General features: G+C 33.1%; 3 protein-coding genes and 1 long non-coding RNA gene across 14 annotated transcripts; 3 read left to right on the forward strand and 1 right to left on the reverse strand.

The window, feature by feature from the left end:
* The first annotated feature begins 37,806 nt into the window (after positions 1-37,806).
* On the forward strand, positions 37,807-173,519 carry LOC143249250 (high affinity cAMP-specific and IBMX-insensitive 3',5'-cyclic phosphodiesterase 8A-like). 11 transcript variants are annotated; one of them, XM_076498765.1, is made up of 21 exons: positions 37,807-37,930; positions 38,393-38,971; positions 94,922-94,978; positions 106,993-107,183; positions 113,512-113,571; positions 113,938-113,995; positions 120,726-120,893; positions 121,944-122,078; positions 125,930-126,018; positions 129,286-129,365; positions 132,509-132,586; positions 145,879-145,946; positions 147,149-147,331; positions 152,760-152,811; positions 154,389-154,527; positions 158,161-158,356; positions 161,865-161,995; positions 165,565-165,790; positions 166,786-166,950; positions 168,054-168,183; positions 170,714-173,519. In XM_076498765.1, exons 2-21 carry the CDS (start codon positions 38,708-38,710, stop codon positions 170,821-170,823), a joined length of 2,580 nt encoding a protein of 859 aa, XP_076354880.1. In that variant the 5' UTR covers positions 37,807-37,930; positions 38,393-38,707; the 3' UTR covers positions 170,824-173,519. The 11 variants fall into 11 exon arrangements, with proteins under 11 accessions (XP_076354880.1, XP_076354883.1, XP_076354885.1 ...); XM_076498768.1 differs by lacking the exon at positions 170,714-173,519 and adding an exon at positions 169,261-169,549 and having other exon boundaries at positions 37,832-38,092; XM_076498770.1 differs by lacking the exon at positions 170,714-173,519 and adding an exon at positions 169,241-170,275 and having other exon boundaries at positions 37,833-38,092.
* LOC143249252 (uncharacterized) lies at positions 79,397-109,860 on the reverse strand. The gene is made up of 3 exons (XR_013027696.1): positions 109,538-109,860; positions 86,192-87,154; positions 79,397-79,700 (listed from the first exon to the last, which is right to left on the reverse strand). It is a non-coding gene; the product is annotated as an uncharacterized LOC143249252 (long non-coding RNA).
* A 12,557-nt stretch (positions 173,520-186,076) lies between the features above and the next one.
* Positions 186,077-221,178, forward strand: LOC143249256 (GTP-binding protein Rheb homolog). The gene is made up of 8 exons (XM_076498778.1): positions 186,077-186,223; positions 192,932-193,003; positions 205,298-205,365; positions 206,174-206,256; positions 208,354-208,410; positions 209,771-209,818; positions 214,598-214,679; positions 217,844-221,178. Exons 1-8 carry the CDS (start codon positions 186,175-186,177, stop codon positions 217,931-217,933), a joined length of 549 nt encoding a protein of 182 aa, XP_076354893.1. The 5' UTR covers positions 186,077-186,174; the 3' UTR covers positions 217,934-221,178.
* A 12,982-nt stretch (positions 221,179-234,160) lies between these two features.
* On the forward strand, positions 234,161-285,736 carry LOC143249257 (uncharacterized). The gene is made up of 7 exons (XM_076498779.1): positions 234,161-234,576; positions 247,475-247,551; positions 253,277-253,415; positions 255,159-255,257; positions 265,513-265,563; positions 265,796-265,864; positions 270,354-285,736. Exons 1-7 carry the CDS (start codon positions 234,499-234,501, stop codon positions 270,633-270,635), a joined length of 795 nt encoding a protein of 264 aa, XP_076354894.1. The 5' UTR covers positions 234,161-234,498; the 3' UTR covers positions 270,636-285,736.
* The last annotated feature ends 2,622 nt before the right edge of the window (positions 285,737-288,358 follow it).

The raw sequence follows: 288,358 nt of genomic DNA on the forward strand, positions 1-288,358 counted from the left end.
CGACATGTCATCTTTTCAAATGAGTCCTAAATCCGTGTTTTTAAAATTGATGGTAGGATTGGTGTTCGTCGTTTGCCTGGAAAACAGATGACGAAATTCTGTTTTGTTTTGTTTTTCATAAAGAACACCACAAGAGGTGGTGAGTACGTGTTTAGGCAGCTATTCTTAATGGTAGGTAAATTGCTCTTCATACCCCTCAAGGAAACGTCACTAATGTCTCCTTAAAACATCATATTGAGACGATATTTCTGCACATATTTTAGACGATTATCTCAGCCAGGAGGATGTTACAAAATAGCCATGGCCAGCATAATCCCATTGAGAACTGTTGGTCAGAACTAAAGCGTAAAATTACTAACTATGACTGTAAATTAACTACTGTAGCTGAGCGGCATCACCTTATAGTAAAAAGTTCTAATGAAATCACAGTAAATTACACCAATAACATCATTGACAGCGCCTTGCGGATATTATCAGAGTACAAAGAGGATCAACATGAGTATTTGATATGAATTAATATAAGATTACAAGTGCTATTTATAATAATTTGATGTCATATTTTGTTGTTATATATATGTTTTGGTAAGGTTTTGTTGTTATAGGTGACATGTTGAGTAACGCGTTTCTACAGATTTCTGATAAAATTGTTTGCTGTTCAAGTACATCGCTTATGGTATCCATATAATGTATTTCATTATACATTTTATACGTATATGTTTAATAAAACATGCATTTCTCAGTTTGACAGCGATAAATGTATTTGCATCCCTTTTAATAATAATGATATCACTTGTATCAAAATATGCAATTCGTTGGCCAAGGCTGTATCTTTTTTCGCTTGAAATCAGTGAGAAGCGCCCCCAGTAGCACAGCGGCATGTCTGCAAACTTACACTGTCTAGGATCCGGATCCCGATACCCATGGTGGACAGAGCACAGATGGTTCATTGTGTAGCTTTGTGCTTAATTCAAAACAACAACAGCGAGAAGTAAATTAAAGTAGAATTTGTTATTTTCAGACGAAAGGAAGAAATACACCTAAATGTTTGGAGAGAGCGAGAAGGAAGAAATACACCTAATTGTTTGGAGAGAGCGAGAAGGAAGAAATACACCTAATTGTTTGGAGAGAGCGAGAAGGAAGAAATACACCTAATTGTTTGGAGAGAGCGAGAAGGAAGAAATACACCTAATTGTTTGGAGAGAGCGAGAAGGAAGAAATACACTTAAATGTTTGGAGAGAGCGAGAAGAAAGAAATACACCTAAATGTTTGGAGAGAGCAAGAAGGAAGAAATACACCTAATTGTTTGGAGAGAGCGAGAAAGAAAAAAATACACCTAAATGTTTGGAGAGAGCGAGAAGGAGGAAATACACCTAATTGTTTGGAGAGAGCGAGAAGGAAGACATACACCTAAATGTTTGGAGAGAGCGAGAAGGAAGAAATACACCTAATTGTTTGGAGAGAGCGAGAAGGAAGAAAAAACAGTATTTTCCTATGCAACGCGTAAAAACCTTAAATAGACTCATACATTTAACTTGAAACATATTAATATAAAACAAAAAGGTGTATAGAAAGTTAGGAATCAAAATTGGATGTTTTTCACAGACACAGACTCGAATATCACCGTTATACCAAAGTTGTTAAGTTACTCTTGTTAGTAGGACTCCAAGTATTAAGACGTTATGTAGTGTATTAGTTGGAATTAAAAAAATTTTATATTGAGTTATGGAGTCTGAAAGCCTTACTTTATAGAACAGTTTTTGAAAAGTAGGAAGTGTATTTAATAAAGGAACTAGAATGCTTTGTCTTACACATAAACTCTGGAGCACGACGTAGTGTATTTCATTATGGATAAATCTTATAAAGTTGTATATATGAAGATATTTAGATATATGTAGAGTTTATTACATGTTAACAAGATATTATTCTTATTCTAAGAAGTTAAAGCAAATAGGAATATGGTTTTGTTTTTTCTGTTTTTTTTTAATTTCGCGCAAAGCTACTCGAGGGCTATCTGCCCTAGCCGTCACTAATTTAACAGTGTAATACTAGAGGGAAGGCAGCTAGTCATCACCACCCACCGCCAACTCTTGAGCTACTCTTTTACCAACGAATAGTGGGACTGACTGTCACATTATAACTCCCCCACGGCTGAAAGGGCGGGTATGTTTGGTGCGATCGTGATTCGAACTCGCGACCCTCATATTACGAGTTGAGCGCCTTAACACGCTTGGCCATGCCGGGCCATTTTATTGTGAATCACAAGGAATGTTTCTGACCTTAATCATTACGAAAGTTGAATTAGTCAAGTCACTTGAAATTAGTTTCAGTAATAAGAAGATCTGCTGTTTTACCCTTAAAATATTAGAGAAAAAATATATAAATGATATAATGTCTTTTTTTGGAATTTTTGCAAAACGTTTTACTTGAAAAAAAAACGCTTATGATTGTTCTAGTGGTTTGTTTCAAGCTCTGACTATTTTCCGAGGATAATTTAGCATTGTCAGTAAATGCACGAGCAACTTTTTTCTCGATCTGTTAGATTGTTACGTTATAATGAACTGCATCCTGGACGTTTTTATTTTTATTGTAGAAAGCTAATGCAATATGTTACTAAGTGAAACCGATGTAACAACGCGGATAAAAACAAAAGTGGTCGTAGTTTGTAGGATATACATGTGATACACTCAGTAATTTAGATGTTATAGGAGGAAACTTTGCCTATATACAAGCTGAAGTGACATATTATATGTAAGCAAGGAAAATGTTCGTAAATAAACATTTACAAAATATTGAATGATATATATGTTACGATCCACAGGTTATGGTTGTAATCCACATAGGCGTTCATTCATCCAATGTAAGTCTACTGTACCTCTTGTTTCTTTTTACATTACACTTTATCAGTGATGTCTTCTAAGTGAAATAATTCTGTAGTAATGAGTTACAATTACTATTGACAATCATTAATTGAAGTCAATGTTCTCAGTCATTTGATATGAAAAAGAAATTATTGACTATTGAGTATATAATATTAAGTGAATACACCATTATTTCTCTGATTATGGTTCATTCATTCAGAGTTAGCATGTGAACTTTTATCACAAAAATATCTCAAATAAAAAAAAGAAATGATCCAATTTTAAGATAAGTTTTCTTCTTATACAAATATCATTACCAACCAAAGTACCCAACTAATGACTTAATGCATTCTTATCATCTTATATTTAGCCCGGCATGGCCAGGTGGGTTAAGGCGTGCGACTCGTAATCTGAGGGTCACGGGTTTGAATCTACATTGCACCAAACATGCTCGCCTTTTCAGCCGTGGGGACGTTAAAATGTGACGGCCAATCCCATTATTTGTTGGTAAAAGAGTAGCCCAAGAGTTTGCCGTGGGTGGTGATGACTATCTGCCCCCACTCTAGTCTTACACTGCTAAATTAGGGACGGCTAGCACAGATAGCCCTCGAGTAGCTTTATGCGAAATTCAAAACAAACAAACAAACAAATCATCTTATATTTAGTTTGCTTGCATATTTTGTTTTTATGACATTATAAAATTCCAATGAATTTATTGAATAGGGTTGATTTCTTTAAACCATGTTACTTTTTAGCCTTAATAAACATTGTCAGCTTATTTGAGTCCCACGATATTTATATAGTTAATTACTAACTGTCCAATAATTTTACTTAATCAAGAGAAACATTAGTTGGAAATTATCATGTACGTTTTAATTTTTTAAAATACTTTATGATCATTTTGTTTCATTTTTGTGTAAAAAGTAACATTAAATTTTATTTGAAGCAAACGTTTGTCACCTTACAAAGTAAACTAATGTTGCAATGATGACGTTTGTATATTTTTTCAATTAATTAGTATATATCATTATTTGAATTTTCATACAGTATTATCTAGCACCTTCAACCTTTCCTTCTCGTATCGTCACGTACTGCCTTATTTCTGCACATACACACAGTTGTTTTGGCTGTTGCTGTTCCCTTTCTTGATACAATTATCATCATCATCAGTTAGGCCTAAGGACTGTCTGGTTAGAAATCTCTCTATCTACTCCTGCGTTCATAGACCCTCTGTTTATCTATCTCACTTAGTGTATTTACCCCCCATGTCACATTTTTCATTTGCTCTCTATCAATTATTTTCTAGGGGTTCTGACAGTATTCTTTCTTTCCGATTCGAGAAGCACCATTTTAGAAACATTATCTTCTTTATTCGCTCAGGTGGCTACATTGTCTTAGACGCGCCTCCTCAGTGTCTAGTTCTAATCCAGTATTATCATTTCTTATTCTTTAGTTGAGTGTGATACCTTTGATAAAGTTGTGGACTCTCATCTCGGCTTCTTGGGCATTATATTTCCATACAGCAGTACAGCATGAGTGGAAACATAAACTTTCTGTTGTATTTGTTTGTTCTTCAGTAGCGAGTAAAGCATGCCTACATTTCTGCTAAACTGATTTATCCTTTCATATATCACATACTCTTTATCTGCCCCTTTGTTAAAGGAACTACTAAGTATTTGGAGCTTTCTTTCTGCTTTACTGTTGTCCCATTTGTCACATCAAATTCTTGCATTGGTGTATATTACAATACCTTTACTTTTGGTTTCCTGCTAGTTAGCTTCAAGCTAAATTTCTCAAACAGTTTACATTCTGTTTCTGCATGTACCTACAACTCTTTCACGGTGGAGATAACAATGCTGATGTCATATGCATAGGAAAGTGTCTCACAATCCAGTCTTATAGTCGGGTGGAATGCGCATTTCTAGTTATTTCAGTACTTGGTCCGTCAGCAAAATGAAAACAAAATGACAATAATTAGCCACCCTGCCGTCCATTAGCAATTACTACAAACCAATGTTTTTTTTTCATCTACTTAGGGTCTTACTTCACTTAAACAATTCTATACGTTCTCAATATTACCTGGTAAAACTTAAAAGTCATGCTATAATTTGTCTTCTGTATCGCTTGTAACAGTTTGTTTTTCATGTCTAAAAAAAACAAACAAACCAAATATTTGCCCCAGATATACTTCTATGAATCTTAGAAAATAATTTCCATACACAAGATTAAGTCAGTGACAGTTTTTCTACCTGGTCTAAAACAATGTTGTCACTCTCCGTGTCAATATGAAGTACTAGAGATATGCTTCTATGGTCGTCATATTCCCTGTGGTTAACTTTCTACTTATAGATGAGGTAAATAATTACTTTACTCCAGTATGCTATCACCTTGCTCCATACTGCACTGCAGATTGTCTGTGGCTATTTTAACGTACTTCCTCCATCACATTTAAATATCTTTGCAGGCAGGTCTCAGCATTTTTTATGGATTTGTTGGTTGTTTTTTTTGTACTGCTTAAGCGACACCATCCAAGAAAATGCAGTATTTTTAGTGGATAGGTTCTTTTGGATCTTTGCTTGTTTCATTGTCTTCCTCTGAAATGCACATATTATCCTTTACAGTGTGTGTGTTTCTATAGCAAAACCACATTGGGCTATCTCCTGTGTCCACCAAGGGGAATCGAGCCCCTGATTTCAACGTTGTAAGGTTATCGCTGTACCACCGCGAATTCTTCTGAGTACTCAGGAGATATTCTCAGTACTCTTTCTATATCAGGTCAATTTCATTAGGATTATTCATAACGTATATCTTCGAATTACCTCTAATTCAAACTTACATATTTCTCGTTGGCTTTGAAATACTTTTTTATTTTATATTCAGTTCATTAGACGTTTTTGCTTCTTTTAAAGTTACCTACCAGCACCTACCTAATTTTTCAATTGTCAACAACGTACAATTAAATAAATGTGTTGTCATAGAATCAGTTGTTTGTGACTCATACTCCAATAATTTTGTTTTTCAAATTAAAAAAATAAATAATCAATTCTATTGTTTGAATTTTGCGCAAAGCTACTCAAGGGCTATCTGCGCTAGCCATCACTAGTTTAGCAGTGTAAGACCAGAGGGAAGGCAGCTAGTCATCACCACCCACCACCAACTCTAGGGCTTCTCTTTTACCAACGAATAGTGGGATTGACCGTAACATTATAACGCCCCCACGGGTGAAAAGGCGAGCATGTTTGGTACGAAGGGGATTCGAACCCGCAACCCCCAGATTACGAGTTGAACGCCTTAACCCACCTTGCCATGCCGGGCTGATCAATTTCAAAGATGGAAAATAATAATATCAAAATTATATTATCCACTCATGTAAAAATAAAGATTTGCTATATCAAGATCAAGAGTGTATCATGAGTAAATAACTTATCAAAACTATTTGAACATATTGTATTATTTAATACACATTTTTAACTGACACATGTTTATTTTTCAGTTGATACATCTTTTTTAAAAACTTAACATTTATATTTTTATTACCAAACGGTATCATTAGGAATGATATTATATTTTTAAGTGCTTAATATAAATAATATTTTCTAAATATTTACCAATTTGCTTTAGAAAATTTTAAACTGCAGAGCTCTTCAGCTCTTGTTTGATATATTAATTTTATTTTTTGCCGGCTTTGAAAAACTTTACTGAATCTACTTAATGTTTTCGAAATGTATATGTGCAACGGGTAACATATTTAGATTTTTAAAATGTAAGTTAGGATGATCATACTGTGAACAACGATAATATACATCTGATAAAAATATTGTAACAGTAATAATACTCCTACATTTGTTCGATAGATATCTCTTCATCAGGTGATACTATTGCAGAATCAAATCAATCTTAATAGCCCCCTAGTGGCACAGCAGTATGTCTGTGGAACACCACTAGAAAGCGGGTTTCGATACCCGTGGTGGGCACAGCACAAATAGCCCACTGACTGTGCTTAGCCAACGAGGGGTTGAAATAATGTAATACTGAAAGTTACAATTAATGGTATTTGCTACGCTGCCAAAAGATAAGTGGAAGCCATTATTAAACTAGTAACAATTGGAGAATGTGAATTTTCGTCCACCAATAGCAAACAACATTCGTTGTCGTGAATAAATATTTTTGTTACAACCTCTAACTTCAAATGTTTTCAAACATAAAATATGTGTAAAATACGATGGTTTTAAAATTATAACTTTTGAAACGAACTACATAACAAGAGAAACAGCTATACGGAGAAACACATTAGATTTTGGTTTGGACCACAACTTTAGCATAGTTCAATTTTTCACTAAGTAGTTTACTAAGGCCTGCTTTTCTTCACGCTTTATTAGTGTATATTTAGAATTTCATAACGATATCAAGTGACAAAACATCACTTAACATTGTGGCAGAGAAAAACAGTTAAATGAACAATCATAATTTACGATGACAGTTACTTACAAATGTTTTATTTGACATGTAAAACGATTTCTTTTAAATGATAGCTGCTATCTAAAAAAAATGAAATAAAAAATTAACTGGAATACTGGTTAATTACGTGCGAATCACATCATGAAATAATGAAATATCTCATCATATCACTGCATGGCCAGGTTGTTAAGGCACTCGACTCATAATTCGAGGGTCGCGGGTTCGAATCCCTGTCACACCAAACATTTCCGCCTTTTCAGCCGTGGGAACATTATAATATAACGGTCAATACCACTATTCGTTGGTAAAAGGGTAGCCTAAGAGTTGGCGGTTGGTGGTGATGACTAGTTCCCATACCTCTAGTCTTACACTGCTAAATTCGGGACGGCTAGCGTAGATAGCCATCGTGTAGCTTTGCCTGAGACTAAAAAAACAAACAAACAAACACTACATGGATAAACGTGGAACCTTAATAGTAATTTTCTGTTAACACATGAAAATAGCAAGTATAACCTTAGAAGTCACACTGCCATTCACTTAAAAATAACAGATGTTTAAATCAAACCATATGTACGACACCAATAATTGTATAAATACTTAGAAATCATCTTATCTTTCATTTAAAAATGATGTTTTAATTTCTACTAATCATTATAATTGATTATGTATTTGTATAAATGCACTATTCTTAAAATTTAATGGAACAAAATCTCTTTAATAAACACATCGCTGACCATACTGTTTTTACAGAAACAAAAGTAATAAAGTTTAATGTTTGTTGTGGGAATGACGTTTGTGCTACTTCAATATAAAGACGCCGGAAGCATTACAGCAATAACAGAGGATAGAGTACAGAATATTTTATTGCTATTTCTCCTAAATCGTGATTCTAAGCAAGATTTCATCTGATAGAAGCATCAAAGAAATACGTGTGCTACACAGAACACGTTCAAATGTGAAACAAAAACACTCAAGTTTTAAAAATCTTTAAAAAACATTGAAAGCTTATGTAAGGTGAATAAAAATGTATTAAAGCGTATAAATATTAAACTAGTAAAATTGTACCTCAAGTATTATTATAACACAGTGCCATACGGGAATACTGAAAAAATGTTATTAAATTTTCTCTGTTTGTTTATAGAACAAAGCCAAATTGGACTGTCTGGTGTGTCTATCGAGGGAAATCGAATCTATAATTTTAGTATTGTAAGTCCGTAAGCTTACAACTGTCCCACCGAGGGACAGTTATTAAATATAATTATATGAGCTGAACAATTCTGTTTTGAATAATGTGTTTCAGTTTTAACCAACCTATGTAATTTATAGACATTAAAAACAGTGTAATTGTGATCATTGTTTTACTACGTTCTATCATCATTACCACAGTATTTCTCTGGTATATGATACTAATGTATATTTGAAACAATTTATTTTCTAAACACGTTTGTGTAAATATAATCTGTATTTAGATTTGAATTTAAAAACATATGTTCAATAATGCTTACTTGCCACTCAAATCAGGTATTTTACTGTTCTTCAGCTGGGCTTTTTATATAAAACGCTTCCGTTTACTTCCGTGTGTTTTCCTTTTTCCTATCATGCGTGGAATGTAAGATGTAAATGTTTATTAAGTTATGGTAATTTTGGCATGACAAAAAAACGAGTCAATTTACACCTTTTCTTATTATGTTAAACAAGGTAAACTTTGGTGTAGATTAGAATTAAACCAACATCTGTTTCACTGCTTATACGTCACTCGTGTGAGGAATAACTTCACGTATCAGTTGCTAAGCAGGTAGGAAGGAACAATAAATGTTTTGATGACATGATTCTTACTCCTGTGTTTTGATAAAACTTAGAGATTGGAAAATATAAATCATTTTTCGTAATATTGAAATTTATGAAGTTGTAAAAATACAAGATGAGCGTGAAGAAATTGATTTTTTAAACTTTTACTGATAAAAGTATAACATCATCTATCTTGTCATTATCTTAAACGCTAGTCAGAAAGAACAAAGCCCATTCTTGCTCAAAACGCTGAATTGTAATTCTATAGTGACGTATAACAAACATTAACTTCTGGAAAAGGTTTTTCTAACGCGAAAAGCAATGTTTGGTTCCGTAAGTGTAGGTCATTGTTAGGTTATAGTTCGTAACCCCTTTTCAAGCTTTCTTGTTTGTCATACTAAAAATATATTTGACTACTACAAAGCAGTTTCTTGTAATTCATTGATTTACTCGGTGGTATTTCCCGTCCAAAAGGTTGTTGTTGCTTTTAACGGTATTCCTCGCTTCAGAATTAAGATGAAAGTCCTAGATCTTGTCTATTATTTAAATACGAGTTTGAGTTAATATGAAAGTAGTGTGTGCATACCTCAAGTAAAAACATCAACATGTCATACTGTTCTTCTATAAATTGCCATTATTAATATAAGTTTTGAAATACATTAAACAAAGTATGCTGTTTCATGATGTACAGCTTGGTGAAGAATCATCTGTTGGTCAGTGGACTGTGTGGTATAACACGCCAATAAACCTGATAGTTACACTCACTTCACTTTTGCAGGGCGCAATACGGATTTCCACTACGAAGATTGGTACTTCAACTGACACACTTGCTTTCGCTTGTCATACATCTCTGCCGACAAAGTCACATAAAGCCTCAGTTGAAACGTCATTTATGAAAAAAGCAACCACATCTGTTCTGGTTCAGTAAACTTTTATAAAATCATGTAAATGACTTGCAATAGTTTATCTCTCAGATTTAATTAATTTAAAGACAAAGATCTACTGTAATTGACTATAGAAGTTAACAAAACAAATTTAAATGTTAAATCTTCCAGTAAAATACACTTAACAGGAGACAATTTTTGTTAAATACAAAAAACACTAGAAACATCGTAAATGTTACAATAGTAGACACTTTAAGTTTTTCGTAAATCTTATAATTGTTGTATTAGAGTCAACTGACACACCGTCTTTAAAATTCATATGAAGACAATGCTGATCTATGAGCATTTAGTGCGCTATATTTTACACTTGTATTAGAAGGTTCAGTTAAAAAATGCAACTCTTAACTAGAAATGAATTAACTCATTTTTTTACCATAGAATGTGTATGTGTGTGTTTTCTTATAACAAAGCCACATCGGGCTATCTGCTGAGCCCACCGAGGGAAATCGAACCCCTAATTGTAGCGTTGTAAATCCATAGACTTACCGCTGTACTAGCGGTGGACTTACCGTAGAAAGAAATACGTTGTTTTTCAAATATTACAAAATACTTTGTAAGTATCTTGTCTTCGGGATACAATGACGACTGAGTGAGCTCTTGATGAAATACACTTACTTTCAAGACTAGACAGGGTAGACAACATCCGATTTTGGTATCCACTGAACTTCCCTTGCCCGTTTTTTCCTTAAGAACCCGAATTTGGGAGTTTCAATGTGTTCGGATTGTCTATCAACATCTCAATAAACCACTTCTTTGTTTGCCATAACAGAACGATTATAATACATTCTGCCTGATCTCTCCTGATGAACTGTAAAAACCTACCATCCAAAGAGACAGGATAAAATCATTAATGGTGTGCATCACACCAGAAATCTTCAATGTATTGACTAATTATGCTGTCAGGTGTTCATGAGATACACCTTCATAATTAATTGTGCCTATTGAGAAAAGATACTTAAATCTAATATTCATTCTACATTATCATCAAACTGTCATTAGTTATTATCAGCTACACTGTATTTACCTGTTACATACTTTCCAGAAATCCAGACGTTTCTATCAGAACATCAACATCACAATTCTTTTCCTGATTTCTTAATATATGTGGATTTAATGCCACCCATATAGTTCATACAAAAGCACTAGCGTTTCAATTTGCTGATATTTTAAGTATTTCTTGGCCAAACTCATACAAAAGGTTTTAAATGCATAAAATAACTTACGTGGTAACATTTTCAACCTATTATAAACTTTTGTGGAATTCCAGACTCATTCCCACCTTCTACAGATGCTTGTGTTATGATGATTAGATCTGGGTTATTAGAACCAATTACCTGCTGTTTCTCTGCCTAAAAAGGTAGGTGCTAACAAGTTTAAAAATTAAATGACGACAAAATTAAAACAATTTCAAGTAAAACTGTCTCTTATGCACTCACTATTTAGAAAAGTAAGGTACATATTTAAAAATCACTGTTTAGCTCTGTCCAGTAGCTTAGACTCTTAAGTTCGTTGTAAGAATCTTGCTTTTCGTCACCTTTTCATAGGAAAGAATAGGAATTCAGGAAATGTTGATGCCGATTAATGACATTGAGGCATCTTTTAGGACACCTGAATGGTTAACTTTAGTTTATACTGGTTTCTATTCTAATACTTACTATACTTAAAATATGTGGGAACGAGTAAAATGTGTTATGGGTTTGGTTCTTTCTTTCTAAAAGCTTTTGGTCAAAATAATTTATAGATATATTTTCTCATATCGAAATGTTGTTTGTTGTTGTTAAACCCGAAGCTACATAATGGATTCTCTATGCATTGTCTACAACGGGTATCGGAATTTGATTTTTAGTGTCATAAGCCTTCAGACTTAACGATAAGCCACATTAATAAAGAGTAGTCCAAGAACTGGTGGTGAGTAATGTTGACTAACTCGCTTTTCTTCAGTCTATCATTTTAAAATTAAGGACAACAAGAGCAGATAGACTTCGAGCAATCTTGCAAAATATTTAACTAACAAACAATCTTTCTAGTGCTAAAGATAAATCAAATATATAGAATTAGATGTGAATGTAATAAAAATATACATTGCTTAAACGAAACGTAATTTAAAATATTGTTTTAATGAACATAGATATTGCGTTCGCAATAAGAATAATATTAGTTTCTTAACTTGCTAAACACACTATCGAAACACGTCTTGATTGGCATGCAAGAATTTCAAATGAACCTAAAAAAAAAGCGAACTTAATATTAGAGAATCAACTGAAATTTTGTATTGTAAGTTAAATAATGTATTATTAAATGGTCCTAGCTCGGCCAAGTGGTTCGGGGCGCTCGACTCCCAATCTGAGGGGCACAAGTTCGAATCACTGTCACAACAAACATGCTCGTTCTTTCAGCGGTGGGGGCGTTATAATATGATGGTTAACCCCATCGTTGGTAAAAGAGTTGGTGATGATGACTAGCTGCCTTACCTTTAGTCTTACACTGCTAAATTAGGGACGGCAAGCACAGATAGCCCTCGTGTAACATTGCGCGAAATTAAAAAACAAGTATTAATAAATAGTGATGGAAGGTTAGCTGATGTTGACGCTCAGTTTTAGAAAGAAATATTAATTCATACTACCCTTAAAGCTCGTAACGAGTTAAATCTCCTTTCTGTAACGATTCGCGGCTTAACAAGTTCCTTTTTAACGACAAATTCAAAATTAAGATAAAAGTCAAATATGGTTATTATTTTCGTTAATTTTAGCTATTTCATTATTTGTAAATGAATTTTGAAAAAAAAGTCATAACCTTATCAACCTTCAATGTTTATGAGTAGCGTATATTTAATTGTAAGTAAGCCACTTTACTGTTAACCGTGATGAAGAATTAGATTTCGTTTGTCTCTAAAACGAAAGCTCAAACATTTTCGTATCAAAATACATTTCACGTTATATTTAAAAATTGTATCTTATTTTATTTTTATTTCATTTTTCTTCGAAAAAGTTTCTTAGCCTTTACGTTTGTTCTATTGGTATTTCGGGAAACTTAATCAAAAAGTGAAAATTGCTGTTTTCAAAAGTTAGCAAGAATATGTTGCAAGCTACTGCTGATTCAAGAATTGATTTTTGTTATTTATTTAGAAACTTTTTTCTGACAACCAAATAGTATTTCGACGCATTAAACTCAGAATACGTTATTTACCTTAGAAAATATTGTCAAGGAAAGATGATACGCTGTTTTCGAGGAAATGTATATAGAATAAAAAAGTTTTCCAAAAGACGGAATGGAAAGGTAACAAACTGAAATGGAACAAATGCCGCATGAGGTTAGATTTGCGATCCAAGATTTAGTTTAAAATATTTTACAAAAAATAAAGAAAATCGAAGAAGAAGATCCCTCAGAACACAGGCCTTTCTTAAATTACTGACTTAAAGAAAATCTTTACTATAGCACCTGTTACTCAAGTTTTCTTTGAATTTAGAAAAAGGCGTTAAAGAAATTTGGTGTAGAGCAATGTAATCCAAACGACGTTCTCCATGTAAGACAAATCTTCACTGTGTGCTGCCACATGTAAAGACTTAAAAACGAAAAGTTCATTGCTTTATTAATAAATAAATCCTCTGAGTCCCATTCAACATTTTGAACAATGTCGAAGACTTTATAAATTTCGTTCGTGAAATCATACAATGTTCTTCCTGTGTTCTCTAAAAGATTTTGGTTAATAACAAATGGATGAGTGAAGAGATATTTGTTGGAAAGTTTTCTTTCCTTTCAAGACTTGTGGATAGCAGTGAAAAGCAATTCATTTACTCCCTTCGAAGGTTGCTTTCATCATAATATTCTGAAAGACTGGATTAATACTTCACAGGTTTCGTAATTTATGTAAACGAACTAAGATCTTTATACATGAAAATTTAATACAAGTGTATTCCACATATATTTGTATTGTTTTTATTTTCCAGATTATTTGAAACAAACTAACAATTTCTTCCAGATATTGATTTGTAATGTAGGTATGTAATTTTATTTCTGACATGGTTTCCTTATATATTGAATTTTTATTCACTTCAATCCATGTAAAAGCTACCATTGGCTGCTTTAAAGACAAGTTCCTTCCGAATCACATTTCTCCAGTTGAAATTAGCGATACTATAAAATTAAAAATAATTTGTATTATTTTTCCAACAAAATAATAAATAATATTTCCAGATTCAAAGATTATAGCTTATGGAATCTCTGCTTCTCATCTCCCAGTATTTTGCGACATTTTATTGGATTAATCAGTGATGACGAGAGAACCCACTTGTAGAGAAATATATATGTGTAAAAACAGCTGGTTTGGTTTGAGAAAATTTTTAATGTAGAGGAGCGAACAACGTTTCGACCTTCTTCGGTCATCATCAGGTTCACAAAGAAAGGTTCTGACGATGAACGAAGAAGGTCGAAACGTTGTTCGCTCCTCTGCATAAAAATTTTTCTCAAACCAAAGCAGTCGTTTTTACATTTTTTTTATTGGATTATTTTAAAACTACTGTTCTCTTCCAATTGTCACTGGAACAGAAAAAAATCGCTGAGATGTGTTGGGGTGTGGAGTCACAGTGATGTGAATTTTTATACCAGTCAAGCACTTCACATAATAGCATTGTATTTAGATTTGAGAATTAACAAAACCGTCAGTTGACTTTTATTTTAAACATTTTGGTAAGTATAAACTCTGATGTTTTCGTAAAATGTGTATATTTCGGAAGCCTTTTACAGTGACTGAGTCTCCACATATAGATTCATGTTGCCCTTTCTCTCAAGAAGATGATGTGTTCCGTGCGTTAACATATAAAGCTTTACGTATTTCGTACAGTAATAGTGACCTTTTCAAGAAATCAACTATCTTAATCATGTGGAGACAGATAAAGAATAAAAACTGATAATCATTGACCAAGTTTTCAACAACATAACTCTCGTAAAATAAACTTTTCTGATCTCATGATGGCTTCAAGTGTTCTTAAGATCAAACCAAACAGGAAAACTGTTTTTGAGACATGGAAAATGACAAATCATTTACACACCTCTTAACAAAATTTCGAACATTGTTCCCTCGTAAATAAATCTTATAAACTTTGGAGAAAAAATGAATTTATAAAATTAGGTGTGAATGCAACAATATCTATATCGATCAGATAACTCGTAAACTATAATGGATTTGAAAGAATGCAAACTTGCATGCAGTAAGAAACAACTATTGTGGTTTATCATGTGTAGAAGACGTATTAGAATCCTATCGTATGAGACCGAATTTATTTGTTCCCTGAGGAAATACAATGAAGGAGAGTAAGAGAATCGCTGGAAATAATTAAACACAGACATATATATATGTAAAAACGGCTCGTTTGGGTTGAGAAAATATTTTACGTAGAGGAGCAAACAACGTTTCGACCTTCTTCGATCATCGTCAGGTTCACAAAGAAAGAAAGAGGATGTTTGAAAGGGGTTGTGTAGCTGAGTGCCGGAATGTACAGGGCGGTGTTAGATGCTTGAATATATAATTTTATATTATTTATTTTATTATTTTTAATATAGGTATAAAGGTGTTCCTTTGTATTGGTTTATTTTGGGTTTAAGTTGTTGTATAAGTAAGGCTTCTTTAATTTTGAGTTTGTTTCTTTATTTTGTATTTGAGTGTTTTCTATGGTTATGTTGTGTTTATTTGACTTGCAGTGTTCGAAAAGGTGTGAAGGTAGGCCCGGCATGGCCAAGCGTGTTAAGGCGTGCGACTCGTAATCTGAGGGTCGCGGGTTCGTATCCCCGTCGCGCCAAACATGCTCGCCCTTTCAGCCGTGGGGGCGTTATAATGTGACGGTCAATCCCACTATTCGTTGATAAAAGAGTAGCCCAAGAGTTGGCGGTGGGTGGTGATGACTAGCTGCCTTCCCTCTAGTCTTACACTGCTAAATTAGGGACGGCTAGCACAGATAGCCCTCGAGTAGCTTTGTGCGAAATTAAAAAAACAAACAAACGTGTGAAGGTGACTTTTTATATCTTTGAATCTGGTTTCTACATACACAAAAATAGCTTCCGGTCAGTTACCTCTTTCTTTCTTTGTTAACATAACGATGACCGAAGATGGTCGAAACGTTGTTCGCTCCTCTACGTAAAATATTTTCTCAACCCAAATGAGCCATTTTTACATATATATTTCTCTACAAGTGGGTTTTCTCGACATCACTAAACACAGATATGTTTAATTAACTATAGACAACGGTTCAGGAATATCAGTCCTCCGATTCTATTTGGATTAACATCGTATGAACACGTACATTGTTGTTGTTTTGAATTAAGCACAAAGCTACACAATGGGCTATCTGTTCTCTGCCCACCACGGGTATCGAAACCCGGATTTTAGCGTTGTGAGTCCACAGACATACCGCTGAGCCACTGGGAGCAAACACGTACATATTCATTAATAACATATTTTACATACTGTTTTATAATTACATTAAATAGAACGTTAGTTTTATAATTGACACGCACCACGTATTATGGGAATTATTAATTTTTAAAAATGGTCTATATATGTACGCTCATCTCTTTTCGTCCTGCCTTGTGATGGCCTGATATGTGGTTGAAACATACACATAATAGCTTTGCTTCTTAAATTGTAAATAACTGTGCCTTAAATGGTATATTACTTTTATTAATTAGATATGACTAAAACAGTTAAGAATCTGATTACTAAACATTATGATTCCAGATTCCGATTTTGCATGCAGAACATCTGTTGGTTTATACATAGAATTTGTAGAATGTACATCACTGCAAAGATCTCTTTCAAGATTCAGTAATAATTATCAAATATTTGGTAACATATGCCTAAGCATACAATCATGCCTGATTTTCTGATTTACAAATTGGTTAAAAGATAGAAAATTATGGTTTCTATTGAGGTGGAAGTATAATGAATAATACGATTTGTCTTTACAACCTTTTCATTTTCGGAACATTAAATATCCATGACTTTTGTGTGAAATATCTCACATTAAAGCAATTGACGAAGTGAAAAGTAAACATTTCTGTACAAATACATTAGAGAGTCTGTTTTTCGTAGGTGATAATACTTATCTGGGTATGTGAGAATGTGGATAATTTACAAGAGTGAAACAATTGTACGTTTCACAAATACTCCATTTATTAACGACCATGTTTGGGACCAATAAAGTCATAAAGGCATAATCAGATAGATGCAGCAATTAAATATACGATAACGTTATTAGGTGGTTCATTTGAGGGATTTTGGCAGATTTTATTGTGCCTTTTCGCTGTACACGTGTGCACATGGAGAACATTTCAAAATGACCCACATTTTAACTAGTTGACTAATGTGATGATCTACAAAGAATATTGACTCAGGAATTCGTCGTTTTTCTCAGTTTGACGAAATAGAATGGAAGAATACGTCATTACGTGATTTTAGAACAAAAAACAACACATTATAAAAATGTAACTTACACAACTTATAACAAAGAACATGCACTAATCAAAGGGCACTAATGTAAGCTTTATCGCAAGGAACATGCAATAATCAAAGGGTACCAATGTATGGTTAAGTCTGGCACGATAACTCTGCATGTTAAAGATGGTGACAAATTCACTGTGAAGGCATTCTAATCTATGGTTTACAACTTTGAATAAATGTATTTACTTTATTTAATATTTATATGATCCTTTTAATTAATCAATATAAAAATACAAAAGCAGTAACTTTGCAGTAAGGAAATTCTGATTTAATGATACAACTTCCTGACCCATATTATCGGGTCATCATCAAGAAACGGTTGAATTTATAGTGTATGAATATAACATGTGTTTCTGTCTTCTTATGTTATTATAATAATTACTCAAAATCTTTTATTTGCTTTGAAAGTGCAATATGAGGTCAATAAACCTTCAAGTTTATATTGTTTCAAGTTATCTTTGTTATTCTCGAAATAGGTAAATGTTTAATGCGGCCCTTACATAGATGTCAACAACAGTGTCTTTCAACGGTTGCTCAGGTTATGGTCAGAGATATATGTAATGAGAATGACCATACATGTGTATGAGAGCTCATATTGTGTTAACATAAGTTTTGTTTAGGATTTGAGAAACTTTGTATATTTGCCAGAATGTGTTTTTTGAGTAGTATATATTGATAAAGGTTGGCCATTTTGGTCTATGTATGTGTTCAGTCTTAACGTCGACTAAGTTTACTACGTTGTAGCCTTCAATTGTGTAAAACATGGTTGGATAAATATGTGATCTCATATTTGACATTTTATTAATGATTGTGATTATACTGTATTTCATTGTTTTTCCTTATCAGTATGCGGGAGTGTCTTTCCAAAATTTAGAAATGAACATCCTTACACTACTCAATACTAGTGTTTACAAATTAGCTATTACCTACTATCTAGTATACGTGTGAACTGTTTTAAAATAATTTATATTAAAATGTTTGACTATTTTTTGCTGCTTAATAAAGACTAATATCATAATATATCTACCATGATTCGTAATATCCATAAAAGGTGAGAGGCCACATGTAACAGATTTCAATAGTATGGTTATATAATGATACCCTATGATTACAATTGCTATTATTCATAAATGTTTTTGTGTCAAAATATCTTAGATTGAATTCTGTGTTAAATCTGCTGATTACCTACCTTAAACTTAAAAAAAATCTAATTTAAAAAGAAAGATGTATCACATAACGTAATTGAAAACTGTTAACGTACCAATGAGTTTGTTTGTTTTTTAATTTCGCGCAAAACTACTCGAGGGCTATCTGCGCTAGCCGTCCCTAATTTAGCAGTGTAAGACAAGAGGGAAGGGAGCTAGTCATCACCACCCACCGCAAACTTTTGGGCTACTCGTTTACCAACGAATAGTGGGATTGACCGTAACATTATAACGCCCATACGGCTGAAAGAGCGAGCATGTTTGGTACAACGGGGATTCGAACCTGCAACCCTCAGATTGCGAGTCGAACACCTTAACCCACCCCGCCATGCCGAGTCCCTTTTTGCAGTGAACGTGTTATAAAACTGGCAGGCAGTATCGATATTCGGTTCAAAGGAATAACGAAACCCTATTTTTGCAGGCTGGTAAATAATTAAAAGTTATATTACCAGTGGTTACACCTAAATCCTGAGCTTTTGTGACGTGTCCTTTTAGTTCATGTGTCCCAGAAGGTGCCGTTCGTATTGTAAATTCTGTTGTCTTAAAATAACTGTTTAATTTGTCAGAAATAGCTGAGCACTGAACTGTGTTTCATTTATTATTTTTTGAAATAATACCTTTCTTAATTAATAAGTTACTTCCTTCCTATAAAGCAAGTTTTTCAACTTACGAATTTTTGGTTTGTTAGATATTATTAAAAATAGTAAAATGACCGTATGTACCAGTATATTCAGAAAATCTCTAACAATAAAGTGGCATACTTGTCGAATGTTTTCAACACACACGCACACACATACACATATATACATATTAATTTACACACTGAAAACCTAAAAAAATGGAAACTTAGAATCCCGAGCATAACTGACCGTCACATTATAACGTCCTCACGGCTGAAATGGCGAGCATGTTTGATACGACGGGGATACGAACCCGCGACCCTCAGATTACGAGAAGCACGCCTTAACCCACTTGGCCATGCCGCGCTCGCAGCAACGAGATACTCTATTTTAAACAATCGAGGGAGAACATAATCCCCATCCCCACCTGCATGCTGGCTTCTTTCACATGCCCGACCAAATATCACACCGCAAAACATTGATATTGATTTTGCTATATAATCAACATTTCTAGCGAGCTTCACCTTAACTAGTTTGTTTCCATCCAGTGAAGCTCAAATTGAAATTTAGTGCAACATATTTAATAAACAACAGAAGTATACAATTAAAAATAATATAGGGGGCTTTTGGAAATACTCATTAGACTGCCTATTGTTAGCACGTGCACCGAATATTACAAGATGGCGGTAAGGTAGACTATAATATCAGTTTTTAAAATAATACAACTAAAAAAAGGTAAAAATGTACCCTCATGATTTATAAAAAATGAAAAATGATATTTAATGACAAACAAAATGTGAAAAGTGGGCTTTTATAGTAAATGAAATGAGTAAGATAACCTTACGTTATTCTGAAAAGGTAAAATATGGTATTTTTATGACAGGTTACAAAAGTTAGACCGTCAGGTATTATAAACTTTTGTATATATTTTGTGCCCACCAAGAGATGTGTAAGAGACGATTTTTCTTGCAGTAATAATATTTTTTCAATAACTTCATGAGCATTACCGCCCGCCCACGCACTTCACTACTAGTTTAACCTGCCCAAATCGTGTGTTTCTGGTTTACCCTGTATTTATTCTGAACTTTAGAATCACTCACAATAACTTCATGAGCATTACCGCCCGCCCACGCACTTCACTACTACTTTAACCTGCCCAAATCGTGTGTTTCTGGTTTACCCTGTATTTATTCTGAACTTTAGAATCACTCTGATTTGTTTAATGTTTAGAAGTTTGTTCACTATTTACGGGTTTGTTCGGTATTATTTCGCCGTTTGAACCTGGCATGGCCACGAGGTTAGAGCGCTTGACTTGTAATCTGAGAGTCTGTGGTTCGAATCCCCATCACATGTTCGCTCTTTCAGCTGTGGTGGTGTTATAATGTGACGGTCAGTGCCTCTATTCGTTGGTAAAAGAGTAGCCCAAAAGTTGACGGCGGGTGGTGATGACCCATATCAGCCGTTCTGAAATACACAGATTGTTTATTTGTTTTTTAATGCGTTTTTTTTTTACTAAAACTCAAAAAGTTTCGGTACTGAAACTCGAATTTTATCCATTCAAAAGAGGTGTAAAGTATGGGTTTACTCATTTTCGGACTTTCTATTCGTTAAATGAGTTATATTTATTCGATCTAGCAGATTATGAATTATGAATGTGTACATAAGACAGACGTGGGAAAATATGTATATATAAACCAAACAACAACAAATATATACTTACGTTCAGCATAAACGAAACTGACAGATCGATGTCGATCTTGATATGAAATTTTAGGAATTACAAAAAGTTAATAATTATCCTGTAACGTACTCTTAAAAAGAAAATTTTGATATATATATATATGTATACATCCAGAACTTGACTGACAGACAAACATTTGGCTAGTACATACAAAAATAAGTTAACACATGATCTTAACAACGTATAAAATATAATAGATAAAATAGCACTGTTTAACAATTCTTATTAAACATTATTGCTTTGAACTTTATTAGTATCAGTCGTTAAGTTCTTTACCAAATCACGACAATTTATACCCCTTCCCCACATTTAATATATTTAGTGCTCTTAAGCAACAGCAGATGGCAGGACATATAAATTAGTTTTCATTAGTTTTTCTAAAAAAAAAAAAAGTTTGACATTAAGCACAAAGTTGTACAATGGGCTATCTCTGCTCTGTCCACCACGGGTATCGAAACCCGGTTGCTAGAAGTGTGAGGACGCAGACATACCACTGTACTACTGGGGGACGTTTTAAAAACATTTGTAGAAGTTGGGTGCACTTAATAAAAGCATTAGGATTTCATCACTTTTTTATTAACCAAGTTCGAAGAAATGAATACTGGCATTCTCTCCAGATTAAATATTTCGCAAGTTAATCTGAATAGTTGTAAAAACAAATAAGCATTATGAAGAAGTCTGAGTGTTTAAAACAGTAACTTTATGAATAAGTTGTTTTTACATCAAATAAGAATTTTATGTGTTATTTCAGACTTAATATTCACTTTGTACAGTATTTTCTTCTGAATAAACTTCGTGAATTTCCTTCGCAAATTTAATACAAGTGTAGTAAAATATTCCATAAGCATTGTTCTCATCTAGACTCGTTTCTTCCAAAGATTCATTGATAAGTCTGAAGGCTTAGACGTTAAACGCTAAATTTCGATACCCATTCTGTGGCTACAAACAAACATCTGGCCACATGTGGGTCAGAGCTAATTTTATGGAATTACAAATCTAAAGTCCAGAATTGAATTCCTCCCACGGGCAAAGCGCATATAATCCAATATTTAGTTTTTCACTAAAAAAACAATAATTATAACAAAACAAATAACACAATTTCATCTACTCATATAAACTATACTTTTAGTCATATTTCGGTCTTACGTCTATTTTACTATATCAAGTGTAGAGGTCACAGCTTCATGAACTGGTATGACGTAGGTATAAACTCATTAAGACTGAAACTTCGCTAAATAAATTTTGGTTATAAAAATAGATGAAGGCAATACATATTTGAGAAATTTATGTAAATAGTGTGGCGAATATATCAAAATCCAATATTAGAATAACTTTAGTTGTTTAATCAAATATGAATTTATATAAACTTTATAGCATTTTAGTCTAACAATACATCACAATGAGATAGATAGTGATTCCAGCCATGCCATTTTTCATTGGCTTAATACGAATTGCGTGTTTCCAGTAAAACTGTATTTCAGGTAATCCTTGCTTGCTACCTTCTTGTATTCTAGTGGTTTACAAACGAGACCCAACACTCGAGCGTTCTTTAATAATTCGCTATTTTCCTTCAGGAGAGACCTTGCATGGTTTGGTGTTTATGACGCTCGACTTGTAATCTGCTAATTGTTGGACCGAAATCTGTTGCTGAATATGCCTGCTGTTACAGAAAAAATGGGAGTGTTTTCTAATGTGACGATCAATCCTACTATTGGTAAATGTAGCCAAGAAGTTGGTGGTGGGAGATGTGTTTAGACGTCTTTCCTCTAGTATTTTAGTAAAAATTAGGGATGACTTGCACAGACAACGTTCGAGTAGTTTTACGCGAAAATTTAATAAATAAACAAAACATTTTTGAGAAGTTGTCGTTGAACGTTAGTTAATAGATTATTGTAATGCATTGTTGTAATGGTTTCTATTTTTTGATTGGTAAAAAAAAGTCACTGAAGACAGTTCACTTCGTGATAACAAGGATATTTCTGTGTTTTACCTTCAAGTTTTGCGTTCAGCCGAGAGGCCTAACTTGAAAAATTAACTTTTTGTAATAAAAATTACACTTATTAGCTACTTTCGTATCACTACTTCCTTATCAAAACTCAATATTTACTTACTGAAATAACTAACTGAGTTACAGAATAACTAAATCGTGCACTGATTACTCATTGACTGGCAAAAAATAACAGCAATAACTTACTCATTCAATAAATAACATTTACCAGCTGTAGCTAAACTCGATTATTTTTATATAACTTAACTTATTTCCTAAACTTTGAATAAATTCCACACATTAAGGCCACGCTCAATACATTCTGGATAAACAACAATACAAATTTCTAGAAACGCTTAGATTAGCCATATGGACTACAACAGTGCCCTCTTCTAAATATTGCAAAATTATTTGAACAATACTATTAAACGAAGAAAACAATGGTACCTTAAACGTAAAATTACATAATTAACAGTAAAGTAACTTTTGACATTTAGCAGCATCAATACATAAAAATTTCAATAATTAATTCATTATTGAAATATTAAATTTAAAATACATTCATAATTTTTGTAAACTATTTATCAATTATCTATAAATTGTCCAATCACCAAATGATTAGGACTGGAAGTAGACAGGGGATTAAAGTGCTCGACTTTTAATCTGAGGGTTGCTGGTTCTAATCTCCGTCACACCAAACATGCTTGCCTTTTCAGTGGTAGGGGCGTTATAATGTTATAGTTAATCCCCCAATTTGTTGGTAAAAGAGTAGCCCAAGCATGGCGGTAAGTAGTGATGACTAGCTGCCTTCCCTCTAGTTTTACAGTGCTAAATTTGGGATGGCTAGCGCAGATAGCCGTGGTATGGCTTTACACGAAATTCAAAAACAAACAAACAAACCAAACGTTTGGGTGGTTGTCTTTCCTGTGGTCTACAGTAATAAGATGGGATGAGTGACCTTTATTATTACTTTTTACTTATCATCCTGTCACTGAGGAAAATATTTTCAGGTAGCCAGCCAGTCATAGGAATCCACTGGTGATTCCGTCATTGGTAACACATTGGTAATTGATCTTAACAAGAACCCGAATCTCTTTAAACGAATGATTTAATGAAGTTGTCATTAACCTATTGACTACCAAGTATTTCAGCTGCTACAATACAACTCTAATGCTTCTTCATTTTGTAACTTTTTCGTGACGCCATTTTGGATCGAAAGTGAAACAATTTGTAAGTAGGTCAAATGCATGTATGGTGCTGACATCTAGCGTTGACGTTAGGTATTATTGAGAACGAATTAATTCTTCCGTGGCACTGTGTTATCGATCGGCTTGGACGAATTATCTCGTCTACGGCAATGAACAGGTTAAAGTTGATAAAACTGACACTCTCCTACTGATACAATTTAAAAGACAATGATAGACAAAATTTGTCTTGAATCGTTTGTCCTTTTGATTTTTTCTCTGATACTGTAATTGTCATGATGTGCATAGTGTTTTCAGTCATACGCTACGAAAGTGTTTGAAGCGGGTCTCACCTTGTTTCTGTATTTCTGCATGAAGTCTATTTTCAATATGAACTCTTCCTCTGTGTCATTTACCCACATATCGTTTCTTTGTAAAGAAATTTCCCACTGCGAGAATGTCTTCGAACTTTCCCTCTTGCTGGAACTTTATAGCCACTTACTTCACTTCTAAAGGTAATGATCCATTTTTCATTACAAGATCAGGTTGAAAAATGGTAACTATAGAAAAAAATGTTAATCAACATAATGTAATACTTCTAATGATAAATATATTGAATGATTTCTTTAAGATATGCTCTCTTTATAATAATGGGGTCATATTGAATATTTTCATCTTCAGAAAATAATCTTCTGGATTTATTATGAATTCTTGATTCATTGCAATCTTCATACAATGTCCGGTTTTCAACACTAACACTAGTTGTTTTTCTGCCTTCCTTTAATAATAGCATTTAATTACTAATTACTATTTCTTTAGTTCCTAGAAATATTTCCTTTAAAGTTTTAATTAAAACACTTTCTAAACTCATGGTTTATTCTCTCTTCCTAAGTAAACATCTGTCATTTTAATTATTCTAGACCTCCACTAGAGCGGTTTCCTAGTGGCACAGCGGAATGTCTGTAGACTTACAGCGCTAGAAGCCGGGTTTCGATATCCCGTTGTGAGTAGAGCACAGATAGCCTATTGAGCAGCTTTATGGTTAGTTCAAAACAACAACAATCTGTCTGAGTGGACTGATATTTCTACACTTGAATGGTACTTTTAATTGTTTATTTGCGACTTTAACTTAGTTTATTTTTTATCTGTAACTTTAATTTGTACTAGTTTCATCACCGGATGAATATCTTCTCCTAAGATGTATTATTTTGTCTGATTCGTATATCCACGTCCGTTAAGGCGCTTATGACTTGTTAACGAGCCAACAAATCCATCACTTAACCCAGAACATCGGGATCAGATAAATGATATATATTAAACAATTACTTCATTTTAAACAAGTTAATGAAACGTTATTACAATGAGGTGATATCAGTTGTACAACGAAAACAGGACTCAGTATTCCTTTGATGAATACAATACTATGCTCCGTCACATGATGAGTCTCACATTGCTGTTAATAATATACGTCAACTCATAGCTAAGTACGTACAGTATTATGTACTGTTTCTCGTATTTCTTACCATTCCGTATTTATGTAGCCATGTCCTCCAATTTTATAAGAGAACATAGTCCTTCAAAAATATTAATTGAATCGACACATAACTTAAATAAAGCTCAAGTCGAAACCTGTGATTATTATCTTTTTTATTAACTGTGGTTTCATGCTTAAATTTACTGTACGATTTCCAAGAGCATGCGTGTAGTGCGCACATGATTGATATAATTGTACGATATAGAGAATGTAAAGTTATTTACCTTATTTCAATTTCTAAACGTCTTTCTGACAATGATAATCAACCACCGTTAAATAAATGATATTCACCTCACCTCAGAATAAAAAAAAATAATACTGACAAAGATTTAGGTTTCTGTATTAGTTCAAAATACTTTTATCTTAGACAACCGTGAATCAACACAATTGTGGTTATTTTAAAATGTTCATGCAATGACAACTCGTGTTATTTTTATGAAATAGCTCAGTGTAAACTTTTAAAAATAATTTTTCTTTTAGAAATCAATATTCAGAGCTATTACAACAACAAAATTATTTAACTTTGTACAACAGCGCGAAAGAAAGCTGAAGTATTCCGGAAAGCTCAGATAGAAACCTATCAAGACTGGAATAAGTAATATCTGACCTGATTTAAAGAAATATGTTGTATTACATGAATTACAAAAAACACAATGTAGCAGAACAATAGCTTTTTGTCATCAAAGACAGCTCTTAGATAAGAAAATGTTTATTAAATTCACATTAAAAATATGTGCTTTCTAAACTACAAACCTCCATTTCCTTTTCACATTATGTTACCAAATAAACTCAAACTATTTAACAAAAGTGTAGAACGTTAGTTATTTTCGGCGTAAAATAAAAGTTATTTTTATTACGTTAGTGTTTATTTTGAATTTTGCGCAAAGCTACACGAGGGATATTTGCGCTAGCCATTCCTAATTTAGCAGTGTAAGACTAGAAGGAAGGCAGCTAGTCATCACCACCCACCGCCAACTCTTGGGCTACTCTTTTACTAACGAATAATGGGATTGAGCGTGACTTTATAACGGCTGAAAGAATGAACATTTTGGGTGTGACGAGGATTCCAATCCCGCGACCCTAGCCACCTGGCCATGTCGGGCGTTATGTTAATGAGAAACGAAATTTTCTTAATTATATGAAAAGGGAATGAAGCTTAATAGCTTTAAAAATTGCGATTAAAAATATCATGGTTCAAAATGAGAGCATACTTGAAAAGGTGAGGTTTCTAAAAATTAAACTCTTTAAAACCACATTGGGTAAAGCAAATGGTAAAATTTGTCTAGCTAATATATTCCGTATAAATTGTGATACAATAGAGCTATAAATGTTATAAAAACTGAGTTCGCTGCTTTATTCCTATTTAATTTGACAAAACCTATTGTAGAGCATTTCCCCATTCACGGTGTCTTGCTATATATATATATATATGTAGCCAACTTACGCGACTCTAAGAACCTGTGATTGAAAATAATTTTTAAAATGTTTAACGATACCGGTACTGCTCAAATACGACATACACAGTAATTGTTGAGGTGCTGTTTATATTATAAAAGTTGGATGAGCAACAGCTGTTATGGTGTAAACCAGAATAAGTTAATTAAGTGTAATTTTTATTCATTTTATTTAAGCCATAAATAAGACTTAGAATAAATATTAAATAGACATTTTTTTTTACTATATACTTAATTTAGTGAAGAGAACTGTTGTTCTCATTGTTGCTTTTACATTGATTTACCTTTGCTAATCAATCAGGGGAAACGAAGATGCAAATTATTTTGTTGTCAGAACGAGTCAAGCAATTAAAGCAACGTCTACATTGTGAGACTAAATCAGTAATTTCAAGAAGTTTTGATTGAAAGTGTAGAGGAATGTATAAACACATGTCAGCTACGCGGTATCTGCTATATCTGGAAGCGACGTTTTGTTTCCAGAAGCGTTATATTAGTTACTGTATAAATTAATGATTAATAGTAAGATATAATGTATAACAATAGGTCAACTACACAATATCTATTATATTCAGTGCCGACGAGGTTAATGAGTCCTGAGATTGAATAAATATGCGCAATTATATATACATATACATGGTTACAGTGTTAATAATAAATCATATAGAAATTTTAAAAGACTGAGAGCTGCTGCACAAAAACGATCCTCAATGCTATAGACATTGAATTTCATGAACCATATAGTATCATAACAACTAAAAGAACTTACTACTTAGGTTGTCTAATCAGAGAGCATTTGATACATAAAGCTCTCATTATTTTGGATAAGTTTATCATTTGCTGCCAACTGGTGAGAAAATTGTTATATTTAAATTGAAAACACTAAAGCGTGTCTTGTTAGCTTTACACGTTGTGCTTTTTTTTACTAACCATTTTCGTGTCAGTGACCTTGAATCCACAGGCCGCATTTCAGCATTGCCTACCTTAAACAAAAATATTGTAAGAATTAACTATACAGTTTGTAAGAATTAACTATACAGTTTGTAAGAATTAACTATACAGTTTGTAGGAATCAACTAGACAGTTTGTAAGAATTAACTATACAGTTTGTAAAAATTAACTGTACAGTTTGTAAGAATTAACTATACTGTTTGTAAGAATTAACTATACAGTTTGTAAAAATTAACTATACTGTTTGTAGGAATCAACTATACAGTTTGTAAGAATTAACTATACAGTTTGTAAAAATTAGCTATACAGTTTGTAAGAATTAACTAGACAGTTCGTAAGAATTAACTATACAGTTTGTAGGAATCAACTAGACAGTTTGTAAGAATTAACTATACAGTTTGTAAAAATTAACTGTACAGTTTGTAAGAATTAACTATACTGTTTGTAAGAATTAACTATACAGTTTGTAGGAATCAACCAGACAGTTTGTAAGAATTAACTATACAGTTTGTAAAAATTAACTATACAGTTTGTAAGAATTAACTATACAGTTTGTAAGAATTAACTATACAGTTCGTAAAATTAACTTACAGTTTGTGACAATCAACTAGACAGTTTGTAAGAATTAACTATATAATATTTTTAAGTCTCTCACAGAATACACTGAAAACTAGCCTTAACAACGAGTTTTATGTTTACCTCACCAACCAGACACGCTGAGTTAGAAGTAAAACGCTTTGGTAAACTTCACATAGATACTAAAACGAGGGATATACCATTCTAGTGGCATAGTGTTGATGCTGACACAACCTAAATAAGAGATATGTCGTTTTGTTAACATGGGACTGGTGCAGACACTACCACGCTAAAAGATATGCCATGTCACTGAAACACATGGAGTTCTCCATGCTAATAATTTTCTGTTTACGATATTACTTTAAAAAGACAATAAATTTCACTTCCATTAACATTATGAAAGTATAATTTATGTACTTCATATTACACGTTTGTAACAGGTTGTTCAATAAATATTTCGTCTAGTGTAGGCAAGAGACAACATATAAAGAAAAGTGCAGTGTCACCAAGGTTTAAACACGAATTGGCTCGGCATGGCCAGGTGGTTAAGGCACTCGACTCTAACCTAAGGGTCGCGGGTTTAAATCTCCGTCATACCAAACATGTTTGTCCTTTCAACCGTAGAGCGTCATAAAGTGATGGTCAATCCCACTATTCGTTGGTAAAAGAGCAGCCCAAGAGTTGGCGGTGGGTGGTGGTGACTACCTGCCTTTCCTCTAATCTTACACTGCAAAATTAGGGACGGCTAGCGTACATATCCCTCGTAGAGCTTTGCGCGAAATTCAAAAACAAAAACAAAACACTAATTATAATTAATGTGTTCGACCTTTATTCATTAAACATTTACATTTGTTATTTATTTGCTTTGATAATCTTTAGATAAATCATGAACCTTTCGAAGTGAGTTAATAAAACACGTTGCTTAGGAGATACAAGAAAAACTTTGTTAAATTATTATATGGTTTATCTAACCTTTAAACTTTCATAGCTATTGTTTCAATAAGTTTACAGGTTTTAAGTAACTGTAGCTTACTTTTAAAACTCTGAATGATATAATTCATATTTGGTTGAGCTCTGACCTAACCAGAATCATGAATATACAATGACGAAATTTCTAGAAACATTAATAGTCATGTTTACATTTATCATTCTGATATTTGTCCAAAACTTATGTTGTTAGTAGTTTCTTATTCAATCATTTATCATCTCAACGTTCGTTATTTTAACCTTCCAGTAAACATTTCCTTGAATAATTATAACCAATATAAAATAATTTGTACGATATTTTACTTTTGCCTGACAATATTCAAGCATTTGGTAAGCCTTTTATAAAGCCATCAAAGAGAAATTACATAACAGACAAGTTCTGAGACTGAAAAAAACTATAAAAACTAGTTTCACCATGTTATAGAACTAACTAGTCTCTCAGGCAGGCTGTGTATGTGTCGCCTGTTGGTTAGGTCATTCGACTCGCACACTTACCTTTTCACGGATTTTAATCTCAATTCAGCTGTGAGGACATTATAAGAATATGTATTTATTTTGTAAGGAATTTGTCCATGGAAAACACAAAAACCTGTAATTGTGTGGAATAATATGTTTATTGAAGTTCAAAACAACGAGCGGAGCCTGTTTATGCATATCTTTGTTTATCTTAATTAAAAATAAAGATTCTTTGAAAACGTTTGTAAAACGTATTTAAATATGTTGTTAACAGCTTCTTCTGCCTTGCCAGACTTCCACATGCTCTGAGGTTCCTAATACGTGATGACCGTCCTTCAAATATTATATATTATGTTTCAAAATACGATAATTATTTTGTTTCTACCCATTTGTTTATGCCCTATAAACGAATTTTATATATTTCTTTTCCTGTGGGTCAAACATGACAGATCACAACCAACAAATATCAGTTATGTGGAGGATACAATCAAATATCAGTTTTTAAAATAATATCCATTGAGTCTGATGGACCTTTAATTTGGATACAGTGTTACAAATGTAATTCTAAATATCTGCTTTAGAAACCCTAATTTATCTATGTTTTGTTACGCCAAAGATAGAAGCCATGGAGTGCTGGGTTAGAACTACGTGAACTAAGAAGAATTTTGTTTTCGGACATTTCTAGTTCAGTAGACCAAATTGTAGAAGAGCACCTATTTTAACGTCCCAACACTGGTTGCTCAGGAAATATATGTTATATCGCAATGTATGTACACAACAATTTCACCCTTCTCAGTTAAGAACTTAATTTACAGAACATGGTTCAAAACTAATGTTATTCGCAGTTGCCATTTCTTAATTATGTTGCACATCACATATCTTGGAAACCTATGACGTATAATGCTGCTAACAGAGAGCTCGTATTGATCCATCAAAACAATGTTGTTGTTTTTTATCATATTCAGCGTACGTTTGATAAATTCCCCTTGTTTTCTGAAAACTCTTTGTCCATAACTAATTGACAAAGAAAATATTCAGGGCTGTGCTCCAGCTCAGTTTTCCTGAGAGCTACTTTATTTGACAAATTACTTTAATAAGCTCTTTGTAACATATTTATATACGCTGTGTTATCTATCTTTGTTAAATTTAAACCTGTGACTAATGATAACATGGTTACATCTTCAGTTTTCGGCTCTAGTTTCTTGACATCTTTATTAAGATATATTATATTTTGTAAGTAAAAGAACAAACTGTAAGTTAACAACACTCGATCATACTGACGTAGTTAAAGGATTATCTTAACAGTTTTTATCTTGTCATACACATCAAATACATCGCGAATAAATATAACTAAAAATAAGATATTTGAGAATTTTATGAAATAAAGCCTTTTTAAAATGCTATGTATCAAATAATCTTGGTTTGTTTTATGTTTCATTGAAAACTTATTTGAGACAATTAAAAACTCATGATTAAAAGGGGGAATGTAACCTAAACATTGTCCTAATTACGAAAATTAATTTTGTTGTCACAAATCGGTTCGTTTGATAATTTCAAGCAAAGCTACTGAATAACTATCTGCGACACGGGTCCGTATTTTAGAATTGATCGACTAGACGGAAAGTGGTTAGAAAGCACCACCCACTTACACTACTCTCTAACCAAATAGTGAGATAGATTGAGGTTGGTCAGATGTGTTAAAAAAAAAACTGAGGAAAATGACACTGGGTGTAAATATAAACTGATTACTAGAACCGATGTATCCAGTGAATAATTTTTATGTATTCTAACAGCATTAATTCGATTCTTTGTTTTTGTTTAGTCTTCAGGGAGCATGAAAAATTGTTAAATACGCACATCTGTCTTTGCTATTTGACTACGTAATATGTGCTCATCTATATAAGATGGAATATTACATCCTCCCACTACAAGGAAGGAGCGATAATTATAACATTTATGCAGTTCTGGATTCTATTTTTCACATGTGATTTCTTAATTTCTATGTTAATAAATGTGTGTGTGTGTTTTCTTTCTTTTCTAATCAAAACTACGGTAATAAAAGTGGATTATATGTCACACATGGTAAGCTTTATAAGAACATCGAGGGACATTAATTAGGAGCAATATATTATATAGTAGAGGTTTAATTCCAAAGTCGTTATTTGCGGTTATATGCGTGTTAGTTAATCATAATTCAAGTTTCTACACTGTTTTTCTTACAAATTATCTATTTGAATTGTATTTCAAACCCAATTATTTGAGTATCTCTGTCATGTTGGCTACTTCTATACAAGTAAAAAAATTAGGCCCTTCTGTAATTAAAATATTTGTATCTTTCTTTTAACTTCTTTATTAACCATTTTATGCCTATAAATTGATACTCACCCATTCACTTGCTTGTGAGTCTATACATTGAGTCAGTCACACACTGTTAAAACTAGAACATTGGATCGGTATAAGTTGGGGATCATTTTAGCCAACAAACCAGTTTGTGATTTTTTTCTGTAAAGTTTAACATTTGGTGGAAAGACATATAAAAGAGCCAGGCATGGTTGCAGGTATTTTCTATTATCATATCCAAGTAACCTATACAGACGTAGAGAAAACATGAAGTTTCATTGTTGTCGATTTCTGTAATACTTTGATAAAACGTATCTTAGAATGAGAAGAACCAAAGTTTTCAATAAAGAAATATAGGGATTTACTTTATCAAATATAGAGATTTACTCTATCAAAGTTGCTTTTAAATCTAGTAGACGTAAGAGTTTCTTCTTTACAGACAAAATACTTGGGGTTTTATTAACTACACTAACGCGATTCTATTTCACTGTAAATATTGATCATGTTCGTGTCTTATTCAGGTGTTCAGGCTTTATCTGACTTAAAATCTTTCGTACTATTCATGTTTTATGTTTGTATTTTTGAATTTTGCGCAAAGCCGTCCTTAATTTAGCAGTGTAAGACTAGAGGAAGGCAGCGAGTCATCACCACCCACCGTCAACTCTTGGGCTACTCTTTTACCAACGAATATTGGGATTGATGTCACATTATAACACCACCACGGCTAAAAGGGCGAGCATGTTTGACGCGACGGGGATGCGAACTCGCGATCCTCAGATTACCAGTCGCACGCCTTAACCCACCTGGCCGTGCCATGTTTTATGTAACCTAACGCTCTCCGCGTCTCACATTAGATTACGGACTGCCTTCCGTACAATCGTTGATAAGATTTAATATTAACTTTTGACAAGCTCTGAAGACTAGAATTTTATCTCAGAAAGTTCGACGAAGATCGCAAGGATGACTGTAGCTATCGATCTGTAAGTCACACATACTAAATTAATTACAAATATATTGAATGGAAAAAAACATTACTAATCAAATAATACAACTAAAATGAAATTTCGAAGTTGTGAAAGCAAAATTAATATGCTTGCAAACAAGCAAGAAAAGTAACAGTGATAAAGTTCCGGTATATTGCGTCATATTCAGTACACTGAGAAAACTAGGGATAAACATTCTTCTAATGCTAACGTACAGTGTACGTTAAGTGCTATTTCCTTTTCGTTAAGAATAATTTATCTCTAGTAGGCAGTTTGAACAACGCTGTTGAAGTTGTGAAAAGTGATTAAAAATGACGTCGTGGAGCCTTACCTTGTTATATAATGATTTAAAGCTTAATTATAAAATGGTATTTAGATCAAGAAACGGTTGATCCAAATCTAACAAAATCATAATAAAGTAAAAGAACCATTACCACAGACACCCATAAGAATGATTGATAGTTCATTTCACAGCAATTATTTTTTGAAAATGTAGTCTTTTTTTTTACTAATAAATTCACTTCTTTATAAAGTCTCTTTCCGAAAAATTATTTTTTGTTTGTTATCTATTTAATTTTCGAGTCAGAACGAAAGTTTCTTTATCTTATCTTTCAATGACGACTGAGAACTTTAATTCTCAATATCGATTTTCATATTCCAGCCAAACCAACGATGGACATTGTATTCCCTTTATCTACCTTTAGGTGTGGGGAATCTAGTTGTTGTAGCTTATTTTTTACATAAATACACTGTCATATACTTTCAGTGTAATCGAATAATTAAGTCGGTCTACTGCCCAGTACACTTGTAGCTTTAAGTTTTCTAAGACTTAAAGATTTGTTGTCCAACTAAGGTATCGTACTCTTCAACCTGTGTAAGGTACAATCCGCTAAATTAAACTATAAAACTAAACATTCTGAAGCGCTAAGGTGAGCTAGCAAACTAGATAGCTATATCCTTTCACATGGGAATCTTCTAAAACGAAACTATGTTAACAAACGATAATCGGGAATTCAACGGTACAGAATCCTGCAAATCGTACAAATTCAAAAATGTAGAATTTTTTTTCTGAATTTCTCAGTAATAAAACTAAACATCTGGAAAATTTTTCTGAGCCAAAGAAATATGTTCACATATGAAAAGTGTATAATATTATTTGTCGTTACTAACATACGTTCTATTAATATTGTATTGTAATGTTCATTGTAATGGTATTCGTCACGTAATTTTACTGAAAAAGTAATTACTGTGAATATGCACTCAAACTTTTGACACACTTGATCAACACGGGAAAAATTTTAGTTTATAAATACAATTCCAGGAAATTTTGCATGCACAGAGAAAATTAATATTTCATACCGAGCCACTTCTATTAATAATATTGTTATAATTACTACCAAGTGAAAGTTCAACACATGATACGTTTGTTTGTTGTTAAGCAGGAATCTAGATAGTGGACTCTTTGTGATCTGCCCACAACATGTCTCCAAACTCTATTTTTTTAACGTTATAAGCTTACAGACATACATCTGATTCATTTATATTCAATACTTTTTATTTCTTTTACGGATTTATTTTACTTAAGAATTTTCAGCACACATCAAATAAACGTACTTAATGATAAATACATTGATTAAAATTATTATTCACAGGTTTTATTTTTATGCTTGAGAACAGTTATATTAATAACTTATAGTCTGTGGATAGTAATTTGACGACAGTCGTTTTCATATTGTGAAACACAATAATAATCAGATTAGATTTCCGCCATATGCAAAGTACATAGAATTTAAAAAGGTAGTATCTCACAATTTAAAAAACAAAGCAATCCAATCATTATTTGAAGTTATAGTAAAGAAAGCTTTGCACTCTAATTGTTCTAATTGCTGGGTTTCTTTCATTGTGATAACGTCTTAGAAATACTGATGAGTTAGTTGTAATTATGGGTGATTTAATAGTATCAAACACTTCATTATTATTTTTAAAAAACCAATGAACGATTTTTGCAAGGTTCATTATATTGATTTATACTTTTTTTTTGTTGTTTGTCATTAGAAGAATTAAGAGTTATTGGTGGTTTCAGATTTGAGTGCAAATATAAACAAAGCTGTACTTATTTTTCAACTAATACATTAGAGGAATGACAGTTATTTTCAATAGTATCCATCGTCCACTGTTGATATACTCTTGTGTGATCGGAAAATAAAATTAATTTATTGCTATTATAGCGCAAATAAAATATAGAGAGCGTTTATTGTGGTAAGCAGAAACAAATCATGAACCTTTGAATTCATAGTCCGAACACGCTAACTATTGGGCAACGTCCAGCTGTTCGATTTAAAAATTAACTTTACAAATAGCAATACTATATGCACTATTCATGCCAAAGTAAGTAATTACATATTAGCCAATAATTGAATTCAAGGCTTTTAAATAATATATTCCATGTTATGACGGATTTACATCACTAAAATCCGAGGTTCGATTCCCGAAGTGGGCACAGAGAATAGCCCAATGTGACTTTGCTTTAAAGAAACAAGCTTAATGATATAACATGAAATATATTTACATATATAGTTTTAAAGCACATAGGTTCGCTTTCCGGAGACTTTATCACCAAGTGGCACAGCGATATGTCTGCAGACTTACACGCTGGAAACTAAGTTTCGATACCCGTGTGAACAGAGTCCAGATAGCTCATTTACAGTTGTATAGCTTAGTCAAAACTTACACAACTTTTAATAAACCAGTGAACCTCGATCAAAGTACAAACGAAGGTACATGTTTCAAGAACATTTTTCTGTGTATGGATAAACATTTCTAATAAGATGTTAACTCTCCTGGACGTTCAACAAAATTTTTCTAATTCAACTAATAAAATTTATTCTAACGATTAATCTGTAATATATTCAAATATATAATTAATTTCATCCTTCACATTTAAGATACTACAAGTTTTATTTTGGTTGTTAAATTATTTGTTAATTTGGACTATAACTATCGTTATAAAAATGTTCTTATTTATAAGTTCAAATTATTTTAGAACACAATTGTCGTTATAAATGCTTTTATTTATAAGTTAAAATTATTTCAAGATATAATTGTCGTTATATAAATGTTCTTATTTATGGGTTAAAATTCTTTGTAACCCTGCTTACTCATTTTTTTTTGTCTAAATTTCTCGAAAAAATAAGTTTGGGTGTGAATGTAAAGGCCCATGGTTCACATCTCTTTGTCGTCAAATTGCACTTCGCATTTCGGGACGGTGGGGTTGATGACAGATACTGTTGGGTTAGAAATGTCCAACATCTGCCCAAAATTAGGGATAGTTAGTGCAACTTATTCTTGTGTATCTTTGCGTGAATATCTGCAACAGGCAGACAAATCGAAGAAGGTTTGACATACTTAAAGGTTCTTAACGTAGATAAATTAGTTCAATCATACATTAATGCTCCTTTTGTCAATAGGTTGTCTTCAACGCCGACTTCATCTATCTGTGTCAGTTATCATTTGCTGGATCATAAATTTACCTAATGCTGTAACAGATAAAATTAAACATTGTATTGAACGTTAGACCCGTACAAAGGTCGTGGTACTAAAATATACAAAAAAATCCGAAATGAGAAGAAACTATGTATGATTCACATATACATATATACATACATACAAAATATTCAAATGTTCATTTAGAACAGGTTCATAATTACAGGTTGATGACAGATATGTCATAGTTATAAAGAAAATTATAAAAACATGAAACAGGTGTGACATCATTGCAAAAGACTTAGAAATCCGCAAATATTCAAAAATATGATATTCTACTATGAGTAAATACAATAATGATATTTTTCCAAACATTATATGCATGAATCTTTGAAGATACTACATCTTAATACACGAGAAAAAAACATGTATTGCATCTTAGTGACGCATTGTTTAGCCAGATCTTAACGGTATATTTCCTTTATATTTTCCATTACTCATTTTGTATTACGAAATAGGAGGTTTTAATGATAGTAGTTTGTTTGTAATGTTTAAAGTTGACACAAAAACAGTGATTGTTATGCTATTCAAAACTTCTTACTAACTTTGCTCATTCTATAGCCACCTCATTTGTAATCTAAAACGCAAGATAATGAAGATATATACAGACTAATGTTTTGTTAGCAAACCAGTACTTGCGTCTTGGAGATTACAAAAATTGGCGTTCTCGTGGGTGAGTGTTTGACATCTAGCAAATAAGCCGTGCGGTGGCGCTTTGAGCGAATGGGGAAGGTTGTGAGGGAGCCGTTGGAGATAACGAGGTACTTTGTGCACTCAAACTAGTTTCTAGTAATAGCCAGACTGTTGTGAGAGCTTTTACCGCGCGTGGAGGTAAGCTACTTGTTTGAGTTACATGCAGTGAGCATAGAATTATTTTATTCTATTAACATAAGACATCACACCCGTGATTTTTGTTCTGTAGTTCGAAAGATGTCTTCCACAAGTGTTGGTCGGTATTTTATAGGATGGAGAAATTATGTCATGTAGGTTATGGTGAGTGTTTTATACTTGTTGAACCATTCATATGTATGTCTAACATATACTGCGTTTTCGGTTTTCTATTAGTATTTTTGTCTACTTCAAGTAATATATGCTTTTTACTTATCAAAACTAAGTAACCAAATAAGATGTATAAGCTGTACAAAACCATAGTTTTTGAGATACGTTTTCTGGGTCAAACTCCAGTTCCTAAGAGTTATGGCAAAACTGTATTGCCTTAAAAGGTAAAATATATGTTTTCCCGGTGTTTCTAATCTTATAATCTCTTTTTTTCTATCTCTTTCTCTTTTTCAGATTATTTATTTGTTTAGTGGTGTTTCTTCAGGGAACCAGAGATATCTTATTGTTTACGCAGACAGTGTAACCATAAACTCGGAAGGTATTTGATATCATGTTTTTTGGTTAATTTTTTTGGATGAAAATTCTCAAGAATATATTCACTCTATGTGTTTCCCACATCACGTATCAGTGTAAATTGTAAGGAAGATGATTGCCGGCAGCAGGAATCTGTTTTACTGTATTTTTACTTCAGCAGTTGGAAACCAAGACAAAAGCTAACAAAGCCAGTCTCAGTCTTTTTACAGCTGAAAGTAGGTTCTGTTGATAAACATGGGTTGTACACCTAGTATAAATCAGTCTGGTGTTGTACGCTGTCAGGAGTCGGACCAATCTTCATTTGACACAAACCCTAATAATCACCAAATGAACTGGCTCGAGGGGCGCTTCCGAAAGATGGTGTCGTCAGACGAGGCGGTAGAAAGCGGAGGGTCAACCGGAAATAGTTTGCAGATAGTATCCTGTTCAAAGTCAGGGACGGTACAGAGTGACCAGAACACATCTGCGCATTGGATGTACAGAGAACGTGATTTGAAGGTAGGGGCTGTCAACCATTTTACCGTTTTTTAAAAGCTATTCAGACACAAATTAAATGGACAATTTTTTCTATCTTGTAGAAACAGTGAATAAATCACAATGCATTAAAAATTACGTAGTTTTTATCTATTTGACGTGTGCGTAAATTTGTATTTCATTCTTTTTTCATATTAGTTTCGTTAATTGCAAATTATTTTACACTGTTAGCTTGCTTATTGAGTGTGGATTTACAATTAAATAAATCTAAACTTTTCGAACCTTGAATATGACACATCTTAATGAACTTTTGATAAAAGTAGACACCTTATATCGCTCACAGTAAAGGTATTCAGTCGATGAATGAATACATTTTAATCATTATAATTTTTGTTTTGTGATTTTTCATATTACTAGTTTCATCAGAAGTCATTGGTAATAAGTTTGGTTATAAATACTGCCGTTCTTTCCAATAAGCTCAGAAGTCGCAAACAAAGAACAAAACTAAGTATCCTATCAATGAAAAGCTTCAGATAATCGATGACGTTTATTTGGAAACTATTGTTCTTGGTTGATTTCGCGTTAAAAATAACGATTACAAAACAACCACATAAACAAGTAGACAAAATTTAAAATGATCTTATTGAATGGCTACACTAAATTATTGCTTGAGCTACTATATTTAGTTTTCCTAGTTTCTCTCGAACTATGAAGATAAAAATAGCAATAAATCAGACAAAATTTCAGTAGGAATATATAATTGTGGTAAGTCACAAAATATATCAATATATTCAGTCCCGGCTACAGCTTTTCTTAATATATACTAAAGCCAAATGTAAAATAAGTTTAAAATTAAATTAACGATGGTGTTGGGAAGTACAGGGGAATCTGCCTCCTCCCCTCAGCATCGATCTTTTATTTAGTTTTTCAGTTTTTTTATTTAGTTATTTGATTTTTCAATACAAATCTCTCAAAGATGTAATTATACTATATTAGAACTCTTATTTATATGAGGCCCGGCATGGCCAAGCGTGATAAGGCATGCGACTCGTAATCTGAGGGTCGCGGGTTCGCATCCCCGTCGCGCTAAACATGCTCACTATTTTATCCGTGGGGGCGTTATATATGACGGTCAATCCCACTATGCGTTGGTAAAAGAGTAGCCCAAGAGTTGGCGGTGGGTGGTGATGACTAGTTGCCTTCCCTCTAGTCTTACACTGCTAAATTCGGGACGGCGAACACAGATAGCCCTCGTGTAGCTTTGTGCGAAATTCAAAAACAAACAAACAAACTTATTTATATTATACTGCAATAACATATTTATTACACGATGTGGAACTTCCAACTTAGTGAAATTTTTATCCTGTGTGCACGTAGATTTGCAATAGTACTCACGATTTACCCGTTTCGCTTCCGTTTCCCATCAGGGATAACTTTACTTTTCTCCACTCACAGGGTGCAGATATGATGTCATGAATACGTCACACGCGGATCTAATGCACTGGCCTAAGGATAATCGGCTGGTATTCATAAGGCTTCACTTGCATGAGCCTATTTATAGAAACTAGATTTATCTAGTGAAATATTTCACAATTGTTGTTAACTCAGTACCTATAACATTTTCTCCTCCAAAAGTTAACCTAGGTAAAAATGAAGGTACAAGTCATACATAGTCTATCAACAAAGTTTATTCAAGTTTTGTTTCATTGTGTCAGATTTTATTATATTTAATATAAATCATAGAAAATTATCAGCAGTGATGTTTTTAAAAGATAAACAAACACAGTTTTCAAGTTTTAGGCTAGATTCATAAAAAAAACAAAGAAAAAATCGTGCTTGTATAGTTATTTTTTCCGCAAATGTTTCTGCATTGCAAAATGTAAGCCTAAATTAACTAGAGATAACCAGGTAAAGTGCTATCGATTATATGTTTTACTCTGTGGAAAATAGCTCCAGTACATTTTAGTCAAATCAGTTTCTCATTAACCTTTTTATTCAGCAATAAAAAAGTACTAAACTTAAACATGGACCCCTACCTATCACTCGATTCAACACTTGCATGGTTTCTGTGTGTTTCTTATAGCAAATCCACATCGGGCTGTCTTCTGTATCCACCAAGGGGAATCAAACCGCTAATTTTAGCGTTGTAAGTCCGTAGACTTACCGCTGTCCCAACGGGGAACTCACTTGCACGGAGTTATATCGATTTCAGGGAGTTCCACCCCTTTTTAGTAACCCTGCAAAGACCAAACTGAAAGAACCAAATTATGTTTTATATAGTGGTGAAGTGTACATGTTCTTCAAATTATGCATAAATATAAGTTTGTAATAGTGAGTGAAAGACAATTCAGAACACTATAAATATTATAATAAACTACAATTTGTAAATATACTAGACGTCAGTAACACTGTAAGCCTTTGTACTTTTTAGAAATAATTAGTCGATGACTAAAATAAGATATCTGGAAAATATAATAGAGGCACTTTGTTGAGCTTACAACATCATCCTTCAACTTTACATTTTATATGATATTGTGTGGGATAATGTTTAATAAAGAATTTGTACTTCTGTGGATATCGGGTTTTAAATCAGCTCGTCATATTGTCTGGTCATAGACACTGGGAAGATCTTCATCTGGGTCTCTGCTTTGCAATAAAGAAAAGAATCTCAGTTTACAACAAATCTTACTGACAAGGTCTAGTCTACAAAATATACTAAATGTGTCAGGACATACCCGTGCTGTGTTGCAAGGTTCAAAGGTCCTCTCAGGATTCACGAATGACCCAATGTACAGATGAAGTTCAAATTACTACTATAGCTGCCATACAGGGGATATATACTCTGGGCGAGATTACGACAAACAAATTCACAAACACACTTCATAAATAACTGGAACAATACACTTCAAGAAAATCGATTTTGTTCTACAGCATGAGCTCCCATTTAATAAAAAGTAACCGTAGTACTGCTGATAATTACAACCTCTGATTTATATTCAGCGAAATATGTTATCATTACTTTTACGAAGCAGGGTCTGTCCCTTCTGTTTCCCTTCGGTTCGTTTATCTTCAGGTTCATATGGTGATTACTGATCAATGATATACAATAACTGGTTTATTCAGTCAAGCGGTTCACATGTCAAGCCTTTCTTTTATTAAATAAATTGCTACAAACAGTTTTTTGAGTCTACATTTTAGACGTTTCGCTGTTTTGGTGGAAAAAATCCCTTTGTGATGAAATGCACTATTTTAGTAGTCATGCCTAAAAACACAAAGCAACGTTTTTGAAGTTTTTATAACATGCATTTCATTTCAAGATGTCATCCTTTTTTAAAGTACAGATCGTGTTTGGGTTTTGGTAGGTTTCCAGAAAACTGCAGACATTCTCAAAGCTCTAATTATTCTACATAATTATCAAGACAGAGCTATGTAGAAAATTATAATAAAATTTTGTTTACATTTCTGCTGAAAAATATTCAGTAAAACAGTTAACAAACTACGGTGAATAGGTGGAAAAGAAAAACTAATAACAATATACATTTGCCTGGCACCCCAGAGGCTTAGCGGTATGTCTGTGGACTTACAACGCTAAAAAGTGGGTTTTGATACCCGTGATGGGCAGAGAACAGATAGTCCATTGTGTAGCTTTGTACTTAATTCAAAACAACAAATAACAGCATTTGCCTGTATTAACAGAACTGATTTATTCGTCATAGTCACTTCTTGAAATTTCGCAGTTCAAAGTATGGAGTTTTCTCTAAAGTATATTAAAAAATATTACAATACCTAAATTGATTTACAATTACAACATATTATAATCAACATTCACTATTTTTTTTATTCAGTATATTTAGTTTTACCTTTGATAACACACCTCGTAAACGCCAATAACAAGAAAATAACTAACTGAATTATTTTAAATATCGTTGTACACTTCCAAGATTGGCCCTCTTTACAAATAATAACAAGTTTAAATATTTTCAGTGTACAAACTTATAGTTAGACAGTTAATTTAGGAACAAAATGTTCTTTGAAAACCGGGAAAAATATTATTAACTTGATTGAATCGATAGTGACACCTAGTGGGAAATATCCTAATTATTTTTTCTCATAGACTTGCTAGGCCTATTTGTTTGTTGGCAAGCGTAATGTTACTCAAGGGGCTTGTGCTGTGCCAGCTGTGGATATCGAAACCTCGTATCTGTTGTTATAAACCCTCACACCTTCCGCTGAGACACCAGCAGTAGCCGCTATGTTGGACGTCGACATACAAACTGAAACGTTTAACCTTAAAATTGTTATAAGCGTCCAGATTAAACTGTGGTGGCTCTCGATAAGCCTGAATACTTATAACGCTAAAATTCGAGTTTCGATACCAGCTGTGAGGAGAGCATAAATAGCTCATTGTGCAGCTTCGCGTTAATCAATACACAGAAATAAATTAGTGCGACATCTACGTTATTTTAACCTTCAATGTAATGCTTTAAGTCTATATTGTAAAAGCGAACCAACTATTTGATCTTGAGCCCTGAAGGGTTTATGTGTTCGTGATTTACCTACTTGCTCATTTCCTTCGTAATTTTATCGAGATTAATAAAAATGATGGAAGTTAAAAAGAGCACCAGAACCATCAGAAAAGTCGTATAAAAACATATCAAATAATGGATAGCAGAACACCAAGTTGAATATAATTAACGTATCATTACATTGACAACAAAGTGGTGGTGGTGAATAATTATCGTAAAAGCGCTTTTGAAAGGGGTGTACTTTCAGAAGGTAATATTTCCAGTTCGGAGTTAACAAGACTGATAAGAAATGTTATACAAGTAATTAGACGCCATTTTAATTGTACATTCAAACAGTTTTGGTAAACTGTGAATTATATTCATGATCTAAAATTATGCCGATACTAAAAGTCTGAGGGGAGTTTCGTTTATCAAGCAGATAACTCTGTCTGTAGATTATAGGTTTCGTTAACGCCATCACGCGCTTTATGATTAGATTTAAGAACAGGCGTGTCTTGTAAAGGTGTAGGCTGAACAAATGAACGATAACATGATTAGTGGTGTACTTGTGGCAAGAACGTGAACGCTGTAGGTGTAGCGTCACCTTTGTACACTTTCCATACATGTAGCCCGAAACCCTTGAGTGATAAAACGTTTTTGTTTCTTTTTAAAATGTTTAACATTTCGTTTTTAAATGATTAGGCGTTAAAAGCAAAAAAAAAAAAAAAAAAATGTACTGTTTTTATTCTACTTTAATTTTGTTACATTACCTGTATTATTTCATTCTTCTGTAATCCTATTAGATTTCAAAGTATCTCATTTAGGCTTTTTTTTCTGCCATGGTCGTTTCTGATTTGGTTTGCATCACATTTCTGTTATTTTATCCTTCTTTGATTTTGTTAAATGGCATTTCATTTAAGCCTTTATTATTATTATTATTATTCTGCTGTGATCGTGTTAGATTTAGCTGACACCTCAGCTCTACGCTCTTTTGTCCTGGTGTGATGAAAAGGTGTCGATTATAAATTAGGAAAACAGAAGGAAGAACGATTTAAGTTTTTAAGTGACATGAGGTCACAACAAAAACTAGAACCTTCTGCTTTTAGTGGTTTAGAGTTTAAATTTGAGAACACCTCAATACCTTAGAAATCCTCGTCGAAACTCTACACACACACACACACACAATGATTTAATATAACTTTTAAATAACAGCAGCCCTGAAGTACCCTACTTTAGTTGCATTTTGTTCTTGAAAAGAAAATTTTCAGTGTAACAACGTTATGTACGCCTTCTATTTAAAATAAAATTTTTCTCTAAAAATACTGATTTATCTGATATCAGGTAATATTTAAAGTTAATACTTATTTTAATAATGTGTCAGTGACCACATCTATTGCTATGCCTATTTATGTATCTGTTTACGTTTCTATTTTTGTGTATGTATTTGTACAGGCGTGTTTATATAAGTGTTTGTATCTATGTGGGAATGTATGTGTCTGTATTTGTATCTATGCATGTGTATTTAACTGTTGGATGTGACTGTGTATGTATCTAGATTGGTATGTCGACGTTATGTATCTGTCTGTGTCTATGTTTGTGTCTGTTTTTATGTATGCATCTATGTGGATGTACATACTTATGTAATTGTGCTGGTGTGTATGTGTGATTGTTTATATTAACTATTTCTGTAGATGTGTTAGTATTTGTATAGATGTCGCTCTGTATGCAACGGTGGCAGTATAAATATTTTACTGTTTATTTAAAGTAATGTTTTAGCTTTTATTGCCATTCTGTAAATAACGTCCACAAATAACTTGTGGAAAAAAACATAGTTCCAAGTTTATTTATTATACTTTTGTTTCTTATTTTTAATTGGTGTTTATGGTAGAGCAGAGTTTTGAGTCCATGTCAAAGCAACAAAGTGGAAATAGAGAACATAAGGCGATACCTTCTCGTTTGTCAAGAAACTGAAGTAGTGCATTTGTTTTTATCAGAAATAATACACCAAGGAAAGCGTATTTTGTCTTAAATATGCATTACTGTTTTTCATGTAAGTTGTATTAACACTTTAACACTGATAGTACATTTGGGTAAATAACAAAAAAAAAAAAAAACCAAAAAATAGTATTCTATTCTAAAATATATATATATATATATATATATCTGAAGCTTTAAGACGAAAGTAAGGTTCTACTCTAAAAAAGAAAAAAGAAATTTATACCTAAACCTATAAGAACGAGATAATATTCTACTCTAAAACAACAAAATCTATACCTAAAGCTGTAAGACCAAGTCACTAAATCGTTTAAAAAGTATATAACAATGAAAAATGGAGCTGGAATTGTAGAACCAAATATCAAATGTGGTTTGCAATTTTAAAGTCAGTTCATTGTTCAGCTAAACTGACTGTTTGTCATTTGAAACATGTCTATAGTGTAACTACATATACGTAACATATACTTAACTTGATTATTATCATTACATTAGGATAAACTGACATACCGATTTGAGTTGCAACATCGTAATCTACATGACCTTGCTGAGAACATTATACTTAAAACTATACAAATAGATACAAACTCTGTATTATTATCAGAAACTACCACTACTAGTATAACTTGTGCTGATTCTTAAAACTGTACAGGCAGATCCAAATTCAGTAATACTATCATAAACTGCCGAATACTGCTATAACTTGTGCTAATTCTTATGTTGAAGAAGAAACGTATGAAGAAACTGAAAACGTATTACCTTCAAGTTTATCTTCTAAATCATGTGGTAATTGGAAAAAAACAAAACAAAAAACGAAGTTCTATATTAGATTTTGTTGGTCAGATTTTTTGTACATGTTATTAATTTCAAATATACATCACGAGTGGCACTTTTTAAATTTAGAATGTAATTTGCCTCATTCTATTTTATTAGTTATTGCACTCTTTTCTTTTTTCTTTTGAATTAAATGAATGCGAAAAAAATCAACTTTTATTCTGCCAAAACTTAAAAAATTGTTTATGCTAGGTGTTACACAGTGTTACACACGTTATTACCAGAATTATTCAGCGTTTGGTTTGTTTGTTTGTTTGTTTGGAATTTCGCACAAAGCTACTCGAGGGTTATCTGTGCTAGCCGTCCCTAATTTAGCAGTGTAAGACTAGAGGGAAGGCAGCTAGTCATCACCACCCACCGCCAACTCTTGGGCTACTCTTTTACCAACGAAAAGTGGGATTGACCGTCACATTATACGCCCCCACGGCTGGGAGGGCGAGTATGTTTAGCGCGACGCGGGCGCGAACCCGCGACCCTCGGATTACGAGTCGCACGCCTTACGCGCTTGGCCATGCCGGGCCCAGCGTTTGGTATTATGGTTTAATTAACGTGAACGACACTGCAGAGGAACATCTGATTTTGGAAAAGGTGTTTAATAAACAAACTTATGTGCCATATTTGGTAAGTCTAGGGAAATTTTGATCGTTAAAAGTGTAGTCAAAATCTATTATAAGCAAGAAATAATAACAAAATATTTCATCATTGTTGATGTCCTGAATATCACAGTCTTTTTTTCGGAAGAACATATTAGTGGTAATGTGAAGTGGATGTTCGTAAAATGAAGCTTGGACTAGAAGTCTTACCTGAAACCGTATGAGAAAGTCTAGGCCGTGAAATTCTCATGAAAGTTTTCAAAACAATGAATAAAGAAATATTTCTTTAACTTAAAGACCAAAGAAGAATTTTCGAAACTTTTTTTCTGAAAGATAACCGCACACTATGTGTTTGTTTGTCTACCATAAAACTTTTAGTGACAACATTTAATAACACAGAAATAGCAAGGGCTGCGCCCACGGGTCTGCTTCAAAAAGAATGTTTATCAGTAGTGACATCCTCTATCAACATGGGCGTTCTACGTGTCAAAAGATACACTTGTAATGAAAGCACCGAGAAATGTGCACATCACCAGTTAAGAAGGAGAAAGACCAGTGAAAACGAAAAATATAGCAAATCATTTCCAAAATTTGTACATTAATTTGGCAACAAATGTCAAGACAGTGTTAGGAAGTTGAAACTACTGCCTCTGATTATTCAACCTCCTTCATCCTGAGTCTTAAGATAGCTCTCAAAGCATGAGAGTTATGTCCGTAGAAAACGCTTGTACAGGTGATTGCTATTGTTGCGAAATATGCTGTCAACAGAGATTCTGTAATATTCGCAGACTTAACGTGATAACTTTACACACAAGGCTCAGTACGTTATTAAATCTTAATATGGTTCTAAAAGTTCCAGTTCATTGACTAAAATACGTTTGGTTTTTTTCATAAATGTTATCACCTGTCTGAACTACGCGTATTTCTTTTGAATAGGTCAGAATATGTTACTTGTTAATCGTAGAAAACTATGAGCTATTGATGGGGAAGTGTCTCTTATATGTAAAGCTGCACAATGTTATATCTGTACTGTACTCACTGTAGGGATTAAACTCCGAATTTAACATGATAAACCCTCAAGTTTAATGCTGAGCCATCGAGGGCAAATAGTGAAAACAAACATAAGTATGGTGACATTTCGGTTGAAATTCAAACACTACAAATAGGTAAATTTATTGTTTTCAACCAAATAAACATAATTCTGGTGATTTTTTGGTTGCAATTCAAACACTACAATTTGATAAATTTATTGTTTTCAACCAGTTGAACATAACTTTGGTAACTTTTTGTTTGTAATTCAAACACTACAATTATTCTAATTATTGATTTCGTCAAGACTGTTGTCAGAAATGTCGACTATTTTTAATGTCTTTATTACATCTTAAGTTATTTTTATCTCGACAATAAGTAAAACTAGCTACGTAAATTAAATGTTTTGAATGAACTATATTTGTATATCTCTATCATATTTTAACTTGGTACATTATTGCCTTTTTAATTATATTATCTTGTGCCATTCAATATTATATTATTTCAACCCGTATTATATGTAACGTACATATAATATTAGGTAAAAACTATTTTTCGGTGGGCTCAGCAAATTGCCCAATGTGGCTTCGCTATGTGAAAACAGACACACAAAAAAAACTATCTGAGGTTATGTAACCATTTTAATCAATATTTATCCAGCGTTATACAGTTCTAAGAGCTCATGATTAAATTCAAAGAAGAATATAGTATGTCAACCATATACTATGTCTGCAATAACCTATGCCGACGAGACTTTTCATTTAATACCGTGGTTAATCAGGTTGGCTCAGGTACGACAAATATAATAGTGACGTAACCGCTATACGTATGCCATCATTTTTCATGAACAACTACTGTTATGGTTCGGACCAGATTAACCAAGTCCACTGCAATTGTTATCAGTTTTATTTATGTCATTTAGATATAAGATTTGTAGGATAATGTTCAATAACATAATATCATTCTTTATTTTAACACCAATTATTGATTTATGTTATATTTATAATTCGAAGAGCGTGAATGTCCCTAACGTACTAAAAAAGGAATGTAGTGTCTAAAAATGTTACAAGCCTAATTCTAGGGTCTTATGACAAATATAACTGTAATAATTCTTCGCCGGTTTGTATCAAGTGACTTATATAAATAGTCTTCCAACCACTGCTGTGTTTCTTGTATCCCAACTGCTTTGAAGAGCTCTGGGTTGAGCGAAACGCGTCGTCGACAACAGATATGACAAACACAATGCGATTGAAATACTATTAATATACGTGTTTTTCTAATTCTTCAAATTTCCTAAGGGACTGGGTAAGGAAGTTTAGTGTTTAGTACTAGCGTCGTATGACAAGTATATTTTCCAATGCTACTTAAGACCATGCATTACAATATATTCAAGTATTTGGTATAGAATCAGTCAAGATGTATCAGTAATTAATAATTTAAAGAAACTTGTGATTTCTTAGTATCTTCAGATGAGTTTTATAAAGTACCCAATTTATTAATGTGTGTTTCACATTAACTATTAACTATCCGTTTAGTAATTTTTCTGTGTGTTTCATTAATCGCAAAGTATCTTGATGTGTGTGTGTGTGTCTAATTACCGCATAGTATCTTTATTTCTGTGTATTTTATTAATCGCTTAGTATTTTAACGTGTGTTTGTTAAATTAAACGTTTAGTATCTCGATTCATTTTTATTAGACCCTCCAGTGGTATGTCTGCGGACTTCCAACGCTAAAAACCGGGTTTCGATACTCATGGTGGGCAGAGCACAGATAGCCCATTGTGTAGCTTTGTGATTAATTCGAAACATCCTTTTCATTCTTATTTTGAAGTGTTTCGTTAACCTCTTCGTATTTTTATGTGTATATGTTTTTGTTGACGAACGTTTTGGATCGGCTAAGATTTTATCATAATAAAAATCAAAGAAACTTGCAAAAAATAAACTTCTTAACAAGTGCATCTATTAGAAATGTATACCTTAACTTAATCATAACAAAGATAGGTTTAATGCATTTTTTTTCTAACCGGCATTACAAATTCATTCTAGGACTAGACGTTATTTATTTAGCTCAAAACTATAAAATGAGTTAGCTGCTCTATGTTCATATTGGGGAATCGAACACCGTGTTTTAGCTTTGTTAGTCCGCACACTTACTGAGGACGAGGACAAACTACCAGCAACTATTGAACTGGTAAACTGAAAGATAACCACATAAATACTCTTTTGTAAATTTGAATCACAATAACCTGCCTATCCTTTCAGCTGTATTTACATTGTTTATGCGTTATTTATTTTGTGTGAAATTTGCATAATCCCTCAAATAATTTATTTATATGTTTAGCGTAATTTTAATATAGTAAATCACCACTGTGAATCCAAATTTAGGAGGTTATAATAAATATTCAGTAACTAAAATACTTATTTTATTAAATAGTTTGAGTGCTGATAAAAATACTGGGTTTAAAGCGATTATGTAACCTTATTCAAGTTACTGTTATGTAATGCAAGAAGAAACGTCTTATTGGTGCACACTACAGTTGTTTGTGCAGTGAAAGTACGGGTTGATCGTAAGAGTACCCACAGATTAACAAAATAGATGATAATTTTTTTTTTCCGCTGCGTAACCGTGGCATTCCACATTATCCCTGCCAAATTGTAAAACAGTGATCTTTTTAAGCTCGAACGGTAGTAAACATAGATTGGTGAATGAGTCTCGTGAAATACAAAATATATATAACTTCGCACAAAGCTACAAGAGGGCTATCTGTGCTAGCCGTCCCTAATTTAGCAGTATAAGACTAGAGGGAAGGCAGCTAGTCATCACCACCCACCGTCAACTCTTGGGCTACTCTTTTACCAACGAATAGTGGGATTGACCGACACATTATAACGCCCCCACGGCTGAAAGGGCGAGAATGTTTGGTGCGACGGGGATGCGAACCCGCGACCCGCAGATTACGAGTCGTACGCCTTAACACGATTGGCCATGCCGGACCATATTAATTTAAAAGCTCGATTCAGTTTTAAAAATCTCTTTAAAATTTTGAGGAAAATAAAAATATATTTTGAGCAGCTAACAAGGCACTTTTACTTCTATATAATTTCAATATATCTTATATATTTTTGCTTATTCCTACTCAACTATTACAACCTATTACAATAAAAATGATAAAAAACACATACATACACATGTACATATATGAAGAAAATGACAGTAACAGAAAACAGAAAAAGAAAACCTTAGTTGTTTTTAAGACCGTCTGGTATTAGTTCTAAAAGAGCTCGATTAATGAAAACATTTTTTAAATTTACCAGCAATTGTATTCAAATATCACTTAAATTAGAAATTCATTAAAAATATTCATTACTATTTATTATTCGCGAAGGTTATAATTCTTGGGCGTGATTACATTGTTGCAAAACGTTTTTTTTATCAATACTTTTATCGGTCTTTCTCTTTGTTAATGTTTTATGCTTATCTGTATTTTATCTGGCGCTTTACCTTTGTCTATTGTAATAATATTCAAATTTGTCTGTCCTCAAAATGCGTGAGGAGTTCCTTTCAAGAAATATAAACAAATTTCGGATATAAATATATTTAAAAGACACTTTGTACAACAACATATTAAAAGTTCATCAAAGTTTTTAAAAAGTTCTAACGTTAAGTGTACAATAGCATTATAAGTTCATTTATTAATAATATTAAGTACGGTAAAGTTTATTATTAAACACACTAAAGCTAAAAACGTACATAAATTACATCGTTAATTTATCTAATATAGACCATAATTAATAAAGACTTAACTAATCCTAAGCCTAAGATAAGTGGACTTCTACACTTCGGTGTCTGCGGCTAGAATTCTTTTGTATTATTCTAGAAATCCTGTATCTAAAGAGGTCATACAGAAATAAAGTTATTAACTTCGCCGCATATTGCTTCCGCGTCTCTGCTAATATTGTTAGTGTTATATTATCTGCTAACACTTTACGCTTATATTGTTAATTTTCTGTTGACGCTTTTCGTTTATACTGCTAATTTTATATCTTCTAGTTTCAGCACAAATTAGTTTGAATGAGACACAACTAGATTATTTTTTATTTATTCAAGTTTTAAGTTTTTCTTTAGCCTTGATTTATTCTTATTGTTAAACCTTTGTACTTACGTAAAGAAACGGAGAAAAATTTTCATACTGATCTATTTTCTAAATCACTTTCTGTTATCCTTTTTTATGTCAATACCACAACGCATTAATACTTGGTAAGGTGCGTTTCTCTGATTTTATATGCATAACTGTGTGTATCATATATTAATGCACCGTCAATGCTAATTGATTGACATTCAGCTTTGTAACGTACACACAGCTAAAATGTGAGGAATATCGCACGAATTCAAACCCCGCTCATTAGCTCCAAAATCTGAAGTTCTTCCAAAGGTCTAATTTGCGCCCTAAAATTTATACTGTTAATACGTTTAATAATAATTTTTGCTACTATGGAAAAACCTAGCAAAATTCACTTTGAGATCAAATCCACAATGTTTTTATTAAATGCTACATAAAGCCTATTTATAAATGTTGAAGTTTAATTTGTATTGTTCGGATTCTTTCTTAATGATAGGCTGTTTAGATAGGAATGTGGACTGACAAGGTAAATAAAGCAGACTGACAAATATATATTCAATATAAATAAGCAACTGACAACAAGAACAAATGACAAAAATGAGAGAAACGAAAATAAACATTCTCAAAAGGTTTCCGTTTTAACAACACCTTTTAGGCTCAGGTCTGTATTAAAATAAGCTATCCAAATGGCGACAAAACAGAAGAATAGGATTATTATTAGAAAATATATTGTGACGTCAAATAAACTGTTTATAAAAAAAAAATGAATAAAAATCCTGTAACCTGAGCGCTTTCGAAAGGTGGAGCTTTCTTCTTCAGAAACTTCTGAAAAAGAAACGTTTTTTTTGTTTTGTTTTTGAATTTCCCGCAAAGCTACACGAGAGCTATCTGCGCTAGACGTCCCTAATTTAGCAGTGTAAGGCTAGAGGAAAGACAGCTACTGATCACCACCCACCGCCATCTCTTGAGCTACTCTTTTACCAACGAATAGTGGGATTGATTGTAACATTATATCGCTCCCACGGGTGAAAGGGTGAGTATGTTTCATGTGACAGAAATTCGAACCCGCGACACTCAGGTTACGAGTCGAGTGCCTTAGCCACCAAGCCATGCCGGGCCCTTTCATAAAGCCAACTGTTTTACCAAAAGCGTGTTTGCAATCTAAAACTGAGTGTCTTGTCTCTAATGTTATCTACCAGCTTACATGTAATATCTGCCATCACAGGTACGTGAGAGAAACCGAAATAACCCTACTCGCAAGGATTGGAGAACATATTAACGCCTTTATAAAGAACAGAAGCGCAACTGCATTTTGAATTTACGACTTATTTCTCAACTCAGGCTTGCAACTAGAGATTACACGTAATAGAAAGTGTATCACCATCGCTGTATGGGTCCTATTTTACAGATTTCTCTCTCAATAAGGGTATTCCACATTGTTGTTTCTACACAAATTTTATTTCTCTATCACAGACCTTTTCTGTTTTTGATCCAGTTTTCTTAATAAATAGTTAATAATGCCAATAATATAAGTTACAACTAAAGGATATAAGCCATAAAAACCAGTGCTATTAAAAATTGATGAAAATTAGTATTAAAACTAAAACAAATATGTAAATCGCTCTTTCTTATCATTATCCTTTAGTTCATAACGAAATAAATCTGTCGTCATAGATGTTGAGAATATTCTATCTATCAGAGATGATCCAAACGCAAGTGTCAAGTTATTAGCCTTTAAGGAAGATGAAACCAGGAATTAGAAGTTATGTACTTTAACCAACAGTATCTGAACTTCTACTGCCTTTCATCGTGTGCAGCCGTTCATGAGAAGGTAGTCACCTCTAATGTATTGACGAAACAGGACGGGAAGATTTTATTTTGAAAGAACAACTTTCCTTATGGATTAAACTAGGATTTTCCAAATCAAGGCGTATAATCTTTTAGTACACCTATTTGTAAACCTATGTTTATTTCAAACTGTAGGATGGAAATTGGGAGTCATACAAATGTAGAAATACAGGGTGGTGTTTCCTAATAGAAGGTTGTTTTAAAATCTTTATTTTTTTTTAGATCAAAATACATGCAATATTATCATACTTCGTAACTAAAGTTTTACTTTTAAATTAAAGACAGACTGATTTGTTTTACCCTAAACATTAAGAATATATTAAAAACATATTATATTACAATACAGTGGCTGAAATGCAAAAGAAAACACATTTTAACATAATAAGTTTGAGAGTTTATCATTCTCAAGTTGAGGGTTCGACCATTGTGATGATCACTTCGTATATAGTCCATCAAGTATAAATGATAACGAAGCTTCTTTTACTTGCTACGCTTATTTCGGTGTATGAATAGGCGTGTGTGTGTTTTGTTATAGCAAAGCTACATCGGGCTGTCAATTGAGTCCACTGAGGGGAATCGAACCCCCTGATTTTAGCGTTGTAAATCTGTAGACTTACCGCTGTACCAGCGGGGGACGTAATATAAATGTGTGTTTGCGTGTTTTTCTTATAACAAAGCCACATTGGGTTATCTGCTAAGTCTACCGAGGGGAATCAAACCCCTGATTTTAGCGTTGTAAATCCGTAGACTTACCACAGTACCAGCGAGGAATCTAAGACTAGGCAACTTAAGTAATTCATATTCTTATAGTTAATCTCCATAAAGGAAACAAGTCTGTGACTTTTTCGAAACGTCGATATTGAATTAATTTGTCGTTCGTTGCCAAGGTATTTAAGTCATCTATGCTGATGTACACCTGTAACTTGAAGCAATACATATAAATAGATAATGCATTAATCAGTTGCATCTGCATCAAAATTACGTACAGTAGGTTTCAGTAGTTTTCATGGGTAAATGGATTTAAAAGTTGGCTTGGCAAATCACAAGAGGTAATGATACAACGAAAAAAACTGTAACACTTGTAACTCATCAACATAATTTAAAACCGGTTTTCAAATCATGTTCAAAGTGGATCCATGAAAATAGTTCCCTTTTTGCCTACTTTGTTATATTGATTTTTCTCCACTTTTCTTTTTAAAGTGTGCTGAGCTGTAATTATACAGGAATAGTTGTTGTTGTTTTTGAATTGAGCACAAAACTGTACAATAGTCTGTCTGAGCTTTGCCTACCATTGGTATTGAAACACGGTTTTTTAGTGTTGTAAGTATGCAGACGTACCGCTGTGCCACTGGGGGGGGGGCACAGGAAAAGCAATAATTGTGGGTATGCACACTCGATACAAATACTGGAGTTACAAATTATTATTGGTACAAAACATTATCAAAGAAAACAGGTAAAAAAGCGAATTAGTTTTACAACGTTCTTATATTACAAAATACAAATGTAATCTCTTTCCTTACTTAAAGGTTTATACGCTGCTTTACACTAGAGTTGTCCCATATTGTTCTAATCGTCTGCAATTTTTCCCACAATCTGGCCAAGTTGTTTGGTCGCCTTTAGAAATTATCTGTGGCTTTCATTTTAAATATAGATTTATATGTGTACAATAATGTTCATATTGCGACTTTGTGTAGACCAAACCATGATTACTGGCGTTCCATTGGCTTTTTTATTAAACGTCAAGACAGTTTATTATATTTTTTGGATGTTTGGTAACATTACCATGCTCCACCAAAGAGTTGCGTTCTTGAGAAAATGGTGTGATAGATTAGAAACTCGTCATCAGCCAGGGCGACTTCAACTGATAGTGATGTATCCCCAGTAATCCCCACACTTCACCATTGTTTTTCGTTGTAAATGTTTTACAATAATTGTGAAGGCGTTCTCTTTTCAGTTGATGAAAAAACTACCGTTGATTGTTGCCGAATAATTCGAACTTAATTTTATTTCTAAAAAGCAATTACTGATTACCCTGTTTGATATTCACTTCAATCTTTTGTGTTATTTATCTCTTCTCAAAATAATGTGTACATTCTTGATTTAACATCCATACCTGTATTTACAGCAAGGTTAGTAGCAAGATTTCTTATGAAGTGTAGTATATCTTGTAAAGAAAATACTACTGGATAACCGTGACACTTCCTGATTAGTTGTAAGACAAGCTGTCCCACTGTAAACTAGCAGGATATGACTATACTCTGCTGCATTACATTTTCACCATATGAAAGGGTGGATTACTTACTGTACTATTTACCTTTTATATTCTTTTTTCTCGTATTCTCAACAATGATTTATAAAACACTTCATAAATGCGTGTCGGACTACGTTATCCTTAGTCCAACCATTTCAAACAGTTATCTCTTTGAAATGCTTCAGAAAACGGTCTACACCTTCCTTCACTGAAATATTACTTCGGCTTCGTTCTAAATTTATCCCTTATGCGTTCTCGGCTTATATCTAGCTGAGATTCACCAATGTCATATTTACAGAGTAGTAAACGTTCTAAGGATCATATCTTTTGAACAAATATTTCCTTCCTGAACTAGGGTAGCAGAGAAGCTCCAGTTTTTCTTCACAATTCACAGTATCCTTGGCAGAATACCTCTCAGGTTTGAGAGACAAATACCTACAAATACCAAATGACATATATTGTTTTTCCATGAGTGTCTGCTGCATTACGTCTCAGAAAAACAGCTTTGGCCTTCAGTGGCATATACGGTCTTTCTCGGCTACTCTTGACCAGGTTCCATTACTTTGACTTGCAATGATGAGGAAGTTCTATGTAGATCATTTTATATGGTCTACGATTTGTCATTCAACTGGCGTTCTACTCGTAATTCGCGGGTTTGGATTTTTGTTACCCAACATGCTCGCCCTTTTAGTCATGGAGAAATTATAAAGTGACGATCAATCCCACTATTCATTGGTAAAAACGTAGCTGAAGAGCTAGTGATAGGTGGTGTTGACTAGCTGCCTTCCCTCTAGTCTATCACTTTTAAACTAAAAATGGCTAGTGGAGATAACCGGCGAGTATTCTTGTGCAAAATTCAAACCAAATAAAATAAACTGAGCCATTCAATCTCGGTAACCCTTAATTGTTTGTGTTTCTCTTCCACCAGTATTGCTTCCTAGTAGCAATACCCAATCTGCCATTATTGGTACACCAGCTGTAAACTGATTACCATGATTCAATATAATGGACATTTGAAACATTTAAAAAAAGTCCAGGAAAGAGCTCTTTCTAGACATGACACCACTCGCATACAAACATCTTTTAACAATGATAAACTCCCTCTTGATTATGAATTGTTTTACTTGCATAAACTGCCTTACTCTAAGTAAGAAATGTTTCTATAAACTTGTATAACTCAAGACTAAGAGTACGGAAAATACACATGATAGCAATAATAGAATACTTTGAAACTCACTTAAAATTCCTTATAGTACTTTTTAAATTGAACATTTATTAATAAAAGAAAACATCAGATTTACACATAATGATAAGCATTTTCAGGTGACTCATTCATTGATTCTCATTCAATATAAGAACAGTTCCTAATCTCCACGGGCAGAGCAAACATTATCTCGAAAGAAAAACAATGGGAACTGAAATGAAAATGACGCATTGATTTTCTGCAATGCTTGTTGTGCAAATCTGCATAGACTTAGAATAAACTGAAAACTTCTGTATTATAACAATGTAAAAAACACGTAGTCTGCTTGGATATCACAATATGAACAATGGGGAAAATGCCTTACGGAAAAAACATAAAAATGTTTATAATAATATATTATAGTAAAACAACCTACATTTATTTTTTTATTCACTTTAAGCCATTCTTTTCTGATGCAAACTTGAATGATCATAGTAGCTGTTTTGAACCCTTCCCTCTGAAGTTACTGCTGGTCTTCACTCTTAAAGCGCTGAATCAAGGGCTCGATTCCCCTCGGTGGAAACAGAAGATAGTACAGTGTAGTTTTGCTATAGGAAAATACGCATACACACATATGCTGCTGCTATTTTCTATAAAAAAAATACTCAAGCGAAGTTTCTTTTATTGTTTTTGACAGTAAAATGGCTGACACTTTTTTACTGTCAAATAAGATATCCAAACTCAAAGTTAACGTCTGTAAAGAGCATGCTATTAATCATTGCCAATCTATCCAAATCAAAATGATTAACTTATGTCAACTACTTTTTATATCATAGCTAATCCAAAACATGTGTTAATATCAAAACATGTGAATTTTTAATATATCAGGCGTGCGACTCGTAAAGTTTAAAGCATAATTAGGGACGGCTAGCACAGATCCTCTTTGTTTATAGAATTTTCTACATATACATTGTCCTGAATATTAGCTCTGAAATTTACTCTTTGGTATAAACTTAAAAGTGCAGAAACAGAGAAACTAGCAAAGAGTAGGTTCATGATGAACAAACAATTTCAGGCTCATTTTCAAACAATATTAAACAAACGAATTCGTTAAGGAAGAATATACTTTTCATCTAAGTGTTGTTCATGTTTTAATGAAAACCGTAACGAGCACTGGCTAAAGAACCTTTCACTTTACAAAACATTTTTCACTTCTCAGTTTTTGGCACGGTCCGCGTGAAATGTTATGGTCACTTGTTATAATAAATTTAGAGCAGCTAAACTGAAAACAAGTACGAATTTTTGGAATTTATAATTTTTAGCCAGATAAAGATTCAAATAATTAATTACAGCCATTGATAAGTGAATATAAAAGAATCTCCGAAGCTGAGCAGTTAAGTTTTGTACTTTAATGCAAAATCATAATCCAAACAACACTCACATATTGATTTACATATTATTATTTACATATATAAATATAGGCTCACTGTGGTGAGCCCCCCCTTCCAGCAGCACAGTGGTGGTAGGTATGCGGAGTTACAACTCTAAAAACTGGATTTTAATACCTGTGTGGACCGAGCACAGATAGCCAGCTCATTGTGTTTGTTTGTTTGTTTGTTTGTTTTTTTTAATTTAGCGCAAAACTACACGAGAGCTATCTGCGCTAGCCGTCCCTAATTTAGCAGTGTAAGACTAGAGGGAAGGCAGCTACTCAAAACCACCCACCGCCAACTATTGGGCAACTCTTTTACCAACGAATAGTGGGGTTGACCGACACATTATAACGCCCTCACGACTGAAAGAGCAAGTATTCTTGGTATAACTGCGATTTGAACCCACGTCCCTCCGATTACGATTCGAGTGCTTTAACCCCCTGGCGAGTATATAAATATAACTTACATATATAACTTAGCACAGCGGCACACACTCCGATGCTAGTGTTCCAAATTGATGGTTTTAAAACTGTTATCCAATATTTAAAATGTAAAATATTTTGAAACCCACATTTGTAGAGAAACTAAATGTACCTTCTATTTAAAAAATTATTAAACTCTTACAGGAACCTCAAAAAGATGGTTTATCTTTCTTTTCTTTTTACTAATGTCAACTTCAGTCAGTTTTTAATAATCTCTAAAAAATATTATACATTTTGGTTGTATAACAGGATATACAACTATTTACTTCAGGTTTCGATACCCATGGTGAAAAAAGCACAGATAGATCATTATGTAGCTGTGTGCTTAATTACAAATAAACTGTAATTAATTTTAAACTACTAAACAGAGGAAAAGTAATTGTTCAACATTACTCTATTACCCACCATACAACCTGAGGGACTGACTGTTGCTGTTATAATGCAAGTGGGGAATATTGTGCATTATCATATGAATAGAAATCGAACTTCCCCGCTCAGAAATTCATAGCTCTATAACAAGGTCAAATCATACTCCTCACTACTAAAAGGGGCCTATTTTTGTTTTTTAATTTGCCATAGTCACCGATAAAACGCGCGGAAATCTCCAAACCTGTGTAACACATAAATGGTGTATTAATTACTAGATTGGGTTTCCTATTTATCATTAAATATTTGGCCAGTTTTTAAACATATCGTTCTGAACATTTACTTTTGGCCTAACATACCCCCAGTAGTAAATACAAGGTTTGATATTCTTATTTTCCAAATACTCTTTGGCAATACTTAGAAAAGAACGTATAGATAAGTGGTCACTTTAAAGAACCATTGCTATAAGCTGCAATATGATTTTGTTTATTGATTGTACTTTCAAAGTTTTCCTTTAAACTCTCAACTTTGCTCTCGTTATGAAAGAAATTTTCAGATATCAAATAATCAGCACAAGTCTAACATCCTCATTTGTAGCTAAATGATATCTTGCATTATAAATCCAGTTAGATTGAAGAAAGATGATTTTTAGAATTATAGTTCTCAGCTAGATTGAAGAAAGGTGATGTTTAGAATTGTAGTTGTCAGCTAGGTTGGAGAAAGATGATGTTTCTGAGAACTGCAGTTTTCAGCTCTTCATCAAGGTTTGGGCTTCTTACTAATAGGTTGCATTTTTCATATGGTAGCTTTAATCTTTGCTAGATGGTTTGGGTTGAATTTCGCGCAAAACTACACGAGGGCTACCTGCGTTAGCCGTCCTTAGTTTAGTAGTGTAAGGCTAGATGGAAGGCAGCTAGTCATCACCACCCACCGTTTGGGTTACTTTTTTACCAAAGAATAGTGGGATTGACCGAAATTATAACGCCCCCACGGATAAAAGGGCGATCATCTTTGGTGTGACGGGGATTCGAACTCAGATTAAGAGTTGAGTGCCTTAACCACCTAGCCATGCTGGGCCTTTTGCTAAATGAATGAAATCTAAAGTCTTAAGTGTTAAATTTCATAAACCCTTTTTTTTCAGTCACAAAACAAAAAGATGTGTATCTAAAAAGTAATTATACTAAAATACATAAATTCCTTCCGAATTAAGATATTTGTGTTAATACACATATGTATGTTATACAATACCATAAATGAGAACATTCTCTAAGAATTTATAAAATCATTGTTTGAACAAGAAATGATATTTCAAATGTTTTCACTGTAACATTAATTTACATTCTATTCACATGATTCAACACGTTCTTGCCTATTTTTAATATCATTTTTTTTTGCTTAGGAAGCAGGTAGAAGTGTATATTAATTACCTTAATGAAGTTAGTGTGTTGTACAGAAACATAGGAGAAAAGCACCTCATCAGAACTACCCGTCAGAAATTCTTGGGTTACTCTAGTCGAATAGTGGGATTTGACTATTGAACTTATAGTACATCTAAGGCCTCAAAATATAGAATATGATACTGAAACAATGGAACGCGATCTGTAAACCTTCACATTCACAGTCTAAATACGTTAACCACTAGATCATGTTCTGTCCTAAGCAAAGGCGTAGCCAGAAATGGCCATTGGGGTGTGTAGTTTGAGTGCTTGATGCAAGCGCCGCAGGCGCAAAGCCATGCTAGGAGGTCCGGAAGCATGCCCTCCCGGCAAATTTTTTAAATAAAAACATAAAAGAGAAGCCTGAATTATGCATTCTGAGACCACCTTTTTGGCAAATTTCAGAATGGCACACTGAGGTGTTTGTCTTATTTTTTTAATCATAAATAAATATATAGGTCTATATATATAATATACGACTTAATATTATCAGGCCCAGCAAAGTAGGTCTCATTATACATTCATTGTGATATTAAAGTTGAACCAAACTGTGTTGTCTTGGTAAGAACGAACAGGCGTTTGAGCCTTTCACAGATATTCGATTGTATTTCTCTAGTTCTGACAAAACTTGCTGTATTAAAAGAGTGTTGAATCAGAAATTTGCATTTGACCATTTGTTGTGTGTGAAATTATCTGCCATGCAATCACGGATCTTTATGAAACTTCACAGGTGGCAACTGAACTTGTCTAAAAAGTTTGGGTCCATGGGGGGGTTAACACCCAACCCCCTCTTGGCTTCTTTCTGATCCTAAGTGGTTTATGAAGATATAAAATAGATTCTTTCACAATTGGCTTACCGAAGAATTGCATAATTTATTTCAGGCGTAAAAAATTAATTATGGTAATTAGAGTAAATTTATTCAAATTGACTTTTTAAACCACCACAAGTTTTCAAATACACAGAAGTAGGTGGTAACTATAATGAAAGTTTTCGCAATAAAGCATGTCATATTTAACAAATGGCCTGGCATAGGAAAATGAAATTGCTCACGGTTGTTAACTATATCATGCAGATGCAAATGCCAAAGTTTTAACATTTTTTTCTAAGAACGCGTGACACTATTTGTGGTTTTTTTCGTATATTTTTCTGGATATAAATAGACCTATTGATTGTAGTGTAGCTCTTTCGATCAAGATGAAACTGACAAGTGTGTAGAGATGAACTAGTTGAGTTATATTCAAACAAACTGACAAGTGTGTAGAGATGAACTAGTTAAGTGATATTCCAACAAACTGACAAGTGTGTAGAGATGAACTAGTTGAGTGATATTCAAACAAACTGACAAGTGTGTAGAGATGAACTAGTTGAGTGATATTCAAACAAACTGACAAGTGTGTAGAGATGAACTAATTAAGTGATATTGTAACAAAAGATGCAATGCAGATGCAGCTCTCGGAGAATACTATAGAAAGCATAACATCTGTGTATGACATTGTTCCAGGTTTCTCTGCAAAAGTTCATACAAAATTCTGAGGAGACAGGACACTCTTGTGATAATATGCGTACAGGTATACCATCAACATTTACTTAAACTATAGATGAGGTCAGGCATGCCTTTGCAAAACAAGCCACTGTCACATGGATGTAACAGTGTTTGTTCGTTATGTTACCAGGTGTCTGGATTTACCAATTTTAACTGTTTACAAGACATTTTGGTCGATTGTACCAATGTCTCCTTACAAGTTACATAATGCCCATGTATTAAAGGAGACAAATTTAATGAGACATGTGATTTTCCATAGCAATTCTTGAAAATACTAGATGTCAATGACCAATACTCTACCGATATCATATGGAATGATGAAGCAAACTTCACCCTTTCTGCACTTGCATCTACATTATACAGTCGGAAACTAATCCACGTGTAACATTTCCTACACACTTCCACATGCTAAAAAGACAATGTAGTGTGGTTTCATAGTTGACTCTGTTATTGGCCCGTTTTTTGTTTTAAGAACCAGCAATACATAGGCTGTATACCTGCTCACTCAATGTTACACAGCACCATGCAGTGTTCACAACTAATGTGAATTTCATGTTGCAACAATAAAATTTGAGGAACATGATGGTTTACACGCAAAATGGTACCTTTCCGAGAGCACTTTCAGGCATAATCAGTTTATATCATTTTCCTTGTAAGCAGCTACGTAGTTTCCTAAAACTAACATCAACCGCTTTCTGGAAGTTCAGGTATATGAAGTCATGCATTAATCGTGGAAAGCCTCGGGCAATTCCAGACCTCAAGGATGCCATTGTCTGGAAAGTGGCCAGCATACAAGATGAGATGTGATTTTTGGTGTAATATCCGTTTTTATGTGGATATATTTTATATTCTAGATGCATTAGGTTACAGTAATTACCTTACTACCCCTGTACATTTCACTTTATTCCGTTATACCATTTCTAAGATATGGCGTACTGAAATGCAAAATTTTCTTTACAATCACCCTTTAAACAGTCTTCCAAAATATTAATTTTTGAATAACCTCTAAGCCTAAGCTGTGGTGATTTGAGCACTAAAAACTTAAATAAAAATATTTTGGTTTATTGTAAATCATTTTCAGATTTTTACTATGTATCACGCCTTTTTATACAAATCGTTTTTTTTCTTAGAATTTCGAAAGTTTTTTTCGTTGAACTAGTATTGTTCTTTATTTATAGAAATATCTTATACTAACACTCAATAGCGTGACTTTGGTTACAAATGTGGGGAGGGGTGACAGACTCTGTATCTAGAATACACATTACAGTATGCAAAAAAGGAATCTATCCTTTAAAAAAAATTGTAGGCCCTAGTGACTCATCGGCATGTCTGCAGACTTACAACGGTGAAAACCGGGTTTTGGTATTCGTGGTGGACACAGAACAGGTAGTCCATTTTATGGCTTTGTGCTTAACTACAAATACAAAAGTACGTTAGCTATATTTCCCGTGAAAGTTACTTCTATGTTAAAGATATAAAAAAGTCAAACGTGAATAATCAACAAATAGTCATATCGCCAAAAGAAAACGAAATATCTTCTAAATTTTAATACAATATACATAATTAAAATATGACGTGTTACTGCTTAAATGTTTGTAGTAATAAGTGTTTATAACAATGAGGTTGAACTAAGTGTTTTCAGATGTTATTTTAATTATTACAGGCATCATTTTATCATTGAAGTCTCGAATACTTCTTTATTTCAAGAAATGTCGCTTAAAACTTCTCAAATGGTTATGTGCAAGTAGTAGCCCACAATTTTAAACTGATAGACTAGATTAAAAACAGCTACTCAACAGTGTCCACTGCCAACGTTTGTGTTAATCCTAGTAAACTGACAAAAGACTTGATCCTTACTTCTATAAGGACACTTGGAACGAACAGAGAAGTGCGGATCACATATTTTGTGGCATGGTACGTGAACTTGGAATTGTGCGATTAAACGTATGGCCCAGTTTTAGAAGAAAAATATTATTAAAGATAATGAAGTAAAAGAAACATATTTAAACTAAGGTTAAAAGGGTATTACGTTTTCCATATGTTGTTTTAGTACGTAGGAAAGCGTTTCAAGGAGTCAATTGAGCTGAAAAGGGTGAAATTTAATGTTAGCCTCATTTACATATTTGACGACTGATTGACTTATCTCACTATTTCATTCTTTTAAATATAAAGATATGTTCAGTTTGATTATGTAAATTTTTGTAGAATAAATATCAACAGCACCTTGTAGCAAATGATATCCTGTCACGATATTCACATCTTTGTTACCCAACTAGAAATTATGTCATATATTCACAGCATCTATCCAGTTGACGTCACGTTCACGTTCTCTTAATATCACCTTTTACGCAAGAACTTTGACGTTCACTGCTGAAATAGAAGATTCACCAAAAGAAATACAAGTGTAAATGTTTCATACATGTATATTTTGGTTTTAAATCTTGTAATCAACTTCTACAAACGTCCTGGACATTTCTCATGCACATTGTAACTTAAAAAAAAAATGGTGTCATTTACAACATATACGATTACTTCAACTGAGACAGTTATTATACGATATTGTTAAGGTTATCTTTCTTTATAAATCTCATGTTATCTGACACAATATGATATATTTCATCATAATTAGCCTTGCAAGCAGAAGAGAAACCAGCCTATGCGTACATTCTGGGAATGTTTTTGGGGGTCCTTTCCCGAAGAAACTAATCTTGCTACGATGACTTTTCTCACATTATCTCGACGATGTCGTAATTCCTGTTTATCTTCCTTAGTAATTATAGTAAGCAACAGTTTCCTTCTCGTGACACAGAACATCAATTAAACTGTCTTCTTGATGCCTTTAATGTCCTTGATAGGTGAAGTTTCGCTTTATGTTTAACACATAATGACTGTAAGGTTTGTAAATTAAACTAACCTAAAGCATAGATAACATACAACGGTACACAAGATCACTTATTGTGAACGGGTTTTTATACTGAAATGAAGAATTTAATCATATAAAATAGCTGATACGTTCTGTCTAATGACCACACTTACCAGTTCTAGACCTTCGTACGTTAAATAAGTAAATATCGCTGGTTCTAAAGACATGGACCGGCTTCTTCACATATTTTTTCCAATGAAAATTATGACACTTATTATTTTATAATAAACTTAAAAGGAAGCAAAACAACGCTTTTTACGAATTCTTAATATGTGTGAAAATTATAAATGTTACGATAATGAAATCCTTCGCAATACTTTTTTCTTTTCTCGCTGGATGTCTGCGGACAGGCAAAACATATTAATGGAACTGCATCGGTTTGGGCTATCTTTGCTTTGCCCACGACGGATATTGAAATCCGGTTTTTAGTGTTATGTTACAAACCTTCAGACTTACCGTTGAGCAAGTGGGAGGTACGTGAGTCAGTGGCATCTATGTAATCAAAAGTAACGTGTTTGCGTGCGTGGAAGGTTGTTAAAACTTCATTAAACTATGGATTTAAATAGTTCATGATATGCTTGGTCCTCCCAGGTCACTTGACCAAATGACGATCAGAGATCAGAGATAGAAGAGAAGGACGACGTCACCATATGCGTAATGGATGGGTGCAGATAGTATTATGCATTGCAAAGGAATGTGTATATTGGAAATAAATCTGTTAACCCTCAGATACCCATTACAGACAGTAGTGTTCATGTGTTAAGATTTTATGTGTGAATTTATTAATTTGGTTATTGACAGTTAGAGTACCAATATCGTTATTTTGTTGAGTTTTAATATTTGCTCCAATACTGATACTGACGTTTTGCAAGTGTCGTTAATTCTGGTGTCTCTTTTTAGATAAGTCGATTGGTTTATAATTTTTTATCACAGCATCTAGCCCAAAGTGCCTTTGGTATTAGAAATGTCTGATGGCTATCATGTGTAATGGAATGGGCTTATCCCATTTAGGTTTAACCTTGCACAGCCATCAGATTCATTCAGAACATTACGCACCTGCCCTCTTACGTGAGTAATGACTTAGTTAGTTCACTTATTTTAAATATACATCACTTACGAAAGGTCAGTGGTACTCTTATCTTACAGGTATTTGAATTCGACATTCACTTGTGATGTAACTGAGAATATTTTTTACTTTTACTCTAAACGTTTGTTCTTGTTTTGCACTTTTAATAGTGACTTAACTGAATAAGTCAAAAATAAATATGAAAATAATGAATATAACTTATTGGTTTGTTCATTTATTACTACGAATTAAGCTCTAAAATTGTATGCTTGCAATGTGACCATAGTGAGGAACAACCCCCGATTTTTAACCTTATAAGCTCTGAAGTTTTTACTGAACCATCGGATGGGGGTGGATGATACATTCCAGGTATAGGATAAGAAAAAGCGGTAGAGTAAATGTAGTCTTAAATCTTAATACTTCCTGTTTACGTAAAGCTGCAGTTGATGTCGAATTTTACAGGTAGAATTAATTATAATGATTTCCTGTGAGAAAGTGAAATGTGTTTAGACTACTTGGAATCACTGAACCTAGTTAAAACTTTGTCACGATTACGTAATTCTTGTATTATGTAAAACGCTGTCGAACTGGGTTTTTTATACTTGATAAATCTGTTTTAACACAATAGCTACTTTTGCTAATTTTTTTATATATTTTAGGTAGCGTAGGTGAGAAAATGATATCCGTTCAAATACTCTTGCAGACGTGACAGCTAAATTGTGTTTACATTTAACTTGTTGTACATAAGGTAAACACGATTTAGGTAGGCTGTGTAATTAAACAAAATTAACATTCAAGCCACATTTTTTCAGGAAACGATAATACTTAGAGACCGGTATTTAGAGTTATGTTTATACATGTGGTTATCCTATAACTACTGTATTTGTCAATCTTAGTTCCCACATATTTTCCCATTGTCCACTAAAGTTCCGGAAACAAGATATTGTCTTACTAAAGACCTCATTACCAGTTAGCGTATCAGCTACTTTACAAGGTAAAGGGTACAAGCCACTATATTAATGGCATTATCCATAAAAGTTAAGGTAACTTGATTTTACGTTCATAGCAATATTTAGTAAATAGGAAATATGCCAGTTATTCTAACAGTATGAAGGACTTTTTTTGGGGAAGGGAAATCATAGCAATGTAAAATTACCATCCAATAAACACTCCCAGTTAGAAGAATTAACTGAATATGCTTTAAAAATGGCAAAATAACTATAATTTAAAGGCTACTTTAGAAGAAAAATTAGAAGAACAGTATAATGGAGAAGATAATATCATTTGATGATTTCACAGATTCTTACAGTAATTCTAGAAAGATAATGAAATAAGCTAAAGAAGAATAGGGGCTTTATTTACACTAGTAGTTGCTTCATGCTTAAGCCACTGTATCTTTATTCAAGGGAATATCATATTAAATTAAAGCTTCTAAAAAAACAATTTAATATATTAAGCAATACTTTCATACTCTTTCAATATCTGTTCATGTTTTCATTTCTCCATCGTTAATAAATGCGTTTGATTAATAATAACTTAAAATTTGCGATTGAAATTACGAAAAAAGTTCGTTAGAATATAATTATGACGGTCCTCAATTTCTTCAAACGATAGTTGTTGTTGTTATTATTAATCCCAAAGCTACACAAACTATTGGTGGTTACCTAAACGTGAGTATCGAGACCCAATTTTTAGCGTAATAAGCCCACATACTTCTCGCTGAGACACCAGTGCCCAAATGAAAATGATGACGTAAATAGTATTGGTTTGTTTTGAATTTCGTGCAAAGCTACCAGAAGGGCTATCTGCGCTAGCCATCCCTAATTTTGCAGTGCAAGACTAGTTGGAAGGCGGCTAATCATTACCACCCTCCACCAACTTTGGGCTACTCTTTTACCAATGAATAGTGGGGTTGACCGCAAATTATAATGCCCCCATGACTGAAAGAGAATGCGATGGGGATTTGAACCCATGATTCTCAGATTACGAGTCGAGTGCCTTAACCACCTGATGTTTAAATGTATTATTACTTCTTCTGAATAAAAAGCAATACCTATAGCGTAAGTTTATAGTAAAAGTTGAACTAAGCAAATTATTTAAAGATGTAACAAATGTAACCATTTACGTGGAGTGGAAGCTGCTAATTTAGATATATATTTTTTTACTTTCTGTGAATCATTTTATGACACAAATTTGCTGCTATACGTATATGTATTATGTATGCAGTAAAATATGTTTCATCATATCATTTTATAGCATTTGTTGATAATTACTTTACCCCCTGATATCAATAATTCGTAGACACTTTCACTATATTATAATATTTACTCATTTACTTGAAACAATTACTTATAAAACATTGTAGTTTCTAAGCATTAATTTGGTTTTATAAGAACGATGTGTCCAGAACCCATGGCCAGTTTCATGATTTAAAGAACAAAAGCCATTGGAGTTGTATCATGAGACCAGACATATTTGTAGCCAGAAAGAATTGGTGTAATTATAGTTTCTTTGTCATGAAAACAAATATAGATTTAGAGGCGTGGCTAAATATTTGTCTTGTCAGCCTTCGTATCTCTGTCTGTTATTTTATTGGCAGAAAGAGAAGATATGTCCAGCTTCATTTCAATGGTCTCTTGGATTGGAGAATTCTCTTTCGTAGCAATGGTCCTCACTTTACCAACAAAACTGCTTCCTTGTGTTCACTTATATTCTGATGTTATCCTAAACGATGAACTGTGAACCTTTTCTTCATCGTGGACAACATGGAAGACATCTTGCTTTGAAATGATGTTTTCGTTGACTCTTACATCCTTGTATAACAATTTCACAACATCAATTTATTTTCTCGGAAAACATTAATTATATATTCCTCTAGATATAAAAGCCTGTCTTAACACATTGTATTGTCATACAGTTAGATATTCGCTGTTGAATATACTTCGAGCGAGGTCAAGAATCGTATATATATATATATATATATATAAATACAAAAATTGCTATCAAAAGTCGTGTTAACCATTGTAACCGAAGCAATTATATACTCAATTTTCTTAAATTAGCTTCACACTTGAAGTAAAGGTAAGAATATAAAATACGAAAATTATGGTCAAATCTTGCATCTGGTATAAATCTATAATTGTTTTACGTTTTGGTCTTTTGCCATATGTAAATTTTTAAGGGTATTTAGATTGTTAAAATATACGACTACCTGTTAGCATATTCAGCTTTCTTGAACATCCAGTAAACAAAAGCCCCCTTTTTTTGCATATTAAAATTATATAGCTGTTATCTAGACTTTGCGTACCTTGTACGCTTGTAGTGTTGGATATCATTAGTAAATTTAGTGCAAAAAGAAACCTTGATAAAGTATAGCAGTAACATGTATATATACGTGTTCGGTGATAAGTTGACGCGTTTTTTTATTCCAAGAAGCACCATTTAAAAAAACACCGCAGATATTAAAATTAAATGTGTAGCTTGTGTTTGGAAAGACTGAATCTTTGTTCTTCATTTACGTGTTGCCTGTATTCTGTGTGATGTTGTTCTTATAGAGTAATTTTACTTTTCGCGACCTCGTAGCTTCTGAGAAGAATCAAGTTAACTGAGCTAATGGAAACAGCCAAACTATAAGTGTTTTCTTTGTATATTAATTCTACATGTAAAAGTACTGCTTTCTTAAATAATGTGGAACTACACGAATTTAATGATTTAACCTTCTCGCTTTTCAATGTATGTTAGTTGAAAGCAAAATCACTGCCTTTTGTGTCTAATATATCTCTTGTTATTGTACTCCGTTAGCAGTTTTCGTTTTTCATCAGTACTAAAGTAATCATGAAGTGAGTCAACAAAATCGAATAAAAATACCATTTCTTAAAAAGCCTTTCTTTGTTTTAGAATTTTACGCGAAGCTACACAACAGCTATCCCTAATTTTGAATTAAAATACTATTGTAAAAAAACTAGTCAACTGGACCCATCGCCAATTTTTGGGCTACTCTTTACCTCATCAAATAGTAAAATGGTACCTTTATCTAAATAGCGAACGTGTGGTTCTATGGTGTAAAACGTGTATTTGCATCAATGGTTTGAAAACCTTGAACCTTCGGTTTTACTGTTTAGGTACGCTAATACTCGACCACGCTCATTTCGAAGATACCCTAAAGAATAATTGATAAATTTATTTTTGCTGCACTTGTCGAGAGACATCGTGTGAATTCGTTGCACCTTATATATATGCATACACATAAAGAGATATTAAAATAAGAATCAACGAGTAGTGAGTGATATTATACGTAAAGTAATATTAAAATAAGAATCAATAGGTAGTGAGTGATATCATACGTAAAGTAATATTAAAATAAGAATCAACAGGTAGCGAATAACGTTATAAATGAAGATATATTAACTTGCTACTCAACATAAAGGGATATTGACATAAGAATCAACATAAAGAGATATTAACGTAAGAATCAACATAAAGAGATATTAACGTAAGAATCAACATAAAGAGATATTAACGTAAGAATCAACATAAAGAGATATTAAAATAGGAATCTAATAGTTGCTTATTATCTTTATCGTGGATTTCAAAGTGTTACAGTGACCATGATCGTTACATACATATACTTTTAATGGCAAAGTATAAAATACTTCTGTAAGGAAGAGATAATATTTAAAGATAATTAAAAAAAAAAAAACATGCTGGCATTTACAAAGATAATCTGGATAGTTTTTCTTCCATGACTTTCTAAAGAAACTGATATTTGTATTTGAAACAATGTGAGATAAACCAAAATGCGAACACAAATTCACAATAACCTTATCACGATTTGACATTAAAAAGAGAATAATGATGCGTTCGATGTTTGAGTTTGATTATTCAGAGATAAATCTTATGATCATGACTGAAACGTCTCTAAAAACTGTATGTTCCACGGTAACTACTGTGTAACAAACCTTGAGAAGTATGCAAACCAATGTTTAAACAATTAAAATTTCAAAAGTAGTTTAAACATGTCGACAATATCAAACTTTTATTCAATGTTTAAACTGTGTGCTGTGCAAACAATGGGCGTAAACTCGAAGGACAAATTGTTCCATGCTTGGCCGCCAGTCAACCGCATAATCGACTAGTTTTACATCTAACAGTGAGCTAAGTTTAAGGAAAAACACTAAGAGAAAGAACTGAAAAGAAAGTTTTCGTTTTCAAAACTTCAGATGTGTAGCCTGACACTTTCATACTGAGCTCAGCTATTGTTGACATAAGCTAAGTTTTGTAATACACCACGCTGAATAAATCCTGTCTAAACTGTATTTGTTCTAGTTAAAGACAGACTTCTGCTCATTTCTTTTGTAGGAAAAAGTTTCGATATTATTCCTCGTTGTTTGTTTTCCACCCATTAATCCTGTTGAAACTTAGATTCAATTTGAGTAAATTCTTTCTTCACTGTACGCCTTCTTCATTAGCTGTGTAATATATGCACAGTATTCTGTTTTCTCACTTTTCAACAATAGCTTTAGAGATATAGTTATCATTCGGTTTGATATTTTTTTCCGATAAAACTTAGATAATATTCAATTCACTCGAAGTGAACTTTTGTATTACATTAGATTTCTAGGAATGTTTATCCAGTAAGTTAAAGAATCGCATAATCGAAACATTTTACTTAGCCAATAACATTAAAATGGCAAAGATACTATTTCATAAAAATACAAGAGAATTAAGTAATCCACTGTAATGTGTGTGCAGTAAATGTCTTATTGTTATAATATTAAATGTCTTTTGTGACAAAGTTTCAAAATATATTGTTTTCACTTGTAACATAAACGTACAGTAAATCCTTTTCGGTGTTAACGTTTCATGTATCTGACAACAACTAAATTTCTAAATAATAAAATTCATACAAATCGAAGTCTCCTCCCCCAAGGACTGAGTAATATATTTGACGACTGGTAAAGCTAAAACTTCAAGGCTGGATCTTGACTTCTACAGTGATCAAACTGCAAATCAAAAACGTTGTCGAAAGAGGTGTGATCGACAAAATGATGATGAAACAATCCAAACAGAAAGAAGCCTTGACAGAAACTTGGCATAAAACAGAATTAACAGTTTTGTTTTTAGTTAAGCATAAAGCTACCCAAAGGGCTATTTGTGTCCTCCCCACTACGGGTATCGAAAACTTGCTTCTAGCCTTATAACTCCTCAGATATACTATTGTGACACTGAGGGGGAGACGTTAACAGTAAAGCTCAATTAATAAATAACGATTCGTTAAACGTGGACGTTAAATTCAGCTAGGATTACTACGACTGTCATATTACCACTATGAATCGGAGAAATAGCTGATAGAAAATGTTGCAACTGTCTTATTGACACCGAGTCCACAAACAGCCAGAATAACACAGAGTGCAAATAATTATATACTTTCAGGAAAGGGAAGTTATCACTTGTTAGCGTGACTTCTGTGCCATACACACACAGTGACTGAGTGCATTTCGAGAAGACGTATGAGAAATGAAAGTGACTGTGTTTTGATTTTTTTCTTTATCAAACTGAAAGCGAAGCACTTGAATTATAAAGTTATTGGAAAGGGTGTTGCAAAGCAATTAGATTCATAAAATGTTTCGTATGGATTTTGATTTGAAATCACTTTAGAAGACATGAAAAGCAGCGCATTTTATAACATGTATATGTCAGAGACCAAATAATTCATGTTAACATAAATTCCCAAATCGACAGAATTGAAGTAAAAGTAAAGATAGTATATAACACTTTCAACTTAAACGAGACTTTATGCGACACATGAACTGAACAGCCAAGTAAAAGCCTTTTGTGTCTTGAGTTCTAAAAATACAAAACATATCAACCATGTAGTTATTTTTAGCCACAGGGTAGTAGCTCATATAACGGCTCTGAGTTTTTTTGTTATTATTTTTTTTTCAAGTACAAACTTTTTGCTCAGAGCACCGTCATCTCTTGACCGATTTGAGATCTAATTACAGTTTGTTGTGGATTGATGTATTTGACAAGGCCCAAAGTTTCATAGATTAATTTACTCTAATACTGCCTGAAACAATCTCAGTTTAGGATAGGTTTGTAGAAATCCTGATAAGTAATAAAATTTAATCGGGTATACGCGAGCCCCAAGCTTGGTATTGCTGGCGCACAACACTGTAATTGATAAAAAATGGTGAAAAAAATCTTATGGAATAATTTACTCTAATCCTGCGGAAAAGAAGTTCATGTACCGCGAATGTTGAGGATTCCCTCTTGTTCTTAGAGTTCTTGCAAACAAATCTAACAAAAGTTAAAAAGTACAAAAGTATCCAACATAAATATTACACGTGTAACCAGAAATTTTCTTACGTCCTCGATCTGATCACTTTTTTTTTTGTATAAACGTGTTTTGGAATCAAAAATAATTATAACATACCTTTCCAATAAATGATCAATTTTCTGTGACATCACACTAAATACGAAGGTCAAACAGTTTTTAAAATGTAGTTCTGATCATTCAAGTCCATCACAATATTACAGAGGTTGTGGTTGTTCAATGACTTATGATTTGAGTATTCAAAATCGTTTTAACGTAAGGTACTTAGTTCGTTTTGCCTCTGGAAGACATCTTAATGCGGAAAAAATACAAGGAAATGATTTGTAAATAAAGAAAACTTGACTCTCTCGATGTGATTGTTGATGATTGGTCAGATTCTCCACACAATGAGCCTTATATAAAAGTTCCCAGCAAATAAATGACTCAAGGATGTAGAGAATCAATGACAGTTCTGAACATGGCGCTGATCCTTAATGATGATACAAAGACACTAAATATAACAAAAAATAAAGAAGACTAATCATGAAACAAGGAAACTGATAACCTGCATTTTCTTTCACTTCCATATTCTTGTACACATGGGAAAAACTCTATCAGATTACATTTGTGTAACATGTAATTCTTACAGAATTTGTTTGAAGGATTTTGCAATACAAGTAAAAAGTATTGCCGTATTTTAACTTTGTAATGTCTGTTTTGTAGGCAGTATTAAAAGATGCCGTTTTTGCATCCACTATAAGAGTTCATTGTAATTATTTTGTAATCAATATACTTCACTACATGGTGTGGTTGTTCGAAGTAGTAAATTAATCATGTTAACTTTGTTTGTTTGTAATTAAGCACAAAGTTACACAATGGTCTATTTGTTGTCTGTCCACCACGGGTATCGAAACCCGTTTATAGTATTGCAAGTCTGTAGACATACCGATGTGCCACTTGGAAACATCATGCTGACATTGATTAATTCTGACCCTCAGAAATATAAAAATGGCAGTAAATGTGTACGATTTTGAAATACGAAATGTCTAGTTACTGGTGAGACTAGTCCGATTCTCATGGCAGGTATTTCTGTTCTGGAATCTTTTTTTTTTCAAATTTAAAATGAATTTAGAAAGACAGTCGTGGATTATTAGAAATGTTTACTTCTCTTCATCCCACTCGCAGTTCTGAGAATTGGGGTGAACTGTAGAAATTCGTAGTTAATCGTAGAAACATTTTTTTAATATTTTAACGCCAAGAATATTGCGATAAGCTTGGGGAAAACGTGAAGAAAGCCAGGGAGGGTCACTTTCTATTGGGTTTTTCCCCTTCATGGTGCTAGCCGAGAGACCTTGACATTCTCGGAAACTCCCGTTTCTTGGAGCTTTCCTCTTCATTACTAAATCATGTTAAGAATTCTTCTCCAATTGGTGTAAGGGGATAACAGCTGTCGAAGAGGTCAATTCTGCGTAAACATATGAAGATGCTATATAAAAGGCTACAGTTATCGAGAAGTCAGTTCTGGGTTAATATGTGAGAATGCTTTGACGTTCTCACAGTGGAAGTACATTTCAAATATTACCAACGTTAAGGCTTGTTTATCATTCTTTTATGAGATGAGGATTGTCCTGTGTATTTATGCTTTAAATTTCTTAGAACATAGGCCTAAGGAAACAGGGCTGTGTATAACACACTTTAAATATCCAAAAGTAGATAAAATTTTACGAGCTAAATGTGTTGCACTTATTTATTAAGCAAGTAAGTGTATATATATATGTGTGTGTATGTTTATATACGTCAGTTAGTTTTATTTCTAGTCATATTTGTAAACAATTTAACATTCGCCACAGGATAGAAAAATGACTGTCATTATTAGCGGTACATATTTTAACTTATGCTTCTCAATAATAAACTGAATTCATTATACTGAGAACCATATAAATACTCCTATTTATTGTTAACAAACTGCGTATTCCATTTGGTAGTTTATCTGTATAAACGTCCTGAAGATGTTTCCAAACATCAGGTGAGAAAGTGGCGCAGTAATTCACAACACACTCTTTATTTCCATTATTCTACCTCTCTTATTGTTCCTGAACCTTGAATAAATTTAAGTTTATGAAAACTTAATATAGCAGAGATAAAAAACTTTAGTTTTGGTCCAATAGGTTGTTACTTGTGGTTCATTCATAAAAAAACGCTAGCTTTAAGATGCAACTTCTTTATTTTAGCTTGCATGGAATAACGTCTTCCAACTTTAAGTTTCTTTCCACTCAAATATACGCTGTTACACTGCATGAGGCTTAAACTAACTTAATTAGTTGTCATTACGGTAGAAATCCAGTATTTCAACTGTTGCAATTTATGTCCATAAATGAAAAAAAAAATCAATTTTGTCTAGCTTAAACCTAAATATAAAAACTTTCACTGCCAAGTTTTATATAAAGTTATTCCTAAAGGCCAAAAATGTCTTGCTTACGAAAGAAGTAAACAAAACCTAAATCTAAATGATTTAAAGAAAACACTTGCTCAGCATTTACGGTGATGCCAACTAAATCACGTAAAGCGTGACAATTTTAAAGTGTTCATGGATCTTGTATTTTAAATTTTTTTGTGTGTAAGTACAAATTGTTTCGACATTGTGTCACCATTTTAACTCCTGAAAACCGTTGCTACTTAATTTTCATGGTTAATTATGTCTGCACCAAAGTCATTTTCATCTCCGCGTAAGTCTTTATTCTGTTATTTTGACTTAGTACCAAAGATTTATTAGAAATAGGCGAATTACAAAACCAACATTAGGATCGTCCTTACTTTTTAACTGAAAGTTAATACATCACATAATACTTTTTCTGTACTCTTAGATTCATAAAGCTCGTGCATTCACCAGCTTTTTACGTTAACAAAACATACTAAGAGGCGCCTGAACTGGTTGATTTTTTAGTTATTTTCCCATAATTTACTGATGACACTTATGAGCATACTTAAGCTGAGCCAATATCTCTGTCCTCGTTTTACTGTTATAAAATAATAGGTTCATACACGGGGTTGTTTAGGGATTGTAGTATAGTTGGTGTCAGAAGAAGAAAAAAAATCACAGGAAAAGTCAAAAATAAAATCAGGTCACGAATGTGGTTACTTACCAAGTGTCCCTGAACAGATATAGTAACTAGCAGGAGCGTTTTCCTTGTTAGTGTAACTGAAAATTAACACTCTGTTATAGTGAATTTACGTTATGCATATACAGTAAAAAGAACTCACAAAGTGTTGTTTGCCTTCTTGTTTGAATGTCAGTCAGCTCGTGAAGTCGTCTACGCTTGTTCCATAACAAGCTAAATTTTCATTTTCTCCATTATTTAATTATATTATATTACAATGTTTTGTGTTTCATATAGTCGCTAAGCTTTTTCCGTGTGATTTTAATAACTGTTTGTCTATTTTTTAACTACCATAACCTTGTTATTTGAAACAATAGATCCATTGCCGTGTAATAATTTTTAAGCAACCTGAAACTTTGTCTTTTGTCGTACTATGAAGCATCATTGTGAAGATTTAATAGTTGGTAAAATTGGCTTATTTGTTGAAATTCGCTCAAACCTACTCGAGAATTATCTGCCTTAACTGTCCCTAATTTTGACATAATAAACTAAAGGGTAAGCATATAGTCAAGACAACTCACCGCCAACTTCTAGGCTACTCTTTTATCAACGAATAGTGGGATTAAATAGCAAACATTTTCGGTGATGGGATTCTAAAATGCGGCCTGTAGATGATGGGTCGACTGTCCTCCCACAAGGCATATCGGATTGCAATTGAGAAATGTACTTGATATCAACTCATAGTCAAGCTTTTAGCTAACCAATAAATAAATAAATATACACGTATTGAAAGAAGGAGGAAAGATATGATAAATAGACCATTTAGATTAAAGAAGATAAAAAACAAACCACAGATGAATAAAGCCAGAATAAAGTTAAATAATAGGAACTATAAAATGTGTATACACAGAAATTAATGTTTGTTTGGAATTTCGCGCAAAGCTACAAGAGGGCTATCTATGCTAGGCATTCCTAATTTAGCAGCGAAAGACTAGAGGGAAGGCAGCTAGTCATCACTACCCACCAACAACTCTGGCGTTACTCCTTTACCAAAGAATAGCTGGATTGACCGTGACGATATAACGCCCCAATGGCTGAAAAGCGAGCATGTTTAATGAGACTAGGATTCGAACCCGTGATTCTCAGTTTGCGAGTCGATCACCCTAACCACATGACCATCCTGAGCCATTACACAGTAGGAAGAGTCTTGTATTACCTTTTACCTTTATTCACAAATACCATACAAACGATATATTTATATTAAGAACAGGAGAGAATATTCGATACTTTAATGTCTCGCTTTCAAACAACCATTTTCTGATTTCAGTCTCGTGTGGGAAGATGATTATAAAAGAGCAGCTAAAGAGAATGTGTTATAGTGTGTTAAAACGAAATCATAGGTGTTATAAGTAAAAGTTTCTCTCCCGTATAATAATGAGTTTGGGTTGACATGTGTTTCCATTGATAATGATTTAGCTAGTAGTAAGAGAGCTTCATCGATTCATGTTTCTCATACTGAAAATATTCAAAATATATTTTGCTAACACACTACTAATTGCTACCGAGAGGTCTAGAACGACAGTCTAGATTTAAAATGTAAAAACATGTCTTGTTTGTAAGATTTAATGGCAATTATAAAGGCATATCTCTGCTCTACAACCTCTCACTCCAAATCCGTCTTAAGCTATGGAATTTAGTTTGTTTCCGCATGATAAATATAATTTTAAGCATACACAGTATTTGGATTTACTTTACTTGTATTTGTATTTTTGTGTTTACCGCAAAGCTATCAAGGCTTGCTACCGTTTCCCTTAAGCATGAACTACTGACCACAGGGAAGACAGCCAGTCAGCAGCACTTTACCATCCATTATATATGAAAGAGATTGACTGTCACTCGTGTAACAAACCCACAACTGGTGTTTGTGATAGAGATTTGAAAGTTAATGCCCAGGCTACTCATGATATAAGAGGTATAAAAGTTTGTTGTTGTTTTTTAAACATAAAAGTACATAACATGCTTCCTGTGTCCTGCTATTTAAACCAGGACTTTAGTGTTACAAGCCTTCTCACATTCTGCTGAGCCACCATAAACAAAATATAGAGGAGGTAACAGTGATGATAAATAATATACATACAAAGCTTAATATGCCGGGACTAGTTTGTGTGGACGAACGGATTCTAACTTTGCAGGAACGAAATTCAGACTTCTAATACAGGGTCTATTCGCTCTTTCCTTGAAATTATTAGTGTTTTCTTGTTTAATAGTATTGTGCTCATTAATATATAATGTATTTCAATCTAGAATACAAAACTCAGTAATCTGGAGATAAAGGCAAGAAAACATTCAGTTGTTTGTATCTGTGAATGTTTTTACATTTATAAAGGTTAGTCAACCATATTCATTTGTTTTCTCAGTAGCTTTATTTCACTTTTTCCTTTAGAAACTTAAAATGGCATAATATAACTTTTTGTAAGATACGTTTTTAATTATTGAAAACAAATCGCAATGTTATAGAATAAAATTATTTTCAATAGGGCATGTTTTCTCTCAGTGGCTATATTTATTTTTTTACAATTAAAAAAGTATTAAAAATAAAGACCACATCTCTAGAATGACGTTTTCATCGGTTTCTTAGTTTTCAACTGGCAACGCTCACGTATTCATCCGTCTGACTGCTAGACTTCCTCCTTCATGGATTACCATTTCAACCCACACGAGTTTCAGGAAATCTCTGGAGATTTGCGAAATTAATAAATCTTGTGATGAACGAGGTTGAGTCATCTTAAACCACAACTCTAATTACATTCTTCGTAACAGTGTTTAAAAGCAGGACACATTTAAAATTGATTTTCTTCTCTGTCATGCCTAGCCCTCTTCACAACACTGAAAAGCAGTTATCTTCATCGTTTAGATATGTCAACTACATTATAACCATGGAGGATTAAATATGAAATAGGGCAGCTTCCATGGTTTCTTGTAAATGTATGAAATGTGGAAATTTAGTTAAAACTTTCGATTGAGTTAGGAATTGCTTTAAATTAAAATATTTCTTAAACTTAGAACGATACTTTAACTATTTTTACTAACTTAGTGTATTATTATTAATATATATAGCATATTATTATTCTGTTATGTTATTAAAATAAAATCAACGACAGGAAAATTGATTTTAAAAAAGTAAAACATTCTTTTCATGCCATTAAACATTGTTTCATGTTTAACACAAGTTAATATGAAAACTGAAACATTCGACTAGTACAGAGTTTTAAATAGTCGGAAGCTTAAGATAGAAACAGCTAATTTAGGTACGAATGGCACTGTTTCCAAGATCTCTTTCAGTCAACAAGTTTCTACTTTCTCACCTCTAGCAAAGAAAATGATATTTTTTTTTCAATTATTTTAAGGAATAGCGCAAGCGTTTATAGCGGGTTACATTTCGAAGCTGGGAAAGGCTTCATCTGTTGCAGTGATCAAAATAACCAGGTGGTTAGTGCGCTCAACTCGTAATCTGAGTTCGAACGTCGCGAGTTCGAATACCCGTCATACCAAACATGCTCGCCTTTTCAGTCGTGGGGGCTTTATAATGTGACGGTCAATCCCACTATTCGTTGGTAAAAGAGTAGCCCAAGAGTTGGCGGTGAGTGGTGATGACTAGCTGCCTTCCGTCTAGTATTACACTACAAAAATAGGATCGGTTAGCACAGATAGCTCTCGTGCAGCCTTGCGCGAAATTCAAAACAAATAAAAAAACATGTTTCTTGATTATGCCTTTGAAAATCAAGTTGCCCATGTTCTACGCTGTAAGACTTTGTATACTTCTACATGTCCTCCAGAATACACTACTCATAACACGAACGGCAATGCCTAATACTCAAATCTCTTGTTATTTACGTTTGTGTCAAATTGAAAATGTAATGAATTGTCACGTTACCCTGTGACGTTTCCAAAGTAGATTATTAAATTGTCATATCTCCTGTTTCAATTTTTTGGTTTATTTATCCTGCTACAGCTGATATTTTTAGAAACCACGATGGTAAGCTGCTTATCTTATGAGATGTAATACCAAATGAAGGTAATATGTTAAAATTTTATTCCTTTTAGTGATTTTAACCTAAGAATTATCAACATGTTTGAATTTTAGCCACTGCCAGTGGCATTCACATATAAGGTAATTGTAATGTTTTTCTTGTTTCAACATTCGACGTAAGAACTCACCAAAATAATTTTATATGTAAAAGAAATATGGTACCACAAAAATATTTGTTTATTTTTGAATTTCTTGCAAAGCTACACGAGGGCTATCTGGGTTAGCCGTCCCTAATTTTGCATTGCAAGACTAGAGAGAAGGTAGCTAGTCATCACCACCCACCGCCAACTCTTGGACTACTCTTTTACCAACGAATAGTGGGATCGACCGTCATATTATAACGCCCCCACGGCTGAAAGAGCGAGCATGTTTGGTGCGACGGGGATTTGAACCCGCGACTTTCGGATGACGAGTCGAACGTCTTAACCCACCTGGCCATACCGGGCCCACAAAAAAATAATCAGTCGGTTCAACGGCAATATTTATGTATTGTTTTTACATATTTATATCTGTGTGACTCACATTTTATTGTGAAGTCTGTAACCAACTACATTCTGGGCTTACAGCTCGTCATAGATGGTTTTAAAACCTATGGACCATATCAGTGATGTTAAAATTAATTTGAATACGTTAAACATTAAATAGCATAGACCTTTAGCAAAATTTTACGAAAAATGTGGTAATAGATCAACCTTAACGAAACAGGCTTGTTAATTGACTGTTTATTTATCATGACTTATAAACTAGTCATTTGCGGCTTACTGATTGTACTTATAACGACACCAGACATGCCAGGTCTTATGCGTTGGCCATGATTCTCATGAAATATAATCCCTTGTTAATTCCTCAAGGTCTGTAGTGTAAATCGCACTCATATTATGCTTAATCAGTCGAACTTTTGCTTAAATCACGCATTATATTGTCCTGTGGTAAATAAAACGTCACTCAAAATTGCCTAATGTTTGTGTATGAGTTCTAATGCCATTTTGTGTCACATTGTATATCTTTATTTACTATTCAGTTGTTTAAACTTTCTAGTCTTTATAATGTGTCACTTTAATCCTCGAAAAAGCACCATTTACATTCATAAAACATTCCAGGGGGTTATGCCCCCAGAATTCCATTGACAAATGTATTTGTGCTTTTAGCATTATATTACATATACATACAAATTTACTCTTGGTAAATTAATTAACCTTGGCATCTCTGCAACATTTAAACGTGATATTTTTTATCCCCATGCTTTTAGAAGTTACTGAGCTTTAAACAAAATTATTTTGTGTAAATTTCAAGGCTAACTTGATAACTAGCACATGCTTTGCTTATGACAAACATTCCCCAGTGGGAAAGACCGTGAGAGAAGAAAGTTTTCGTGATATAACAACACCACGTTCAGTGTCTAAGAGGGTCAGGGCAGAGGTTGCGCGTAGTGGCGGTTAAGATTAAATTTGTTTGTTGCTTTTTATGTGATTCATAAAGCCCAAGTTTTTCTCCTTATTTTCGATTAAGTTGTTTATCGTTGTTACTTCACAGCTTTACGATGTTCGTATAACTTTGAAGCATCTCTATTGTCGTTGTTTATATTGTATTTTCTGCAACTGGGAATAAGATAACCACTTTTAGCAAAACCCAGACGAAAGATTGTTCTGTTTGACTTCTGGAAAATCAATATTGAGTGACCTACATTATTTGTGAACCATTTCAAGGTAAAGGTCGTCACCGTCAAAAGATCATACTTTATGCTTGTAATTGCGTAGATTTATTTTTGTTTTAAGTGCATCATAGTCCCGTTTATTATCTATTAATTAAGGTTTAGATGTCTTAAAAAAAGTAAAACTCTTTTCATGCTATTAAAAATAGTTTGTTGTTTGGTCCAAGTTAATATGAAAACCTAAACTCTCGACTACTAGCTACAAGAAAAATAGAGAATAGAAAAAAAAAGACACAAAAAAGGCTAGAAAAATATCATTTTCATGTACTAGATGGTTCTTTAATGGAGTCGGGTGTGTTCTAGTAGCTAGTATGCTCTAACAGCGGATCCGAGAATTCATGGTTCAAGACCCGCTGCCACAAACCCATGTTCCGTAGGTGCGTTATAAGAGTAACAGTCAACTCACACTATTCGGTCAGATAAAATAACTCTAAATGTGGTGAGGGCTGTTAAATACCTGTCCTCCCTTTAATCTAACAGTTGAAAATACAGATGATTACTTGTCTGGCTTTGCGCGACAATTCTGAATGAAAAGACTCAACACTTACGTGCTTACTTAAAGCTAGGCAACTACGTGAACACCATTTTTAACTGTTTTATAATCGTAAGTGAAATGAAATCCGTGAGAAAACGTCATTATTTTATTTGCAATTGCAAAATGAAGAAACAAGCTTCACTTTCGAAATTAAGATTAGTTTGTATTTTGTGCTGAAAAGAAGACGTATGCTAAAAGCAAATCCAGTTTGACGTGAAACAGTCATGCAAGAAAACTTTATTTACTATTCTCTCTCTCTGCCAAGTAATCAGCTAGTTCCAAGATTATAAGTATATGACCAGATTAAACCGTGAAACCTGTTCCGATAGCTCAGAAAAAAAAATCGAAATATCTTATATGTGCTGTATAAATAAACTCATGACACCACAGTCTTAGTTCGTATGTTCTCAGAGTAACTGAGCATAGATATAAACAGAGACATTTGCGTTTCTGTGCTTATCGATTCGAAGCATTGGATGTGACTGGAAGCAGTATAATGTAGAACCTACTTTACACTTTTAGCTAACTCTTCGAAGAAGTGATAAAAATTTCACGTAGTAGTCCTAAGAAAATTGCTCTCTGACAACACATATGCAAACTAAACGACAGAGAGATAGACAGGGAATTCACATTCAGCATATGAGATCTGTCTTGTTTGTACAACTACATTAAGATATTTCAGACCTAAAAGTATATGTGCTCCATTAACACCCATAATGAGAAGCGTTCTGAAAACTTCTTTATTTATAGTAGAAAAACAGTTATTTTTCATTTCTGTATGAAAGCGAATTGCCAGTTGAATCACAGCTTTTGATAATTTTCTTCTAGCAAATATTCATCAAGCTTTATTTTTTTTCAGAATTTCGCTTGTATCATTTTTTGCAAACATGTGAAAGAAGTCTTTTAATTAATTAAACTTTTATCGTGTTCTTTTCGATTGAAAAATAAAGAACATATTATTATCTCTTCATCACACATGTTGGAAACAGTTATGGGGATTTTATAACACTATTAAATTGTAGCTTATTTATTCAAAGAAAACTTATCAGGTTTGTTTGTTTTGGTAATTATGCATAGAGCAGTACAAGTCCGCAGACATACCACTGCGTCACTTTGGTAAAACCCACGGTGCAACTTAAATAATTTCCTTACTAGTTCCTCGTACAGACCCGACATGGCCAGTGTTTAAGGTAATGAACTCGTAATCTGAGGGTCGCGGACTCGAATCCCCGTCATGCCAGACATGTTCGCCCTTTCATCCATGGGGATGTTATAATGTGACGTTCAATCCCGCTATTCGTTGGCAAAAGAGTAGTCCAAAAGTAAGTAGTGGGTGGTGATGACAAGCTGCCTTCTCTCTAGTCTCACAAACTAAATTAGGGACGGATAGCACAGATAGCCCTCGTGTAGCTTTGCGCGAAATTCAAAACAAACAAATCCTCGAATAAGATCCCCCCCAGTGACATTTGAAACCGGGTTTCGATAAAGGTGGTGGGCAGAGCATAGATAGCCCACGTAATATAGCTTTATTCTTAACTACACACAATCTTTTTTGTTGTATGCGTTTTGTAAAATAAAGATTGAAATTTTGTAGTCTTGCAAGAATAAATAAGAACAACATTCAATAAGCATTTACAAAACATACTGTAACTACCTGTCAAAATTGAAACTTTCCTAGCTACGTTTAATTGGGTAAATAGAATATGAAATATGTTTCAGATCTGCACGAAATGTATAAGAAAAGCAAAATGTAACTAAAGTTCTCTCTATATATACATAAATATATAATGGTAATGGATTTCTTGTCTTTTCTGTCTTCAGTGTTGGTTTTGTCTTCGTAAGAAAGTTAAATACAGTAAGTTTTTTATTATCATATTAAAGTCTCCACAGCAAACCCTGCAGGTTTTTCTTTTTTCATAAATATAATTTTTTATATGATTCGCTTTTTGTTATTTTTATAAACTCACATGAAGGTTTTATATTTTCTTCTAATGAGAAACGTGATGCCTTCTTAATCACTTTCATTCTCTCTCTGTTTGTGACGGTTTTCTTGTACAGACGCCAATCAATGAACAATAGTTTCTTTGTTTTAGTCCAGATATACTCATCAGTCTTGAGCCAACAGAACATTAAATTAATAGCATGTATCAAATAAATCAGCTTTCTGGGTTTCTTAATTTACAGCTCTGTTTAACACTGACGTCTTACTATGTCATTACAGATTAAAACTATGTGTTTATACTAAGCACTAGTTTGAACAAATAAAATGAAAGTAAAACACATAAATGGTGTCTCGTGTTTCTCATTTGAAAAGTTTGTGTTACATCTAAGATATAAACACTGCTAATATTTTCATTTACTCTGACTTTAACAGTTATAACTTGTTACATATTAAACGCTGACAAAGTGTTTCAGGTTTTAAGTGAGGCGGAAGTGTTATAAGTACAATAACAAGCTGTTATTGCTGTGAACCTATACTATAAAGCGGCTTATGTATGCGTATCTGTTTCTTTGCCCGTGAAAACAATTTCCCACTTCCCACATTGGATAAGAGGAATCCTATCTTCCAGTATTTATCAGGTATGCCTCAGGAGGATTAATCTTCTATTTTAATCATTTTCTCGTTTTAACATGTTTAAGAGTTATTTAAATTTTTTCCTTGCTATTGCTTTATTGTCTACTTCTCTAACTGTAATTACCATAAAGCAGGGGGATATCAGAGGCTAGGTTGCAGAACTGTGGTTTTTAGGTTCAAAGTTCGTGTCCCATTGCTGCAAAAGTGCGCTTGTTATTGATGACGACTCCAGTAAGGAGTAAGAAAGCTCGCAAACAAAAGTATTTTAACGTAAAGAAAAATCTGTGCATAATTCTACATATTAATCTACTTACGTTATGAGTCTTGAAAAACAAAGGCTGATCATCTCAAACTATGAGAAGGTCCTGATTTCAACAATGTTGATGTGGACTTAAACATGACGAATGACAAAATGACAAAAATTGTGTCATTATTGATATGTCATGGTCTTGTTCTAAACAACGAATCAAGGATTGTTGGTTTGATCATTTGATAAGCTTTATCTCTGATAATATAACAATTGGTTTTAAATCATTGTTACAAGAACTAATAGTGTGAATATAAACACAGCTTTCGCCCTATGCAAGTTTTCAATAGTCTCTTCTTCCATCTTTTGTTTCAACAATGCAACAAATACATAGGACTAAAAATGTTGTTTATTGTTTGTACTTGACTCGCAATTCGAATCTCCGTCCCACCAAATATGCTCGTCCTTTCAGCCGTGTGGGCGTATAAAGTGATGGTCAATCCCACTATTTGTTGATAAAAGAATAGCCCAAGAGTTGGCGATGGGTGGTGATGACTAGTTGTCTTACACCAATAAATTACGAAATGGCCAGCGAAGATAGCCTTAGTGTAGCTTTGCTCGAGATTCAAACCACTCAACCAAGTATGTATTCCTGTTCTGATACTGAGTACCAAAAATATTGTACTTACCATCAGTAATGTTTTACTTGTTTTAGTTCATCGTTTAACCACTTCTCACTTGCCACTGTTTCAATAGTCACGTTTTATCCACCTCGAACTTTTATTGCTAACATTTAAAAACTTAAAATTTATTTCAGAAGAATATTTTTATTTTAGGCACTTTCTGAAAAACTAATCTGTCGACTCTGCACTTCGCTTATGTATAAAACACTTTTCTCATTTCCAGATTTTCCTTTAACATTTCTTGTTACGCATTCAGTCAAAATGAGAAACTTTTGACATTTTCGGGAGGAAAGCTGAACATTCTCTCCCTGTTCTCTATATTGGCTACTGATGGCAGACGTAGTCATCTAGAAAAAAACACAAAAAAAAATGATGTAAATATTTGCATTTAGCAGTCACTCTATCTTGCTACATTAGCCGATATATATATTTTATCTATCGGGTGACACAGTGGTCACGAAGATAATTCATTTCATTGATTTATTTTGGATTAGTAGGTTAAAAACTTACAAAGGATATTACTCATTAAGTGGGTGAAACTGTGATTATTGAACTACCAATCTCAGGATCCATTTCTCACACACGGTTGCTGCAAGGTCGCGCTCCTTTCTCTAGAATAGTACGTGCATAATAAAAGTTTGTTTGTTTGTTTGAGTTAAGCACAAAGTTATACAATAGGCTATATATGTTCTGCCCACCACGAGTATCGAAACTTGGTTTCTAGCATTGTAAATTCGCAGACATACATACAGTTGTGCCGCTGAGGGGGGAGGGTCATAAGTTGTATATTTGTATAATGAAACTACAAAGTATTCTAAACAAAATGAAAATCATTTTTGAAACAGAAGAAAAGAAAAAGACAACACAAAGAAAAACACATATATAAGGTTATTCATAACGAAGCTAAGATAGATTAATGGAAAGAAATGCCTAATAGAAGGCGATTTACAAAAGACATAATATAAAAGTTATATAACTTGATTTAAAAAAGGAGTTATGCAAAGTAATTAATATTTCAGTTGTTTGCGAGAATCTAATAATTTATATATTTCTTCACGTTAGCTTGTTTCTTTGCCTCTGATGGCCCAGCATGGCCAGGTAGGTTAAGGCGTTCGATTGGTAATTCGAGGGTCGCAGGTTCAAATCCCGGTTGCACTAAACATACTCAGCCGTGAGGGCGTTATAATGTGACGGTCAGTCCCACTATTCGTTGGTAAAAGAGTAGCCCAAGAGTTGGTGCTTGGTATCGATGACTAGCTGCCTTCTCTCTAGTCTTACACTGCTAAATTATGGACGGCTAGCGCAGATAGCCCTCGAGTAGCTTTGCGCGAAATAAAAAAACAACAACAAATTCTTTGCGTCCGAAATATTAGAATTAGTATTTTATTACTATTGTGCAGCTTATTTTTGCTTCACTACAATACGTACATTTTAAATTCCAACTGAGAAAAAGAACACGTAATAAAAGAAACAATTCGAATTCCAACACGTTTTTGTGCGTCTTTTTTTATCGTGTATCGTGCATTAACTACGGTATTGTTACGCAATTACACAGCTTTCGGCGAGTGTATAATACACTTACATTGATGGCAGAGATTTTTAGAGCTATTTGGAATCAAGAATGTCGTTTTTCATCGTTGTCACGGGAGGGTCTGAAATATTTAGGCATTCAGAATAATACGTGTGCCCGTGTCCTTTAGCTTGACAGTCGTGACATCTCAGTACGAGAGTACGTTCTGTAGTAATGGGCTAACTGCTAATTTCAGAAAGCACAAGACAGAATATCCTTGTTTTCAATAATTCCTTTTTTTTTTACTTTACTGTACGAATAAAAAAACCGAATATTTGTTTCAGAGCGTGTGTAAAATATGTCTCTTATCTTTGCTTAATTAGTTTAGAAAGAGGTGAAATATTATAACGGTGTATATCTCCAGATATCTGTAAAATGGCGAAAAGCTCTATCTATTTGATAACGGAAATATTTTCCAGTTTAAAGTACTTACAAACGCTTTATTTTGTTTTCCATAAGTGCATAAGTATAACAAGGTTGATTGTCAAATATAAAGGGGGTAGACAAAAAGAAAGCCTCCCACTTGAAAATGTTGTTAATTTCTTATACCTTTTACGAGATAGCAGAAAAATCTGTATAACTATGTGTTTATAGAACGCACTCGACGAGATCTGTTCAAATATGATCTCAAATCCTAATTTTAACTCTGGCTTTCATAAATACCTAAACTTTTAATGATTTTAGTTACATGTTCTCATAAAAAGTATCGTGTGTTTGCTGTAATGTCTTAGATCTTCTCATTCCAATTAGTCTACAACTCGTCACTCGCCACTCACTACCTTTTCACTATAAATTTAGAACTCTCGCTTATGTGTTCTTTCCTACGCTTATTCTCAAATATCTATAAAGATAACATAAATGTGCCTGATTCCATCCAGTAAGGGAAAAATCCCTTAAGAAATTTCTGTAAAACAGGTCGCGTTGGTGCATGAAGAAAATCCCATAAGAAGCTTCTGTAAAACAGGCCGTATTGGTGCTAAACAGCTTAAAACTAGATACTAGTTAAATTTCTCATTTCATGGTATAAATATGTATATTATACATCAGATTTTAGAAGAATGTTATGCTAACAGTGTTATGTTATTTTAATATGATTAATAGAAGCATGTTTGGAAGCACAGAGTCTCGAAACCGAGACGTTCGAATAACAGGTCAGAAACGCTAACCACTAGGCCATACTGAGGCGTAGGTTTCCAGATAATTTTAGTTGAAATATTTTAAATACAAAGCGCATTATATCATTTTAACTAATGCAATTTTGACGTAACACAAAACTAGCAGTTCTTGTTACTAAAGCCACTACTACAAAAACTGGGGAATGCTATACTAGAGTTAAACTTATTTCTCCTGTTTTGTTCGTCTTTCATCGCTTATTTTATATAAAAACCTAAATGTATTCTCTAAACTTTCAAAATGATTGTACGACTGTTTTTTATTTAATTTTAAACCTTGTTATCTTTAAAATGAATTTTCGAAATTGTGTTTGTTGTATCTCAAAACCATCATCAGACAACAGAATGTACGTGTGTGAGAGTAGATCCAAACAGTGTAGCATTTGAACTAAAATCGTCTGATTTCCGCTCAAAATGCCTTGAAGTTGTACACCCTTGTGCAAATTAATTGAAACAAGACGGAAAATTACGATTTTTTTCGATTTTTTGCGTTTCATTTCTGAGAATCCAAAAATTACTCACAAATTAATACATGATATGACCGCCTTTATGTTTCAGAAGATCATTAATCCGCTTTGGAATCGAGTCCACGAGTTGACTGCAATCTTTACTAATTTTTGGATCGTGGTACCACACCTCAATTATGGCCTCAATTAGCTTATCTTTCGTAGTACAGTCTTTTCCCCGAAGTCTTTCTTTACAAATCGCTCAAAGATTTTCAATAGGATTTAAGTCCGGAGAGTTTCCAGGCCAGTCCAGCACCTTTGTTCGCGTTGTAATCATAAAATTCTTCACAAGTTTCTATGTGTGGCACGGAGCCAGATCTTGCTTAAAAATGTCAGATCCATCTGGGAATCTCTTTTTCAATTCTGGAACGACTCTTCTCTACAAAACTTTGACGTACTGTGGTCCTCGCATCATACCTTCTACGATATGTAAGCCTCAGACGCCATAGTAGCTGATAAAGCCCCAAAATATCTTTTTCAAAGGATGTTTTACGAACTGATTGATATGCGATTCTCGAAGTTTCTCACCTGGAAAGCTGCGAACATGCAGACTTCTTTGACTCTATACGAAGAAATGAGCCTCGTCACTGAATAACACCTTCCTCCATTGTTCTTGCGTCCAGTTCTTGTATTTCAGACCCCATTGATACCGTTTTTTCTTCATTGAGTTGATAAGAAGTTGTTTTTTGACTGGTCTCCTTGCCCTTCTAACGCAATTTTGAATGACGTAATATTCCTCAAAATGTAGTCATATATCTATCGACCGTACTGCAAAACTCAGCTAATGACGCCGTCTGTGTGAAAAAATGACTATTAAAGGAAATCAGCGGGTCCAGCGAGCCTACACCGACCGCCTTGCTGAAAATATTGTAAAATGACCATTTGTTTCAATTAATTTGCACAAGGGTGTATCTTTGGTTCTTATCGTGAATTTAAACTCTTCAGAAGTTTTCTCAAAAACTGATAGTCAAAAGTGAGTGAGGACTGTTCGATTATGTAAGGTATTAAAAACAGAATTGATTTCCACATTTTTCTCTTCACAACGGTTCGGCATGGCCAGGTGGTTAAGAAGCTGGACTCGTAATCTGAGGGTCGCGGGTTCGAATATCTGTCACACCAAATACGCTCGCCCTTTCAGCCGTGGGAGCGTTATTATGTTACAATCAAACCCACTATACGTTGGTAAAAGAGTAGCCCAAGAGTTGGCGGTGGGTAGCGATAACTAGCTGCCCTCCCTCTAGTCTTACACTGCTAAATTAGGGACAACTAGCACAGATATACCTCGTGTAGCTTTGCGAGAAATTCTAAAACGCCCCCACTGCTGAAAGGACGAGCATGTTTAGTGCGACGGGGATTCGAACCTACAACCCTCAGATTACGAGTCGAACGCCTTAACCCACCTGGCCACGCTGGGCCTAAAGCTCTGTAACTTTCCTCAACATTTAATGGAAGATGTTTGGTTCTAAATTTAAAACAAGATGGGATGAAAAGACCCCCCAGGTCGTACAAGTTAGTACAAACAGTATTCGTAACAATCTTAGTAAAAAACACGTGGAGTTAAAACGCGCAGGTGTAAAAACTAATGTACTGTGTGCCACAGCCACTCTGGCTCAATTTGTGCTGAATAAAACAGATATTAAGTGACACGATGGTATATAGAGGGTCATAACTACATTCTGAAATTTTCTTCATGTGTCAGCGTTTTGTGTATTCCTCTAATTATTAATTTCTAACACCTCAACTCTTTACCCATAGTCAGTGTGTTAAGGTTACCCTTTAAAATGTCAATGAGTCAACCAATTTTAGATACAATCTCAGTTTTTGATTTCTATTTCTACTTAGATTATTACTACAAATTTTCCTCAACCGGTTAGAAAAAGATTTAGAGACGTGTTGTTTTTACTCATATTCTAGAAATATATAGTAATATTTTAATATCACAATCATTATTGCAGTTGTTATAAGAAGTAGAAATTTTATCAGATAAGAATACCACGTGTAACGTGAAGTTTTCTTTTCAGTTACTGCTGTGAAAGATTAATGAAAGTTTGCTTTTTTATAAAAGTCTCACCTTTATAATATTTAGTATAATTTGCTGTAAACTCCGTTTTAATACTCTTATTTTAAACGTTTTGTAGTGTTTGCTAGAAATAATTTCGCCATGACGTTTAGAGTTGATGTTACGTGCATGTGGCATCTCGAATTTTCTAGATACTTGGGGAAAAATCTTATAACAATATAAAATATAAGAGAATTACTGTTGATTGTAAGCTAGTTAATTATTGAATTGTTACAATATTGTCGATAGATTACTAAGTTAACGAGCGTGTTAATCAAGTTTCATTTTATTTGTCAGTTAAACCTATCGTTCGATGAGCTTATTGAACTTGTGGTGGAATAAATAAAACGCTTTTACCTGCGTGAAGTGACTACATCATTTTCACTGAATATATTAAAACAATACACCCAAGGATGAAAACCGTTGCAACCTTCTTATGGTTGATTGATTAATTTTTATAAGTTATACATATTTTAGCTTCTATAAACAATAATAACATTTGTACTATAAACATCTCGAATAACGTTAGGCTGACAGTTATTGTTAGCTGTAGATTTCGCTTTAAAGATGTTTACTTCATTAGTATAATAAATATTGTCATGTTGTGAGAATCCCTAGGAAATGTGTAAGTAATTTGGAAATTATTACTTTATTCAATATAAATGTTAGTGTTAAACGTTTGTCTCTTTGATCTTCTTGGTTACTACTAGTATTTACATCTATATTAATTATACTGTTTACCAGCGTATGAATTTACACGAAATAAATTTTAGAAATAGATGAAGAGGGACTACACATATTGAATTTCAATCCTTCAGAGACAAATTACTGACACTTCAAATTAACAATTACGCTAATTTAATTTTCTGTTATTAGACTAATGCAGTAAATGTATATGTACGAAGTTGTTTTACATTATTTGTTACTTTGAACTTGGCATAGTTTCCTTGAATTTATTTTATGCATTCAGAACATACGTCACACAAACAAGTAGCATTTTTTTACGTTCTGATGGTTGAAAGGGTCAGCTATGGCTAAAGTTTCTTTATTTTTACCCAGAGTTTAATTAGTCTCAAGGTATCATAAGATGTTATATTTTGGAACTTCGTCTACAGGAAAAAGGTTGAAATTAAAGTGCAAGTTTCAACCTTATTGTTTTTCTCTCACTTGTTCACGAGAGAGATATTTACAATCAATGTTTCATTACCTGAAAAGCCCCTAATCTTAGCAAGAAGTGTCTGACATTAGTGGAATATTCCTTATTGATAATTATTAGAGTTTCAACATTACGGTTTCTTTTGAATAAGTATGTCGGCTAAACACAGCCCATTTTTTTATTTCAAAAATCCATAAATATACGTGACGTATACAACTGTTTGAGTGTGGAATGTGCACTGTAAAAATTAAATTAGATAGAGTAAATTAATCACTTTAGAAAACCACGTGTGTAGCAACATATACGTGATTTTACCTTAGTGATTTGCTGAATCAAGCTGTCTCAGCTTGTATCTCCGGGGCATACCGTGGATATCTGGTATAGCTTAGTCACTAGGCAAAACAGACCCGTTTAATGATGCTTAGCTATGATTTGACAGGGTATGATCAAATCTAGTAGTAATACTTTCTGCTTAGTTCATCAAGTTATAAAGAAACCTGTTATTTTGAGTGTTGTTTTCGAGGTCAAAGCTACTTGTTTAGTGTAATATTAAGAAAGTGATAAATACTTCAATCCTGAAAAACAAAATGTCTCCTACTTTTTATTTTTAGATTAATTTAATATGGATATGAAACAAAACTATTGGCAGTGTCTGATTCATTATTAACTTAGGATATATTAATGTTCTCAAACTTTCATTCCGTTGCGTAAAACAAAACACAATCTACTCATAACTAAAAAACTTAAGTCATAACTATGAAGAAAACTTGACTAAAAATAAAAAAGTCGGAAAAGGAAGACTCTGTAGCAATTGGAAATTGACACTTGGAACTTATCTTGTTCTAGTGATATAAACTTATGATTATTCACACAAAAAAACTTGTCTGTTCGTATGAATTAAGAAATATTTTCATCGAAGTGCTTGTAACCCTGTGTTTTTACTGTAACCGACAACGGAAATGCTTAGAGTATCTGATTTGTTTGGTTTGTTTTGAATTTCTCGCAAAGCTACACGAGAGCTATCTGCGCTAGCCGTCCCTACTTTAGCAGTGTAAGACAAGACGGAAGGCAGCTAGTCATCACCACTTGCCGCTAACTCTTGGGCTAATCTTTTGCCAAAGAATAGTGGGATTGATAGGTACTTTATAACACCCCTACAGCTGAAAGGGTGAGCAAGTTTGGTGTGACGGGCCTTAGGGTAGTTACCAATATTGATATATTTATCCATTGTAACATAGAATAGGAGAAAGTAGGGGTATAATAAAATGTTTGTTTAATTTTTGAATTTCGCTCATAGCTACACGAGGGCTATAAGTGCTTGAATAAGATGCCAAGGTCATGTAACATGTGTTTATAAATAAAAATGGACGTCAAATATGGTAGAACTTAATGTAATAATGTGTTTTGAGTATTAAAGTACTAAGGTCACTAATTACTAATAAACCTTGAAACGTTTAGAAGATTATGTAATGGTTCCAATTTGCTTCCTACTACTGTTTTCTTAGGCTTCAAGTTTTCCTCCATGCAGAAATTTGATAAAACTGTTTTACTAGTTTGTTAGTTTTAAGTTATGCTGTACGTTAAGTTATGCGTTGGAAATGACAGTTAATAAATTTTTAAATAATGAAATATGCCTTACTTTTAATTACAGAGAACCAGCAACACCTTGAAGTTCGGACCAATGTGCCTTACTTTACCAACAATAAAGGTTAGATTTCTATCCAATAACCATTTCTAAGTTTATTTGCACACTGACTTCATTGATGAAGCAATGAGATTTGTACTCATTACTCACATATCGGTAAATTGTATAATAAGTTTATCATTACTGAATTGTCCCAAAAACAGTTAAGTAAATAATTCACTGATTTATTTTCGTTGGTTAATTAATGCACATACGACAGTGAAAGGTTTGTTATTATTACTGTTTCAACATTTGGATGTTAGTTCTGCTTTCAGAACGCATAAGCTGTTGATAAGCATAAAGCAACACAATTTGTTTCTGGCCACATCGGATATCAAAACTCGATTTTTAGTGTCATGAGTCTTCAGACTTAACATTGAACCACTCGAAAGAAATTAAAGATAAGCTTTAAGGTTGAATGTCCAGTACAGTTATATTAACACTCGATTGTAGTTGAAAATATATCAGATCATTATAAATTAAATAATATAGGTGCTCCAATATTTCTTACAGCATTACTGAGTGTAAAATTAATAATTATAACAACGCATTGCTAAGATATTGTACACAACATGGATTATATTAGACCATGATTTTAAACAACTAGTAATACACTGCTGACCAAAATCTTGAGGTCGATGAACAAAAAGGAAAAAACATGTATTTTGCGTTGTTAGACTCAACCGCTTATTTGAGTAGAGCTTCGAAAGATGAAAATAAAGAAAAGGGAAAATAAAAATAAAAACTTTTTTAGTATTTAATAGGGAAAATATGAACACTATGAAATTAGCCTAAATACTAGCTGGTCAAATGTTTAAGACCATACTGAAACGAAGCGTTAATCGGTAAACACGTAACGAAATTTAGTCATTTGTGTTCAAGCATTAGCGTTGTCAACATCTCCTACTGTTAGATTGGGTAAAAACATGGCAAAGGCTAAAAAGTTGACAGAGTTTCAACGTGGCAGAATTGTCGAGCTGCAAAAGCAAGGTCTCTCTCAACGTGCCATCGCTGGTGAGATTGGGCGTAGTAAAACTGCTGTTGCAAAAAATTCTTAAAAGACCCTGAGAGATACGGAACGAGAATTTCAAGTGGTCGGCTCAAGAAAATTTCGCCGGGGTTGAGCAAGAGGATTCGACGGGTTGTCCGGCAAGACACCAGCCGATCGTCGAACTAGATTAAGGCCCTTACGGACGCAGAATGCAGCTCAAAAACAATAAGACGTCATCTACGAGAGAAAGGCTTTAAAAAGTGTAAACGTCTTCAAAGGCCACGTTTCCTTTCACATCACGAAACAACTCGGTTAAACTTTGCTGAGAGCATCAAACATGGGACGTAGAAAAGTGGAAGAAGATTTTGTTCTCTGATGAGAAAAAATTTAACCTGAATGGTCCAGATGGCTTCCAACGTTACTGGCATGATAAGGATATCCCACCGGAGACATTTTCTACACGACACAGTGGGTGCATTCTCCTCCCATGGAACAATGGAGCTTCAGGTTATAGAGGGGCGTCAAACAGCAGCTGGCTACATTGGCATGTTGGAGAGAGCATCCTTATTGACTGAAAACCCTCGCTTGTGTGGAAATGACTGTATCTTTCAGCAGGACAAAGCTGCAATCCACAATGCCCGCAGGACAAAGGAGTTTTTCATGGCGAATGACGTGATTATTTTGAACCATCCAGCGTGCTCGCCCGAACTGAACCCCATTGAAATTGTTTGTGGGTGGATGGCAAGGGAAGTCTATAGAAATGGACGTCAATTCCAAACAGTGCATGATCTTCGTGAAGCAATCTTCACCACTTGGAATAACATTCCAGCCAGCCTTCTGCAAATGCTTATATCGACCATGCCAAAGCGTATGTTTGAAGTTATTCACAATGATGGCCGTGCAACTCACTACTGAGACCTCTTGTTGGGCATTTCCTACCCTGTTTAGGACTTCTTTTTGGTATGGTCTTAAACTTTTGACCAGCTAGTATTTAGGCTAATTTCATAGTGTTCACATTTTCCCTGTTAAATGCTAAAAAAAGGTTTTTATTTTTATTTTTCCATTTCTTATTTTCATCTTTTGAAGCTCTACTCAAATAAGTGGTTGAGTCTAACAACGCAAAATGCGTATTTTTTCTTTATGTTCATTGGCCTTAAGATTTTGGCCAGCAGTGTATGTCAGGTCGTGAAAGCACAACAAGAAGTTTGTAAGACTATGAATGTACGTTACATACAATACGTCAAGTCGTGAATGTACAGAACACGCATTATATAGGGTCATGAATATATATGTTTATTATATTAGGTCATGACTTTACACAATAGACATCGCGTTAAGTCATAAATCTGCACTAAATGCACTGCATAAAGGCATGAATGTAAGCTATACGCATATGTCATGCCACGACATGAATATATGCATTATACACTGTATCAAGTCATAAATTAACCAATATGCATGGTATCACCTTCGAATGTACCCAAAATGCATTGTATCAAATCATATCATAAATTTAAACAGTATATTAGGTATTAGGTTATTAATGTAAACAAATTTCACTATATCGGGTCAGTTCATAAACGTAGAAGTACGTACTGTTTGGAATTATGAATGTAAGCAACATGCACCTTATTAGGTATTTGATGTACAGAAAATACACAGTATTAAGACACGTCATGAATATAAGCGATATGATATGCACTGCATCAGATACTAAGTATAAATGATATTTATTGCACTAGGTCGTATTATTACAAAACCTTTCAACTCGTGACAAATTGAAACTGTGTAGGTGACCAGAAGTTTGTTTGTTTTTAAATACGCGCAAAACCACACAAGGGCTAGCTGCGCTATCCGTCACTAATTTATCGGTAAACGACTAGAGAGAAGACCGCTAGTTATCACCTCCCGTCACCAGCTCTTGGGTTCCTTAAAAAAATGTGGGATTGACCGTTACTGTATAACGACCCACGGTTGAAAAGAAAAGCGTGTGTGGTAGCACTGGGAGTTGAAACCTGCAATACTCAAATTGTAAGTCGAGCTCTCTCACGACCTAGCGATGTGGGGCCGTGATGAGAAATATCACAATTTTATTACGTCGACTTATTTACATCGGATGATTTTATGAAATTAATTTTTGTACTGGATTTTTACTCATATGAAAAATGCGAAGGTATAATTTCATATATCTACACTGCACGTTGTTGAAACATTTACGTTGAAATTATTGCAGTTTAGTATAAAAGGTGAAATCATTTTTCTTTCAGACAGCGGGATCGTTTGATCTGCAGAAACCGTTTATACTGTGAGTGTTAAGTAACAGATTTTTCAAATTTAGAAATAATATTTTAATATTGCTTGAATAACACAAAAAACATCATGCATCAGTGAATCCACTATTACTCTGTTTATTTGCAATTGTAATCGCAATACTGAACTAACTAATTGGCTAACAAATCAAGCTAAATCAACTAATATCGCACAACTTCATGTTCACAGTAATTTATTAATAAGGTCAATCATCAATTGCTTACTATTTGTTTTTAGTTTGAAATTAAGTACAAAGCTACACAATGGGGTGTCTTTGCTCTGCTCATCAAGGGTATTGAAACCATGTTTCTAGTGTTGAAAGTCTCCAGCATTATTAACTGGGACAAACTCGTAAATAAACAATATACTATATTCTAGCTCATGTTTTATGCTCTTTAAAGTATCTTGAGAATTTGAGGTCAGATCCTGAAATCCATTATTGAAAAAACAAGTTACACTGAGTTATTTTACCTTCCGCGTTACCCTTCGAAATATACCATTGAAAATAGTTTATAAATGAAGTTTGTTGATATACACTTCCTGTTGTAAACAGAGTTCGGTGGGTTCCAGACAGTCCAACAAAACATCAGATTGTTCAAAGTTGTGGTCATACGTTTTTGCTTTATGGTCATTTTGACGTCTTAATTTTGCTTAAGTACCAAAGAATGATAATTCAATCCTTTTACAAGACTTTATTGAAGATAATTTCTCGGCATGTACTTAGACATAAAATAGATCAGAACATTCATTTGTGTCTGGTTTAACATCTGAGATACGCCATTTCTCAATTGATTTTCTTATCATCCGATTCTTTCTGAAACAAACATCACTGTATCTTCTGTTCCAACACACGTTTTACTAGTGATAACAAATATAACATATATTTTTTTAATTAAACAAATGTTGATATTCGATAGAATTCCGTATCTGTTGAATTATTTACATTCTGAAAAAGTCCAACTTATATTTCAACGTCTTGTGAAACGTTATTATGTCTGTGTTCTTCAGAAATTATAAACATGTGATATAAAGTTGCTGTCGCTACTAGACCTTGTACTAACGGCAATACCTGCATGTTTAAATAACTCTCTCTATATTCCTGTCTGTATCTGTTGAGTTATATCGTTAACTGATAAGTGGCCTGCAATGTTTAAAATATCACCCGCAGCCAGGCGCTCCAAAGTACCCATTCCTTCACAATTAGACCCTAGAATATTTATGAAGATCCATATTTTTATTTGATTATTAATACTGACACATTAACCCAGCTGAAAGCTGTTAAAGTAACTGCAATAGTGTAGAACTACCTTGCTTTCTTGGAATCGTTCTTGTTGAAGACAAATGACACTTGTATTTTTACACATTTATATACTGTTTCATTTTCAAAGGAAATTTACTCATTTGCGGGAGGTATTACTACGTACAACATTTATACTGTTTTCCTCCAACACAGTCTAAAAAACATGACATTATATTATCTTCTAAGTTTTGGAGCACACTAACCACTATGTCAGGCACAACTTATGTCCTGTAGGAAGCGTTAAAAGTAATTGAAAGTTTTAATGTTGCACATTTAGTCATTTCAATTGTAAGGTAAGTGGTAACTCTGCTAAAAGAAACGTGGATTTATTCACTATAATTAATTAATGAATAAAATATTTACAATTAGTTTACTGAGAAGTTAATTTCCTGAAGTTTAGAACCAAAAATCCATTTGATGTATAGAAAATAGGATTAATTTGACTGAAACAGATTTTAAACTTTTTTATACTTTTTTCAAGTTCATAAAATAATAATTGGATTTATAACATACTAATATACGTACCCGTTCAACTCACGGGGAAACAACGCTGGGGAGAAGGGGACAACTCTGAATGCGTCTCTATGTTACTTTACGTAGAGTTCTTGAACCATGGAAGGTTTAATGACAATCGATCCAGTGATTGGCCAGCAAATGCACAGAGAACTTTACTAAATAATGATTTTATAGTAGCTGTGCCACAACTAATGTTTAAACTAATGTCAGACACTTCCTCCTCGAGTACTTTTATACAGACTATACATTTGTATGCAATCTTAAATGAAAGTCATTGATTATTCAATCTACGGGCGTGAGTGAACATTTATTAGAGGTTATTTTACATCTTTTCGATTCAACACAATTCACTTTAGTATAGAGAAGCTGTTTGCAGGACATCTTTATTGTCTGCAGTCACTCGGTGGAACCTAGTGCGTGACCAAAAAATTGATCTTATTTATGGGGATCAAATCCAATGAGAGCTTAAGTCACTCCATTTGTTCAGTCTCCTCTTTTTCAATGGACATAAGATCAATTTAGCATGATTGGCGTTATAGTCGATTGGGTTAAAGTTTGCATCAGCATATAGCAGTAAAAATGGGAGGATGCTTGTGTGCTATAGTCCTTATAACATAAGTCATATATGATTCCATTCAGCATGATTTAGAACTCAGTACTTCCGATCATACCATACTTTTTCCATTTTCATGTACGTGGAGTGACTAGAAAATAACGATTTAATATTTTTCTATATTATTTTTAAATTGGTATGTGTTTGCTATATGGTTGGAAAACGAAGAATGATACATCTGTAAAAAGTAGTTTGTTTTACATTTTGTAGGTTTACTGGATTTTATTTTGGATGACCTGTTTTATGCTTTGTTGTCCGGCATAAAGGTCAGCCTTGTACACTGACATAGTGTCCATTCACGGCTGCGAACACTTATTCAATCAGGCATCTCATTGTTGCAAAGAACCACACTGACAGGTATCGGTCGTATGCCTGTGTTATAAATGACGGTCTCCCTTTTCCTATTGTTCAGGCAACTGCATTATTAGCTTTAAATCGGCTTAATACTAGTGGTATTTTGAGACACTAACAGTCACTTTGTAATACTAATTGTAACTGTTTTTCTTACGTGAGTGAAACATCCAAACGTCTTCTTTTAAAGCCTGACCATTGTCCATGAGCCACTTGAAAATTTTCATCATTAATAAATGGTATAATAACAGTGGCAGTCTTAAGAAAATACTAGCAAATCTTATGTGTGTGGTATATATCATTACACACATCTGTTAAACACTTAATGCCCGTCCTATATTTTATTTATTCAACGATAAACTTCGAGACAAAATTTTAATATAAATTATTTTTTTCTGCCAGTCTTTCTTCATAAATATTGGTTTGGAAGTATGGTGGAACGATAAATGTTTATATATATCGTTAAATCTTCGTGTTTTTTGTTTTGTTTTTTACATTTCTGTTTCGACGTTGAATTTAAGCAATAATTCGTGTGACTTTGACGTTATAAATCCGTAGACATACCGCTGTCTCAATAGCGGATTTTTAGCAAAGCAAGTAATTCTGTGCTTTAAGCTGTATATCTTGTTTGTTTCAATCCTTTTAGCAAAGGTATAAAAAGAATTATGCGCGCGTAACCGTCCCTAATTTTGTACTGATACATCAAAGAAAAGAGAGCAAGTCACGATCAATCACCGCCAGTTCTCAGACTAAAACCCGTTTAATACAATAGATATGCTGTATTTGTATCTTTCCTCAATTATTCAGTACACCTCACTAATAATAACCTGCATGATGATAGTCAAAACATATCTTTTTTTATTTTCTTATTTGTATCACTCAAATTTTGTAATATCTTGATGTTAGCTATTGTAGAAGCGTAGGTGTTTTGGTAAGGTTACAAAGCATTTCTTCTAATCATGGATCATCGTTTTCTATGTATAGATATTATAGATGAAGGCATTAAGTAGTAATAATTTCAACGTATCATATCAAATAAGCAATGGCTAGAAATATGCTCACAAGCTTTATTTTTGATTCTTTTTTTAAGGTTCGAAGAAAGTTTTCAGTCGCGAATGCATAACAAAATATAAATGTTTTATGTTCACTCTTCAGTACATAAAAAGTCGCATTGCGTCTGCAGATAGAATCTTTCATTCTTGCTGAACGTTAGGGTTATCTTGTACAAATACAGCCTCTTCCACCACCAAAAGCTACCTCGAATGTGAGGTCCATGTCTCAACCAGTACTATTTGCTCATTGCGTGGAATTCAGCATAATAACCCTTGGCATGTAAACTACAAATCAATAAAGTTTATTGAGCTGTATAGAAATAAGGAGCAGCATGTTTCTAATATCAAGATCCGTGGAGTATTAAAAACCAAAAGAAAGTAGGTAGTTTTCTGCCAATAAATACAGTAAAAATACTAGACGTTAGTTTGTACTTTACATATGAATCATAAAATAATAGCATCTAACAAATCTATTTCGAATACTTTGTTAATAGAGAAAACTCAGGGCATCGATCGTCCTTGTTTATGTTTTGCGTTAAGAACTATCGAGAACTGAGATATCATTAATAAATAGTTGACTTCTGTAATATGATGAGAAACTAAAATGAATGCAAATTTTCTTTTCTGTATTTGTTCGTATAAAAAGAAGGGGTTTCTTTATTTTGGTTGTATGGATATTAGTTACAATGATGTTTCTGATTAACTCGATACAAATTATTTTTCAAGTAGGACGTTTTTACTTGAGGTATTGGAACTAGTGTGGACATATAAATATTATATTAATTTTATATTGTTTTACGAGAATAATTACCCGACTAAAAATGCTCTACTCTACATATTCTAACCAACCCAATTTCCATTTATTTTAAAAGAATATTTTTATAATCCTGTTTAATCCTATGTTACATCTGACGAAAGAATAGCGTTTTCTTCATTGGACAATTTGGTCTTTTCTTTGTAAATGAGCCCGGCATGGCCAAGCGTGTTAAGGCGTGCGACTCGTAATCTGAGGGTCGCGGGTTCGCATCCCCTTAGCGCCAAACATGCTCGCCCTTTCAGCCGTGGGGGCGTTATAATGTGACGGTCAATCCCACTATTCGTTGGTAAAAGAGTAGCCCACGAGTTGGCGGTAGGTGGTGATGACTAGCTGCCTTCCCTCTAGTCTTACACTGCTAAATTAAACTAGCACAGATAGCCCTCGAGTAGTTTTGTGCGAAATTCAAAACAAACAAACAAACAATTCTTTGTAAGCTTGTAAAGCGAGTTATACAGGGAAGCTTGCGTTGAAGTAAGCATATCTGAGATTTCCTTTGCATTATCCGTAATCTTTAATGTAGCATAATAAAAGTATATATTATTTTATTCAATAAAACCTTACGTACGACTTAGATCACAATATTAGCTTCCTGTACGTTTTAAATCGTTGTAGCTCAATTACTAAGTTACATTTTCCCATGTGTAGAAATAACTGAATTACAATAATGGTTCATTTCAGAAAACGTTTCTTATAAAACACTTCTGCTTTTCTTTTCTACACATAAATAAATCACAACAAACTATCGTTGGTTGAGTAGGGTTAGTTAGTTATCGGAATATGTAATGGAAACCTTAAGCAGTTAATGACAACTTAACAGAAGGTTCAAGAACTTAGGAATTTACAGTTATGGGACTACTACATAAAACAATATCGAGATAACTTCTCAATTTTCCATAACTGATACTACTTTACTTACTATGGAAGTATAGAACCACAGCAGTCTACTATAATAAAATAACTGAAAAGCACTCAATAGGCATTTTAATGTATTAGTGGTTGATACATTTTTTTTCAAGTTTCATGGTTTTTCTTTGTATGTTTGGCGTGGATTATATAGAAAGATCTCAAAAGTTATGGGATTAACTAGAGTTTGTTTATTTGTTTTTGAATCTCACGCAAAGCTACATGAGAGCTATCTGCGCTAGCCGTCCCTAATTTAGCAGTGTAAGACAAGAGGGAAGGCAGCTAGTCGTCACCATCCACCGCCAACTCTTGGGTTACGCTTTCACCAACGAATAGTGAGATTGACCGTCACATTATAACGCCCCCACGGCTGAAAGGGCGAGCTTGTTTGTGTGACGGGGATGCGAACCCGCGACCCTTAGATTACAAGTCGTACGCCTTAACCCACCTGGCCATGTCGGGCCGTACTAGAGTTAATTACGGTTTTCTTAAATTTTGTTTATGAACAAAAACAATATTTGTTTGGCAGTGCAAGTAAAAACATGATTGGTTTAGTTGTTGTTAAGCACAAACCTACACAACGGACAATTTATTTTGTGCCCACTACGGATATCGAAGTTCGTTTCTTTGTTATTGCTGTTGTTTTTGCGTTATAAGACTGAACACCGTCTCTGCTAAACGTATCGTCACAAGAATGGGTCAGACTACCAATTAACGAAATACCAAAGCAAATGCAAAGAATTAGAAATTTTAATTATATACAACCTCAATGAAACGACGGTTCTTTTATTTTGTAAGATAATAATTACCTAAGAGCAACAAGTTCAGTTGAATAATTTAAATTAATTTTGTGTCATGATGTTCTCCTTGAACGTTCCGAAAAGGCCAAGTAGAAATAAAAACAGAACTATGAATCCCAAGATTTATAGGTCAAGTTCCATTCACGCAAAAATGCGGTCTGGAAGCTATAAGAGTCAAATCCTACTTTTCGATCAGACAAAATGAAGAAGCTTAGAAGTAGGTGGAGTGTCCTGTAGACAAACTAATTTCGTCCTAATCTGTCCTCCAGGGGCACATCAGTATGTCTGCGAACTTACAATGCTAGAAGCTGGGTTTCGATATAGGTGATGGGCAGAGCACAGATAGCCCATTGTGTTGCTTTGTGTTTAACTTCATATAAAACAAACATTCTAATCTATCAGTTCAAAAATAGGGAGGTGCTATGCGCGAACAGTCATTTGCACAAAATCTCCAACCTAACTGGTTATCATTATATTAGGTATCAGAGGTAGTCTCTGTTGAATAATCGAAAAACCAACTGTTTATATATACTTACAAGTAATATTAACTTAAGTTATCCACTACTGATCATATCAATGTCTTCTAACAATTAATAACCTATAAAATATTTATCATGTATAGTTACTAAAATAGAAGACTAGCCTAACTCTTAAATGGTTACATTTGTTAGATCTCGTACATAGAAAAAAAGTATAAAACCGAATTGTAACTCTTGAGTGATTACACGTTTTAGATCTCGTATACGGTAATAAAAGAAATAGAAAACACTTGTAGTTTTGAAATTATTTCATTTTTTTAAAATCTCATTCACAGAAACAAATGAATTAGAAACTAATTGTAACTCCGAATTGGTTACACTTGTTAAATTTCCACATTAAAACAAACAAGTAACTACTTGTAATCATTGGGTGATTAGATCTCGTACATGGAATTAAACAAACAGAAACGACTCATTCCTTGAGGAATTACGTTTGTTGGACTTCCACAAAGAAGCAAAGAATCAGAAACTATTTGTCATAAATAGTATTGACTTTGTAACCTGTTTTCTGTCTTTATTTTGAAGGCTCTTTTTTATACAGTCTTTACTTGTATCAAATCTTCAGTTTTTCCAGGTGAGGTATTTTATTAAGCTGTCGGATTGTCAATTTCAATCAGGGCACCAGAAAATTAAATGATTCAAAAACTCTATCTTCTAAAACTAAATAGTTTCGAACAATTAGAAACTTTAATTGCTGCAGTGGATTACTTAGATCCGAAACTCGTTGTTTGCACATATAACTGTTTACACGGCAACTCTTCGAACAGCTTTTAGGCAGAAACTACTGAGTTCTGCAGACATTAATAGCTTGTAAATAAAAATCTATTACTCCATGTCATGTTATTCTTGACTATATAATGCAACTCTTTCATTTTGTTCATGGAGTGGTTGTAATTTTGTTATACTGCTCAATGACTCGAAACGTTACTGATAAGAAAATTTATTGGAGGTGGTAAAAATGTCACGCAGAACTGGTTGTAACTGGGCAGGTTGCATTAAGCAGTGCTCATTTAAATTGGTATGTATTAATCCCGAAGTAGTTACCAAGGAAATTAGTTTTATTTCTTCTAATAAAAATCTGCCTTCGGTGTGTTTGTATGTAATAAATACCTAAAACAATTTGACTTTCAATCTAAAGACATCGTTGAAAAATATTTTGATCGCATAAAATATAATTTTGTTTAGTCATGTCTGGTATCACAGAATATTGATAGAACTGAATATAAACGTCCTTGTTCTTAACAGTTGTTGTTGTTTGTTATTAATCACAGAGATACGTAGAGGGCTCTCTGTGCTCTACTTCTCACGGATATCGAAACTTGGTTGTTAGCAATATGAGTCTACAGATACCACTGTTACTCTTTGCTTTGCATAATACGACCGAATGAATATCTTCGTTATTACTAATAGAAAGGGTTACTTACGTAAGCAGCGCTTGTTGCCCTATGTTTCGAAAGATAAGGCTTAATTTTAGCCTTTTTATTTATAACAACGAGTCAGATAAAATTATTTGTTTTGAAAAGACAGTGTCTTGTTATCGTTTTTTAATGGTTTCAATATGATATAATACTCACGTTATTATTACAAATTTAAATTACTTAGAGAGGTAAAGTTCGTCGTACGTGTGCCATTAAAACAAATTATTTTCAACCTTACAGACTTTTTCTACTTCAGAAGTATTATTTTCAAGCTTTTTTGTTTAAAAATCATGTGTTTTCGTTTCATTATGTCCAAAAAATCAATTTAGGAGATAATTAAGTTCCAACGGATTCCAATAATCTACTTGCTTTAAAAATTATCTTCATGTTTCTAATTAATTATTTTGGGATTCTTCATTGAAACTAAGGTGCTGCTAGTTTTTGACAAGGAGGATTCTCAATGTAAAGCTCTAAAAATGGCAGTGGAAAAACTCCAGTACGAATACGTCGTTGTTACCAGTGGTACACAAGCCCTCGATCTTATACGGAACAGCCACTACCACCTAGTGATTGTAGACACTCGTCACCCGTGTGGGTTCGACCCTTTTCTTCTCGCTAGGTGAGAAAATCTTACTTTTGTCTGATCTTTTAAATGGAGAAACTTAACTGAAATTGCTAAACATAAAATGTATTTCAAAAGTATTTCGTTTATTTTTCATGTTTTTGTTTTCCTACATATGTGACGAAACTATTTATTTGCCGTGTAAGCATAAAGCTACACGATGGGCTATCTGTGCTCTGCCCACCACAAGTATCGAAACCCGACTTCTACCTTTGTAGGTTCATAGACATACTGCTGTACAACTGGTGGGCGAAGGACGAACCCTTTATATTTTAGGTAACAATATATGATGAACAAATTATTGTTTGCAATTACATAAAACACAGTTAAGGTTGAACAATAATAAATTTACGTATATTATAAGAATAACATTTATGATTTACTCTGTTTTATTTGACAAAGTAAACCTAGAATAACTGTGTTTATTTATAGCTTAAGCAACTTGTACTAATACCGTACGCTCATAAATACTCCCACTTGTTAAACTGGCAAACAATAAAACTCTATTGGTCTAACAGATGTAATGAAACGTCATGTTTTTCATTATGGTTTGAAATGTTATTTTTGCACACTTCTTATTTGAGATCAGCAATATCCTTAAGAGTATTGTGATAAAAATGACAGTCGTCAAACACAATTTTCATTGTATACAGAAAGCTATATTTTTGCCTATTGTCCAGGTGTACCTGTTCAAGCCTGGCATAGTAGTTAGTGTGCTCGGACTATGAGTTCTGGCATACAGTTTCCTTTCCCATCGCCAAAAAACGCACTTCGTACTTTGGAGCCATAAGTGCACAACAAGAGTGGCGGTCAAATTCAACTACTCAATTAAACAAAAGTTCTCCAACAGCTGACGGAAGATGCTTTAAACTAGTTACATTCTGTTTAGTCTTCTATATTCATTTCAAAATTAGGGACGACTGTAGATAGATAGCCCTATGTGAAGCTTTACATCATAATTCCAAAATAAACAAACCCAGTTGTACCAAAAGCTGCGACACACTAAAGTATGCTGTTCGTTGATCGCTAACCTGATCATTTTGCCAGTTGCTTGTTTGTAACAATATTTATTTCTGATATTACTCTTGTCTGGTAAGTCACTCGTAATACGATCTGAACCTCATTTATGTGGCCAGTTTACCAGTTACTAAATTATAAGTCCGTTAGTTTGTCAACTGTTAACCTCTAGCATCATTCTTCTCACATAAATACCATCTCGATATCAGTTATTTGTGTGTATAATAATAGGCAAACAGTGCTTCTCTGATCAGTTCACTGTTGCTACATTGTTTTCTTACAGCAAAGCAACAACGGGCTATCTGCTGTTACGTTGTGGCAATGTCTGTAGTGCTAACTTGTAATGTAATTAGACAGTTAATGATACTTAGCTCTAAGCTATATAATGTAGACCAGCGAATCAGGGAAAGCAAATTCAGAAAAAACATCATCCGTAACCGCAATGCTGCGAGTTTCCAGCTGAAATATTACAATAATAATAGCGAAACCTCAGCACACAATCAGGATGTTAGCTAAACTATATTTAAATTAGATACCATAGGTCATATGATATAAACTATCTCATCTGGTGAAGCATGATACATGAGTGCATGGACCACTTACAAAAAGTGTTATATATAGGTATATATAATTAGGTGTTTGAAAAACGTGACGATACCGTCACGCTTTTCAAACAACTAAAATATCTTAGGTTATGAGTGGTAAGTATAGGAGTATACAACAAAACCAATTATTTTTTATTGGTGTTTCAGTCTAAATATTAATATACAGCTTGTATTAACTGAATATATATATGTGTTATCAAATATATATATATATTTTTAATCCAGTCGTTCACAGAAATTTGGAGTGTTATTTAGCAGGAAGAAAATTTGAAAATGTGATGGGCGTTAAATTAATGTGTGGGATGTTTTCAAAGTTTAGAAAATAATGTAAACCATATATTAAAAATGAGTCACGATAGAATTTGGTAATGAATCTGTCAGAATGAATTACTGTGTTAATTAGTTTGTGTATTGCTGTTAACCAATTAACCAGTTAATTAGTTCAATGCTGTGAATATTGAATTTGTGTATCAACAAAGAAATAAATACAGAGACAGATTAGAAAGTAAGTGAAATATCTATTAGGTATAATTTATTTTTAAAGTTAGACCTGTCGATAGACATTAGTTAAAGAAATAACTAACGTTTTTATTATCGTTAAGTGTACTAAACCATTGTACCTTCTACTGGATACGCCAAAAGCATTTGGCAAAAACATATTGAGAGAAAAGAAAACAGTCTATCATGCCTTGTCGAATAGGGAGACAAATGAGAAAGGGAAATACTCACTTTTTGTACTAATTCCAACGTGTATATTGTTACTAACTGTTCCCATCATTAACGGTAAACAGCTACTATAAACGACTGTCATTCCACTTGCAAGAAACTTTTCAGTGTAATGATATTTTAAAGTTTGTTCCACCTTTCTCTCAAACGGTCCGACCCAATCGGTTCATTTGTATTCGGTCGAAGATGTTCGGTGCACTCTTAATATTAGTCATGTCAGCTCACTTAGAACAAGGTGCAAAACAAATACAGAATGCGTACTTGTAAATGACGTGGCCCATTTTCCATAGAATTTTATCAATCCAGGAAGTGCAGCGTTGTCAAGAATGACAAATACTTCATGGAATATTTACAGTCAACACAGGATCAAGTATAGACCAGCCAAAATACTCCTCTTTCAAAAAAACTTCCCAGGAACTCCTCATGTTAAGACATGACAGTCGTATTCAAAGCGCCAGGTTGCTATTCCAAACCAGACCCATTAATTTAAAATAAACAATAAACACCCGATTCATCAATGCACCCAACGGTTCTTCCAATGTTCTTTGTCTCATTTTAATCGTTTAAGGCATCATGAGAGTCAAAGGCTAACATTCGTATTGTGATGAATTGATTATGAATTGCAGATCGTCCTTAAAATCAAATAATGTGGATTTCAATGGTATGAAATACTGTGCATTTCTTAAGTTTATGGTACTGGATTTTACGCTAATTCACAACATGTTTTAAAATTCGCATTGTCTAAAAAGTGATTACTTTTGTGCTTCTGTAGGAGAGTTGAAATATATTGACACTGTTGCCTTCAGTGGAGTGCCAAATAACATGGGCTATTTTAAGCTTTCTTCTCTAAGCATATTAACTCCAAACGGTTGTCTGTGGTATCTGCTAATCTTTATAAATCCACATGTCACTTCACTGGGCAGTTCCATTACTGCCTGAAGGTGTATATAGTATATACATGCACTGGTAAAAATTAATTTGCTCCTAAAACAACTTAAATTATGAAAGAAAACAAAAGGCAAAGCAGTATTAAGAAAGGTGTATTGATTTTAAGCACACCCTACTTGATATTAACAAATTTATGTTATATTTTTTGTGGTTTTCAAAGTTTGGAAAAATAAAAATAAACATACTCTTAAAAATATGATTTTCAGAAATGTTAAAAACTCGTTCAGTAATTTCTGAGTACAATTGCTTTAAATATAAAATAAATAAATGTATAAAGTAGAGATGCAGTAGTCAAAATCGAGAGCAGTATCTGTATATACATATATTATTCTTTGTGAACGTTCAGGTGGCTAACAGCCACCGTTACTTTACATACACTACTGGCCAAAATCTTAAGGCAAATGAACATAAAGAAAAAATACGCATTTTGCGTTGTTAGACTCAACTACTTATTTGAATAGAGCTTTGAAAGACGAAAATAAGAAAAGGAAAAATAAAAATAAAAAACGTTTTTAGCATTTAATAGGAAAAATGTGAATACTATGAAATTAGCCAAAATACTAGCTGGTCAAAAGTTTATTTAACCAAAATAAATATATACGTGAATATATTTACAAAAATATATTATTGTCTGTGAATGTTTAAATGGGTAACAGCCACCGTTACTGTATAATATACATACGATCGACAGTATGCGTACAATAGAGTATAACTCTAACAGAGACAGCTGTTAGACCAGTGCATTGTCACATTAATATGTTTGATTTGTCCCATGACAGCAAACGTATCTAACATGTGTCAACATTTGGTAATGTAATTTCTTCTTTTAGCAAAATATAAACATTTGCCTTCAAATTATGAATATGTTAAACTGTTATAATATCTTTGAATGCCAAAGTTGTCATATTATTTATGTGACCTGATACAACTTACAGGACATTGTAAAGAAAACACATACAGTAATTTATGTAAATATTTTTAAGCCTCTTTAAACACTATAATCTGTGTAGATGTGTTGAGCTAAAGTTAGATATCGTAGAATATCAGGCCTTTAAATATTCATGACAAGTTTTAAAAAAAGTTTATAAATACAAAAACTATTTCTGTTTACAACATACGCTAACACGTATCACAGTTTATCACAGGTGTTAATATTAAAAATTGTTGTTGTTGTACAAAACATCTTTTGTTGTCTAAATTTTGTGGCCTGTGAAAATTCTGATAAATAAGTTTATCGTGACATGTGAAGTATAAATTAAACACAATAGGAACTAGACTAGTTTAATGTGGTAAAAAACATTTATAAACAATGATAAACTTGTATTTGTTGTATACATATTTCTATGATATATTGTTGAAGATGAAAAGTAGTGATAAAGCCAGGAACGTAATTATAGAAATTAATGACCTTATGACGTCACATTTAGTTTGTCTTCACTGGACCCTCATTCTTTCGCTTTACAGATTCTTCAATGGCTTTACACTAATACACACACAAAAATTTGACAATATTAAACGTAATATTGAAGCTTTAAACTGTCAATACGATTTATGCTTGAATGGAAGTATTCTGAGGAAGCCGTAACGCGAAACAATGAGTGCCTAATAAAATAAAACAACTAGTGTTATAAGGTCTTTTATTTCTTTAATTAACATATATTTTAAACTTCCATATGTGCTACATAAATTAGATAAATAAAGAAGTTTATTAGATCACATATTGATTAAACACAGAAGTGAACAGCTTAGTTATCTATGATACAAACATCATAAAAATTCAAAATAATGATAAACAGACGAGTTTTATTTATATGGTGTCTGTCTACCATTATGGTTACAAATAACATACTGATATGAATCAAACTTAAAAATGCTGGTTATTTAGCTTAGCTTTATGTGGACAGAGAAATGCAAAAAAATATGTTATGACGAGAAGGAAGGACGTCACCGACAGGTATTGATTGTAGGAAAGCTGAACCAACTGGACGTTAGATTTTGATCTAAAATAAAAGTTACTAGTATAGAACTCATTTTTTACCTCATTATTTAAATCAGTGCATTGCATCAACTATTACAGTCTCACTAAGACCACTGTCAAATAGTTTTACTCATCTATGTTCATCAGCTATAGCAACCTTGAACTTCCTAAGAATTTTCCAGTATAGCTGTTCTCTAGGTTAACACATACATTGTTACAACTGGCCATAATAGTAAGTAAACCAGCTTAAAGTAGTAGTAATGATGTGGCAACTGGAAAGAGTGGTAAACAAACACGTTAACGCTGAAAATAAATTTCCCCTTCTTTATTGTGTGAAACACACCTGCTTAGCGTGGTGTAGATCTTATGATAATATATAAATCAACCAGTATTGTTACAATGACTATACCTGTCAGTCAACGAGTTGACAGCGGAACGGGCCTCTTTCCAACGAGAAAAGTAAAATAGGCATTGCTGATTGGTGTACAACTGAGTAATAGCTTACTCTAGCAACCAGGGTTTGATTGTTAAGTAAAACAAAACAAAAACTTATCACGTAATATTGGTACTGTTTCTAGCGCTGTAAGTCTGCAGATATGTTCTCCGTATGTGTAGAAAGAATCTGGTTTGGCAGTAGTGTAACTTGAATGAGTCAGGTATGAATATTTATTACAAGGATGCGTTTGCTTCTTTTTTCAATAATAGCAACAGAGACAAATTTTCAGTGTGAATATCAATTTGTTAAAGAAATTACGTTACTGTATTAGATGGGTGTAATGAACTCCAACCGTTCCACACAAGCAGAAATAATCTAATGAATACGTGCCGAGAAACATGTAATTCACCTTCCAAGATACGTGCTTCAAGCAGTAAATTTTGTCGTTGAGGATGATTTTCACTTCTTCTCCTCACTTTGGCCTACTAGTGGCGCTACCTAGCAGCTTCAGTTAATTTTATACTATTTTTTCTTACTATTTACCCGTAATTATTGTACAAATCTAAAAAATAATCTTGACATTGTGATGAGACTATATATAACATTTTTCTGCAGGTCGTTTCGCCTATCCAAAGATAACCATTACAGTTGTTTTGTTGCAGTTGTGAAACGAAGGTGGGTAATTATGATTCCTTTTAAATTGTTAGCACTATAAAAATATATTTTCTTCGCTTTTCAAAAGGAAACTCTTGAAATATATTTAAAATATTCATAACTTATAATTTATTTATTGTAAGTTACTTAAATCCAACACAGAAAAAAAATTTCATCTTCGTTTACTGTACATTTGTAAAGTAAATTACATCACGTAAGTTTAAAGATATCAGTTCTTTTTTTGGTGTGTTTTTTACATTTTGTTTAAGCACCACTTTTAAATATTGTGTAACTCTTTTTCAAAACTTCAGACACGTGTAGTTCAATATTTTAAGAAAATAAGCCTCGTAGCCAAAGTTTTTTTTTTTATATAATCCTTCCTTACAGTTTGGCAGAAAAAGAAGACTCTTTCATATTTAAAATATTGACTGCTGGATTTGACAGGGTAAGTTAGTTATATTTTGAATACTGTATTTCCTAAAGCAACTGTGTGTGTGTGGTGTTTTTCTTATAGAGTACATAGCTTTGCGTTATTATTAATACCAGTGTCAAACTAAACGGGTTAACTACTGGGAACCTGAAATTTCGGATCAGACAACTTAACCCCCAGTGAAAATTAACGTATGTTAAATAAAGCAATATTTTAATGCGGTCGATTCGATAGAACAAGTAATACTTTGTGTTGATTGATGGATTCTGTTAAGAGGATATTGTTGTATTATTTATGCTTTGAGACCTACCTCAGCAGGGTAGTTAAAGCAAGAATTTGAACATGAATGCAGCAGGTCAAACATTTTGCAACACTTTGAAACTATGATTGTAAAATGTTTGTAGTACTGAGTTTTAAATGTAGAATGCAATAAGATGAATAATATTATCTCTTGAATGACGTAAGAGACAAGGTAACAAAATGCAACTTTCGGATTGAAAACAGTTAGTAACAGAACAATGTAATTTCTAACCTCAACAGGATAAAAGGTGTTACCACCTTAAAACTTAATTTAAAATTAAGATTGTTGATTTGTTTGTTGTTAAGCCCAATAGGCTATCCTACTCTGTTCACCGCGGAAACCTGGATTTTAGCGTCTTATCACCGGATCGCAGAGAACAAACATTGTGAGATACGCTACATTTTAATTTGTTATTCGATAGAGTATGTAATGGAATGGTTAGTGTTGTAGAGTTGAGAACTGGACATAAAAGGGTAAATATCAAAACAGTAGGGCCGGTAACAACACTACAGCTTTACTGCTGGATTCATCACTCCAAGTAATTCTTTACTTTCATTGATATTTACAAAAGAATGAACAATTCTACATTTTGAGTTCTAGAAACAGCACAGTTGGTTATGTAGTAGTTTGGATGCTCGAAACTATACGATACGTAATACAATGTTATAAGCGCTAGACATAGCATGTTAAGTAATTCTTTTGGGATTTTTTAAAAATGACATAGTAAGTAACACGTGATTTTGACTGCTAAATACGACACAGTAATTGCTGCAACATTTTGAATGTTGGGCGTGACGGGGTAAGTAATTCAACATTGTAAGTATGGAACTGATAGGAAAGGTAGTTTTGTATTTTAAGTGTTGGAAACGACGTGGTAAATAATTCACTGTAAGTAGAGTTACACTTTATTGGGATAAACAATAATACGTTTTGAGATATAGATTCGATAGGATACGTAGTATTACATTTTGAAGTGGTTGACTCTATTTGTACATAATGCTACGTTTTAGAGTGGTTGATTTGACGAGGTGCGTAAATCTTGATTTTGAAATAGTAGATTTAACAAAGTACAAGAAGCTTCATTTCAAGTGGTAGACTCGACAGATAACAAAACGTTTCGTTTAAAATGGATGATTCGACAAGGTATGTAAGGCTTTTATAAAAAGATGTTTGACAGGGTACCGACCTTTACATCTTGCATTTTAATGCCTCACATTAAAGAGAACATATCCTACTATTGGCTCTTACTTCAGTATAATGAATGTTAGCACCCTCTTCCATTTGTATTAAAGTGGTGATCAGCTACGATGATGAAAAGGGAAATTGAGTGAATGGAATAGCCTCTAAAGTCACTGAGTTTTAACCCCAGTAAGCATGTAAGGACCTTTTGGAAGACGTGTCGCCAAAAATGTTCTATAAACTGCTATTGTACTGTAATTGTCGAGCAAAACTAAGGACCTCACAAACACTCGAGATTCCAGATATTGTTTACTCTTGGAGATGGCTAACCTCCCTATTGAAATTAAATGTCGTGATGTGTAAAAATGTAAAACCGCCCCTATTTCGTTTCTAATTATGATCTTGAGAATTGTTATTTGTATCAATGACTGGTCATCAGATGCCTAAATTGTGTAAAACTAATTAAATCGAGGGGTGGAGTTAATTATGCAGTGATTTTACCTCATCATAACTAACACATAATAAATGCCAGATGGTCGAAACGTTGTTCCCTAATCTATTTTAATAAAAGTTTTAATACCCATACCAGCTGTCTTAAGATACATTTTTCCTTCAAGTGGGTTTCTTGTCATCACGGAATACACACTAAGTTTTTTAATTAACCCATATTCGGTAGTTTTCCGTATTCATTCTATGACTTACTTCTCTATGGGATTTCTGATGGCCAACATGCGTCACAGTGTAATATTACTGTTGTAGCATTTTTTATAGTGCTGCTTCAATGAAAATTAGTTCTTCAATCTCTTTCGACACAGGTTTGATCTAAAAATACGTTGTTTATATTATCCCTTTAAAACCATTATTTTCTCAACTACCAAATATCTGTTCACATCCACGTTTGCAAATGATATTGCAGTGTCGTTTATGCGTGAAATTCCAGTGTTTGTCAAGTACAAAAGTGGTTTAACTGGTTCATGAGTTAACGCTCATCGTGGAGGCTAATAATGAATCTTTTTAAAACACTAGTTTTATATTTTAAACTTTGTTTATGTCCTTGTTAAGTCAAGAAAATTGCCAAAGTTTTTTTTTTTTACCTTATCAAGTCTTTATTTCGCATTTTAATGGGGTATAGATGTATGGAAACACTTTTAATGCCTGATGATCAGTTCACGGTTTCAAACCGTAAAAAATGCATATTATTACATTCCACGTTATATACACCTATTATCTATAAACGTTCTTCACTAAGCTATAAGTAGCAAAATGTCGGCTTCTATCACTTGGCAAACCTTACTTTAGCAAAGCAGGCGACCGAAACTATCTTAACGTAATTTTCATGACTTGATCTTTGTTCCTGGTTGTTGGCAACTACAACTCTCCGTATCATAAAGTGCATAATAGTTTGTTTCATCGTTTGCTCATTTTTTGTCTTCAGTTATGTCACTATATCGCAGTGGTTCGAAACAATATTCATCTATGCATGCATGTCTTTTAACCTTCTGGGTGCTCTTGTTCAAAGTAGCCTCTATGCTCCGTATTGTTTTCCTGATGTTCTTTAAATCACCCAAGTTCTTTTTTTATATAGTTAAATTCCCTCCTCATGGAGAAGTTGAAGAATGAGTAATTCCCAACTGAAAGCCCTTGGCTCTATGCCTAAATTACTATACTATTTTTCTCTATATATGATAGCCAGTTAGAGTCAAGATGCCAAAGGAAAGGAACTCCCATATGTTCAGGGAGGAATTTTTATTGAATTTGGCGCTGATGGCATGAATGTCTGATATTTCAGTAAAGTCTACTAATACTCAGATGAACTGTAGGTAATGTGCTGAAGAAATGAAGATGTTTGGATATGCAGATATGAAGTATTTATTGAGAAATCTAAAATTAATCATTTCTTCATTTGTGCGGAACGATTATGAAATAAAACAACACACGTAAAATTAAATTAAACATATGGTGCCTTAAAACAACTTCGGGACTGCAGTCCAGGTTATTCACATTAGAGAAGAACCTCTGTGCTACTGGTTAATACATACACGCTGCGGGCTGTGACCATTCAGTACAATGCAAAGTGATGGTCACTCGTTATATCTTAAGGATCGAACAATGAACACTCATCGCGTTTAGTGATAAATTCTGCTTTTATTGTTGGTTGAGAAATGCTTTGAATATGATTGTTTGTTTTTGTTTGTTTTTTTGGAATTTCGCACAAAGCTACTCGAGGGCTATCTGTGCTAGCCGTCCCTAATTTAGCAGTGTAAGACTAGAGGGAAGGCAGCTAGTCATCACCGCCCACCGTCAACTCTTGGGCTACTCTTTTACCAACGAATAGTGGGATTGACCGTCACATTATACGCCCCCACGGCTAGGAGGGCGAGCATGTTTAGCGCGACGCGGGCGCGAACTCGAGACCCTCGGATTACGAATCACACGCCTTACGCGCTTGGCCATGCCAGGCCGAATATGATTGTTTCACTTCGACTTAGACGTAGATCTCCTTTTTAGCTGATTCGAACGTGACCTTAAAGCGTTCGGGAATGTCTTGTCACAGGTAGTATTCTTCACAAGGCTGTGTTGTCTGAATTGATACACCCCTGTGAAAAAAAAACGCAAAATATCATACAGCGTTGTGTTCAACTAGTTTATTTGTGTTTTTGAAGTTAAGCCCAAAGCCACATAATGGGCTATCTGTGATCTGCACACCATTGATATAGAAACCAGGTTTTTATCATTGTAAGTCCTGTAACGGATTTACTATAATGTATTTATTTTACTATTTAGGTTTGTTTCAATTTAATGTATATTTAGAGATGCATATAACGTATGTTGTTAAACGTGTATTGCGAAAGTCCCATTTGCTCTCTAAACTTGTAGAAGATTCTCGAGAATAAGAATCAACAGTGTACTATGTGTGTATGTAAAATACCAATATTGTTGTCTCAGCTGAAATTTCTAGAAAACCTCTTCTCAAGCTTATAGAAGGTATTCAACGCAACATGCGGGGAGGTAGTTTAATAATATTCTTGGTACGTTACAGTCAGTATACTATAAACCTCGAAAGCTATAACTGTGATAAATGCTTATTAATCGGAAAACTACAGGTACTTGACCAGGAACGTTTATAGATTTCGAACATTACAAACTGTTTAACTTCGATTAATTAACTTCGGACGTTAATATTTCTACGACAACATTAGATATTATCGCCAGTGAAAAACCTTCGCCTGCTCAATAAAGCAGCTAGCTCGTTAACCGTCAAGAAAAGTATACCTGTGTATCAATATAGAATTAATTCGCTATCCATGAACCGCCGATAAAAGAATCAGTTCGAGACCAGATAGAAAGCTCTTTATTGTTTCTATGTTTGTAAAATTTTATATATAAATTATTGTTTGTAATAACCGTTATCATAAATTGTATTGTTATTTGTATATTAACATATATATGTGTTAGGAAAGAAAATTGTGTGTGTCAATCTTGTTGGCAAATAGCATCAATTTGATACATAGTGAAATTCAATTAATGTTTAAACAGAAATAAAAATTTTCGGCTATAAAATGTATGTGTGTATTTTCTTATAGCAAAGTCACATCGGGCTATCTGCTGAGTCCATCGAGGGGATTTGAACCTCTCATTTTAGCGGTGTAAATCCCTAGACTTACCTAGCTATAGTAAAAGTAATACATAACGTACGTAACATAATAAGTCGTAAATTCATCTGAGATTAATTATTATATACGTAACAGTTCGCAGACATACTGCTGTGTAACTGAGGGCGGGGGGGAAGCATGTTCAACAATAGTTTGAGACGTGTAACACTAGAATCTGCTCTTCACTGCCCAGAATCCTCTTTCCCCTCCAAATCCAATCTAAGTAGACTGCTCTGCAACATCTTGAAAATCCATTTGAAGGACAGACTCCGAGTTTTCATTACATTTGTAGTATTCTTTAAGAGGATTGGGAGTTCAATCTACCAGTGCTTTCTAATAACTAGCGGATAGAATTACTGTAACAATCTCAGTTGCAATTACTGCTAAAGATTGGATACAACCGACAGCCAAAACGAAGATTTGTTTCTTTATTTTGAATCTCGTGCAAAGCTATACGAGCGCTATCTGTACTAGTCGTTCCTTATTTAGCAGTGTAAGACTAGAGGGAAGGCAGCTAGTCATCACAGCCCACCGCCAACTTTTGGACTACTCTTTTATCAACGAATAGTGGGATTGACCGCAATTATAATGCTCCCACAGCTGAAAGGACGAACAGGTTCGGTGTATAAATGCGGAAATATAAAACCAATCCATAACAGACTGATAAGTTATTGGTTAAAATATTTTGATAAAATTTTATACAAAAATGAGTCACTAACATCATTGGATCATTATATCATACATTATAGTCCTACGTAACTCTCTTCAGGTGATTTTACTATAAGAAAACGTCCATATGCACTATGCCATAACATATCGGTTATAATTTAGTATCACATGTATATTTAAAAAGGGTATTATGTGTGAAATATACCTCTGTTAGCTATTTCAAGTCAGAAGAGACATCTTACAATGAAACTGTTTGTGAGTGTAAGCATCTAAATAAAGAAAAGTAGTGAAATAGCACTAAATGCTATGAACATCCTATTTATGAACATAGCCCTGAAGAGAGAAGTAGAATCAGTGTTTCTTACACAGTGTCTTAACATTTCATATCTTTTTGTTTCTCCGGATTACAACGCTAAAATCAGGGGTTCGTGTTCGATTTCCCTCGGTGGGCTGCGCAGATAGCCCGATGTGGCTTTGCTATAAGAAAAACACACACTCACTTTTTGTTTGTATTTGACCATGATGGCAGTATTATGATACAACTATATTAAACAGTACTATTACTGTGTAACCATGTCTTGGTGTTAAAACTCTTATTTGTTAGTTCATTACTATACTTTTATAAATATATTTAACGTTAGAATCCCATACTGTGGTAGGAACACTATGGTATGGGTGTATTTAATGTTAGAATGCTATACTGTGGTAGGAACACTGCTGTATAAATGTACTGTCAGTGGCATTAGAATTCTTTACCTTGGTAGTAACATAACTGTGTAATTCTGTTTTGGTAATGGAGCTGCCATTTGGTATTAGCACTAATGTATTACTGTATCTTGGTAATGTAATTATGAAATAATAATATCATATCGCTTAATGTAACACTCTTCCCCAAAAAACAAACAATGCCATGATATCTTGATTCTTGTTTCCATTATTTAAGTGGTTTTTGGAAAGTTGTAGCCTGACCTTGTGCTTGAGTGAGCTAATCCTAATTGAGAGCAATGAAATCATGACCCGTCTGAAACTTCATGCCACGCAGGCGCTCTTCACAGCCCTAGAAAACTCTTGTGACGCTGTTCTTGTAACCGGAAAAAACCAGGAAATACAGGTAATCTAAACTGTCTGGTACATGATCAGGGTCTGGAATGTTAAGAAAAAAATTTGTAATTTCTTTTTTCTTTTATTTTCAAAAGTTGAAACGAAGTGTAACACTGTCTTAAAAAATCAGTCGTGCTGTACTGGTGTTTGAAACACTTCCGAAATGGTTTGTTAACAATGAAAACAAAAGGATATTGTTGCGTATAATGTGCTTCTGCATGCATGTTTTCTCAAGAAGTATTGTTATTTAATCAAACTAGAACTGTTCATTGTATTCTATATCGTCTGAGAAAAGTAAAAAGTCAAGACCAAGCTGAACGTATAAATTTTGACACGAAAGTGCCACCGTTTGTAAGGTTCCAACTCACTAACAACAACAAGTACTGAAGCCGAAAGTAAAACTACAAACAAAAAAAGCGGTAAAAAGTTATTACTTCGTAACATTAGACAACAATAAAACATGTTGTTTTTTCAAAGTAATAAACTAATACTTATCTGTACAGCATAATAATTTTTTCGTATACTCTGCAATATTCTATAAACTCTATCTCCACTAGATGAGATAAAAACAAATCAGCACTTAGTTAGCAGGATTGTTTTTTTAGCAACCTTTTATAAACTTTATCTCGACTTCTTGGACATGTGAAGGCAGGATTAATTTTGATGTAATGATGAATCTCTATAGTCAGTATTTCTCAAAGTGAAAGCTACGGCCCTCCTAGAGAATGTGAAGCTTTCTCTGGGGGGACACGAAAAATGGACCTAAAACAAAGACGATAACTTGGGGGCTCAAACTTTTTTATTCACATCAAGGGGGCCTTAGAACAGAAGAGTTTGGGAATCACTGTTCTATGCTGCATTACAACTTTAATTCAGTTGTATTACTAGTAAAGTTAGAATTTATTAAATAAGACTTAGAATTAATAGATAAGATTAAACCAAACTAAGAGAATATTGATTGAATATGTGATAGTGATAGCAATTTATCAATTTGTACAAGTAAAAAAACAAAAAAAAAGGTTACCTTCCTGAATAAAGTTTCGAACTTCTCTTATGACAGTACATGAACCAAGCGTCTGAAAAGTTGATGAGTTGTAGTGCAGAGGATATGATGGGGAAGAATGCTTCCCAGCTTCACAGATCAGACTCTACAAGAACAGAAATAGTAGAAAACGTTAACGTTAAGAAAGGAAATGTAAGTGTAACAGTAGAGAATTTTCCATTATAGTACAAAATAAGTTAAAGTGCTATTTGAAGCACCAAAATACTGAAGACAGTTAATATCAAACTACCACCTGTTAATGTATGAAAATATAAAGTTAAGATTAAAATATTTTCCGGTTGAAAGAATATAAAGATGTTCTGTGTATAAAATCCACACAAAGATTTTCTCTACATTTAAAACCATATAAAAATCATTTTGTAACAATCTATTTCACTGACCTCACTGTGGTGATGAAAGGTTGTACTAAAACTGTAGGTCTCAGCTCGTGATGTTAAAGTATGTTGTTAGTTAATGTGAACTTATATATATTTTCATACTGTCAAAAATAATATAGAATATCACGTGAAATACTGACACAAACAACGTCACGAATTTCTTAGAGCACTCTAGGTGCATTTTTATTACTCCTTAATCTTTCCATTCATATACAGAAGTTAATTTATAATTTATATTTCTAAAAATATGTTTGAAAGCTCTTATTTATAAAAAAATATAATATTTTAGAATTATATATAAAACATTAGGCAGTATCGAATGGTATAAAATTATTTGCATTATTTTATATTACCAAGCAAGTAAACCAAGTATAGATAGGAAGTTTGTTGAGCATGAACATTAGGTTTTAAAGTTTGTTTAACCACACACTAAACAGGTAAGTTGACGTTTTGTACGAAGACGTTGTCATACTTTGGTAAATTTTCTAAATAAAACTTTGTTACTACAAGCAAACATTTCAAATTTATTGCGTTATATTCTTGAACCATATTTTTCTGGTCCTTCTGAAAAGTCGACATTAAATGCTCAAAGTGTTTTTCAACACAAGTTATGTTTACAACTTTCAAGAAAACATATTCAAGGAAATGTTCGTTCTGTTTCATACAAACACGATAAACACATGTGTGGTTATATAATGTGAATGTTATGTTCTTTAGTGTGATCTAGCTCCAATGTTTATTTTGATTCACTATAAATATATTATACACCTGTAGTTTATATGACATGCTTCATTTGTTCTGCTCTGCCGGCAGACCTGAGTTTTAAAATCGGGGTACATATGTGCTATACATATTAAGCCATACCGGTGTGGTAACTATCCAATATCATGGAACACTTCCTAACTGTCTGTTAGTGCATCTACTCCTAAACAAATTGACCAACCCAAAATAAATTTGGCTCATTAACTTAGTATTCCAAAATCAAACTAAATTGCTATTAGATTTTCACACGTATTTTGAAAATTAAAAATATTATACAGAAAAATCCATATGTCGTTACTGTATTAGCTATTGTAAAGAGGAGAGCTTAAACAAAACTCACACCACAACAAATTCTATAAGTAAAATACTGTGTAACATTTTCTGCATTTTGGCTTCTTTCCCACAATAGCCAAAATATACGATGATAAAATATCCAGCTAAAATGCGGAGAAAAATTATATCGCTGTTGTTTAAGTTTTCCACGCTTTTATGATTTTTATCATTTAACGTAAGGCTTATATCAGGGTTAAAATAACAGCTTAAACTTGAATTAGAGAAGTATTTCATAAATTAAGTATTTTATATGATATTTCTTACTTCTTGTTGTAAACTATACGTTTCCGTAGAGGCAAAATTTAAGATTATTATTAAATTTTATTCATTAAATATATCAAATTCAGACAGTAAAATCTTGACCACATCTCTAATGTGAAATGAGCTGCTTTGAAAAAAAAAAATGACGCAAATACTTTTCCATTTTTCCCAAGTTCCTCGACTTGACTACCACACCTCCTCACTTCTGATTCATTTTCCCGGCTTATAATAACTTTCTTAGAGAATGAACACTACTGAAAATACTCGCAGAGATTTTGCTCATTTTTAACAAATTTGTTCGTATTTTCCGCATTTTCAAGAGAAAAAAAGACGAAGGAATGAGTCGTTTTAAAATAAACCTGCAAAATTTATAAACTCAAACATTTAAAGTGCATTACAAAAACTTCAAAACAAAGTCCGTTGTGGACTGGAAGAACACTTTTATTTGTAAACTCTCACCAAATCTGTTGAGCAGATGTGGGCAGAGCTGTATCAAATTGCACATCTACTCAATTATATAGTGTGATTTAGTTCTAAACTTCATCCTGTTTCCGATATATGTGATTAACAATATGTTTGTTGTATTATCTAGTGAGATTTTGTTCATTTTGACTCCTACAGCAAGATATACACTTGTACGATTCATAAGATATGTTTGTCTTACACTATAGTGTGAGCAAATTGTAATGTGAAGAATATTTACAACACTCTGTTGATTATTCAGTAATCTATTGTTATGTAGTAACGTTTCTTTGTTAGAAGCTAGGCACAAAGTTACACAATGGACTTTCTGTGCGCTGCCCACCATGAGTATCGAAACCCGGTGTCTGGCGTTGTAAGATTGCAAACATACCACCGCGCCACTGGGGGCTGTAATATTGTAATTATGTTTGTTGTTTAGTAGTAATGTACTGTTATTGTTATGAACTAATGTACTAGTATTTGTTGTTTAGTAATGCACTAGTTTCTGTTACGTAGTGACGTACTGGTATTTGTTATATAGTATCATACTAGTATTTGTTGCGTTCTAGAATTATAATAAACTATTACAAAAACGTCAGTAGTCTCAGAACATTTTGTATGTCTATAAAGTATTCAAGCAAATGTCGTCAATAGGTTATTTAAACATCACTCCCAATAAGAACACCAACAAATAGAAGAATATAATGTAATGGTCATTTAAAACTGAGAACGTCTCTTAAGATTTTCAAGTTTTGAAAAAAATAATAGAATATTTTCACGACTTTCAAAAAATGCTTAGATAATGTGGAGCTTTTTTATGTTCCTGAAAATAAATATGTTTGGAATAATATAATAGTTAAGCCACACTTGAAAAAATTATCCTGTGATTGTTCTAAAAGTGAAAAGAACCACATGCTAAAAGTTTAAATTAGAAATACGTTTGTTTTTAATCTCGTGCAAACCTACATGAGGGCTATCTGCACTAGCCGTCCCTAATTTTGCTGTGTAAGACGAGAGGAAAGGCAGCTAGTCATCACCACACACCGCCAACTCTTGGGCTACTCTTTTATCAACGAAATCGACCGTAACATTATAACGTCTCTATGGGTGGTCGGACGGGGATTCGAATCCATGACTCTCGGATTACGAGTCGAGTGCCTTAACCAACTGGCCATGGCGGGCTTAGCAATATGACACTCGTCAAATCTTTGCAGTTAGGCTATTTAGTATAAAAATTAAATATTTTATGGATATTTCAAGGAGCATTACAAATATAAACACAAACTATAGCTCAGTTTACAAAATTTTGTGAGTACAGAAATGTTTCAATCAAATGATATTTTACATTTAGCTGCTGTACATTCATTTCATTTTAATCTTAGTTTTTAAGTTCAATATTTATAATGGATGTATGGTATCAATACAATATTTTATGGTTATATATTGTTCTGATAGTTTTCTTTTTAAATCACATAATATTCGAAGTATCCGTGATTTTTACCTTTTAAAGAATATATTATAGTTTTCTATAAATAACCGTATGATGTTGATTTTTTCTTGTAATCAAACGATTGTTCTATTGTGAAATTATGATAACTTAATTTGAACTATAATATTTTACTTTTGCCTCTTTAGAAATAACTGTTATTATTTGAAAAATTAGTTTGCAATTATGCAATTTTATGATCCCTTTGAACCTAAAATTAATATACCGTTTTTATCACGAAAGGTACGTAAAAGGTCACGCATTGATATGTAATAGCTATATAACAACTCTTTATTTCACAGGATTGGGAAGGTTCAGGATTTCGCAAAAGAAAAACAACCCAGCAAACACCAATGTGGAACAGGGTGATACCAGTGGACGTTCATAACGGGTGACTACAATACTTAGTATATTTAATAGAACGTATGCCTTGAAAAGTCTTATGGGTCAAGCAAATTACAGCGTTCAATAAATTGACAATAGTTCTTGTATAAAACTCAGTTAGCCGTAAAAAACTTTTTTTAATGTTCAAGGTACCATTTTCTTGCTGGCTATAACCTTGGAGAATGTAATTGTTGATCGCAAAAATACTTTTATGGTAAGCAAGTAATGAAACACTAATGATTTCTTGTATAGATCTATTCAAAACCACTAAAGTACGACGAGATTGTTTTAAATATGTCATTGTACTTCATTATTTCGTAAAAACCCAAATTGTACCTGTCGTATCCAGGAAGATTACATATATTAAAAACCTAAACTAATATATTTAACTTCAGATTTTCAAAAACCCGAATTTTTTTCAAAGTTTATTTCAAACAAATGAGGACGTAACTTCTTTTTACTTGACACAAGAGTACTGAGAATGCAAAAAATAAATATTTCGAAACAAGATTTATCTATTTTTAGTTCAGATTTTCGCAGTAACTAAAAATAATCTATGAAAATGCGCAGTCTTTAGAAGCTTTCAGATGAACGAATGTTGGGGGGTTTTAACAAAACTCGGTTGGTTTTTTTTGTTTGTTTAGAACTTCGCGCAAAACATCTCGAGGGCTATCTGCGCTAGCCGTCCCTAAATTAGCAGTGTAAGGCTAGACGGAAGGCAACTAGTTATCACCACCCATCGCCAACTCTTGGGCTACTTCGTTACTAACTAATAGTGGGATTGACCGTCACATTATAACGCCTCCACGGCTAAAAGGGCAAGCATGTTTGATGTGACGGGGATTCGCACCTGCGACCCTCAGATTATGAGTCGAGGTTATTTTTCGTTTTGTTTCGATTCTCTAAAATATTCTAGCACGAGGCTGTTCTTAAAAAGTGAAGCATTTCAACTGTGATCTGAATAGAAAGAGATAAAATTAACTAAAAGCGTCACAATTTTAGGAATTGTAACTTAAGTGTTAATGAGGAAAATTCATAAGGTTATAGAACATCAAGATATTTGGTCAAATAAGAAATTAGAGCATCAAAAATGATGTAAGAGAAAAGTTTGACTGAAAATGTAAAAATTGTCAGAAATTATATTTTTAAATACCTTATAAGTAAGCAAGCGAGATGATAAAGTTTGGCTTGTGTCTAATGATTAGGAGATGGTTGGGTTATTAAATTCTGCTTTTTCTTCAGTTTGTGCTAGTGAAGATTTAAGCAGCCTTATTCATCTGGAACCCCCCAACAGCACAGCGGTATGTCTGCGAACGTACAACGCTTGAATCTTGTTTTTGATACCAATAGTGGGCAGAGCATAGATAGACCCATTATGTAGCTTTGTGCTTAATTACAAAAAGAAAAACTAACCACCAAGTCATTTTGAGTAATTAATAGATGAAAACAAGATGATTGCATTAATTCTGAGCTTGTTAAAAAACAGCTGAATAAGATAATATTTTTCCAAGGGTTTTGAAGGGGGTTGGGGAAGGGGTTTGTGAGCCACTTGTATAGTAGGTGTTTACTAAAAGATTGGGAGTTAACTAATGTCACTCCTATTTTCAAGTGTGGTAATAAAAACTGCCCCAATAATTATAGACCTTTTAGTCTTATATCAGTTGTGGGAAAATGTTTTGGAAAGTCTTATAAAGATGTTTTTGTAAAGTTATTTATCTGAGTATAGAATTTTATTGAATGGTTAGCATGGTTTCAGTATGGGAAAATCTTGCTTTACAAATCTTCTGACTACTTATATAGATCAGGGTATTGGTGTAAATATGGTGAATCTGAATTTTCAGAGAGCATTTGACAAGGTGCCACATAAAAAGCTTCTAAAAATTTCTCTAAATGTGTAAATGATACGTTTGCTAATTTGATAGAAGAGTGGCTTCATGGAAGAAAACAAAGAGCTGTTATAAATATGGTTCAGACAAGCTGCATAAATGTCACGAATGGGGTACCTAATAGCTCAGTCTTATGGTACTTGTTCTTTTAGATTTACCTCAATTATATGGATTAGGGAATGGTCATAACGTACTTAAATATGCTGATGATATTAATGTCTTGGGTGTTGTCTTGTAAAGAGTATTCTGTTGCTTTACAGAGGAATTTTGATCATTTAGTGAGTTAGAGAAATAAATGGCAGATGAGTTTTAATTGTAATAAATGCAAGGTAATGTACGTGCATCATCATAATTTGAATTATAAATATAATTTGGATGGTGATAACTTTAACAATGTTATGAAAGAAAGGATCTTGGTGTAAATGGTTGATCACTCTCTTAAGTTATCCAGGCAATGTGCTGTTGTTAATGGTAAGGCAAATAGGATTTTAGATTCTATCTACAGAAATGTTCAACACAAGTCTAAAAGGTTATAACTTCATCGTATAGGTAACTAATTTTAAGTCACATTTGGAGTATTGTCTTTAGTCTTGAACTCTTTATCTTAGAAAGGATATTGAATTCTTTGAAAGGGTTCATAGGAGGACTACTAGAATGGTGCCTAGGATGGGGGGTTGTCATAAGATTAGAGATTAAAATCTCTGAAATTGTTTTCTCTTGAAGAAAGAAGAGTTAAAGAGAACCTTATTGAAATGGTTAAACTTATAAAAGGTATTGACAATGTTGATGCATCATCTTTTTTCATACTTAATGGTGAGATTAGTAGAACTAGAGGACACAGATATAAAGTTTGGCAGGATAGAAGTCGTCTTCAATAAAGACAATATTTTGTTTTTCATATAGGGTGGTTGGTCTACAAAATGAGTTGCCTTGAGAATGCAATAAATTTTGTGAGTCTAAGAGAAAGCTTGATAGTATTTAATAACAAAAACCGGCTTTGTATTATTGATAGTATTATTCATTTAATTGTTTTAGCTTAGTTTAATGGATGAGACAGCTGAGAAGAAAAATATGTTCCTTGTCGTCCTTAGATATTGTGTTATAAGTTATGTTATCACGTTGGTATTATGAAATCACACGGGCATTGTTTTATAATTTAATCAACTGCATTTTTCGAGCATAATACGTAAATTACTAAAATAACTCGTATTGGAAATGGAGATAGATCTTGAACAGATAGTTTAATGTAATGCAATTTATTTTGTTTGGACCTATTTTAAAATCATTTTAATATATTTGTAAATGTATAACTTGTATCATTTCTCATATTTAATGTAGAACACGAAGTTCACATAATGTTTATTAACAGTTGAGATTAACTTTCTTAGAGCCAATGAGCACACAGTATTAGTCAGAGAAGGGAGGTCCAGTTCCTTTTATTCCGAGAAGTCGTTTATTCCTGACAGTGGTAAGTATATATTTATTCATCCTTATACATCTGAATGCCACTTTCCAATATTTCTTCAATCTAATTGCATGTCTACACGTAATTTCAACCTTCAAGCTTATCTTTATTTATCAGAAATACACATATATAATTGAAGTCTTCTAAAAACGGAGGTGATAAAATCTCACAGACAAGTGCCAACAAAATGGGTTGATATTAGTGTAAAATACTCGACCAAGGCAAGTATTATGTGCGGTATTTTGGTATTTCATTGTGTGCCAATACACTACTGCATGGTTAAAAATTAAATTTTAAGATTAGAAAAATCTTTAAAGTAGTCTTTCTTCAAAAATATATCTTTGAGACTTTTCTATAATTATGAATAGAGACCGAAAATAGTTAAAATATTGGTTTAAATACGTGTACACCGGATGTGTACAAATAAAAATGCTTGTATAAAAAAAAACAATACTGCCTGATACGTTTATTGTATTGGTACGTTATTCGTTGCTTTTGTTCTTGTCGAAATTCAAACTTAAAATGTCGTCTTTATGTTGTCAGCTTCAAACAACAAAGTTTCATGATATTGTAATATTTATTTAAAACATTACAGAAGTTATAATTTAAATTGCACTTTATATGAACAATGAGTATATCGTTCTCATTTTCTATTTCGTATACACCACGTTCAGTGGTTTTCAACTGTTTACCAGGTCGGTGTTCACTCCTTCCAGCTTCTTGTGATGTATTATTGCGTGTTAGTATGCCGGTGTGACACTGAACATACCTTCTAGTATCAGATATATTAACTTTTATCAAAATAAACGTCGTAAAAACAAAATTATCTTTTGAATGTATTTTTAAGTAATTGTGAACCTGTTCAAACGTATAAGTAGGTTAAAGTGAATTTTCATAAAAGCTACTTCCAAGTTTTCACACACAGACGTACACCTATGTTATCTTAACCTTATTGTACATTTTATCATTTTTATACGATGTTAAAATTAGTTGAGATTAACAGGTTTGTATATGTCCTCAGACTTAATACGTTGAATACGTCCTAAAATAATACGTCACGCACACTTATTATTAACTGAAATGTGTTAGTTGATGTGACACGCTTCTCCTCGAAGAAGACGTAAGCTAAAATAATGATTAAATAATTTTTATAAGTAAATGAGCAAATCGTATTGCGCCCACATCTAAACCTGTTATTTAAATAAAAGCCCTCAAGCTTACAGCTGAGCCATTGGGGAGCATGGTTAAATAAAGTGTTCATGGAGCTTCAGTTTTTGTCTTTTATAAATAAAAGTTCTATACGTGGAATTTACTACGTTATAAAATCAAATTGTCTTTGAAAGAAGCTATAATATTTCCCATGACTGGCTTTTCTGTCATGCGTTAACCATCAAACATATTTAATGAAAATTTATTTTATTCGCGAAATATCTAACATACGTTTCTTTCTGAGTTATAATTTTCCTTCAGTGTTACACAAGCTTTATTATATGTCTGATCCTCTAACCTTTCTAGACGTGCTGTGTTGCGTAGCTAACTTTAACATTACTTTAAAATGTTCACTGTTTAAAATGATGGTATCAAGCTAGATTACTTGTATTTACTTCCATTTTATTTCAATTTTTTCCCTCATTGTCTTAAAGGGATGGATATTTAAGGCGCCACAGTCAATTACATAAAGTTGAATATGAATATTGCATTTTGCAAAATGTTCATAAAGTCTCTGAGTTCGTGCCCGTACAACTTAGGAACTTTTAATATGATGAGTTAGTAATATAAGTTTCATTAAAACAATAATTGTTCATTAGCCGCTGTCTTATATTGGAAGTGGATTGATTAATTTAAACTGTATATCTCATCTGACTGTTTTTTTCAGATTCTAAAAATTCACTAAATTGTAATGTCTTTGACTATTTTGCATTACACTGAATCACTTTTAAAAACATATGTCTAGGGCTATTGACATGTATTAAATGTTGAGAATGTTAAGAGTTATAAATTCGATATAAGTAATTATTATGAAATAATCTTGTCTGTTGTAAGATAAGAGTTCTTACCTTCTTAAAAACATTATATACGTGTTTGCTGTAAGCATAAATCAGAATGTTTAATATATATGGATATGTTTATTATTTCTAATTTCTTTTCATTATATATTCCCATTACAATAATTGTTATGTATGGTTGATATAGTATGTGAATTTATGACTAGTCAAAGTCGGCTACACTGTCGAATCTCGTGATATGATACTGGAATTACGACCGAAACTATCAGTAAGAACGAAGGTACGAAACTAAAAATTATAAATAAGAACGTAAAATCATTAAACTAAACTAGCTCTATGAATTACTGGGTTCATTTTTAACTCTGATATTCGCAGGCAGCTTGCTTTGATCAAGAGAGATATTAAATACCTGTTTTGTTCAACTTTGTTTTCGTACATGATGCAATGAATAGAAATATTATATTCAGACTACTTATTAATGAGAACAATATAAAAAAAGTTTACTAAAATAGTGTATTTTGTTTCCCAAATACGTCAGAATCATTTTAAAAATACTTTTGTGATGAAGACAGTTTTCTTACCAACTTAGAAACCGTTTTAGGGCGTGATCTAATGCTTAGTGCTTTGGACTCGGGATTGAATGTCGTGGGTTCGAAGCTTGCTCGTGCTATGTCATTGTTTCCTTGAGTAAGACAGTTTACTTCAGTCTACTGAGTTGTGGAATGGGTACTAGCGGGTAACTCGTGGTTATCTCTTTGGAGGACTGGAATACCATCAAGGTCGAAGATCTGACAATATCTTCATCTTGCGCCACGGGACACTGGAGTTATATGCTTTACAAGCGAGAAAAGGATTAACTTACTTATTCTGTTCTAGAGAGACAGCCAATACCAAAACAGCATCACTGAATTGTCTGGACAACAACAATTAATTGGTCTTATAAACTGAGTCCAGAAGTTGAGTTTCCCGAGAATGTGTGTACCGTTTTATTTAATGTTTAATTTCTGCGCTAACAATGAAACAAAAGTAGGCGTTTATGGCAGTGAAACTAAAATGATTGTAGGAAAACAAATATAAAATGTTATTTACCAATTTTATGACAGTTCTGAAATATATGTAACACTTCCATTCCATTTGCAGACTTCCTTCCCTACACACTAACCAATATGAAATCCATCAGAAATCCTTCATACGATGTCAGATCTTTGTGTAGTGAAGGTATGTAGATATCCGTAACACATACAGAATATCATAATTTCTAATAAGCCTTGTAGTAAGTTTTATATTTTCATCACAGTATTTCTTCAACCATTTCATGTAAATCATTTCATTTTAAAATCTTAGTGTTCTATATTCGAAAATACAAAACATGTCAAGAGATATTTTAAGGTGACGGCTCTCACTTTACACAAAGTGCTATAAATGTTACTCCGTGAGTTTCATATGAACCTAGGATATTACCTGCGCTTATTGGTTTAATTTTATGTATTATCTCGGTAAAATTATTTCTCTTTTCAATGAAAAATAATGTTGATACTTAGATAATAAAATGTCTTAAAGGAAGATATAATGACATTGTTTGCTGTAATTGAAAACTATATGAGGCATTTCAGAACAGATGTCGAAGAGAAAAGAGTAAATGGATAATGTGAAGAGTTAAAACTAACTTATTGGAAAATCTATTATTGTGGAAGCTTGATTAAAAACTCCGAAACCCTATATAGCTTGAGTAAAAGCTCCGAACCCTTATATATGCTTTATTCTATTTGAAATTTAAAGCAGTCTGTTTCTTGCGTAACGGTTTCAATAAACGAAACTACTGACGTACTCTGAAAGTTGTTATGAAATTATGATGAATTGTTGTTCAAAATGAACTCTGACTTTTAACTACATATAATCTACTCTGCGACATCAATGGCTGTAGGATATTTCTGTACATGAACAATTCGCACCTTATTTTTCTGTCTGTTGTGAGTTAGTATAGTGATGAAACAACAAAAAGTAAATCACGTGTTCATGAATTGTCGTATTATAACAAAACTACATACTTGTGAATTTATATATATATATTGCTACACAGTTAAAAGCTTGCGAATTGTCATATGATAATTATTTGAGAACTGTCATATGATAATTATTGAGAATTATCATATGGTAATTACTTGAGAACTGTCATATGATAATTACTTGAGGACTTTCATGTGATAATTGCTTGAGAACTGTCATACGATGATTACTTACGAATTGTTATATGATAATTACTTGAGAACTGTCATATGATAAAGTTAAATACTTACGAATTGCCTTATGGATACAACATTAAATCTTTACGAATTATCGTATTGTAACAAACCTAAATTGTTGTTTGTTGTTTGAAGTTAAGCACAAAGCTACACAATGAGCTATCTATTTTCTGCCAACCACAGGTATCGAAACCCGGTTTCTGTCGTTGTAAGACTGCAGAAATACTTATGTGCCACTGGGGAAGGGGGAGCATAAGCCTAGATACTTGCGAATTGTCGTATAATAACAAAACAAAACACCCTTTATAGCCAGGTGGTTAAGGCACTCGACTCGTAATCCGAGGATTGTGTGTTCGAATCCGCATCACACCAAATATGCTCGCCCTCTTAGTCGTGGGGGCGTTATAATGTTACGGTCAATCCCACTATTCGTTGATAAAATAGTAGCCCAAGAGTTGGTGGTGGGTGATGATGACTAGCTGCTTTCCTTCTAGTCTTACACTGCTAAATTGGAGACGGCTAGCGCAGATAGCCCTCGTGTAGCTTTGCGTGAAATTCAAAACAAACCAAACAAAGCTAAATACAAATTATTATATGGTTGTAGAGTTATATATTTGCGAACGTCATTTGTTACAACTTTAACACCTACGAATTTTCGTATTATAACACACTTGATACCAGCGGATTATCACATACGGATACAAAATGAAAAATTTGAGAATTGTCTTATGGTAACAAAACTAAATAACTACAAGTATGATACAAAGTAAGTACAAGAATAAACTTTAAACAGAGACATATTAAAATCAAGTTTTGTTAGGAAAGTTTATATTCAAAACTATATTATACTTCATTGCTAAGTTTTCTGAAAAACTATAATTGTATTTCTTTCAACAATATGATATTGTTGATTTGAATAAAATATGAGTTAGTGTGCGAAATGTTTAAAGGATCAATGAATACTATTGAAAATACGTTATGATGACATTAGCTTCATTCTTAAATAAAACGTGTGCGTTGTAGTATCATGACAAAATTAATACTTTTTAGTAGTGATATGGTAACAGAGTGAAACATGAAATTTTTGAAGCGACTTCTGCGTGGTTAAAAAAAATAAAATATTACATTCAATAAAAAAAATAAAAGCAACAAAATATTCCGACTTCTAGAAAAATTAATTTATTATATTTTTGATTTGTTTGTTTTGAATTTCGAGCAAAGCTACTAGAGGGCTATCTGCGCTGATATTTTTGGAGTGAAAAGGTTTATTGGAGTGAGGATAGGAAAGAAAATATACGCCAAAGAAATTCAACTAAACCAAATTCAGCATACCTCTTAGAAAAGTGTTTCCCGTGTGAACCACGTGGATCAAAAGATTTAGACCAAACAGTGCTTTTATGTCTTAGAACACTTTTACGTACACAATACATAGTAATGCTCTTGTGACTATCCCGTCAAACCTCAAGATTTATTCAAATAACATGAGATATAACATAATTTAAAGACAACAAGGATTATGTTGGTCCCTCTATACCATCCTATTCACTATAATAAACTGCAAAACAAAATATAAAACATTGGAAGCCAACCCTTATCATTCATATACACACCAAGCTTCCCTTTAAACACCGTTAAGTTAACTTCATCAACCATATCTGAAGGAAACCTATTCGAAAGGCCAATCACACATTAGAACAATATAACTGCCTCAACCGAAGATTAATTCTACCCTGCCAAAAGTCATGTTTGTGTTTTCTAGTTTTACCATTCTCACAATCAAATACGATAAAAATAAGATACAGGAACACCCTCAATTTCCTTAACAATCTTAAACACCTAAATCAGATCTTTCCTAAGTTGTTGTTTCAATAGCAACCACTATCAGAGATATTAACATGCTCGTATGACATCCTTTCTATCATACTTGCCCTACTCTGAGTATGTTTCAACGGTTCGATGTCATTTCTAAGGTAAGGAATCTAAGGCTGAACACAAGTACTTTAAATGTGGCTTAACTAATAACCTATGGCATTATAACCTCTTTGGAATTGTAGTCAATATTTCTGTAGATATAACATAAAATTCTGTTTGCCTTGCTAAAACACCATGATTTATTTTCTTCCATAACACGGCTGAAGTTATTCCCATTAAAATCATATTCATAATTCTAACTGTGATATCACACATGCATTACCTTGCATTGATTATAATTAAAAGTTACCTTCACTTTTTTGTTAAACTTACTAAACGTCCAAATTTTCTCAGCTAAAAATACCTAAAGTCTTAATATGATCCCCAAAATTAAATAAATTATTGATCACTTGTTCATTTACACCATTGATTTATTAAAAAAGTGTACCCCACTTGTGACATTAATCCAGTTTGATTGAACTCTATTTATAACTTTTCTAGCACCAACCCACTACTCAAGGATTTACAAAAATATTATATAGCCCAGGAATATTATCATTCTTTAAATTATTTAATTTTTTCTTAAAAAACATAATTTATTTAATCGTGTTGTTCTATCTTGCTTTCATTTAGAAACTGTTCAAGATAAGAAATATTGCTTAAATCTTCATTTTTTTAAAAACTTCAAAAAATGTAATTAAATAAACCAGCCATCCAATAATCACTACATGTTAGTTTTCCTGTATCATCCCTCAAAGGACGTACTTCCATCCTAAGACTTTACTTATCCTTATATCCTTAAGGAAATCCTTATCATTGATTTTTACATTTTCAACCACCATTTTTTGACCAACTCTTTTGATCTTTCACAATCCTCCAAATTTCCTATCACTGCAATCAAGTTAAACATTTCATACTCATGATACTTTCATAAAATGCTGTCCTTTATAAATGGGAGCCAAAGAATCTTTTTACTTGCAGCCATTATTCTATTCCACAATTGATCAGTATCTCCAAGTAATTCAGTTGACCAATTCACGGCAGATTTTTGTCTCATCTCTTCGAAGTTTTTATTTTAATTTGAAACCAAATTTTCATTATTCTCATCTACATTTGTAGCAGAACATCAAATCTAATTAAGAAAGGATCACTCGCAACAAGATGTTCTCCAATCTCCACTTGCCAATGATTTCTGTATTAGAAGTTAAAAATAAATATAAAATAATATTGTTCCTAGTAGGTTCCAGAACCAGCTGGTGAAGAAACTGTATTGAATAATTTCTAAAACCCTTTTTCCACTTTGATTTTATTTTAGCATGTCCTAATTTATATATCTTAAATTGAAATATTCCATGATAATAACTGCATTAACAGCTGAAATACTTATCTCACTGTATAATTAATCAGTTCAGTCTGGTTGTCTGTAACAAATTCCAACCAAAAGCTCTCTTCCTTTAGAACTATTAACAAATTCAGTCTCACTGCTATTAGCTTTGATATCCTCAACTTGAAAAGAATGTAACTCATATTTTACATATAAATCCACCACTCCCATCGTTTTAGTACAATGTCGCTATTAAATAACCTATAACTCAATTTCAGGAAATCTCTGTCATCCAAACTTGCAACATTTAACCAGGTTTCAGTTATTATCATTACAATAAAATTCCCTGTTTCGACCAATGCTCTAAAATCTCATGTTTTATTCCCTATGCTTCTAGCATTACAATGATACCAGTTTAACCTAGTATTAAAACTAGTTTTGTACGTTGTTCCTTGTAATTTACTCTAAATCTTATATTGTAGATATCCTTAATTATTCTGGCCTTACTACTATCTAGTTTAAAGCTGCTCTACAGCTGAATTAGTAACCCTTGCAAGTAAACTATCGCTTACTTTATTCAAATGTTAACTACACATTCCAAAAGTAGTCTTTTCTCATTAAACTGATCCCACAAGTCTAACCAATCAACTTAAGCAGTTGACGTAAGCAACTTAAAATTTCATCCGCACAGTTAAGTCTTGGCAGTATCCCTGACAGTATAAAGTTATTGTTACCATTATTTTGATCCCTTTAACAATGCTTTGTATCAAACAATTAGCTCCTATGACTTATTTTTCTCTACGTCGTTAGCTCATATGTGTACAAATGATGTATCACTGCTAAATACATTTACTTTATCACTTGCTCTCTCGGTTATTTCCTCCATCCCTGCCTCATAATAGCACAACTTGCTTCTTTCCTCCCTATTAGCCCCCACAGACTATCAAAGTGCCACACTAAAAATCACATATAACAGTCTCTGGACTTATAACGCTAAAATTCTAGATTCGATGCCCATGGTAAACACAGCAAAAATAGCCCATTGTGTGGCTTGCGTTTCACAGCTGTACCTTTTTGTTTTCAAATGAGACCTTACCGCTTTCAAATAATTCACTATTCTTCTTCAGGGGAACAAAAAATAATAGCGAACTATTCCAAAGCGCTCGAGTTTTGAGTCTCGTTTCAATAACATTACAACTTCTGTATATGATTTTGTTTGCTAACTTCTTAATTAGACATTGTAGCTTTTATTATCCTTTCCTTCCATAGTTTTATATCTGCATAAAAGTAATATTTATATCTGTTATTTAAATAAAACTGCTTATTAGAATTAAATCCACTACTATTAGTCACATTTATACCGCTTGTAACTTTCTGGAAGCTATTATTAGTCACCGTATCCTTCACAAACAAAAGTTTAATTCCTATTTAAATTCTGCTGCCATGTTCCACAGTTTACTCTTTTCTTTATCCATTGCCTCTAACCTATTTAGGATAACCTCAATTTTTTTCCATTTTGAAAACTTTACTTACAAATTACACATCTTCACTACTAGCTTCCTTAAATATGCATGCTCGTCCCTAGTTTTTCTTTACACCTTTCGAGCCTTATAACTATGGGCGCTTAACACAATTCTTAACCATTGTAGACTGGGAATAAATTCAAGCAACCTATTGAAAACACTTTTAGGCCTAACGTTAGAGTTAAATGTATTATACTGTTTTATTTTACGTTTTCTTTATAATATGAAGTGAGTAATAATTAGTCTTTTAATTATATGCATAATAATATAATTTTATAGCCTATTTTACGACTTATTAGTAACTAAATTATTGTTAAATTCGCCTTATACTTGCTAAATATACAATACTAAACTGTAGACAAATGTAATACCACAAAGTTCTACTAACAAATATTTATACCTTTAATTAATATTGTCAGTACCATAGTTATGACATACACCACATTTCTAGTGACACGCACACTTAAATACAAATTCAAACAATTTACCAACGTATTAAGTTCTCAGCAATATCAAATAATAATAGAAACGGTGAACTAAACTTTTAATTTAAATTCTCTTTCTCACTTACTTAACACTAATAAAAACTATTTATTCCAATACAAGATTTAACACCTTACTTGTCGTCGAGCCCAGTATCAGTAGTTACCTGAAAACTAATATCTAACTTTACACGTAGCTGTATCTGTAGTAACGACGTCTAAAAGTGTTCAATCCCAATTAAAATAACAAACCTAAACTTTAAAAATATTTAAATAATAATTTTCTCTAGAATGACTCTGTAACGTACATCTTTCAAGTAATTATTTGTTTCGGGATTGAAAACTTCCCTTCCTTTACCTTTCTTGACTTTGCTAAAAATCTTTTACCTAAAGTCTATCGTTTGTATTCACTCTACATAAGTATTATCATTTGAATTTTTCTCTATTTCAATTGAAAATAGATAACGCAAAATTTTCTTTTGTAAACATTCTCAAGATAACATCATTCCAGTGAAATGAAGCTTGTCGTATGATCTTGTTTTGTTTTACACTTGGTTAAAATTACTTCATTCCAGAATTAAACTTACAGTCCACTTGTCATGTGATCTTGTTTTGAAGTAAAATATTTTAAGTATAGACTATGAAGCTTAAAATTTAAAATTTTTGTTTATTTTATGAATTATCATCAAATCAGTTTACAATAATGTTGAAGTTTTGTACAACTTCAACTTTTTTGTTACCCATTATCTTACTAATAGCATAGATCCACTAATTTAATAAAAATATGCATTTCTGTTAAGTGTGTGTATGTATAAAATTAGGATAAAAACTACGACATGCGAATGAATCTGGTATAGCTTAATGATTGGTGTGCCTTGACAGTGAATTGGAAATTTCATTTTTTGCGCTTCAATGCCGTTAAAACGCGCTTCGCCCTTTAGGGACGTAGGTTTACTATAGGGGTGACGGTCAAATCCCACAAGAGTAACCCAAAAGTTGGTGTTAGATGCTGTTGTCTGGGCACTTTTATTCTGTCATTTTTAAATAGTAGACGGCTGTAACCAGATAACCTCTTGGGCAACAAACAGTTTGGAAGAACAAAATATATCTCGATAAGCAAGGTTTCTGAGGAATTAGGAATCAAATGCAAGCGTACAGACAATCTGTTCTCATGCTCTGTTTGTATAACATCAACAAAAATTGATTCGAGTGCACAGCGCCATAACCTCCCACATCTAAACATGAAACTGTATTATTCTAATCGTGAGAGGCTATTTACACGTAATAAATAACTAATAATCAAGCAGCTTTAACACTTGAATTCGCATAACACATGGAATCACATATATATGCAAAAACGGCTCTATGTAAAATATTTTCTCAACCCAAACGAGCCGTTTTAGCATATATATTTCTTTACAAGTGGGTTTTCTCGACATCACTGACATGGAATCACAGTTGTGTGGCTCAGTCATATTCTTAAGAATTGATATAATTTGAAAATAAACATGTTTTGTCGTTAAAATGTAATCTCTGTTTGTGCTGAATATTTAAAAATTTATAACTTAGCTAAGAAATACATGTTATTTGAGAACCTATGACGAATAGAGGAATATTTTAAACAACTGACTTTGCAATAAAAAATTATTTTATGATGGTCCTGCCATCTATTGAAGTGTTTTCTTACATGTATGTTTTTCTGTTCCTCACTTGTAATTATGAAAATAATATTCACAAATGTTACAAAACTCTCTTAGAGTTTATCTGAGCTATACTATTCTTTTGTAATATAATTTTTTTATAAATTTAATTTTTAAAATACTTACCCAACCAATGTATTCAGAATAATGTAGTCTTGTCTGAGTTTCTATTGTCAAGATATAAGATGAAACCTAAGTAAATGTTAAAAGATTTGAGAAAGGAATATTCCACATAATTAATGAATATTTAACATTTTCCTTAACCCTCCTTGTTACTGATAGAGAATTAAGTACAAAAATGAAGATATCAATAAAAACTAAATTCATTGATTTCACTCCAACAAGTTTCCACATATTGTACTTCACAGTAAAAGTGAATACAAACTTTTAGAAAAAAAACATTCAAACTTAGCACGATTATCATTTTTGTTGACTCTCCAAGTATCCCATTCAACTCACTGAACCCAGTCTCATTTTTATTGTATTCAGGAGATGTAATCGTCAAAACTAATTTTTGTTTGCTTGGAATTTAATGTGTTAGCAATTATCCAAAAGATATTACTATCAAAAACTACATTTTTATAATTTGATGTTTCAGTTTATCCAGAAAATGTAACCAGCAAAGCTATAGAGAGTTTTAACTTTAATTTTAATTAATTCGTGATCATCCAGAAAATTTAACTACCACAACAATTGAGTACAATAATTAATTTAAGTTTCTATGACTTAGTGATCATTCAGAGATTATCCACCAACTGATACAATAATTCATTTGAGTTTTAGCTGCTTAATTATTATCCAGAAGATTTACTGTTTGCTTGAGCTTAGTGTAAGCTCACTTATAATAAAGAAATATTTTTTTCGGTTATGGTTACTTGAAAATATTTAGAATGTCTAAGAAATAAAATTAAAATATTTAAGCTGAAAAACACAAACTCAAATTAACAGAAGAAATTACATTACTAAATGTAAATAATACTTTAATTCAAACTTACTTTTCAATACAGTTTGTCTATGAGAAGAAAGAATAATAAATATGGTCTTTTGAAAGGGTTTTTATTATTTTATGTAAAAACTTCTTTAACCCACGTGTTCTTCTGCCATCATCATACAGTACATTAGTAAAGTCTCTACGTTCTTTTGATTCTGTGAAACAACTGAACCTGATGTTTCATTTACATATTTTTTCCAGTTTATTGTATAGACTTGTATAACCATAGTACAGTTGTTTAACCGACTATGAATACTTGCTAGAATTAGCAAGGAAGTTTAGTCCTGGTGAGACAAAGAAACAATTGCGTAAAAAACACATATGTTATTTTCATTCTTGTGTAATAGGTAGAACACTTTTTGACTGAATTTTAACCCTTGTGGTCATTAATTTTAAACAAAATACTGTGCTTAAAATAGATTATTGTCTGTCCTAAAATAAAATATAACTCGCTGCAGTATTTTATCATCACTATTTATTTCGTTATGTTACGCATACTTTGTTAACAACAACCATTATACTGAATTCGAGTACAACCAACAAATTTTTTTTTTATTGTAAGAATCTATACAAATAAGGTTAAAAGGGTTAAACTGCAATATCTTTAAATGCATCTCTCTACTTGAAAGGGTAAAAAAGTTATTACTTTTTCCAACACTGTCATTATTGAGCAATAACTTCATTTGGTACAAAATGGTATTTCAAGTTTGATAAATTAATGACTTTCCAGTATTCTAAGTTTTATTATAAGTTTTTGATTATGTGAATTTCTAGTTAGAATTATTAGCGCACAAAAAATAGCTTCAAGTGGGTAATTTAAATTAATACATTAATATTATAATGTTTAAATTTATTTTTGAAAAGATTAGAGATGAAACTTTATTTTATGCGAAATTAATACATTAATTTTCAGTTACTTTAAAACGTCATTTTCTTTCGCTGTTAAAACTTTTCCTCCTGCACTGCCAATTATAAAAGTTTTGTTAGTGTTTGAATAAAGTTCATCATATCCAAGTATACTTATTGTAAATAACACTTTAGGATACTCTAAAATGTTTGATGTATCTATGAACTTGTGAAAATTTCTCTTTTATAACAGTGCTTCCACAGGCCAGGCACCCAGGATTTAGGCTGTATGTGAGATCCTAATATAATACTCTAGAATAAGATGCAACTGTATTTTTAGCGTTTTCCGTTTGAATTAAAATTCCACACAAAATTTATGAAAAAATCACAGATTTATTGAAGCTATCACAAATTTTTGACTCCCAAAATACATTGTAGTGAACTTGGAAGATGTAGTATATTGTTGTGTTGTTGACTTATCTACTCGACTTCTTGACTCAGATCAAGCATATTTTTTAGTGTTCTTGGCTATTTGTTCTTCTTATTTGTTTTTGGAATAGATTCGACCTGGCGACGGTAGGATAATTATCATTACCTTGATCGTGTTACTCTACTGGTTTCAGTGCAGCTCGCTTAAAATAATGCTGGACAGATCGTACTGTAAGTTTTAATTGAAAAAAATAGACTTCAGTCAACAAAAGTGCTATATGACTGTTTCAAAAGCTTGTTCTCCAATTTTCAATATCTCTCACTTTTCTGAATGTCATCGACTAACATAGCAGTGCAAGTTTAACTTTTCTCTGAACACATTTCTCTGGATCTTGTTGCACATCGTTAGTAGATGACAATAGTTTTGTATCATCAGATTTTTAAAAAAATCGTTTCCAATCACGTTCATAAGACCATCTGGATCTCCTGGGAGTGACATGGCACATAGAAATCTTAACTCAGTCATGCAGAACACAAGCAATCGATTGTTCTTGTCAAGAGCACTGAAACTTGGTGCCTTCCGTCGAGCTTCTTCACTTAGAAGGTTTGATATATCTGTGGATTTTATACCAAAGAACTGCCGAATTAAATAAATATCGTTTCTGCGACCTATTGGAGAAATACAACAACGTCTGGAACACTTAAGTTCTTGGATGATCTGCATCATTTCTTCGATGACACGAAATACCAGGGATTCTCAGTAGTATGGCTAGACATTGCATCTTCATCATTCTCCAATAGAATATCATAATCAGTCCTTCCTTTTTTTTCTTCATGCTTTAATTTGCTTTGCAACTATTTCCCACCTGTTTTTTGTGACATTTTGATCTCTGGATCTAAACAGTTGAACCCACCCGGACATCGAGAGCATTTCTCACAAGTACCGCACATATTCATTTTACACTTACAAATCACTTTCTTCTTTTTCTGTAATGACGTTGCTATATCAATACAAAATCAATAAACTTACTTACTGAATGTTAATAGTGTGTCAAAATCTGTTTCGTGACTACCGTGGATCCTGTTTTCACAAAGGGTGCTTTTTGTTCAATCATGTTTTGATAAAAATGTTAGCCAATAAACAAAAGATCCTGAATAACTTGAAAATTTGCTTACTGCAAAATCTCGAATGCCTGGGCCGTGGAAGCACTGATAAAAAAAAACGTTATTATTAAGTATGATTTTAATCTCGTTTAACGTAGAACATATGGCACCATTTCAGAATGTTATGTGATTCTTACAACATTTTTTTACTCACCTATTACATTAAATATACAAGAAGAAATACCCGCTCTTTGGGCAGGAATAACTTTTAGTTCCTGTGGTCTTTTCTGGAAATATCCCACAACAATGTTCTCATAATTAATATTCAATATTGTTTAACATTCATGAGAAAAAGGATTTTATTGAAATTTTAAGTTTGAAAATAAACTATCATTACAGCATGGCATCATACAGTAGATTCTATTGAAATATTTCTTTGTATATGCAGTTATGAAAGAAAGTGCTTTGATTTTCTGTTGCAATAGTCATGAGATTTTTCACTGAAGAAAAACAAATCACTTTCTTAAGTTTGGCTTTTTATTGGTTTATATTTGGAACTTACTCCTGTTTGTAATTTTTATCGGTTAAATCTGAAACATATCGTTTTCATGGAAATTTCAACTGTTCAATTACAAAAATACCTTCTTGTTCTACACGTATACATTCCACGATTTATTATAATAATATATATATATGTGTGTGTGTTGTATCTAAGGCCAAACAGGGTACGCAACAAATATTTTTCACCTCCATAAAGACATGGAGTGAAGAAGGCCTTTGGAATTAATGGATCTACAGTAAATATGTGATTATCTAACGGCAAGACCATGTCTTGTTATGGTCAAATAAACCTGAAGTGATTCAAAATGGTTTTCTATAACAAAGTGATTGGCTCATGAAATAAGTTACCTTCAGCACTGTATAGGAATTTATGAAAGAAGTCGATAATTTCCTTAAAAACAAAAGTGGGATTTTATTTTTTCTCTAGGGTAAGTGTGCAAGAACTGCCTTGAAAGACCAAATGGTTTCTTGTTGTTGTTGTTCGATTTTGAGGAAATTATTATCAATAAAAAGTGATATTTTGTTTCTTTTTTAATTTCGTGCAAACCTACACGAGAGCTGTCTGCTCTAGTCGTCCCTGATTCAACAGCGTAAGACTAGAGAAAAGACAGCTAATCATTACCACTCACCGCCAACTCTTGGACTGCTCTTTTACCAACGAGTAGTGAAATTGATCGTAATATTATAACGCCCCACGGCTGAAAGGGAGAGCGTGTTTGGTGCGATGGGGATTCGAACCCGCGACCGTCGAATTACGAGTCGAACGCCTTAACCCACCTTGCCAGACCGGGCCTAAGAAGTGATAGCAAGATATCAGCAGTAAATGTCACAAGTCCGTATTCCCTTCATTAATGAATTACTCTTTAAAGACTAAGTTGTTTATGATTTTTTTACTCCTTGTGTATGTCTTTTTTTTTCGTATCAATTTATTTGCTTCTGTTCTATAAAAAATATGACTTACCGTCACATTATACACCCCTCACAGCTGAAATGACGAGCTTGTTTGGTGTGACGGGAATTCGAACCCGCGACACCATATAACGATTCGAGTGCCTTAACCACCTGGCCATGCCCGCCCTCTTCCCTAAGAATTCAATAAATAAATGAACACGTATAATTTATGAAATCTTAAAATTCTTAAATAGCTCAATACATTTAGAAATTTCAATATATTTGAATATTTCAGATAATTCTTGCATCTAGTGTTTTATTACGTGAAACATATTGTCGTGTAGTAAATTAATCATAACAAAATATTTTAAAACCATTATTAAGACATAAAGAGAAGCTACATTAATTATCTCTACTGTGATGTTGGCCTTTTTTATCCAAATTTTATATCACATAAAAGCATTCACAGTGTGGTTTATATTTTGAATGGTAATTTTTTCTAAAGCTGGTATGAACAGAAGACAATCCCTTGCGAGACTACACACAATGACGATTGAAGCGCCAATTACAAAGGTGAGTAATAACAGTACTATGATACATTAGTTAAATTACAATGGTGGACTAACAAGTAATGTAGCTCATTTAAAAATTACAAAAGTGATGATAAAAATATTGTCATATATTGAATAGATTGCAAAGGGGGGATAATTATCAACTAATGTTATGTATTTGTTTCAGAACAGGAAAAGTGGATGATAAAAATATTGCCACGTGTTAGTTAACTGGATTACGAGAGTGGTTATCAAGTAATATTAGATACTTGTTTTAAAATTACAAAGATGGATAATAATATTATGATAACATTTCAAATTAAATGCGGCGTAACTAAATAACAGAATGTTGAAAGATATTATAATTTAAATTACATAGATGAGTAATAAAATGATTAACGATGCCCTAATATTTGTCTACAGCTGTAAAAAAAAAATTCAAGTTCATTACGTTGGAAGATTTACCATGAATATTTTCTTTAATTAACTTATAAACTATTCATAATATATGTTTTTTTTATTCTGACATTCAGTTATATTGGATCATAAATGGGTCGTAACTACTAGAGTTTGCAACGCGTGCATATGAGTCTTCAAAAGGAATTTTTACGTTCTTTCTGAGCATTTCATCATGTTTGTTGTATGCTTTACTTTTTCAGATCAATTGTTGTAGAACAAATATTTTAAATATTTTTCTTGGAAAAACTGAACCACTTTTTATCACTATTATGTAGTTCTTTATTGCATCTAAGAAATTTCGAACGTTACAATTCTCGAGAAAGCTTTAAAAGATTAGAAACGTTTTCATAATAATACACACTAAAATCACAAGTCCCTAGAGATTTTTAATGATACGTAAAAGTCGAGAGACAAAAATTCTATCCTAGTTGGCCTTTTACCTTTGCATCTAGACCTTCAAGGTCCGTTGTTGAGTGCAGATGTCTGTCGATCAGCTGAAGTAAGCCATGTATCAGTAAGCTACAAAAAAAAAAAAAGATTCATTTCTTTTCTAAAATGTATGGAGTATATCTAACGAGAAAGGTTACGGCCAAAATATTACTTATTGACAGTTAATTCTAATTCTTTTTTTAAATCAACCCCACCTATGTAAGTACAATAAGTTGATTTGTAATGTCACTGAGTCAGGAAATTGGTGCTTCTTTGACTGCAATATATCATAATATACAGCCTTTTATTTCATTTTTTCTTTACAATTTACTGAAGGTCATCAATATGCTATTAGCAACGCAAGAGAACAGCCCCAACTTTGTGGCTAAAGACATAGATAAAATTTTGGAAATACTGAGAACCAGCGATCTCTACTCTCCGCAGTTACTAGGGTTCAACCAACATCGGCGACCGACAGACGACAAGTTGACGTCAGATTTAATCAGCAGTCTCGTCATGGTATTTTCAGATTTACTTTACACATATACACACATTGAAGTTCATTTCTAATCGTGCAATTGCATTATTTGTTTTATTTATTAGAAGTACAGGTCGATTATAAACATAGCAATGACCACTTGACTTTTAAAACTGTAAACCTTGTAGTATGTTTTAAGAATTTTCTTAGCTTTCGCAATCGACTGAAATATTATTTATTTTTATCGCTTTCGTGACACTATGATATGGGCAGCCGGCCCGGAACAAACACAGCCAATAAAACATCTTACGGAATTGCTACATTACTACCGTGGCAGACAATAAATATGTTTAGATAACTGTACAAAAGGACAACTGAAAAGTTATTAGGTATTATTGCGTTTAATGTGGTGAAAATAATGCAATAAAAACCATATACTATTTATAAACGCTAAGTGTCACTTTTATAAAATATTATTGTTTAACATAAAATATTTTAGTGAAATGAAAAATTCAATTTTTAGTCAATTTGACGTAAGACACTTTAGTGCAATAACAAAGGAAAAACACAATGTGTGTAATACTAATAAAATATTTTAATTCACTAACTTTGAGTGTTGCCACACAAATTCTACGAGGCAAATAAATGCTATATTAAATAGCATTAATAATTTAAACTAAATTTACTGCGCTAAACTGTTGTGTTGAGTACATACTACAAGGCTCGTTACTGAGGTACTTTCCTCGTTTCTGAGACAGAGGTTTCGTAACTGTTGAGTTGTAATATGTTAAAAATTTAGTTACTAATGAACATAAGGGATCTATTAACGTATTTTTTCCCACAAAGAAGCCCCGCTTAACCTGTATCATTTCTTTTCACTTTAATTCACAATCGACAACGAGCTGCCCCCCACGGAGACTGCTATGGTAAGTCACATGGATCTGTGTGCATGATAAACAATATGTGGATGTCAGTGTTGTACTTGAAAAGAATGGATGGAATTTCTTCTAGAAATATATGATTTGCAAGTAAAAACTATAATCTAACTGATACTAAACTGTAAGCTATCATTATTCACTACAACACATGTAAAGAAATAACCCCATCGCAGAATCCCCAAATATTTTATACTAACAAGAAATGAAGCAGCTGTCTTGATATTTGTCCCTCTGAGAAGGTATACATAACACTGCAAAAATTACCTATGAATTTTATTCCGTGGGTGTTATTTGTGCAGTAATAATATTGTAATTAAAATATGTGCACGTTGGGCATTGCTGGCGTTTTCTCCTATCTAATGCTTCATTATTATAGCAAGGTGATTACTTACAGTTTGTTATTAAGGTACAAGTTTGTTTACATATATATATATATAATTTAAGGTAAAAGAAACCAGCAAATGTGAATGAATGCCAATAAGCATGAAAATATCTTAACTGATGCATATGTTGTTAATCAGATATACAGAACAGCCAATATTAGGAACAAGCAGCAAATCTCATACTATGACATAGTAAAACCCGGTTTTCTTTTAATTTGACCTAATCTGCTGAGTACATGCTAGAAATAGAGAAAATATTAATAAGTAACTTTGCTCGTTTAGTTTCCAGTTTTTGCACACTTAACAAGCACCGTTAAAATCTCGTACTCCATTATCGGTGATATTAAACACCTGAGCTAATAAAGTCTGAAAGCTTTTCTTACATCTAAGAAACGTTACAACACACCACAAGACTTTTCACACTTTCTGTAATCAGTCCATTACTACAATGTGTGTATCAAAAGTGTGTAAAAATAACTGATCGAGAGTACAGTTCACTGGCAAAGTATCATGAAGAACCTCGGCTGGCAGCTGTGATTTTATACATGTATATTTGTAGGCAGTGCGAAAAATAAACACAGTGGTGTTAAACACCAAAGCAAGCGAAGCATAAGCTTCATTGTCACACGAAATGCGATGAAACGTAGCGTAGCCTCAAATGTCTCTTATACGTATTCTTGTTTTTAATTTTTATTAGAAAATACGTATTTTGTACTTGAGGTATGAAAAAGTAACTTTTACATTGAGTTCTTCAAAACTTAAATCTCCAAAGTTGATACAACGTGAAAAATATCTTTACATAGAAACAGTAAGAAAGTAGGATGTGAAGTAATTATTTAAAAAAAAACACAGACGTACAAAACTAAAACTTTATTTTATCACAGGTTACAGTTTTTACAGTCATTTGTGAATCCACGTGTATGACAGCATGTTTAAATGTCTGTTTAATCGATACATGGTCATAATGGCGATTTTCACACAGGCGTTCATAATTTTGACTGATAGATCAGAGGAAAGGCAACAAGCCAAAAACGCCCTCCGCTAATCTTTGGGCTACTCTTGTCAGAACAAACAGTAACATTTGCAGGTAACTATACTATAATGATACTGGAAAATACGTTTTATTGCGCAATGTGCAACTCTCAACTTCGCGAAATTTTTATCCTATGTACATGTATATTTCCAACAGATGCCATGATTTCCCCCTTTTAACCTCCGTTACTCGTCACGGAGAACATTACATTTCTTCATTCTCAGGGTGCATATATGACATCATGAATACGTCACACGCGGATCTAATGTACTAACGCCATCTGTACAAATATAATAGTACTGTCTGTTGTATGTCCTTATAAATATTTCGTAGGATATGGATGTAGCTTCATCAAAATATGTATGGAATTCATTAGGTCCACTGGGAAATACACACAGGGTTTTAATTTTCCATTTTGCGGTTTTAATTAGTGTTTTTGGTACCACTACTTCGCTCCTGTTGATGGATCAACCAACTTTGGTATGATGGTTTATTGGGTCCATGAGGAGATACATACAAATTTACGTTTTAAATTTTGTGTTTTGCTGTTTTTATGGGTGTTTTGTTTTTTAAGTTATATATAAAAGAAAAAACTTCCCATACCCTAAGATAACCTTTCATTAATCATAAATTTACATAACTTTCGTCCGGGGTACGGTTACCCCAGGTAGTTATTATAACTCACGCGTGGCCCTAGTGTGCGGGGTGCATTTTAGGTAAGTGAAGAGTGAACCCAAAATCCTCTGATCCACAGTTTGACACCAATTAATAGATCGCTCATGATTCTAAGTTTAAGTTCATGTTTGTAACGTGTACTGTAAACCAGTGTTTCAATTTATGGTTGTTGCTTTTTTTTAAATTCAAATCGAGCTATTAACAATTCGTGCCCAATCATATAGAACTCGTTGTTTCTATTTATAAGCAGATAAATGCGAATTTGTTTCATTTTCAAGTAAAAACTGTAAAATGCAATAGATGTGAAAACTGTTCCACAAACCTTACAATGTTTGAAGTGGGCATTTCTGTGAAGTAGTTTCTGTTTTTGGTTTATTGGTCTTTTTGTCACATGTTTTGAAAATACTAAGGTTTTGTTTATTTCAATTAGCAATAATATAAGTTGTAAACTGGGTTGTAGATTGTTATGCTAAATTTGATATGTGTATAAAATATTTATATTTTTTTAATAAATACGTTTTCTGTTAATGTTGGCAAATAATCTGATAGTAGCGAACTGTTAGCGTTGCACTGAATACGTTTGTAGAATGAACAACAGCCGATTCAAAGTACAGGGTGATTCTTGGCCCAGCATGGCAAGATGGTTGAGGCGTTCAACTTGTAATATGAGGGTCGCGGGTTCGAATCCCGGTCACAGCAAACATGCTCGTCCTTTTAGCCACGGGTACGTTATATTGTGGCAGTCAATCCCGCTATTTGTTGGTAAAAGAGTATTTCAAGAGTTGGCGGTGGGCGATGATGACTAGCTGCCTTCCCTCTAGTCCCTACACTGCTAAATTAGGGACAACTACAGCAAATAGTCCTCGTGTAGCTTTGCGCGAAATACAAAATAAGCCAAATGTTCCTCAAGTGTAAATAATGTCAAAATCATAAACGTTTGTTTATTATTGAAAATTTACAATTCGGCTATAAATTACGTCTAAATTAACTTATGCTATGAAATTGAAAGTTTTATCAAACTTAATTTGAGACTTCAAATATTTTTCCCTAAACTGCAGTATCCATTAATATTCATATCACTATAACTACTGTAAAAATATTGTAAGAGTATTTCCAACTCTCGTTCGTGATGTAGGAGCCTAACCTACTCTTCTGTACACTATTTCCATTTTACATATTCTCTGATATAGAAGCTTCAACTATTTCTCTATACCTGTATTTTCCATGTTAAATATTCTCTGATATAGGAGCTTGATTATTTTTCTATAATTCTATACTGTGTGTTATCTGTTATTGGAGCTTGTTTGGTTGGTTTTTTTAGAACAAAGCTACATTTAGTTATCTGCTGTGTCATTCACGAGAAATTGAACCACAGATTTTAGCGTTGTAAGTTCCTAAACTTACCGCCATCCTACTGAGTGATTATAGGAGCTCAATTTATTTCTCTATACCCATAATTTTATGTTATATGTTCTCTAATATATTAGCCGGAACTACTTCTTTATACTCATAATTCCATCTTACGTACTTTCTGACAGATGTTTGAACCAATTCGTTATACCTTCATTTCCATGCTATATATTATCTGGTGAAGATTGATGAACTGAGTATTCATACTGTTATATCCGTGTTACATATTTTTGATACACAAACTCTTAATAGTTCTCTATTCCCGTCTTGCCATATTATATTGTTATTTTCTTTAAATAGAAAATTAAAATAATTATTACAGTTTTTATGGCTCTGTTACGCATCAGCAGTCTATATTCCAGTTTCTTTATTAATTATGCCATGATGAAATTTGATGAAGGTTTTCAGACTTTACTACAGCTCTTATAATATAACAATGTGGAGAACCTCATGTACCATTATGCTCGTGTAAATTATTTTTAACACATCTGATACAGCCTCTCCAAAACGGTTTTAATGCCCTACTATTCTGATATAGGAAACTGAAATAGCTCGCACACTTATAGATATTTGACTTCTGGCATGATGTACTTCGCCTTCCGCGAATACCACGAAGTCCATTGGATGTTAATAAATCAAGCTGTAAATTATACAAGGTCATTTCTTCCAATCTATGATTAAATGAAGCTTCCTAAAACCGTCGTTTCAAATACCGACTTCACTTACCTCGGGACGCCATAATCAAGAAGCTGGCGATAACTATGTTCAGAGCAATGACTAACAACCCAATACGTTGAGGGTCTCACGTTCACTCTGTTCTTGTTTTCTTGGGATAAGATATTAGTAGAGCTCTCCATGTAGTCCTTTTAAGAAAGAGAAAAATTGTTTTCTACGTATTCATCTCACTGGAGAATACTTAAATAAAATAAACAATAAAAATGTTATTGTTTGCTGCATGTATTCTATATTGTTGAAAACGAATTCTATCATTTGTGTTTTAATGCAAATTTTTTGCTTTCGGTTCTAACAGCAAGGTCAAAAATCAGGGCAGCGAAGATTTTCTCATGACATCAACCAGAAAGGTATTTCATGCTATAAACCTATATTGTCCAACATTTAAAGTGGTACTTATTTATTTCAAAGATTAAACCAAGATATAGATTTTATCACCAAACACAAAATGTTATATAATAAACAGGATGAATATATTCTAAATAGCTGTAAAAATCTTGAATTTTTTAAAAGTTATTTTCGTGAATTCGGTTCGCAATTTTGTGTTCGCCACTACAGAAAATTTTAATATTTTTTCTTTGATTTGCCAACACCAAGGTTTACTAGCTCAAAACTGGACTAACCTACTGACGTATGATAAATGTGCGTAAATGGTATGCTTCGCGGTTTTATTCTTTTGAAAAAATCACAGCATTTATGATGAGAAATATATATTATTTCATGTGCTTACAATATTTTGTATGTATTGTTTTTCAAAACAATTTACTCAAGGAATCCCTATTTGAGAAATATATACTTAAGATGTGAAAGTGACAAGTTGTTACCTTTTTTTAAAACAAAAAACAATCTAAATAATAAGTTGGGTTTATATTTTAATGAGGTCTAGAAACAATCTGTAGTTTTCAAAATAATTTAAAGTTTTAATTACAGGAGATATGGGCTTAGTGAATCACAAAAGCTATTTGGTTGAATAATATAATTGAAACTACAGAATGTTTAACAACTGTTCCGTTACTTTTGATCATATACCAGAACACTTTTCCTAAATGTTTAAAGTAAGAAAGCTTATTTTAATCACAAGTATATGTTACTTCATATAACTAAACACATATCATACTGTCACAAGACACCAAACAATTCTTTACTTGTTTTCTCACATAAATTTTACGGTTATTTATGTGATTTTTATGTTTAACATTACTCAAGGCTCTTCATTAGAACTTTATAATGGGTATCATTTTATATAACCTATCTAACCTGCCATATAGCATGTACTACATTTTTGTGCCATAGTAATAAGCAAACTGTACCTTAGATGAAAGCAAATTAGTAATTGGAAAACAAAAAGGAAACACTAATAGATTCAGTATAAATTAGTGAAAACATTATTTTACTCTTATGTTGGCACTAAATATCACTGTCCTTCCCGTATCTCACCGATAACCTTGTACGATTATAATTCTAAAAATTCAGGGCTTGATTCCTGCAATGGAAAAATAACTGATAGTTCATTGTGCACTTTTATGTTTGAAAACAAAATATACAATATACATCTGTATTATTCAATGATATCATCTTCACGCATTGTAATCATAGGTTTTTAAATTATATAACAAGATAGCTTATGTGTATACCATGATAGCTTAGGTATATAATTTTGTAACTATACAAGAAGGCACATTAGGTTAATCCTAACGCTAATATCATTATATAGACTTAAAAATACAATTTAATAATATTTTATCGATGGGTTGAATATGAGTATATAAAATCAAAACTATGGAAAGCAAAGCAAATCAGTTTACTTTATCTTCCTCACAACCATGACCTAGGCCACAATAATATTTCAGTAATGAGAAATTTTTATTATAGAATCGTACATAACAATTGCTTCTTTAATTTTGTATTCTTCATTCCTGTTATACAGTATCCAGAAGCTCCATTGTGTCTTCTCTTGCATCCATACCAAGTTTAGACTCAGCTCCCAAAGCAATCGTAAGTTGTTTGGAAAAAAGCATGGAGTGGAGTTTCGATATATTGGAGCTAGAGAGAATAAGTGAAAAAAGGTAGACAGTTAACCTGCAAGCACTAAGTATATCTTTGTTTTTGTTTTGTGTATTTGTTATGTTTCTCCCATTCTATATCAATAAGTCTAAGAAAAGGCATTATGAAAAGAACTATATTTGCATTCATGAACACCATTTGGAAAGTCAGTGAAATCAGGCCTTTGTATTGTCTTGTTTTTAAATGGTCAAAATGTAAAAATCATTTATTATTTCGGGAGCATTTGCTCTTATAATTTCTTAAATTATTTAACAATCATTCAAGTAGCGCGAACTGTATATTACAAAACTGAGGACAAAAACAAAGATAATTGTACGTTTCGCAAATACATCATTTATTAACAATGGTTGGTTTCGTCAGTAACAGTATCATCAGGCCAAACCATTGTCGTTTACGAATGTTTTGAAACAACTGTTTTTGTTTTTCCTTCATTCTATAATTATGAAGTTTCACCAAGTATAAATGGTTTAAAGTATCAATTATATATGCGTGTGTGTGTGTTATTCCAAAAATAAATTACTTTAGGCACATGGGGGTTATTACCCCTCACTGCCCTACATAAATGGAGGATCCTATGTGTTTACTGGATTAGGAAACTTTCTGTATGAAAGTTTCAGTTAACATTTCTAGCATTTTAGTTAGTTGTTTGTAGTACATGCGAGGAATTAACCGATAATAAAAGAAAATTATTATTTATAGGCTAATCATATAAGATTTCCACCAATAAAGATTTTGTGGATGTGAACATTCTCACTTCTCAACATAACTCTCGTTAAGAACGATGAATTGTCATTATTCCTTGTGCTTTACCATACTAACTCATACAATACAGGGGAGCTATTACAAATCACATTGTTTGTAGTTAACTTTAAACTTCTCGGGTGCCTGCAAGTGATGAATATCAAATTGTGTTAGCATAAGACTGTATATGGAGAAGGATGATCCATCCAAGTACACAATGAGCATTAAGGAATGTGTAACTTCCAGTGTCATTTCGTAGTTATCATGTGATATCGCTAGTAACAGATGCATATTTATCTGATCAGATTATCATTCGTCAGTCATAATTAACTTATTACCAGTATTTCGGAAAGAAAAAAAAACTGTATTTGTGGGCGTTCCTTTTGCAAATACAAAGAATATCTTCAGAAACGTGTAGGCATATAAAACACGATGAAGGGTTGCCTTAGACAAAGCCCCAGAATGATGTTTCGGTCACCTTATTGTGCTTTCTATATTTTGAAGGACAGAGGTTTTTATCCAAAGCCATCCTATTGGCTTACTGTTAAGCCTGAAGACTCAAAACGCAATATACCGAGCTTCTATACCCCTGGTGGACACAGCGTAGATAGCCAATTGTGTAGATTTGCGCTCAACAACAAACAAACAAACTCTTATCCAAAAAGCCCTCTAGTGGCACAGCGACATGTCTGCGGACTCGCACTGTTAGAAACAGGGTTTCAAAACCCGTGATGAGCAGAAAACTTACAATCCAATTGTGTAGCTTTGTGCTTAATTCAAAACAAATAAACAGACTTATCCAAAAGAGGGGAAAAAAGGTTCATATAGCTGTATAAAGGGATAAAATGCCACCAGGTATTATTACACTACACAGTGAAACAAGTACTAATCAAGAGTCTAAAGACTAAAAATAGGTGGTCCAGAAAAACCATCGGGTCGAAAAGAAAACACCTGAAAAACATAATAAAAAGTTGACAAGATATTTCCTTAAAAAAAACACTTGCTATATGGAACCCTAGTCATATATTCGAGATTCAATCAGAAATGTATCATTTATACCAAACTACACATCCAACGTAAGTTATAAAATAATGAGGCCAAGTGTGTTAAGGCGTTCGACTCGTAACCCGAGGGTCGCGGGTTCGAATCTTGGTCGCACCAAATATGCTCGCCCTTTCAGCCGTGGGGGCGTTATAATGTGATGGTTAATCCCACTATTCGTTGGTAAAAGAGTAGCCCAAGAGTTGGCGGTGAGTGGTGATGACTATCTGCCTTCCCTCTAGTCTTACACTGCTAAATTAGGGACGGCTAGCACAGATAGCCCTCGAGTAGCTTTGCGTGAAATTCAAACTAAAATAATGAAAAATAAATAAAGTTAATGATAAAAAAATATATGAAAAGCTACTTTAACTCTGTATGGTCCCCCGCTAGTACAACGGTATGTCTCCGGATTTACAAGTCTAAAATCAGCGGTTCGATTCCCCTCGGCGGGGACAGATAGCCCGATGTGGCTTTGTTATAAGAAAACAAACACACATTAACTCCATGTATTTTCTTAACTAAAATACACAAATAACGGAATTAAAGCATATCAGCTATTGGATTGTATGGAAATATTTGCATCTGATGTCAAGTTTATTATCAAAGATAAAACTATATCATGAGCAGCCAATGAAAAACGCCATGATACCCTGAATAAGTAAGCTAAGTTTTGATGACTGCTCATTTGGAACCAATTAACTCAGCAGTAGTGAAACAGTTACAAGTCCTAGATAAGGATAAACATTGTAGTGTAATATATTTGAGGAAGCACTAATTCTCATACTGAATAACTAAACCTTAAAAGAATCCACAGACTAGTAACATCACCTACAAGACTCTGAGAAATATATCTTTAATTACATTGTTGGTATCAGAAATACATCTAATTACACCTGAGAATTACTTATTTTCAACCACGTTCGTCCCTCTATTCCAAACCATCTTTATCTTCACCAGTAATCCTTTCATTTCAAAAAATCAATCAGTCTCAAACCATCCTCGACTTCTTTGCCCTTTTTTCTTATTTACAATTGGAAGTCAACTTAATTGGAATCAATCACCGTCAATAAACAAACAATTCGCCGCGAGTACATATCACTTGTAGTTGTAACGTGACTTATATGCATATACAAAATAACTTTACCATAACGTACTCAACGCTGCAGTGCATATAAAATCGAGAAGGAATAATTAATTTTGGTCTTAACTGATAACGAATACACTGGAAAGAAAGTAAGAATTTTTGCCATTCTTCATGTAGAAGCTAAATATACAAAAAGAACCAGTACTGTAATTCATTATCTTGTTCTAAACATGGGTTTAGAATTCTACATTTTAAACAAAAAAGTAGTTATATTTGCCACAGCATAATGGCTCACAGAATGTCTCTGAGTTGTTTCTTTCAAACACAAACTTTTGGTTTATTAGTTTTGTCATCTTTGACCGATTTGTGGTCTAATCACAGTTTTGGACTCAGGAGGTCAAAACCTTTCGATTTACGTATTTGAACATGAACATACCCAAGGACTCACCGATCAATTTACTATAATCCTTTCAAAAAATAATTTCAGTTTGTGGGTTAGCTGATACAGATCCTGATAAGTAATAAAATCAAATCGGGTTTACGTGCGCCCCATGTTTGGTGTTGCTGGTGCACAAAAGTATAGCTAATAAAAGGGAGAAGGAATCTTATTCATTAATTTACTCCAATCCTACCTAAAAGAATGTCAAGTACCATGGCTATTGAGAATTCCCTCTTGTTTTATACATAAACATACCTTTTTTTACGAATTGTTTATTTTACGAAGGTCAAAATTGTTCTTTCAATTTTTATATTTACGCTAATTTTTCAGGGCACTTACGTGGCTGGGAATGACTGTCTTCTCTTCTTTTAATGCCTGCTCTGTTCTTAGCTGTGACGAAAAAACGTTAAGAAGCTGGTTAAGCCTAATAGAAGCCAATTACTGTAACAATCCTTACCATAACTCCACACATGCGGCGGATGTCATGCAAGCAACTGCTTTATTTCTACAGAAACCAAGACTTAAGGTGAATCGTATGTAGATGTTACAAACTCCTTTTAAGGATTTTTAGTAATGTGTATTTTGTTGTTGTTGTTTTTAAAAATGTGCATTTACAAGGATGTTTTAGCAGATAATTTCGTTTCTGCACATTTGTTTTTATTCTAAAATGTTTTAATTTCACCAATGCTAGAAGGCCATTTGTACCAGATACTTCCCAAAGTGTCGTTGATAATAGTAACTCTGATGCGTTTATATTTACTGAGATTGTGTTTAGTTCTATCTACACATACCTTATTATCTACTGAATCATTGTTGCCAGACAGAACTAGAAATTACATGTCTTGTATGACCTAATTTCCTGTATAAACTACAAACTAACTAAATTAAAATATTTCTTTATGTAATATTTATTTACCTGTTGTTGTTATTTTTACACTTCTTCCTCTTGTAAAAAGTAGTACAATATCTACATATAATATACAACACTGCTGTTTCTAGTGCTTTTATATGTACTTGTATCATATAGATATTGGTGATTTTTCTCTTGTTTTATATAACTGTTTAAGGTTTGTATTTTACGTTAATAGACACTAAAAATAAACTGTTTTTTTATAAACTCGTAGCATTGTTCAACTCTATGCTAATGCGGAGTCACATAGTACAGAATGTCTATAAATTATTGAAATTACCTTATTAATTGATTGAAATGAGAACTAGGTAAAATAATAAATTGCGATTTGTGGCACAAAGGAAGCTGAAGTCGAAGGTTTATTCATTGCCAGTGACTCAGTACACCTCAACATAGGCACCGTTCGTTTATTGACGGATGTTCAGGCGATAATAGATTTCAGTAAATACACCTCAGTTTGTTCTTTTTGAGTTTCGTCAAAGCTATTCAAGAACTATGTGCACTAATCATCTCTAATTTAGAAGTGACAGACACCCTCATCATTAAATTTTGGGCTATTCTTTACTACTTAAATGTGGAGTTAACCATCACATTGTAACGTCCCTGCAAATGAATAAGGGGGCATACTCTTTATTGGAACTTGATTCCGCAACTCGCAGATCGCGAGTCAAGCGCCCTAACCACCAGGTCATTCCAAATCGATAGACGTTGCAGCATCTCCGCCGCACGTTGCGATATATAATTCGTTCATTTACAGGCAAAATCCTTCATATACCTCTGTCTAAACTAGTAGGGGGAAAATTGGATATTTCTCTCTCATCTGCCGAGAAAACGCAACTAATTATCTACTGTGGCTCTTATTCCACTCAATTATGGAAATGGTTCAATAATTTCGGGACATCCAAGTAGTCAATAGAAAACAAGTAGGACACCTTAACAGCCGCTTGGCCCAGCATGGCCAGGTGGATTAAGGCGTGCGACTCGTAATCCGAGGGGCGCGGGTTCGCATCCCTATTGCGCTAAACATGCTCGCCCTTTTAGCCGTGGGGGCGTCATAATGTGACGGCCTTCCCTCTAGTCTTACACTGCTAAATTAGGGACGGCTAGCACAGATAGCCCTCGAGTAGCTTTGCGTGAAATTCAAACTAAACAAACAAACAAACAACAGCCGCGGCACTTGAAATTATTTTTGGCAGTATTAAAGTAAATGGATTTATAAGACCACTTTCTGCCGTTTTATTAGCTATATTTTTATGCGCCAGCAACACAAAGCGTGGGGGCACTTATATCCGATTCAGTTTTCTTACTCATCAAGATCTCTACTAGCCTACCCTCAAACATAAATTATTTTAGGCAGGATTAGAGTAAATTAAAATATAAAACCTCGGACCGATCAAATACAACAATCTAAAGGGTTTGACAGTCTGAGTCTAAAACTGTAATTAGATCTCAAATCGATCAAGGGTTCACGGAACGTTGAGCTAAAAGTTTGCATTTGAACTAAAAACTAAAATAAAATCTCAAAGCCGTTCCATGTGCCACTGAGCTGCGGCTTAAAATATGAATCATGGCTTTATTCAAATATATTTCCATTATATGCCAAATTAACATGGTAGCAGGTAACAAACATTAAACAAATAATTCCCAGATTCAAAAGTACCCAAAATAATTTGTGTAATTAGATTCATTATTCATTTATTTATTTTGAATCTTAGCCAAGTAGCAACTAGTTGGACAACACAGCTTTAACCAATACTGTAAAATAAAAAAGTAAAACAAATTTACTGTAATTTCTTCCGATCACAATTAACTTTTTGTTAGACTTACGAAAAAAACAAAATTTAAAAAAAAATATTTCACCTTCAATTCATTTGATTCTACCCCTTGATGGCTCAGCGGTATGTCAGTAGGCTTATAATACTAAAAATCAGGTTTCAATGCCCTAGGTTGTCAGAGCACAGAGAGCCAGTTGTGTATCTTTGTACTTTACAACAAACAACAAATCACGTGATGCTTTCTTTAAATTAACTTAGAACACCTGTTTTCTTCTTGCAGAGACTCTTATTGGCGGCCTGGCATGACCAGGTGGATAAGGTACTCAACTCGTAATCTGAAGGTCGTGGGTTCCAATCCCCGTCACATCAAACGTGCTTGCCCTTTCAGCCGTTATAATGTAACGGTCAATCCCACTATTCGTTGGTAAAAGAGTAGCCCAAGAGTTGGCGGTGAGTGGTGATGACTAGGTACCTTTGCGCGAAATTCAAAACACACCAAACCCTTGGTGGCACAGGGATATGTTTGCAGATTTATAATGCTAGAAACAGGGTTTCGATACCAGTGGTAAGCAGTGCAATAATAGCCCATCGTTAGCTTTGTGCTTAATAACAAAACAACAACTTGAAGATGCTTCCAGTTAAATTATGGAGCAGATAAAATAAAAACATTAAACCAAAAATAATCAGCTTGCTCATTTACAACCTTTCAAAATTTTATTTACACGTCTACTATATTTTGTTCTTCATTTTTGAACCATTTCTCAGATTGAAGCCAAATATAGATGAAATTTGAACGTAAATGAAAATACCTGACGATACATTTAACAATGTGTGTTTAGCAAAAGTATGTTTCTGTGAAAAGTATGGATTAGAACACTTAATATATATATATATATATATATATATTATATTTTACTTTCACTCTGTTACCTTAGTATATGAATCTAAGACTAACCAATATCTCCTAAGCTGGCCGAAACTCGTGAAATATTATTTGGTTTACGACCGAAAATATCAATAACAGTAAGGCTAATCAACTGGTAAACAATACATCATAATCTTTATGAGTAAGAATGTAAGAAAATTATATTCAATTAACTGTATTAGATTTATTATTAGTTTTGATCTACATAGATATAGCTTGGCTTAATCGGTTGTTGACATGCTTTTCCTGATGTATGTAACTTTAACACCGTGTTATATTCGACCACGTGTCATACTCATTGGGTATAGTAATATAACATCTCGTATTATAGACAGTACATGGCAGTAAAAAACGTTATTTTATTTTATTTTATTCAACTACGTGTGATGCTGATTGGATGTATAATTAACACCTTGTATTGTAGGCGATATTCGATCCTCTGGATGAAGTGATTTCTCTAATTGCTGCCGTCGTCCATGACGTCAATCATCCCGGAAAGAATAGTGCTTTTTTGTGTAATACGAAGGATGAATTAGCGATTCTCTACAATGACTTGTAAGTTCTTTCACTCAATCATGGTGAGGCTTCTATATCAGATCAAACTACTCATGGCCTTGGTTTTCTTCCACTTACTAGAAGATATTGTGTTATACGAATATTGCATACATTCAGATGCTAACACGAAAACGTAATGTGCACTTACTTAATGATAGTCATCATACGAAAGGTCATGATTTGCGATATGTACAACATAAACAGTATTAATGTTCATTTTTATGATTTTTATTAAATATCGAGATATAATGTGATATACAGTCATGTGAAAAAGTTAGGACACCCTATGAAAGCCTGTGTATTTGTGTAACATTTTTGGATATATAGATATTTAATCTCAATTTTAACAATACTGAGAGATTATAAGAATATAACTAAACAATTAAAACTGAAGAAAGAATTTTTCAAGATCTTCTGTAAATGTAATTCTTCAAAAATGCATATTCTAATTGAGGAAAAAGTTAGGACACCCTACCCCCAATAGCTAGTGTTATCCCCTTTGGCTGAAATAACTGCAGTGAGACGCTTCTTGTAGCCATCTAATAGTCTCTGGCATCAATATGAAGAAAGTTTGCCACACTCCTCAATGCAGAATTCTTTCAGCTGTGAGATGTTTGAGGGATTTCTTGCATGTACAGCCCGTTTCAAGTCACCCCACAGCATCTCAATGGGATTAAGATCTGGGCTTTGACTCGGCCATTCCAGGACTCTCCATTTTTTAGTTTTCAGCCAGTCCTTGGTGGATTTACTGGTATGTTTTGGGTCATTGTCGTGTTGCAGGGTCCAGTTCCGCTTTAGCTTTAATTTTCGTACAAATGATCTCACACGATCCTCAAGCACTCTTTGATACACAGTAGAATTCATGGTGGATTCTAGGATTGTGAACTCTCCAGGTTCTGCTGCAAAAAAGCAGCCCCAAACCATGACACTTCCACCTCCATGCTTCACAGTTAGTATGAGGTTCTTTTCCTGGAATGCTGTATTTTGTTTACGCCACACATGTCCTCTGTTCTGGTGTCCAAATAATTCAATTTGGACTCATCTGTCCAACGAACATTATTCCAGAAGTCTTGGTATTTGTCTACATTCTCTCCGGTAAACTTCAGGCTGGCCTTGATGTTTCTCTTAGAGAGCAAAGGTTTCCTCCTTGCACACCTCCCATGCAAGTTACACTTGTGCGGTCTCTTTCTGATTGTATGGGCATTCACTTTCACATCAACAATAGCCAGAGCCTGCTGTAGGTCCCGTGATGACATGTTATGGTGTTTGGATACCTCTTGTAGCATCTTGCGGTCTGCTCTCGGGGTGAACTTGCTTGAACGACCAGACCTGGGCATGTTGGCAGTTGTTTTGAAAGCCCTCCACTTGTTGACTATTTTTAGAACAGTGGAATGGCTGATATCAAAATCTTTTGGGATCTTTTTAAATCCCTTACCAGACTCATAAGCTGCTACAATTTTCTTTCTGAAGGCCTCAGACAGCTCTTTTGCTCTCACCATGGTGCTCACTCTCACTTCAACAGTCAGGAGCACACCAAACTAAATGTTTGAGGTTTAAATAGGGCAAGCCTCATTCAAAATGCTGAGTAACGATCTTCTAATCATGTGCACCTGGTGTGATACACCTGTGTGTGAGTTGAGCCATTTTAAGTGGAAATAAATGTGGGGGTATCCTAACTTTTACCTCAGTTAGAATATACATTTTTGTGGAACTCCTTTTACAGAAGATCTTGTTAAGTCTTTTTTTCAGTTTTAATTGTTTAGTTATATTCCTATAATGTCTCGGTATTTTTAGAATTGAGGTTAAATATCTATATATCCAAAAGTGTTACAAAAATACACAGGCTTTCACAGGGTGTCCTAACTTTTTCACATGACTGTATATCATATTAATAATCTCAAACAAAGTTCATGCTGATGTTATTATGATTATTGCAAATTATGACCTACGAGGGCTGTTCAAAAAATACGCGGACTGACGTCATAAAACAAAATGTACTTTATTTAGAAGTTACAGGTCTGGGACCCCTTCAAAGTACTCTCCTCCCGAACACGCACACACTTATCCCAACGGTGTTTCCACTTGTTGAAACAGTCCTGGTACGCTTCTTCTATAATGTCCACCAGCTCCTTCGTCGCAGTTGCCTTAATCTTGGGAGTCGTCTCAAATCTTCTTCCTTTCAAGGGTCTTTTGAGTTTGGGGAACAAGAAAAATCGCAAGGAGCAAGGTCAGGTGAGTAGGGGGGGTGGGGAAGAACAGTGATCGAGTGTTTGGCCAAAAACTCACGAGTTCTGAGGCACAAATTTCGCAGAAACGCGGTGCATCTTCAATTTTTCGGTCAAAATCTCGTAACAAGATCCAACTGATATCCCACGCTCTTCAGCAAGCTCTCTGACAGTCAGACGTCGATTTGCTCGCACCAGGGTGTTGATTTTGTCGACGTGTGGGTCGTCAGTTGACGTGGAAGGACGTCCAGGACGCTCATCATCTTCAATGGACTGTCGACCATCCTTAAAACGTTCATGCCACTTAAAACATGCCGTACGCTTCACAGCAACATCACCGTAAGCCGTGTTAAGCATAGCAAAAGTTTCAGTCGCAGGTTTTCCAAGTTTAACACAAAATTTCACAGCAAGTCGTTGCTCCTTCAGATCATTCATTCTGAAATCCGCCAAACGAAAAAATCGCACTTCACTTAAAACCGCGTAGTTAATACACAAATAAAGATATCTGCAATCGGGAAATGGCGTCGTAATCAGCTGATCTGTGCGAACCTAGCGACACCAAGCGGATTCCCCTGGAACCAACTGGAGCCGCGCAATTCAAACAGTCCGCGTATTTTTTGAACAGACCTCGTATTCATAATTTTCATTTGCAGTTTCTTAAACATTGCAGAGTACAGTAAAATTAAACTCCTGCTACATTTTCCAAAAAACAATCACTATGTTTTTCAAACATCGTTAATATAGACATTAAATAAAGTATAGAACGATTTCCTTATAACTATGTCTACTTTAATTACCTGTGTTTTGTACATTTATTACACACACAAAGTGTTTGTTTTTTTGCAATATACGTTTTGGCTACATTTTATTACCAACAAAAGTAGAAGTTTAAGTTTAGCCTTTCCTGATTTATTGAGCACACTATTTAAATCTTCTTAGGAAACTTTCAACTGTTTCTCTTTCCTCCATATCACAAGGTCTGTAATTCGTTATTCTAATCGTGTTTATTTTCTGTGGTGTGTATTGGATTTTGTAAATAAAAAATGTTTTGAATCAATCGATCAACAAATTATATATGTCTAAATGAACAGTGAAAGAGACGTTGTATATTTGTGATAAAGTATTCTTCATTACCCATACAACCCGTCTCTAAACTTTGTTTTTAAATGGGTTCTCGCCATCAAGTTATATGTGCCAACACATTGAAAAATACACACGTATTAAAACTCAAAATACGAGATCGTGAAATAAATGTTTTACATTTGAAATTTTCGTTACTTGTTAGTACAAGTACTCATTATACAGGTTTATATAATTTATACAGCTCTCTGATGTTATATATAGGTCTGTCTTGGAAAGCTATCATGCAGCACGAGCATTCAAACTGACTTTATCGGACAAAAGTGTCAATATTCTACAACATTTGGATAGAGATACGTACCAGGCAGTTCGAGAGTCCATTATTGACATGGTTCTAGCTACAGAGATGACTAAACATTTTGAACATCTTTCAAAGTTCGTCAATGTCTTAAAAGCCGTTGTTCCAAATGAAGAGGTAGAAGATGACAAGGTATTTCTTGTGTTCGATTTATGCATGATATTCTGTACACTCCATGTTTGTGTTTCGTTCTCTGTGCAATCTTATAGCAAAGCCACATCTGGTTAGTTGTTGCATCCAGCGAAGGAATCGAACCTCTGATTCTAGCGTTGCAAATTCGACAACTTACTGCTGTCCCACCGGGAATTTATGTTAGGTTTCTTAATATTGGTTCTTTTACCTTCTGTATTATATTCATGCTGTCTCCTCCAAATCGTCTTTTCTGCATTGTGTATTAACGTGTACATTACACTAAGTTTATCCATGTTGATTTCCTCTGATCATGTTCTAGGTGTAGCTTAGTACATAGCATGTTGCGAATTTTTTATAACTTTTTAAATTTTAAAACGAATATTCATGATCCATTTGTTTATTAGAAATATTAAAAGTAGATTCACGTTTGAATTCCGAAAAAGTAATTCCTTTTTTTATGTATTTTACACTCCACACAAAATTAACAAGAATATCGTTGGTATTTGATAAACAATGTGAACATTTTTTGAGCGATATTAAATACTTCTGTACGAAATTTTATGAATTTCCTTATCGAATAAAATGTATACAGTGAAAATGGGGCAGAAAACATTTATGAAACGTACTTTTTAGTAGGTATATTAGTGTGTTTATAAATATATATATTTATACACTCAGTTTATGATTACAATAAGATTTCTTTTATTACTCGTGACGTTTTGTTCTAATTTTATTTACAACATAAGTTGTGTCAAGTTAGAATACGGAAAAATTGTTTTACTCTAATACTTAACATTAATTATGTCTCTATCAAAGCTGAGTATTGTTACATAAACACACTTGTCATATAACCGTTTAAAAAGTGTACAGAGTTTCAAAATATAAATCGTATGTTTTAATTTTTGGTTGTAACGGAAAGTCACATCTGTGTTGTGTTACCTCACACTTATTGCTCGATATTTCCGTTTGGATTTATTATTTAATATATTTTCTAGCAGCCGGAAAACTGTCAAGAGGTATTAATGACTATGTCCAGTCCAGAAAATGTTAAACTAGTCAAGAGGATACTGATAAAATGTGCAGATATCTCCAACGCCGCCAGACCTACGAAATTATGTGTTGAGTGGGCCACCAGGATAACAGAAGAGTATTGTAGACAGGTTTGTTCCGTTATCCGCTTCGCCATTGAAACACTTGCGAACTTCAATGTTTTCTTGTCACTCTATTTTTATGGATTTCTTCTTCATTTTGATTCTGGAATATGTTTAGTTACACGTGCGAGTTTTGATTATAGTACAGAGGACTTTCTCATGGCAACGACAAATCATAATTTTTACTGATGTAATTTATGTATATATATGGCCGTCCAGCTGTTTCTTACTTTATGAATTTCTCGTTATTATGTGTAATTTCTAAAAGGAGCATGTAAACGAAATTCAGTTTCAGTATTTTTAATGTTTTTTTATTTGATTTATGTTAGATACCCTATACCCTATCCCATACCCTCTCACCTCGTAGATTGGCGATATGTCTGTGGGTTTATAACACTAAAATTCGGGTTCGATGCCTGTGTTGAGCACGTCACAGATAACTTATTGTGCAGCTTTACGCTAGCAACAGAAAAAATAAGACATATCATATAAGTACAACGCTAAAATCAGGAGCTCGGTTCCCCTCGGTGGACTAAGGAGATAGCCCGATGTGGCTTTGTTATAATAAAATACACATACATACAAGTAAAAACATATATATATATTGTTTAGAGTCTTGTATATTATAAACCAAATAGCATCCTATAATAATTTAAGTACTGTCTTTGCATGACAGTATAGCAATAAATCTTTTATTTTTACAAGGTGAGCATAGTGATCTTCACGAAAATAGCGGAAATGGAAAGACGAACTTTGTTTAAACCTTCATCAGAGCAGAGTCAATGTCCAGGCTATATATTTGTTTATTAATCAGGTTAGCACTTGTGGGCTCTTGTCACGTCAGCGTACAATTAGTATGAATAGTTGAATTAAACATGCGTTGTCCCAACCTTTCGAATGTCTCAGATATAAAAATACAAATATTTTGTGAAGAATTTCTCCTGCAACCTACGTACGTAACAGGTGAAAAAAAATTATCATAGATCGAATCTTTTCACTATAAACTGTATTGTAGACGGATCACACTTTTATATGATGAATTTTCAGTCGTAGCCAGTGAAACAAAATGAAATCATAGTGAACTTGTAATTATAATATAAACGTTCTTTCAGACGGATGAAGAAAAGACCAAAGCTCTACCGGTTGTGATGCCCACATTTGACAGAACTACAATGAGTCTTCCCAAAGCACAGATGGGGTTCATTGATTACTTCATCAATGATATGTTTTCGAGCTGGGACGGTATGTAAACTATTAATAATACTGGTATCAGTAACAAAATATTTCGCGGTTGTATACTGTTTTATGTTTCATTAAGTTACAGAATATACTCGAAAGTAAAGTTTTTGTTGCCACAGAAATTTGATGCATCTCCTACCAAATTATATTATATATATAGTGAATTAAGTTGTGCGCTTTGTTTGTTAGTTAAGAGTATTTATAATAAACAAATGTATACAAAATTTAGAAAGCCAGTGAGACTTATGAGCATATCGGTTAAAACTACTGGAATGGTTTTTAAATTTATCCTGTTTTCAATATCATTTAGAGCTATTTTCAATGTAAAAATATAAATATTTGGTGAAGAATTTCTCCTGCAACCTACATATGTAACACGTGAAAACAAATTATCGTAGATCGAATCTTTTCACTATAAATTGTATTGTAGACGGATCAGACTTTTATAACATGAATTTTCAGTGGTATCTAGTGAAACAAAAAATATAGTTTAAAAATATTCGAGATATAAACATAAATGCAGAACTTCTGTCAGAAACTAGAGAAGAACTATAATTTGGTAGAAAGTGAAACGTTATCTGTACATATCCGTATGTATTTAGGCCTAGTGATTATCGTGCTCGGACTGTGAATCCAAAAATTAAAGTTAGTGGCCCCTTTTCACAAAAACATGCTCCGCCATTCTGGGTCGTCTGAGTAATAAATGAGTGACAGTCAAATCCTCCTAATTATAATTAGACAGACGAGAGTAGCTCAAGAATTAGCGATAAGTACAGTTAACTAACTGCCTTCCATATAGTCTATCAGTTCAAACTTAGAAATGGCCATTTGCAAGAAAGTCTTTGTGTAGTTTTGCGCGGTAATTCTGAAACAAACATACAATAAAGGAAAACAGTACGTCTTTTGTTTAAAAATATCCTTTCTGGCCTGGTATCGTACTAGTTCTTAAAGCTTTGTCTTAATACATTATGCTCTGAAATAAATACTTTATATTTTAGTAACTAAAGTATTGCAGTAATATTCTTGGACAACTCTTTTTTTTTTTTACTAAATAATGTAGTTTGATCGTCACTTTCATAGCCTGCTCATGGCTTCAAAGAGGGAAGACTAGGAACTGAAAACTCCCGAATTAACAGCTCGAACGTGCGAACCACTTGGTCATGTCTGCCTTTAATATGCACAATGGAAATGTAAAACACCTAGTTCAAGTTTGTTCATACAGTTCCTTAACTGACCTCCAGTAACACAGCAGTAAGTCTGAGGACACACACCGCTAAAATCTGGCTTTCAATAAACGTGTTGAGCACATTACAGATAGCCCATTGTACGCTTAACAACAAACAAATAAACGTTGTTGCAAATCTTGTTTTTATTTTATTGATATATTTATGATATTCTGCTACCAAAGAATCTTATGAGATGAGTATGTTTCTTCTGGTGTTTAAGTTAATATACTTTATTTTTATCAATTTTGTTTGGTTCGCTGTTCTTTAACAATTATTTATTTGAATTTTTCGATAATTATTTTTTGCTGAATAAAAACCAGTACGATCATTTTTCAAAGTAAAATAAAAAACTAAATGTGAATTTAAATAAGTTTAATGATTTTCGATAACTCAGCTGTAATCTCATAAGTTTATAACGCTAAAATTAAGGGCTTGACCCCCACAGCAGACACAACGCAAATAATCCTTTTTGCAGCTCTGTTCAAAAACAAAATAAACCATAATATTAATAATAGATATTAATTATTATTAGTTTCAATCTAGAGTATTTTAGCCCTAGAATTAACTACTCGATCCCCGCTGCAGATACAGTGTAAACAGGCTATTGTGTATCTCTCTCCAAAACAGAACGAAACATTACCAATTTGCCCCTGAAGAAGGAAGGTCCACCTTGCGAAAGCGCTTGGGTTATGTGTTTTTTAATTAATTTCCTGTAGAACGAATTGTTTTATATTAATGAAATAAATTTGTGATCAGTGATCATTTTATTGGGAAGTCAAAAGTTACTCTCCAACAAGCTAATGTATTTATCAGATACATATGTTTATGAAATAATTTATCCTTTGAAAGTTCAAATTTTGCTGGTTTATTTTTAATTCACATCAACAACGTAAATTATTTTTAATACGATCATCTCTTAGAGAAAGTTTCTTAAACCTTAGTAGATTTGTATTTTTCTTTCATTTAAAAATTCCACATCTAAAAATTTATATCAATCAATAATATTTATTTTAAACTGAGTGAGTTAAACATCATTTCCAAGTTTATTTTATAAAATAGCGTATCTTGATAGTGAAAAGAATGTCCATTTTTACGAAAATAGTCACTAAAATAAGTCTTTCGTATATCCTAGAAATACCATCAATGTCATTAATATTTGCAATTGAACAATATCGTTCAAGTACAATAGACAAGAAATTTGTTTCATGAAACTTCAAAAATATGTAAACAATACAGAAGGATAATATTAGCAGATGTTCTGTTAGCAATTTGGTTGAAAATTTCAAACTTTTTTTCAATAATTAAAGCTTTCGTGGACTTTCCCGAATTAATTGACCACATCCAATCGAATTACCAGTACTGGAGAGAACAAGAAGATGAGAGGCAGGAAAAAGAAGTTTCAAAGGAAGAAAGTTGAGTAATGTTTAATGGGATTCGCAAAAACAAAATGCCATCGGTCTGGTACATAGGAAATTAATAGACAGCACTTTGTTACGGTAAAATTTTAGGAAACTGATTTCTTGAAAAATAAGAAATACACTAGTTGCTTCAGTGTGAAATTGAAATTTACGTAAATAAAGTGGAATCATGGACATCTGATCAAGAAAAAACAAGATGAGGCTTCTCGAATGTTGTTAAGCTGTAGTATTGATTCGTTCAGAAAACGAGGGAAAATCGTGATGTGGAGCAAGTGCAAATGTTACATCCGGGTATATGTTATGTTTCTTCGCATAATAAAAGCACGTACGTTGTGTTCCGTATGTCATCGTTAAACTCTTTAAAATCGTTAGTTATTTATCGTTAACATTTTATGACTGTGGTAAATACTTGTTTGTACTACATGAACTTTAATCACACTCTCGAAAAGTGTTTTGATGATGATTGAAACAATAAAAATGGTTCAACGTGATAACTGTAGCAGGGTTAAACTGAAAATTGAAAGAATAACATGAAAAAGGTATTATTTTCAGTAATTCAGAAGATATAGGTAATATATAGATGGCTAAATACTTTAAATATACGTGCACACATTTTCCGAATAAATATTATGAGTGACTAGCTCCATAAAAGTTGTTTAGAAATATTTAATAAGCCGGATTGAAACAAAGCTTTTTAAAATTGTTTTCATCTAACAATTGTAAACCTTTTACATGAATATGCGTTTAATATGCTATTAAACAAATATTAAAATATATTTTATCTAGATATTTAAATATATAACTAATGTTCATTAGAGTCTTTAAGGATGTTAAAATAAAACATGAACATTTTCGTGTCTTCCACGATTAAAAAAATATTAGTTTTTTTTAAGAATTCGCAAATGCGTGATTGCACTCTTAAATAAAACTTTATAAGAAAAAATGTTTTTACACAGTAGTTTGTGTCATTAAAATATATTATGTTAGATACATTTAGTTGCATTATATACAATTATTTTATTCTATGATAACTGTTGAATGTGATAAAATTTGGTAAACAGGTTGTTATTGATTCTGTTTGCAGCTTTTCAAAATTACCAAATTATATTAAGTACATTAGGGTTCTTCCAAACGATACCGGTGCCCAAGAATACCTTTTTTTTTCAGCAAATAAAAATTCCTGAAAGTTTCAAAATGTTATAATGGCCATTCAGTTATCTAAAGCTTCGAACTATCATGTAAAAGATGGCAGAACGCTCAGTTCTTATTTAAATAGAATAATTATAACGAAAGTGTATACTGTTTACAATCTATATTTAATTTGTAATGCCTCAAATTAATGAGATTTTCATATGAAAGAATTATTTGAACTATTATAAAATCTTTCAATGGAATTTTTATGAAATTCAGAACTTCTGATATATATGTATGATATCTTGACAAAGAAAAAATTGTATAATCAATATCTTGATTCCATATCTCAAATTACACTGAGTTGTTATGCCAGATTAGTTATGACCAACGGAAATAGTTGTAATCCGGACATATCCATTTACGAGTAATCGCACAAATAAACAAGTCCAGTAGTCACGTTTATTACTTAACTAGTCCAATAGTTCCCCGTTTTTTTAAGCAAGTTTTAGAACAAAGTTCTTTAACCATTACGCAATAAAATTCCTTCGATACAGCTGTCGTTCGTTTTCTTTATTTGTATAAATGTCAGGGTAATATCAGGCGGAGTTCACCCAACACGGTGATATCAGATGAAACTCACCATACATGGTAATATCAAATTGAGTTCGATGATGCTCAATGGTATACAGGAGTTTCATGTCATATCTATTTCAATTACTGTATTAATAGTGTTAATCAGTACGCTGCATTAGCACATAGTTTGTGCTCCTACTGTGTGTTTGTGAAGTTTGTTTTTGTTGTTGTTGTTTTTCAAAATAGTTGTGTTATATGTTGTGAAATAGAATCAAATATAACCAGTTATTTTATAATTTACAGTGTGTGAGAACTATTCTGTCCGTAGTATCATGTTTTAACAAATACTTTATGCCGTTTTGTCAGACATAGTAAAGAAACCACCGCAAATCGTTTATTTTCAAACCAAGATATACGTTTTGACGATAGATAATTTCTACCTCAATGCTGTGCCAAACATATAATCAATGTACAGTCTTTAAACATTTTTGGAAAAGAAGTACTACCTTATATATACAATAAAAAGGGTATTTGAGCAAAGGAGGGGAACTATATAAACAGAAATATCTATACTGATTTCAACTATGTTAATTTGTTAAAAGTTATTAAATTTTTCTTTTATTGTATTATAATTGAGCTAGTTTCTATAGTCTAAATGATAAAACAAAGTATTTTTGTGGTGGCTTTTACGTTTTCTTTTGTCACATATGTTTTCCTCAAACTATAGACATATCCAAAACCTTTGAATTACAGTAGAGCTAAGAGATTACTGAAATAAATATTCTCCTTTAACTTTGTTTTGAGTGTCCTACATTTGTTTCGTTTGGAATGCTTTGAGTTGAGTCATTTAACCTTAACAATATTCAGTGCAACTCCTTGTTATATATCTTGCAATGATTACCATGTTATTGATTGTACAAACGTGTTATGTTCTTTAAGACCTTGATATTTTGTGAATTGGAGAAATAATAAACGTTCCTTTATCGTCTTTAGTCATCCACTTTTTTCAAGGCACGTGAGACTTACAGCATAGTGGTTTATGTTTATTCGATTACTCATGAATTGAGATCAATTGCATTTTGTCACGTCTGTTTTGAAAAGTAAAACTCAAAATCTACCTGGCGATCAGAATAGCTAATTAGACTTTTCCTACATTTCTTCTTACAAAAATTATAATACATTCTTTCGTCATTTTGATACCCATCCGTTAACAATATTTTCGGCCGTAATTGCACTAATATCTCACGAGATTCGACCAACTAAGTTGATTTACGAAAGTCCTACAAACACATTTTAAGTTAACTGAGCAAAATAATATTTATAATGAAAATATAATAATAAACTATGAATCAAAAATGAATGGCATTCGATATACTAATTAGTGTAACTAATACTGTTAGCAAACTAACAGTAAATAAATAATATAGTAAACATAACCCATATCGAGTCAGAAGCAGTAATTGTCCTATAATACAACCCAACTCTCATGTTTTTAAGTTATTTACTCACGTATTGTATATACGGACACAGATATTTGCTCATTTATTAATTTCTAAGCTGAGATTCTGTTCTTGCAAACTGCTTTATTCCAATATAATATTGAAGTAGCATTTCTACTGATGTCATTTGTCTAGAAATGTAATAATTAATTAGTTTTCATGACGTCAAATGTTATTCTATACTAATAATTTAAATGTAAAACCCATCTCGTTCAGCTCTTGTTTGTTAACTAATAACGTGTCATAAGAATAGAATGTCATAATGCCTCCCAATAATTCAGCGGTAAGTCTTAGAACTCATTCCGCTAACAACTGGGTTTCGATACTTCTTGTGGAAATATCGAAGATAGCCGATTGTACTTAACAACATCTAAGGTGATATATGAATATAATGCCCAAGATGAAACTCTAAGCATAGAGGTTCTGTCAACATGTGAATAGGACCACACATAAAATAATATGAAAATTTATTGATAAATAATAAATATAATGTATGTGATTATGCGTTAGGCGAGTATATTTGTTTGTTTTGTTTTCATTTTTCCACAAAGCTATTCAGAGACTTTCCGTGAGAGCCGCGCATAATTTAAAAATGATAGACTAGAAATAAAACAGCTAGCCAACATTACTCACCGCCAAATCTTGGACTATTCTTTTATCAACGAGAAATGATATTGGCTGTAATATTATTGTACCCAAGACCAAAAGAGCAAGTATTTTGAACAACGGGATTTGAGCCCGCACTTGCAAATCGAGCGACATAACCATAACAGATCTTAGACGATTATGATATAATTAAACATCATAGAATATTCAAAAGTCTAATTAGAGAACGTGGTTAGCATGAAAAACAGACATCATTGGTCAACAAACTCAAACCAGAAATAAACGAGAAAGGTTAATAATTTAACTGTTAGTATGACAACATATTTACACCTACATCAGATAATGTTTTTCTTATGAAAGTACTTATCTCTCATCCTGATTCTTCGTTTAGACAGTATTGTTAATAACGTAAAAGTCATTATGATATATAGCTATATATGGAAATAAAACAAAAGATTAGCAAGTCTTAACGTTTTATGTTTTCCCTAGTTTGGCTGTAAAAGTTAGTAATGGTAAGCCAAAACCATTCTTTATCGAGTAAACCTAAACGTTAAAGAATTATATTATCATTTTTGTTTCAAATGCTAGGAGGCTACTAGCTCAAGATACAATGTTTACTGGCTGAGAATAACGTGTGCTTTGAACATGTTTATTCAGAAATGCAAAACAGTTCCATTTCTTAACTCATTACTTCAACATAAGACAGTGCTATAAAAAGATTTCATTACTTTTTAAAGCAACATCCAAAACAAAATTCTAATTTGCAGATCGCAATTAGATTGGGTGTTGTAGACTGACATTTTTGAAGCTGCAAATAAACTTACCTTAAAAGAGAGGTCCATTTTAATTTATAAAATATCCCCTTGATGTTCAGTGGTAAAGTTGAAATATTGAAATCTTTGCGCTTAATCAAACAAAACAATTCATGAAATTATTTTCAAGCAAACTACTAATTACAAAGTTCTTCATGTAACTAATTTTTTAAATGAATAACACTTAAATTAGATCCGTATAAACACAGTTTCGGGATCTAAATTCGACTTAGTTAAAACATCCTATACTATTTAAACTTCATGTTGGAAGAGTCCAATTCGTTTCCCAGATTCCAGCAAAAATGAAGTAAATACAAGGGAAAAAAAATCTATATTTACAAGTTACTGAAGAAGACAACTTTATTTTGATATATATATATAAAACAACAAGAAAATCGTATACTCCTAAAGAATTACTTTCATGAAAGGTAAAATCCTCTCCCAAAAATGCTTAAAGCTACTCCTTGATTTTTTTCAGTTTATAATAAAATATTAATGTCTTCCATAATTTTAGCAATAGCTCCACATCAGAAAGTAGATGTTTGCTTTGTTACCTCCATTTGTGCCTACTATATTGGCAAATGACACTCTGGTTTCTTATTTCCCTGCACTCGCCCAGTCATCTTCAAACATCTCTTGAATAGAAAATGGAAAGCTGTTCTTGTTGCTTCTATTTCTTTCTTTCTTTTTTTTTTTAGCTCACTGTAACGACGGTTGCTATCAAGTTTCTTTAGTTCCCTGCACTCGTCCAACCACCACTAAGATTTCGCTAATAAAAAGAGGAAACAGCTCAATATCATGAGTTGGCGTCCTTGTTGACCCATTTTGTCCACTGTAGTGACAGCGACTACGAGGCAATCTTAGTCTCTTGCGCTTGCACTGCCATCTCAGAAGCATTTCGCCGATAAAAAGGGAAAGGATTAGCCAGTTCTTCATAAATAAGTCTGCGGGTATTAAAGAAAAATAAAATGATGACAAGCTGTCACACTCGTATTTAGTAGCTATTCCTCTTGCAGTGAACCATAAATACCATAACTTGGTCAAATCCCTTACTACAACTGACTGTGATGTCGTCTTATACCGCTTTATTCTACTTGTTAAGCATAGTAAATCATTCTTTCTCTTTTCAGGATGCCACTCAAATATTTTCCTGGCGTTATTAGTGTAGTATTGGTTGTACTACATGTTTTTCCACTTCTCTGAAGTTAAAAGTTACGTTCAGAAATTGTTTACTCTACAGTTTGGTATCCATCTTCTGTTAAGCTGCCTTTATGTGTGTGTACCTTCGAGAATAAATTTCCAACTGCCCATCAGAGAATCTTGGTAGCTTCTTACTCTTCAACCACGTTCATATTGTTATTGTAGTCACTCTACCCATTTTCTGTATTTTCTTGGCTCATTTCCTATTCATTTCTAAATTTATATTTCACTTACACAGTTAAAAACTCAATATTAAATAATAATTTTATACAATCATCATAAAAAAATATTTATATTCTTTTAGGTATTTCTCCCTACAGCGATATTTTCTAGTAGAATATTCTTCATCACCAATGCTCCCTAATTACAGCACTATTTGATTCCAATGAACTTTCTTGCAAAATTAACCCCTTTATTTCAAACCTAAGATGATTCAACTTGTAAGACTAAGTCTTAAACTAAATTCTAATATTATTTTTCTAATGTTGTATTTTATATTATACATGTAGTCTCAAAATCTTTCCGGGACCCAAACAAGGAACTTTGCATTGCGTTCTAATGTTCTGTTTCATACACTACATACATACAGTTTCAAAACTTTCCAGTACCTAAACAAGAAGCTATACATTATTGTTACGTTTTGTATTTTTGAACACTACATTCATTTTCAAGAATACTTTATTCCAGCTGACATGTTTTAAATTTTTTCCATCTCTTTTTTTAACTTTTACTTTTCTTTACCATTAAGTTCTCGATTCCAAACTTTCTTTTATTTAGAACCAGCTAACCATATGCCAGTAATAAAATTCCTCGTATATCCTACGTTTAGTTTCACTAAGTATTTTTTTTTCATTTTTCTTTCGTTTCTCTATCATCAGCTAGGAAATACAATTTAATACCAGAACAGGAACCTGTTCATAAGATTTTCTTTTTCTCCATTTGCTAATGTTACATGAAATTTCTCTTCTTCTTTTGGGGTCCTTTACCTTCACCAGAGGAATTAGTTTCTTTGGAGCTGTTATCACTGAGAGCATAGTCAATAGGATCTCTGTTCCTCAGATTCATGTTCACTGGAAGCATCAACTTCGCCAAAGATATCTATTTTAGTGACATTGTTTCTACACTTGATTGTCACACTCAGTGGTGTTTCATACTTCTCATATATCATTATTCGTAAATTTCAGAATTAAATATTCGAGTGAATACTTCATATCATCGATAATACTCACGTAAAACGTAACCACACAGTAGTGTATTATATTAACAACTGAGCCAGTATTCGACTGATGGTGAATTATGCTGAGCTTCTACTTGGTTTGTAAGTACTGTACCTTCAAAAGAACCCGTTTTTAATGTGTGTGGGTGTTTTTTCACATTTCACCTATCCAAACATTTCCTGTGGCTACATTACAGCATACACACCGGTAAGCGACACATAATTTCATCATACAGCGAAGAAGATAAAACTGTAGAGGTCTTGAATTTGGCATCACAAAACTTCCTGTTTCATTCAAAGCCACCATATAGGACGTCATACACTTCCACCTATCGGTCAGCTGCAATCCACATCAATACACGATTTGGCAAAAGATACCGATTCGAAACTCAACTACTATTCAATTTCCTGATATATATCTGACACTCAAAGTAACACTATACTAAAATTCGGATAAGTGTTTCCAATAACTCAGACGTGATAATTCAGTCTATATGAAACGAAAATGTATTTTGTTTTTTGTCATATTGTTCTCCCATTTGTTAATACATATATGCATGTGTTCATGTATATATACATATCCCTATTGCAGCACTGTCAAAATTAAGCTCTACTAAACTGAAGTTACTAATCATCCATTTAGTTTATCAAGAAACATTTATTTCTCAATCAGTGACTATTTTGTTGAAGGTGGTCTTAGTTATCGAGCAACACAATACTTTATACATTTGTAGGTTATGTATAATCATTTCAGCATTTTAATTTGAAAATCACCACTTAAACCAAGGAAAACTTAATCTTTCCATGGAAAAATACTACCTCAAAATTGCAAAAGAAATGTTCAAGTGTATTAAAACATGGCTCCAAACTATAATAATATGATTTGTAACAGGCATGTACGTATAAACTTGTTTATTTGTTATCCTAATTTTTTTCTTAACGACCGCCCCAAGGTAGCTCATTTACATTTATATATACAAGATTTAAGGGTAATAAGAAATCTATCGGTCTATCTACACCGTCTTATCCATTATAATACTATAAAATAAAATAATATATGAAAAGCCAGCTCTTATCACTCAATTATCTATCAAGTCTTCTCCTAAATTCCCTTAATTTAAATGCGTATACCACATCTGAAGACAACCCATTCCGAAAGCCAACTACCTTGTTAGAAAAGTAAAATTTTCTTAGCTATATTTGTGTCCCATAGTCCGACCATTTTCACAATTAAATACGATAAAAATATGTATCAACATTACCAATTCCCTTGACAATCTTAAATACCTAAATAAAATTCTCTCTAACTCTTTTTTTTTTTCAAGATAAAATAATTTCAAAGATCTTAACCTGTCCTCGTACGACAACCTTTCCATCTCAGATATCATCCAAGTAGCTCTTCTCTGAACAGAACCGTAGATCCTTGGGGAATGGGGGGTAATTCCCCCTTCATTTTAGGTGGGGGATTGTGCATACAGTCATCCCTCCTACAGTTTGGTCTGTTAAATTGTTTTATTGCATCACAGGCCTACAAATTGTGTATTTGTTCTTGTGATTTTCGTGTTCTTACCAATCGAATTACATAATCAGGCCTATATGTAGGCTTTTTTCAGTAGCCGAAATATACATCTTTAATACAGCCGTGCTTCTAAGCCTTTCGATCTAAGCGATAGTTCGTAAGTATCAGCCAGTAGGCCTAAGTATACTTGCAAGCACTATCACAGAATCTACCTACGTCTCGTACGTAGTGTAAGATTAAGTAAAATTTTCATCACAACAGATTGAACAGAGCATGAAATTCGAAAATATTACTCCCAAGCGTAAACTCCTGTGATTTAGATCTGGCAGGCCATTGTAGCTTGTAGCTGCATCAATCTTATGTGTATATTGTGCGGTTTTCCTACGCCATTTGTTCTTATGCATGTCTAGCCGGTTTATTGTCGAACGCCTTACTCTCCCCAGCTACCGAATACGCTGACCATAGTGTACGTTTAGTGTACAGTTAACGACAGGTTCGGGCCGCTCGTATCCAGACGCGCCCTACATCACTCCTCTCCGCTCCCTTTAGTCTGAGCCTGGATTTTACAACAAGGCACATAAGACCTGTGTTTGTGGCCCTCATTAATCCATGAAATTTCAGATTATCGCCGCCCTCTAATAAAGTACTGGTGCCTTATGGTAAAAGAACAATATATTCTCTTATCATAGATAGTAAAAATATTGTATTTTCTTGTATAATTAGAACACGAAAGGAGCGATTTCAACGGCCTAAAGCCTCTACTTGAATTGTATTGCTAGTTTTTGTTTAGGTGTTTTTATTTAATAGACGTGCTTATAGACATTATATCACAACGTGTTTGCCTTTTGATGAGCTTTAACAGGAATATAATATATTTGTGATTATTTAAGTATTTTTCGTGAAACTTGCAATTACTTGTGTTGTAACTAGCACACATTATTGTCCCAGCGATGCCCAGGCGGTCAGTCGGCTCGGTAGTCATTGTGAGGTTCGCGCGTTCGACTTAATTACATTGTACAGTTCAGTGCTACTTCCATTCTGTTCTATCTTCGTTCGTCGTACGTTAGAGTTTTTTTTCAATAAAGACTGTATTTTAGCCTGTTGAGTCATCTGGGAAACAGATTCCAATTATGACAAGCAAGCGTCTGAAACTTTCCGATATTAGACAGTTCTGCAAGCCAGTTACTAATTACTACAAGTGACAATGCAGATGCAGTTAATCCAACAACCTCAAGCAAAGGAATAGAAACTTGCCATGCAGAGGAAATACCATGTCCATCAGAGGACGAGTTTGAAAATGCTTGTGCAATTATTGCACATCATGAACCACCAGATAGTTGTGAAACAAGTTTGTGCAGTAATGAAAAATTTAACACTCCACAGATACAGTGTGGAAAGCCATATCATCCAGACGCACAACTAATACCCCAACAGAAAGCAAAATCTCAAAATATCAACTTCCAGGGCAAGTGGTTGATGAGTTCCCATGGCTGCACTTCGACAATCAGACTCAAAAAGTCACATGCTTTCATTATGCCAAGGAGGAAAATAGAGGCCTTTTTACAGGGAAATTGGAGAGGCCAGTGGAGTATACCTTCATATTCACCGGTTTTTGCAACTGTAAAAAGGCAAAACAGAAATTCAACGAACACCAATCCTCCTCTCAGCACAGATTCGCTATATCTCCAGAAGGTTCACTTGATGTAACTCCAGTGCCTGACCAGTTACATGATGGAAAAAAGAAGCAGCAGGAAGAATGCAAAAGAAGTCTAGCCAAAATATTTAGAAGTTTACGTTTCTTACTGCGTCAAGGCTTAGCATTACGTGGACATACTGATACGGAGGGGAACTTTCTGCAGTTAACGACGCTCCTGGAAGAGGAAGATCCTGAATTGACGGCCTACTTGTTAAAGAAAACCACAATCACATCACCCCAGGCTCAGAATGAAATAATGGAGATGTTCAGCCATCAAATACTGAGGAATATAGCACACAAAGTGCAGCAAAGTAAAAACTTTGCATTAATGGTTGATGGCACTCAAGATGTTACAGGTGCCGAACAGGAAGCAATATGTGTACGATACGTAGATGAGAACCTTGACGTTCATGAGACATTTCTTGGTTTGTACAGTGTTTCCAATACAACTTGTAAAACAATATCTTCGACTATACTTAATGTGCCGACTAGACTCAATTTACCACTGTCAGGATTAAAAGCACAAACTTATGATGGAGCCGCTAACATGAGTGGTGCGTACAGTGGATACCAGGCAAAAATAAAAGAGAAGCAACCGTCAGCTTTGTTTTTTCACTGCGGAGCACACAAGTCTAATTTAATAATGCAACATGCAGTTTAAGCTTGTGAATGTGTTCGAGATTCTATCCAGTGGGTACATGAACTTGCTTCAGAGGTCAGGCAAATATAAGACAATCTTTGAAAATGTTATATCGTCAGACAGCCACAATGGTCCAGTTAAATGCATGCGCCCACTCTGTCCAACACGCTGGTTGTGCCGCCTATCTGCAGTTACATGTGCTAATGATCACAACAGTGACATTGTTGATTCTTTGTCTGAATTAGCAAATGAAAAATCAGATTTAGCAGTGAAAGCACGAGGTCTGCTGGACAGATTTGACAAAGGAAAGACAGTTTTAGGATTGTTGATGGCTCAGCGTCCATTAGCTGTATTAGAGGAACTAAACCGTGCATTCCAAGCAAAATCAGCGACAGTATCTGGAATGATTGAAGCATCTGCAATAACAGTTGAGCAGTTGCGGGTATTGCGAACAGAGGAAAATTACAACAAGATATTTGATGAAGCTGAGAAAAAGGTAACTTCTCTGGATATGGTGCCTATTGAACTACCACGCGTTTGCAGACCCCCAGAAGGATCACAGATGATGGCTCAGCACACCATTCTGCAACAACTAGAGATTACTACAGAAGCCAATATTTTGAATTTGAGGACACAATAATAGAACATCTGACCACTAGATTTAATGCAGACAACAATGACTTGAGGCAATATCTGGCACTTGAGAACATGATCACATCTGGCAAGATTGACAACTCGGTTATAAACTTCTATCCAGAAATCTCTGCACAACGGCTCGAGTTTCAGTTGTCCATGTTCAAAGGAACAACAAAAGCAGTATATCTGAAAGGTGCGAAGAATGCTTACTGTAAAATGCATGAAACAAGCCAGCAGATGTTTAGTAAAGTGTTTCTTCTCATGAAAATTTTGCTTGTATGTCCAGTTTCCAGCTGCGAATGTGAACGCAGCTTTTCTGCATTAAGACAGTTGAAGACGTGGTTAAGGTCAACTATGTCTCAGTGCCGCCTCAACCATGTAGCAGCTTGTCACACTCACAAAGACGAGGTCGACAAGATAAATATAGAAGAGCTTATGAAAGAATTCATGAACAGATCATCACAAAGGAGGTCTACGTTTGGGAACATGTAGACTAAAGGACTAAATGAATCTTACTTCAATGGAAAGTATGAATAATTATGTGCTGCATTGTATTGATGTGTAATTTTCAAGAGTTCTCAAAGACATTTTAATTATTTTTATCAAACAACATGAAGAGTTTTTAGTAGATATAAACTTATCAAGGGTAATTACTAATTTTATTAATATTTGAAAACGTAATTCATGCAATGAAAGTTATTAGTAACCTTGTCAAGAATAATGGCCATCGTTTATACTGTACAGTGTGCAGGAATAAATTCATGTGACAGTTAATTTGTGACACATTTGTCTTTATTCTATTAACATTTTGAAAACTGTTCACAACACCTCACTTATACAAACCTACATAGAAACCTTGAAGTATCGTGGCAACAAGATTACTCTGTGACTGCATGTTTACAGCTTTCAAGTTCACGTAATCAGAGATTACCAATTTGCAAATTCAACAGTCCACATAAGTGATTGCAAAAATCATCCCCCCCCATCGGGTGTAAAAAATCTACGCCCCTGTACAACAATGTAATGTACATTCAAAGTAAGTCTTAAAACATGTAACACTGAAAATCGAGTTTCGATACTCACGTTAGCAGAACAAAGATGACTTATTGCGTAGTTTTGTGTTTAACAACAATTAAAATAAATTAATATTATACAACCACAAAGAAATGATAGTACTATGTGAATAATTGCGACTTCTATTCTTTTGTTAACAATATAGTAAATTTGGCAGTTTTTATGCTTTTATATTGATTGCTCCCGTACACGGAATATACTCAACCACTTATGCATGTTTTTCAAGGTCCGTTATTTTCAAAAGTTGTCGTTTTTCTCCGTGATGTTGAGCATCACAGCAAGTTAAAAAATTCTCCAAGTAGAAGTTATAATTCTAAACTTGTTTTAGATATATATTCAAATTAACATTTATCAAAGTCAATTAAAATAGACTGTAAGAGCTAGAGAGATAATTAATGTTTTTAGATGGTTAGAAAAAGGTTGTATTTGGTTATTTACTTGTGGCTGTATATATTACTTGATTCGAAGTATCTTAATTACAAAACTGCGAGGCTTCTATAGTAACTAAATCAGTTTGGAATAATCTGTTTTAAAGTGTCTAAGTATAAAATCTTTTGCTGCTTGGCAGAGGTTGTGTTGTTTCCTATGCAGCTACAATTAGATGTGTTTGAAGTACCCAATTCGTAAAATAGCATGGCTTTAAAGGGATCCACACTATTGTAATTTTGAACCTCTATTATGTGCAGTCTTTTAATATCCACAAAATCTGAGACTCGGGTATGTTGTTATGTGTACCTAGAAACGTAAATTATGTAAGTGAGTGTTAAATATATGTACATTAAATTTTAATTTTTCATGAGTGTTATGTTTGAAGAAATACGATCAGATAGCAAGAATACCTCATTCGCAATTTCCTCGTTGATATTCAATTTTTGGTACCAATTTGATAGTTATAAGCAAAAATAATAATAAATTGTTGATGAAATATATCAATCAAAACATAACTTTAAAATTTTTTCTATATTATGTAACAAGTAGCTCTATTTTTACAGACGATCAAATTCACGATCTCTTATTTTCTTTACATTTTCACAATTGGAAATGCAATGTTAGAGTACTCTAATATGATTAAGTGCTAGTTTTCTCAGCTTAATACCAAGATATTCTAGCACCCTAAAGTAGGATTATTCCCAAGTTTTAGAAAAAGATACAGATAAAACTGAAGGTTGGTACAACATCACATTCTTTAAACAGTGATAGGTAACATTTCTAATATTGTATGTTTTAATGTTTAAGTGTTCTTTTATTTAATTGCAGAACCTTCGGTTGTTAGATCCAATATATTTCTGGTTACAAAGGCAAGGTACTACCAATACATCTTCAATTAAGAAAATATGGATAAAAGAATAGAGTGAGATCTTAAACTATAAATATGAGATATATTAAAAGCCATCACAGTAAATGTTAAATATTTACTAGCGGTAAAATGTACCACGGGTATGTGAAATAGAACCATACGAAATCAGTCCTCAATAAAATTCGTTTACTGATACAGATTTTAACCGTGCTGCTTTTCAATTACCTTTACATTATTTAACTGAATAGTATTATTGTACACACAGTTAAAGACTACCGTGGTTCGAGTCAGTCTAGAAAAACCCTAACTTTGTACTTACATTGATGCTACATATCAGTAGATTTATCTTTGGACAAAGAATATAATATCTCAGTGAAGAATATAACCACAAACAATGACGTCTATGGACGACTAGGATACATGGGCAGCATTGATTGTAAGCTAGAGAAGGCTTAATCTCCCCAGAAAACTGTCCCTCACAGTGAATTATTCTCATCAAAATAAAACATATTGTACAGATATGTGAAGAGAGAACGAAAGAACATTACGTTTGTCACTAATAAAAGTTTATTTACACAGGAGCTAGAACATACACTATTCAAACAAAAGGCGTGTGCAGCGCTTATGGTAAAACAATTCAAGTTCCTCTTAAACATTATGAACATAGAAACCTCTAAACCGTAATTCGTGATTTTGAGCCCCTACTGATGAAAAACAGCTTTGAGGTATATTAGTGAAACTTTACCCAGTTAATCTTTTATTTTTGATTCATTTGAAATCATGATGTATATACACAAAGGTTATTAAATGGTTTATTAGACGATGTAGGATCAGCAAAATAACATAAATCGTTCCATTAAACCTATTCATTGTCTTTTTTTCAACTCCTCACTTTAATAGTTAATTTTTAATGAGTTATTAAGTTGTTGTCATCAGTTCACCTTTACTATAGCTAGAGCAGACAAATATCTGTTGACTGACCCGATAAACAAATATTTTATACGAACGATAAAGAGTTGCTGGGTATAATCCAGTGGCTGAGGAAGGTTTAGTTGGTTTGTACTTAAGCACAGAGCTATTCTAGCTGTTTTTCCCCTTTTGACTATAATAAACATTCGAAAAAGGTATTCTAGGTCAAGTTTTAATGACTGTGTTACAGATAGTCTGCAATCACTTGAATATTAAACGTATAAAATGTTATCTAAAGATAAAAAGAGCAATTATATATTTAAGTCAACTTTTATGCGCTATTATATGATACAAATAAAACAGACATCTAAATTAATACCATTAATATTAATTTTTGAAACTCAATTATTGTTTTTAAGTTTTCTAACGCTTTTTGTCACCAGAAGAGGTCTATTATGGCAGGCTTACCTTTTGATGCATGATAGTGTAGTGGTCTTACCATATTTAAATTACGTTTAGTGAAAAAGAATAAAGTAATTATGGCTCCAAGACAAAGAAAGATTGCTATTATGGGTTTTCGATCTGTCGGTGAGTGTCTTAAGGTTATAGGAAAGTGTATTTAAGATTCTTAAATGGTAATTTCATACAGAGTATTACGACCGTTTATATAATAATAATACTAATAGTTGTGTTCTTAACCCTAACTAGTCTAGTGAAGGAAACGAACACGTTCTCCGAATCTCATTCTTACTATATCGTGTGCCCAGTTCATAATTTTGTGATGACCCATTGCAAATACAATTTTTTTCCATAGTTAAATTTTAATATGTGCAGTTATTAAAATAGTGGATTAAATATCTATAACCTAGGTGGGTCCGTGCAGTGAATTGAAGTAAAATAATAATCAGTGCGATATCGATAAACCAAGTAGATTGATTCAGAATAGAGCTAATCTGCTCATCAGTACAACACTATACAAAAATAAGCAAAGGCCTTTTGATATACATAACCTAACTTCACCAGTATTTACACCAGGAAATGTGATCTATATTTATTTACTTTTACAGCAAAATTAAATGCTAATGATCACGTGAACAACCAATTGGCAGTATTGCCTAAACTAACTGCTTTAGATCTCACGAATTTAAACACAAGTACTGATTGGTTGAATTGGGAAAAAGAAGAAGAAAGGGGTTTGAAGTTAGTAAACTGTTGTGCAACTTTAGTACTTCATTCCTGAAAAAACATTGTGTTCTCCATTAAAATACTAGAAATAAAGTTTGACTTAGAACTTAGAGAAATCCAAAACAGTTCTGGGCTTCTAAGAATCCACAACTGTTCTGGATCTGAATTCTGTTTAGCACAGCCTTATACATGAATAAAATGGGATAAAATAATAGGTGCCACAATGACATTTCTTAGTCACCATGGCAGTCAGGATTTGTATAGACCTGCTCTTCTCTCTTTGTTTTATAATAGATATTGATTTTTTTCTTGCCAAGTTATAAGGTTACACACCACATTAACCCTTATTAACCAGTGGATCAGGGTTTAAAGGATGTCATTGCATTTGTTGACTTGGACTTAAAAATTTATTGAACAACTATTTTATGAGTTAATATCAATGTTTGGAATCAAATTGTAGATTATAATTCAAACTTTGATATATATATGAGATAATTTTTTAATTTAAAAGTAAACATTAAAAAGGACACATAAATATTTTGATTTTAGTGATTCATGTGGTAGTTGAATGCAGCACTAGTTAAAATTAAATGTTTATGATGTCAAAATGCTAAATCTATAGTTTTGTACAAATTAGGGACTCAAAATATTAATATTTACAAGCTAGAACTTAAAATACGAGCCTTGTATTTTTTTATTTTGCTGAGATACAGCTTTTGCACTGAGTCAATCATGGTGGTTTCATTCAGCTTTTCCATTTTTTGAAATGGTCCCTTATGTACTATTAAGACAGTATACAACATGTAAATAACCAATCAACAGCTTAAAATGTCCTCTTTCTAGTTTGCTCAGCCATTTTAATTTGTGAAAAGGCTACCACATTTTTCTCAACTGAGATTTCATGAAGCTAAGTTACATCTTTAGTCTGCTCAGAGTTTCATATTTCTTTTAAATCTAAGTTACTAAGCTTAATAAATTATAGTGCAATTATATGGTATCAGTGTAGTTATTTATGATTTTTACTGGTTATTCAACTGTAGATAAAACTTAAAAAATAGTTTTGGTTAATATTCTCATGCAAAATTTTAAGAGGGTTAGTAACCTATGTCCAGCAGCGGTTGATTACAAAGGTCATAGCAAGAAGTGATGAATGTTTGCTTTACTTTTAGAATTATTTTACATTTTAAGAAAAATAAGTTTAATTTATTTTTAAAAAGCAATAATCTATATACACATATAATTTGTAGTAATTGAAATGTGACTATATTACAAATAATAGTCCATTAAAGCACAGCCAAGACAGGGCCACTTTTTAAAGACTATATGTCAGTTCCATACTGTTGGATATGGTAACATGAATGCACATTCACCACATCAGTGCAATGTATGTAATGTTAGTTAGGCACAAATAGAAGGTCAGTATAGTAAAACAAATAATAAATACATAGTGTTATGAGACTTGAGCTACTTAGACTAATTATTTGAATAATTGTGTTGTAATATGTAATTGTTCTAGCATGAAGAAAAGCATAATTTATATTTCCTAATTTTTTATGATAGTTGAGATCAGTCAGTTGACAGACACCATATAATTAGGGTATAGAAAATAACAAAATATAAAATCTTGTCGAAAACAAACATTTGAAACATATTTAGTAATGAAACAGACTTTAGTAAATCTTTAGTAAAAATATTTCATTAAAGAATTTGATATTTTGTGTATAGAAAAACTTGTAATTTTTCAGTAATGTAAGTCTACTGTATTTTGTGAAGAAACACTATAAAAAGTTAGTGTAAATACTTAATTTGTGCAAATAGACTTCTGTCTATTATACTGAGCCCATTGAAAAAGGGTTGAACAAGCTGCTATGTAACCAAACCCTGCAAGAATTGGGAGAGTACAGAAAGTGTTAAGCTCCTCTGTTCTTGCTGCATGTCTGGTATTGAGGTTTTCTAGAAGACTGGTTTGGAAATGTGTGTATATTGTCTCTCCCAGGCTCCACTCTACAAGAAAGAAGTACATCACTAGGTGTATGCTAGTAGATTAAATGTTAACCCTTACTTCCCCAGTTCTAAGCTAATGTTCCACATTGAATCAGTATAATCTGATTAGTATGGAACAGTGAGAAGTATAGATGGAGCATTACCTGGAAGTGTAATACAGGTTAACCTGATATGTTAACCTTACTACAAAGTCTTGCCCAACCCATGCCTATGTTTTAACAGCTGACCTCTTATATTCTATCCCCCAGTGCAACACTTTAGCACTGTTTTGATAATATTAGCTCAAACACATTTATTTGGTAACAAGTATTCTGTACTTGAGATGGCATGGGCTCCCATGTTGTGAAGTTCATTAAGATCAACCACCCAGTGGGTGATGCACTGATTTGGGGTTTTTATATTATATGCTTTCAGAAAGGAACTCATCTTTGTATCTTTATATGCAAAATTTTTAAAACATTGTCTGTAATATCCACCATAAAACAGGGCAGCAGCATCCAAAGATAGCAAGTCAGGATTCATTTTTCTTGTATTATGCATGAGTATCATACATATTTGCATGTGTTTGTATTTTATGTGGCAGTAAATGAGTATAATACATGCAATGGAGTATAACATTCTTCACTGATAAACTAGTGTTTGCTGTAAGTGCTACAAATTTAAATCAGTTTTGTTTAATCTTCCAAGACAAAATTTCCATGCAACTTCCCCATATTAATAAAAGAGGGGAACTTTTTTTTCCCAATGTATCATGGTAGGCTGTAGATGTAGAAAATTTCAATCAAACTTTTTTCTGCTTATGTTGATAGTGCTGACAAATTTTGAAGGTGTCTTTTTTTTGTAACTATGCTGAGGAGTATTTAAATACAGATTTGACTGATCCTTTCTAAAATGCATATACTTTGACAACATACTTAAGATCATAGCAGTTAACAAAATCAAATTAATAGGACATTTTAACTTTTTATATTATCCCTTAACTCTTTAAATTTTAAATGAGTTATATAAGAATCTTCCAAAATACTAAAAATTTCTGACACTAACATACTTTAAAAAATAACAGGTAAAGTTTCAGTTGCTGTGCAAGCATTTTTTAACGTCTTACTAAATCTTTTTTAATGATAGAAGTTTTATTCTCTAGAAATTTCTCAAACTTTTGTCAAACAAATAATTTTCCAACATAAAGACAAAATATTTTGTACTTTTACGTAACCCTGGCATTACTGCAGTGTACTTGTTTGGCACTATAGTACCTCCCCTTGTAGGGATCCATGGTGGGTGGGGTCAGTGGGCACTGAAATGGATACCCTTCTTTCTAACAAAATAAATAAAAATGAAAGAATTGAAAGAAAAGAAAAACAGATCATTTGAAAACAACCATGCATGAACAACTCTATTGTATAGTCAACATTACAGCCAGATTCTACACCTCAATTTCTGATTCTACATTTCTTATCTAAGAAATCCTTGGTGCATACGTCTCCATTTTTCATTCAGAAGAGATTAGAAGGACTTGCTGGCTCCCCAAAGTCAGTAAAGAAGTTGTGTTCTAGAGACATTTTGGTGGACACGTATTTACCACAGCATAGCAAACTCCTCTTGAAATCAAAAACCATTGGGGATATGCCCATTGAGGTTACTTCCCATGAGACTTTGAATTTTTCCAGAGGAGTAACAGTTGAGAGGGATTTAAAGAACTTTCCTGAGTTGAAAATCATCGCTGGTTTCTCCAGCCAAGATGTTACTACGGTATGCCAAACCTTCACTCATAAAGAAAGAATTATGAACCCTACCAATGTTCTGATACTAATGTTTACATCATCTTGTTCTCCTGCCACAATCAAAGCAGGTTATCTGAACTGCAAGGTGTGGTCTTACATTCGTAACCCTCTCAGATATTTCCAGTTTCAGTGGTTTGGTCACTCAAAAACATTTATGTCGTGGTTTTTTGGTATGTCCTTGTGGTGCTAAAGGCCATGATGCTTATAAGTGCAACCTGGAACCACACCCCTCTTGCTCTATTTCTTGCCCTAAATAGGTAAAAGAGAAAGAGGTGCAATGCTTGAAGACTGTTAATGATATTACCTACTCAGAGCCTTGGAAGTTATTATTCCCAACTCTATCTGTCCCCATTAAGGAAAATGAGAAGAAAAGTGTTCTTCAGTAAATGGCATAAATATAGTCAAAACTAAGTGAGTAAGAGGCCAAAATCATGATAAAATATGAAACAAATTATTTAGATAACAATATACAAGATATAAAGAAGCTGTCTTTATACAGATTCTGTATGTGTTCTTGCAAACTTGGCAGTTTTGTAATGATGCATATAAACATCCAGGTATCATGGTGTGGAACACAGATGAGAGCATGCACACGGATCTGGCAATTGTTTGAAGTACATGGGATATTCCTGCATATTGCAATTGAGGGAAACATTTTTGGTAGATGTGGAGCAAATATGAATTTTGCAGTCAGAAGGTATGAATGTTTATTTGGATATATCCAAACTATGCAGCAGAAGGATTAAGCATGTATTTCTTTTTAATATAGCTCACTTCTTGTTGAAATAATAAGCTCTTGTTAAGTAAGCCAAGCTTAATGTGTAGTTATGCAACTGTCAAAAGAGCAGTGAAAATGTGGTTTTGTGATAAACTTAATTTTACATTCATCCTCAATTTTTCACAAAAGCATCAAAGAACAGTGATACCAATTCTTTCTATAATTCAGCATTGAACTTTGAATACTTTTTAGATGTGTAATGCACAGCCATATTACATATTCAAGTATTACGAGTGGATCAAAAACATGGCTGTGTTTCATACAACAGTAATTTGATATCACTTAGACACCCTTTTAACCATTTTTGCTCATGATGACACATAAAAATATTTGTCATTATAGATATTGAACTTAATCATATAGTCACACCTTTTTCTTATATTTAAACAAAAGGTGTGACTCTTGAGTAGCTATGTCCATCAGTTGTTTAAATTTTGTTTTACACTATGGAATAACAGTTCATTAAGCATAATGTGCCATATCTTAACTCATTGCAGCAAAAGAGTTGGTTGAGCATGTCTCTTGTAAGAACAAAGAGCAGATGAGGAATTTGCACTGCACATTAAAGAAGCCTTTCTGATAAAAACAAATTTAAGCTTGCACTAAACTAAAACTTGTTATATGGAGTTTGCTACTTACTATATTTTAATTGCACTGTTTTCCTTTTTATTGTAATGAAGTTCTTATTGAAATTCTATATTATCTATAGATCTTTCTGCATAATAAATAAAAACCATTTAAGTTAAACTTAATCTTTCTTGCTAAAAGAGACTTGTAATGTCCTATACTTATGGTCTTCAATTTTTCTGTGACTTATTTTTATAAACAGGATCTTCTATTCCACACTCTTATAAACTAGAAATATTTTATTAATAGTTCAGCTCTTTTGTTAATATATTAGTTAGCTTATTCAAAGCAACAAAAAAAAACATTAGTCTTTTTTTAACCTTTGTTTCATTTAGGATTTAGCTACTTAACATGCAGTTTCTGGAAGATAAACTTTCTTAAAACTGATGTCATGATCTTTATTAATTATGTCTGGTATCAATAAAAGCATTATAATACTGTTATGACTGCCACTATTCAAGTGAACTATTATTGTTTAAGAAATGTACTAAAAAAAACAAGGTTACAGAAGGCCTATCAACCGAGTAAGGTTCACCCCTGTCCATAAAGGAAGTGGTAAAAAGTAAATGTTCAGTATTTGTTACATAATAAATTAAAACAGTTGTCCACAATGGTAAAATATTTTTCAGATTTAAGTGATGTACTCAATTTACCTAAAATAAATAATTTCAAATAAGAGTAAGCTATGATAATTTGATTTAAGTAGCTTGAATAGTGATAATGTGTATTGTAAGGTTTTACATATTCCTAATGTATGTACAAAACTTTCAGTTAGAGACATCACAAATTCTGAAAAATTAAAGGATAAACTTTTATTAACGTTACAAGTTTTGTATTAAATTATGATAAACTTAAAGAAAAATAGGTTTAGTAAATGTCGTCTTTTAATATATTAAATTAGAATTTGATTATCTCACACAGGAAAATCTTCTTTGACAATACAGTTTGTTGAAGGACAATTTGTTGACTCTTATGATCCCACAATTGAAAACAGTAAGTCATTTTGTTATTTGTATTTATAATAGTGTCAAGTGTTCATTCATTGTGTTACAAATTAAGATAGATAGTTCAATTCTCTTTGTGTTTGATAATGCCTTGGTTGTGATTTCTTTTTACAGAAATAGTGCAATGTGATAAATAATACAGTAAAATAGGCATAATACAATAAAATCATGAGTTTTTGCCTGTATATCACCTACATGGAACACTAAAATCAAACTATATCAATACTGTCAGGTGTCAAGATATTGAATTAATAGTCCAAAAAGTGAGATATGTAATTTTTCATCATAACCAATTAGTTTTAACATCTTTCCCTAAAGAAGTACAAAGATGTAAAAATTATAATCAAATTATCTTTAAATGTAACATTATTGGAGATACTAATTTTTCGCAAGTTCTCATTCAAGATGTATAGTACTTTATCCTATGTTTAGCTAAATAGTTATAATTAATTAAAAAATGTTCTTTGTAATCTGCCATTGCCATAATAGCTACTCTATGTCCATTATATAAATACTTATGATAGATATCCCACTATCTGGAGCAAGCAAGCAATTCAAGAACATTAAGGTGTTATACACTGGTGTATAGCCAGTCAAAAATGATCAAGCAAGTACTACCATCTCTACCATGTAATATACCCTAAGCTCACATTTAATAGCTAACTAAAATAAATTTTGCACAATCAGGCTTGACCAACAAGGAGGCAGAAAAGTGCAGTTCATGAAGTCAAACATTGGTAAATTCTTTTTGTAAACCAGTTAAAGTTAAGATCATTCATGAAGTGAATTCATGGCATATTCATAGAATAATTATTGGTGGAAATTAGTTAAATAAATAACTTCTATAACATAATATTGTTATTCTTTGTCCTGAAAGTATAAAATGTATATACAACAAAACTGTAAAAATATCTTGATTTCTTAATTTAGGGTTGCTGTAGACTAAAGTTTTTGTTAAAAACATTGGTGATATAACAGAAAATAGCTTGATTCAGAAATTATTTAAGTTTAAATTTGAATCGATATTTTTATTTTTACTAATAAGGTTTCACAATACCCACAGCCTCCTTTCACCTTTGTCACCAAAATTGTAATAGGTAGAGAGTAATTGAACTATTCTATATTATTCTGTCTAGATAAATGCATCTTCAAGGAATCAAGTGTGATATGGCTTGACACACATTAGCTGTTATACGAGTTAAATTTTGTAAAGGTAACATGTACAGAGTAGAAATTAGTGGTAGTGTTTTAAATGGACACCATATATTCAGCTCAGAATAAATTTATTCAGTTTATTTCAGAATGAGAACAAAATATATTTCTTTAAATGTTTAAGCTCTATTTCAATTCCTAGATATCCAAAATTCACAAGTGACTGATACACTCCTCACAAGTTGGCATTTTTTACAAGGATTATGGATATACAAGTTAGATGTAATCATTTCCTATCTGTACATTGCCATGGTGGTGGCATCCCATCACTCTCAGGAAATTTTTTTTGCACAAAGCTTAGGAACTGCAGTTCAGAGGTGTTACCTTCAGACCAACATCAGTATCACATGGGGTCTGGCAAATCATGTGACTGTTTTCTTATACCCTCCATCATGGATGACTTGTTACTGCTGGCACCATCTTGTCTATTATCAGAATGTCACACCCAGATTCATTCTCAGAGCTGAGACAACTATTCTTGCCCCAACTAAATGTGTTATAAGTCTGGATACTTTTTCAGTCGTATCTCTGTCAGCTCAACCAAATCCCATCTTTCTCCTTGCTATGGAACAGGAAGTTTGACTTTTACTAATCTGTTCTTTTTCCCACTGACCAGATGGTTTGTTTCTCTTTTGGGAATATGGGCATCACTTGAATCCATCTTACCTTTTGGATGAGCACACAAGTGATTCTTTCACTGGTCTTTATGCAACTGAGGGATCATAAACATTGATTCACTGGATTTTCCAATTTACTTATTCAGGATCATTTTTTGATCTTAAGTGATTGTTAGATTGGGACAATACTAATATGGGTTCCTCTACTAGGAAATCCAGAAATCCATCTTTTTACAACTGCTTCCCTTGAGGAATGGGGTACATATCTCAACAGTAAGGAATTCCAACATCTGTGTGTGGATGACAAGGCTTTCCTGCAGAGTGTTTTAGACATTGCTTTCCAGAAGTCAACATCTTGTATTATGGGTTTGTTAAGGGCAAAACTGTCAGGATTTACTCCAATAATTCTATAGTGGAATTTTGCATTTTCTGTCAAGGAAGCACTTAATCCAGATCTCCTTGGATTCCTTCTTGGGACCACTCCTATCCTGTCACCTTATTAACTTGCCATGTTCCATGGGTTAACAGATTGTCATGATCTACAGAGATTCTTCAAACAGAATATATACTGCATCATGAAGTTTTCTGTTGGATTTGCTCTCATTTTGAGACACTGATGATTGTTGGGTTGACTGCTCTTTGGAACATCCCACTACTAACAATTTGTTTTCCAGTATCTTACCCTTTGGCTTTGACAGTGAATGCATTCTGTCAGAACTGGATGAGATTACAACTAGTTCTTTCATCCAATTTGTATGTTACTCAAAGTTTTAAACATAATTTGTTTCAACCAGTTGTAAGATTCTGTAGGTAGTACCATATTGGCAGCTAGTTCATCATTTATGCTTCTATAGAACATTCAGAAGTATCCACCTCTTTCATTTCTCCCTTAGTCGTTTGTGTAGAGGCAGCCATATTCTGAAATGGTGCAGCTCACTATCCACTTTTTTTCTTTTTTTAACTCTTTAGCTAGGGCTATGCATAGTTTACAATTGTTCTCTGTGTGATGGCTTTATGAACAACCATTTGATACAAGAGACAAAAATTCTTTGAGTCTTTGGACACAAAGGACCATTCTAGTTACTTGTTTGATATATTATGGTTACATTATACAGTTAAAACAGAAAGTGTTCATACCTCTGCATCCCGAGTGGTTTTATGCTCATAACTTAAAAAGTATCATGAGTAGGTTAATGAGAGTATAGTATATTATAAATATTGTACTAACACATATCAACATAAATTTTTATGTAAATTGAATAACAAATAAACTGTTTATAAACAAATAACCAAACATAGGAGAGGCAGAAAGTGTTTGTGCATCTACTTTAATGGTCAGTTGTGTAGCATTTCATGTGAATTACTTGGCACAATCTCTCCTCATAGCCCTCCATGATCGTTTCACAAAACTCCTCTGGTATTTTCTTCCATTCTTCTTTACAGAAGGCTTCTAACTCTTGCAAGTTTTTCGAATGACGCTGATGAACCATGGTCTATAATTCATGCCAAACATTTTCAATTGGGTTGAGATTAAGTGATTGCGATGGCCACTTCAAAATGCTTATATGGTTCCTCTGCAACCAGGATTGCACATATTTCGATATGTGCTAAGGGTCATTGTCGTGCTGGAAGATCCAACGAAGCTTAAGCTGCATGGAAGAAATAGAGTACATTTTTGTGGCTGAAAAGCTCGATTTTAGTCTCGTCTGACCAAACAATACTATTCCAACAGGTAAAGGGTTTATCTATATGCTTTCTTGCATACTTTAATCGTGCTTCTAAATGAACAGGCTTTAAATATGGAGTTCTATGAGGACGGCATGCTTTGAGCCCAGAAGAGCGTAACATGTTTGTAACTGTAGAGGTGCTTACTTCAACCCCAGTTTCCATTATCAGTTTATGTATGTCGTTACGTGTTAAATGAGGGTTCCTACTAACTTCTCTGAGAACCTTCCTCTTGGTTCTCTCTGGAATTTTGGTGGTGTGTCTGGAACGAGGAAGGTTAGCAGTTGATCCTGTAAGCTTAAACTTGGCAACTGTGCTTTGAACAGTAGATTGTGGCACATTAAGTTGTGTAGCAATACAGGAAAGAGACACATGAGACCTGTATTTTACAATAATTTGATTTTTTAAATCACTGGACAGTTGTTTCCTGTTCGACTTGATGACCAAGCAAATAATGACAGAGATGGCACCAAATTGCCGGAAGTACATTTTTTGCTGGCTAAATTCCAATAATTATGAACCCAGTGTCTAGTTCTGGAATGTTATAATGTAGTTTGTTCATCAAACTAAGCAAAATTTTTATGGGAATATCGGTTTTTTCACAAGTTCTGAACTGTACGAATACTTTCTACTTCTCCTATTTTTGGTTATTTGTTTATAAACAGTTTATTTGTTATTTAATTTACGTAAAAATTTATGTTGATGTGTGTTAGTATAATATTTATAATACACTGTACTTCTATTAGCCTACTTGTGATACTTTTTAAGTTATGAGCAAAAAACTACTCAGTACTCAGAGGTTCGAACACTTTCTGTCATAACTGTATGCCCTGTCTCAATGCCCGTTGTGACCTTATTCTTATGCTATGTATTATCTTTTCCTGGAGTTTTATTTTTTATTGCTGATGATCTACAGACAATGCCAGTCAGTGTTTTGCACTGATTCTGCATTGCACTTTATCATTTTACTTGCATCCTCAGATTAGTTCATCTTTATTGATTCATTGTCAGGCAAGAAGGGGGTAAATCCTTTTCACAGATTTAGCTGATCACTGTTTTTCATATTTATGACCAATCAGATTTCAATCATTTTATATGTTCTGTGAGAGTACTGCAGATGTGATTGCATGCACTAATGCCTTTGGAGATGGTAGACAATGACTGTTTATTTATTGGAATGTTTCGATTTCTCATTATTTGCTCCATTTACATTGACAAGGTTGGCAGGAAATAGATCCATATCATTTATTCTTGGCTCACTTTGAAGGCAAGAGTCTTCTGTGCATCGTATCTAATCAGATTTGTTACATTTCTATATTCTTAGCAGCTTGTGGTTGAATTAACTAGTGGAGGACAGTGTTTGATCTGATGCGTGGACCTTCCCCATTACTTTTATTTCGCATTGTTTACCACATCTTTTCATTTGAGGATTTTTAACCTACCTCCTACTATATTACCTATTTCTGCTAGTTTATCCAATGGGGTAAATATTTTTATTTCTACCTTTCAGGTATCCTAACCTTGTTTTCACAGGGCCCTGCTCTGTAATGACTGTTGCCCATACAGGTGTGCTTTTATCATACCAATTCCATTATTTCACTATAATTATTACCGGTTACAAGATGCTCTGCAGAACTGGGTTGTTCCATAAGACCACCCTGGTCACTAGGTGGTATTATCATACTGTTCTGGAATGCCCATCATGGAATACCATGAGTAAAGCTAAAGAGTATCCTGCCCATCTTTGCTGATCATTGGATTGAATAAATTTAGGGTCAATTTGCTTTTAAACATTTAGGGAACTTCATTCACTTACTGCACCATTTTTCAGGGCTTCCCAATGTACAACACCTCCACATTCTACTAGTGGTGTTAGTCTTTATTAGCTACACCTGGTTTCAGGTCACTAAGGTGGTGGACAGGGGCTTTCTGAATATTAGTGTATGTTCCTCCACTCTTGGAGAAGAAGACAAACTTGAGCTCCCTGGATGTTTTCCCCAGTTTGGAGTATGCATGCCCCCCCTTTTTTTTTATCAATATCAGATCAGTATCTTGCTCAGGAAAAGAGGTCTGCTATCTCCTCTCCTGGGTTCTTGGTTAATACACATCCTCCTTATAATTCTGGAAGAAAGTAGAAGGCTCGATGTCGACTAGGATGTGGAAATAGGATGAATGTTCATAATTTTATAGCAGATGCATTCTTTACCTTTTGCTGAGTAAGGCATATATGGTCCTGTCACTCCAAATCTGAGGTGTTGTCTTTTGAGTTTCTTCTAGTGGAGAAGAAAGTTTATCCACTTTGTTGTTGTTACTTTCTCATTATGATTCCAGAAATTTAGAATGTGTGTGTCTAGCTAGTTACTCCACTTAGGCACCACTCTTGTCTTAGTACACCTATGATTTATGCAGGTACTGTTTCTATGAATGATGCGCTAATTGGCCCTTCCATCTTTTTAACGTGAGAATTGAGCTATAAGTGAAAAAAGAGGTGAAAAGTATGTTTGGAAGTTAACATTTTCTAGATTGAAAATGTATTTCCAATAATATCTACCTCAACTGGCACTCTACCACTCTTCCTCCCCATTAAGAGCTGGTGTTAGACTAGGACAGTATCAGTCTGGAAAAGTGATAAAATTATTTGAATAAGATACTTATATACAGTACCAGCATTGAAGGCACATTGATGTATTGATGTGAAGTGTATCACAAAGCAGTTATGGCTAATGGTAGTTGAGTGATGGTATAAAAAGACTGGAGGAAGTGAGAAAAATGAGACTAATGGTTAGAAGTTCAAAGAAAAATCTTTGGAGGTCAAGTTATAGCTATAAGTGTTAAAAAGGGGTAAGTCTTATTGGAAATACATTTTCAATTTATGAAAATGTTAATGTTCTGTACATTATCCGTGGAAGAGGATCTATTGTTTCCTCATTATTCCAAACTCAGGGTGGTCCCATCCTAGGTCCTTGGTTGAGCACAATTTTTTCCACATCCTACCCATAATCCCAGAGGCAAATGAAGGCTATTTTGTCCACACAATTGGGAAGTAAGGATGAGTGTTTGTAATTCCAGACTGAATGAGTTATTTTACTCAGATTGAGTAAGCTGTACAAAATCCCATCATCCCAAGCTTGGGGTATTATGTTTGTCCACTTCAGTGTTCCTTACCTTCTTGTCATGATCCCACTAGTTCAGAATACATCACTCTATGGCTAGAGATTGGTATCCTCTGGTGGGTGGGTGAATATATATGTTGCAATCCAATTGCCCTAGCCACCAACTTGGGGAATAGCGATTGTGGCCCGATAATTCCACCCCCCTATCTGGTGATCATAAATTATATAAAATTCCACCCACAGTACATGAATTAAGTTGTGGGTGGAGAACATACCTTTTTTGGAGGTTGTACAGTTCTCCCACTAGGGTGACATAATCTATGTAGATGCTTTCTGAATGGATAATGCTCTCATCAGTGCCCCCACCTTACCAGTGTGAGATTCTAGCTGTAGTTCAAGTACAGGTAAGTATGTTTTGGAAGTTAACATTTTCTTAAATCAGAAATGTATCTTTGTAATACTTACCTCCTCTAACTCTCCCACCATTCCTCCCCACTAAGAACAGGAGTTAGAGCCTGTTGATTGTGTCAGTGATAACATTAATTGAATAGGATACTTGCATACAATACCAGGATAGAGGGTGTTTTGACATAGGTGGAAAGTGTCATGAAACAAGTATTGTCAAGGGCACTGAAGTGGATATAAGATACTGGAGCAAGCAAGAAAAAATCAGACCAGTGCTTAGATGGATAAAGGTAGAAACCCTGGCAGTCAAGTTATAGCTATAGTGAGGGCGGAGATAAGTATTACTGGAAATACATATTTGAATAAGGAGAGCATTAACTTTTGAATAGTTTTTTATTTTTGTGACAGTCATTTTAATGATAATTTCAATTAATTTATTATTGGAATAGTTTGAAACACTAATTTTGATTATTTGACAATTTTTGTGACAACTGGTATAATTTTCATTAATTGTTGATTATTTGACTTAGCAGAAACAATAATGCTCATTTCATTTACTTGGTTATTTTCATGACAATCAGTTTAATCATAATTTGAATTAAATGATTGATGTAATTGCTCTTTATGGGTAATCAATTAAATTACCCAGTTCTGCTAGGAGGTGATCATTCATCTCCAGCATGTTGAAAATTAATGATTTAAATATTCCTCAAAAGAATCTAGTATGATATACAGTAAACTCTCATTGTTTCGAAGTCGGTAGAACCGAATATATCACTTGTATCGAAGTTGTTGACTGGTCCGGCCAACTGTCCATATAAATACATCGTAACAAAAGCCCCTTGAACCGAACTGCATGTATCGAAGTGTCGGCTTGTAACGATGTATAATTATAGTCCCTAGGGTGTGAAAAGCATCAATATTACATCCTTTGTATCGAACCAGGTACGAAGATATTTATTTTTCTCTTCTTTCCTAAATTAATTGTCACCGCTGCTGGCTGCCGACCACCAGCTACGCCGCTGCTAGCAAGTGTAATTAGTCAGTCTCCGCGCAACAATGTCTAGTGCCACCATCAAAATCTTACACTTGAGAAATAGCGGACTGCAGATGGGGTAGTAGATTAGCCTAGCAATGTTTTTACAACAATTATGGTCAATAACACTTTAAACCCCTGCCTGCCCCAACTCACCTGCCCTCCCAGCAAAAATTAGCTTAGATATAAAATTTTCAGATTATGGCTTAAGTAGATTATGCCTGGGCAGCCTGCATGCTGTGGCCTATGAAAGGCTAATCACAGTCAAATTAAACAGATCATTAATCATTGATCATGGCGAAGCGCAAGCTTGTATCAATAGAAACTAGAATTGCAGCAATAGAAGAAGTTGAAAAAAAAGTTAAAACAAAAACAGAAATAGCAAAAGCATTTGATGTGCCTCTGAACACTTTGTCTACATGGTTGAAAAATAAAGAGGCCATATTGTCTTCTCGAGACAACTTTTGTCCCAATAGAAAACGCATGCGAACTGCAAAACATTCTGACCTAGAAGCGGCATTGCTTCTGTGGTTCAAAAATGCTAGATCAGAGAATGTTCCTATCTCTGGGCCTGTTATGCAAGAAAATGACAGTGAAAGTGAAGATGACGACAATGAGGAACCCCCCATCCCAACACATTCTGCAGCTCGTGAGATGTGCCTGCAACTTCAGAGATATCTTGAACACCAGGCTAACGCAGGACAGTTTATTTCTCAATTAAACATGATGGAGCGTTTGTGACCAAGTGCCAGAGGGACAGCAGTTCGCAAAAAAAGCATTGTGCAATATTTCAAGTGACTCCAGTTAGACGTTCTTGCTGGTGTTTGTATCCTGTACATTATAATTACATATGTCTATATTATGAATGTTATTTTTTTTACATTTTTTTTTTACAAGTGCTGTTAATTGTCCTTTTGAATTTCATTAAATGTGTTTTAAGTGTTTACACACGTGTGACTTCTGAGTCTTTAATCCAATTACCGGTACTGCAACAGCCGTCAGTTATAGGGCCTACCATTACCAGACTTGGCTAGTGAATGAAAAAAAAATCCTTTTTAACGAACTTCTTTTGTAACGAACAATTCTCTTTGGTCCCTATGACTTCGTTACAACGAGAGTTTACTGTAGAATTCCATAGACAGCATCCTTGAAAGCTTTTTTGAACAACAACAAAACTAAAGTGATTCCAACCCCAATAATAAGCAGTAGTCTCTATTAGAAGCAAGTTTGGAAGTGTTACAACTGTTTGAAGAAATTAGTAAAACAAAATTGACTTCACAGAACAATTCTTCCCTAAACCATCTTAACTTTAGCTACTAGTTGTTATCTATCATAGGATAATATAATCCACTTTGGCCCATTGCACCAAACATACTTGCCATTTCAGCTGTTGGGGCATTATAATTTGATGATCAAACCCACTATTCATTGGTAAAAGAGTAGCCCAACAGTTGGCAGTGGGTGGTGATGACTAGCTGCCTTCCCTCTAGTCTTACACAGCTAAGTTAGGTATGGCTAGTGCAGATAGCCCTCATGTAGCTTTGCACAAAATTTGAAAACAGCCAAGCACAAACAATAATCCACTTTAAGAATGAAAGCATCCTTGAAAGAAGGTCTCTGAACTAGGTTTGCTTTATAATTTCACCTTTGGTTTTTTGTTGGATCATTACTTTAAAGTAAAATTTTTTGTTAGATTAACAGACACAGACAATGAAATATAGTTTAGCAGATAAAGTATTGACACTTTTAATCTAAATTTCAGAACCACCACAATCTGTTAAAATTTATAGAAAGTGCATAATTTCTGAAATTACTCCAGTGCATAACTGAAAACATCTGTGGTATTAATGATAATTGTCAAAAAGGTCATGACAGAGTTATCACCAGTGAATTTAAGTATTATTTTTCTCTACCATTTGTAAACTTTAACTTGTTATTGTGATAGAAATTGAACAAAAATATTTTCTATTGCAAGAATCCTCTTATCAGCACCAGCCAGCAATGTGTATAGTACAGATACTGCATGTATGAGTAATATGAAATAGATGAGTATATTATATTAAATGAATTTTGGAGCCTTATATCATTATAGTCCATGTTGCCACACTCAGCATGCTTTCTCTAATGGTTATATATCTTGACAGTATTCCTGATGCATAGTTTTCACTGCAGAAGGCTCTTGTGATGCTATTACTGCTCCTTTCATGCTTTCCATGAACCGGTTAGTGTACAAGGATGGTGGTTTCCCAGTGCCTGTTTTGATTGTCTGGTCATACAGAAATTCTTTGGCACTGTAACTGCAACTTGATACATATTAGCATAATTAACTCTTTCATTCTCCAGTTATTTGAGGTTTACAGTAATTGAATGTATATATTGTGAAAGTTGTGATGTTTTCTCAGGTGGATATTATTCTTGTTGCACGTTTAACATAGCTGTGGTTTATGTTGTTCTGGGTGTTTTTCATGGTGGGCCTTGTGACCCAAAATGATCATATTTCCAGTATCATTTAGTATAAGGGAAACATAATCTGAACACTTTATGATTTAACTGTATGAATATTTTATGGGTCTGCAACCTACCTGTCTTAAAGCAATCAATTGTCAGTGGCTTTTACACTACTTGCAAATATCAATGCTTGTGTTTGGAACCATATTATGCTAATATAATACTAAACTGACAAACAACAATTATAAGAATAATGCAGTATCTACCCCAAAAATAAATTGCTTCATTATGCCTACAATTACTGCTTGTTAATTTAGTATTACAAATATCAAATAATGTCAGAATGTATGTTTGGTACATGCCATTCAACTGAAACTTTATACAAGTTACAGTTATCACATGACTGATTTGTATATTTAAAGTCATTTTAATATAATATACTCGATTTTCTGTGTGTGTGTGTATAACTAGGATTGTGCATCTTAAACGTATTCTTCAGCTGCTGAAACTTAATTTCAGTAAATGTTTAATTTTATTTTTAACACTGATCAGTTGTTTATGGTTATACAAATAGCTTCTGTGAAAAACAAGCAGTGTCCAAATAATATCCTTCTTCTACCTTTTTTATTACATGTAACACCTGTTGATGCTTCTCTTCAGTATGAATTATTTGTAAATGTTCAAGGTTTTTTTTAAAGAAGAGACACTAGGGAATAAGGAATTATAAATCAGCTCTTTCATAATTAAATTTATTTTCATTTTTATCATGCATGAAAGAAAATGGATAACATTTGAGTTAATTTGTTGAAGCTTTTTGAATTTCTTAAGACAGATAAATAATGTTAAAAGAAAATTGGTTCCTTTTTTCTGTGAAGCACGTCAAGTTTAGTTTGAATAAATGTGAACATTTGTTGAGAAATGCCAATCAAGCATTAGAATAGTCTTAATAGTCAAAAACAAATCCTGATTAATTAATTTATTAATTTCTGATAAAAGAAAACAACCTAAGTAGATCACAACTACAAATCAATGTGGTAATGAATGTATTTAATTAAATATACTATTCCTACAAAGATTGGAATTCAATGTTTTATCAGTTCACTACCTTCATTGTTAGTGATATTTTTAGGCATAATAGCAATACCTCATTTAGGTTGGGCTGCTTAGTAGGTTTAATATAGTTTACTATCCTTATACTAAATTAACAAAAGGGAGTCTTCAATAGCAATAACATTTGAAATTCTTTTAAACAAGATTAACATGAGACTTTTTTCGATAACTATATATTTGTGCACTAGTAATACCAAGGATGGGGTGTATGTATACTTGATTCGATTGTATCATTCCTCAGGTTCTCTGTCAACTTACTATGAAATTTAAATTATTTTAGACAGAATTAGAGTAAATTGGGCATGGTCAAATACATCAATTAAAAAAGTTTGACCTCTGAGTCCAAAACTGTAATTAGATCATAAATCATTCAAGAGATGATGGAGCTATGAGCTAAAAGTTTGTACTTGGAAAGAAAAACAAAAACAAAAAAATTGGAACAGTTCTATGAGCCACAATGCTGTAGCTAAAAATACAAAATAACATTTGTAATAAAAGCATAATAATAAATAAATAGACACATTAACTATTCTAATCAATATTAATAAAAATAACAGTGAAGTTAGAATAGAGAATTCAGTACTTATAAACACCCAAGTCTTTATTTCTATTTGCAGCTTTCACAAAGACTGTCAAGGTTCATGGCCAGGAATATTTCTTAAAATTAGTTGACACTGCAGGGCAGGTAATGAAGAAAAAATTATTTTTGTTAATGATTTATCGCAGATCAAATCAGATTAAACTGTTTTTATTAGCTGACTTGGTGTACTAATATCATGTTGTGCACAAACTTTTATTGAATAAGTAGAACATGCATCATGAATAACAGCACACATTCTTGTAACATTAGAGTACTACTTTTTATTTTTCAAACTTAATTGAAGCATGCAATGTTTTAAAATTTGCTTATAAATGAAAAAAAGTTATTTTTGTTTTATTTAAATTTGTAAATGTCTGTTTTAAATATCTTAGAATCTTTTGTAACAATAAATTAGCAATGAGAATGAGAGATGAATAAACTTTGCAAAGTAAGTTTCATTTCCTTTGTTTAATTGAGGTGTACTGCATATTGTTATACAAAGTTCTTATGAAGCCAAAAAAAAACTTGTCATTAGGTTTATTGCATGTGAAATTACATGTTTAATTGAAAATAGTGTTTCTAATTAGTTTTAAGTGTTCAAAATATTCCCACAGTAATGTTTTGATTAGCTCGTATTTGTACAGCTACAAACTGGCATAGTCTGGTGATTAGATGGATACTTATCAGCTGAGTATCACAAGTTTGATTCCCATTTTCAGCAACCTTGCTTTCCCTTTCAACCATGAGAAGACATTATACTTTTTCTTTGTTTTTACATTAAGGTAAATCTGCTATGGCTATCTTCTACTGCTCCTAAAAATTGATGTAAGAGTTGATTTTATGTGATAAAATTATTATATTGAATTGCTATAAGTTGTAATTTTTTTAATTGATAACTAGTTTCCTTTTTTAGGATGAGTACTCTATTTTTCCCCAGTCTTATTCTATGGACATTCATGGTTATGTCTTAGTGTACTCTGTCACATCAGCTAAAAGGTAAGTTATTCTTCCTGAAGAATAATTTAATGTTGTTGTTTTGTCATCTTCAGGTTAAAAAAGAGGTTGCAAACTAAGAAGGTTGAAACACTCATCTGTACTTTATTTTAATTAAAGTTTTAATACATATACCAGCTGTTTTCAGAGGTTATATCGTATACTGCTTATTTCACTCATTTTGAAGAACAAATTATGAATTTTCAAAAGCCTAATGTTTGATGAAAATCAAGTAAAATCTCAAATGTTTTTCAACACATATGATATGAAGTCTGTGATGGGCAAATTAGGAGGTATGTGAAAAAAGAATATTGTCTTACCATTTTTATCTCGCACATTATGCCGATTGGTTTTCAATACTTCACCAGGTTACAACATTGAAACTATAACTTAATTTGAGATTACGAATATGTGAAAACAATAATATAAATTAATGTACTAGAGGCTTTTGTGTCTGTTGAGCTGACTTGATTTTGACTCCAAATGAGGTTTGAAAGTTTATTAATAAATCTTGAACATCTTTACAGGTAGAACAGCACTGTTTTTTATGTATGTTACTCATGTTAATAAGGATGATTTCAAACCCATGAGGTGACTTCATTTGATAGCTGTTATACTTGTAAATGTATCTGTGGCATTACATTTGCTCAATCATGTAAGCATTTCCTTTCTCTCTAAAGGATAATTCCACATTTAAATTTTCTACTTTTGAACAAAGTACTGAGGTATTTGCATGATTTTAAGGTGAAGGTTAATTAAGTCTGTATTCAAAGGTTTGTTCACAAGCAAGGAAATCAAAGATACTTTTAGGGTGCTTAAGGCAATGTCCAAGCAAAGTCAGATTTTTTTTTCTTATATTAACGGAAATTGTTTGACAACATTTGAATTGTAGTCGCATTTTAAGTGTTTGTTACTGAAACTGGAGTTATTGTATTAACAAAAATGGACACATTGCCCCTATACATAGAAGCTTTGTGTATTGGAGCAGACCATTATGGTGAAGCACATGGAGGGTTTATTTGATGGTTGCATTGCTTTAGTAGAAAGTGCTGTTTACCTAATAAATGAAACATAAGAGAAGTGTTATTTTAAACAAGAGGTACTTTTTACACCAATTCTATCCTTTAGTTTTTGTTATAATTGAAAATCCTTATTTTAATTCCTCACCCAAATGTTGCTGTTACTGTTATGTTTTGCTGTGTATTTATAATATTTATTCATTTAGTTGTTTTTATCCAAGATGCAAGTTAATGAACATTATTGTTAAAAAACAACTTATAACTGTCTTTTGTAACTTTTTTATAGTCGAAAATCCATATTTATTTTCCAATTAGTCTGTTCTGTCTTGCTTTTCTATTTATTATTATAATTATTTAGGATATTAACTAATCAACAATTTGAAAGATTGTTAAATGAAGATTTGTTTTGCTTAAGTCAGATGTAGTTTTTAAAGGTGTTTTGCAATGCAAATTTGTATGTAGATGTATTGCATTAACATCAAATACATAAATAATGTGAATTTTTATTCATGTGTATGTATAAAAAAACAGTTAACATTCTATATAATATATTCTTTAAAGTACATATGAATGCTTTATTTTATTTACATGAATTGTGTGTAAAATAAGTGTTTTTAAATCAAACAAACTAGTAATTATGATGACATCAGTAAATTATGCAAATCAGCACTGTCAGAGGTTTGTACATTTGTTCAGTAATATGTTTCAAGCCTTTAAAGGTCAAAACCTATCCTATGTCGAAACAATAAAGCTAACATTTTTGAGGCTAAATTGCTAGCCTGTCTTAAGAAACAAAATTGGAACATAATGAAAAAATTAAGTTTTTATTACAGAATTTGTGTATTTTTAAACAAACTTTTTCATTCTGTAATCTGGAGTCTGATTTGGGATTGTAAAATAACTTACAGCACTAGATATTGTGTTGTTACTAATTATGTGGTAGTAAGAATTAAATGTGATAAAAATAATAAGAATGAATTTTATAATCTGGCTATATAGGAGTGGTACAGTGAGAATTTTTATATATTGTATGAGCATTTGTATCTTTCAAAATAATGTAATTTCTTCTTTTCTTACCTAGTTTTGAAGTAGTAAAGGTTGTTTATGAAAAGTTGCTGGATATGACAGGAAAAGTACAGTAAGTTTAGTTTGATAAATAGTTTCTAAAGCCATCAGTTTTCCTTGTTAGTTTGCTCTTGTAGTATTTGACATTACTGGATATGGATAGTTAGTAAGATTTGCTGTAATTGCCTATTGGTCAAAGAATAACATAATTGTGGCTTTTGCTTTTTTCCCACACTTTATTCCAATACGGCCCATTATGTTGTATATTGTATGAATTCTATGCCAGTAGCCTGTGAACAAAGCAAAACAAAAACAAAAAAACTCAGTATATCAAAACAAAAGGAAAAATGATTAGTAGTATTTGAATTTATAAAGATGTGGTAAAAAACAAACAAACCAAAAAACCTACTATAGATGAAAAGGTAAGCATGGTATGGTTTTCTGTAAGGCTTAAAATGTTTTAACAGTGTAACTGTTTGTTTCCTGCATAATTTCTTTACTGTATTAATTATATAGAAAGGCCGTAATATTGTAAAGAGATTGTTTATTGTTTTGGTGTAATAAATGATCCTGTGTAACGATAAAAACATAAAGGCAACTGTTTCGCTTTATTATTGGATTGTCAACTTTGAATAAGAGATATGAATTTTCTAAAGGGTTTTGATAGGATATAAAGACATTTTAAAGTTTTTGAAGGTTACACCTGCTGCAATACAAGAAAAGCATTACTTTGAGCCTGAGTACTTATGGAGACATCATCAGTAAATTGTGCATGTCAACACTGTGAGAGGTTCATACTGAGTTGTCATTGTAAAGTATTAACATGCAATGTTATATTCCAAAACAAGACATTTCTTTGGTGATTCAAAAACTAGAAGAATGTCTGATATATCTTAAACAGTTATAAAAGTTAACAAATAGAAAATTATTTTATGTAACAAAAATGCCCATCGGTTTTCCAAAATCTAACTTCATCAACAGTTTTTATCCTAATTTGTATTAAATAACTTCCAGGAAATAGTTTATTGTACATATTTAGTTTGTTGATTATATCCATAGCTTTAAGAATATTGGGATTTTGTTTTACTGTTAGCAAATCAAATGTCTGATCAGTACTGAGTAGGCATTCTAGAAATCCTACTTGCGTATCATACTTAAAACAAACGCTGAATAATATACTGGCTCAGAGGATATGTATGTTGAAACCTTCTCATCTGTGTTTTATAAGGAAATGTTGACAGACACAGAAATGTTCTTATAAATGCCATTTAATAATAATCTTCAACAAAACTATATATGTATCGTTTTTAAAATTTATGGTATCATAAATATTTTTATGTACCAAACTGTGTGCTTATATATGTGTATATGATTTTATATGTATGTAGTATGTATATGTTCATTTTAAAATGTTTATCATTTATTTTTCTCAGTGTGCCAATTGTATTAGTTGGAAACAAAGTTGATTTGCACATGGAAAGGTAAGGACATTTTTCTGATATTGTTCTGTTTGATAATCTTGAAACCTCAGTGTTGTCTTCTAAGTAACATCCCTGTTACTAAAGTTGTAAGAATACCATATATAGACTAGTAATAAAATTTAAGTTCTATTGATGTAAAGGACAAAGGAAAATGATTAATTACAAATTTGTTAACAGAAAAAAAAACTTGATTTCTCATACAATTATATAAATTGATAATCCATTCAAACTTTTATCTATATAAATAACATTTCTAAAATATTTAGTACCTAAGGAATACTAAAATTACAAAAATCCTATATTGAGTGGCAATATCATATACAAGTTCAACTTTGTAAAAGTGAACATATGAAAAATGAAAACACAAACAGTATAAAAAGTCTATATACTTGTGAAAGTAAATTAAAGATAATTTTTAAACTGAGTATCAATAAATTTGTCAAATTTATTATTATTAGAAATAAGATATATGATGTACAACTTTTATTGTGTATTTCTTGACCCTTTCGATATGAGTCGGGTTAGAGGCCATGTCATTGCATTCATTGACTTGCATTCACTATTTTATTGAACTACTAATATGAATTTATGTCAGTAAGTTTGGAATGAAATTGTAGATTATAATTCAAACTTTAGTATTATATATGAGTTAATTCTTTAACTTAAAGGTAAACATTAAAATAACATCTAAATATCAATTTTAGTGACTCATGTGGTATGTTGAATGTAGCAGTGTTTAAAATTAGATGTTTGTGATGTCAAAATGTTAAGTCTATAGTTTTGTACAAATTATGAACTCAAATTATCAATAATTAAAAGCTAGAATATAAAATAAAAGCCTCATCTTTTTTATTTTGCTGAGATACAGCTTTTTTACTGAATCAAACATGGTGGTTCTGATCAGCTCTTCCATTTTTTGAAATGGTCTCTTATGTACTCTAACTACAGTATATGATGTGAATAAACAGCTCAGAATGTCCCCTTTTTAGTTTTATCAGCCATTTCAATCTGTGAAAAGGCTACTACATTATTTCAAACCAAGATTTCATGAATGTAGGTTGTCTTTTAGTCTCCTCAAAGTTTCATTTTTTTTTTTTTAAATCTAGATACATTTTGGTTACTAAGCTTAATTCTGTGGTATCAGTACAGTTTAAGATTTGTTTGGTTATTCAATATAAAACCTAAAAAATAATTTTTAAAGGCTTAGCAACCTATGTCCAGCAGCAACCAAGTACAATGATTGTATCAAAAAGAAAAATACTTGCTTCACTTTCAGTTATTGTTTTACATAATAAGAAACATAAGTTTAATAGTTTATTTCTAAATAGCAATAATCTATATACATATATAATGTGTAATAATTGAAATGTGGCTGTATATTACAAAATACCAGTCATAACTAGGCATAACAAATAAATATAATATCTAGCATTATAGACTTGAACTACTCAGACTAAACATTTGTATTTTCATGGTATAGTATGTAGTTATTTTAGCATGAAAAAAGCATAATTTATATTTATTTTCTTTTTTTTTTTATAATGGTTATAAGTTTGGTCAAGTGACAGACCTCATATAGTTAGGGTATGGAAAATAAAATATAAAGTGTCACTGAAAACAAGCAGTTGAAATGTGTTTGGGAGATTTTAATACCTTCCTTAACGACTTAAATTTTAAGTTAATCTAACAATGTTAGTTATTTAATGGACTTTAAAAAAATGAATTGTGTTGCACTCCTGGTTTCACTCAGAACCAAAGCTCTATGCTACTTGTACTGCCTACCACAAAAAATAATTGCTGAACATTTCAGTCATGTTAAGAGCTGCTCATCAACAACTTACAGTAAATCTGTTTTCATTCCTTAAGTTATTTCACATTTTGGATTAGTTACTAACAGTGTGTTGTAAAGTATCCTGCTTGTGAAATAAAATATCTGATTAACATTAAACATGACTTTTTTTCCCATCATTCAAAAGTAAATGTTCAGCTTATATATATAAGATGAGCAAATGACTATTAGAGAGCATTTCAACAACCATAAATATTCTATTAACATCACAAAAGACCTCCCTATTGTTTAAAACATTAACTAACCCGGTCATTTCATTAATGGTGTGACTTTCATCTGTAATGAAACCAATTTCAGAACTAAAGATAAGTGAAGCCTTTTTTCATTGCAACTTTGAATACAATTAACCTTGTGGAATAACTTGTGATAAATTCCATGTTATTTGTTAATCGTGTCTCTGTAAAATGTTCTTTTAATCAATCTTCATACCTCACTTTTGTCAACACAGTGTAGTTTCTTCTTACAATTGTTTTTAAAACAATGAGTCTTAACTTCTTTATACCTAACATTCATATATTTGGTAGTGTTGCACTGGGGATGAGAAACACTTATAACACAACATTGAAATATACTGAAAGAACTTAAGGGTTCAATGGTGGCCTGCATGATGTCATTGGAACTCCATTTTATCCCACACTTTGCTTTACATGTTCATTCCCAGTTTGCCTCTGAAGGAGAATGGCTTTCAAAAGCAGTCAGATTATAGGGCTTCTTATTTTTGTGTTTAAGGTATTAGCAAAGTTAGTTACATAGTTTTATCGTTTGATTATGTTGAGAAAGGATGAGTGCATTGACTGTCACTTAATGTTGTGATTGGATTTCCAAATTTCAATGATTTAAAATAATTTCTTATTTGAAAACATTATTTTTATGTTCAATAATATTTGATATCCTTCTTAATGACAAGAAACCCACTCAAAATAAAAATGTATCTCAGGATGGCTGGTATGGGTAGTAACACTTATTGGTCAGGAGAGAACAACATTACAATCTTTCTAGGTCATCTTCAGGTTAAGAAAGAGTTTGCAAGTGACCATTGCCAGACAAATGTTTCAGGGACAAGAGTATAAAAGGGTACGGGATTGTGAGGGGTGTTGCAGTTGGACGTTAGGTTATTAATTAGTGTAGGTATAAAGGTGTTCCTTTTATATTGGTTTAATTTTTGGTTTTAGTTGCTGTATAAGTAGGGCCATTTTGATTTTGCATTTATTTATATTTATTTCCCTACTTTAGTATCTAGGTGTTTTCTGTGGTTATGTTGTGTTTATTTGATTTGCAGTGTTCAAAAATGTGTGAAGGTGTTTTTGTGTTCTTTGAATCTAGTTTCCATTTTTCTGCTTGTTTCTCCCATATGGAAGTCGTGGCAGTTGTTGTATTGTATTTTATAAATTATGTTGGTGTTGTGTTTGTCAGTGTAGTTTTTTACATAGTATGGACTTGAGTTTTGTACCTGGTTTTTGAATAAATTTGATGTTTACTGGAATATTGTGTTTTGTTAAGTTTTTTCCAAATGTTAGTTATTTTTTTCTGATGTTGGGAACATATGGTATGTAGTAGTACAAGGTTTTGTAGTTTGTTGTATCTTGGGATTTGTTGTTGCTCTAGATGTATGCATAGTTTTTTTTTCCACGGTTTTTTTGGAAATTTGTTGATGTTGATGAAGTATTGTTTTATTTTGTCTAATTCATTATTAATTTTATCAAGTGAGCATAGTTTTGTGGCTGTATTTATTTGGTTTCTTAATATGTTGAGTTTTTTTGTTTTTTTTCATGTGCTCAGTCCCAGGGAATGTATAATCCAGTATGGGTGATTTTTCTGTGGTTTCCTGTTTTGAATCATGTATCAGTTCTAGTGATATTGAGGTTAAGAAATGCTATTTGGTTATTTTTTTCCTGTTCACAGGTGAATTTAATGTTGGGGTGTATTGAATTAATATGATTGAAAAAATTAAGTGTGTGTTCTGTAGATGTGAATCCTACAATTGTATCATCAACAAACCTGTACCAGTATAGTGGTGGGTGTAAGGCTGAATTGATTGTTTGAGATTTAGTCTTTGTCATAAAAATGTTGGCTGGAACTGGTGACATGGGATTCCCCATACTTAGGCCATTTATTTGTAGGTAGTTTTGGTTATTGAACATAATTAGTTTTGGTGGTAGTGAATTCTGTAAGGAACACATTTTTGAACACTGCAAAATCAAATAAACACAACAAAACCATAGAAAACACCAAGATATTAAGTAGGGAAACAAATATAAACAAATGCAAAATCAAAGAAGCACTACTTATATAGCAACTAAAACCAAATTAAACCAATATAAAGGAACACCTTTATACCTGTACTAATTAAATAACCTATCATCCAACTGCAATGCCCCCCTGAGGTCCTGTACCTGTTTATACTCTCATCTCTAAGACAGGTATTTGTGATATCCTTTCTTCATTTATTTTAGAGATTAATTGAACAATGTGAAGTTTTGAAATTTGTCTTCCAAAAAACACATCTTCTGCTGACAATATAACTATTCTTTGACATTGGCTTTGCCTATTGAAGCATTGTTCTTACATGCTCCAGCTTTTTACACCCCACTTAAATGTCCTTGACAATATCTGACTTGTGAATTTCTCCACCCTTGTTAATACACCCTATATCCCTGCACTGTATATAAGCACCAATGTTAAAGAATATCTATATTGTCAGCAGAGGTGTCATTAGAAATACATTTTCATTTTAGGAATTTAACTTCTTGCATGTACAATAAACACTAGTATGTTTAAGTTTTTAGATACCTTTTGAACTAGAGCTGTGGTGTTTTTAAATGATAGCTCAAGTTAATGTTTAGAGACTTTAAAATCAGAAATTGTCTTAGTGTTTGTGGCTAGTATGAGCATAATGTGGAAATGACAAAGAGAAGTTTTCTTTTTTATAGAGTAATTAGTTATGATGAGGGAAAGAAAACTGCCGATAACATGAAAGCGGTGTTTTTAGAAGCCTCCGCAAAGCAAAACCAGGTACGTATAAACTGTGTTAATATATTTGTTACTAATAATTGTTTTCAATATTTAATGTCTGCATTTTTGTGAACAAGAACATTTGAAAATTGTTTTTAGTGCAACAGGATAATTTTTAGGATTTAATTTCTGTAGAATTTATATACTAAGATCCATACACTTTCCATTCCAGAAAGTTTTCAGAGTTGTCTCGGACTCTTACACCACTTTTGTTGATTTTCAAAGATGTTTTTACCACCCATTATTAACACACTCACTATGGGTATTTTTTCTGTGCATGTCTTGAGGTTTTACTGAATTGCATTCATAATGTAATTAGATTAATATCATTGTATACAATTAACTTGCCATCAAAACATAGCTCATAATCTAAATTTTTATATGTAAGCTATAAGTTATTCACTTTATAAGGCAATATTTAAAAAATTTCTAAAAATTAGATGCATAGGTCTTACTTTTTAAGGAACATTGTGAAATAAATTTTCAAGTATCACCAAATATATTTTCTCAAGGACTTGTACAAGAAAAGGTGATTTTTATTATTTTTTGTAAGCAGCTGTATGATACCATCTGTTCTTAAGCTTTATTAATTCAACACACATTTTCAAAATAAAGATAAGGAAGAAATGAAATGTGTACAAGTTTTTATTAGAATTGTTATGTAAAACATTTTTGTAACCTTTTTTATCCAGGGTTTATCATTTTGACTAATCTTGTAGCCACAACATACCCATGAAAGAATTATAAATTGTAATCCTGAATTTACTTAATATACTTTCATGAAATGTGGCAAAGTTTGGGTGAATATTACATGTCTGTTATTCAGAAAAATAAGTTTTAAGTATTTCTACTAAATATTTGTTTTTGAATTTACAAACCTTTACTCATTGAGACCAAGTGCAAGGTAGTTTTCGTATCATGAATAGATATACTTTTATTTTTCATCTTACTGTTTCACATTTCTCTTGATTAACTTCTGGAACTTGTTAAAGGAATGTTAAATATATAGTTTCATTTTTGTGTAGAGCTTTTCATTCATGCACTTTTTTTCTTGTCTGTAAGTCTTTGTCAGCAGAAATAGTCATTTATATTCCAAACATGCATTATAAAAAAACATAAATGCTACATAAAACACTAAAGTTGAGTGTTCAAAAATAACTAAATTAATATTTTCTAAGCTATTTAAGGTAAAAAAACAAACAAATCATTAAATGAGTATCAACTTGCATATTGACAAGTACCTGACCAAATCCTCTGATAGTGTAGCATCTAGTTGCATCAATTCCAGAAAGGTTGTTAGGGATTTCAAGTTTAGAATAAACTGTTTCTGTTGCTTAAAGATGTCATCTGTAAAATGCTAGCACATGTTTTTGAAAACTGTTTTGTGAGATAAGTATGTATATGTGGAGCTTCTTTCCTGGTTTGAGAAAATTGTTTATTTCTTACTACAGGAAGACCTTAGCTCAGTGAACATTGGAATTGCTTATAGATTGTGTCTAGAGTAAGTCAGACAGTATAACTGCTATAATATTAAAGTTGTGCTATAGAAACCAAAAAGGAGAATGCAAATGCATTGTGACACACAGAAATGAAAACAGAATTTTTTAGATGCTATTTTTTTTGAAGTTAATGAATTAAAAATTAGATAATATCAAAATTTGGATTATGAACTACACATATTGTGCTCGTTGTAATTTCCATACTTTAACTTTTAATACAGTATGTGTATGTTCACTTAATGTGGTAGACTTTTAGTAAAACTTGCAAGTCTTTTGTACTTGAAAAATCAGATTTTTAAGTGAAGGATTTTTACTGAAGAATTGTCTGTTGTTATATCAAATCTTTTTTTATTTACTAGTCTGAGCAATAAGGTACTTTTGTGCCAAGATTAAAAATATATTTCTTTTTCTGAAAAATCTCAAATTTCATTTGTAACTTATAAAACCTGTTAATTACATTTAAAACTTTTTCAGTAAAACTTTATATTTTATTTATTACTACATTTACCTAAACAATATACTTGATTCTTCAACCATTAGACAAATCAGCAAAGTATAATGAAAATTAGAAATAAAATGAGCAGCTGTGTCCTGTTTTCTTTATTTAAAAGTATTTAATTTATTGTAGACAATTAGAATAATAGATATGCAGTAGACATAGCTTTGTATTGGCCTACAAAATACAAATCTCCAACTATAGTACAGGTATTATTCAAAATACAGTAATATTTAGGCTACCATACATTGTGTGTGTATTGATAGTTAGTCCTAAATGTTTAGATTGCAGTTATTGTTCATAAAACATAAAATAATAAAAAGTACAGTGAAAAACAAAAATTTTGAGTACTTAGTGTTACAATATGTTGCACTTGTGCCTTGTTTATTCTTCTGAGTTGGGGGTGAAGAAAGATTAATTTTTGTAGGTTTCAGTTATAAATTTTAGAAAACCAAAAAATTATGAAGTTATGTAATTTATCTGGGTCTCTAAATAAGTTATACATTGGTTACAAAAAATTCCCTATTTAGAATTATGACTTCATCATCACATACTGTTTTAGCAAAATTATTTTCTCCTTCAAGCTATTTATAAACTACTTTCTAATTTATACAGAGAGGAAACTGCTCTTTATGTTGGTTATAAACATGTGCTAATTAGTAGTAAGTGGGAGGAGCCACTGTAGTAGAATCACTAAAAAATATTGACATCTCAGAAAATCTTAAAGGTGAGGTTCTTAATTTTAATTTATCTACTTCATATCTCAAATTTGAGTTCCTCATTTGTTAACTATTGTACATGTTATGAAGAAGCCATAATAAAATATAAACTGAGCAATAATACAAGAGGATGTTATGCAACAAACAAAATGAACATGACCTTTCAGTATTAGTTTTATATTTATCTAAGTTTTCAATGATAGTTGACTAATAAAGACAGTTATTTTTATAATTAAACACCAACAAGTTAAACAGTTATAGCATTTAGATGTAAAGTAGAAATATGGTTGTTTTCCTTCATGTGGAGATTAGAGCTCTTTAAGTGCATAAAAATGTGGGTCTTCCATATTGGTTCATTGTTTTTGTCATTAGTACAGTTGTTACAAGTAATTTCATCTTTGTTTTGAAATCTGCTAACCACCTTTCTACTTTATTTCTTTTTCATACCAGAGTGTCACTGATATCTTCCACACAACCATAATGCAAATTGAAAAAGCTGATGGAACTGTTCAAGAGAAGTCTGTATGTGTGGTGTCTTGAGAGTACTACAGTCTTGTAAAAATTACCAATCTTTAGAACTCTCACACATCTAATATTACCTTGTGCCTCATCAATACTGAATTCCTGATGGCAAGCTCAGGGATCTTTTTACATCACAGTGTGCACTTTAGTATGTTGACTTAAGTTAGCCATATTTCATGAAATATCTAGTACATGTGCCTCACTGAAGAATTTTTACAGTGTTCTCAAATGTCCATAAGCAACATAAAACTAAAAGGACATCAGGAAAGAAAAATATAAGAAATATTATTATTATATAATATTGAGATTGTTTTAGTCTGAATTATGTGAACTAAAAATAACTTTGAGAAATACACTTTGCTAATCATTCTCATTGTGAAAGATCTTTAGTTCAGGATGGACATTTTTGATACTTGTTTTCTTTGGTAGAAACTTTTGAATGTTCTAGGTAATGGATGTTAAATAATTTCTGTGTAAGCAATTACTTTTTTTTCTTTTTATACCTACAATGATTTTCTCTGCTCTTTAGTTCCAAAGGAAAATATAACAAGTATGACATTTATATAGGTTACTTCTCATGTTTTGTAAATATGACAACTTGTTCATATATTGAAAATGGAAAGTATTGTTATTATGAGTATAATACATAATGTTTTGGTAAAGGATTATTCCATTTTTATTACAATTAATGTTTTGTTACTTTTATATTATTCAGGTATTTTTATGGCAATTTTTAAAACATTTATTAGAATGAAAAATAAGGAGCTATAAGGAAAGCATTGTTCCTTAACCCTTGGTTACTAACACAGGTACACTATTTACCCCATATTTTAGCTTATGTGATGGTTTAAGTGTACCATTTATTGTAAAAAATGCTTTACAATTGTACAAGTATTATGATATACTTTTTTTCTATAAAAGTTGCATAGATTGTAAAAAAATAGTTGGGTACAAAATGTAACCAGGTCACCTGCACATATCTGTTTGAAATCTTAGTGATTGAAGAAGAATAAATTCTTATTTCAATTGTAGTAGTAAACCTTTCTTAAGAATATTATAGTTTCAGAAGCTGCATTTTCTTTTTCTCAGAAATCTGAGTGTTGATGATTTTAATCATCGGGTTATAAAAAGCTGACAAAAACATTTTAAATTATAAGTAGTAGTAATGTTTCTGTAATAGTATCTCCACCATAATGATATTGTATTGTAGCAGGAACTATCAGGTACATTTCTTTTAATTTTAAATTTAGTGTTTGACATCAGTTATAATACATAATTGTTAATGTCTCTCTTAAAACTAAACATATGACTTGATGATCAATTATATATCTGTATGTACTTAAATACAGAATGAACCTCTAAATAAACTATGTACAAATGTTAACTAAAGAGAGAAAACACCTAATTTTTACATTTTCCTTGTTATGGTGTTGTTTTAACATGAGCAGACAACACAGCATCAACTCAACATGGAACTGATCAAAGTGTCGTACTTTGTACAGTGATATTTGTTGACAACCTGTTGATTAAAACTACTTATAAAAGTAATGTTGATGATTGAAATTGTTTTGAAACTTTGTTTCAAGAACTGACTATAGAGATTTGATAACACTGAAATCTGGTGTCTGTGGTGGCCAATTTGACATCCAGATTGTTTCTCATTTTCTTTGTACAGTTCAACAATGTCAGCTGTATTAGCTGATACATTGTGTTCTTGAAACAGACCTACTGTTTGTGAATTGAGTGTTAATCATAGGGTGAACCTGGTCTGCAATAAATTACTTGCCATCACCTTACCTTTCAGTTAGATCATAATCTGTAAACTATTCCAACTAACAGAAGATTTCTAATACCATCATAGAGCCTCTACAATGTTTAACTTAAAGCACAAGATATTGACAGCTGTAAGTTTCTTTTGGTCTTCACTAGACTTAAACATATTTGTTTAATAGAAAAATGTAAAAAGTGGTGTATCCAACTAATCACATAACTTCATTGACCTTTGTCAGATGTCTTTTCTTGACACCATATTTTGTTTGGTTTTATTAGAGGATTTTGAATAGCAGATTTACCATAATAACTCATCTAGTGCAGCTCACTGAGTTCTAACAGATTGGTATTCGTAGGCTATCATGAAGCTCTATGCACATGCTTGATGTTGTAATCTTCTATACTTGTTTCACTGTTTGAATTGATGTTTGTTACAGTCTGTCAGTTTAGTTTCCTAACTGTTTTTTGTTTGTAGTTTAATTTTTCCATATTCATTCTGACATAACTTTTTATGCTATCTCATGATGAATTAAATTGTAGCCATATGTAGCAATGATGGTCTGGCTGGATGTTTGTCTGCAAAAAAAGGTATTTAGTTCATTGATTACTGTAATATACAGTATAATAGTACTCTGTACAATGATTTAATAAGCACATCAGTGGAAACTAAGTGATTACTGTCTTATTTTAAAGACAAAGTTGAGTAACTCGTGTTTTTTTCCTTATTAGTTACATTTTGTGTTTTTGTTTAAAGAGAAATAGTTGTGATAGAATTGTATGTTGAATTTGTGTAGATGTAAGTAGACAAATGGGTAATATTCCTGTTGAATAGAATGTATTTTCACATGTTAAAGTGATACTAATTACATTTAAAGTGCAGTTTAATTACAGCATTATGACTGAGTTGATAAGGTTGTTATTGATATCATTTTAACTAAATTTAACTTGTCCGTTCTACTGTTATTTGTTACATGAATGTAACTAAAGAAATTTAATGTTCTTTTATTGTATCATTATGAAATGTAGTATGGCCTATTAGTTCATTAAGGAATTTTGTCATTTTTGGTTTTAGAATAATTTTTGTAATCATGCTACATGATGTTTGAATTTTCTTTGTAGATGCCTGTGAAAAAAGGTTTATATATGATATATATATATTTTGATTGACCATAATTGATTGAATATTTGAAATTTTCTTTATCATTTGATGTGTATATTTAATCATTTAGGTGTATGTAGGATTGATAAGTGTGGTAATTTCATGCAGTTGTAGGAAAACTTGTCTTCTTATAACACATAGTTTAAATGAATTGTGAATTTAAAATGCTAATTGTGTTAGGGAAACTATGTTAATAAAACTGACTTCCGTAGTTAGTAATACAGACATTAGAAAATAAAATTTAATGTAATTGTTCTGTTATTTGACCTTTAATTATACTCTGTGTTTGTTGAAATAAAACTTCCTGGCATTCTTTTGGGGAATTAATACCTGTTATCTCTGTTAGATCTGATTTTATTTTCTTGTGTGTCCTCTCTGAGATAAAACATACCTTTGCCAAAGGGAACCACATGTTTTTGTGTAATGATCAGTGTGTGTGTGTGCAGATAATGTTTTGTTTTTAATAATGCAGAAAGAGGTTTGGCTAAGTTTGTTGCATTTGATCAAAGTATTTTTTGTGCCAAGTATAAAAAGTGATTGTAAATGTAAAAATTATATTTCTAAAGCTATAATGGAACCAGAATTTATTACAAATTCCTTTTTATGTTAAGAGAATCATTGATAATGTTGACTACATGTAATGCACTCAAGAACTGTCTTAGTTTCATAGTGTGTCTGTTTTAATGTATCATAAATGATTTTTTGATGAGAGCTATGACTGGTTCCAGCCACATATCTTCACTTTGATTGATGAAATCACTAAATAGAAAAAAGATAGTCGCATCTAACACAAATGAAAATCCATCCAAAGGGATTGAATAATCTAATGTAACTGGCTGAATCTGAAAGTCAATTAATACTCTAATGCTTGTATAGTTGGCTAGGAATAATCTGGAACAATTTCTTATGAGATTTAAATAACTTATTATATGGGAAGTGAGTGATAAAATAACCAATCTTGCACTACTTTAAAGTATTATATAAACATGGTAACTTATAATGGCTACTAATATAGATGTTGTTCCCAGTGTTAACCAATGGGGATGTTAAGAGACTTGAATATCCTAGTCAGCAAGTTTATTAAAAGTTATATCAAACAAAGCCTTGGATCATCAAATGGATGTGAGGAATTTGGTTTTATTGATGAAATTGGTGACAGATGCTACATAGTTTGAGGTTATGAGAACAACAAAAGCTCCAAGGAATAGGTTCACTGTAGCTTAAAGCATTGGTTACCTTTTTCACTCCGTGGAACATCAAGGTATAGAAAAAAGTTTTTTATGACAACAACAAATGTTAACTAATAGAGTTCAACTTCAAATTTCATGGTTAGGTGTGAACATTTTATCAGGTAATACTAAGTTCAGGCAATCAAATAAGCTAGCTATCCCTATGGAAGAATGGTGGTGTATGCAAACAACAAATATATAAACCATTGTCCTTACCCTTTAAACATAAAACCAGGAAAGTTCTGCTTGTTGGATTTGAGTTCAAGGTTCAATAACCACCAATGCAAATGTTATTGTGACTGATAATAGTCAGTTGTTTTATTTTGCATGGGTTTTTATGTGCAATAGGAAATTTTACCTCTGAGGCATGACTATTCAGAACAAGACCCACAAATAAGCAGAAATGTAGTAGCAACAAGACAAAAATTAGGAACTTGTAGTGCCAACATACAGTCAGGTGCTTGAATTAGATATGTGAAAATTACATTGATGAAAATGACTGACTTGTGTGTACAAGGTATATAATCTTTTAAAAGACCTTTGAAATGACACTTGATAAACTTCTTAGTGGTCACGTAAAGGTCAAGAATGACAATTTGTATTTGAAACACACAATACTGCCAACATAGTAAGCTTGATAAATTTCTTTTGATTAAAATTAGTAAAAAGGGTTCTCTGTCAATCTAGTCAAAAGTTAGGTGGTAAAGGACTAGATCTAGCTGAAAATAATGGAGGCAAAAATTTCTGAAAGTAATTGCATTTTACCATTTAAACTGACAAACTTACAAGTATGTGCTCTGTTACCATTTCCACAAAGTAAGTAAGAATAAACATCCCATCATGTAAGTTTGTTGTATCATAAATAGAGTAAGTAAAAGGTTAATGTATGTAGTCATTATATCTAACCAAATATTCACAGCTTTGCATGATAAAAATAGCTTACCTTGCAAAATCAGTTTTTTATAACATAAAATACATTTGAAATTATCACCATTCCTGACAGGAGGATTTATGGCCCTTTGGGTTTTGAAAATGCTACACAGGCAAATTCTAGAATAATTTAGGAATGTTTTCATCAGCATATTTTTACTATTTCATAAAAGATATGCATCAGATTGTAAACATTAAAGAATTATTTGGTTGAACCTTAAATAATTCTGTTGGCCTATTAGTGATTTGTTGCTGTGCTTTGCATGACAAAAAAAAAATGTACTTGTTTGCTATTGTTGTGGTCCATACCTGATATGGAGCCTGTATGTAATTGATATCATTCAGTTATGTTGCTGTCAGCAAAAAACATATAACCTTGTGAAACATTTAACACCAGTTGTGTGCAGTTTAGCAATTTTTTGGTGATTTAGTTAAAATTATTTTTTCTTAATAAAGTTACACAAATGCTAAAAAAATGTGGTTATTTGAAAATTACTTCACATATAAAAAAATTTAAAACATTCCATCCAAAATTAATCTTTTATTGATTTTTAATGAAATTTGGTTATATTTTTGCAATAAAATAAGTGCTAGAATATATCCCAATATTTGTAGAAATATATATATATATATATATATCTCAAGTTATAATAGAGGTTTGCAACAAGCAAAAAATGCATATCTGAATATTTAGAGAAAAACTAGTTAACTATTAATTTCTTTTCAGTTTTGTAGCATAAGTTTCATTTTGTACATTATTTCCTTGTTAACCTTGATTCACTAATAGTAGATGTTACAGTCCAGATCTTTTGATAAGAGTTTCCTCAGCAAAAGTAACTGAAAAACTGTATCATTTTGACTTTAAAAGACGTTTATCTTATCTGCAAAATATTTAATGAGGAAACTACTTGAAACAATTAACTACATAATATGATTAGTATGCTACAGAAATAGAATTATCAATAGTTTGAGTAATTTATATATATATGGACACATTTTGTCACTTCATTAGTAACTGCAGATGAGGAGTGTGCTTAGAGTTTATCTTCCTTAACTGCAATGAGAATTATTGCTGATTATATGGGACTGTGGAATACTGTACTCGGATCATCATCTGGTAGAAACGCATTACTGATGTAATTCACTCTTTTTATCTTCTGGAGACTGGAATCTTCTGTCTTTAACAGACACAGTTATTAATAAGCAGCTGCAGAGAAACTGGCCAGCTTGAGTTAATGTTAAATCTCGATAATTAAGCACACCATGACAACATTGTTATAAGTGTAGATTTTTCATTTGTTCAAGCTTATAACTGTTATTACTTTATTGTAACAAAATGCACTCATACTTTGTTTTAAATCAGATATTGAATGCCTTCATCTTTTTTTCATATTTACATGTGATTTTTCAAATACCAGTTTTCTTAGTTATTATTATTTGTTGAACTGTAGATTCCACACACATTTTTTTCTGTTTATGATCTATGTTTCATTCTATTGAACTAGCATTCATCTCATAACTAGTGATTCTCAGTTGTGATAGACAGTTTTAGTATAATATGCTACTTTGTATCAGAGAAAAGAGTTTCTCAGTCCTGGGTCTGATTTAGGAAATTTGTTGTAAATTTAACCAGTTAGCCTCTATAACAGGAATAGGAATCAAATTTCTGTATTAAAAAAAGGAATGAAAGACTAATTTTTCTTGGCCACATTTTCATAATTCATAAATGAGTGATAAAATATAAGTAAAAAAATGTAGAACTATTAAAAGTAAGAATTATCTATTTTTTTTGAGAGGCTACCTGATGACTGACTAGTTATAGAAGCAGTTGTGGCTTTCTCAAGTTTCTTTTCATCTTGAAAGAGACAGACTGGTCAGTGAAGTACTCTTATCTCTTATGCTTCATTTTGGTATTCATGTAGGATGGGTAGACTTTCCTGAGTTTTTAAAAATACCAGTTAATTTGGTTAAACAGTCAGTCCCACTTTATCTTTAATGTCATTTTGTCTATAGTAAATCCAACTGTTTTAATCTAGTTTTATAATTTGTGTCTAATCTTTGAATAAAGTATTTTTGTTTGTGTTTCACATCTAATTTATTTGATGTAGCACCAAACTAATTCATTCTTAATACTTTCGCCAGGTAAATCCTTGAATCTAATTATTTTGCTGATACTGTTGTTAGGCAATTAATATTGTTGAGCTCCAGAACACCACACAGGTCACAGCTTCACAAGATATCAATTCCTGATTAAAGTTTTTAACTGCTATAACCATGATTTAGACATTTTGCATACATAATTAAGAAACGTCTAATTCCAAAAGATACTAAAAAATGGTCTAAAATGATGTGTTTGAACAAAAGATGACCCAAACTGAAACAATTTTAAGAAATCTGTTTCTAAGTGAGAGATGTTATGCTTACCACAACTAGAAGGAAGTAATGAAACAAACCTTGCCTAAACCTTTCAGATGTTCAGTAAAAGAAATATTTAGACTTCTTTTCATTCAGTTATTTAGCCATATTGCTACTTTTAACTCTTAGATCAAGTGATGTAGCATTTGCTGCTTAGCTTCAACAGTGTAGCATTAAATTAGGTGAAGTATCTGGAACATGATCGACTCTGTATCTGGAAAGGTGTTGTTTCAGAGTTGTAGAGGCATTTTTTTTGCTGTAGAGAACATCTACTGGATTAATCTTAAAATTCATAAACATGATTTCCAAGAAGACAGCTGCACCACTTACACACCAAAGCATACCTCATCAAAGTAGCAGTCAGCTAAGAAAACAGTTATTAACTTTGTGAAGTGCTACTTGTTGAGTGCATATAAAGCTGTTTGGGCATTAAAGTAACTGGAAACAAGGTTCAAAGTTATAATTTTAAGTTGATGAAGTAGGAGAAACCTGTGGTAGTTTCACCAGAAACAGCCTGACAATAGGTTGTTCAATCTCGACAAATACCAAACTTGGTTCAGCTTGAATGCTATCCAGTGATACTTTAATTAAACATGTTGCTCCAGCTATGCATATCATATTGATGTGAAATTGTCTTAATCCAAAGAGACATTTATTATAACTGTGCAACTTCATCATTGGTTGTGTAGATGTTCTATTGTTGTTCATAAAAGAGCCCTTATATCTAATAAATGGATAAAACAATAGGTGATAAGTTTAGGGGAGATGACAGGTTTGCTAATTCATACTAGTGAGTTATGATAACAATGTCAGTCATCTTGTGCATTCATCCAGTTCTATTTATGTTTCCCTTCTGTTTTATAACATTTATTTTTTTCTTCAATTTGGTCAGAGTCAGATATTCAGTTGAATATCATCATGAAGTTTCTTTCATTCCTACTCCTATTTCCAGATACTGATTGTGCTGGTAAGATGCTGAAGTAAAGCTTTGGTGCCATGACCAAATAATTTAATATTTTAGTTTTTCTTAATGGGTTGTACTTCTCAGACCTCTTCTTAGCTATTATGTATAATAAGCTTAAACTTTTGTACAAGAGGATATCTTATTTTTCTTAAGTCAGAGGACTTGAAAAAATGGGGAAGCATTTGCCTCAGAAGGTAAATTGTGTTCAGAGAAAAAGGCCTAAAACCTCTTTCCTGGACATAGACCCTTATCCAATGCGGCATGGTACCATGTGTATGATTTCAGTAAGTCTTAGGTTTTGAAACTGCATTCTGGAATCTCCAAAGCTGCTGAACAGATTCTGATTTTGAGATTAGACCTCAATATACAGAAGGAATGGACTACCAAGAGTTGACCACTTGCAGGTTGATGGTTCAAAGACCAAATAGGGATAGTTTTTACAGATCTCCTAGGCCCACTTATCAGAGTAGTCAAAGAAATGTGTAGGTGCTGCTAATGGATTATGTCTGCTAGCTGGAGCATGTTCAACATCAGGAAAAAATATCTACAATGGAGCAGACTGGAAACTTTCCATAATGAGCACTATGTTGCTACAACCACTCAGGGTCAGGTTGGATCCTAGGATTGTATGGAATTGGAAAATAAACTTTCAGTGGCATTTCATTGTTGTGATACTATGTCAAATAAAAAGAAACTTTCATTAAGTCTAGGGTCCTTGAATATCAACAAGACACCATTGTTGATATATACCACTATGCCTGGTACTGGCTGAGGTGATATAGGAAGTATGCTACTATCACTTGTAGCTCCCTGTAAGTAATATGAAACTGATTTCTTCTCCAATGTTTGAAGATTTAGGTACAAATACCTCAACCAAATCATTAAATATTTTAAGTAAGACATTACTGGGAACATTTGGACTCAAGGACAGATGGTTAAAATCACAAGAATGGGGGCTCACAGCTATAGTGGTTGCAACTCAACTTCTTGAAATACCTATATAGGAAAAGAAAGTCATATTTTATTGAGCACTAACCAACCTCTTTGGTACCTTGGCAGAGTGAATTGGCATAGACTTCTAAGATGGTTGTAGTGGAAAATTTTCTAATAATGCCTCTCTTCTGATTGCATTCAGGCCATGAAAACCAAAGGTTATTGTTTTTGGCTTAGATGTCTTTGTTTGGAGAAGTAATTACACGTATTTGTCCAGAAAAGATTGGCAAAACAGAAAGCAGGTATAGAACAGACAAGCTATACCTGCTTACCATTCTAGCTTCAAAAAATTGAAGGAGCCCAGTAGTAATCTTGAATTAAATGTTTTGGTGATCAACTTGCCCTTTCAAAAATGTGAGGTTGAGCTTCCAGTTCATGCTGATGCTATCAATTGATAGACTTTTAACATTGCAGTGAGGAAAGTATTTCAATTGAAGCTACCATTTGGCTAGTTGATGTAGACTTGATTTTAGTAGTTGGTGATCACCTAGGTGTGAATGTAGAAGTATATTTGTAATAAATGTAGGTAATAGTACTCATAGGATGAAGGTATTTGTTTTCATTCCCGGTTCTGATAATGGAGTATTATGGAAGTAACTCAGTTCTAGCTAGATGGAACCTTATCACATTCTAAGACATCTCTGAGATGCAACTGTTATCTGGCACACGTAAGTCAGTCTTTATGTATACAACATATGCATTGCATATTTTTGGAGACAGGACATTAAGAGTCAGTTGGGTCTGTGTCCAAAACAATGGAGTGAATGAGTGTTTGTTAAAAATCTAACTGTGGTGCTGTTACATGCATAAATGGTGCTCCATGCTGTACAATTAAATGTTACCTTCTGAGCACAGCAAGCTATTTATGTAGATCACAAATAATAATAAAAATCCTATTAACATGGTTAATTTAATATAGCATTTAAGTTCCTGCATATAATGATTATAAAATGCATTATTTTACAGTTTAGTAGTCTTCTTGCTCTGATTGACATTTTTGGCAATAATTTCAAAAATAAGTTGAGATTCAGTTACCTTAGAAGATAAGGTTCAGCAGAAGGGGTATTATAAACAATGTTCTTCCAGAGTTTGTTAATCCAAACAGCACCAAATATAATGGACTCTCATCATAAATCATGATGACCTATCATGTGACAGAGTATAAATCAGTTGGATGTCTGTCCTTATAATAAATGTACCAGAGTATTCACAAGACTATTTAATGTGGTTAACATATGTGTTAGTTTAACTACAATAATTTATGATCAGTAGCTAGAAAAAAAACTCGTATGGCAGAATAGATGCTATAATAAAGCAGTGAAGGAAGGAAAGTTTTGATTTGGAGTCTTGGTATGTTTGTGATATGGAAGTAACTCAGTTTCAGCTAGATGAGTTATTATCACATTCTCAGACAACTGTGAGATGTGCTAATTATTTGGCACATTTAAAGGTGTTGAACACACTACAGTTTAAATCTGTATATCATTAATGCATCTTTCATGCACTGACTAGATCAGGAATCAGTGGATGAAACTGAAGAGTAAGAGGATAGTGAAAGTATTGTTTTGTATGATCTGGACTCTTCAGGTGAGGAAGAAATAATACAGAAAAATCAAATGTGAAAACACAAGCAAAGGAGCTGTATAATGGCTTCATTAATATGCCAAGATTCAGAAGCTAGAACAACAGTTAGGATGGTCACTATTGAAAAATCAAAAAATTAATGGAATTTAAACAATAAGGTAGTTTCATGATAAGATGATTTTTAAACATCATGAAAAACCACATTATTATTTTACAGTTAAGGTGTTTTTTAATGGGATTGAAAAGACATTGCAACTCTTAATTTCTAAGCAATTAAGTAGAGTTTCTTTGAGAGGCTTCTGTTGAACATCATATGGTAGCTACTCAATTATTATAAAATTAAGACAGTTTATGCTAGTAGATGTAATGCCTGAAGCATATAGACAGTTTGCCAAAATATCAGTGAATGCTGAGAATTTGAAAACAGATAAGTTGAAAGGGTGTTGTGACCACTACTTTCTAAACTGTTGAGAAATTTTTCAGGGGGAAATGTAAGCCCAATATTTTGCAATAGTCATTCACAGTGTATGGTGGAGAAATGATAAAATTCTGCTAAATACACAGCTAATGTGGCTTATTTAACCCTTAAACAGCAGCCATGATCAATTGATGCTGCTACCTACAACATTCCCACTGTTTAAGGGTTAATGTCTAGAATAATGATGTTTGTCAGCATTGGAAATGTTAGTCTCAGTGTGTGTTGATATATGCTGTAATGGACACTACCCGTATTAGTTGTGCTTGAAGGAAATTTATCTGAATTTTGCTTACAATTATTTATTTTGTGATGTCAAGAGAGTTATAATTGACCTTATCTCGTAGATGATGGTGCATTACTGGGAATGCTACCATTGAGCCTTAGCTGACAAAAGTTTATCATGGATTGTACTTCAGTCGTCAGGCAGTCTAATGCTTAAATGTATACATATATCTATCACGAATATGCGTTTGTGGTGTTGTACACATTATATAAAGTTTATTTATTTGTTAACTTCTTTTCTTCACCATAACGTTTATTTCAGGGAAAAAAGTTTATGCAAAGGCTTAACAAACCAAATGCACAAAGTAGGCCTCTGTAGAGGTAGAATGTAAGCAATTTTTGTCTGTGTTTGTTGTATCATACGAATAAATCTACTAAACTACAAAAGAATTACAGGGCAAGAAAATGAGTGTGTGTGTGTTTTCATATAGCAAAGCCAAGTCGGGCCATCTGCTGAGCCCACCGAGGGGAATCGAACCCCTGATTTTAGCGTTGTAAATCCGAAGACATATCGCTGTACTAGCTGGGGGCCAAAAAATGAGAATCTGAGTGTACATATGTCAATAAGTGAAATATGGAAACAATATGAAATTTGTACACACAATAATAGCATGCAAATTCAGTGGTCAAATTACAGCTAAAGATCAAATAAGATTTCGTTAAGTGAAACAATGATCACAATACCAAACAAAGGTGGAAAATATTAAGTAAACCGAAACTATATCAGAACTTTTTATAGACAAATGTAATACCTGCTTGAGCGTACAATTTTACATTTTCCTAACATATGCTCATGCCTGTAGCACATTATTGAACAAGTAAAGAAATTACAATAAAAAATTCTAGTTTTTTATAAGGCATAAATATTAATTTAGTTAAGGTGCAAATAAACATATCAATGCCTGAGACGTAGACCTACTACGCTTTTGCAGAGATGGGTTCGTCAATTATTTTAGAAAAGTCCAACTTACGGAAAATATTATGTTCAATCTTTAACTCAGCTAAGCCATTCAGAAAACTTGTGACACGGTTGAATGCAAGTAGTTCTTCATTAGTTCCAAACGGAAAATGTATCTCCCTCTTGATACCATAATTATAGCTGGTATAGTTCAAAAGGTGCATAATGAGTGGCAAAGCTTTTGATGCAGATCTAACAATTTTTCATTGTAGAGGTTGGTAGGTGAGAATCTCCAGAGACAAACCAAACACCGCAGTTGGTCAATAATTTACAGCTGACTGAATCTCTGGATTCAAGTCATAACAATCAAATTCACTCATCTTAAGCAGCAAATGTTTGCACCTTTTACTTGAGATTTTCGTATCTTTGATCTTGCATGTTTCTCTGGTACTAAACTGAAAGTCTAAGAAACTGTAGAAAAGTAGAAGTGCAGAAAATATTTCAAACAGGCTAATTTCAGATGTTTCAACTATCGGAAAAAAAACAAAACAATCTTGCCTTAACACTTTTTTTTCTTAGCCCGGCATGGTCAGGTGGTTAAGGCACTTGACTCGTTATCCGAGGGTCACGAGTTTGAATCCAACCCTACTCATCCTTTCAGCCGTGGGGACGTTTTTAAGTTATAGTCAATCCCCGCTAGCTAGGGACGGCTAGCGCAGAGAACCCTCAAGTGGCTTTGCACGAAATTCAAACCAAACTTTTTTTCCTGAAGTTTTGGTGACATAATCTGGATAACCATTGTAAAACATCACTTTTTTTCCTTTTGGAATTTTTGTTCTTGAAATGTTATCTCGATATCCATCTGGTCTGATTTCATAAGCAGGGCGTGAGCTGATTTAAACTTATTTTCTCCGTGATCTTGCAGAAAGTTAAACATTGCTAGCCGTCCCTAATTTAGCAGTATAAGACTAGAGGGAAGGCAGCTAGTCATCACCACCCACCGCCAACTTTTGCGCCACTCTTTTACCAACGAATAGTGGGATTGACCGTCACATATAACGCCCCCACGGCTGGGAGGGCGAACATGAGAATTAGAGGCAATCAAATTATAGACAATGGAGCTAGTTTCAATGGAAAATAATTATTAAAGATATGTTTTTCCGATAACCATTTGCATAGTTTGTCATTTTGCCAAATGCAATTTAGTTGTTTTTTGTTTTTTGTTGGTTTTTTTTTGGAATAGCAGAAAGACTTCCTGATCCTCGCAACGAAAACTACTGGCAAGTTTGACTTCATAATTAACGAACACCCGAAGCAAATTAAGAAAAGGGAAATTACAAATCACTGCACCCATTAATTAAATATGCTCAGAATAAACTGATTATCCGAATGGGAAAACACATCATTCATGCTATTGTTGAAAAGATTAATCAAGCAAAGCATTTTCCTGTGATCATGGACAGTACCGAAACGTTGACCAAAACCGATCAGCTGTCAATACAATGTGTATTGTTAATTATGAATTATCAATTAAGGCATTAATTGGTGAGCATTTTAATAGATTTATTGCTACTGGAGTAACAACTAGAGAGGTTTTATGCTTGGTTTGGTTTGTTTTGAATTTCGCGCAAAGCTACATGAGGGCTCTTTGCGCTAGCCGTCCCTAATTTAGCAGCTAGTCATCACCACCCACCGCCAACTCTTGGGTTACCCTTTTACCCAGGAATATTGGGATTGATCGTCACATTATAACGTACCCACGGTTGAAAGAGCGACCCTCGTATTACGAGTCGAGTGCCTTAATCACCTGGCTATGCCGAGCCTGGTTCTATGCAATATCTTTATGTGTTACCAATTGAACTTATGAGTCAATGTTGATAATTACAGAGAACAGAGCTATGACAATGGAAGCAATGTGAAATGGAAAAAGTAGGGTGTGCAGCAATACAACAACAAAACACACACCGAATTTTCACAGGGATAGTCACAACCTATATATAGTTGTACTCGATGCTTCTAAATCATCTGCAGTTCTGGGCCCCGAGGTCAATTAGGGGGCTTGGGGAAATATGGGATAAAGAATAATGTATTCTCATTTTCATAATACACTTGAGGAAAAATTGTAATACTGCGGGAAATCACATTGCCTCAAGAAATACCTTTTTATCAAAAAAACTGTAAATTCTCAACACATTTGGCTTCCGCCCACTAGAAAAATTCTTCATATGCCCATGAATTTATGGAGACTTCAAAAAGGGGCCCGGTGCCATAACTGTCCCCGGGGCTTGACCTGCCTCTCGACGCCCCTGATCATCTGTGTTGTTTCGTGACATTTATTTGAGGTTCTAGAATGTAATTTTATCTTTAGTTTGTTGGGTTTTTTTTACTCAATACAGGTTCGCAAATTCAAACTGTTGAACAACTGCTAAAAGTACTTCAGTATCATCTCAGTGAAGCGAATGGCGGGCTCGAAGATCACGCATTTCAGAAAAAGGACAGTGCAACAGATAATTGCATGATAGATCTATGAAAACGCATTGATTCGGTACAACAATATATCTGTGAATATTCTTGAAAATGGAAATCACGCAATGTTTAAATTTCTGCAAGATCATGGAGAAAATAAGTTTAAATCAGCTCACGCCCTGCTTATGAAATCAGACCAGATAGATATCGAGATAACATTTCAAGAACAAAAATTCCAATATCCCTAATTTAGCAGAGTAAGACTAGAGAGAAGGCAGCTAGTCATCACCACACACCGCCAACTCTTGGGCTACTCTTTTACCAACGAATAGTGGGATTGCCGTCACATTATACACCCCCACGGCTGGGAGGGCGAGCATGTTTAGCGCGACGCGGGCGCGAACCCGCGACCCTCGGATTACGAGTCGCACGTCTTATGCGCTTGGCCATGCCAGGCCTACTATATTGCACTGTCATTCTTATACAAAATCAATCAATTGCACTTTGATAGTGCAGATTTTATTATTGTATTGTGGCATCAGTACTATTATGAATTTTCATGTTGAATTTGATTTTAATTTCTAATCTGTGTATATGACATTGTTTAGCCTCGCGAGATCCAGGACAACTGCCCTTAGAACTGTTTGTCAGAGAAGTTTATATGTTAATTGTAGTATTATTATACACAGATACTAGTGAAAACACTAAACATTTCATATTTGAGAATACAGTACCTCCAATTTCTCTTGATTTAAGATGGACTTACCCACCTTTTTTTGTCCTCCAGTGAGAAGGGTAAGTTTACGAAATTACAATGCTAAAATCCTGGGTTCGATTTCCCGCGGTAGGCACAACTATGTGGTTTTGCTCTAAAACGAAGTACCCTCTTTTCCTCAAACTGTGAGCTCTTTAATTTTTCTCAGTAATATGATTCATAATTTTACTGAAAGCAAGTGTGTATTCAGTAGTAGTATTAATAATTTAAAGGTGATAGGTTTTATGTGTGTAAATAAGGTACAAAATCAAGAAATAGTGAAATATATATGTAATGTTTCACAAATTCACTCGTTGTTTATTCAGAGATTAATGAATAGATACAAAACGTTGTATTCGTAACTGTTCTCATTTATATTATATGGCAATGAATGTTTATATGTGTATTTTACATTGATTTGAGATTTTAGGGATGTGAAGCTAAGTTATATATTTTACGAAGTCAACCCTTATCGATAGTTTGTAATCGAGTTCTTTGAACTGTTTTCCCGCGTCCGAAGTAGTTTATAAATAGCGTAATCTTTATTCGGTTAACTCCTACAGGTTTGGGGTTTTTTTTGGGGGGAAGTTAAGTAAACAAGGCTACAATAAAAGTAAAAGAGGCCTAATTTTTCTTGACCACTTATTTTATAGTTTACAGAATGAGTGATAAAATGCAGTATAAACCGGGAGATTTGGTATTCGCAAAAGTGAGAGGCTATCCACCTTGGCCAGCAAGGGTACGTTATCGGTTAAGTGGCTTTTAAGTCTTAGATGTTAAATTACTAAAATTTAAATATAATTATGAATATTCGGGTATCTTGAGAAGGTTAGGCTTAAGTTATGCTGAGTAGACGTTAATGTTGATTCAAACTAGTTATACTCTTATTGAACTCCGAAATGCGTATTTCAAAAATGTTTAAGTTTTTAAGTTAACCTGATTTTGTTCTTTCGAGTCTTTTTACCTTACACTGGAGCATGTGAAAGTTCTGGCAACAATGTTTTAGTATTACATTAAACTTTTATATCAGACAAAAAGAAGCCAGTGGTTCATTGTCACAATAACTTGAATAACTTGATGATGTTGTAATTAACTAACTCTGAATAATTCAAGTTGTAGCCTTGAGTATATCTTTAACTATCTGTTTTTTTATAAAGACAAAAGTTTAATATTTCGTATCTGAAACTGTCGTCAGTTGGCTCATATAAGACCAAGAGTATGCAATGAAAACTTAAACAAGGGGAGCCTATATGAATCAAAATGAGATAATTTATATGAAATTGAAAGGCTACATTTAATGTTTGTTGCTATTATGATTGATTGTTTTGATGTGTAAACAATTGTATAAATTGCAGGAATTAGATTTCAGTGTATCATGTATTTATACCATTTACAATATAATTAAATATCTGAAATGTAAGAATTGACAATCATGGATAAAAAGGGACTGTATGAACCTTAAAAGGCTGTAACTGCACCCCCATTTCCAAGAAAATGATTAATTATTTAATTATGTGCATAGCATTCTTATAGTTTTGTAATCTTTCATTGTACTTTCCAGTTTAAAATTCTTCAATTTGTGTTATTTTTGACTGGTTTTCAGCATTTTGTCTACAGCAAGTCAATAGATATGAGTTTCACCTGGTATCTTTGGAATGTGCAAGTCTTAAATTAACATATTTTGAATGAAATACTATTTATTTTTTAAAATTTCCCATACCTGTATAATATCACTTGTTATCCCAATTTATTCAATTTCTTGTTGAATAGCCTGAATGGAACATAGCACAATACTTTCAACACAGAAATTAAAAATTATGATCAAGAATGGTATCTCAGTATGAAAGTGAAAGGTCAATTAAATATTAAGTATTTAAGGGTATGGAAAGTAATAAAATTGTTGACATTATTAATTGAATAATATAATCAGTTGAATTTTATGTGCTTAATTTATAAAATATTTTGTTATACTAAATGAAAGTTTGATCTAAGTAAAATGGTATTCTTTAATGCTAACGGTTAGTATATCTATATTAGATTAATTAAGAAAATTAAATATAATTTTCTTTTTGAGATGTATGTAGGACATCCATCTTCTGTTCCAAAACTGTAACAAAACATGACATTATGGACAACAAGGGACTGTGTGATCCCAAAAGGCTGTCCCTGCACATCTACCCCAGAGAATAGTAAAAATGCAAACCCTCTCTACATTTCAAGGAATCATTGATTTACCCCTTGTGAGGTGTTGGTTTTCAAGACAGCTGATGGCAGTTCATTCTATAAGCTAATCATAATTCGAAAAGTAAAACTGTCGTAACTAGAACCTAGCCTATCTTTTTCAAATCTTAAACTTATATTCTTGTTCTGTTGTCTTCATTATACAGCAGAAAAATAGACTGTTGTATTGGTTTCTTTGGATAGTGTAGTCAACCTTAGTAAGACCAGCTTTCACCCTTCTTTTCACAAGATAAGAAATATTTTGCTGTCAGTATAACTAAATCCATCCATACCCATTTTAGAAGCCCTCTCTGAACCAATTCCACTAAATCGGTATCCTTTGTTTGATAGGAAGGCCAAAAACTGTAAGCAATATTCTATGCAAGTCCAAACTGGCAATTTGTATTAAGATTGATTATCCAAGGTTCTCCATAGAATATGTGGATCAGAAGTGAAATACCGGTGACAAAATTAATGATATGTCCAGTGTCTTCTGTAAAAAATTATATCTTGCCTTAAGATCATAGTAATACCCTCTTAATTTTGATTCTGTTGTGTGTTTTAATATGTATATGTGCAATGAAAAGAAAAAACAAGAAATTGTAGTTTTTAATTGTGGTAAAGTCTCATATTGAAGCTGATAAATTGTGAATTTTCATCACTTTAAAGCAGTTGTGTGTGATTATTATGCAATAATTATAAGGCTGAGTAAACATCATTTAGTGTAAGAGTTAGGTTGGTTGCCAGTTATTGTTTGTTTTCAAAGTTGCAGCACGTAACAGCTCATAATCAATTATTGACTACCTTACAAGCAAGCTCTTAAAGTTGTGTTTATTTTCATTGTGAGCTGTGTCAAAACAAAAACCAGAATAATCAACATGATCATATAACAGGATACTTGTTGAAGGTCACCCATGAACATACATATCAAACTTATAGTACCCTCTAATTTCATTGATAATTGCATGACAGGTTTTTGCACAGATGGGAACCCATACAACATCTTTGAGTCAAGCCAGCTTATAATGCATGTATTATATACCTGTATTTAATTTCACATACTCCTCAAATTGTAGTTGTGTTTGATCTGATAGTTACTCTGAAGTTAGTAAACAGTGTTAAAAACTTACCACAAACCTTAACCAGTGTTTTTCTGTATTATTATTACACATGGGTGGTGCCAAAGTGCACATGCCACAACCTATTCCAGAGTGCCAAACAACATGGTATTTATATATAATTAATAATTATGTACTTTAATGTCAGAGTTATTAATAATTCATTTTACTGTGCATTGCTAATTTAGAAACATTTCATAGTAGAGGAGAGTAGATTGCAGATATGATGTACAGGGGTACTGAAAACAAACAGCTGGATGTGGAATTTGGAGGTTCAAGGTATTATACAAATATGATGTGCAAACCATACACTTGACAAAAGTACTTTTATGCTGCTCATGAACATCGTCCTGGATTCTGATTTTTTGTAATCCAAGTCTAATTGTTGTTAATTAACAGGTATATTTTGAATACAAATACTTTTATAAAACATCTGAGCTATTGGTACAACTTATACATTATATTAAAAGCTTCTAATACTTTATGTAGGCATACACATTATATTCACAATTATAAGCAGTGTTCCCTCTCCAATATAGCAGTTGGTCCATTGGACCAACCACATACACACTTGTGTTAATGTAATGGATTAAAACTGTGTACATTTGTTTAATGTACCCATATGATGAAGTTTTTGTGCTTGACTCATGTTTGGAAATGTGCATGTGAAATACTCTGAAGTTTGGGTTATCAAGAACCTTTATGATCACTTGATTTCTAACCACTGTGTCTTTTAAGTACATTCTAAAATTCTGTTAGTTTAAGTCTTGAGTGGTTTATTGACAGTCATACCAAGAACCTTTTCTTCTCTCATGGTAATGAGTTGGTTCCTATCTATATGAAATATATGATCCAAGTTATGATAATTCAAATTTATTACCTTGCATTTGTTATAATTAATGACTTTTTGACAGTTATTTGATGTAATGGCCAATTATTCCAACTCACTCTGTAATATCTCAACATATACAATACTGCTAGAAATACTATACTGAAGAGTTTAATGCATTCAGCAACCTTTATTGATTTGTCAGTTGTATTCCCATTAATGGCATTAATGTAAATAAGTAAAAGAAAAGGCTCAGATGTTGAGCTCTAAAGTAATAAAGGCCCAATTTGACTGGACACTATTATTACATTGTTTTTCTTTCTCTTAAACAGCTATTCTTCACTGTGTTATACACATAGTTTTGTTTTCCCCCAATCCATACTGAAGTGATATTTGTAGCTAGTCTTCTGTTTGGTATCTTAGCTGAATCATTTTTGAAAATCTAAGAAACTACACCTTTGCCATTATCTAAATAAGAAACATCTGCAGAAAAAACCCAAAAACCTGCAGTTCTGTAAACAAGATTTTATTTTTTAGTAAGTCTGCATTAGGTCTCTTTCTATTTTCTGTCATATTCTATAGAAAATTTTCCTACTATAGACATAAGATTAACTAGCCTCTAATTTCGTTAGCAATTCTTACTTTCTCTCTTTTCTGCGACATAGCTGAGGAAGGAGATAGAGATTGAATGACCTTCCTAGGATTCTGAAAACTCAAAAAGGTCTGCTGTAATCTGATTTTCTTTTAAATAAGTTCTTTCTTGTAAGTCACCTAAATTTGTTGCACAGAAATAATTTTTTTCAGAAAAATATCTTGCTTCCACTTTTTAAAGTAAGCTACTTCCCTGCTTATTTTACAAAAAGTAATGTTAGCAACTCTGCAACGTTTAGGCACTTGTCCACTTTCTTTTGCCTTTCTATGCACTTGATCGTCAACTGTCTTAACCCTAGTGAAAACCTTGTCTGGTCTTTACACTTTATTAAAAAATGTCTCAACCTTTTTAATCACCATCAAAGGCTAATACTTACACAGACCAGGCCAATTCTAATATATCCTGTCATAGAATCTTGAGGATTAGGAATGTTGCTCACATCTTTTCCTGTAAATATAGCACATAACATTTGAAAGCTTAGCCATTTCATAGTCTTTAACAACAACCTTGCTGTTGGTATCTTTTAAGGGACTAGTCCCAATTTTAACATTTTACTTACCTTTAACATATGTAAAAACATTCTTACTGTTAGTTATAACTTTATCATCCAGGTGTTTCTGATAAAGACTTAGGATTTCACAAGTCTTTGTTTAAAACCAAATATCCAAGCTTTTTTACAGTCCTGGACATTTTTCAATCTATGTATAAATATAAACTCTTATTTTCTTCCTTATGTGTCCATAGTAAGCCAGTAGGTATGAACATTGCTGTTTTCTTTTTCCCCTTTTCAGGAACATGTCTATCTTGAATTACAAGTAATTTATATATTTAAATTTCCTGAATTTGTTCTGTATCATCAGTTATTGAAATTCAACCATGATAAACCTTCTCATAGCCTCAGAATTGGCTTTTTGAAAATTAGGAACTAAAATGTATTTTTTCTTGCTTTCAGCATTTGCTAAAAACTCAAATCCAGTTATGTCATGATCACTCTTTCCCAAATGTATGGGTCTGACATGGCCAGCTGGTGTTTGACTTGTAATCTGAAGGTCATGGATTCTAATCTCTGTTCAACCAAACATGCATGCCATTCTTGCAATGGGATTGCTATAATTTAACAATCAATCCAACAATTTGTTGGTAAAAGAGTAGCCCAAGAGTTGTTGGTGAGTGGTGATGATTAGCTCCCTTTCCTCTAGTTTTTCGCTGCTAAATTAGGGATGGCTAACAAAGATAGTCCTCATGTAACTTTTTTGCAAAATTAAGCACATACCAAACACAAATGTTCTCCATTTTCTATTTTGTCTAGCACATTGCTCATTATTAGGTAACAAAAATTAAAATTGAATTCATTGTGGTTGGTTACTTAACAATTTGGTATAGAAAAGCCATTTTGAATAACTCAGAAACCTCTCTCCTGATTAGTTTATTCGATATTATTTTAACCAGTGCATTTACAATTAAACTAATCCATGCTGATTGCATTAGTATTAATTAATAGTGAAAAACCATTACTTCATCATGATAGTTATAAATTAACATCATTTATCTGATTGGCTAGCTTATAAAAGTATGCCAATTAGAAACTTCCTATTCAGGGAAACATTATAACTCGCATAGATTCATTTTCTTTACTGCCCGTTTTTAATGTGTTTTAGTCTTAATATAGTGTTGTAATCAGTAACAGCCATTAATCTGGAAAATAACCCCCTTAAGTACTGAACCATCTTCTTAAAATTGTAATATCAAAGGACATACTGGAATCTCTTATTTGTTTTGACAATCATACATGTGTATATATATTATTGTTTTTTGTCTTGTTTTGTTAGCTGGAAGAAATTGATATTTTATTATAATTCTAATAAATATAGAGTGAAGAAACAAACAGTTGTTTGGAGTAAATATAAAATTAACTAAAATCCATTCTTTGCTATGTTATATTGGAATTATTTAAGCAGCTTTCTGAAATCACCTCTGATGTTGCAACTTGAAACATATTAGGTGGTGTTATTAATTTTTCCTTACTATGAATATTCATGACTGTGTATTATTTGTAGAATAAATATGGCTAGATTAGCTTGCTGCCAAGGATACAAAGTTAAATATAGAGTTAACCAAAACTTTTTCAAGTATTTACAAGTCTGTTTAAATAATAATTTAGTCTCGTATTAAATTTTCAACCTTACCCTTGGTGATAAGAAATCTGTAATTTAATCAGTTTAAAAATTTTAGTGGATGTGGAAAGGAAAACTGTTTGATCAACTCTTTCAGTTTTACAGTATGTTGATGATGAAATTCTTCATGGCATTCCTTTTTGATTATAAGTTTGCTTTTTTTGTAATTATATCTGCAGTGTATTTTTCTTTCCTTTTAATTCTACATTATCGTTTTTCTTTTGATAAGTTACTTAAAACTTGTTTTCAGGGTAGGAATAGTTTTTCATATGCTCACAAGGTATATGGATATGATATTGTAATAATAATTTTCACGAAGTGAATTCCAATTTTTTTAAAATCTGGAATACATAAGAGTGAAAAGATATTGGTAGTTTGGAAGATGGAATTAAAAAAAAATGGTCTCCATAGGGCCTCATTAATTTTAACTGACAAGTGACTTACAAAGTTTTGTTGGCATCCCATTTCTTAAAGTAAGGATGAAAAGTTATCAACAGTCATAACTGGTGCCCTAAGGTTGTGTTTGAACTAAAAGAAAAGACACATTCTCACAGTTTCTAAATAAAAAGAAATTATGTTAATCAGTTAATGTTTTTTTGTACTGGGAAAAAAGTTACATATGTGTCACATACACTGAAGAATGACAGGGGTAGAAAGTTCATGATGATGAATGTGGAGAATCCTCCTCCTCTCCCCAAAAAAAATTCTGCTCTGACAACTGAAGATAAATGTATTAAAAAATTATACATTATTAGGAGCTTGACTAGCCTGACTGTGGATAGCCTGTGTGACTAGTGGAATGAAAAGGTAGGAAATGTAAGTTTGATGGCAGTTTAAAAAGTGTTACTTACCTCTCTGTATTTCTTGAATTTCAGTCTTGTGTCCTGTCTTAATTGGATGATCGATTTTCCACTTACCCTTTCTTTCCTGCAGTCTGCTTGTTTTTAACATATCTTTACTCTTTTGTTATATCTCTACCCTTCACATCCCACTAGTTTTGATGCAACATCCATTCTTGTTTGTTTTCCCATTTTGTTTTTCTGTCCTTGGGATCTTCTCTGTCTGGATACTTTCATTTTGGTTGTCCACCTTCTTTCCTTGAACTAAACCATAACTCTTTTCCTCATTGTACCAATCTTTGGAGGTATTCACAATTCACTGTAATTTTGGGTTGCTAATCTTCACCTTCAATCTTTCCTGTCTCACTAGACCACAGATACTTCAGTTGGCTACCTAACCTTGGAAATCATGTGGGACTATGCCTTTCCTCTTTATTGTCCTTTTGCTTGTACTTATGAATCTCCTTCCTCCAGGGTGGTCTGTTGAGATTCACAATGGTAATTCTTTCTTGGAGCTAATTCTTGGCACTAGAACCTTTGATGCTTACCTCCCTTCCACCTGCACACCTGTGGTCTCCCTTCACTGGGGACCCTTTCATTGTGCAAGTTCATTTTTTAATGTCCTTGCTTTTCAAACTCCACACACCTCTTTTTTTTTCATCCTTTTAACTGTCCTCTTCATCTTTGTCCTAATTATTTTTTTATTTTTTTTGTACAAGGAGAGAAAATAATTGTATCAAAAATTTTTAACTTCTCTTTTTGTGCAAGAGATTTTCTTGCGTCTTTTAATACGGGCTTCTCTCTACTCATTTATTTCCTTCAGTGAGTACTGGGAGATTTGTGGCACATGTCCTGTGATCTCTTACCTATCTTTGTGCTTCTCCATACCTCTTTACATCTCTTTCTGTAATGCTATGCTTTCCAGATATGGGGTGTTTTTTTTAAAAATTTCCACTCTCTTTAAGGCCTGGAATTTAGAGGAATTATTTTTTGTTTATCAACATTGTGAAAGTGTTTACAGCTTTTTGGGCTAACTAAAATTTTTGGTTGCAGTTTTCAGGTCATCTCATGATGATACATCCCAACATTTCTGTGGTTGTTTCCGAAATCAACCGCTAGGAAAACACCTACTTTCAGGTCATATGCTTTGCTTGGATTTTTTATGAAGGCTTATCTATTTTGATGATTTCCAGTTATCAAGCTGCATTATTTATGCATTTACTTCTTGCTTGACATTTTTTCCTTCCTTTAACCTGTTTGTTATTTATACTTTCTTGTGCTCATTATTGTTTGAACATTCGTGCTTTTTACCTCCTTTCTTTTTATGTATTATAAAGACCAGTTGATTTGTTCCCTGATTGCTCCTTTATTCAATAGACTTTGGCTGCCTGTAAGGGTGATTGAATGTTTTTCTTTCATTTCTGTTTCCCTTCTGTTTTATGGTTATATGGTTTTTCCATTCCCAACCGTTTTTATGCCCAGTTAAAGCATTGTTGCTGTCAAGCTCAAAGTGCTCCCTTTTATGGATGTTAACAATGCCCATTTTTCCCACTGTTTACCTCCTCCTCTAGAGACTTATCTCCTTCCATTTTAACTGGTTGAATTAATCATTTCATTCAACTGGTATATTTTTCATTAGGTGAGTCCAATCAAATACTTTTTAATGCTTCCTCTCATCAGGTTTTGTATATCATTCTCTCTAGCCTCTTTTTAGTGCTAACTGTCAGAGAGATCTTGCTGGTTGGGATGTGAACTAAACTTTACATATTTGTCTCTTATTACTTATTACACTGGGCAATTTCATGTGTCTTTGGTTTTCACCTCTCTCCAGTCATCATTCTCTGGTTTACAAAGAGAATCTAGTCTGGTGAGCCTTAATGCTGATTTTAATTTCCAGCTCCATCACTGATCTCAGTGAACAAATTTAGCAGTATGGAAAAAGTTAAACCTATTCACCCTTATTAAGTTCCCACTGTTGAGATGGGGTTTTGTGCATGATTGCTTCATTGGTATGTTTATATATTTAACCACACTATTTTTTCACCTTTAAAAAATAAAAGAGAGAGACTACCCAAAGTGGTCCATTTTTGTGCTTGATGATGCCACTGGAAAAGTAGATATGGAGAATTTATTCTGTGAATAGAAAGAGACAGATTTAGGACCAGAATGGGTCATTCCATGTCAAATCATCCAGGGGGCTATAGGTGAATATGATCTACAAACAAAATCAGGATGGTGTTCAACCTACTTTTTGAGTTATAATTTTTTAAAGTATCCTTTGACCATACATTGCTTACTTGAAAAAAACATATTCAGAGATGTAAGAATATATGGTAAAAATCTGAAAAGGCTGAATAACTGATGACATGGTCAAATTGTGGCCTGAAGTAGGGCTATTTTTAGCTAAATCATAAAAAGTTGTATGCAACTAATTTTTTTTACAGATCTAATTGATTTTAATTACAACAATTGCTGATTTATCAACTAATATGTTATAGGAAATTTGAAAACAAAATTCAGCTTTGTATCATATTAAGTCTTAGAGATATGGCTTATTAGATAAACCAATGTTTTTTTTACAATTTTGGTTTTCAGGTGATTTTACAGCCTCACTATGAAATTCCTAAGAGAGATAAACTTGGTTTGAGACCATTTTTTTAATTCTGTGAGATTAATTCCGTCAGTGTAGCAAATTTCAGCCTTCTACCACCATTACTCTTGCAGCTTTAAGCAGCCAAAGTTGCCTGAAAATGAATTTGCCAAAAATAAAAAAAACTAATTAAATTTTACAGGGCTGTAAATCAGAAACTATTAGAGATATTGATCTAACCTTTGACAATTTTTCATTATATGGGTAGATGAGCACATGTGAATTTTTTCAAGGCATTCTGAGGGGGTCACCTGGAAAATTTTCCAAAATCTGGATGGTTTGACATAGAATGACCTGAATGCTACCTGAAATTGTAATATAGGATATCCCATTTTAATATTTCCCAAGCAATTCCCAGTGAATGTGTCCAGCTGGATGAGACTTTGATTTACCTAGGGACAAAGTAAAGGCTCTCTCTGAAGCTTTTGTTGTATATCTCATGTAACTATTTGAACAAGACATAACAGTCTAAAGCTATAGCTGCAATACACAACTAACTTTACACCCACCTTGGTGGCCACTAGCACAAGATTTTCCTGACACTATTTGGTACATTAGCATTGTAAAATAATAATCATAAAGATCAATTGGTTTAACACCTTGGCTCCCACACAACCCACCAGTGAGTCATACTCTATTTTCTTTTTAAAGAGCCTGTTATTGACTGGGACACAAGGGCTACATATATGCTGTTTCTAAAAAATGTAATTGTAAAATGACTAGTGGAACTCTGGAGAGTATTGGTAAAATAGGCTTGGTAACTAATGCATTAAGGCTAATACCATCTCCCATTGGGCATTGCTCCATTAGTCATTTCCTTCTTCCCTTCCCAGTCTTATAGAAATTACATCTGATGGGCTTTCTGTTTCAGAAAGAAATGTATAATTATTCAGTATCAGCCCCTTCACCTTCTTTAATGTGGGTTTCTATCTTTTCATGGTGCAGAGAGGTAAGTAATGTTTCTGAAAGTAACATTTTCTTTACTTGAAAACGTATTTCAGATAGATGCTTTTCTTTCTGCACCACCTCTCCACTTATAGCGAGTTTCATTTGTCTTACAAAATGAGCCCATAATGTGCCAATTCACATGTGGGTTACTGTGCATGGAGGTTGTGTTGGCCTCCTTTTATTAACAAAAGGATGTAATGTTGCTTGGGTGTGTTCAGTATAAACCTTGGACCACATATATAAAATAATAGTTCTTGGAAAAGGTATTCAAAACAATGGCTTTAGAAACCAATGAGATTTTGTTTCAGGAATTTCAAGTAATTTGGTTGAACCTCTGCTGTGAAATTACATGTATCTTTCTAGAATCCATAGTCTTTATGAAAAAAGTTCTCTATAATGTCTGTAGTAACTGAAAACTGATTTTGATATGTTTGTAGTAAGTTACTTTGGAACTGTAGTATAATAAGGATATCAGGAGCTTTGGTAATTCATGTATTTCCTGGGCACTCTCTGTAAATCATCATTTTGCATTTTTTCACCTCAAGATAATCACATATTTTTTGAACTTGCAAGAATATAGAAAACTTCACAGTTGGATTAAGGATTACGTTGTTGTATGTATCTATTTCATTTTGTTCCTTCAGGTTGAGAAGTATCAGTTTCTTATTTGTCACACTTTTCTGAGTGTTTCATTTTCCACTAAACAACATCAGTTTCCACGGGAACATGAGGTTGTAAAGAAACCTCAAAACTGTCTCCAAGTTTTCTTCTTAGATTTGAGGTTACTGTTTTGAGTTTAATTATGCCCATATAAGCCATTCTGAAAATGTAAGGGTTTTTAGCAATATTACCCTATGTCAAACCGATATTAATGGTTGATAAATGAGATCAAGCTGTGGTTTGTGCTATTTAGTTTACTTGTTTTTTGTCAGAAGATATTTTTTTGTTAATGCTGTTACTATATTTTAAATCAATAGCAAAAAACATTAAGCTGTAATGAGAATGAACTGAAGTATTAATTTTGATGATTTTTTAGGTTTTCATTTTTGTATTTTCCACATAGCTTCCCTCCCTGGGATACAAATGTCAGCAACTTTGGTTTTGTTGTGGAGATTGAAGTCAAAATATAAAAGGGTTACACCATTTCTGTGGACCAAAAACCTCTTCAGGACTGTTTATTCACAATGAAAGCAAGTGTCCTTGATTAAAGACAGATAGAAGGTCCTTGTCATTATCACTTTGAGCTTTTCAAATTAATTGATTGCTGGAGTCTTCACTTAAATTAAATGGTTTCAGTCTTGTTGGATTGAAGGACAGTTCTTCATTTGCCTCTTTTTTGTAGTTTGGCTGATAGTTTGTTGCATAATTAATATGAAACACTTTTACATAATGTTTTAGTTAGCCCTAAAACCAAATGATATCGTTAATAAGTAGTAACTATCTACATTCATATTGTATGTTTAAATTGAAGACATTAAACATTATCTCTCAGTTTACCTTTATTTTATTTTCCTAAACCTGTTAATTAATCCATTGCCATATTTGTAACTAATGTGGCTAAACACATGTATACTGTTGTTTAGGACAGGTGGAACTGACCTTTGTGTTTGCAGATTCTTACTTGTTACAAAACCCTGCACTTTGCATGACATGACTGGTTGTTGTAGTTGTCTCTCTGAGTGATCCTTGGGCCCCAAGTTATTTTATATGCTGTTATATTTCTACTTCCATTAAATACAATGATATTCTCATCTTGAAAATGCTAAATCCATGAGATCTGAACACATCTTTGTAATCTTGATGTTTGAATATCTAATGTTAGAAAGGCTTGTTTAATGACCTTCTCATTTTTTAAATGTACTCAACCCTCTATACTTGATAATTTTACTAAAAATGAACTTTTGTGCTCATTCCAAAATCAGTTGTGAATAACAAAACTTTGTTTATTTCACATTAACATTTCTAATTTAGTCTTTTTGGAGATGAGAAACCTCAGTGAGAATTAAGTCTTATTCGGAAATACTAATACTCAATGTTTTAAGTCTGTTCTTGTTGTTGCTGTGTCATGTGTTATAGGGCTTGGTAGTGTATAAGTCTCTTTGGTTCCTCATTTATTACTACCTAGTCTTATTATAGTATTTTTCCATTTTCTATTCTTGTTTTATAAAATATGATAATTTTAAAATGATGCTTAATAAAATATATAGGTTGAAGAAAAACCTCCACCAGGAAAGAAGGTACCACCCAAAAAATTTCCAGTCTTGTTTTTTGGAACCTATGAAACGTAAGTACCGGTTTAGTTTTTTATTGCGACTGTGTAATCTGAATCAGTTAGTTATACTTATTAATCCATAAAGTCTGTGAAAGACAGTTACCTATGAATAGGTTTCTACCTGAATGAACCAATTTTCTCAGAAATGTGATAAAGTGATTACATGTTAACTAATTGAGGCTCTTGAAGAACAAATTGTATAATGTTTACAAAACAGACTTCCAACTGTGTTCTTTTGTACCATTGTAAGTTATTATTAGTTTTTAGCTTTGTAGAAAGAGTTGTAAAGTGTCAATTTTTAAAGTATTTTTGTTTATTTCTAGCTAACTTTGAAAGATGAGGTTAATTAGATCATCTTGTACATTGTACTTATTGCATTAAATAAAATTCTTGCTGAAAATATTACTTTGTTTAGCATTAAGAATGTTGTAAAGAGAATATTTCTACATGTACTGAAGCCATATGAGACCATCTCATTGATGTATTTTGGTTTGTGAATCTTGGTATTGGAACAAGTGAGCTACAGCACTCATATGCCTATAACACAGATTTATGTAAATAGTTTTTGCAATTCATATGAATCAAACACTTTTAGAGGAGACTTCTAACTGTGATCTGGAAGTCTCAAGTTTTTACAGCAGTACACTGTAATGAAGCATTAATGACATGAATCTAACTTATTATGCAGATGTTCTGGTAATATTATGGTTTATTAAATGTTTTCTTTGTTTCAAAATCATTCAGTTTAAGAACATAATTTTACAACCATCTGGTAAGTTTCTGTTGTGAAAGGTTACAGTAACTTGTTTGACATTCCGACTGCATAAATATTGTAACAGTTAGTTTTGTTTTTGTATATTACGGTATCCATGACCTAAAGCTGCATTCCAATACAATATCTTTTCACAGAATAGCATTTTTCAGGTTGTACTTCCTGCTGTATGTGCAAAAGTTTGCTTACCACTGACCTTGATGCTCCTGTCTATCCTCATATGTTTTTTATGAAACAACTGCATGATGGCATGCAAATGAGCATGCAAAAATTCTCCACTAATAGGAGTGCAATACAACCCCAAGTACATGACTCCCTCTATTCAGCTTAGCCCATATTCACTTCTCTGTAGGCACTCATGGTGTTAAGATGTGTTTTTTGCTCTCACTTTACATGAGTTTCAATTTGTTCCTTGTTTCTTTTTATGGGAATTTGGTTTTTCTTTACATTTGCTACAGTTGTGTTCTCTTACAATTATGTCTTTTATTCTAATAAGTGATTCCTCGAATTTCCTTCTTTGGACTTTTCTACTTCCTCTCTTAATCAACATGAATTCAGTTTTACATTATAACATGAAACTGCAGTTAACCTTACTTTGACTAGAGTGGTTTTGGCTCTACAGTTGTTCATAGAAGGTGTTAAAGCCTTGATTTGCTGAGAGTTGGCCACCTTCATGCAGGCTTCTGGTTCATCTGAGGGTTATCCTGTCTTGCCTTGTACCAGGGTATTTCTCTTTATTCCACACACTCATGTTTTGCTCCAGTAGAAGCACTTAGACCTTTTCCTTTTCTGTAATTAATAACTCAGGTCTGGTGCATTTTGTCTTTGTCCTTCATTTTCCTTTGACTTCTCCCCTTTTGAGTGAGATGTACTTGGGCCAATTACTTTAGGGGTCATTATGCATCAACTCACACGTAATATGAAAGCCAATGACATGGCTTACCATATGTCTACATTTCCTTTTTTGGTCTTTTAGTAGTTGGATTCTCTTCTTCTTGTGTGATGTTCAGATCCAAATAATTGGTAACATTCTTCAACCTCAATTTTCCACTATCAACAACATATTATCCTACCTCTTTCATTTCCTTTCCTTGTTGGCTTCCATTTTATCTCAAACTCCTTCTGAACTTGTCTCCATCCTTCCTCTACTTTACCAGTGCTTGCTAAATGGGTTTCTGAGGTTAACCTCCAGTTTGTTGTCAACAGCTTCTGTGATCCTAGTGACTACAAGGTGGGAATAGGCATCCTCCTCCTACTACAGACTGGATGATTCATTCTTTGTTCTGGCTGGTTCTGAACTGCAGCCAAACCATAATATTGCTGTTCCCCTTCCTATTGTCATCTGGATGTTGATTCTTTAGGGTACTGGCATTGGTTGTGTTGGACATGCACACATGATGTTGCAGGTTCTTGTAACAAAATACCTTCTTCCCTTCTAGTTTCTGTCTCCAAGGTGAATGGTAGAGGACCATCTTACCAAGGACTGGATATTCCTGTCATGGTACTGTTGATATTGGTTGAATTCCCCATTACAGTCTACACCAGGAATCCCTTCATTTAATTTTGGAAGTCCCTGCTAGGATTCTGTTCTTATTGTGGCACATCATTTTCACAGGCAAAGAGTATGCCAGGTTCAGAAGTGGTGTGGTTTTACATGCTTGTTATTCATACTCCTTATTGGCTTTGTTAGGGTGCTTTCTGAAAGAGGCTTGTTACACCAGGTCACTATGGGATATTGTATTGGAAGTTAATTTTCTTACACTGAAAATCTATTTCTGTAGATTCTTACCTCTTTTTACACTTTCAACACTTCATCTATACTTTTAGTGTCTTTTTCCTTTTCTTTTGCCATATCTTGAAGTGAATTCAGCTGAGCTATATAGAGGAACTCAGTTGTGCTAGGAATTGTTTCACTCCTGTTGATTGAGAGTTGTTGTACGTTTATTTGCATGCTGTTGTGCAGCTACCTCATGTAAAAACATGATGGTAAGGGGGAATATGAAGGCCAGTGGCAGGGAGAAACTTATTTGTATCAGGGCAGTACAAGTGGTGAAAAGGTATTCTGTGAAAGAAGGTAAAAATCTGTCATATATATCTTTTCTGTGTAGAAAAATGTTAACTTCTGGATGTCTTTGAGGAACTTTTAAGCCTTTTAAAAGTTGAACGTGCTGTTGTATTTAGGTATTATAATTTTTTTTTTTTTGCAGCTTATCTTTTTAGATTCATGGCAATGTGGTTGTAATACATTGGATAATTGATCTGTATTCACTCAAAATGTGTTCATTTTTGTCATTATACAAAAGTAGGATATTAATGCAAATACTTTCCTTAATTAATATATTTGCCTGGCATGATCTGGTAATTTGGTTGCTTGTCTTGCATGTTGTTTGTCATAATCAAAACCTAAAGCATGTCCTTTCAAGCCTGTGAGAATTATAATGTGATGGCTTATTCCAATGTTCATTGGCAGAAAGTAGGGAAAGAGTGAGTGTAAATGTTTTTGGCTGGTTGGCTTCCTTCTTGCTGGCAGCTCAAAATTAGGGTTGGTGACAGATAACACAACACAGTATAATGATGAAAAAAAAGAAAAAAGTTATATGTCAGTGGTTGCAAACACATTGAAACTGCATGGATTGTTTTTCACATCCAACTAAGTTAATATTTACATTTTTAAAAAAATGAAAGTTTTTAAATAACATTAGAAGATGTAAAATTCATAATTAAAATCTACAGCAAAGGCAATCATTTCTAAATTTTTCTCAGAAAAAAAAATCAAAATGGAATCTTCAGAAATGCAGTGGAATTTTCATTACATACCAAAAGCTTTCAAACAAATTCTTACCGCTATGCATATCTGTGTCAGCCTTTGAATTATTCTTCCTTCCAGTGGCACAACGGTATGCCTGTGGACTTACAATGCTGAAAACTGGATTTAATACCTATAATGGGCAGAGCACAGACAGCCATTGTGTAGCTTTGTGTTAAACTTCAAACAAATGATTTAATTGCTATTATACTGTAAGTCTTTCCCTCATAAGAGGGTAGCATGACCATCTTTGTACAGTTATCCACATAGGCTAATTCTTTTTCTGGCTCTGCCTGTGTTCAGACTTGGCTTTTTCTTGTGCTTTTGAGTTTCTTGTTGCTTTGATCAACTGCTTGTATTTCTTTAATGTTATTGTACTTTTGTTCTTGTGCTTTCTTTCCATCCATATGATTATGGCTTTATTTTATATATATATAATAACCACAAATAAAATCAAATTTTCATTGTGTTTTTAGATTTACATTGAGTTCTTAAAACTACCATGTATGTTAGCTGGTTATGATATTACTGCTTTTGTGCATTAGGTGATTGTTACTCTTCTACCTACTTCTTTTTTTCAGTTCCTATCCCTTGTTCTGTTTAATTGCTTTCAGTTCTTTTCCTCCTATGTTTACTACTCAAAAATAAGGTGACATCCTCTTTTATCATTGAATCATGTTGACTGTCAAGAAATTCCTGTTCAAACTGATGCTTTTCTATCCAAACCTTTCCTTTATCAATGTTTTTCTTGTCCTCATCATTTTCGTGAATTTTTCTTTGACCTGTTTATTTCTTGAACTACAGTCTCTTTGAGACCTTTTTCAAGTTTGGGGTGCTGTTCTTTCCCTTTCCAGCAATCTACTCATCTTCACCATACCTTTTTTAACTACTTTGCTATGTCTCTGTCCTTTACTAATTCACCAAACTCCTTCATTGCAACTCCAGTAGTTGTTTAAGGAACACCCATTCTTATTTGGTTACTACCTTGGCTTTTATTTCTTCATCTACTATCTTTATTTTGACCAAGTTTCTTTCTCTTTGGGATCTTTCAGTCAAAATGCTTTCTTTTTGGTCATCCACCTCTCTTCCTCCTATCTTTGTATCCTTCATCATGCACTTTTTTTTTTACAGATCAAGTATTTGATGGTGTTCCAGACTCCTTGGAATCTTGAGCTGAAACTACTTGCCAACAGTCTTCCCTTATTTCCTTAGTTTCTCAAGTTACTAGACTATGGGATACCTTAGTCAGCTATCAATCCTCAGGAATCATATAAATCTAGAAATACTTTTGTCTCTCCCTTTCCCACTAAATTTCATTTTGGTATGATGGTTTGATTGCTCCAGTATAACTAAAGGTATTTCACTCCCCTCTCCTAACCTAGCTTATATCTTTACACCAATGTCTGCATCTTTTTCCAGTTTGTTGTGTGGTGGTTCCAAACACCAGTGCTTTCTCCATAATCTGCTCTGCAGAGGAGCAATTTTTGCACGTCAAATTCTGATATAGTCATTAATACCAGACCCAACTACTTTGGTTGTTGATGCTCTGAGTTAGGATTGGTCTAGTATTTATCTTTATCCCTATTCCTCTCTTTACCTCATTAACAAGCCACTCTTTTTAAAAACTATCACTGTTTCTCAGTGAAGATTCAGTTCCAGATGATTATGTCATAGGTCCACACACATTCTCCAGTGTTATCTTTAACATGTATCTTCCTTCCCTGTTATTTTAGTGGAACAAAAAGAAAGCAGTAATATGTGTGCATATAATATAGATATCTAAGCTTTTTGTTTCTGAATTTTAAGGTTACATTCTCACTTTATTTCAAAAGCTGAGGCAGATTTGACAAAATTATTTGTAATTATAATTACATCTAATTTAAATTATGCCTCACAAAATAAGATGTTAATCAGGCTAAAAGTTCTATACATGAATTGTTTCCATCTCATTATGTCTATGTGTTTAAATACTTTCACTTAACAGTGTGAAACCTTTCTTACAGTACTTATACATTTATAGATTATTTGAATATCATGTGGGTAAGTTCAAGTTTTTGTAGACCTCAGTTTTCCTATTGAAAAAACTGTATTCTCAATTAGTTGAGAACTCTTATGTACTCTTGTTTGTGCAATTTAAGATGTCTTTATCTGAATTTCAGAGCTAATCTTGGTACTAAAGATCTGTATCCTTATCACAAGTTTAAAGAAAAATATGGAAATCCTCAAAAGAGAAAGTTTTTTAATGAAGGACTTTGGGAAATTGAAAACAATCCTGCTATTATACCTCCTTCACAGATGGTAAGCAGATAAATAACTATAAAAAGCTATTGTTATGTGAAGTGTGTTACTGACATATCTTAGTTTGAGCCCAGGTGTTTTTTTTCTTGTAAATCCCACTCCACAAAAGTATGTAATGAAGATCTAGGATATAAGGTATACATGAAACTGCTGAGCTGCAATTTTAAATATAGTTGTGGATGTCAGATCGACACCTAATCACTTTACACTTAGTTTAAAAATTGAGAAAATGGTTAAGAGTATTAATTATTTAAATATTTCCACATTATAATAATTCAGTCTCATAATATAGTCTACAGTAAGGTGAACTGTGTTAAATTAGAAAAGTTTATGCTAGTAAAAATATGTGTAAGATCAAAGTTTTGTAAATCACATTTATCATCTTTACTTGGATGGGTTAACTGAGAAAATATTGTCTTTTTAACAGTATAACTTGTTTTGTTTCATTGATCAATCATAAGTGTTACTTATGAAATTTTAAGTACTAAATTTGTGCAGGGTTTATGTAATGTTAGTCCTTTTCTTCTCGGTTGGTTTATAAATGTCACACATTAACAGTGAATTACCAACTTTTGTTTCAATACTGTACATTATCAGTATCATCCAAATATTTCATTGTATTAAGTAATTTTATGTTTTGATATGTTAGAATGATCTAATAGAATAGATGAAATACTCATTTTCTGTATAAAATACATAAGGAACTCCATAAGTTATGAAGAGAGATTAGCTATAATATAGATTTTTTTTTTATTACATTATTTGTGTGACTTGTATGTTATTTGTAACAATAAATTCATGGACTAGCAATCAATTTCATGCATAACAGTTAAGAAAAATGTATTTCAGGAACAGGTGTGTGGTCCATGATGCCATTAATAATTTTAGGGTTAAGTAAACTTGTTGCTGTGTTTGGTTAATGTATATGTGTGCAAGTTGAGTATCTAGGTTTTTGTTTCTGAGTTTTGAGGTTATGTTTTCACTTTTTTATATTCCAAAAACTGAGTCTATTTTGACAGTATTATTCATAAATATTTGCCCAAGTTTAAAAAAAAAAGTTTGTTGATGCTGTTCTTGATATTTAAGCTCTTGAATAAAATTCTGTTCCAGTACTTCCTTTAATTTTGTTTCCAGTACATCCATTATGATTTTGACAATTATCATTGCTAGGTTTTTGTTATGGGATTAATAGAACACAAAATCCTTTATGAAAATAAAATAATGAGTATAATCATTTCATTTTGTAATTCAGTATGTTTTTGTGCTGCCAGTAATTTTTTTCCAGTTTCATAAATGTAAACAAGTTGGAAAGAGGACATATTTTTAACAACAAGAATATTTTCAGTATAAATTGTGTATAAATACATACAAGGACATTTAACACTTAAAGATACAAGCAAAATTGAAACTCCATATAATCTCTTTGTTTACATCTTGTGTAATATGTACTTTTCAGTTAAGTTTATATGATTCAAGGTTTATTAGAATTATAAAACTAGTTAAAAAAAGTATTAAATAGATGTATGAAAACTGCTCCTATATTGGCCTCATTTACTACATTGTGAAAAAAATCAGTTCTACACACATATATATGTAATTCATAGAGGAAATTTCAGGTAAAATTAACCTCACATCTTCATATGATTTCCAAAAATCTTACTGATAAATTGGAATGTTACTTTTCAGCCATCTGAAATTCTGAATATTTAAATAAAGTAATAAGTATATAATTATTTCTTACAGCCAATAGAGCCCGATAATAATGATTTGGAAATGAGTACAAATCTAGAACAGCCATCTGGTGAAAATGAGGATTTTGATACAAAAGATGAGCAGAATAAAGTGAGTGCCAAATTTCTCAGAAAATTTAATTATTGAAGAAAATGACAAAAAATAACTGGTGTTAAATAAGTGCTTTGCTTTTATTATGTTTATTGATATATAGCAACTAACATGTGCTTAATAATTTGCACAAAACCTACACTTTGAAAGATTTCACTTAACAGGTACTAAATGCATAAATAGCATAGGATAGACAAATTATGGCTTTGAAATAAATATGAAATCCAATTATTAGGTTTTAGCTTTTTTATAAAAAACTAAGTAATTATCAATTAATTCTGGTTAAAGCAAGGTACTTACATGTATCAGAACTAAACATTAATCCTGTAATTAATTGGATCTTCATAAAATGTGATGGGCATTTAGTGAATATAATATGTACAGTTATGACAGAAAGTGTTCATACCCATGTGTTGTGAGTAGTTTTTCCTCATGACTTAAAAAGTATCATGATCAGGATGATGAAAGTATGGTATATTGTAAATATTATACTAACACACATCTACATAAGTTTTTATGTAAATTGAACGACAAATAAACTGTTTATAAACAAATAACCAAACATAGGAGAGGCAGAAAGTGTTCGTGCGTCTACTTTAATGGTCAGTTGTGTAGCCTTTCAGGTGAATTACTTGGCTCAATCTCTCCTCATAACCCTCCATGATCGTTTGAAAGTACTCGATTGGTATTTTCTTCCATTCTTCTTTACAGAAGGCTTCCAACTCTTGCAAGTTTTGCGGATGACGCCGATGAATTCTGGTCTTCAACTCATGCCAAACGTTTTCAACTGGGTTGAGATTGAGTGATTGCGATGGCCACTTCAGAATACTCGTATGGTTCCTCTGCAACCAGGATTGCACATATTTTGATGTGTGTTCAGGGTCATTGTCGTGCTAGAAGATCCAATGACGCCCCAAGCCGCAAGTTCTGAGCATCATTCTTGATATAAGTGCCTAATATACCAACATACTCTTTTTTTCATGATTCCATTGATGTGGTGAAGGCTGTCTACACCAGAAGAGCTGAAGGAACCCCATAGTATGATCGAGCCACCTCCGTGTTTAACTGTATGGACAGTGTTCTTTGGAAGATTTCGTTCCCCCTTCTTACGGAAAATATTGTGAACATCCTTGTGGCTGAAAAGCTTGGTTTTAGTCTCGTCTGACAAAAGAATACTTTTCCAAGAGGTAAAGGGTTTATCTACATGCTTTCTTGCATACCTCAATCGTGCTTCTAAATGAACAGGCTTTAAATATGGAGTTCTATGAAGATGGCATGCTTTGAACCCAGAAGAGCGTAAGATGTTTGTAACTGTAGAGGTGCTTACTTCAACCCCAGTTTTCCTTACCAGTTTCTGTATGTCATTACGTGTTAAAGGAGGGTTTCTACTAACTTTTCTGAGAACCTTCCCTTGGTTCTCTCTGGAATTTTGGTGGGGTGTGTGGAAAGAGGGAGGTTAGCAGTTGATCCTATAAACTTAAACTTGGCAATTATGCTTTGAACAGTAGATTTCAGCACATTAAGTTGTGTAGCAATACCAGAAATAGACACACAAGATTTGTATTTTATAATAATTCAGTTTTTTAAATCACTGGACAGTTGTTTCCTGTTCGCCATGATAACCAAGTAGATAATGACGGAGACGGCACTAAATTGCCGGAAGTAAATGTTTTGCTGGCTAGATTCCAATAATTATGAACCAAGTGTCTAGTTCTGGAATGGTATAGTGTAGTTTATTTGCCAAACTAAACAAAATTTTTATGGGAATATCAGTTTTTTCACATGTTCTGAACTGTATGAATACTTTCTGCTTTTCCTATTTTTGGTTATTTGTTTATAAACAGTTTATTTGTCGTTTAATTTACACAAAAAATTATGTAGATGTGTGTTAGTATAATATTTATAATATACTATACTTTCATTATCCTAATCGTGATACTTTTTGGAAAAAAAACTACTTATGACGCCTGGGTATGAACACTTTCTGTTGTAACTCTATGTTATACACAAAAAATCAGACATATTAATAACATTTTTGTTTGTTTTGAATTTTGTGCAAAGCTACTCGAGGGCTATTTGCGTTACCCGGTCCTAATTTAGCAATGTAAGACAAGAGAGATGGCAGCTAGTAATCACCATCCACTGCTAACTCCTGGGCTACTCTTTTGTCAACGAATAGTGGATTGATCGTAACATTAGAACGCTACCACGGCTGAAAGGGCGAGCATGTTTCGTGCGACCAGAATTCGAACCCGCGACCCTCGGATTACGAGTCGAACGCCTTAACACACTTGGCCATGCTGGGCCACAAACATTTTTGTATTAAAAATATTTTTGTGAAATGCTAAAGTTGGTCTTACTGTGAGAAATTTGAATGCAAGGTAATATTCATGTGAAGGATAAAAAAATACTTTTATTCACCATACAATTTGTAAATTTTGTATGAACCCTACAACCTTCTAAATGCATTTCTAAAGTTTTCTTTAGTATTTCTACATTCTATAAGATATTTTCTGTAACACAAACTGTTGTATAACAGCAATGTAGGCTAGCAGGAAATGTTGATAATTTTGACATGAAAGTCATAATACCATTTTTAATGGCACACTCTAAAAGCTTTAGGCATATAAACTTTGACCTCCCATCCATGAGTACACAGTAAACATAGTTAACTGACTATATAGTGTTTAATATATTTTTTGTGTTATAAAGTGCATATTTGAAAGCAACAAATTATTTTGTAGACAACCAACATAATATATATCTTTAAAACTTAGTGATTAAGTTAATTGTTATAATTGATTTATTTCACTTAAAATAATCAATTAATTTAAAATGCAGTTTAATAAATTAATATCACAAAATTAACTAATTAATCAAAATTAGTGTTTCCAGTTAATTTTGTTTTTGATTATTCCAACTATACAAGTGACTGATGTATTGCCATTATAAATTTTTATTATTACTTTCAATTAAAATGGCAGGGAAAGTCACACTGGGGACATTCAGCTGTTAATTGGTTATTCACATGTCATCTTTTGAAGTAAGTATGTGTGTGTGTGTGTATATATATATATATATAAGGGACTATTTCAAAAACCCCTCAGTGTGGATTCCTGTTCGTGGTGATGGGACCTCCCATCAAAGGTTCTGTTCTTTCAGTTTACCTCCTGTGGAATTTAAACTTCCACGATGTGTTTGCCGTGCGTGGCGACCTGTGAAGGGAAGGTTAGGATCCTGGTGGTTGAGGGGTCCAACCCTAACACACCACTTTGGCCTTGAATTCCTGTAGACGGGCAGCCTTTGGATGGCTCCCCTTGGGTCAATTAGCTGGTCCACTTGGGCTAGAGTCAACCAAGTACCAGTGTTGGAAGTTCTCAATGGGTGTTGTGGACATTGTGTCTGATGCTGGTGTATAGGTATAGTGCTCACGAAATCCTGGCATTGCTACAATGTCTTTGCATGACATTGTAGTGCGTGTACCCTCATAGGGCTCCATTGTGGGTGGGGTCAGTGGGTACTGAAATTTTCCTTTTCTCCTATGGATTCTCCAACAAAAAATATAAATAAAATAGTGAAAAAAACAGTCAATAGGTAAACGACCACATCTTGAAGACTCTGAGCAGCAATCTGTAACACCTGTACCCCATTTTCTTATATTACATTCTTTTTCAGAAAAGCCTTCAGGGCAAATGTCCCCCTTTTTTATTCAGAAGGGACTAGAGGGACTTGCTGGCTCTCCAAAGTCAGTAAAGAATCTTTGATCTGGAGACATATTGGTTGAAACATCCACATCCCAACACAGTGAACTCCTCTTGAATTCAAACGCAATTGGGGATGTACCTATTGAGGTTACTCCTCATGCTACCTTGAATTCATCACAAGGAGTTATTGTTGAGAGGGACTTGAAGAACGCCCTCGAGTCGGAGATTCTCGCTGGTCTCTCCACTCAAGGAGTTTCTGCAGTGAGGTGCATCTCCACTCGCAAAGATGGAATTACACTGCCGACAAATATCCTTGTTTTGACATTTACATCACCACGTGCACCTGCCACCATCAAGGCAGGTTATCTAATTTGCAGGGTACGACCGTACATTCCAAACCCTCTTCGATGTTTCCAATGTCAGAGGTTCGGGCACTCAAAGACGTCCTGTCATGGTTCTCTGACATGTACTCGTTGTGGTGGCGAGGACCACGATGCCTATGAGTGTCACACGGACCCACATTGTGTCAACTGCACCCTTCCTACTTTTGTTCTTGCCCAAAATGGTTGGAGGAAAAAGAGGTGTAGCATTTGAAAATGACCCATAACATTAGTTATCCTGAGGCTCGGAAATTGCTCTCCGGCAATCCATCTCGGACATATGCTGCTGCACTTCGTTCCACAACTACAGTGGGAGTGCAGACAGACCTCTCTGTACCTCCAAGAGAATCGTTTTCAAAACAAATGAAAAACCTTTTGACCTCCATGGTTAAAAAGGTTGATGAATCGACTTCCACACCAATCTCTGTTCCTCCCATACATTCCAACAAACCTCAAGATCCACATCCTTCAGTTTCAAATACAGGCATTTCTTCTGATACATCTTTTTCTCCCACCCCAAGAGGCAAAACAATCATTCGTTCGCATCCTCAGTCACTGGAATCCCCTTCCAATAACAAAGACCTGCCCACTCGACCCAGGGCAGGATCCATGGAGGTTGATAGACCTTGTCCGACTAAGGACAGTAAGGAAAAAAGACGTGGTCGTAAACAGAAGGGTTCTCCAGCCACTTTGCCTACCCATCATTAAAAATGGCCACCTTGATACAATGGAAGTGTCGAGGTTTACGTTCTAATCTGGATGATATCAAAACACTGATTGCTTCCTCCCATCCTGTATGTCTTTCCTTACAAGAAACATTTCTAAAACCTGCTGATACAGTCACCATTCGGCAGTTTTCTCTGTACAGAACTGACAGGCTGTGTGATGGACAAGTACATGGAGGGGTGGCACTATTGGTTGATCAGCATGTTCCCATCCTGTCTTTGTCACTCAACACACCCTTGGAGGCTGTAGCCATCCATGTTTCCTTGGGTCGTACCATCACTGTTTGTTCTCTCTACTTGTTTCCTGGAGAGACATATGATCAATCAGACCTTGATGCTCTCATTGAACAGTTGCCATCTCCATTTCTAATCTTGGGGACTTTCATGGACATCATCCCCTCTGGGGAAGTGCTGTTATTCATAGGAGGGGTCGCTCTGTAGAGCGTATGCTCTCTGATCACAATCTTTTTCTTTTCAAAACTGGTTCTTCCACTTATTTTCATGCACCTAGTCAGTCTTTTACTGCTATTGATCTCTCAATTTGCTCCCCTTCATTATTTTCCCATTTTTCATTGAGGCTTGACAATAATCCACTAGGCAGTGATCATTTTCCTATACTTTTGAGAGAGATAGGCCGTGGTCGATGCTACCTTACCCATGTGCCCAGGTGGAAGCTGGACCAGGCAGACTGGTCCACTTTCACTGCTCTTGCAGAACTTGATCCTGCCATCGTGAATCAGACATCAATAGACGACTGTATGGCAGCGGTAACTGACTGTATTATACAAGCAGCTGCTCAGTGTATTCCTAAATCCTCAACACGTTTTCCATGATATCCTCATCCGTGGTGAAATCCTGCTTGCCACTTGGCACGGAAGACTCAAAAACAGACCTGGGATACTTTCCGTAGATATCCCACACTTTCGAACTGCATCGCTTTCCAACGGGCTCGTGCACATGCTCGGTGGGTAAGACGTCAAAGCCAGAAGGAATCTTGGATAAGTTCACAACTAGCATATCTTCTACCACCAGTTTCAAGGTCATAGGGGACAGGTTTCAAAAGGTCAGTGAGCACTACAATTCTGTCCCCCTCTCCATCTTGCTCTTTGATGGTCAAGAGGTAGCTGATGTCCAGAGCATCGCCAGTACTCCAAGTGAAAGCTTTTGCCAGGTATCTAGCTCTTCTGATTGTTCCTCCACCTTCTTGGCCATCAAGGCTTGGGCAGAGCATTCACCTCTTTCCTTTTGAACTGACTGTCTTTTTGACTATAATTCTCCCTTTACACTGGTGGAACTGAAAATGGCCCTTCATCGGTCTGGCAGTACATCTGTTGGACCTGATGATGTACACTATGACATGCTGCACTATCTCTCTCCTGCTTTTCTTGATATTCTTCTACTTATTTTTAACTGGATCTGGCAGGAGAATGTTTTTCCTGATGCCTGGTGCCAGGCTATTATCTTACCCTTCTCTAAACTTGGGAAAGATCCCAAGATTCCTTCACACTACCGTCCAATTGCTTTGACGAGCTGTCTCTGTGAGACCTCAGAGAGGATGGTAAATGCTCGTCTTGTTTGGTTCCTCGAATCAAACAACCTTCTCTTGCCCACCCAGTGTGGGTTCTGACAACAGCATTTCACCACGGACCACCTAATTCGACTTGAAACATCATTCGATCTTGTTTCAATATTTTTTGACATTAAGAATGCTTATGACACAACATGGAGGTATGGCGTTTTGCAAGACCTCCATACATATGGGTTACGTGGCCATTTACCCATGTTTATTAAAAAATTTTTAATGGACAGGAGATTTCAAGTTCGTGTGGGTTCGACACTTTCCCGTTCTTTTGTACAGGAACTTGGGGTCCCTCACAGCTGTGTTTTGAGTGTTACACTTTTTAGTATAAAGATAAATGCCATCACCGAACAACTCCCTCTCACTGTTGCAAACGGGCTCTATGTTAACAACTTTCACATCTCGTGTCAGTCGTCGAACATGAGATATATTGAGCGGCAACTACAAACTGCCCTTATTTGTGTATTGAAATGGACTATGGCAAATGGCTTTAAGTTTTCTCTCTCTAAAACCGTTTGCATGCACTTTTGCCACCAACGGGTATCCACCATGATCCTGAACTCTGTATTGGTGAAGTTTCACTGCCAGTGGTCCCTGAGACAAAGTTCTTGGGGCTTATCTTTGACCATAAGCTGACCTTTATACCACACTTAATGCAGCTACGGGTGAAATGCACAAGAGCACTGAACATCCTCCGTGTCCTCTCTACTGCCAGTTGGGGAGCGGATCGATGTTCTATGTTAAAGATATATTGTGCTCTTATTAGATCGAAACTCGATTATGGATCAATGGTCTATGGCTCTGCCAGACCCTCGGCCTTAAAGATGCTGGACCTCATTCATCACCAAGGACTTTGACTCTGCACTGGGGCTTTCCGTACCTCTCCAGTTCAAAGTATATACATTGAATCTCATGAACCTTCTCTACACCTTCGCCGTTTGCAACTATCTTCACAGTATACTTCAAAACTTCATTCCTTACCAAAGCATCCCACCTGGGGATGTGTTTTCCTTCCTCAGTGGGCCTTACTTTTTCAAAACAGACGATCTACTATTGCTCCTTTTGGCCTTCGCATCCAGGCGCAATTGGATGAATTGGGTCTGTCCTTGGAAAACACTGCAGAGTCCACTGGTTAACCCATCCCCCCATGGCTTTTTACAGCCCTCACATGTGACCTTTCTTTAAGTCATCTGAAAAAGGCAGATACTCCCGATTGGAAGTACCATCTTTTATTTACTGAACATCTTTTGAACCATCCTTCCATTCCAATTTATACGGATGGTTCAAAATCAGGTGACTCTGTGGGCTCTGCCATGATTTGTTGCAGTTGGTTTGGTGGTTGTGTGCAGAATCCCCTCTACAGCTTCTTTGTTCACTGCTGAACTGTACGCCATATCTCTTGCCCTAGATCATATTGAAGCTGAGCAGTACTCCGACTGCACTATTTATACTGACTTCCTTAGTTCTCTGCTGGCCTTGGAATCACTTCACGTTGGCTCACACCCTGTTTTCGCTGATATTCAAAACCGACTGGACCATTTCTCATTAACATTTACTTCTATCCAGTTTTTCTGGATACCAGGCCACGTTGGTATTCGCGGGAGTGTGCTTGCAGACATGGCAGCTAAATCTATCTACTCTGACACTATCACCACTGTGCCTATTCCGTACATGGACTATGGTCCTGTATTCAAGGCTCGGCTCCATGCCAGCTGGCAGTCCACTTGGAGTGAGCAACGTGACAACAAGCTTTTTCAAATAAAACCCTATATTTGGCTTTGGCCATCTACCTTCCATAAGGTTTGGAAGGAGGAAGTTGTTCTAACTAGACTACGCATTGGTCACAGTTTTCTAACTCATCGTTTTCTATTATCTGGAACTAATGCACCACTGTGTAGTCTGTGTAACACTCAAATCACTGTAAGCCACATTTTACTTTCCTTCCATCGTTACAACTCTCAATGACAGCACTATTTTAAACATGTCCTGTACCAGGGTTTGTCTGTGACATTGGACAGTATTATTGGTGATGGTGACACTGTCCATCTTGATAAAGTTTTTAGTGTTTTAATGGCCATTAATCTTTTTAACCTCATTTAAATGTTTGTTACTTATTCATTACACCTTTTTAATTGTGGTTCCCTTTTTAGTCTCAATCTCTCTAGTTCAATTTGACATTGTAAAATGGCCAGAAAATTAAATAACTCGACACCAGGACTGGAAAGGCCAACTTCAAGTGACTAACACTGCTGTTTGAACTACCCATTAGTCGTCCTGGCGAGTTGCTATTACACTTTTGCTGCATGTCATTTAACACTTTTATTACTTTACCTTTTAGTACTGGCCATAATGACACATAACCCGGAACCAGGACTGGAAAGGCCAACTTCAGGTGACTGACGGTGGTTCTTGTACTTACCTGGCGGGTTATGATCATTACCATTCTGCTACAGGAAATCCTTTACAACTTTGTAGACTGGATGTCATCATTGGTTTTATGCCATTTTATGTTTTGTTTATATCTTGTTTCCTTTTACAAATTTTACTACATTTACTTCTATTTTTTTACAGGACATTTGGCTAATTTTTATTACAGTTTTGCTATATGTCTTTTAACATTTTTTTTATTTTACCTTTTGATAATGGCTGTTATGACAACATAACCCGGAACCAGGACTGGAAAGGCCAACTTCAGGTGACTGATGGTGGTTCTTGTACTTACCTGTTGGTCTTCCTGGCAGGTTATGATCATTACTATTTTGCTAGAGAAAGTCCTTTACAACTTATCTTACTCTGCTTTCTCTCTTCACATTGTAGACTAGATGTAAACATTGGTTTTATACTTTTTCTGTTTTTCAATGATGTTTTGTTTTACCTTCATTTCCTTTTATGTATTTTACTACTTTTAATTTATTTTTACCTTTTTACTGGACATTTGGCACAGATAGCCCAGCTGCTTTGTGCCATAAAACATTAAATCAATCAATCAAACCATTTCAAAAAACAGAGTTGTATGGGGCCACTGTGTTTGATTTAGTACATAATCCACATCTCGGCAAAATAAAAATATATGAGCTTCTAATTTTATATTCTTGCTTGTTAGTATTAGTAATTTGAGTTCCTAATTTGTATGAAGCTATAGACTTCATACTTTGACATCACAAACATTTAATTTTAAACAGTGCTGCATTCAGTATACCATGTGACTCACTAAAATCTGTATTTAAAAGTGTACTTTTAATATTTACTTTTAAAACTAAGAAATTAACTCGTCTATAATATTAAAATTTGAATTATAATTTACAGTTTGATTTCAAACTTATTAACATAAATTTATAAAGTAACAGTTGAAAACAATTTTGAATACAAGTCAACAAAAATGATGATATGGCCTTTGACTTGTGACCCAGCATGAAAGGGTTAAACAAGCGGTAGTTGGAAACTGTCTTTAAAAAACTAAAATAACCAAAAAAAAGATTGACCGTTTGAGAATAATAAATTTTGCTAATCACTAAAGTTTGAACACCATCAGAGAAACACTTTTTTTTAAATTATGAAATGCCAAAAGAAAGACTTTTAAATAAGCATGCTTTCTTTCACATATACAAGCAATAAAAAAAAAAGACATTTTTTTTTAAATATCAAGAATTAGTTCACAATCTTGCACAAGTATGTTAACAAGTACAACTATGTACTCTGAACTTATAAACTAATGTTGTTGTCTGGAAGCTTTAAAGGACATGCAAACAGTTGGTTGAAGTATTAAATAATAATGTGTGGTTGAGCTTGTTACCTGTGTATTATGCTTGAGGCTGCAGTAGTATTCTAATAACCACAACACATGATTTTATTTATTTATTATTTCAGAGTATTTTACCCTCCAATAGGAAAAGAAAGTTAGAATACAAAGATGAAGAGGTAAGCTAATGTTTTATAGTCAGATGACAGACATATTGGAAATGTGCATTGAACATATATATAGTTTATAAGAGTAGAAACAATGTCCAAAATGCATATTTCACCATTTTGTTTGTTTTTTTACAAAAAAAGTTAATTTTGTTTAATTATCCAAATGCTCGTCAGTTTTTTTTTCATATGATATTAATACAAATACTATCTTACTACGTTTCTGTCTCTTGTCTCTCTTCAGACCAAAAACTCTAAAAGTGTTGTGGAGGGAGATCAGCTGTCTGATACCACCCAAAAGGTAGTTAGAAGGGTAAGTGTCTGTGTTTTAGTTCTTTTTTCTATCTTATAGTTGTAATTTGCATAAGAAATATGCTTCTTTATGAAGAAAAGTATTATCATGATACGTTGGATATGAATTCTCAAGTTTCCTGTCTACTGATATTTACTTTTGAACCTGCTTCACTTCAGTATATTTTTATATATTTTTCAACAATTTGAAATTCTGGTGCAAAAAATGAGATGAAAAATATCAAGTTGTTAGAAAACAACTTTTTTTGACAATCTGTCAATGACCTCCTTGTTTGTAATAAGATGGAGACTTATATTCAGTTTGGTAACGTTCCTCTAGTGGTCTGAAGCTGCACTTGAGAGTAATCTGAGACATTCTGGAGAGGATTTAGATTTTTTTACCTCAGACTTCCTTTCTTTAGTTGGTTCATCAAGTGTCTAGTGTTTTAAGTCTTTCTCCAGTTACTTTTGAACCTGCATCTTACGTGATGCTGAAAGGTCTAGGAGCAGTACCTTAGTCTTTCCTCATTTCATTAACAATGTGGTTCATGCAGAGAGGTTGATTGCTCAATTACCTGAAAGGACAGCTTTGCCTTGTATGCCATGATAATTGGAACTGCATGAGTTAGCTTACCACTGCCAAGTGAAAGCATATTCCAATTCTCAAAGAATACAGCTGCTTCTGGGAATTTGGTTATAGAGCAGAATCTGTAGTTAACTTGAATAGATCTCGACATTCTAGGATTTGTCTCGCTCTATATGTGGTTGTAAAGCTTCATTAAAAGACTCTCAGGATCACCAAGTCCATTGATGTCAAACTGGGATCATTATTAGCATGTTCATTAGTTTGATTGTTAACTTTTCACTTATCTCTGATATTGGCATCTCACAATTCTTTGGCTGCTACAAGGGGGTCATACTTTTGCCCCTGTTTGAGGGTTCCCACCCAGAGTAGATTCTGTCCACATCCAAGGGTTCCACTGCTTTGTCAGAAGGCCGTCATCTGTGTCTGTAACTACTGTATAACTTTGGGAGCTCAGCTTTGAGGTTTGTTGGAAGTATGGTAAACTTTAACTACAGATCTATGGGCACTACAGGTCCTAGAGTCACTACAGGTCAATTGTCTCAGCCCATACAGATTCTTCCAGTAGGATAGATGCTGCATTGTGAGGTTTTTCTGTTGAATTGGCTCTCATTTGGAAATTGGAATGATTAGTAGTTGGCCACTCATTGTAACACTTAACTATTGGCATTTTGGGCTATAGTACCTCATCTGCTGGCTTTTGCAAGAGATACATTCAGTCAGGCCTTCCCTCTAATTCATATGTCACTCAAGTTACTTCCTTTAATTCATTCCAGCTCATAGTTGTGTCCTGTCAGTAGCACCAAATTGGTAACTAAATCCTGGTTTATGTTCTTGTTGTACCTTCAGGAGTTCCCACCTTTTTCACTTTCCCTGTGGTTATTTCTGTGGAGGTAGTCATGATCTCACATGATATGCCCAGCTACCCAGGAGCTGAAGCTCAGGCATTGAGGTTATGTACTTTTTGGCATGGCATAGAGGTTAAATTTATATGGTTTCCCTGTATCTGTCACAACAGGCTTTGCTTGGTCCTGCAGTGAACATTTATCAATGGAAATGACACACACATTGATAATGATGTATGAAGATGTGTTATGTTGAATGTAGCACAGTTTTAAAGTAGATGTTTGTGATGTCAAAATACTAAGTCTGTAGTTTCATACAAATTAGGAACTCAAGTTACTAACATATAAGATAAGAACATCATTATTTTTTTTTTATTTTGCTGATGTATGGTTTACATAGTGAATCAAACATAGTGGCCCCATTCAATTTTTTCTATTTTTGGAAATGGTCCTTTACATACACTTACTTCAATATATGACATGTGAATAACCAATCAACAGCCAATAATGTCCCTAGAATGGTTTTCTCAGCCATTTTAATCTTTGAAAAGGCTACCACATTCTTTTGATCTAAGATTTCAATGAGGTAGGGTGTGTCTTTAGTCAGCTCAAAGTTTCATATTTTTTATATCTAAATATATCTTAATTACTTAGCTCAATAAATTATAGTGGAATTCTATGGTATCAGTGTAGTTATTTATGATTTTTTGGTTATTGAGCTATATATGTGAAACCTAAAAAAATTTGTTTGATATCTTCAATGTGCAACTTTTTAAAATGTTTAGCAATCTACGTCCAGCAGTAACGGAGTATAGTACAAAAGTCAGAGAAAGAAGAGATAAATGTTTGATTTACTCTTCAATTTATATATTTATTATATTTAAAAAAAATGAGCTTAATAATTTATTTCTAAATAGTAGTAATCTATATGACATATATATAAAAAAGGTATAATAATAGAAATGTGACTGTATACTACAGTATACTAGTCCACTAAACCACAACCAAGACATGAAAGACTAAATGACAGTTCTATATTACTAGATATGAGACTTGATTAGACGTGCACTGCATCATTGCAAGTTAACTAATGTTAACTAGGCATAACTGAAGGTCAGTATAATAAAAAACAAATATATATGTAAATTATAGTGTTACGAGACTTCGGCTATTTAGACTAAACATTTGTATTTTCATGTTATTATATGTAGTCATTATAACAAGAAAAAAGCATAATTTATATTCATAATATTTTTATGATGTTTACGAGGTCAGTCAAGTGATACACCCTACATAGAGTATAGAAAATAACTTAAAAGATAGTGTTACTAAAAACAAAGATTTGAAATGTATTGAGGAGATTTTAGAGATTATTCAAATGATATTTGAGGTTTTTAGAATGAAGAATAGTTTTTTTAATTATAACATGAAATAATTTTGCACACATAATAGCAATAAAACAGGCTCTATTTTCACAAACAAATCTTTAGTAAAAGTATTTCATTAAAAAAAAAATCTTTTTTTTTGTATACAAAATACTTGTAATCTTTACTACAAGTTTACCAAATGTTGTGAAGAAACACACGCTGTATCAAATACTTAACATGTGCAAATGTGTAGACGAACTCATATATTATACCAAGCCCATAGTGAAAGGGTTAATTAGAAGTGCCAACCATAACTCATTTTTTAACTGGGCTCTTTGGCTACGGTTTTGCATCTTCTAAAATCAACATTCACCATTCCAGGATCAAAAAAAAATTTTTTGAGTCCCTAATACTCTGGCTTCTTTCAAGTGGCTTTGGGTCCTTTGTCTCAAACGACCAATGCAGTTATGTGGTTGAGATGTTACATTACATGCTCTTTCTCAACACCTGTTTGCAACCTTAATCTCATGTGCCATGGGTCACATTTCCCTGAAGGCTTAATGCTGATCTATCGGCATTGTCAGTTGCATGAGTTCTGCTGATTGTGCACAGGACACTTTATTATTCTACCTATGTCCTCAGATCAGTTATTTTTCCATAAAATACTGTCAGCTAAAGAAATAAATAAATCCTTTCAACTGATTAATCTGGTCACTACTTCTCAGTTATATATATATATATATATATATATATATAAAACAGATTTTGATCATTTGTTATGTCCAGTGGGGTTGAAGGTTTTCTGGTGTGCAGTAATGCCTTGGAAGATACTAGATGCATTTCAGGTGGGTACAAAATTGATTGATATTGCTTATTCTGGGTTCTGCAAGAAACATCTATTCAGATTTATCACACTTCTCAGTTCTTATAGGCCTGGATGAATAGGCTGCTGGAGGATGTTGTGTGTGTGCTGATATATGTATTTCTCTCAATACTTATGTCACCTTATTTGCACAATCTAACAGTAGGTGGGTTTTTGACTACTTTTTTAACTATCTTAACCATTTCCACTAAATTATACACATGAATGCCTATTTTAATTGCTATGAGTGTCTCTACACTACTTTTTAGGGTCTTTTACCTCATTTTCACAGGATCCATATTTGTGGTGAGTGTTGTCTAGGCAAGTGTGTTTTTATCAAACCAATTCCATACTAGCAACCACTAATTTAATATATTTTATCTAAGTTACAACATCCTGTAGAAATGAGGTGTTCCCCAAGACCCACCTACGGGTTGATCCAGGTGGTATTACTTGTAGACTATTATGAATAAACCATAAGTGGATCTTGCTCATTCCTGATGATTGTTAAATTTAATAAATCAGGGTCAGTTTGCATTTAAAAATTTAGGGAATTTGGTTCACCTATTGCATTGCTTCAATTTCATTTTGAGAGATCCTGATGAGTAATAAAACTGCATAACCTACACTTGGTATTGCTGACACAAAAAATATAGCTGATAAAATGGAAAAAAAAGAATTTCCTGTGCCATGACTATTGTGGATTTTCTCTTGTTTGTAAATATTTTAATTAATTTTCAGTAATATCTTCTCATCTATAGTGATTGTTAAAAGTTTAAATTAAATTTTTGCAAGTAGAGCAATTTCACAAAAATCTATATGATGTAAGTTTGATTTGATATTTTGAAATGTAGAAATATAAAGAAAAAGATGCCTTCGAGACAGCAGTAGCAGAACAAAGCTCATGCAGAAAGAAAACTAAGAGGAAAATAATTGGTTCTGAGAGTGAAACAGACACAGAGAAAGACTCAGTAGAACAGAACATGCCAGCTATAACTGTTAAAATTACTTCTGGTGAAAAGTCAGTAGCAGAGCAAGAAAATGCCAAGGAAGAAGGAAGAACAGGTAAAATGAAAAAAACAAAAGAGGCCAAATCAAAGAAAGATATGGGGCTTGAGAAAAGTAGTAGGTTATAGGCATTATTCTGCCTTGTGTAGTGTATTTTGTTCATATTTGTATCCACTCTGTGGATACTGATCCATCTCAGCACAAAAAAAATTGTTCAGACTCAATACTCTGAGCAGGTGTGTATTCCTAAAATTAGTTATTTATCTATAGTTTGCAAATCATCATTAGTAGTAATAGCTTAGAACTAACACTACAGATATATGAAACTGTGTTTTTGTTGGGATATTTATGTCTAATTGATGTCTGTCAATTACTGTTTTACTTCTAGAACTTGGCTTCCATCACAAATAATAAACCATCTAAGTTGTTTATTGATTTTAATCAATATACTTACATGTGTTACTAACTAGATCTTTGTATTGACCTTTTGTAGATATATTGTTAGTACCTTTGTGTTTATAGCTGTATCACAATGGTAAGTTTTAAGTAAAATTTTGAACTTGATTTATGTTGCAGAATTTGCCCAAGTATTGTGATTTAGTTTTCTGAAATTATTTTTGAATATAAAACTTATATGTAAATGACAAGTCTTTCAAGGCCAATATCAATTTAAAGCTGTATTTTTAACTGTTGCCAATCAAGAATTATACTTGACTTTATTAGCTATTTTTCATCAATAAGTCAAAGTATGGAAAACAAAATCATTTAACTAGAACATCATTGTGAAATTTATTACAGTACTTACAAAATATATTTCAAACAGGTTACATCAGAGCAAAAGAAATATGATTTTTGTGTGATACATATTTGTCATGAATCATTCCTCACCACAAGAATTGTATCATAATGAGATTAAATTATAGTGACAAGCCATCATATTCTTCTTTTAAAGTATGATTAAGTATGGTTGAGGTTTCTTTCTGTGTAAGTATGCATGTGATATAATGATATATTTCCATTTTTCAAGCAAAAAACTAGTTTGTTTTGTACCCAGAATGCATGTGTTTACATTAGCTGTATGTGATCAAAGATTCCCATTGTGTATCTGTTCTAAACACAGTTTTATGATTGTTTATCTCTTAATACTTATTCAAGATTCTTTTATTCTTGATACTTGATGGCTTATATTTCAGTTAAAGAACACAGAGATTATAGTAAAATAGGAAAACCGTTTTAATGCAAAATGTGGGGTGTAAATGTTTTGTTTCTTTTCCTGTAATTAAAAGTATTAATATTTTCTAGTGATTTTAATCTTCATTTTATATTTCAGTAATTTTCTAGTCTTAAATTTAAGTATTTAAGGTACCTCTTTTTTTGTTTATACATAGTATTATTATGCTTAGGCATATTTTTGCTATGCATGTGGTTCTTGCTGTTATATATAGTTATATTCTTTTTTTATGAATGTTGTCTTTAAATTCATTCATTAGATTATCTTATTTTATGTATATTTATTTCACATAACTTATGTCTATGTGAACAAGATTGGATTATTGTGATAGTATGTTTCTCTTCTCAAAATGTGTATGAAGTCTTGTTGTATCTTAAGAATAGGATTAGTCAGTTTAATGTAAGTATAACTGCTAAAAATATGTATAGTGAAATTAATAAAGTAAATTTTCTAAAACTCTTTCAAGCTTTATGGTTTAAAAATAATATGTAATTTTTATGATATAAAACTTATATTTATGGTCTTCTGCAACATTCCATTTGATTTCTTGCTTTAAAAAGTTCAAGCAAAGAAGATTGTACATCATTGGAAACTTCTGTACACTGCATTTATCTTAGAAGTTTTTGAATGATATTTCTGACAACTGAATCTTATTAAGAACTGTTATGGCAGCTCAAAACTTCTAACATAGAAGCAGTTCAGAACAATGTTCAGATAAATTCAATTGACTGTTTAAACAAGTATTTTTTTTATCAGTTTGTGCAGAATTATTTTTATTTTAACATATCTCTTTACTTGATATAAAATGGGTATTGCATGTTTTGATAAGTAATTTGCATTTACATTTAAACTTTAAATTCAGAGTATCAATTGTAGCAAATAGTTTACCTAATCTTAATTTCATTTTAATAATGGCTCATTGTTTGCCTTGTTTTCACAAAAGCTCATAATTGTTGTATTCAGTGAAATGCAGGCTTGTTTACAGTTGAGAGAAATTTTTAAGTTATGGTACAATTTAATGATAACATTCAAGAATGAAATGTGGTTTCTTGAGTTGAAATACATCATAAATAGTTTTTTTTTTACTCGCAGTATTTTTGTATCTGTAGTTTACATGTGTAATGTCACTTGTTAGATTTTGTTGACAGTATTATTCAAAGATAATCATTTTACATACTATATACATACTTAGATGTTGAGTTATTGAAATAGTATGTGATGCAGGTACATTGACAGTTAAATTGTTCATCTATTATTTTACATGTGGTTGTATGTATATTTTTAAAGTTATATTTTTATTTTACTAATTTGTTTCTGAACTTTTATATGAAAACTGTTCTCAGTCAGCCCTAAAATGAATAATTTTGTTATGGTTTAATATATTTAAATGTATTAAATTTAATGTATTATGTATTATAATACTTACCATGCTTCTATCATTTTGAAAACAGTATGATTTAATATACATGGATTTTACTATTTTGCTCTATTGGAATAATAATGTTACATACTTAAAGATTCTAAAAACAATAACTTACATGGACCTTATTTTTTTGCTCTACTGTAATGATATCTTTATAAACTTTAGCATTCCAAAAACTGTAATTTAATAAACATGTATATCACATCCAGCTAGGGCTGACACAAGGTATTTTAACACCCTCTGCAAACTAAAGTTTCTTGCTCTTCATTCTTTCTGTTTTCACTTGGAAACTATTAAAATGACCCAATGTCAATTGAAGAATAAATGACAATCAGTTTAAAGAAATCAATTAAATTTTTGTTGTTATATTTCCAATATTATTGTACTGTAACTGATAAATATCTAGGTTCATTGCTTGTAATGCTTTGGAATTTAGTTCCATTTAACATTAAAAGTGTTAATGTGACTTGTAAAAAGTGTCTCTAAAGAAATTGGAATTTTCTTGCTTTCGTCTTTACAAAATGATGGAGAGTTGTGATGAAATCAATGACTTTGACAGTCCTGCTCAATAGCACATGAACCAGTCCTTAAATTCTTTTTTGCAACACACACAAATGCAAGTAATTTTTGAAAAGTTTTAAGTTTGGAAATTTATGCTCATCGGATGTAATTGGCAAAGACAAACTCTTAAAGTACAACAGCAACATTTCAATGAACGTTTTTGATACTATAAATTCAAGTACTCGCAAAGGTGTTGTACCAATTTGTATAGAAGGTGCTAATGCTATCAACTCATCAAGTTCTGATCTATCAATACTCATCTCTTTTGCATTTGTATTTGTTAAAGTGATTTAATACATGTGGACTTTAATATATTGTTTTACCATAATACTTCTCAAACTTTTAGCCTTCTGAAAACACTATGATTTACTATTCATAGACTAAACTAAGTTGCTTTACTGTAATATTTCACACACTTTTGGAAATTTGAAAACTGATTTAACTAAATATATGCGGGGTCAGTCCATGGGGCTGGTCATTTACTAGAAAAGTAATTTTATCTGTAATTCCAAATTTATTTAGTGTATCTTCATGAAATATAACATCTTTTTAGTGAAGTGTATAAATAATTACTAATGAAGCATTTTTGAAGGAAGATGTAATGTTTAAATACTGGTGTATAGAGTAGAATGTAGACTTTTTAAGTCATTTAATAGTTTTGTTTTGAGTTCACTTACTGATTATAAGTATTATTTTATTACAAGTTATAGCTTTTACAGTAAGGAAAAATTTTGTTAAATACAAGTATGATGTTTCAGTCATTTTCAGGTATACAAGTTTTAGCACTCAAGAAAGTTTTAGTATTTAAATCAAGATTCAACACTAACAATGTTTTAAATTTCACAGTTGATAGGGGTAACTTGTGCATGAATTAATGGATTATATATTTTTAGTTGAACAGAAAAAAACACAGTGAAAAAATATGAAAATGTGGAAATTTGCAAAATATTAACATAAGATTAGGAATGTCTACAGAAATAATGATCAAGGATATACAGATGTGCCTCAGTATTTGTCAACTGTAGGATTACTTAATTTTATTAGTAAGGCTTCTCTGATTTCCTTTTGTGTTTACATGTGGTGATATCTTGTTCAGAAAAAATTGTGGTTGATTTTATTCATATGTTCATGAACTTGGCAATGAAGGTTTTTGGTGTTTTTTTTAACCTGATGTTCAAGCTACATCCTATTTTACCTGTGTAAAAGTTTGGGCAGTTGTCATGCTTCACTTTGTAAATGATTCCTGGTAGGGTAAATTCATTATATAATTTTCTTGACTTCTGTTTAATTTCAGGGGGTGAAAGTGAATCTAGTCCATAAACTAAAGTTATATTTACATGTTACTATTTTCCAAGTTTCTGTTAGAAGTATGCTAATTTTCTTCTATTCATAGGATAGTGCAAGAGATGAGGTTTCTTTTGTTTTGTGTAGTTTCTTTTGACTTTGTACATTGAACATGTTTGTTTTTTAAATGTATTAATAGTTTGTGCAGTTACTATAGTATGAAATTGGTTTGTATTAGTAAAGCATAGAGTTAATTGTTTGACTTCTTCATCAGTGTTTTGTGTGGTGTACATAGTGTATACTAAATTCAGATAAAATACCATATCTCCTCACATATAGCTTTCCCAATTTTTTGATGCCCTCTGTGTGTATAATATTCACTTTCCACTAGCCTTAAAACTCCTAATATCGTGCATCTCTATGTGATATTGCTGCACTGTTGCATCCATGTGATCATGAGAGAACCCTCCACCAATAGGAGTGTGACATACCCTCCTAGTGCAGCTGATTTCTTCTATACTGATTATTCAACCATCACTTCTTAATTTGGCACTTGTGTGTAAAGGTGTGCATTTTGTTACTTATGAACTTTTCAGATATAAGCATATTTTTGTTATTTTTATGTAGATATATCTATAAAAACTTTAAACTGTTATGAAAATGTTAATCTTCAGAATTTCCTTTTCCAGTATTTCCTGCACCTGAAGATTTTATGGCCTGTTATTTTCACAGTATTATTTTATGAGTGTCAGTAACTTCAACTTTGTCTGATGTTGGACAACGTGATGATGTTCATGCTAGACTAGCAATTAAAATGTCATTGGGTTTATCTTTATCCATTCAGCAGGTGACGACGTTTGTGCTGTGTATAGTGGAGTGTTTCCTGTCATTGTCCTCCATTGATATGTTTGTCTGTGATGGGGCTGGATCTTTTGGCCAAAACACTATCAAATAGGTTTTTCATTCTTCTTCAGGAATTTATTCTAGTCTTTGTTGTTTCCAAAGAAACAGGGATTGGCATCTAGTCATAGATAATTAAAGCCTCAGCTGATTTTTTGGCCTCCCTCAATTTTACATGGAGATGTTTCTTACCCCTACAAAGGTCTTTCTTTGGCTCCTGGTCTTTAGATGATTGAGATAGATGTTTCATATACTTATTTTCACATTTGGCTCTGTCCCAATAAGCTTTATAAAACCATTCGTTTTTCCTTCTTCAAGTGGCAGATCTTGGTTAGTTAGTCAAATGGGAGAAGCCTCATCTCACACCTGCACAATAAATAATTTTTTGTGGTATATTTTTCAATGCTTTTCTCAGCAGAGATCAACATTCTCTTCTTTTGTTGAGCATGCAGCAGTTTATTTACACTTCATTGTTCTCTCATTCTCTCCTTGCACAGGAGGTTTTCTCCCTTTCTCTTGAGGACTTAGGATTTCATGTAGTCCATTATCCTCTTGGGTCATGCGTACATGCTACATTTATAGTGAATGATTCATAGAACTTAACATGGGATTCCTTGTCATCTCTCATTCATTTTCTGCTGCCTTTAATTATCAACTTCACCTGGTAACTTAACAACACCATCACCACAGTGTATGTTACTCTTCCTACCTCTCATCCATATCTCCATCTTTTTACAGATGCATCCATGATGAGATGGAGTGCATATTTTAACTTTGGCAGTTTTGAGTCAGTGTTCTTCAGATGAGTTGAACATTCATATCAATCTTTTGGAACTTTTGGCAGCACATAAATTTTCAGATCACTTTCAACTGGTGGTACGTGTCTAGTTCCAGTCAATATGGACAACTCCACAGCTATTTCCTGCTTTAATTGTCAGAATGGTTCTTGGTCACTTACACTTTCTGTTACCAAACCATTGGCCTTCTCTTCTGGGCCCATTTCCTATTAGTGTGGCTAGTGGCATGTTATTTTCTAAGAGCCCTAAATCTTGTCATGGATTATTTATAAAAACCCAACAGGATATTCTGTATGGAGTCAGTCCCTTAATTTTCAGGTTTTCAAATGGCTTTGCTCTTATCTGGATATTCCTCTTATACGAATAAGTGTTGTTCTGCAAGACATGAGAAGAAAATTGTGGATAACTGAAAATTTGTTAGTCTATTTTGTGTGACATTTTGAGCAGATGCTCTTCATAAGGCAGTAAAGAGCACATTGCAATGTAATTAGACTCAGAAATAAATATTAAAAGGAGAGATAATACAAATATTCTAATGACACACACACACACTCAAGTTGAAGTATGGTGAGAAAAATATTGATAAAATGTTATTGAAATTGTTATGCAAATATTAGAATGAAAAAGAATATGAAAAAAAACGTTATTCAATTTAGAATTATAAACACAGGAAAGTAATAAAAATAAGTTTGCAAAATAATAAAATAATAATCGACAGAAAACAATATGTGAAGGAAAATACTTTCACATTGGTAATATTAAAGAGGAAGATTTAACCAGGAATAAGAGGTAAGGTAAATGCAACTGAAGAAAAGGTTTAAGAGAATGCAAAAGTTGATGGAGCTTTTATAATTCGTTGAAAGTAAATCTGTTGATTTATATCACAAGAGGATTTGGTGTTGAGTTGAAAGATGGTGTTCAAGGTTTTCTTATGTTAACATGTGGAAGGTGACATTGTGATTAATAGAACTGAAGCATTTAGGGACCAGAGGTCAATGGAGCCTTATCTTACAGATCTTAATGTGTTCACTAAAATAATCACCCAGTCTCTGAGCTGTTTCTCCATTTTACATAGTGACATCAGTTACATGTTAAGTAAATGATGCATTATGACATACAGGTGTAATACATCCAGAGATGGAAAGTGTAACTATAATCAGTTATTGTGGTGGTGTCTGAAACGTTTGAACAGGTATAACAGATTTTGCTGGTACAACAATAGGGGCATTGCTGTTCTGTAGCTTCTAGTGCACCAAATAGTCTTTTAGGTTGGGATTACATCTATAAAAACCTGGAAGGTGTAATGAATATTTTGGCAGTGGTGGGGTTAGTCATCAGTAATTTAAAGATGTCTGTATGTACTGGCTGCAAATGTGTTCAGGAAATGGCAGGTTAAAATGCAAGGGAGCTCTATCATGTTGATTTTGATCTTTAGGTTGGGTGCCATTGGCATTGGATACTACGTGTACATAGTTATGGGCTTTTTAATGACATTGCCTGGGTAATTATGTATTTGTTATGAGGAAAATCATGCCATTTCAGTGGTTTCAAAGGGAACATCTTTGTCCTTAGAACATAAACATCCAAGTCTTGTGAACCACCTTTTAGGAATGGCAGTCTTTATTTTGTAGGGGTGGAAAGAGCAATAGTTTAGGTTATTATTACTATCAGTGTCTTTGTAATATACAGTGTTTTTGAGAGAATAGGATGAAATGTGGATGTTAACATCCTGAAATGAGGCACTTGTATCAAAGATTTGGTAAGTGTAAAGGTTGGGTGGAGTGCTGGCAAAGTCAATGAATTTCCTTACCTGAGTGTTAGTACATATAACAATACCCAAAATATTGTAAATGTAACAAATAAAGAGATTGGGGAAAATATAACCAGAAGTGGCATAAAACTATTCCTTGAGGTAACTATGAAACAGATTAGTGAGGGAAGGACCCATTTTTTTCTACCCATGGAAATGCTGGTATGTTGTTGATAAAGTAGGCTGTTAAATTAAAAGGTACTCATTGTGAGAACTAATTTTGCAAGTTGAAAGATGGTTTCAGTAGTGGAAAATTTAGTATCTTGTTTATTCAGAAATTGTTTCAAAGCTAGCATAGTATCAGTGTGCAGAATAACAGTGTAGAGAAACTGTACATTGTGGTAAAGATATAAGTTATAGGTTTTGTGTCTTAAAGTCTTTACAACGGCTTAGAACTTCAGTGATATCTTTAATATAGGAAGGGAAAGATATAAGGGTTGTAGGACAAAATCTATGTAATTAAATATTTGTTCAGTGGGGTAATTACATGATGAAACTATGGGGTGGCCGGGTTAACCAGATTTGTGAATTTTGGGCAATAGATAGAAAATTCCTGCTCTAGGATTTTTGAATTGATCTATTTGGTATTATATGGGAGTCTATTTTACATGTTCTTGAATGATTTTTGTTATTCAGAATTTGGATTTTTCATGAGCATATTGTAAAAGTTGGGGTTGTTCAGTTGTTTGAGGGCTTTTTGTATCTAAAGATCTTGTTTCCACACAACCACAGTTGAGCCTTTGTTGGCTGGTGTAATTACTGTGTGTGTGTTTCTTGAGTAAGGCATTTGTTTATTGATATTGGATCATGAAGGTTTTCTATTTTTGATTTAGTATGTGGATTTCAGTTTGATAGTCAGATGTGGTATCATAAACAGCATTGGTGTTTAAAGTGAAAGTGTCAGTGGTAGCTGTTTATTTGATTGTTTTATTCCTGATTTTGATGGGTGTTCTATCAACAGCAGTTTAGTAAAGAATTGTGGTTTCAGTTGGCAGCATCTGAAAAATCTTTTTGTATCAGCTTTAAGAGTATTTGTCAGTTTAAGTACAAGACATTGCAAAGTTTAGTCCTTTGGAAAGCACAATTCATTTTGTATTGGAAGGAGGAAGATTATTGGGAATAGATAAAACACCTTATGGTTATGATAATACAGTATTTATGTAATTTGGTAAGTTTTTTATTGTTCATAGTTTCATGATAAACACTATTGAGCTGACGAGCATTGTGGAATTATGGTAGCCACTGAAATTTCCCAGGTTAGGTATAGATTTCTTAGGGAATTTTCCATTTCACTTGATTTCTGTTTCATACTCTACAAAATCTGTTATAAGTAGCTATCATCAGAAACAAAGTGACAAAAAATGGAATTTAAAACCAAAGGGAATTACCTTGTGATGTTTATAGTTTTTAAAAAGGAAAAATATCTGTTGGTAAATAATGCAGTTAGATTAGCATATCTTTTCAGGTGTTGTTGAACATGGACATGAAAGATGGCATGAATAAGATGTGGTAAATGATAACATTTCTTGTATGAGTGTTAATATATAAGATGTAAGAAGGAAAACATGTTGACCCCTTTGCTACTTACCAGAAAACCAAATTTTACCCTCTTCTGTTCTTCTGTTCTGTATCTGTCAATTCTAGCAATAGATATTTTAAGTTGTGACAATACTAACCTCTTTCTCTATGCTCCCCCTCCTATTCATTTGCTTCATGTTTTCTCCTTCATTCGGAAGACTCCTTTTTGGGTCCTTTTGGTTCCTTTGTATTGGTCAACTCAACCCTTTATTGCTTTGTTGAACCTTCTCTGATCCTTCACACCTCTTCTCCTACCTCTATCCCATTATCTTCTTTTCCATCCTCATTCTTCCATTTGTCATCCAGCTGTGCTGTCACTCTAACTTCACAAGTGAGTTTTGTCTGGACTCTTGTCACTTGCAATTTTCCTCCTTCTGTTTTTTTTTTTTTTCCTTTTATTGTTTGTCCACAGAAATGACATACTTTTCACAATTGGTCACTGTACCATTCTTTATTCCTTTCTTGTCCTTCTGTTCCCTGTCTTTTGGAATTCTTCATGTGGCTCTTCCTTCAAGGTTTATCAGTATTGACCATCACTGGTTGCCTGGCAGCTCTTCTACTATGTTCTGGTTTTTCCAGTACCACCATGTATTCTCCTCCCTTGTCCTCACTATGCTCTTCCATTGTTTTCAGTATCTTTGATACCTAAGTGTTAAAAAGAATAACTCTATAACCAGGACACTTTTAAAAAGCAGACATATCTATTAAAGGGAATTTAGTGACATTATGAAGGTCATCTGATTTCCCAGGAGATGTCTATTTCTCTCTGTATTGTTGTAAGCGTCTCATTTCCGGATAATCTTCCTGATGGCAAGAGTGTGTGTGAAAAGATGTTAAGGATATTTTACTTTAGAAATGGCTAAATATATGTATATTTAAAACTATACTTAAACATTTAAGTAAAATGAAGGTGACACTTGGAGACTTGTTCAAAAAAATATGTTAATCAGTTTATCAAAACAGGTATGAAAAATTATCCTAAATAAGTAGTAAATTTAGGAAACTCATCTTTCACATTGTGAAAAAAAATAAGCGAAGAATAAAAATTATTTTTCTCACAGGCATGAAACCAATGAACACAGATCACTGATTTCAGGTTCTAGATTAATTCTGAAAGATTGAACAGTATTTAGATTAGTAATCCAATAGGCTTTTTTTATTTCCCAGGCAGCTTTAGTTTTGAATCCTGTTTCATTGCTGAAGAAAGTAACATCATTAATGGAATGACTGAGTTGGTTAAAGTGTTGAACAACAGGAAGATCTTTTTCAGTGTTAATAGAAGATTTATGATTGTTGAAACATTCTCTAAGAGATATTTGTGTATATCATACATACTGATGATTGCATTTTCCACACTGTATAAGGTAAATGATATTTTTTGTTTTGCAAGTGATTTCTTTGGATATTTTGAAGTTTCTTTGATTGTGGTTTCAGAAAATGAGTTGGTTTTTATGAACTTGATGGTTTGACAACGGGCTTTATTGCATAGATGACAACCATTTTTGGGTGGCATGTAATTCACTTTCTTGTGAACAAGGATATCTTTTAGAGTTTTGCTTTTTTGAAAGGAAATATCTGTTTAAGACTATTGCTGAGCTGTAGGAGATGAAAACATTCTTCAGAATTCATAAAACATTTTTGAGTTTAAACTTATAGGTAATAATATGAGGAATTCTATTTGAAAGTTTAATATTGCTATGATTTAGGATATTTTCCCTCTGAGTGTTGTTAGTCTTTTCAGTTTGGCTGTTGACTTTGGTATCTTTATATTCTCTTTGTAACATGGTTTATTTTAGATTCTTGATATTTTTTCTATAGTATTTTATCTGAGCATATTTTATTTATTTTAAGAGCTTTACTGTAAGTAATGTTTAATTTAGTGTGAGAGAGGTGACAGCTTTTATAGTAAAGGTATTCTGGTCTGTCTGTAGGTTTTTGAACAAGTCAGTATGTAAAATTCCATCTATTAGAGAAACTGGGAAGTTCAGATCATGCCCTTCTATTGTTATTGGTGTTTTTAATGTGAGAGATGGAAGTATGTTTTGGTCTTTTATATTATGCTCTAGCAACTTGACATGCTGATGACATTTTGTGTGTTTCTCATTGGATTTTCTAAGTTTTTGAAATAACTGTTTACTGCTGTAATTTAGTAATTTGCTGCTTGGTCCATGTTGAATGTTGACAGATTGGTGTGAGGACATAATTGTAATCATGAGATAGAAGATGATTAAGTTTGAGGGAAGGAAAAGGAAAGTATCTTCAGAGTGTGGAATGCATTGCTGGTTGTTCTGAGAGTTTATGTGAACAGATGAAAGACTGTTGGGTTCTACTAAAGGGAATTATACAAGAGACTGATTGACTAGTGAAGATTGTAGTGTGGAATACGTAGTATTTACACTGATAGTGATTTGGTGTGGTTTTGGAGATAATGGGAGTGGAAGGGTTTGTAGGCAAATAAGAATGAACAACAGAAGCATAAGAATAACAAATGTTGCTGTTTGTGGAATGTGATATTTTGGGGAAGTGTGATTTTTGTTTCTCTAAGAGAACTAGAAGGATCACTATGAGAGAGTGAATGAGTTTTGGTTGGTTAGATTGAGTGGTAGAGGTAAGATTGTTGTCATTTATGCCCTTACTCTTTCGTTCTTTGAACCTTTGGCCTTCTGCTTCTTTTATCATCTCTCTAAAATGTATGCTATTGACTCTTCCTGCATTCTTTTCTTTCACTTCTGTATTCTCTATCTTTATCATGCTTTTTTCCTTTAAAAATTGTCATATGTTATGATGTTGGCTCTTGTATCTCTCCCATCATTTTCTCCCTGTCATCCTGATTGGCTGTTCTTGTCTTGTCTGTGTGAACTGTTGTTATTTAGTTCACACTGCTTCTTTTCTTGATTTTCTCTCCCATCTTTTCATTTCCTTTAAATCAGTCACTCTACCAATTGTGATATTTACCCCATTACCCTATCTGGATGGCTTTGTCAGCCCTTCCATTTAGTATATTCCATTATGAAGGAAGCTTGTTCATGTCATCAAAACTGACACATTACTTTCTCTCTGACTGCTTGCTTTCATTCATCTATTGCAGGAAATTGTTCAGACTGGTGTATGTATTACTCTTCACACTTTTCTCACACACTATCCTTGTCATTTGGCTATTCTTTCTTCATTAGGCTACAAACTGTCTTCAGCTGTGAGTTGAATAAAATGGTGCTGGCATGCTTTTAAAAATAATATTTTGTGGTCACTCAATGTACTGTCTTATGTTGTGTTCCCATGGGCTTCCCAATGCTTTCACACCCTTTTTACTTTTAACAGAGCACAAGAATCCATACCACTCATTAAGTCCTAGTTTCTTTTTTGGTAGAACATGGAGGATTTCTCTTTATTGTGGCCAATTCTACTTGCTAGAGAGTAGGGCAGTCATGTTTTGTTGATCTAACTGGTTGGAACACTCTCATACTGCAGACTGAATGAAAAATACCAGATACCACTTGGCTTTTGAGTAAAATTGACCCACCATATAAAGTTAATCTTCCTCTGCCTGGATTTCTCTCATCCTGCTGCTGCATAGATATCAGATTCTCAGGTGATTTGGTGTTGGATAGATGCAGAACCAGCTATCATAAGCCCTAACTCATCTTTTGGGACCCACCTTCTCCTGCAGACCACATGAAAAATACCCAGCATTGCTGATTTTGGATTTCAGTTGACCCACTATGTATGACTGGCTTTCTTCCATACTGCTGCTATCCAAACGTTATTGGATAGGTGTAGGACCAGCCAGCATGAACCCCTCTGCTGCAGACTGAACAAAAAATTCCTGATGCTATCTGGTTTTGAACAGAAGTTGACTCTTTATGTGCAGTCTGACATGTCCTAACCACATTTTACTAGTTGGCATGTCTGTTATTTCAGACTGTAGACTGTACATGCTTTCAGCTCAACTTATCTGCACATCTCTTCTTTACAGGTGAAGAGTGTACCCTGCTATATATGAACTATTTTCTTGTACTGTTTCATAGTAGAGTGTCACACTCCATGGGTTCCCTTTGAGCACTTTCAGAAGGGTGCTCATTTAAGTAACTTTTGCTATGTGAAATGCTAACTATATGTGAGTTGAGGTAAGGTATCATATATTGGAAGTTAACATTCTTCAACACTGAAAAAATGTATTTCTATTAAATAGCTCCACTCACACATCCCATTCATCCTCCCTACATTCAGTGCATTTTTTCTTGCCTGATCTTGATTGAATAATCAGTATAGAGGGAGTCAGCTGTAATAGGAGGGTGTGTTACACTTTTACTGATGGTAGATCATCCCATCGTCATTTGCAGGAATAGTGCAGCAATATCACGTGGAAATCCTTAATTTTTACGTGGGAGTTTCATGGATAGTGGAAAGCAAAATTTGAATATAGAGGGCAGCACTAAATCAGGAAATCTTGTGTGATTGGATGTATTTATCATAAATACAAATTTTTTTCAGTGTTGGAAAATGTTAACCTTAGGGGACTTTTTAGAATGCCTAGCTTCTCATGGATTACATTATTAGAAAACTAGTTTGTTACTTTTGTTGTATGTGATTTTTCTATGAATTTTAATGAAGCATTGTGGCTCATGTGATGTTAACATTTACAAAAGTTACTGTATAATTATTTTCAACTGTGAATTGTATGTCTTTGTGTAGGATGTTTGTGTGTTTAAGGAATTTTGTCTTCATAAGTAAAACTGTTTTGAAAGTCGAAGATGAAAGGAATTGCTTACAAAGTTTTTTCTGAAGTGTCTCAGGACAGAATTTTTGAAATTTTGCAGTATAAAAAAATATGAGAAATAAATCAAATTGTATTATCTTTTTAAAATCAAAGCCAGATGCTCTTTAGTTAGGTTAGACTAATTTCATTAAGTATTTCTACTGTGAGAAGAAAAAATTCACAAGCTATTTGTGACATTCTACTCATCTGGAAAGAGTCAAGCTTTATATGTTAGATATTTCATATTTATTTGAGAAAATATTTCTTTACAAGTATATTATTTTTACACTTTTTTGGCTTGATGGATAACATGAAAAACTTGAGTTTCATCATAGTAGCATTAATTAGTATCTTCCAAAAGATGTAGGTTAGTAAAATAAGTCAACTTTGTTGAACTTCTTACTATACTGCCAGGAAACCAGTAATGTATATTTGTGTAAAAACCTTTATGCAAACAGTATATATGTATATGAACACTCTACAACTGTTTGTGTAGTTGTGTGATGTAGAAATGTCAATTTTGTTACTAAAATGTTTTTAACACATTCATATGTTTTAAGTGTTGTAATTTCAATATATTTTTCTTCATGAATTTTTGTCAATTTTTACATATTTTATGCACATATTGGCAAAAATATTGTAGGCTGGTGAATTTTTATGATATTGTATTTTGTGGTTTCAAAACTGTTGCATTAAATTTGTAGTGTTTTAAATTGTGAGAAGGACTGATAAAATTAAATTTTAGTGTAGTTTTATTTTCAATCTCTTATTTATTAGAAACTTGTAGATTCAGCAGTGGGTCTAACTGGAGTTTGGTGTTATGTATATATGATTTACATCAAGTTTGCCATTTAAAAAACTGAATGTCAAATAAAGAGTTTATACTCAAGTGTGTTGTGTTTCATTTTCGACAGCTTACTGCAGCACTTTTGTCCACTGTGGCACAATCATTATTACTCAGTATCATTTTCTAAAAGATTAATTTATTCATAAATAGTATTGTAAAGTATTGTAGATACTGAATAAAGAAAAAACAGTAAACTAGCCAGTGAAATAATGAGGACAACAATATCAAAAATTCAAGAATTCATAATTATCATGTAGTTCAAGTTACAATTGTTCTTCCATGAGAAGACTAAAAATATATTAGAGAAAATGTTTAAACCTTTTGTAAGGACAATAAATAACCTTTTAGCAGTTAGAGAATGTATTTTAGCATTTTAAAATATACAGGAGTTAAAAGTGTTTGAAAATCTTGAGTCCAGAGAAAGCAAGAAATAGTGCAAAGTTACATAAAGTTGAACAATATTATTATACAAGAAAAAAAGCATCTCTAATACATTGTATATATTCTGCTTTTGTATATATTTTGTTATTCATCCATATTGAAGTGAATTTTCAATAAATGTTGTCATAGTTTCCAAACACTTCTTTTAATTGTATTATGATTATAACCAGTCATTTTTTTCTAGTGCTTGTTTTTTGTAGGTAGCTGATTTTTTTTTAAGTTTGTGAAGTGTCTTTAAAACTCAAATGCATGTTTTTCAAGTACATTTCTGAACCAAATGAAAGTTTAAACGTCTTAAATATATTTATTATTGATTCTTTCAATATTGCCAACCTAAGGGGTTGAGCTTGGCCTAGTGGATACAGCACTGGGTTGTAAATTAGACAGTCTGTGGTTCACGTGTCGAGATGCTGTTGAACACTCTGCACTTTCAGCATTATAAGAATGACAGCTAACCTCATTATTCATTTTTAAATTGTATGTGTCCTTTGTGGTAGTGAGTGTTGTTGCCTGGCTGTCTTTCATCTGGTTAGTAATTCAAAAGTAGGAACCGCTATAGGTAGTTATCACCAACCTAACCATCTTGACCCATATGCACATAAGGAGAGCAACATTAACTTTGGGAGTCTAGGGCTCCTGAGTTTTGTGGAACTCTGCTCTGCATATAAAGTTTTTTTCATTTACTGACTTAACACCACCTTGAACAATTATAAAGACTAAACACTGGTGCAAATTCAAATTAGAACTTTTATATTGCATAAAAACATTCTTTTGATATACACATAATGATTAAATTATTTATTAGTTTAGAATACACAATATGATTTATAGAAGTTACAAGAGTCAAAATGTAATACTTCATATGTATATAACATTACAGTATAACAACTCATAAAGTCCCTTTCCAAAAAACAGGATCATTGGTAATATAACAAACAAAGTGCAAATAAAAAGCCAACAGTACCCCAAATATTTCCAACCAACTTAATAATAATGATTGTGAAAGTTGTAATGAAAACAGACCCTTTTTATGAAGTAATTCAAGTATACAGATCAACAATATCCCAGGCCATGAGACACAATCATTGCAGGTGTGCTGTCTACCAACAAGAAGTGAATACAAATCATTTGTATGGACAAACTAAAATCATAGTACACTGACTGAAATGTTTCAGCTCTTTTGGTACTTATTTTGCATGTGCTCTGTAACTGCAATTTTGGTTTTGGTAGATCATTTTTGGTTATAATTTGTTTTTGTTGCAGTATTTATTGCAGTAAATAGATTAGAAAGAAAGTTTTGTATCAATAAAAATTGAAATGAGCAGCATGGTTTCATAGAGAGACACCTATATTTTTTTAATATTACACTTATGTTTACGAAAAATAAATTAATTAAGGAAAACAGTTTTTTAAATTAAGTTGTTAATGATATTTTAAATATGGTTTTCTTTAACTGCAAAGCCACATTTTATCAAGAAATTGCTGCTTTAATAAATATGCTGGTAAAATGGCTGTTCTGTATCTGGATCTGTACTGTCAGATGCAACTTTTTATACATTGTATATATTTTCTTGGAACTCTAAAGCTCCTACATTAATTAGACCCTTTTGGCATAAAGTGCTTTTCTGATTGAACCTACAAATTTTAGTGTATTCAAAGTGCTTGTATTCTGTCTTTATCAAAGTTAATGGTAAAATTTAATAAGAAAATTCTAACTATGATACATTTTTTGAGCCACAATAAAATAATGTGTTCACTTATGATAGACCATTAAAAGCACTGCCAGTGTAGACATACAGACATTATGAAATTACCTAACAGGGAAATTTTAATGATAAAATAGACAACGTTTTCAATCAGCTTATACTGAAGTTAAGTAGTAGTACAAATTCACAACCTTAACTTCCACTAGTTTACATTTTAAAATATATGGGAGTTAAAAGTGTTTGAAAATCTTGAAGAGTCCAGAGAAAGCAAGAAATAGTGCAAAATTTCATAAATCTGAACAATAGCATCATACAAGACTGTCATGTCAGTAATAACTAAATGGGAGTTTGATTTAGCTTATAGTACACGTTAGTAATGATACTAAGTGAAAGTTGCAAAAGGCGTGTGTGGGTTTGGTTTACACAGTAATTTATATTCAGTATTACAATATTAAGGATAAAAGTTCACTTTGGATTACATAGCATTGTGTAATCAATATTTTTAGGCCTTTTTCTG

Source organism: Tachypleus tridentatus, chromosome 4 (genome assembly GCF_004210375.1).
Source record: "Tachypleus tridentatus isolate NWPU-2018 chromosome 4, ASM421037v1, whole genome shotgun sequence".
Classification (NCBI taxonomy): domain Eukaryota; kingdom Metazoa; phylum Arthropoda; class Merostomata; order Xiphosura; family Limulidae; genus Tachypleus; species Tachypleus tridentatus.

Excerpts from the sequence above, each read along its gene's own strand:
- LOC143249250 (XM_076498765.1), top strand. The coding sequence starts at position 38,708 with ATGGGTTGTACACCTAGTATAAATCAGTCTGGTGTTGTACGCTGTCAG. Across the intron at positions 154,528-158,160 it reads GAGAGAATAAGTGAAAAAAG|GGCACTTACGTGGCTGGGAA; the intron begins GTAGACAGTTAA and ends CTAATTTTTCAG. Across the intron at positions 165,791-166,785 it reads AAGAGGTAGAAGATGACAAG|CAGCCGGAAAACTGTCAAGA; the intron begins GTATTTCTTGTG and ends TATATTTTCTAG.
- LOC143249256 (XM_076498778.1), top strand. The coding sequence starts at position 186,175 with ATGGCTCCAAGACAAAGAAAGATTGCTATTATGGGTTTTCGATCTGTC. Across the intron at positions 206,257-208,353 it reads TCTGTCACATCAGCTAAAAG|TTTTGAAGTAGTAAAGGTTG; the intron begins GTAAGTTATTCT and ends TTTCTTACCTAG. Across the intron at positions 214,680-217,843 it reads CCTCCGCAAAGCAAAACCAG|AGTGTCACTGATATCTTCCA; the intron begins GTACGTATAAAC and ends TTTTCATACCAG.
- LOC143249257 (XM_076498779.1), top strand. The coding sequence starts at position 234,499 with ATGAGTGATAAAATGCAGTATAAACCGGGAGATTTGGTATTCGCAAAA. Across the intron at positions 234,577-247,474 it reads ATCCACCTTGGCCAGCAAGG|GTTGAAGAAAAACCTCCACC; the intron begins GTACGTTATCGG and ends TAAAATATATAG. Across the intron at positions 247,552-253,276 it reads TTTTTTGGAACCTATGAAAC|AGCTAATCTTGGTACTAAAG; the intron begins GTAAGTACCGGT and ends TCTGAATTTCAG.